This window comes from Marmota monax, unplaced genomic scaffold, assembly GCF_021218885.2.
Source record: "Marmota monax isolate L192 unplaced genomic scaffold, Marmota_monax_Labrador192_F-V1.1 WCK01_AAM20220418_F8-fsc00015, whole genome shotgun sequence".
In the NCBI taxonomy this organism is placed as follows: domain Eukaryota; kingdom Metazoa; phylum Chordata; class Mammalia; order Rodentia; family Sciuridae; genus Marmota; species Marmota monax.
This window is the reverse complement of record NW_026692194.1, coordinates 19570363-19857044: the sequence shown is the minus strand read 5'-3', so window position 1 is coordinate 19857044 and position 286682 is coordinate 19570363. Positions and strand designations below refer to the sequence as shown.

Below are 286682 nucleotides of genomic sequence, written 5' to 3'. Positions count from 1 at the left end.
CACCTCTCAAAGACAGGCAAGCAGGGCTGGGGTGGTGGCTCAGTGGTAGAAGGCTTGTCTCGCATGCGTGAGGCACTGGGTTCTATTGTTAGCACTACATAAAAATAAACAAAGGTATTGTGTCCATCTACAACTTAAAAAAAATAGAAAAAAAAAGACAGATAAGCAGAGCAAGGTATGTGGGTACAGGAAGGACCACTGGGGTCCACAGGGAATCCAGGGCTGCTGACCTGGAGGGCAGGGGCAAGGTGGGTGGGAGTCAGAGAGAAAGGTGGCCCAGGCCTCAGCAGGGACACTCCTACTGGAGAGCAGAGGGTCTCTCAGCAAGCTGCGCACAGACACGTCCACTTGAAATCCAGGAAGAGGGTTTCAGGAGGCCAGAATTGGTGTCAGTCTCCAAAGCTTTCACATTCCCCCTGTAGATTCTTTTCTGGAACAATCCAACAGGCCTGCATGTTTGGGAAGAAAATTAAGTGTGTCTTTCCTGAGCTCCTCAGCAGCACCAGCACTAATATTCTTGTGGCCATCTCATGAACCCTCCCAGCCCCAATCTGGGGCAGAGAAATCCTTCCTCAGGTTGGCAGGCGAGGAGACGAGGGCCTCGAGACAACTAGTTGGGGAGCAGAGCCAGGACATGCAAGTCTGGACTCCAATTCTGAATCCAGTTTCCTTTCTGGGCAACCCTTCTGCTATGGAAAGTACAAATGGAGTGGGGAAGGCAGAAGCTGGGCCTACCCCAGGACCTGTGATGGGCAGGCTCAGCAAGGAAAATGATTCATTGATTGATGTCTTGATTGATGGATGGATGGACTGAATCAGCAAGTCTTATCAGGCCCTTCTGGGTTCTCCATCCTGGAACTCAAAGCCCCCTCCCACCCCCGGGAGGCAGGTGGAGCAGGCCAGGCAGCCTTCCACTGCCTCTTCCTCAGGGGACCCTGTGGACAGGAGGAGACCAGACCGCTGCAGCTCCCACCCAGGGTGAGGTTGAAATACTTAGGGTTCCTATTTAAAACTGCATCTCATTCATCATTTCAGCACCAACCAACAATTAAACCTGATTCAATCAAGCACTGACAACACAATCGCCTGTCACTGGCTATTTAAAACTCGATCCCAGCCTCTGGGGCCTTCGGAACCAGGACTGTTCGTCCTGCCAAGAGCAAAGCCCCACCCGGGAGCCCGAAGACATGTGTAGGGTGTAGGGTCTGTCTAGCATCCCTGCTCAGAGCGTCTCTGGCTAGCTTCACTGCCTAGCTCCCTGGCTGAGGCAGGGGCTCGGGGAGGGGTTGGGGATGCCGGGAGGAGGACCTGGGGGAAGCAAAGACAAAAATCCACTTAGAAGGTCAAATGGGAGGTCAAGTGCACACACTTGTGGTGCTTTGTTTCACTTTCTTTGGGCTCTCAGCAAGTACCCAGCTTGAGGAGCATCAGAATCAGGGTTGAGCCCTGATTGCAATCTACTTACTGGGTCTGTGACCTTGGCCAGGTCTCTTGACCTTTCTCTACCTTTCCTTTATCAGTATAGTAAAAACAAAACCAAAAGAAAACAAAAACAACTCTCCTCCAACCATCTGCCTGGGTAGTGAGGAGATCCCCAAATCCAGCGATCCCAGCAGAAGCATTTGGGAAACCATAGTCCCAAAGCACAGGAGTCAGGAACAGCATGAGCTGGGGGTGAGGGTGGTGCTGGGGACAGTATGGCAGATGCCAGCCCCTGTCATGACAGGGATGTCTGGCATCCCCGTGGCTCTCTAGGACTGACAACACAGCAGAACAGTGCATGCCCACATTGCAGAATACCGTCGCCTCCAGGCTTCGGGCACCATGCGGACCCGTGTGGTCAGGGAGGCCTCCCTGCAGGCAGTGGACTTGAGCTAAGTTCTGAAGGCTGAGCAAGCCTGAGAGCCACTTAGAGCTGAAAAGAGCTCCCACAGCCATTTCCCACTTAATCCTCAATACCTTCTGGAAGGAAGAACACATACAAAAGATACAGTTTGAGGCTGAGAGAATAGGGGGCAGATAAGGAAGGGGATGTGACTGTCACTCATCCTGTCACTGTGAAACCTGAACTGCCCTGATGGGTCTCCAAGCTCTCCATGGGCCAGAAGCAAAAGTCACTGCTCTGTGGCTCCAGGGAGAGGAGTTAGGTCTGGGGAGGGAGGAAGGCAGCTCAACGCCATATTTGGGTGTATTCCTAGGGAACCTGGAGAACCGAGGGGTGGGCCTGCGAGGGGCTGCCTCTCTCTAAAGGCCCCAAGGCTTCCTCCGCTGCATCCCTTCCTCCTGTGGTTTCCTGGGCCCTACAGTCAGGACTATCTGACTGCTAGGATTCCAGGGTCTCACTGAATCAACCAGATTGCAAGCCCCTCAAGGGCAGGAAGTGGGGCTGGCTGGGGGCTAACTTCTCCCTTATTGGCCATGTGATTTTAAGTCATCTAGTAACCTCCTTGAGAGTCCCCGGTGCAACAAAGATAAAAATAGGACCTATCTCACAAGGCCACTGAGAAAAGTACAGGAGTTAATCAGAGAAGTGCTTAAGGAAAGAATCTCCACTTGGTGCACCCAGAGCAGCTCGCACCAGCCTCCGTATGCAGCAGGGGCCTGACTAGTCTTTGATTAGAAGCTCAGGACATCAGGCACAACAGTGGGGACCAAGACCAGATGGGCAGGGAAGCTCCCTGATGGGAAGGGATGATGACAAAATGAAGGGCAGGAGTTATCTGGGAAATTTCCCTCCTGTGAGGCCTCAGGAACATACCAGTCCCCTAATGCACCTTCCTGAGGATATCTGTGCCCCCATTTAATCCTCAATATCTTCTGGAAGGAAGAACACATACACAAGATACAGTTTGGGTTTTTCCTGGCACTCCTTGGTCCCTGCCACATGGTTGTTGGGGGACAGGGGAACGAGGAACAGAGCCACCCTCCCCAGGCTGAAGTTTAGCAGACAAAACCCTGGGATGAAGGTGGGTTTACCGGGTAGGTGACTGGGGGTGACGGGGTGCTGGTGGGAGACATGGAAAGGAGAATGGAGGCCCTAATTCAGGACTCAACAGAAGTTGAGTGAGGATTCAATAAGACACCCTAAATCAGCCACTGGGCACTCTTTGCATGCTTTCTGTGGCAAAGAAACATTTTAATGATTAAAAGAACCAAAAAAAATATTAAATTTTTAACCATTAAAATTTTTAATCATTTTTCTCAACAATCCTGCCAGGTTAGTTTGTCTAGTTTAAAACGAGACATCTCAACTCTGTAAGTTTCTAGAAAGAGCTAAGCAGCCCTGAGGGCTTTACAACAGCACCTCCCAAATACTGTTCTGCACCAATGTCTTCATAAGAAAGCAGACTCCAACCCCACATCTGAAACTTGACTGACTGGGGCATTACTCTCCTGGTGATGTGAGACTTGGAGTCTTACAGCCTGAGGGGGAACTCCAGAGAGCCCCAGGACAAGCCACCATGGGAAGGTACCTAGGAGGGAACTTAAGTAATCTGTGACATAGCCACATGATGGAATATTATGCAGCCCTTAAAGTGTGGGGCATTTTTATAACATGGAAACGTACATATGTTAAGGAAACAGGTAGGTAAGAAAATCACACACATTTTTTTGTTTGTTTGTTTTGCAGTACTGGGGATTAGACTCAGGGCTTTATGCATGCAAGGACAGTGCTCTACCACTGAGCTACATTCCTAGCCCCTTACCTGTACTGTTTTATCTCAACTATGTAACAAAACTAAAAGTACATGTTTTTTTTTTTGTTGTTAAATGACTAGAGAAAACAAACACGAAATGTTTTATTGGTCATCTGCATATGAAGATTACATATGATTTCATTTTCCTTATTAAGACTTTCCTACACAGAGCATATATTACCTTTTTAAGTAGCAAAGTACTAAGCCATTTTTTTTTTTTCGAAAGAGAAAAGTCTGCCCTCCCCCCTGCCACCCCAGCCAGCATGAGTCAGCTCTGACCCTGGGCTAGGCAGGTAGGCAGGCCTTGTGGGGACTATTTTTCTCCTCTGCTCTCAGGCAGGAAATAACCATTTCCCACTGGGTTTCCGCAGGAATAGGGCCCAGAGCAACTCTGGCTGGAGACTCCAAACAGGTATAAACACACAGGTTCCTTGGGAGTGGCTTTTGCTCTTCTCTGCAGATTTATTCCTGACCCCCCAACCCCTAAATCTCCAATCACTTGCTCAGGTATTCCTTTCTAGAAAGTACTTCTAGACCTTTCTCCAGCTGTCCCTTTACCTGGAAGGCTCCCCCCAGTTTTCCCCTCAGGCAGCGTGGTAGGTGATAGGTGGTCCTGTTCCACGAGGATCTTCCCAGACACCACCCCCAGGACCTCCCAGAGCACCCTCTTCTCCCTATAGAGCTCAAGTCATGGTTGACTAATCAGGGGCTGCTTCTGTGCCACCTGTCAGCCACTAAGCTCTTTGAGGGTTTGGACTCTTCATCCCCAGTTTCAAAAGAGCCTGACACACAGCAGACACTCGATGGACGTTTACAGAGCGAATGAAGGAACCCTGCCTCAAGGTCCTGGTGGCCAGGCGTCACCCCATGGAATCTCCCAGAACCCCTCAGAGGCCCCAGTAATTCTTTATGCATGGAACTGCTGTGGCTGGTGTCAGGCGATCAGCAGAGCCACCTCCAGGACCTGGTCCAGCCGATCCGAGCAGGGACCAAGGCCCCAGCCAAGGGAGCTGGCAGGAGCCTTCTTGGAAAGAGGAACCTCAAGGGATGTGCTGTCCTAAAGACCGCTGGGTTTCATCCAGGCTCTCGGGGGGGAAGCAGAGCCCCTTCCACCTTCCCACGCCTGAGAACCCAAGGGCCTTTCCCAGGGGCCTCCATCTGTATCTTCTGGACAAACTAAAGAGCCTGCATCAGAGTGGGGGTGACCATCAAGCTGTCATTCTGGCTACTCACTGGCCACTCTCACAGACCACTGTTCTGAGTCAGGGGCCTGGCCCAGCCAGCCATGCCCAGGTTTTAGGGCACCAAGCCCAGACTGGCACATTGGCAATGGCTGTTGAGTTCATTGCCCTGCTACCCTGTCCCCTGCCCCACTCCCTGTCCCCACAGCCCAAGGTGTGGAGACAAGGAAACTGTGACTGCTCCTCCCTCCCTCACAGGGTGTCTCCTGACAGAGAAAAGCATTTGGCATGTGGCGCACTCGGGGCAGCGGAGTGGGCTATCCAGAAGGAGGAGGAGGAGAGACACGTGGCTATTGGTGCCAAGACAAGAGCTTGGGAGCAGGGGTCCCAAGACGGCAAGGGGGGGCTTCTGGGACCTACAAGGGGCTTGTCCCATGCTTGTTGGCAGCAGTGACCTTCTAAGGCCAGCCCTTAGGACATTGGCAGTGGAGTTATCATCCTTGTCCTCACCATCTTCTCCAACCCTCACCTCCTGTCCCCTCTTTGAGGATCCAGCATTTTTGTGGCTCTGGAAGTCCCATGTTCCAGGACAACTCAGATTTAAAATATTCTCCCCCACATCAGACCACATGTCCCTGTTGGCATGGAAGGACCGTGCTTGCCACATCTGTCCACACGAAGGAATCGGGAGCTGAGGGTGGCTGGAGCGGAGGAGGGGGCGTACATTAAACAGAGGAAAATGAGAGAAAGGACAAGAATCTCACACGGGTGGGCAGTCCGGTCAGGGAGGCAGAGCAGGGGCTCCACTCAGAGGTGACCTCCTCACCAACAGCAAGGCCTGCCTGGGGGAGGGAGGGAAGGCCCTTGGCCAGCCATGCTTTGAAAAACGAGCTGCCCCATCATGGCAGAGGTGGAGGGTCCTGAGCCCCGTCCATTCTAGCTCCTGCTCTCTCATCTCCATCTTCACTTAAAAAAACGTCGCCATTATCTCCACACTTCTTGGGGGAACCTTTACCTCACTCCCAGGAGACCTCAGAGCCTGTGCAGGGGACCTTGCTCTGGACACTGACCTTCCTGAGCACATGTGAAGGGGCCAGGCCTGCGAGTGGCTGCTTGCTTTCCTCCCCTCCTCTGGCTCCCCAGCTGTGGGTTTTCCTGTCCTCATCTCTGAGATTCCCTGACAGCCAGAACCCTGTGCCACATACACAAATACAGTGTCCCTTGCCCTGCCTGGTCCAGGACAAAGGTCCTCCAGGGCTGGGCTCCCCTGGGTGCACGGAGAGGCACACAGAACTCCCTTTCCAGAAGAGCTGCCTCCTGCCCTCGGGCCAGCCTGGGATTTGCTCTCAGGGAAGTGTCTGGCGAGCACTTGCTTGGTGGGTAAGCAGGGTCCACGCTTCTGGCTCAGGAAGACCAACTCCAGGAAAGGAGGGTGCCCGGAGCTGACCTTCTGACATCTGAGGATGTGAGTGATTTCTGGGCCTTTGCGCTTAGCCCTGTGGTCCTTGATTTTGACCCCATTCCCTCCCTACAGCAGCACATCACTGTGACAGGCGCGTCCTAAGTGTTGGGCAATGTGGCACTGCTGTCTGGTCAGCCTGAGGGATCCGAGGGGCCCCATCCCCAGCTTGTGGGAACCTGTGACCTATTAGCTAGGACCTGGAGGCCTGCTGCACTCCCTGTTGGCCCTGTTCCCTGATCCCTGACCTAGAGGTGAAGAAAGGGCAGCCAGATAGGAACGTGGGCGACCCAGACACCAGTGGGTGGCTCTGCCCTGGTTCTGTGGTTCCTCCTCCCTTGGGGTGGCCTGGGATGGGGCAAGAGCCCCTGACACAGGCAAGGCCTCTGTCTGCCTCCTGTCCCCCGCTCCTAGCTCCTGGCCTGGCTGCCTTGCCGCAGGGGGTCTCTGCTGCACTTTCTAGACCCCTGGTCTCTCTGTCTCTCCCTCGGGATCCTCACTTGGGGCCCCTGTTTGCTGCCTCTAGCTTCGTCTTTTCCTGGGTCTACACTGTGTCCCCCTCTTCTTGCCACCCACTGCCCCTCTCCATGCTCTCCACCCTGTCCCTGTCTCTCCTTACCCTCCCTGGATCTCCCTGGCACTCATCCCTGCAGGCTGTGGAACCCACTTGGCAATTTCCCCGGAGGTAACAGAGGGAAGAGAGGAGAGAAGAAGAATAAAGAAAAGAATAGAAAAGTCATCATTTGTTTTTCATCAGTGCAATGAAGCCCAGGTGACCTTGGAATGCAGCTGCAGGGTCACCCACCCTGCCACGGCAGCTCCCCTCCTCCAGGACTGTCCCTGTGTACCCAGCAGAAGACAGGCCCCAGTGTAACTCTTCTATCAGGCCAGAGCAGAAGACTGCCAGCCACACTGAGTGCACAGGGACAGGGCAGGAACCCACGGGGCCAGGGCAAATCTCAGATGGAGTCAGAAGTCTGCTGTGAGCTGTGCGGTTGTGTCTCCCATCCCCTGGCGGGAGAGGATCTGAAGAGGCGCCTTTGGGAGGTAATTAGGTTTAGATGAGAGCGGAGCCCGCATGATGGGATTAGTTCCCTTATAAGGAGGGAGAAACCAGAGCACTCTCTGCCATACCACGTGAGGACGCAGCCAGAAGGCAGCCATCTGCAAACCAGGAAGAGCTCTCACCAGAAACAGAATCAGCCAAACCACGATCTGGGAATTCCCATGTTGCAGAACCCTGAGGATGAATTCCATGCTGTTTACCACCCGACCTGCAGTCTTTTGTTATAGCATCTGGAGCAGACTAAGACAGCCTTCCATCCACGTTGGCCCCTCTGTGGGTTGGCAGGCTGCACCACAGCTGACCCTGCCCTGTGCTCTGCAGCCTTCCCTGCCAAGCCTTGGCCTGGGTCATGATGACAGATGCTTCTTGTCTTTTGGTGAGCATCTAAAGTGTGTGGGAAGGTACAGGTTACAAAGGGCTTTCTCTTGCTTCATCTCATGGAATCCTTGCTGTATGACTGTTGCTCTGCACATCTTGCAGAGGCCAAAACTGGACATTAAATGAGTCCATGCTGACCACACGATCAGCACAGGACTGAGCCCACTGCCAGGTTTAAGACTCAGCCAGCCTGTCTGACCAACACTGCTTGGTCAGGACAGCCTAGTGGACTCTCAGTGCTTCCTGTCTCAGAAGCTCTGTTCCCTCCCTGCCTGAAATGCCCTTGCCCAGTTCCTCTGCTTGCTTAAACCTCACCCATCTTTCCCAGCTCGGCTCATGCCCAATCTTCACTCAAGAGTCTCCCACTATAGGGCCATGAGGAAATAATCCATCTCATAGTCCATGTTGCACTTGTAATCAGCACCGCAAAGTTTAATAATCGTGGCATGATCTGTTACTCATTCCTCATTAACAGGACCCTTGTATTGTAGTAGGTCACATGGTATCTACAGAAAAGCCTGTTTTTGTGAATTAGATATAGTCAAATTCTGGCCCATGGGATACACACAAAGTCATTTATGACTTTTGAGAAGTAGTAACCAAAGAAGAGAGACACCTTTCTCCTTCCATCCTTCTCTATTTCCTGACAGCTAGAATGTAAACATGATGGCTTGAGCTCAGGCAACCATCTTGGGCTATAAGGTGAATGCCGTAGGTTAGGATGGCAGAGCAACAGGACTGAGGAACTCAAGACTCTGATGATCACGGAGCTGCCCTACCATCATTGGTCTGTTTACTTCCACACGCTGCTTACCTGAGGGAGTAGCCAACTTCTATCTTATTTAAGCCATTATTATATCAGCTCTTCTGTCACTTTAGCCAAGCACTATCCTAATTATCCTAATTGGTTAAAAAAAAAGGAAAGAACATAAAAACCATAAGTTCAACATTGACAGTCCAGAAAGAGAAAAGACAAGTCAATGGAAATAATGCAATTTGATGATAACATTAACTGTGTCATTTTAAGGGGGTCACCAATTATAAAATGCACTGTTATTTTATGTACTATCAAGAAAAATAATACTGCCTTTAAACTGAGTCATAATGCCTTAAAAACAGCCCCCCATGACACATGAACCAGTCACACCAATCCTCATTAGTTTGAGATTTTTTTAAGGCTTATTCCAAGGGATTTCACAATGTCTCTGGCCTTGGGCTGCCTTGCTGGCAACGTGACGGGCCACCTTTCAAAGCCTATCTCAGAAACAAAACCCAGCACAGTTTCTTCCCCTTTCTTCTTCCTGTCCTGCCCCCACCAAGTGCTCTGGGTCGTTACTTTGAAGAAACAGATTCTGGTTACTCCTCTGATGACAAAGCGTTGCTTCACTCATGTCAAATCTGTGCCCTGCCACTCGTGTCCTGTGTGTCTTCAGATTCCTTCCCACTCAGTGGTTTGTCATTGCTCTGTTGAGTCTTGGCACCTCCAAGTCACTTCAGATGGCAATTAATGCCAAACAAGAGATGCCTCCCAGGGCACAGTGCTCAGCGGAAGGCGACTCCGAGACTGCGCTCCCGCAGGCAGGGCACCCTGGGCCCGGCCACCTCAGAGACGCGATCACAGGATGCTTTTGAGGGCAAGTGCCTCTCCAGCCGTGAGAGGGGACCATGTGGTTTTGAAATGTCCTCCCGATCCTAGGAGAGGATCCTCATGGGGAATGATGGCTTCATGGGTCTGGGGTTTCCTTTTGAGATGATGAAAACCTTCTGGAACTAGATGGTGGTAATGTCCGCATGATATTGTAAATGCAATAAATACCCCTGAGCTGTGCACTTTAAAATGATTTAAATGGTGCATTTGATGTTATATGTATTTTATCCGAATTTTTAAAAATATGTTTTCTCTTTTTTATTTGTTTTTTTTAGATACACATAACAGTAGAGTGTATTTTGACATATCATAAATGCATGGAGTATGACTTCCTGTTCTTGTGGTTGCACAGATGTGGAGTTACATTAGTGGTGTATTCATATATGAACACAGGAAAGTTATGTCCAGTTCATTCTACTGTCTTTCCCATTCCCATCCCCCTCCTTTCCCTTCATTCCTCTTTGTCTTTAAATTTGATGATTAAGATGGCTGTTTTTATTTAAAAATTGTTACGTTTCAAGTGAAAGAAGCCAATCTAAATAATGTTTGATTCCAACTATATGACATTTTGGAAAAGGGAAAGCCATAGAGACAGTAAAAAATCATTGGTTGCTGGGTTTGGATCGGGGAGGGAGGGATCATAGGCAGAGAACAGAGGGTTTTTAGGTCTGTGTAACTATTCTGGTTAATAACATAGTGGTGGACACAGGTTGTTTTATTTTTTAAAGCCCTAGAATACCCAACACTGAGAGCCGTAAGATAAACCATGAACTTTGGGCAGTTACCGCGTGTCAGTGTCCACCGGTCAAGTGTAATGACAACCACTCTGATAGAGGATGTCGGTGATGGGGAGGCAGCTGGTAGTCTAGGCTGCCACCCCACAGAGGGGCTAACTGACATGCAACACTGTCTTAGCCTACTGTTCTGTTCTTGTAAATACTGGGTTTCCAGTATTTTCATGATAGCAGCACAAACTAAGGTATGCATATACCGCATTTTTCTTATCCCCCTTCCAATGATGGATGTTTGGGTTGCTTTCACCTCTGGGCTGATGGGAATGGTGCTGCTATGAACATGAACTTATAAATATCTCTTCCAGACCCAGCTTTGGATTCTCTGGGGTTCATACCCAGAAATGGAACTACTGGATGTCGCAGTGATTATAAGTTGAGGATCCACTGTTTTACATAGTGATTGCACCATTTTATAGTCCCTAGTGCACAAGAAGTCCAATTCCTCTATATCTCTGCCAAAACTTGCTATTTTCTGTTTTTTAATAGCAACCTTCCACATGGGTTTGAGACGATATTTCATTGTGGTTTTGATGTGCATTTCTCTGATGATTAGTGATGAGCATGTTTTCATATGCTTTTGGCTATTTGTAATAGCATCTTCGGAGAAATGCATGGTTAAGTTCTTTGCCTGTTGTTTAATCAGGTTGATTTTTTTTTCCTCATTGAGTTGGCTAGGATCGATGAGAGCAGGCATCCTTGCCTTGTCCCTTGGGGGGAAAGCCTTCCAACTCTCCCGTTAGCTGTGGGATTTTCCTAAACGACCTTCATGAGGTTGAGGTAATTTCCTTGTATTCCTAGTTTGTTAAATATTGTAAGCTCTGGGAATTTTATTGTGCAATTTTGCATGGCACGGTGATTTCTAGGCATGCACATGTCACCTTATAGCAGAATCGACTTCAAACAATGAGGCCATTTCCAAGTTAACTGGGAGGAAACAGTCACAGGGACCTTCAGCAGCTTGCCCAAGATCACACAGTCGGGGAAGGCCAGGCTCTGAACCCAGAGGCCACATTTTTTCCCTCTTAAATCTGTTTTTCTTATACTAAAACCTGACCTTAAAGGAATAAATAAACTTAGGATCATCTAGCCAGAAATAAGTGGCCCCAGATATTCAAGACGTGATGGGGGTGGGAGGGACAGAGAGGAGGAAGAGGAGGAGAAGAAGAAGAGGAGGAGGAAGAGGAGGAGGAGGGAGAGGGAGAGATACAAACAAACATAATTTAAAAGATCTCATGTTCTCCTGTCTTCTGTTTCTCTGTGGAGGGAGCTCCCCGGCCTCCCTGTCCCTTGCCCCTGGACAGAGTGCCCTCCTGACTGGTGAAGTGCATTCCCTCCTTGCCTTTCTTCATGAGCAGCCAGACTCACCTACCACCAGCTCCTTTGCACCACACAAGGCTTAGGGAAGGCCTTGCCTCACTGCTGCCCAGGACAAAGTAAAGCTGGATGCACTGGCAGGTGCTTGGGAGCTTCTTGGGAGGCTGAGGCAGGAGGATTATTTGAGCCGAGGAATTTAGGGCCAGCATAATGAGACCCTGTCTCTTAAAAAAGATGAGGTGGGTAAACTTGATTTCTGGGTGGAGGACAGACGTCAGCCCAGCTAATAGCCCAGCCAGCCTTTAGCAGTAGCAAAGGTCACCTTAGAATCTCCTCTTTCCTGCACACTGTACACTTTGCAGTGGGAAAATGGTCAGTTCCTAGTGACAAAGAGAGCGGAAAATCCCATGCTGGGACATAGGAGGAGCTGTGATACAAAGATGAGTCCCCAAGAAGGACCAAGAGAAGCAGGCAGGGCTTCCCAGAGGTACTGAGTGCCAGGTTGGATTCTACAGGGAGGGAAAAGATGGAGCCAGGGGTGGGGAGTCAGCAGAGGTTTCTCAGCCCCATTGCATTTCACAGCTGCAATTACCTGTGGCCCTGCCCCTGATTCGGGGACTCCAGCTACCACCTCCAGGTCCTGGTTGACTCCCAAGCCCACACTCTCAAGGGACCCAAGCAGATGGAGTATCTGGGATTGGGAGGACAAGAGGATCCCAACATCTCTTGGCTGCACAGAACTTCAGCCACACTCCCCTTCCACGGAATGAGTGGCTGGCCACCCCACCCCTTCCCGCCATTTCTTGTTGCATTTTAGGCACCAGGAACTAAAACTAAAGAAAGCCACTAACAGAGGGGAAGTGAGTGCTGAGGTCCCTTTCCAGCTGAACTTTGTGACTCAACTCACCTTCTCTGTTTTAAATAGGGAGCTACTGTGCAGCTGAAGCTGAGGGTAAGCCTGTGCTGGCTCTAGGAGGGACAGCACCAGCACAGAGGAACGTGTGGCAGTAGGTCCTGAGCGGTGGAATCAGGCAGGCCTGGCTTCATCTCCCTTTGACCACTTGCTTTGTGACTTTGTGACTTAATCCCTCTGCACCTCAGTTCTCTCATCTGCAAAATGGGGACACTATACCTGCTTTCTGGTTATCAAGGAGATCAGGAGAGATCTCTCAGGCCCACACATGACTCTTGGGAATCATGACTTTGTTGGTCCCAGAATCCTTTCTCTCCATGTTGCCCCTGATAGAGCTATGTACTAGGAAACCCAACTCTGGTGAAATCACAAATAGGATGCCAGGCGTGGTGGCACATGCCTGTAATCCCAGCAACTCAGGAGGCTGAGGCAGGAGGATCTCGAGTTCAAAACCAGCCTCAGCAAAAAGTGAGGAGCTAAGCAACTCAGTGAGACCCTGTCTCTAAATAAATAATACAAAATAGGGCTGGGGGTGTGGCTCGATGGTCGAGTGCCCCTGAGATAAAATCCCTGGTACCAAAAAATAAAAAAGAAAGAAAGAAATCACAAATAAGCTTATTTTTGCCTTTGTTCAATAGAAGTTCTGTCTCATGACCTTTCTGTTCCATTTTGGATGATGCAGCTTTGAAAAACACTGTTTTGGACCCATAAAATAGCCAAAGCTTCCATTTCATCGGGAATTATAGCTCCTCTCCTGGCCCCCAGCTAACTGCTTGGCACCTGGGAAGAGGGGCACTGGCTTCCTCCCTCCTGCTTTCTTCCTCTCCTGCTCCCTAGCTATTGGAGAGGAATGGGAATGGGAATGTGGGCAAGGAGGACAGGTGGGGGATCAGGATGACCTGCAGTTGGCTGGCACTATCCTCATGCTCTCTGGGTGCAGCAGATGGTTCCAATGACTTTCTCATGAGGGAGCTTTTATGGGCTCCCCTGGAGATGTCCCATCACTAGGGACCACAAATCCTTCCTAGGACCTGAGTAAATTGCCTTCAATACCACGCTCCTCTGCCCTCGGCCTCAGGGCATCTGGTGGCCCACTCTGGTTTCTGTCTGCTGAGGGTCTAGGGTGCTAACTCTCTGGGCAGCTGTATCAAACAGAAGCTGGACCTTGTCTGTTCTTCCTAGAGGGGCTGTAACAAGTGACCACAAACTGGGTGGCTCAAAACAACAGAATCTGATTCAGTTCTGGAGGTGAGATGTCTTAAATTCAGGTGTCATGGGGCCACACTCCCTCTGACCACTGGAGGGAAGGAGCGTCCCTCTCTCCTCACTTCTGGTTTTGCTGGTGATTCTTGGCACTGGTTGGCTTGCAGCTGCTTCCGCTCCAGTCTCTACTTCTATCATCACATGGACTCCTCCTCCATCTCTTTGTGTCCCTGTATCTCCCAGTTACCCTCTCCTTATAGGACACCCATCATGAATTTAGGGCCCACCCTAATCCAGCATGACTTCGTCTTAATTTGACTGTATCCACAAGGACCATTTCCAGATGAGGTGTCATTCAAAGGTACTGGGGACTGGGAATTGAAAATGTCTTTTTCAGGATTGTTGTTTAACCCCCAACAGACCTGCTCTGCTCTGTGGCTCTCACCTGTCCATGGGATGCAGTCAGCCATCCTTCCTCCCAGAAGATTCGGCTTGATCTTAGTACAGCCATTCCTCTTTCAGCTGGACGGCCGTCTCTAGTCCTTAGATTGCTCCGGTAGGAGTCAGGCACAAGTCCCAGGACCTCATAGTATAGGGATCCTGTATTCAGTATTCATCTCAGAAGTTCCAATGAAACTCTCCTTGCAGGTTCACTGTGAGATTCGGGCACCTTCCACTCCTCTAAGGGAGCAGTGTACTGTCGGGTGCTCAATGAATACATCCTTTCCCAGACCTTCTCCCATATCTCCACACCACCAACCCACAACCCCAAGAGCTGTAAGAGAAGAAAACCAGCTTTTTATTTCCTTATCACATCTGCACCCTCTGGGAGCTGATATCTGTCATCTCAACATCTCAGTTGGTTAACACCTGCCATTCCCTTTCCTCAGGCCTGAGGAATCAGAGGCCAAATAGCCCTTTATAGATGGCCTCTCCAGCTGGTCAAGTCAGGCTTTTTCTTCAAAAGAGACACCTGGGGGTGCCAGGTCCTGCCTGCTCTGGGACATTCCTGTTATAATGCTGAGTGGTGAGGAAGGGAGCCATGGACCTAGTGTATGGTCACTTTCTTGCTCTGTGACCTTATATAAGCCATTTACTTCACTGAGCTGCATTTTCCTCACCATAAAATGGAGATTTAAATGTGTGTGTGTGTGTGTGTGTGCATCAGTCCCAATCTCCCAGGAACATGATCAGAATAAAATGTGTTTTATTCGTATTTCGATGCGAATGGATACAATGAATTCATCTGGTTTCCAGAGAACAAGTGTCATTAAAGCCTCCCAGGCAACCCAGGGTTTCAGGGGAGAGAAAGTGTGGGTGTCTTGCCCTCAGGAGCTCATCCTCTAGGTGGCAGATAACACACACATGACTCAAAACAGAAATAGCCACTTTTATCACGTGACAGCCACAGGGGAGATTTCCAGGCTGGCCATAGACACCTTGTCAAACCAGAGGCCTCCTCGGACCTCCGTGTGGATTTGGAGGAAATGAACAATCTTGAAACAATGACTTCATAGAGGAGGTGGGCCTTGGGCCGGGACGGAGGACAGTAAGATTAGGCTACAGGGGATGGAGAAAGAGAGCAAAATCTCTCCCCATGGTCTCCTGTTGAGACAGGGGCAAAGGACAGATAATCAGAGTAGATTATTTATTTGGAGACAATAAATGATTGGTCAGAATGATGGGGACTAATTAAAAGAAAAGGAAATAAAATGCTAGCACCTCTAGAGTACTCCCCCCACCACCCCTCTACCAGTTACCAAGGTTATCGACACCTACAGGGAATCGACCCTCTCAACCCAGGGAGTTCTGATGAGTACCCCCGGGTGGCTCTTTTCCTGCCTTTTGGTCACTAAGCAAGATAGAAAGAGGGTGGAAGGAAAGGAAACCTGGGATTTTTAAGGAACAAGACAGAGCCACTAGCATGAGCACCAGGTCTGGGTCCCCTTGTCTCTGAAGAAGTCTATCTCTGTTCTATCCCTTAAATAAAACTTGCTTTCTGTGTTTTGCCTGGTGTTTCTTGGGTGTTTAATCTTCGACACCTGGGGAACGAGGACCCGATCCTGATTTCTAAGACCAGTATCACAGTGAAGAAGGCCTGGACCTGTGTGCGTGGTGCACAGAATCACACATTCGATAGATTTTGGAGATTCTCAGCCTGGGCTTCTCAATTCAATCACTTGGGAGAGCTTTAAGAAATACCAATAGGGCTTGGGGTGTAGCTCAGTGGTAGAGCACTTGCAGACCATGCAAAGCCCTGAGTTAGATTTCTAGCACCACCAAGAAAGAATGAAAAGAAGGAAGGAAGGGAGTTGGGGATGTGGCTCAAGCGTGCTTGCCTGGCATGCGCGGGAACCCTGGGTTCGATCCTCAACATCACATAAAAATAAAATAAAGATATTGTGTCCACCTAAAAACCTAAAAAATAAATATAATAAATAAATAAGTATAAAAATTTAGGAAGGAGAGAAGGAAGGAAAGAAGGAAGGAAGGAAGGAAGACTGATGATGCTTGGGGCCTCCCCAAGAACTCCCAGGTTATTGGTTTGGGGTTTGGAAAAGCAGCCCAAGAGATTCCAATGGTTCTCAGGGTTGAGAACCATTTTCACCTCTCAGATCTCAGCAGGAGCAGTATGGTCTCTTAAAAAAAAATTACCTAAAAGAGAAAAAAATCACCTAAAGAGAGAGCAACTTTATTTTTAAACACTAACTTGTCAGCAGCTTGGTGGCATCAGATCCCCCCACCAAATTTGCCCACCTCCAGCCGCTACTCCCACATTCTTCCAGCTACTTAAGCTCTAGTTCCACACACTTCTGCCCCCCTCCCTGGGGATCCTGTTCCCAGGAAGCACCCTTCTGACTGCAGGGACATCCTGTTCTTAGTGCTCTGCCCTGAGTGTCAAAATGTTCTGATCCTCCAACACTAAGCAATTTTGCTCAAATGTCATCAGGTTGCAAAGAATTTTCCAGAAGGGTCAGAAGAGGCCTTGCCAAAAGGCCACTGCAGCAGCAGTGCCTTGGAGCCAGGACTTGGAGCCAGGATCCCCCACCCAAGTGTTGCTGCCGCTGCTCACTGGCTCCCCACTCTGTGCCTTAACTTCCACATCTGTGAAATTGGGGCAGGCCAGGTAACCTCTGGGGTTCCCCTTCTCCCTGGCTCTCTGAGACGTTAGAAGCTGTTCCAAGCTGAACACAGCTGGGCCTGAGGTGGGGCTCACCTCCAAGACCCTGCTTCCTGGGGCCTCAGCCCAGCTCCAGTCTTCCTGCTGGGCGAGCCTGGGCACAAGGGGCCTTCACAGAGCCTCTGCTTGGTTTTCCTAAGGAGCAGGGGTGGGAGGAGCCAGCTAAGCTAACAGAGGCTTCGTCTGTGTCAGAGGCTGAGGGAGGAGTGGACTGACCACCCTGTGGGGACTCTACCTTGCCTCTGGATTTTTCCATAGCTTTTTCAGAGCCTTTCATTTGATCATCAGATTAACCCCTCAGCAGCAGAAACAAACAAGGACAGTTAGTTCCATTTTACACAGGAGGCGGATGAGGAGCTGGGGTGGGAGGGGGTGGAGTACCTGCTACCCTGATGCTCAGCCTCAGTTTCTCACCTTAAAGAGTAGATATTGCACTTGATATTGCAATCAGGGAGGCCAGTCCATGTTCCATGGAGAGGCTCAGGGACGCCTTCAGGCACAAGGTGGGATCCAAGGGCCGTGTCAATTCGGAGGCAGGGCCTTAAGAGATCCATGATGGGCCAGGCACTGTTCTGGAACATTCTGTATAAGCTCACAACATTCTGCCCGATTCGCAGAGGATCAGCTGGAGGCTGAGAGTTCACCTACAGTCAGGGCTCAAAGTCAGGCTCACAGGGGTCCCTCCCTCCCATCACTCTCTGCTGCCTCCTTGGGTGTGGGGTTAACCCTGGAGGATTAAGAGGCAAGTTGTGATTCTGCATTATCTCCTCCTTCAGATGCTAGTGGGACACCTTCAGGCTCCAGCCCCAGTCACTGGGACAGGCAAGGAAACCAGCAAAGAGAAACTGCAGAATTTCGGAAACTCCAGCTTTGAAATCATCCCCTTCCTCAGACCAGGGGCAGTTTTCTTGGAGAGATTTACATGGATTAAAGCATTACATACTTTTAAAAAACCAAGGCAAAACTAAGACAGAGAACTGAGCATTCATCAGGTCTCTGGAGGGAGAATGCCTTCTATTAAACTTAGAAATGATTGATGAAATCACAAAAGGAAGATTAGCAGACCTGACCACAGGGAGATGCAAGTTTTCTGTACTAATGAAAAAATTGCCTGAAAAAAGGGCAAGTGAGGTGAATAAATATCTGCATCATTTAAGATTGATCAAAAGTTATTATCTCTTTTTATTAATTTGTCTTCTGTCTCCTTCCTAAGAATATTTGAGGGCAGAATATTATATCAGGAGCTCATATAAACTGATAATTATAAACAAAAAGCCTTGTTTATAATAGAAAAGGGCATTATAAAGCAATTTACATAAAACAGATTATAACTAGTAAACAGATTTACAGAAAAATCTCTTACCTTGTTAATCACCAAAGAAATGCAAGGTTGAGTAGAAGCATTTCAACTGACACCTAGTGCTCATGTAGGTGTTATAAAATTGTTACAAATCTCAAGGAACGCAATATGGCAATAGATATTGAGAACTACAAAAATATTTGTTCTCAATAACTGAGTAATTTTGCCACTGGGAAATTTTGTCGAATATTTAAAACTGTGGAAAGAGATGTGCACAAAAATTCTCCTTGCTACATTTAAAAAACAGGGGAAGGCTGTGAAAATTAAAAACAATATAAATGTCCTAAACTAGGGAGATGGTTAACTAAAGTTGCCCTATCCACCCAATGCAATATAAGCAACCTTTTAAAAAGTTTATAAAGACTTAATGGCAAATAAAAATGCCTGTGACAAAATGTTAACTTTTAAAAAGCAGGATATATAGTTGTAGGTTCCATGACCTATAACTCTTAGTATAATATAGCTATGCAAAAAATACTTGCATATAAATATGTGAGAGGTAGGCCTGTCCCCGACACTCACAGGGTACAAACAGAGACCATGTGCCAAGTGCTTATATATTACAAAGTAATAATTCAAGCTAACCAACTGTCAAATAAAATCCTTTATCCTCTTACCTTATGATAAGATGCATATTGTAACCCCTAGAACAACTATTAGGAAAATAACAAATACAGTTTAAAAAGAAACAAAGATACAATAGATACAAAAGATACAATAAGAGAGGTAAATAGGGAGCCTACATCCTGGGAACAAATCTTTACTCCTCACACTTCAGATAGAGCCCTAATATCCAGAGTATACAAAGAACTCAAAAAATTAGACAATAAGAGAACAAACAACCCAATCAACAAATGGGCCAAGGACCTGAACAGACACTTCTCAGAGGAGGACATACAGTCAATCAACAAGTACATGAAAAAATGCTCACCATCTCTAGCTGTCAGAGAAATGCAAATCAAAACCACCCTAAGATACCATCTCACTCCAGTAAGATTGGCAGCCATTATGAAGTCAAACAACAACAAGTGCTGGCGAGGATGTGGGGAAAAGGGTACACTTGTACATTGCTGGTGGGACTGCAGATTGGTGCAGCCAATTTGGAAAGCAGTATGGAGATTTCTTGGAAAGCTGGGAATGGAGCCACCATTTGACCCAGCTATTCCCCTTCTTGGTCTATTCCCTAAAGACCTAAAAAGAGCATGCTACAGGGACACTGCTACATCGATGTTCATAGCAGCACAGTTCACAATAGCAAGACTGTGGAACCAACCTAGATGCCCTTCAATAGACGAATGGATAAAAAAAATGTGACATTTATGCACAATGGAGTATTACTCTGCATTAAAAAATGACAAAATCATAGAATTTACAGGGAAATGGATGGCATTAGAGCAGATTATGCTACGTGAAGCTAGCCAATCCCTAAAAAACAAATGCCAAATGTCTTCTTTGATATAAGGAAAGTAACTAAGATCAGAGTAGGGATGAAGAACAGGAGAAGAAGATTAACATTTAACAGGGATGAGAGGTGGGAGGGAAAGGGAGAGAGAAGGGAAATTGCACGGTAATGGAAGGAGACCCTCAGGGTTATACAGTGGAGGGGGTAGAGAGAGAGGAGGGGAGGGGAGGGGAGAGGTGGGGAGGGGGGAGGGTGGATGATGGGAAAGGCAGTGGAGCACAACAGACACTAGTATGGCAATTTGTAAATCAATGGATGTGTAACTGATGTGAATCTGCAATCTGTGTATGGGGTGAAGGTGGGAGTTCATAACCCACCTGAATCAAAGTGTGGAATATGATATGTCAAGAAATTTGTAATGTTTTGAACAACCCACAATAAAAAATTAAAAAAAAAAAAAAGAAGTTAAAATGGTTTGCTAGAAAAGTATCTGTCACAAAGGAAGAAGGCAATAAAGAAACAACAAAAGGAACAAAGTAGACGCCAGACATATCAAAATCGTGGCAAAATGGTAGGTATGAATCCAGTCATACCAGTGATCACTGTTCAGGTGTGCATCTATGAATATGTAGCCGTGAGTCCCATCATTATGTACAACTATCATACAGCAATTTAAAAAATGCAGAAAAAAAAATAGTTTCTGATCAGGATTGAATGTTTGTGTCTCTCCCAAATTTGAATGTTGAGGCCCTAACTCCCAATGGTATGGTATTTAGAGTTGGGCCTCTGAGAGGTAAGTGGGTTTAGAGAAGGGTGGGGCTGCATGATACTATCAGTGGCTTTATGAGGTGAGCAAGAAAGACCCCTTCAGTCTATTTCACCATGCGATACCAGAAAAAAGGACCTCACCAGAGTGAGGTCACTCAGTCCTGAACATGTTAGTCTTCACAATTAGGAATGAACCAGGCATGGTGGCACAGTTCAAGGGAGGAGAAATAACTTCGCTTCTTGATGGAAAGAGCAACAAAGGGACATGGCAAAGGGACACTTTGTGCAGGAGAAACCATTCAGGCCATCTTCACAGAGGGTCTTCCCTGGTGACCTCAGGCTGAGGCACATGTAGAACACGGAATGTATGTCCTTGTTTTGGTCAAAGATCTTGTGACTCCCCAAAAAAGACTTTAAAATTGCCTCAGGGAATGGGGTCTTCCTTTTTCAGGGTATGTATGCCATACGCTGTACCAAACAGGCTGCCAGGAATGAAGCAGTACCTGGGACCAAGCACTCTGTCTACGGGGCCTTACCATGGCATGTATTTCCTTCTACCAATTGGCTTCAAAAGCCTGCTTGCTCACAATTTCTGCTGGCCCTGAGCACCAACGGTCAAAAACTTTTGCCTCCTGGCCCTGTGGCTAACTGGCTCAGGTTCTTTCTGTTTCCTGATCCGGGTTCCAGGAAACGACCCTGACACCACCAGCTTATATGATCAGTCTGGGCCACACTGCAGTTGGTGGGCCAGCCTATGGGTGGCTGTCCTGAGCTCAGGTGCCCACATCCCTTCCAGCAACCTGGGAAGGTGTGTATGAGGAGGCCACTGTAGGAGATCAAAGAGTGACCTCTAAAAAGATATATCCATATCCCGATCCCTAGAATCTGACATTGTGCCCTCATGTAGGAAAAGGGTCTTTGCAGATATAATTAAGGAGATTGAAATGGGATCTTTTGGATAATTAGGGTTCCTAGTGGGAGACAGGCAGAGAGAGACAGAGAAGGCCATGTACAAATAGAGGCCAAGTTGAACACTATGAATATCTGGAGCCACCAGAAGCTGGAAGAAGGATTCTCTCCTAGAGATTTCAGAGGGAGAACAGTCCAGCCAGATCTTGATTTCAGGCCTTTATCAGAACTGTAAGAGAAAACATTTCTGTTTGAGGTCTTGATTTAATATATGTGAGCCCTACATAAAATTAACAATTTTTTAATGGCCTCTATTTTGTCTGGACAAGTTATAAGCCACCTCTTCCATTCTCTGTCCCTGGGCCCTTACCCTTCTTCTCTAAACGCAGTGGCTTTTGAGTCCTTTGTTCTTGCCAAATGCAGCTGAGGGCAGAGAAAAGGCCATTGTGCTGAGCAGCCTTGGAAAGGGTGCACCAAAAGGCACACTGGCTCCAAGGCAGCAGGACTGGCAACATCCCCTCTTCGCCTCTGTGCATCTCTCTGCCTCCAGAGGGGAGCCCCCGGGGTCTTGGTTTTCCTGCGTTCCTCTTCCTACATAGTTCTAAGTTAGATCCTGGCAATAGGAAGCTTTGCACAGGGTATGGAAGGCTGGAGACAAGGAGAAGCCCTTCTCTAAAATGGCCTGTGCATAGTACTGTTACCCTGGAGGATGGATGAAATCAAGCAGAGCAGTGACCTCCGCCCCAGATCATGGAGAGCAGGAAGTAGTTTGCCCTTGCTGAAGGTCGTCTTGGTTACTTTGCTGCCTCTCCCTTCCTGACCCTCCTAAGCATCCCCACCCCACTCTGGCATCCTATTCCCTCCAGTAACCTCTGGGTCACCCCCACTGCCTCAGTGCCCCTCCTTGTGTCCTGTGAAAAAGCATTTAGGTTGATGAGGTAAGGCAGGGACAGAAATCTGGAACCTCCTACCTTACCCTGGTCATGGTCCCCCTCTGTGTACATGGAAGGCCAGGCCAGAGTTAGGAGGATCCAAGGGTGCCCATGGGAACTAGTCCCTATCTCATGACATCTTGGATTCCCAGAGCAGGGGCAGAATCCTCAGAGTCCTGTCCAATCCCTTTACTCTACTAACAAGGAAACCAAGGGTCAAAGAGGTGAGGGCAGGAGCTCAAGACCACAGTGTGCACATCAGCTCAGAGCCCCACACCCAGCCAGCAGCTCTCCCCCAGCCTCTGCCTGCCTGGCAGCGCTGCATCTCCTGGCCCTAGCACCCAGCGAGCCAGCACCTCACATATGATTACAATTACCGTGGGCTTGGCCTGAGCCCAGCCATGCTACAAGCACATCCAGAGCCCATCCAGGCTTGGTCACCTGCCAAGTTTCCATCTTGGTAGAGAAATGAAAAGGTTCAAGGGATACATGTTAATCCCAAACACACCCGTGGGAAGAAGTGGGGTGAGAGGGAGGGGACAGCCATGATCTCTGAGGGCTGCTGCAGTCCACCTCCAGACCCATGCAGGAGGTAGAATGCCCTTGGGAGGGCAGGGAGTAGGCTGTTTTGTGGTAGTAACCCCTGTCCCCTCCAGGGCCCAAGTTCATACTCGGTTGTGAGAGTTGGCTGGTGGTCCCAGAAACTGTCACCTCCTCAGTCGGCTGCAGCCCAGTGCTATTTATTTTATTTTATTTTTTATAATCCTGTGTTTTGTTCTTTACTTCAGCATCACCGTCTTCTTCCACAGAGAAGGGAATTGAGACCCAGAGATGAAGGGACTGGCCTGGGGTCAGGTGGCCATTAGGGAGCAGGGTTGGGCTAGAACACCGGCCTTCCAGCCTGGCACAAGGCCGCTCTCCTGATGATTTTTGGTTCTCTGGAGCTGCTGGAGCTTTGCCTGAACCCTCCTGCTTCCTCCTCCCACCGCTGTGCCTGGTCTGATGAACCGACAAACTACCTCTGCCCTACAGAGCACACTGCAAGGCCCTGGTAGGATTCCAGATTCCACCCAGGCTACCAACTTGTGCCCTGTGCTGTCAACATCTCACATCCTAAAGGCTACCAGACTAGTGGAGCGTCCTTCCTCTTCACACTCTCCCCTGGGCCCACAGATTAAGGTTCCTTCTCTTCTCCCAAACTCAAAACGTTCCTGAGTAATGCACCCTTTGAGCTTGCTCAGCTTCCAGGAACTCCAGGGGCAGGCTGTGCTTGCAATGAGCATGTGCAACTTTGGGGCTTCCTAGCAGCCTGGATAGGTATGAGGACAGCCACTGCTGTCTGCTTGGGGGCAAGAGAGTTAACTTTTTTTTTTTTTTTTGCCAGAATTCCAACATCATGTGATGTGCTAAGAGGAGGATAGCAGCCATCAATTACATATCCAATCTCAGGTGGGGAAAGAGCTGATTGTTGATGCCCCTGGGGGGATACAGTTCCTCGGAAAATGAGGTCTGTCTGAGATAAATGTGCTTATTTACACCAGCTTCTAGCCTGGCTGAGGCCCGCCCATGGTCTGCAGCCAGGCATCTGAGCAACGGGGGTGAGTTCCAGAGTGCAGCTTCTTGCCGACTTGGGGATTTACAAGCTTCCTGGACAGGCTGAGCAGCCTCGGTTTTGAGGCCAGCAGCTGGAGCCAGGAGATTGGCCAAGGTTTTCTCAGAGGCTTTGCAAGCAGTTGGGTCCTTGGGGAAAATGCCTTTGAAACACAGGGGTGTTATCTCATCTCCCATCTCCTCTAGAGCCAAAGCCAAATAGAGCATTTTCCTAACAGAGGGGAGCTGGGAACCATGGGGGTGGGAGTCAGAATGCGGAAATGAAGCATTATTCTCAAAAGGTCATCTCTCTCTTTCTGCCTTCAAAAGACCCAAATGATCATTTTGTGTTGAAGCCAATCCTGCTTTTTCAAAGAACCAAAGAAAGGAAAAGATATTTTTTTCCAGGTCTAATTACAAAAGCCATAGGCTGGAAAGATATGGAGAAAATATCTCCTGGCTCTGCTTCTAATATAAATGTACACCTGAGCCCATGGGGAGGCATCCTCTGGTGAATAACCCCTGTGGGAAACTGTCAGCAGCCCAGCCTTCTCAAGACCCCCCCCAGCCCCAGCCTAGTTACTTCCCCATTGCCTGAGTTAAAATCCAGTTCTTCCATTTAGCCTTCTTGGGAACTACTAAGTGGCCAAGAGACTAGAAGAGCCAGTGAGTTGGGTCCTTCTGGAATCTTAGAGGAAGCAGGGTGAAGGTCTCTCGCCCAAGAGCACCCAGTCGTGCTACTCAGAAAGGTGCTGGGGTTAGGGGTGTCTTCCTAAGCTGCCTGTCAGTTTTCTTGCTCTAATCAAGTAAAACAGAGTGAGTGTCCCTCCATGTCCTGTTTCAAGTAAGTGCCAGTTGGGGGAAGTTGGGGACTGGAAGAAGCCTCCGTTCCCTCCTCCACCTATCAAAACTACAAATCTCCTGTTCCCCAGGGTGAGGCAGAGGTGGCTGGGTGGTGGGCAGGGAGCAAAACTTCTGGCAGGAATGCCGGCCTCCAGGAGCCCCTCCAGCTCCTGCCAGCTGAGTTGTGAAGGCAGGGCGTGGGGGGACCCTGTCTCCTGTTGGAAACCTCTTCTCGATTCCCTAGGTACTCACAGCCCTGACTGCTCAAGATGACATTTTCTAAACACTGGAGCCAGAGATAAGGAACAGATGGGGAGGGAGAAGGCTGGGAAAGCCTGGGAAAGGAGCTGGGCCCAGGAAGGACAGCTGTCTCCCTGCTTTACACTGCACAGAGCTGGGGGCTCAACACAGTGGCTAGAGCCTGACCCTTTGGCCCACTGGTCAGAACATGCACACCCCTGAGTGGTCCATTGCAGGTTCCCTCAGGCCCCTGACAGCTCCCACATGCCCCAGAGAGGGAGTATGGCAGAGCTGACCCTATTGCCAGGTTGAATGAAGCACTGTGCCTAGACCTGGCTGGCACAGGCCTTTGGGCACTTTCTGCAGTGATTATCTGCATAAAGAACCAAGCTCTGTATGACTCCTCTGGAAGTGAACTGAGTAGCTGGGACCAGGTCCCCAGGGATGGAATTTCAGAGGCAGCAAGGACAACCAGTTGTCCCTCAAAGTGAACACAGAGGGACCTGGTTAGGTGCAGGCAACTTACATGGACCAATGTGGAGAAGCTGAGCTCTACCTGTCTGGGATGCTGTTAGGAATGTCACCTCATGATCACAATAGCAATAACAGAGGTGCCACCAGTACACAAAGGAAGGGGAGGCTCTTCTGTCAGGGGCTCTGGAGAGTGGCTTTCAAGGTCACTTTTGGGGTTCCTTGGATCTCCAAAAAAATTATCAGACTAGCCTGGTGTGAGTCTCTGCATCCCAAAGCCCTTGAAAAGTATATCTGACCCCTCTTGAATGCCCACTTATGTAGGCAAATAGCTGGTGCCAGAATGATGGGCTTCCAGGAGACCCTTCTACCTTGCACATTCCAGGATGATCTCTGGTTCCCCTCTCAGCCGGGACAGAGTGAAATACAGCATCCGGCCACCACCCAGCTCAGCCACGCTGCTATCTTGGGGCAGAAACCTTGAAAGGAATCCCAGCTCCAGCCAAGAAAAACATGAGCCAAGTCAGGCTAAGCCAGGTGGCTTTTCTCTCCCCACCTTCCACCCCCACTTCCCCAACTCTGGAGCCAATGAATTGTTTGGGTAACCCCAAGACCCCACTCCCTCACAGCCTACAGCCAGCAAAGGCATGCCAACAGGGCTCTAGAGCCTTGCTCTGAACTTGGGTCCCTGCCTTTGAAAGTGCAAGATGGGATGATCTGCTCAGCCCAATCAAGGAGGGATACAACACTCACCATGGCCCTCCTGCCTCCCACCTGCCCAGTTCTTCCTTGGGCATGATACCTTTAGGGACAGTGATGGTGCAGGAACAGCACTGGATCCCTACCCCATGCATAAAGGAAGACATTTCCTGATCTCTTGCCACCCAACAAGGGCCTTCTAATATCCCACCAGTTTAGCCCCAGACTAAAATGTTAATATTAAAAGCTGCTTCTGCCATTGCTCCTGGACTATATTGAAAATTCTGTGTTCTCTGGCTCAAATGCTTCTGTACTCTCCTCCAGATGAACAGCATGAAGTCCCCCACCCAGGGGCCCAGGAGCTCATGGTTTTGATCATTCTAGTATGGTATAGCCTAAGTGTTTCACCTATGCAGATAAATATTTTCTAGCAGTCACATCTTGTAAAAAGTATAAAGAAAATTGTGCATTTAGTTTTAGTAATATTTTACTCAACCCAATATGTTTATATTAATGCAAATAAATATTATTGTTTTAATTTATAAAAATTAATGAGTTATTTTTCATTTATTTTTTTAGAGTGAATGTATGAGTCTCTGAAGACTGCTGTAACAAATGACCAAAACCTCGTTGTTCCAGAGGCTGGAAGTTAGAAATCAAGGTGTGAGCAGGGCTGTGCTCCTCTGAAGTCTCAGCAGAAACAGCCGCAGGCCTCCTCCTAGCTTCTGCTGGCTGCTACAATCCATGGCATTCCCCTGGTTGTCACTCGGTCCCCCCAGTGTCTGCCTCTATCATCCCATGGCTTTCCTCCTTCTGAGCATCTACCTTCACATGGCCTTCTTACAAGGACACCAGTCGCTGGATTGATAACCCAACCCAGTCCAGTAAAATCCCATCCCAACTAATTACACCTGCAAAGACCCTTTTTCCAAATAAGGTGTGACCTTATTTGGAATGTGTTCTGAAGTTCCAGAGGAGCTTAGCTCAACCAGGTACACTGTTAGAACCAGCTTTGTTCTGGGGTGAAGCAAGTGACCTCTCACACATCTGATTCTTGGCTCCAAGACTCTCTGTCATTTGTTCTCCTATTGCCTTTGTCCCTTTACTTCCATTTTGTGGGCTTCAGGGTGGGACCAATGTAAAAAGAAGTGAGATTAATTTTAATAACATATATTTTATTTAGCCCCAATATAACTCAAAAATTATCATATCAACATGTAACCACTATAGAAAATTATGAATGATGTACTTTTACACTCTTTTTCCATACTAAGCCTTCAAAGTCCCTTATTTTTTGACCCTGAGAGCCCATACCAATTCAGAATGGCCATATATGAAATGCTCAGCAGCCACATGTGGCTAGTGGCTACCTTACTGGACAGCACTGCTCACTAAGTTAGAAAAAAGTGGGGCAAGTTTTCTGATGATGTTGGGGACACTCCTGGGGAGGCCAGTGGTTCCCAGGGGGTGGCATTTACCCAACAGTTTCACCACACCACCTCCAGGGCCCCTCTGTATTATTTGTCATCTGGGACAGATGGTTGTCCTATGGAGTAGAGGGAGGGATTCACGTGAGACCCGCTCACAGGACTGCTGTATCAAACCAGAAGGTGGTTTTGTTCACACATAAGAAAGATGCTAAGCAGGTGGCTCCTCTCTCATCTGTACCTGTAGTCCCCCTGCATTGAGGCGCAGGCCTCAGAGAGCCAGTCCTAGGCAGCCGGACTCAGAGAAAGGGCCTGTCCTGAGAAAGAGTGACAATCTCAGGCAGCAACTGTAAGACACCTGCTTCCCCAGCAGACAGAGACCCCTTGCTGGAGGCGACAGCCAGCCTCACTGTCTGCTGTGTGGGATGTGTGTGTGTGGCCACCCGCCTGGGGACCAGCTCTTTTCTACACCTCCCTCGCAGACCTGGTCACTTTACACTGACATCTTTTCCCTTCAGGTATAGCCAGCCTGAGGCCCATTCTGTCCCTTTTGGGGATGACTTTGCCTCTGTCTGCTTTGATTTCAGTGTGTCGGTTTCATGATTGAACTCCAAAGAACAGCCTCGTTCCTCCAGGGAATGGGCTTCTGGAGGAATGCTCGCAAGTCTTTTTTCTCCTGGACCCTGCTGGACATCTTCTGTGTTTTTCTGAGAAAACCAGAAATAACCAGAACCCAACCCTGGCAGCTGGGCCCCAGACATGTCTTAGCCAGCCCTCAGGCTCTGGGACCTGCATGCAAGAGAGGTGTCGCCCCCACACAGGAGATGCATTCTGGGAGAGGGACAGAAGCATCTCCACCCGCCTGCCTGTCCTCAGGCCTGAAGACAGTGTTCCTGAGCCAGGGCAGCAGGATGACAGATTAGGCTTGCACTCTGGATCAAGAAGTCACTGGATGGAAAATGAAGTAGGGAGAAAGAAGGAGCACGGGGGACGAGGAGTCTCTGATGTTCGTCCAGAGCTACCGCCAGTTCCTTAAAGCTGCAAATGACATGAATCAATCTCTCTCTCTGCATCTCTCCCTCTCCCATCTTGAGAGCCTTCCAATTTTTTTTTTTCCCTCTGCATGGACCTCACAAAAAAATGACTCAGCCTTACATAAGAGATGGGAATCAGAGGGGGACCAAGAGCAAGATGACTCATTGCCTTGAAATTTCCAGTGGGTTACACATGTTTTCTTAGATGATTTTTTAAAAATTTATCTTTAATGGTTGTCAAAAAAAATTGGTCTGGGAAGCAGATTGGGGTGAAGATACTGCATCAGAGCAGGAAAGAATATTTAGAATGAGTAGGACAGGGAAGGAGGCTGAGGGCAGGGCCTGTCAAGTCATGCCTTAGAAACTTCGACTGAGCATCCAGCAAGACCAGAGTTGACCCCACACCCAAAGCCCAGGCAAACTTTGTCGCAGGCTGTTGTCTGTTCTTCGGCCCAGTCATCTCCCCTAAGAATCGTTTCCTCTTCCTCTAAAATATCCTAAAGCCCCCACTTCCATCCCCCTGTGAAAAGGGTATTTCAGGTTCAACCATCTGGCCTTTCTTTGAGTTTCACACTTTCTGGCATCCTTGCATGTTAATAAATTTGTGTGCTTGTCCCCTGTTTATCTGTCTCTTGTTGACTTGTTTCAGCAGACTCGATTATCTCATTTTCAGAGGGTGAAAGGAAAGTGCCCTTAACCACTATACCTCATTAGCCCAAACCTCTAGTTAATGCTCACATTTTTATCAGCGATTTTCAAAGGATGATAAAGCAAGAACCATCTTTGATTATCCTTTCTTTCTGTTCAGAAGAGCTCTGTAGTTTTTAAGAATTTTTTTTTTTAAATATTTATTTTTTAGTTTTCGGCGGACACAACATCTCTGTTTGTATGTGGTGCTGAGGATCGAACCTGGGCCGCATGCATGCGAGGCGAACACGCTACCGCTTGAGCCACATCCCCAGCCCGAGCTCTGTAGTTTTTAGGATATTGTTTCCTAAAGTCTATTCCATGAATCTCAAAGTTTCATGAGATGTTAATCAGTGTTACGTATTTTTTTTTAAAAGTCTAATCAGTTGGGGGAAATACTAGATTTTAAAGATGAACATGCTTTTTTATTACTTGATTCTAAGACTCTTCTGGAGGATGCCAAGTGGTACATCAGGACCCAGACTTTAGAAAATTCTGCCTTTGTTAGGCTCAGCCTAACAGAGGTTCTCACCATCCTGTTACTGGGGTTGTTAGACAGAAAGGTCTGTAAAGCAAACAGCAGCTGATGTCATGCTTGAAGACAAGGCTCTTCTGATGGTGATTCCTTACCATGGATTCCACATTCGGCAAGCCAGCTGGTTGTACTTTTCAGGTGAGTGCCAAGGTCTTAAGAGAGCTTTCCTGGTCCTCAGAAGTCCCTCTGAATGATGACGCTGTAGCCCTTGGGCAAGTGCCACTCAAAATAAATCAGGAAAGTCAAAGCTTTCCATGTGAAAGGTGGTCAAAAACAGTATTTAAATCATCTCAGCATTCTAACATCATGTAGCTTTTAAATGATTCCTAACACACAACTACAACAGGAGTGATTTGTTTTGATGTCACAAGAACATGAAATATATCCCCCCGCATCCCCACAAAACTGCACCTTTGTATCAGACCCCATGTGTGAGACTTGGAGTGATCGCCCTCTGGAAATGTGACATCGCACTTCATCAGGCCCATCAGTGAGCAACTGGCCTCAACCACTGGACTTCAAAATAGGCAGATACCTAGAAACTGACAGCCACTTTGAGAGCTTGGGCCACGGCAGGGCTGCACTCCACAGCCTCCCCAAAGCTCAGGCTTCAACAGGTCTGCACACTCTTATCTCTGAACATTGAAGTCTCACCCTCCAGCACAGGAACCACGCTCCAGCATGAGGGGACTTCACGAGTCCTCATCGAGATCCCCCGCTGTTGGATACTGTTTCTGCCAAGAGCAGCTCATATAAAAGAACAGCTCAAGCTTTAATTAGACTTTGATTTCCACAGAGGCCTGCTTCCATCCTAACTGAGCAACTAATAGTTTTGGAACTCACTGATGAATGTGACTAATGTACCTTGTCTATTGAGGGAAACTAAGGAAAACTCATCTTTGCTTGGCAATAAATCATGCGATTTGCAAAAGTCTCCCTTCATTGGCTCCTTTTTCTAACCATACACAACTGAGATCTGCGAGATGAAGGAGAAAGGAATTGAGTTGAAAAACTTCTCTAATGAACCATAAATGCCATGAATATTCAACAACAGGAACATGATCAAATTAAAAATAAAAAGGCTCACTGCTTCCGAATACCACGCGACACATGGAAACATCATCATGACATAATAGGAGAAAAGAGGCCACAACGCAAAAAAGGGCCATTGTTATTCTACAAGATGGTGGTGGAGTATCCCAGAGAGAGCCTCCATCTGGCCTAGGACCAGGAAACCTCTTCAGTTTTTTATCTTTTGGTACCAGGGATTGAACCCAGGGGCGCTTAACCACTGAACCACATCCCCAGCCCTTTTCTTTTTTAGTGACAGGCCTCACTCAGTGGCTGAGGCTGGCTTTGAACTTACAATCCTTCTTCCTCAGCCTTCCGAGCCCCTGGGATTACAAAGAGACCACGGGGTCTTCTTTGGATGTGAAATGTGAAGCCCCCAAGGGATGGCCTTGAGTGAGCTGAAAGGAAACACAAAACATGGGAGGAGGTCCTACAGAGTTGCACAATACAAAAGAACTAGCAGGAATGTGCCTATTGGGGCTGCGGGGAGCTGCGAAGTGGGGCCTCCAGGTGTTTCATTGATATCTGTGTTAAGGAATTGCCTTGGAGGATGCCCCAGCAGAGGACCTTAGAGGTGAGGAATATTCTGTCTAATCCTGTGCTACATTATCACATGAGTCATCCCCTTCTCCAGCCTCATGCCTTTGGTAAGTGACCAGGGCAAAGTTTTCCCTTGCAGGGAGCCAACCAGGAGTGGCTCCGCCCCCACCTTGCAGAAATTCTCACAAAGGTTGGATCTTTCACCAGTAGAAAACCATTCTCTCAAAATGGACCCTGTGAACTGTGAGTTGAATAAGGAAATTTTACAAAGGCTTGGGAAAGCTGTGGGGAAACCACAGAGGTCCATAGGACCCAGAGGCTGGGGACAGTTCCCCACCAGAACCTCCACTGGGGCATATGGGAAGAGAACAGGTTGCTAGCTGCTGGCCATAGTTGTGGGGGCTGAGTTATTTTCCCAGATCCATACGGTGAAGCCTTAATCCCCAGCACTTTACAATGTGACTATTTGGAGACAGAGCCTTTACAAAGGTGGTTAGGTGAAGGTGTCCAATCTGACTGGTGTCCTTATAAAGAGAGGAGATCTGGACACACAAAGAGACACCAATGTCAGTCTCCCTCTCTCCCTCTCTCTCTCCCTCTCCCTCTCTCTCTTTCATATGTGTGTGTATACACACACACACATACACACAAAGGTGATGTAAGAAGTCAGCCATCTGCAAGCCAAGGAGAGATCTCAGAAGAAATCAATCCCACTGACACCTCGATCTTGGGCTTCCAGCCTCCAGAACTGTGTGAGATAGTGACTATCACACAATCCCCCAGTCTGTGGCCCTCTGTTATGGCGGCACTAGCTGACAGACATGAGTATCCAATCTCCCCCTCCCCCTCCCTCATTGCCCTTGTCTGTCCACATTGGCTAAACCCCATCACAAGCCAGAGGGCATGGGAGTGAATAGGTACAGTCCATAAGGGTCAGCCTCTGAGGTCCAGAGCAGGCAGAAGGTAGAGAGAGGACCAGATGGGGCAGACAGGTGTCTGCACACCTGGGAGGGGCTTTGAGACAATTTAATGCAGCACAGGAGGGACAACGGAGGCTTTTGACACCAGGTTTACAAATAGGACACAGGACGGCTTGGTGAAAGCAGGCCATCACTTAGTCCAAGACTGGAAGAAAATAGGAACAATGACAATGGCTGGTAGGATTGTGGCCGATCCCGCCACCACACACACACACACACACACTTTTCTTTACCAATATGGTGATATTGTTTTTAGAGCGGAAGAGGCCATCAGCAGCAGACTTTTCTACAGCTTAATCCAGCTTGGGAACAGCTCTGGGGGCAGGCAAGCTACAGGGGCAGAAGGGTGGTGATGAGGGCAGGTGGCTTCCCAGGGATATTTTCAGCCCAGCAGAAGAGAGGTACCCAAGCCTTCTGTGCACACTGGCCACTGGGTTCTCTGATAAAGAGTAAATCAAATGTGACCTCTTGGGTGTGATGGGTGATACCCCCAACCCTGGACCCCATCTCAATAGAGGGGTAGTGCCCAGAGCATAGTTCAATGAGTTAAAAGAAAAAAAGAAGCTTGGGAGCTGCCCTAAGTACCCCTGAGCCCTCGCTTCTTCCCCAGGATCCTGGGACCTGCCCTCCATGGCTTTTCTCAGTGTTCCTGCCTTAGGTCCCCAGGCCCCATGGATTTCCTACCTACTGGGTGAGACAAGGGAGGCTGTCTGCCCTGGCCATCCTCCCTCTGCACAGCTGGAGCCCTTGTCTGAGTGCTCCACCATGGCCAGCCAGCCTGCCCTCAGACAGCCTTGGTCTTCCAGCCTAGGAGGTGCTGGTTGTCCCCATCTGTTCTCATGGGGACCTCAGGCAGGGAAAGATGGGGAGGTTCTAAAAATACAAATCTCTGTGGGGACACATGCTCAGTTGCTCCCCAAACCTCCCCATCAAATGGAAACTTTAGCACAAGACCATTCACCTCACAAGGCCATTGAGAGCGAAGAATGAGAATGAGGCCTGCGGTCAGAAGCCATGGCAGGCAGGCATAGCTGATGAACGAGGAGAGATGTGTAGCCCTCAACACAACCAGATTACAGAGACCCCTGGGAGGTCTGATCATTGTGTGCAACGACACATGTCTGGTCTGAATGCTCTCCCTGTGTCACCTCCTCTAACACTCCTGGCAACTCTGAGACACTGTGATTCTCTCCACTGTGTAGATGAGGAAACTGGTACACAGAGGGGTCACATAGCTAACCTCCAGCCACACAAATAATAATGGTGCTGGACCTAGTGGCTCCCAGGGGAGTCTCTGTTTTATAACTAGTGGAAAGGTGCTTTATTGCCTGTAGCAAAACACGATCTGTTACCATGAACAAGATGAAGCCCTCATGAGAACCACAGGACAGATCATGTGAAGTTCAAGAGCTCTCTGCCCTCTCCTGGAAGTTACACCTCTATCCACAAGCTGATGGAGAGAGCAGGTCTTTCTCACCTCACTGGGGCCCAGCTGGTCTCAGAGCTCCTGCAACCCAGAGTATCCCACTTGCAAATTTAGCCTGGGCCTCATGAGCTCCCTAGAAGGAATTAATTGTGGGTAACAGTAGAGACCATACATTTCTGACCTCCATGGGGGCTGTTTGAGTTGAGCTTTTTGACCTACAGGATCCAAACAGAAGCCCACCTGTCCAGGGTGCATTGGTCAAACACAAGGCACAAGGTGGGAGTCCTCTGGGGCAGACAGGCACCCCTCCCTGACCAGTGCTGCACCCCTTCCCCAACATCCTACATGGAAAATCTCAATGGTTCCTGCTTTCTGGCTTGGGAACAAAGCAGAGGAGGGTGCAGTCTTCTTCCTCTTCTTGGCACCAGGAAGTTCCCTATGTTAATCAGCCCCACATTATGCAGCCCATCCCCCCAGTCAAAGAGCTGAGCTGTAAGAATCCATTGTCCCTCCTTAGGAAGCCAAAGGGCTCCAGCCAGGATCCGTAGAGTTCTCCGTCCTCATCTTCTATACATCCAGGGAGCACAGGACATTCCCAGGCAAACAGGACAGTGGGTACTTAATGCCTCACTAATGTTGACTAACATGGGCTTGCCTGAAAAAGAACTCATACTTCCAATTAATAGCATATAATGATGTGAGGCACCCATAAAACAAGCAGCAGGGGACATTTATCTAACAGGCACTTCCTAAGATTCTTTTTTGTTTTTAATCTTTTCCTATGCATTATCTTTTTAATTTATTCTATTTAGTTATACATGACAATAGAATGCATTTTGACGCAGTGTACACAAATGGAGCACAACTTCTTCCTCTGGCTGAACATGGTGCAGAGTTACACCGGTAGTGTAATCATACATGTATATGGGGTAATAATGTCTGTCTCATTCTGCCGTCTTTCCCATCCCCACACCCCCTCTCCTCTCCTCACTCCCCACTGCACAATCCAAAGTTCCTTCATTCTTCCCTACTCCCCCTCTCCTATGCATTGTTATACATCATATTGGGGTTTCAGTTTGCCTAAGATCTTTTTCTGTCGGCCTGAGACAAGAACAAACATACACACCACAAGGAGAAAACAGCGTGAGTCTTGGTCAGAAAGGCCAAGTGGTCGTTATGTGTGCCCCCTTGCCTGGCCATCCCAGGAACATATTGCACCGGGGAAGGAAAGTCTTGCTACTTGGACAGTTAAGAGAGAATGACACTTCAGAGGCCCAGCCAGCAGTTATGGGGACCCTCTTAGTTGGAAGACAGAACATGCTTTTCCTGCCCTTTTTTCAGTGAACAAGAAAGAGTAGGGACACTTTAAGCTGCCACCAATAGAAAAAACAGATTCCACGTGGCCTAAACAGCAAGACAGTTATTATCTCACCCAACAAGAAATGCAAGGCAGACTAGCTCCAGCGATTTAGCTTAAGGTTACTTTGGCAGCTCGGTGACATCACCAGGGACACAGGTTCTTCCCACTACTCTGCTCCGCTGTCCTTGGTGCTATTGACAACCTCAGGCCGACAGTTGTCTGCCTACAGTGGTTCCATGCACCATACCCAGAGGTTTAAAGGGCCATTTCCTCTGGAGAGAGAAAGCCTCATCTGAGCACCCTGCTGGTCTCCAGCATGGCTGTGTTGGGGTCGTGGAAACGTTAAGAGGTGGGGCTACTGGAAGGTACTTAAGCCACTGGAGGTGCTGCTTTCAGGAGGGATTAAGCGAATTCATGTGAGACTGAGTTGTCATACAAATAGCAAGTCTGGCCTCTCTCCATTTTCTGGTTTGCTGCCTTCACCATGTGATTTATTCCATATATATTCTCACCAGTGTGATGCCATCTGCTCTGAGGCCTTCATCAAAGGCCAAACTGATGGGGCTGCCCAGTTTTGGACTTTCAGCCTCCAAAGTATGAGCTAAAAAAAAATCTCTTTTTTAAAACAAAGTATCCCCTTCCATGGATGAATGGATTTAACAATGTGGCATATACACACAATGAAATTTTACTCAGCAATAAAAGAGAATAAAATCATGGCATTTGCAGGTAAATGGATGGCTTTGAAGAAGATAATGCTCAGTGAAGTTAGCCAATCCCCAAAAAACAAATGCCGAATGTTTTCTCTGATATAAGGAGGCTGATTCATAGTGGGGTAGGGGCGGGGAGCATGGGAGGAATAGACAAATTCTAGATAGGGCAGAGGGGTTGGAGGGGAAGGGAGGGGCAGGGGATTAGCAAGGATGGTGGAAAGTACATGTATGAAGACATGAATGGTGTCAACATACTTTATATACAACCAGAGATATGAAAAAGTGTGGTATGGGTTATACAAAATTACATACAAGAGGAAGTGAGGGGAAAGGGAAAAATAATACAAGGGGGAGAAATGAATGACAGTAGAGGGGGTAGAGAGAGAAGAGGGGAGGGGAGGGGGGATAGTAGAGGATAGGAAAGGCAGCAGAATACAACAGACACTAGTATGGCAATATGTAAATCAATGGATGTGTAACTGATGTGATTCTGCAATCTGTATACGGGGTAAAAATGGGAGTTCATAACCCACTTGAATCAAAGTGTGAAATATGATATATCAAGAACTATGTAATGTTTTGAACAACCAACAATAAAAATTTTAAAAAAATAAAAAAATAAAGAAGAGAAAGACAGAAAAAAAAAAGAAAAAGTGTGGTATATATGTGTAATAAGAATTGTAATGCATTCCACTGTCATTTATTTTTTAAAAAATCAATTAAAAAATAAAATAAAAAATATTTTTCAATAAAAAAACAAAGTATCCAACCTCTGATAACTTGTTATAGCAACAGAAAACAGACTAACACACATCCCTTATAAACTTCCTGTTATATCTCACAGGCCAGAGTGGGGTCATGTGACCATGCCAATCACAGGCAAGAAAGATGGGACCACTGTGATTGGCTTGAGCCAATCAGCATCTACCTTGAAGGGCTAGGGATGGCTCCAGCTGTGCTGAAGCCCAGGGATGGCTGGGAGAAGGTGGATGCCTGAACAAAATCAGGCTCTGTTAGTGAGAAGATGGTAAACTCTGGCTGAGCAGGCCAACCCTGGTGTTGGCTTATACCAGGCACCAGATCCACTAGTCATTTCCTAAAAGGTACAGAGCTTTAAGTACAGACCTGGAACACAAATCCAGGAAGAGAACAAGGATGCTAAACATAAATTAGGTAAAATACAGTTGTTATGTGAGCCCCCTTGATGGAGGGATCTCTTCTTCTGGGGAACTAGCTATTCTGTCATCCTGAAAGTGAAGGGACACAGCAATCGCTTTCTGAGTCGGAGACCCCACACACTTTGTTGTGACCCCAAGGAATCTTGCCTCTGCCAATATCCAGTCAGCCTGGCGATCACATCACAGCTGCATTTTTCCACCTCTCCGTACAAAATAACTCCCCCAAATTTGACAGTTTTTCCTCTGTCCACATTTGATTTATGACTGCAATTACAAGCTTGCCTTCACACAGTCTGCGTGCCAGCAGATGTCTTTTACAAGTCAGCAGTGCGCCATCCCAGCTGCTCACTCAAATCCCCAGCATGTTTACTATGGAGGACGCTTCTCTCCACCCTCTCAGAGATGCCAGGCCCGGCCCCCTGTCCTACAACTTGGCTGGGCCAGGACTGCCTGGGGTGTATCAGAGTGGGCAAGAGGTTAATGCTCTGTCTCAACAGAGGCCCTGAAAGACAAGAGAGACCACTCCCTCCACCCAAAACCCATCTGGGATGACTCTAACAGCACCATTTGCAATTGGAAAGTGACCTGCCCTCCCAGAGCTTCCTCTCAAATGAGATATTTGCCATGTTTCAGCAGAGATTCCCATCCCTTAAGAAAGATCAACCTTGGGCCACATTTGGTTATTACCCCGGTTTTACTTCTGCCCGTTTTTACTACTCTGTCCTAAAAGAACTACTAGAGGGTCAACAGCTCTGTGTTCAAACCCGGGCTCTACTCCTTGAAAAAGTTAATTCTCAGTGTCCCAAGTTCATTTTGTAAAATAGAGATGATGATTGTGTCTTGGTTTGGACTGCTATAATAGAATACCATAGTCTGGTATTCAAAAAATGTCAATTTCTCACAGTTCTGGAGACAGAAAGTCCGAGATCAGAGTGCCAGCATGATTGGGTTCTGGTGAGGGCCCTCTTTAAGGTTGCAGACAGCTAGATAACCTGACATGGTATCCCCAGTTGACAGAAAGAGAGCTAGCTAGAGCTCTGATCTCTTCTTATACGGGCACTAATTCCATTTGTGAGAATTCTACTTCCATGACCTGATCACCTAATCCCCAAGCACCCCTACCCAATACCATCACATGAGTTAGGGTTTCCACATGTAAATTCTGGGAAACACAAACTTTAAGTCCATTACAGAAAGTACCTACCCCATGAGGCTTTTCTGAGTTTTTTTTTTAAATATTTATTTTATTTAGTTATAGTTGGACACAATAACTTTATTCCATTCATTTACTTTTATGTGGTACTGAGGATCGAACCCAGGGCCCCGTGCATGCTAGGCAAGTGCTTGACCGCTGAGCCACAATCCCAGCCCTCTTCTGAGTTTTGGATGAGATTAAAGCCTTAGCTTAAAATCTGGCATGTAGTTTGTACTCTCTCCATGCCCATTTTTATTATTCCTATTACTAGCATTTCTTTTCTCATTGCCTCACACTGAGCATTTAATGCCCACCCGTCACCGTGCAGATTGTCTCCACCCAGTAGCCCAGTGATCCTCACAATGCAGGCTCAGGAATCCAGAGCCATGTCTCACATGAGGAAGCAGGAAAGGGACACTGCAAGCCAGAGCTAGATATGGAGTGCACGCTCTTCACCACACCAACTGCCTGGCAAATTCTAGGTAGAAATTAGGGGTACTCTCCGATGTGAGAAAGGGGCACCACCAACCGGGACACAGTGCTGTGATTCCAGAGCTCACCAGGCATCTGGGGCCTCCTCCAAGAAGGAAAACTGTTGTGGTTGGATCTGGAAGGTCCCCCAAAGGCTCATATGTTGAAGGCTTGGTCCCCAGAGCAGTAATGTTCAGAGGTAGGGCTTTGGGAAGTAAGTGGATCCTTAGGGCTCTGACTTCACCAGTGGATTAATTCATTAAGGGCTTCATAACTGAGTGGGCGATTGTGGGGTGGTGGAGACATTAGGAAGTGGTCCTAGTTAGAAAAGGTAGGTCACTGGGGTGCATGCACCTTTGAAGGTAATGTTTTGTCCCCAGCCCCTAGAAGGTCCTCACTACCCCTCTTCTCTCTCTCACTCCTGGATGCCATGAGAGGAGCAGCCTTTCTGTACTACATCCTTCCTGTCCTCATGTCCTGCCTCACCACAGGCCCAGAATCAACACAGCCAAGTGATCATGGACTGAACCCATGAGCCAAAATAAACCTTTCCCCCTCTAAGTTCCTTTTCTCACGTATTTTGTCCCCAGTGATGGAAAGCTGACTACCACAGAGGGTGGGGACTGCAGAACCTTCACCACCTCCCTCAGCTGTGGCCTGTGCTGTCTTCTGCCTGGTTATCTATAGTCACCCTAGGAAACCCCGCACAAAGAGAAAGGACCACAGGGCCACACACAAAAGCACGCCTCAGGAAAGGAGAAAAGCAGCCAGGCACGCCAGGGTGAGGAGGTGCCAGTGGGCCTCACAAGGAAAACAGTCCTGCCTCTTCCTGCTCTCCTCTGGGGCCAAACTGCAGATGTCAAGTGGGTCCCTGTGCTGCTGGGCAGGGTCACTTACCTATTTAAAACCCAGTGCACTTGGGCATGACTGTTTTCCGAATATGCCAAAGCCAGGCAGAACGTGGGACTGACTCCTCAGCCTCGCCTGCTTTGCCGGGTCCAGAGGGGAAAGGCCCAGGGAGCCTCTGCCTGAGAGCTAGCTGCCTGCCAGGGAACAGACTCGGCTTTACCTTGTCTGAACCCAGGTGGGCTTGGGTGGGGGAAGAAGGTGGTACAAGAAAGAGATGTCTAGGTCTACCTGAAGACCAAGGGAGAGGGACTCCCATAGCAAAATACCTGCTCTGAGGCAGAGGCTCCCTGGGCCTTTCCCCTGTGGACCTGGCAAAGCAGGCGAGGCTGAGGAGTCAGTCCCACACTCTGCCTGGCTTTGGTATGTTTGGAGAGTGGTCATGCCCAAGTGCACTGGGTTTTAAATAGGCACAGTGACCCTGCCCACTAGCACAGGGACCCGCGTGACATCTGCAGTTTGGCTCAGGAGGAGAGCAGGCCCACACATTGGGACACCTCTGCTTTCTTGTGCTTCTCTTTGCTCACCTGATGCCCAGGTCTGTTCTCAGGAGGAAGAGGCTCTTTAGTCCAAGTCTCTGGGGCCTGAGTAGTAGCTGAGGAGAAATGTGGCCTGGAGCTGCTTCCTAGGCTTGGGGGCCAAGCCCCAGAGAGGGACAAGCTACTCTGGTTTGTATTTGGGTCTCCTGCAAGCTTGCCTTCGTTAATCTCTTCTTATGATTGGTTGAGGCTAGGAAAGATTTGAGTAGTTCTGGACATCTGGCCTAAGGGCCATCCTAAGGCCATCTTAGTGTCACCCCCAACACTGAGAGTACATGGGGGCAGCTACACTGAAGAGAAGGGAAAGGCAGGGCAGGGAAGAAGGGGACCACCTTGGGGTTTCCCTGATGGGCAGCCACTGACCCCAGAGCAGTTAATTAGTAAAGAAGACAAGATCAAGAAAAATGGAGCCACTGGGGGTTGGAGGACAGATGATAGTGAGGGGAATAGGGCAGGAGAAAGGCTGTGTCTTATGCTGATGGAGCTAACAGCACAGGACTTAGACCTCTCACGTCCTGTCACGCAAGCTCTGACAATACCAGGGAAGCTCCTGACAGGCTGCCTGTGTGTCACACAGAAGACCTCTGCTCTCACCTTCTCATGTACGAGGGGACAACAGCTTCTGCTCCCAGGGGGATCAGGGTGGTGCGGCACAGCGTGGTGCCAACACACGGTAGGCTTCCACACAGGTGGCACCCCCCACCCACTCCCCACACTCTGCTCAAGGAGAGCGCAGCACTGACAGCCCTACTATTGGAGTCAGGAAGTCTGTCAGAGGCAAGAAGCCAGAACTCAGAACAGGAAGTGCTGTTTCCTGAGCACACCATGTTCCCGGAGGCCAACATGCCCTCCCTTCTCCCCCTCCGCCCCTCCACCCGCCAGTCACCCATCGCTGGCTGCTTAGTCTGTGCTTCCACCTTTGCATCCCCAGTATCCCACATTTCCACCGGCCAGCTGGACCTTGGTCTTGGCTAACCCAGCCTCACCTTAAAGACCAGAGGTCTGAAGCCTCAGAGCTCCTCAGCTCAGGGCTGCCACCCACAGCGGGCAGCAGAGTCGGAACTGCAATAGCAGGGACCTGCCATCTTGTGCCAGTAGAGTCACTAATTTCCTGGGTGTGCTACAGCAGGGCCTGTCACTTTTTTGGAGGGGAGAGGGGTAGGGGAGATGCTCAATTTCCTTGCCTGTAAACGAGGATGTTGGATTGCAGAGCCTCCTTTTGACTTCAGGGTTCTAGAATTCCCCTTTTGGTGCCATGTTACTAGTTTCCCACGTCTTCCTACACTGGGTTTCTATTTGGGTCTCCTGCGTGCACCCCTGGTCAGAAAGAGCAGCAGTTCTTCTCTGTAAATCAGGACCTACCTGAGCAGAGCCTCTGCCTTCCCTATGGTGGAATCTCCTTCTGCCTCCGACTCAACTGACATTGACCAGGCCATCCCTGGAGCCTGGCTCTGTGTGGTGTCGCTGTGGTAGGCCCTCAAGGAATTCCTGGTCTAGTAGAGGAGATAATAAAGCCCCACAGAGAACAGGTCAGGGAAGGGGACAAGTCACCTATCAGAGGAGTCAAAGAAAGTTAAACAAAGGAGATGATTCCTAAGTTGGGTTTTGAAGAATGAACAGGAGCTAAATACACCAGCAAGGCACACAAATTCTCTAGGAAGTGGGAATAGAATGTGCAAAGGCACAAATAGAATGTTCCAAGTGTGGCCCGGGGAGAAATCACAGGTTGGAAATGCGATGACAGGTTGGAAATGCTCCCAAAGTGGGGAGGAAGACCAGGGAGGTGGCTGAGCCGAGTCGGGAAAAGCATCAAGACTTCCTTGAGCACTGGGCCCTTCCTCCGAGCACTTTCCTGGTGGGAGAGTCTGTGACCCCCAACCCACCCAATCTGATTTAGAACAGCTTCTAGGTCCCCCAAACCCTCCCCCTTTCTTCTCTTACAGGTCCAGGGTCCTCTTTCCCCTCTAAGAGACAGGGTGTTGGGCTGGGAGAGACGACGTTCCCACCAAAGATGGGCCAATACAGCAACTCCCAGCCTGGTGCTTTCCTTGGCCTGTGCCTCCCTTTAGGCCTGTGGTTCTCCATGGAAGGCAGTTCTGGTAAACTCTTGAGGTGTTTTGGTGCCTGTGACAGAGGAGCTCTGGCATCGGATGGGTAGAAGCCAGGGGCAGGGTGTGGGGGGAAGGTCTGCTGTGCATCTCAAATGTACAGGATGTCCCCCCCCCCGCCCTACACCAGAGAATTCCCCAGCCCAAAATGTCAGTAGTGCCAAGGCTGAGAAACGTGTGCCTGTGCCACTGCTCAGAAAGAGAAGCTGTGACCTCCCAGTGTCCCCCGCTCCAGGGGCCAGTGGACCAGGTGATATTTTTCTTCTTAGGAATTTCCAGCCTGTTCAGAGGCCTCTGCACGGTGGCAGTGAGGCCCAGTGAGGCAGCCTCTGTCAGGGGCAGCCAGGGACTCACCCTCCTCTGGCCTCACTCAGGGTGTTCTAGTCCCCCTGTGGGCTCTGCTGATATTTGTTTATAGATCAATGGGGCCTGCCATTTGTTGTCATTTTCCACCCCTGCCTCCCTCCAGGCTCCCTCCCTCCACTGTCTAGAGAGGCCTCCTTCCCTCTCTCTTTCTCTCCTCCTTCCCACTCATTCTTTCCCGCGGCCCATGTCCTGCCATCCCTCACACCCAGAAGCCCTGCTCAGGTGGCCTCCCAACCTCAGACCCCATGACTCTCTCTCTGCCTGCCTGGCTCCTCCTCCCTCTCCCCAGACTTCCTGATCCCAGGGATCCAGGGCCCAGGGCCCAGAACCCCCTCAGCACCCAACCCCCAGTTTGGCACTCTTCTGTGAATTAGGGACTCCATGGCTCTTACAGAAACTTACCATGGTTGGCTCAGTCCCAGTCAGAGCACCGTGGTGCACTCTGGGCTGTCTCGGCTACAATCCAGTGGGTCCTCCCTGCCCTGTGTCCTTTGGCGAGCTCCTTCCCTCTCTGTGCCCGCTGCCCATCCTGTAAATGAGGTGGTAACCATAGGTTCGCCTGAGGAATCAGCTGTGAAGTGCTCACAGCAGGGCCAAGCACTGGGTAAGAGGCAGTGGCCCTTGCTATTGGGTGTCTTCGAGCTTGCTTTTGAACCTGAGAATGCGAGTCCTGATCTTTGGGCCACCTGGGATCTGCTCAGGGCAGCCCCTTCCTGACTGGATCTCAGGTCAGCAACCCCCACCCAAGGTGTTTGTTATGCCCACTGGATGAGAGAAGTAGGGGACAGCTTTGCTGGCCAAAGCTTGCCTCCTCTCCCCCAGCCCATGCTCTGCTCTGAGGAAAAGTCAAAATCCTTTGCTCCCAAACACACAGCTAGCTCTACAGGGGTGAAAAATCTGGCCCTTGGGTCTGGTCCATGGGGACACCATGGAGCTCTCTGCCCAGTCCCTGGAGCCTGTCTCTGTCCCTCATGTCACTTTCCTCTTCCCCTCCTCAGCAGCTTCACACCCCAGCCCCACTTTTGCCTCAGAAGCACCCACAGCTTTCCGCCAGCTTCCGGAGCCTGACTCTGGGGCAGAGGCTAGGCCTGGGTTGTGGCGGTCCTTACCTTCTCCTCTGACTGTGCCGTGTGTCTGAAACTCACTTCTCAGTCTCTTGCCACAAATCTTCACTGGCAGACACAGGACTTCTGCCCCCTGACACCAGAACTGTGATCTCTCCCTTACCTTCCATCAGTTTGACCCCAGGAAGCACTGGGTCCCTATTCTCTACCCTGCTCCTGGGCTTCCTTCCTTCCCCGCCTGCCCTCTCAAACCCCTAGCACAGCAATCTTCTTCTTGCTTCTCTTCCTTGCCTCTACTCTGTGGCTCCTGTTTTCTCCCGGAAGTTCCCTTGCAAGAGACTACCTGCCATCAGGGCATTGACTCTAATGCCCACTGCCTCCAGGGGAAGGGGCAGTCCAGTCCTTAGGCCACCCTTGGGTCCTTGACATCAAGTCAATGAATATGTAGGTCAGGTTTTTGAATCATCTATTGTTAATGCTGCTTTTGTTAATTTAGCACTTTCTCATCAAAGGACTCATTTTATTCCTTGCATCAACCTGGCCTTTAGATGGGGATGAGGTTCCTCTGGGAGTGACCCGGTTGGGAGGAGTGTGAAGTCTTCCTGACTCCTGCTCCCTGATGCCTCTGCCCATCTCAGCTCCTGTTTCCAACATTAATTACCATGAAGAATGGAAACAGGAAGGGGATCAGAGACTTCCTGAAGGCTTTCATTAAAAATGTCTCAAAGGTAAGGACTATATCCCTTTCACACTGGGCCTTGACTTCCCTTCTCCCCTGAACCCCCCTCAATACTCAGTCCAGAGAATCTGAAGGGAAAGAGCCTCAGTTGGTAATTTTTCTGGATGAATGACCAGGAGAGCCACGTAGGACTCATTCCCCCCAATCTGTCTCTTTCTCCCAGATGAATTCTTTTATTTGGTTCTGGGAATGGACTGACATTGGAGCCCCAGAGCCTGTCTGCTAGAAGAGAAAGTTATTGCGGGTCAGACAGCCTGGATACAAGACAAGGGTCAAGGGATCCCTGCCATGTCTCCTTTACTGGACACTCGAAGGCAAGCACGAGAATTTTGATCTGAGCTTGACCCCAGTCCAGCCCTGCCTTTGTTCCCTGCCCACCATGATTCCTGGAGCTTGGAAGAGACTGGGGTCAGGAGAAGTAAGTGCAGAACCATCACTGCCACCAGACCTGGGCTCCTTAAAAAATATACTGTCTCCAGTGGGTCCCTCCAATCTCATCCTCATAGGTCTGAAGCTAGGCTGTCCTTTAAGGGTGACCTTGGACCCCACCTCCTCTAGGAAGATGTCCCTGAAGCCAGCTACAGTGCTGTTTCCCTTCTTAGAATTCCTGAGGTCAATAGATTGTACTAGAAACCTGCCACAAGCCATGTCCCCTGGTTGAGAGTGGACATTACGGCAGTCCACAAATACTCTGACCCTCTCTCCTCCTGGGCATTTAAAGGGTGATGTAGATGAGGCCATGTGTCTTACCTCTGTGACCCCTAGATTAGCCTAGGGTTCCTGGGAATACTGGATGAGCCTCATGGCAGAGAAAGAATTCCCAGTTTTCTCACACAACTGCTGAGAAGCAGCTTCCCACAAGGATTCAAGGTCCACAGCACCCTCTTTCTGCAGTCTCCAGGCTGAGCCCAGGGCAAGGCAAAGAAGAAGGTGGGAGAGACCCAGAGGGGACAAAGGTTGGTGTCCATAAGACTGGCAAAGCCACTGTGCCAGAGATGGTGGTGCACAGTGGCCTCAGATGTCTAGGACCTTTTGTGACATTTAAATTGGAAATTTCTGCTCCATGCAGGGTATCCTCCCTCCCAAACTCCAACCTCATTCTCCATAGATTCTGGAAAAGATGCCGGGAGCTTGGATTTGGAAAATCATCCTCTGTTCTGCGTGCCCAGCATGGAGTGCTATGTTGAAATGTCTTCTTCGGTACATGCTTTCCTGAGCTGACAACCTAGATGCTGCCACCCCCATTTCCCGGACCTGGTGAGTTTCTCTAGGACCCTCCCACATCTCTCCTCCTAGGTGAATGAGCTGCTGTAACTGGGTCGAAGGTGCAGGCCAGGCCGGGAGACCCTCCATCCAAGGATGTAAAGGGACAATAAGATGCTTGCCCTTCAGCAGCAGCACCTTAGGGCCTGCAGGCCTGTGAGTCACAGGCTATGAGTCACCAGCACCCGGTGATGGTGCTCTTCAGCGGAAGCAGGGGGACTGCAGGAGATGACTTTCTCCTCTCACCCTGGGTACGCAAGTATGCACACACTTACGCATACGCCTGTGCTTGGGTGCTGGTGTCCCAAGTGTGCCCAGGGCAGCATGTACCTGGAATTCACTATTTCTTAACACAGTTGGTGCAAAAATAATTCAATCAGTAGCTTGTGTCTCAAAGACACCAGGGCCAGGGGCTGTGTATGGGCGTCAGCTGCAGCTGGAACCATCATCCCTTGGTGGTTGCCGTGAGGACTTAGGGGCTGTCCACTCAGCAGCTCCCCTCACCCCTGTTCCCTGAGAACCACTCTCTGCCACTAACTCACTTGATTACAGCCCTGGGGACCCGAGGGCTTTATCCATACAGTGTGCCCTGCCCCTCATCTGGACATGGTTCACAAGGTCAGGAGTGGGACAAAGCATAGACCCTCCACCAACCAGGCTCTGAGGAAATAGCTGGAACCAACCAGTGGCTACTGGCCTTCCAAAATAAACAAAGGGAAGCTGAAGGATCCAGGACAGCCAGAATCAACCAGAGAGTCAGCTGAGGGCGGCGAGATGGGAGCAGAGCCTGGGAACACGTTGCTTGCCAGGGCAGCAGTAGGGGCTGGTCTAAGAGAAGTCCTTTGGCAAAAGGGTGGACACTGGGAGATGAATGGAGGAAAGGGCATTCCACACATGTACAAAGGCACACACTCTTTTGGAACTTCTGCAATATACTTAAGATTTAGAGGAAATGCAAACTATTTTGGAGGGATGGATGGGTGGATGAGTGGGCAAATGGGTGGATGGATGTGTGAGTGGGTAAATGGGTGGATGGATGGGTGGGTGGGTGGATGGATGGATAGACAAGCATATGCTGATGGGTAATGAGTAAACATGCCTGGGTTTCTTTTAGGTCAATAATACCAAGGTAAATCAAGAGTCATAAATTCATGCTCATTGGGTCATTCACCCCATTCTTGTTCATTTGTCCAAGGAGATAATCCAAAGAAAGAAAACTTCTGGTTCTAGAAAGTTCCAGTGGCTTTGCTTCCAGGACAGCGAAATCAGAGCAGCTTAAATGAGCCATGACCTGAGCTGCTGAATAAATTAGGGTAACATTTTATATTACATGGCTATTCAAGTGATGGCCAGTGTGGCAGAGTAGAAAAAAAGTAGCCACATTTCTGAAATAATATTAAGTTAGAAAAGAACTTTAAAAAACTATGTCTGTAGAGGTATATTTTAAAATCGAGTTTAAAGTATTCTGGTGGAAAGAGCACTGCAGGCTTGAATGTAAAAGATCTGTCTTCAAATCCACTTGCATTATGGGAGGTTGTTTTAGTGTTAGCCTCACCTTCCACATCCCTGGGACAGGGAAATCGGCTACCTCCATCTCCAGGCTGGGAGGACTGGGTTAGCCCTTATGGGCAACGATGCTTGATAAACTGTAAAGTCACACACAAATCAAATTAGGTAGCTCTGGGTTGAGATTAGAAGGAAAGTCAGAAAAATAAAGGGGGAAGTGTTAGAACTGGCATTCAGAGAAATTCAGATTAAAACAAAAATATTTCACCCATATTGGAGAGACCAATCCACACAAGACAAAGAGCACACACAGAATATCCTCAGTGCCTGACTGAATTAAGCCAGGATCCGGGCTTGGGCCGCCTGACTGATGCCACCTACCTTGATCAGGCAGAGCTCAGTGTAGACATGGACCATGGGACAGGGAGAGGTCATCTGGAGGCAGAGGTCTCCTGCTCTGTGAAAAAGGACCAGTAAATAATTCAAGTTCACTGAGAATGAGTACCTTCCATTTGCCAGCCCGTTCGTGGATGTTAGGATGGTAGCAGACACACAGGTTTTGCCAGGAACTCCACAAATAATTTTTATGGATTAACTCAATCGTCATCAACCCACTGAGATAAAAACTGCTATCCACATTTTACAGATGGGAGCACTGAGGCTCAGAGTGTTAATAACAGCTCAAGATCACACAGCTGGTAACTAGTAGGCTTAGGAACCCTATCACCTGTGCCTGGTGCAACCTCCCACCGTGGTGGGTCCTCCTCACCTCTTTGCCTGACATGTCTACTTCAGTATCCTGAGATCACCAGCCTCCGGCAATCTCAACGCAGGCGTCTCTGCCTTCTCTCCAGGGCTCTTTCCAATGGACAAAAGCTACTTTTTGATAGCATTTAAGCCACTTATTCGTGGTGAGTAGGTGTCCTTACTATACCAAAGCAGTGGACCAGGCCTGGACTGACTCCAAGTCCTTGTGTCCTGTCCTCTCTCTCCCCAGGCACACAGCTCCCCCATCCCCAGTGGTGACATCAGAACTCTGTACCCTGAAAAAGAGCTTCCTAGTATCTTATCTGACCCTGGAGAAGATGGTAGCATACCACTTCTGCACCCCCCCACCCCCCACCCCCACCCCCGCCACTCCCGGGAGCTACACTCCCGGATGACCTCTCCAGGAGGCGTCCTCATCCTCCAGTGCAGAGGGCCTGGGAGCCAGGATCGTCTGTTGAGCACTAAACACTGAGCCCGGGATAAATTCTTGGAAAGAACTAGCTCTGTGACCTTGAAAAATAGCTTGCCTTCTCTGATCCAGGTTTCTTTATCAGTCAGTAAGAAGAATAGATGTTTCATTACCAGGTCTAACTACTGCAGAGGAGACGGGAAGGCAACCTGGTGAATTACAAATGCCATTCAACCTGCCACATGCAGGGATGCACCTTCAGGTGGGAGGAGGGGGCCACGCTTGCTCTGGTGGGTGCTGATGAGTGACCAAGGGTTTCCGGGCAGGTAAAGGAGATGGGCCTACATCCCACAACAGTCGTGATCTCAGGCCATAATTCACACTGCTTGGGATTCAGTTCCCAAGTATTTACTCATCTCCTGCTGCAGATAAAATTGTGCGTGGGTTTGGTTCCCTGTGGGGAAGGAGGAAGTGATGGAAACCGGAGGCAGCAGTCAGGTGACCCACTCTGCACCAGCCACTTCCCATCTATCACCTCGTCTGACCCTCATGATAACCCCGAGACATAAACAGGGGCACCCCCTTTTATAGACAGAACACAGAAGCACTTTCCAGACTCTTCCTTCTGTTCCCCTGGACATAGCGTGGTGAGCAAAGGGCTGGGTCCGGGAGGAGGAGACATGCACCAGGGACACAGGGGCCAGCTGAGTCACCTGGCCTGGATGTCCATCTCATATCCTCCTTTACTCACTGACCAAGAATATGACTTAAATCCCCATGGGCCAAAGCCACTAAGCACATGAGGAAATGGATAATGACTGACGCAGAAGCTAAAAGCCTCAATTACCCTTCGTGACAGGAGCGTGGGACATTTTTATGAAGAGAGAAATTTTTGCCTCATAAATTATACTTGTGAGAAAGCAGCAGGCGCTGGCTGGTGACCATGGTTACATCTTCTGCAGCCAGAGGCAGCCTTCTTGACAGTCTGTGAGGGTCACTCCTGCTCACACCTGCCCCTGAAGCTCCAGGGAAGTGTTTGGGTGCCAGGGCTCAGGGCTTGGCCAGAGCTGGAAGGGTCCATGATCAGGTAGATCCTGGCTCTCAGCCTGGGCTGCTCACAGGGAGCAACTAGGGCCAGGGACTGCAGAGAGGCCTTAGAAAGTGCAGTGGTCTGGGCTCCAACCCCAGAGAGTCTGATGCAATTAGTCTGGATCATGTGATTCCAACCCACAGCTAAGATGGAAAGCTAAAAGACCTTGCCCTGCTTGCCAATCTATCAAACAGCATGCTTTTAGCAAGTGCAAGCTGATGGGAGAACCAGAAATAGGACACAGCTTCTGCTAGGAGGAGCTGATAATGTAGCTAATTTACATGGATCCTGGTGGCTGACCCAAGTCCCCATGGGCAACAGAGACCCTAGGAGGAAGTCAGGATGCAGGGTATGGTACCTTGGAGAGGCAGCCATACCTGATCCAAGCCCAGAGACCCTGGAGCACACAGGATCTACCCTGGGGCACCCAGGATCCACCCTGGGGATCTTGTTTTCTGCTCACAAGCCCTTGGTTTAATTCAGTTGAGATGATACCTGTTGGCCCACCAATTCATTTTTTGTTTTTTGCGGGTACTGGGGATTGAACTCTGGGGCACTCGGCCACTGAGCCACATCCCCAGCCCTATTTTGTATTTTATTTAGAGACAGGGTCTCACTGAGTTGCTTAGCACCTAGCTTTTGCTAAGGCTGGCTTTGAATTCGTGATCCTCCTGCCTCAGCCTCTCGAGCCACTGGGATTACAGCGCGCATCACCGCACCTGGCCACCAGTCCGTTTTTGACCTTGACCCTCTTTGTTCATTTCTCAATCACTTGTTCCCTTGCTGGGCTGTGTTCACTAATTCTAATATTCTTCACAGAAGTTAAATGTGATTGGGAGCTCCCACTGTTGCCTACACTGTTGTCATCACAGGTGCACACGTCCTCTCGGTTTGTTTCTCTGTTGTGCACCACTGATTCCAAAGACAACAGACCACCTGCCTGAGCATCCCAGTCATTCCATTTATAGACATGTGTAGATCACCTGGGGATGAGCAGCTGCTGGTGCAGGGCAATGTGCCCAGTAACTAGGGACATAGAAGCAAACAAGGCTCAGCCCATACCCTCAAGGACAGGACTCTTCCCACCAAAACTACAATACTGTCACAATTGACCAGATAATCAAGACAGCTTCTAAGTGACTAATGAGTGAGTAGCATACACAGAGTGAATACACTGGACAGATGGATGATTTGTGTCTTGAAAACAGACTGCATGAGATTTCACTGCACTATTCAGAGTGGCACCAAATCTCAAACTTAAGAATTGTTTACTTCTGGAATTCCTCATTTAATATTTTTGGGTAACCCAAACTACTGAAATCAGAACCACAGATAAAGGCAGACCATTATGTGCTCCTTATACAACAATTTATAAAACTTAGAAAAGCTTTCATTTTTTCATTTAGTAGATATGTTTCAAATACCTTCTGTGTACTTAAAGTGGATCTTAACACTATTAATACATCAAGAAGTACATTAGCTACAGACCCTGTATTCTGCTTATAGGTCACCTGAGTATCATAGAGAAACTAATAACTATGATGACATGTGATTCAGAAAGATAAAAGAAACATGTCACCAATAATCTTTCAGCCCAGAAATGACCAGGGTTCACATTTTAGTATATAACTTCCCAGTATTATCACTATATAGCTTTACATTGTGAACATTCTCCTATATCAACAAATATTTTTAACAAAATGATTTTAGTATTTCAAAATGTGGAGGGATCAGAGCTGGGGTTATAGCTCAGTAGAGCACTTGCCTAGCACGTGTGAGGCACTGGGTTTGATCCTCAGCACCACATAAAAATAAAATAAAGGTATGTGTCCATCTACTATAAAAAATGTGGAGGGATCATAAATAATCATAATTGTGTAATGTCAAATACTGAGAAAGTCCTTACCCAGCTCCTATCCTGTCGGTGTGTAAGTGGGTAAAAAATTGGGGGGAATATGGGAACTTGAATTGCAGAGAGGTAGCTATCATGGTACCCACATCTAGGGGAGGGAAGGGATGGGAATGGCCTCTTCTACCTTTTCATAAAAGCCCAAGGTTGAGAGAATCCTCTTCGTTTTTAAGGGGCAGTGTTGTCCCCGGTGGAGCTCAGGCTGGAGCTTTGAACACCTTCTTCATGTGAAGGCTGATTCTGGCTTCAACTCACTTTCCTCGAGGCAGCCAAGCTGCTGCTGAATTTCAACTTCATTTAAACTTTGGAAATGACTGGTGCATGGTTTGAGTTAGGAGAGGATTTTTTCCCCTCCCTTTTAATTAGCTCATAAGTCAATAAGCAGCTTGGGCAATAAAGTTCATACTTTGAGAAACCAAAGGCTAAATCACCATCTGCATTCACACCCAGGGTGGACAGTCTCAGCTCTCAAGAATTTGGTATTTGTCTTGGAGAAAACCGAGAGGCCAAGTGCAGCCTCAGGAATGAGAAAGAAATGTTGTTCAGCCCTGGGTGCTGCTCTCCCCACGCAGCTGCAGCAGGAGAGTGGGACATTGTGCAGTCTAGGGGTACAGGCAGGGGACATCTACATGGCCCTTCTTGTTTGCACTTCTTAAGATGATCTCCCATTGGTTGTGCAAGGAGTTCACCAACCCATCTGCGACGTCTATTATCATTCTCCAGTGACTCCCTTGGGTGTGTTTAAGTTTTCCAACTAAACTTTAGGCTTTGGCTGAAAACCTTGTTGGGTTTGGGGATTTGGTGTGTTTTAACACCACCCACCACTCCAGGGCTGACCCTCATGCTCTGCTGTCAAAGATGGAATGAGATGGGGGCAGCAGGGGGCAACAAAAGTCTTTGTTCCTGCCTCACTTAAAAGACATCTGACTCCCAGCAAGTCAATTGCTTCTATAAGTCCTGGTTTCCTCATCTGAAAAATGGGGAGTGAAGCATGCAATGTAAGGCTAAGCCATATTAAATACAGCTTACAAGACTCTGAAAGGTTATTGTTATCCTTCTGCTAAATGCTAAGTATCCACATTGAGATTTGAATTACATCCAGAACCATATTCATGGGCTGAGGATAGCTTGATGACAGAGCACTTACCTTGTATGCCTAAGGCCCTGGGTTCAATCCCCGGCACCATAAATAGGAAAGAAAGAAAAGAAAAAGAAACATAATCATTTCATTTCATTCTCTCCCTGATAAGTCCCCAAGGAATTAACATTACAGGGAACTTCAGGAGCAAAGAAAAAGAATAAACTGCAAATTGATAGTCTTAACACTGAACTTGATGCTTACTCTTTTTTTTTTTTTTTTTTTTGGTAGCAGGGATTGAACCCAGTGCTTAACCACTGAGCCACATCCCCAGCCTTTTTAATGTTTTATTTAGAGACAGGGTCTCACGGAGTTGCTTAGGGCCTCACTAAGTTGCTGAGGCTGGCTTTCAACTTGTGATCTTCCTGTCTCAGCCTCCTGAGTGGTGGAGATTATAGTAATGCACCACCATGATTGGTTTCTCATATGTGAAGACTTATTTATTTTGTAATCCCATGAGATGAGAAATATAATTATTCCCCTTCATGTGGAAAAATTAGCTCTGAGTGGTTTTCAGTGATATCCTCAAGGTCATTCAACTAAGGAAAATTCATAGTTGTATGCAGATACAATGGAGGCAAGGAAGGAGGGGAGGGAGGGAGGGAGGGAGGGGGCAATGAGGGAGGAGGAGCCTTGATTTGCAGGATTTGCCAATTGCTGTGGTGTAAATACAACCAGTACTACCCCTGTTGGCCAACCAGCACAAGCCAACTTCAGCACATAACTGGAGGAGCAGCCTCAGGATATAAATGCAGGTTTCCTTTTGGGGTCCAGATCATCTCTTAAGCCTATGGCTGTGAAGCTCCCCCTAAGCCCAAATCCCCTCTTACTCGGGCCTGGGACTGGCTAAATCATCTAAAATTACCTCCAGACCTACCCCAGGACAGATGAGCTCTAAGGACTTGCATTCTAGACATGGACCTGGATGTGCTCTGGAATTTGGGTACAGCCCAACCCTTGGCCACAGAAGTGTTTTGTCCAGACCGAGGCCCTTCCCACTGCTGTCCCCAAAGGCAGTGGAGGAGCAGATGTATCCCAGGAAGAAATGATAGCATCTTAGGTCGCTGGTACCAGGCTTCTGGTTTTGAGCATCTTTGCAGGACTCGGATTGTGATGTCGAGTGACGACTGTCTCTATGATTGCACTAACTTCATGACCATACTGTTTTTCACTGAATTCAATATTTTCACTGATTGTAAACCACATCATGATTTTATTAACCACCAACAAAAAAAGTATTGCCAAATTCAAAGATGTTAAAATAGAAAAGTTCATTTTAAAACCCACAAAATATGATATGGGCTGAGTGTATATACATTCCTGATACTCCCAGTTTCACAATAACTCATTAAGCATTCCATGAGGGCTGAGGTTGTCTCACTCATCTTTATTTATGTCTTCAGAGATCCAGAAGATTTGGTTGGCTGAGGACACACCCACAAACATAGCAAAATAGACTATATATTGATTAGTCATCAATAAATGCCTCAGGCTTTGCCCTAAGCACTTCACATATAATTTTCCCAAGAATCCTATAAAGTGGGTACCAGATTATACCCATCTTGCATGGGAGGTAACTGAAGCTCCCAAAAGACATGAAACTAGTTAAGAACCCTTTCTGGAACTTGAACCTCAGGACTGACTCCATTCACAAAGTCCCTCCTTGGAGACGTTCAAACATGGTGGCCAAATCCAATTCTCCAGCACAACCACCTCAGGGCTCAATGATAAACACACCTGTTTGGTTTCTTTATGGCATGAATGTTGCAAAAAGACTAATAATGTTTTAAAAAGCAAAGTTACCTTATTTTCTCATTCTGCTGGGATTTCAGCTTCCTCCCATTGGTGACCTCTGGAGGGCTTGCTAGAATCAAACCTTAAGGATCCGTGTTCCAATGGACACACAGGGTGCTGAGCCCTGACAAGCTCTCCCTGCCTCTCTCCTGGCTTTCTTAACCTCCCTGGCTTTCCCAATCCATGGAGTCCTGTGCCTCTCCTCTGCCTGTATCTGTACTCACTGAAACCTCTGCGCCCTGGAGAGGCATCCTAAAGAAAGGTTGGGGAAATCCTTCTTCTGGAATCAGCTGTAGCCAGGTTGGGATTTGGGGAGGAAACTGAATGGATAAAAGAAAGCACAGGAGCACAGATTGAGAGCAAAGCAAGGCTTCCCTCTATACGTCTCCAAGTCTCCACTGGATGCTTTGGCAGGCTAAGGGTTCACGGTCACAGAACCACTGTCACCTTCCCATTCTTGTGATGGCTTCCAAGGCTTGGAGAAAGGACTACTTCCCAGAAACTAGTGCAATCTCAGTGTTTTTATTCTTTTCACATTCTAATGCCTTTTTGAGTACTTGTATAGTTATCAGAGTGTGTGTGTGTTTCATGGTATGGAATTTTTCAGGGGGTCGTTTGACAGGAAAATGAGAAGAGAAGGCAGCCATCTTTTTGCCCAGATAAAGGGTAGAGTGGCAGCCAGCGAAAACTGAGTTTGTGATTGGGCTTTGCTGCTCTGAGATACATGGGAGTTTAGATGTCAGCCAGTCTGCCTCTTGGATGTAAAGGTTAAACAGCTTTGATTTTTATCTTGAAGTAAATAAGACAGACAATCCCACATAAAGTATTGTGTTCCTGCCAATTTCAGTGTCCTGAACACTACCTATAACATGGTCTCTCACCAAACCTGATTTATGTAAGAATAGCATGCATAACAAATTTGAGGGCTAGCTTGAAGTTCATTTCTCACTGGAATCATGAATTACATATTTTTGTTTTCAAAATTAAATAATGGCAGTTTGATGGCCCTCTTTGTAAAACAAAGAATATTTTGAATACATCATCATTCTTAACTGGGGATTGAACCCAGGGGAACTCAACCACTGAGCCACATCCTGAACCCTTTTTTGTATTTGATTCAGAGGCAGGATCTCAACTCGCTAAGTTGCTGAGGCTGGGTTGGAACTCACTATCCTCCTGCCTCAGCCTCCCGAGCCACTGGGATTACAGGCTTGTGCCACCAGGCCTGGCCTTAGACCATCATTCTTTACTCTCATGGAAGCTGCTGATTTCCTGTTGCATGCTACCTTTGAGATTTCACCCAATACATACTGCAGCTTCATTGCAGCTCTCGTATCTGTTACAGGATCTCCAGTCAAAGACCATGGCCTACTCTCTTTGCCTTCATTTTTGGTAGATGGCCACATATCTGGGACACTGATGTATATTCTTTTACCTGAAGCATCTTATGAGATTGAACACATAGTAAGTACTCAGTAGATTTAGGGAAGGAAATTAATTCTCCATGCAGACAAATCTGGACATTTTGATTGTGACCTTGGACCGTCCATCTATCTACCCACACTCTTCCGAAATTATGCACAGCCTCTCTATTGGAGGAAAAAACAAATGAAGTCATGAAATCCTTGTATTTCATGGTGGGTGGACAGATGGAGAGGGGAAATGAACTTGGATTTTCCAGGAGTGAAATAGAAGTGACACTTCTAAAAAAATTGACAGCTCCTGAATAGGATATACCAAGGACTGGAAAGGGCCATTTTGTGGGCCACTGCTGCCATCTAGTGGTTTGTCTTCAAATGACAAGCTAGATATTAAGAGTCCTTATGAAGGGGTTTCAGGCATCAGGGTCTAAAATAAAAATCTCAGAATCTTAAAATGTTGGCAGTGTCACAAATGATTAACAATCACAAGCATTGACAATACATACTAAATGAGTACTCCTCCTGGGTTTATCCCTCTCGGTGCTCTGGAGGAGGAGTGGTAGAGGTCCCAGGAACAAGAAGAGAGTCTGGTATAGAAACTCACCATCCCAGAGTAGTAAGAGTGAAGGGGGAAGAATCACAGGGACTGGAATTTGCTATAGTACACATCTATTTGGCTTGCATTTTTATAAACATTTATTTATTTCAGTGATGAGTGAATTGTATGTTACTGACCACGTGCCCTCTGGGGCAAGGGTTCTGAACTTCAGGTCCACAACATTTTCTAGATACTGTTTGGGACCCATGAACATGGGTGAGTTAAAAAATAATTACGTATTTATTTTCATGAACTTCAACAAATTTAGTGTATTCTTGAATTATGAATGAGGCAAAAAGCCATGAGTGGAACATGACTTCATCATTTGTAGAAATTATATTTTCATAACATAGTATAGTTTACAGATTCTCAGATCATTTAGTCATCACTACTTTGGAATTACAGGGATTATTATGCCCACTGCAGGATCTTACCATGCTAATTAAGAAGAACATATATTTCTAAACAACTTACTTTAAAAAAATATTTTGACACCTGTATTTCAATGATTCATCCCTTTGATGCCCTTTGTTTTTTATCTTGTGCATATGAAAACTCTATTCTGTAAGGGTTCCATGAAACTCAAAAGATTTAAGACCCCTGCTCTGGAAGTTCAAAGACAGGACAGATGACCGTGGACTGGACCAGGCAGTGAGAGCTTCACAGAGGAGAAGGGACAGTTATCTTTCCCACTTGATTAAAAGGAGTCTCTTGGAGCCATTGCAATACAAGCCTCATCTGAGGGAGCAGGGCTAGGCCTTGACTAATGTGGAAAAATAAGAAGGTTTCTATGACTCTATGTTTAACTCAACAAGGGGTACTTTGGGGAAGAATCTGAGGAGTGACTTCATATAAAAAGTAAATGATTGGAAACAATTTCATTGCAGAAGGATTTTCATTTAACAAAGATTTTTCACTCACAGCATTTATGAACACAAAAGGCTTACCTTCTATGGGTGGCATGCAGCTGGGGAAGCAAACTGGCTCAGACTTCAGGCAAGCTCAGCCTGCCTTGTGTCACAGTTCCCCCAACATGCCCGACTTGTCCATATGCATCGATAAGGTCCTCTTGGTTATAAACAAGGTAGAAACCACACTGACCAGAGCTATAAGAAAGAAATTCAATGGGAGGCCACTGGACTCCAAGAAGGAGTGGAGCCATCTGTCAGATCAGCAGGAATGGGATTCTTAGGATTCTTAGCAATAGGTGCCTGGGGACTGTCTCTCTAGAGCAGTGCTTCTCAAATCTAAATGAGCACACGAGTCACTGAGGACCTGTTGAAAAGTAGATTCAAACTGCACTGATCTTGGGTGGAGCGGGTGTTCACCATCACGACCTCTACCCCACACTTGAGCAGCAAGGGCATAGATCTACTGCTTGCATTCCTCCACCCTGCATCTCCTTCCCCAGTCACCCAGTGAGAAGGTGGCTGGAAGTCCTTGGACAGCAAATGCCCTGTGATGATTTTGCATAGGAACCTCATATGTCTGGACTTAACATTGCCCTTTTCTATGGGGACGTTTCAGCTTCTCCAGAAAAGGAGCTTCTGACCTCATTCCCGTAGCTTGAGCATCTGACCACAAGCCTTTGGGAGTCACGTGATCACCCACAGTCCACGGCAGCTGTTTTCTGTGTGGTACTCTGTCCCCTACCCTCTGCTTGGTGTTCCAAGGCGAGAGCTTGTCTGGTCCTCCTCCTTCAGCGTTGACTTCCAGTGTTCTGAGGAGGTGAGGCTGGGTGCCTGGATGTGACAGACACCTGTCTTGAGCTCCCTACTTCACATCCCTGCCTTGGCACTTGGAATTCCAGGGAACAAAAAAGCTTACTTCCCCTCAGTGGCCCCCTCTTCCCTCGCTGCCCACCTGTCTACCACTTTGGGCCTGGTCCCCCCTCATGACTGGAGAGCTGGGCCAAGGACATCTCTTGGCCACTGAAGATAGAGAGGGTTTTGTTCTTAAAGAATTTCTACAGCTGGGGATACAGATGTCCTTTTCCTGCCACCTAGTAGCTGCCATTGGTTTTAAAAATCTGTCTCTGTTGCTTTCTTAAAAGTGTTCAAAGCTCTGTTGGTGAATGAATGGTAGCCGAGTTAAAAAGCAAGTTCTTAAGCAGTTGCCCTCGGTGGTTTCCATCCCAGAGACTCACATGCTTTCTAGGCCCTCACCTTTCTTCCCCAGACCTTTTTAATGAGAGGACAAAGGTGCTACTGGGGCTGGTGATCTGGTGCTTTCTGTGGACTGACAAAGGGCTGTGGGAGAGAGCAGCGGCTCAGGAAAGCCACCTGTCAGGAAACCAGGTGAGGCAGAAACTCCCCAGTCTGGTTCCTACTTTAGTGCTCTCCTGTCCTCACATCACACCTGACAAGTCTCTCAGTTTCTCCCTTGAAATTCATTGACTCACTCACTTAGCATATATATGATAGAACAGAAGCAGCAAAAACTCTTTGGTCCCTGCCCTAAAGGAGTCACCAATGTTGTTATGTTGTTACAATCCCAGTCCCGACTCTTCAATGAAGAAGGCAGGCTTTTCAGCCAGACTGAGGAATGACCAAGTATTCAGCATCTGCTCTGTACAAGCACCATGCTAAGTGCCTCAACTTTTTAAAAAAATTATTTTGTTAATTCTCTTAGCTATTACTTCTATTATTATTTTTTAGATGAAAAACTAATTTAGAAATGTCACAGCTAAGGAATAGCAGGCCCAGGATTCCCCCTCAGGTCTGCCTGGGTCCTGGGAAGAGCTCACACTCTTCCCTGGGTACATTATTCTTACATAATGTGAGGATGTTCCTTACACATCCTGAAAACTTCTTGAGACAGGTTGTGAGAGAGGCGGCCAAGGCCTCGCATAGGGGACATGAAGGAGTGAGCAGGTAATGTCCTAGTTCCCTCTCCCATCAGAGGAACTGTGTATAGAAAAGGCAGCCAGACCATCGGGACCACAAAGCTAGCACAGAGCAAGTACCTATAGCAGCCAGCCATGGAGGAGGGAGGGGCTCCATCTTGCCTAATTAATAGGGTGGTTCTACCTTGAAAGGAACTCTTCCTCTCCCTCCCTTGCTGCCTCCTTCCCAGCCACCAGCAGTTTGGGGTCCCTCCAGCCATTAACCCATCTCTGAGAGGCCGCTCTGGATGAAGGCGGGCCATGCAAGGTTCAAGGTCTTAGAAGAGAGAGAGAAAAAAAGGAATGGTAATTTCATGTCTAATAGGCAGAAGTGTGTCATTTCCAGAATGTCAGGGGAGTCTGTGCTTCTATGCTTTGGCCTGAAATGTTTTCAATAAGGCTAATTATATTTTTTGGCAAAGTAAAAACAAAGATTCAAAAGGAAAACACTATATATTCTCCGACTAGAGAATGCTGTCCCAATCTGAATTTGGCTTAAGAATGAAGAACCAAAAGTGATTTCATTTGGAAGAAAAAAAATGCCCGAGAGGGGAAAGGGCCTTTGAATACTGAGTCTCTGAATAAGGAGCAGAGAATAGCAGCGGTATTTTCAAACAGGCCTGTCACATGGTGGAAAAGGCCTATGTGGTCTACAAATAAAATCAACTGCACATTATTTTGTCCCATCGGTTTTATTGGCCATATATTCAGAATTCATTATATAAATCTTTCAAAATAATGAGATATTACAAGAATAGTTTACAAGTCAGCTCTGATTGCACAAATACTTGACACAGGAAATCATTTTTACAAATACATAAGTTTTCTTACAAGAATACTTTAATAAAGAAAATAAGTCTCTATACATCTTACAGCAAATTTTATGCATTTTCTTTCCCCCATTCAACCATCATTTTGGGTTTTCTATCACAGCATGTCTACCACATCCAACAAACCAAATTACAGTCTGTAGCTTCTTCTCACTTTCAAATACTGAGATTTCTCACACTGTTGAGGAATTTTTCAGCTTCCTTTTCTAATCTTTCCTGAAATTTAAGAATTCATCCATTCAGGCTAGAAGAGGTAATTTAAACAACATTCCTTTGAAACAGAACTTGGATCAGGTTAATCACTGGGTTTGATGAATGATCTTTTCACTTCCCACCTAGGCTTAAGGCCAGCCAATGGTTTAAACCTGCTGTACCAAGTCCTTACATTCCAAATAGTCCCCAAATTGCAAAAAGGAAACCCTGGAAATAAGAGTGAAATACAAATATTAAGAAAGCTAAAATATTTGCTATTGATTAGAGAGCACCTTTAAATTAAGGTTCCTCCCAAGTTGAAGACGACAGAAAGGAAAGTATAAAGGTGTGGCAGTAGTTGTATAAAATATTGAAAATCTGAAAAGGTTAATTGCTTAGGCCAGTGGTCTATCATTTCCAAAATGTGAGAGGATACAGAATCCTTGCCTCTGTAGCCAGCTGAACTCAATATCTGACATTCTTCTTATGTTGTGGCTTTGATACAGCCTAACAAATAGCCGCTTACCCAGAGCAAGTGATCCTGTAGGCCAGGGGAACTTTAGAGAATACTGACCTCGTTTATCCGAAGAGATGGAACCCACCAGGGGAAACATGTGGCATTCATTCCATCCCTTCACTGTCACTGAAAAGTGTGTCCACTTGGCAAAGCTTATTGTCTTACTTTTCAGGTAGCATGAATTAAGATCAAGAATGAGCAATATCCTACAGTTAAGTTCCTGAGTGCTCAGCTCCAATTATTCCATATACTTAAGAGGATTCGTTCATCAAGCCCTTGTCCATTGAGAGATTTAACAGCACTGAGGGACCACAAAATGCCCATTTCTCTTCTCCTTTATTTCTCTTTTTCACCCCAGTGTAACAAATTGCTACAGGTTTTTACCAAAATGCCGCAGCAGTAGTTAAAAATGAGTTATTTTGCATTACCCAAAAGTATTCAATCACATTATCACGGGTCACATTTGCATATAACTAGGAGATAGCCAAATAATGTTTATTGCAGTGATTTTGCAAATTCAGCATAGTCAATGTATCCATCGTTGTTCTTGTCATCATCTCTCAAGACACCATCTATTATGTTAATCAGTTCTTCTTCACTCATTAGTGGGGCCTGTTCACTCTCTTCCTACGAGATATAAATTAGACAGTGATGAGTTGCACATTTACTGGAAGAAGTGCCTAGTTATCGTCCATGCTCACACACATCTACAGACTCTTTTAACATCATAATACATGGCTATTTCTAGGAATCCACAAACTCATGTATCAATATTCAGTCAGTTTATCATAATCCAATTCAGGTATTATATATGCCAATTAAAAGAAAGACGCAGTCAAAGCAGGCCCTTGCGTATTCCCTTTTAAAGATTACCGTTTGCCCTTTTCTAATTACCAAAGCAATGCATGTTCTTAAAAGAAACCTGGGTCTAGCTTACAAAGAACTATGAGAGTCATAGATTCCACGACCTACACACCCATCCAAAAGAAAAGCTCACAGCCCAAATGAGCTAGCTTTGTGCACAATCTGCCTGTTAAAATGGAAACAGTGACATGTTGAATGACACCTCAGGACCAGAACAAGAGGAAGAAGCACTGTCAACCAGCAGAACCTGTTATAACCTTTAGGAGAAAGTATGGCCCTACTCCAGAAGTAAGTGCCACAAGGCTCACTGCTAGGTGCGAAGCTAAGGTCATTCACACCCATGGCTGGTTCTCCCTTTGCCACATGTCCCATACCTGCCCTTTCTTCTCTGCTTCCATCCACCAGTCTGTGTCCCATGGCACAGGATCATCTCAAAATGATGTTCTTGTCCTGTGCAAAACTGCTAGTGCTCCTTGAGGGCTAACCCAAGCTGCACTCCTATCATCATGCCTACATCACCAACTTTGCCTCCCCTCTAGTGGCCTGGAGGCCGGAAGGGACAAAATTAAGTCTGGAGACACAAGATTTTGATTTCCATTTGCTCATCTAGAAGATGGAAGTAATGCCAGTGCCTGGCCCTGCCTCCTCCGCCTGTGGTAAAGAGCCAACTAGCTCTGTACTGTATCACAGGACATCTGACATCTGCCACAGCCCTCCATCCCATGGTTCCCACTCACCCTTCTTCTCAAATGAAAAACCTCTTCCACCCCCTGCTCTGCACTGTGAATGTGGCCTATCTTTTCAGGTACTGGCTTAAGATATGAATACCCAGCTCTGGGGCCTCTGATTCAGCAGGTCACCAAGAGAAGGATTGTGGAACAGGGAGAGGCACATCAGAGCAGCAAACAGAAAGGAGAAGCAGTACTATGGAGGCACAAAGATAGCACAGGGCACCAAGACTGGGGACTGAACTACCAGAGGGAGGCTTTCCAGGACACACCCACTGAGCCACTGCCTGACCTACCTCCTTATGGACATGAGTGATGGCTGTAGAGAGCTCTAAGCCATCAAGTAAATTATTTCCATCATAATCGTGCATTTTGAAATAATGGAGCTGCAGTTCTTGTGGGGACATCTCCGCCTCTGGTTTGTTGATGACACCTTCCAGATGCTCCATGATATGCCTAAAAACCAACAAATCAGATCATGCTGAAACCTTAAGGGCTCTGAAAAGTTCAAGACCTGAAATCTCATCCAGCTCAGAAAAACAGTGGCAGACCACACTCAAGGCTGATCTACACAGACAGAGCCCAGCAAGGGGCAGGGACAGAGCACAGCTTGTATGTTATGCCTGTAAGATTATGCGTTTGTTTTCCTCTTTATCATTAGAATTTTGTTACAACACTTTTGGGCCATCAATTTAAAAACAATTCAAGGATAACCCAGTGTAATGTGTGAGGCCCACCAGCCCAAGACAAAAGCTGGGACAAATGACTCAACATCTGAACGTGTCAGTAAGAAAAACGTCTTGCCAGAGTCAAGAAACAATTATATTCTGGATTCCGCCACTACTATTGTGTGTGTCTATCTATGCATGTCTGTCTATCTGCCTGTCTGTTGTGAAAGAGAAAGACTGAATTCAGGCAAGTCATTTATCCTAAGCCACCATTTACAAATGAGGAAGGAAATAGAACACCTAATAGGTGGCTCTAGGGAATAAACAGCATCCTTGACAAATTTTAAGGAGCCACATAAATAGGAGAAAGGAAAGAGGATGAAGTGTGCCCTTGCAGCTGGCTGCAGCTGCAGATGTTGGAAAGCCCTGGACCCCAGTCCTGGCCAAATACGTACTCTTGGTCGTGCACCGTGTTCTTATCGAGGCCCACGCTGCTGGGATGGGGAACATTGGCCCCGGGCTCCTCAGCCCTGGCACCTGGAGCACAAAAAGCCCAGAGCAGGCCATACAGGAAGGGGCCTCTGAGTAGCTGCAGGGATCTCATGGTCACCGGTACCTAGGAGGTGGGGAACATAGGAGATGAAGGCAGAGTACAGAGCCACGATTTTTCTCGAGACTTGATATAATACACTTCTGGGAAACCTGGTGAGGCAGCCAGGCTGGGAAAGAGAGCATGTTAAACTGGGCCACACCAACTCTGTCATTAGACTAGGAGATGACCTTGGGCTCTCCAGATTCCCATCACTCAAATGGGGAGGGGAATCTGCCATGCTTCCTGACACACTTTCAGAGGGCCAAGCAGCTCCACAAGTGCTCAGGGGGATACAGAGATAAGTCCTGTCTACAACCTTCCAGTCCTCCAAGAGAAACACTTGCAACTGGGAGTAGAACTAAGAAAGGCAGAGAGTGCAGTGTATTCAAGAAAGAAAACCCCCTGGGAGTACAGGGCACGAAGTTTCCTTAGATGAAGGAAAGTCAGATAAGGCTGACAGACATGGTGACACTTCCGCTGGGCCTGGAAGATACAGGGAAGGAAGGGGAACAGTGGGAACAGGGGCAGACAAGTGAAAAAGAAACACAAGCAGCTTCCCCTTTCAGAAAGACAGCACTGCAGATGGGGGCAAAGGCTCAACAGGTCACACTGGAGGAGGCTTCACACACCAGGCCATGGGGGGTTGACATTTTCTGAGCAACAAATAGGGAAGAACTAATGATTCATGACGGAGAGATGAGATGAGAGTTAGCCTTCAGACTGACTCATCTGGCAGCTGCATGGAGAAGGTATAAAGTGGGGCAGACCACAGACAGGAACACTGAGGGCAACGAGGAGGAAGGTCGCCTCTGCAGCAGTGGACATGAGGAAGAGGATGTCAACTCCAGGCTCATCCACCTCCCAGGGCTGTGACTGAAGCAAATGACTTAACTACTATGAGAGAGCATTGAAAAGGAAAGTGAGAGAGTAGTTAGGATTCTGTCACATTCTCTCCAGTCTCACTACAGTTGAGATTGTGGTCAACTAGACAACTCAGTCAGCCCTGAGGGCAGGGAGTACTTTATTTGAATCATTATTTCCCACCAAGGATCAGAGAGGCCTTTGATAACTGTTGCAACTGGAAGTACCCGTCCTTCCTGGGGTTAGATGCTGCCCTTAAAGAGGAAGGTAAAGGTCAGCCAGGAGCCAACCTATAAAAATGAAGAAAAGACCTGATCTAACGGTCAGTTACCAAAAGGCAGAGCCAATTCTGCTGGATAACAAAGGTCAGTGATTCCGGAGAGGCCAAATGAAGCACAGCCCCAGATCTACAGCAGGGAAGATAAAACAGAAGGTTCCGGTCCCACCCTTATACACACCACACTCAGCCTACAGCTCAGAAGCTGTCACTGTCTCCTCTCTAAGCCTGAGGCTGGGAAGGAGAGGTGTCATAGCCCTTCATCCATCTTAAAAGATTCTTGGGATAGGACCCTGAAAGTATGCCCCTATGATTAGCAAATTTTCCCCAAACCATTCTGCCCATCACCCGCCATGATCCTTCCCCTAAGGGGGACAACAGTCAGCTAGGATATGCAACTCACAGGGTGCTAAAAAGCAGCATCTAGGCTTATTGCTCATCGACATTGTAGTGCAATCTCTCGTGCTATATAATAAGATGCTCAATACAGACTACATGAAAGAACAGGCTGCAAGTTTATAAAGAATAATTCTCTTCAGTCAAATAAAAATATGTATGTATATATACACACTAAAAGTTGTTAATAAAGACTCTCTTGGCTGGGTGTGGTGGTGTACACATGTAATCCCACCTACTCAGGAGGCTGAGGCAACCAGCCTCGGCAACTTAGCAAGACCTCATCTCAAAATAAACACAAACTAAAAAGGGCTAGATATTCAGCTCAGTGGTAGAGTGCCCCTGGATTCAACCCCAAAAAGAAAGAAAGAAGAGAGGGAGGGAGGGAGACTGATTTAAATCATGAGATTAGAAGTGATTGTGATTTTCTTTTTACTTTCTATTGCTTTGAAATGATACTATAAACATCTTTTTCTTTACAAAAATGTCCTTAATGTAAATGCTCTCATAATTTTGTTCTACTACTAAATGGATAGGAGAGTTTCCAGTTAATACTTTAGTGTGTGTATTGTGTGTGTGCGCACACGCACTACTAAGGATTGAACATGGGTATTCTACCAATAAACTACATCTCCAGCCCTTTTAAAAAACTTTTTTGAGACAGTCTCACTAAATTGCCAAGGCTGGTCTCGAACTTGCAATCCTCCTGCCTCAGACTCCCAAATTGTTGGAATTATAGGCATGTGCCATCACTCCCAACTTCCAGTTAATTCCTATCTCCATAAAATAATCCAGAAGCAACTAGAAACCATACTTTCAACTTTACCTACTACGAGAGCCCAAACCCTGACAAGGCCACTACCATAGTACCTGGTACCAGAAAACAAGGTCTCAAGTTACTTCTAGCCACTAGCCACTATTGGTCATAGCAGACAACTTGGGATTCAGTTCTTCCAGAGTCTTTCAGACTCATTTATGACCAACATCTTTTTTTCCCAGCAAGCCCTCTTCACCTCTAGTCTGGCTTAGGTTTTCTTCCCACAAGCTCCCTTCAGAAGGCCCCTGTCCATTGCTGATGACAACTATGAACACAATCTTGGAAACTGCCTGATAACTTGTCAGTGCCCCTTCCTGGACTGGCTATGAGAGGACATTCTTGGCACTGGGCACAACCTGGCACAAACTGGTGGTTCTTAGCCTGTGTGTGATGGTCCTTGAGAGACTGTGATCCCACCTTTACAGACCCAATGCAAGTTTTGATGTAATATAATTGAGGATAAGACTTTGGAGTTACCTATCAGACAGTTGAGCTGAGTAATCACTGAACCTGTGGCATACTTTCTTTTAACTACATGGTTGGATACTTAGTATGTAACATTGGGGTATGTGTATGCATGTGTGGTGGTGGTGGTGTTTTCTATTTAGGCAACACCAAAAAGCAACAAAGGGATTCATATACAGAAACTAGAGGTCTAAATTATCCCTTCTTCAAGGAAGCATAAAAGCCAAGAACCGGGCTGGGGATATGGTTCAAGCAATAGCGCGCTCCCCTGGCATGCGTGCGGCCCAAGTTCGATCCTCAGCACCATATACAAACAAAGATGTTGTGTCTGCTAAAAACTAAAAAATAAATATTAAAAAATTCTCTCTCTTTCTCTCACTCTCTCTTTAAAAAAAAAAAATAAAATAAATGTGCACCACCATGCCTAATTCCTTAAAAAAAAAAAAAAGCCAAGAACCATTTATTTTGAATTTGTCTTATTTTGGTTTGCTGTTTCAAACCATCAAAACACAAAACAAACCCAAATCTATTAACTTATAAAAGAACAACCTTCAAGTGCTACAATAAGAACAGGGAATCTGGCTGCCACCTAAACAAATTAAATGGCTCACTGTCAAAAGGAAACAAACTCTTCTGTTCTGCCCAAAGAACATATTGCATCATCTATACTCCAACTACTTAGCTCAAGGCTACGGGCAAACAGCCTGAAAGATAATGCGCAAGTTGGAAAAAAATCCAAAAAGAGGAGAGAGTTCTGAAGAGACTGCAGAACAAAACCCATGCCTGACATTTCACAAGAGGAGCAGCCTCAGTCCTGGGAGGGAGGTGCTGGACAATTATCAGTGGTGCTGTGTATTGAACCAAGGTCCCCTCACTGCTCTAGCAGCCTCTTCCTGTCCCACTGGCTTTGTTCCAGTGGTTCCATCTGTCCATTCCTTCTTCCTTCTATCCAGGTCTTATTCAAATGTCACCTGGGGATTCTTCCAGCCAACACCATTTGCTACCTCCTCTCACAGCAATCTGCAGCCTCTCCACCCATTTAACCTTAGCATATAGTCACATATTGTTCTTATTTCCATTTTTTTTCTTTTCCTCCTTCTCTAAGGGCCAGGACCCTATCTTCTTTGTCTTTTATTTATCCTGCTGAACTGATATGGGGGTGGCATATCTCAATCAGGGCAATAGATTTTGGCACCTAGGCATATGATTCCTTGTTGCAAAGCTCTGATCTATGCAGGAACTTCTCTATGCAGCCCTCCCACCTCTGGTTTGTGCCTGGTCCACCCTTCCTTCTCATTGTGTCATTAGTCCTATCAGCACATGAGAGTTTGAAGTCAGACTTCCTCCTAGCAGCTGTTGGCAGCTTTACTTTCATGATGGGGGATGGAGGGCACTCAGATAAGAATTCACCCTCAAAGCAGTCACTCTTACCAACATCCAGCATCCTGTGCAAAGAGTCAATGCCAAAGAAAATCCTGACCAGTATTTTCCCCATTATCACTGCCATGATCTTAGAAAATAACCAATTTCCTAGGCTAAAGAAAGCTTTGTGTGGGCTGAGGGTTGAGAATTGGTTCTGAAAAAATTGGCATTTAATAGTTTGATCTGTTTGTTCATTTGGAGAGTCCAAGGAGCAGCCATGCTTCATTTGTACATTTAACTAACATACTAACAGCCTGGTAACATATGAACAGATTAGCAAAAGGTACTGAGGACTGTGACCCAGACAAACTCTTCACACAGATCACAGCCAGCTGGGAAGGAGAAGCCAGTAAATAGACCCATTGGGTTCCACAGGAGCCCCAACTCTCACCTGTAATAAAACAGGAATCATGAAAAGGATTATTTCAATCAAAGGAAAGTGCCTCAAGCATAAGGAACAAACTGTAATGAACACTTAAACCCAGAAAGGACTTGGTCCAATCTAGGAACTAAGATTCAATACAGTTGAAGACACAGTATTAAGGAAATGGTTGAGTCTTGAGTAAAGTACCAAGAGGGCAGGTCACAGAGGTGCCTGTAAACCTGTATAAGAACTTGGAAGAGCAATGGGAATTCTAAGAAGGGTAAAGGAATGGGGGGAAGAATCAGGTGATATGTGAGATTTCTGTTCTAAAACCACAGCTTTAGGTCCCTTGTACTTAACAACCTGCAGAGTATCAAGGAGGGATGCAAGGGATCAGTTGGGAGGATGAGGTAGTCCAGAGCAGCGATGGCGGCCTGAACCAGCTAGGGCAGCAGGATGGACTGGAAAAGTGACGTATCCAAAGAGAACTTTGGATGAATTCGATGTGGGTGGGTCAAGGAGTGGTGGAGAGAATTGCGCCCAAGTTTCTGGTCGGGACATCTGCGTGGAAAGCAATGCCACGGCCGGAGAACTAAAACAAGGAAAATCTGTTTCCCCAGCTTTCCCACTCCGTCTCGGTTCAGCCTAGCCAACCCCTGGGCCCACCAGGACCTGTGCGGGAACCAGGGCAGTCAGAGTAACGCCTCCGGTCCTCCTGCTTTCGGGCTGGCCAGAGACAGTGTCTATCCGTCACAGGTGGCCCCATAGTCAGGTCCTCCTCGGGCCCTCAGGGGCCAGGCAAGAGCGCGGAAATCGACCAGACCAAAGCTTCAAAGCCCGGGACAGAAACACAGGTTTCCGCAACGAGAGACAGGCCCTGCAAAGCGTCCAGAGATGGCACCGGAGCCAAGTCCCCCACTCAGCTACTCCTACCGTGATCCTAGGTCCCAGGTCCCGATCCCGCCCCGCTGCTGACGCCTGAGCGTCTCCCACTGATCTCCGACCAAGAGGTCAGGCCCTCGCCCCTCCCGGGTTCACTCACCCTCACTGAGCCCGCCGCAGACGAGAAGCCCTCCAGCGTGAGCCTCGCCAGCCCCCGTCCCGAGAACGCTCTCTTTCGGCCCGCCCCCGGCCAGCTTGCGCACGCGCGCTCCCTCCCACCCGTCCATTGCGCTACGGGCCACGCCCATGCGTCGGGCCACACCCCCTGTCCGCGGACAGCCGCGCGCACTGCTTACGTGAGTCCACGTGTAACGAACAGCGGACGCAGTGCTCTCGTCTTTTTGACGGCGACACCCAGCTCCAGCCCGATTGAGGCCTATGGGAGCTCCAGGTGCCTGGCAAGTTGCAAATTAACCCCGAGAGCCCCCAGGAACCAGGTTCGGCGTGGGAACTAGGCTAGCGGATCTGGGCGCGACGCACTCTACAGCTGGCTCCCAACGTCAACACCTCATCTTTGGAATCCCCGGTTCCTCCGACTGCAAGTTGAAAAGAAAAATAATAGGAAACTTAATTCCTTTCCTAAGAATCGGCGAGAAGACGCTGGTGCCGGCCTTGAGTCCAGCGTTTCCCAGATTGGCCTACTTTCAGATTCTGCTTGCTATCCCACAAGCCGCGACAGCCTCAACACCAACTCACATGTCCCACCAAGACTTTATGGACGACCCAGATCAAATGCCACCTTTCCAGTATAGTCCGTGAAATGAGCTGCTTTTATAATTCGAGAGAAGACAAAATACTTCGAGAAACGAATAGGTATTCCATGTGCAATCCTGCCCTTAACATCTTTGCTCCCATACAAGATTGTCTTCAGCGAATATCTATAGGCCAGATGGATAAAAGAATATAGACTTTCGCTTTTTAAAACCCTTCTCACACTTGTGCCCAGAAAGATACATAATCGGTTTTTCATAGGAGCCTGGATCCAAAATAGGAGAGACAAAAACAAATTAGATAGGTGGAAGATCCCATAACCCCCCCTGCAGCCTGCTTTAATAGACCGATGCCTTGAAAGTTGGTCAACGCCAACTGTCACTGAATGCCTCATTCTTGCACGTTTATCTGAGAAACAAATCTGTCAACCTTATCCCAGAGAAAAATTCCAGGATCCTAAAGAGACCCTATTAGTGCCCCTTTTCCTTACTCTGAAGTTTGAGTTAGTTTGATCTAGTTTATTCCAGGTACCCTGCACATACCAGTCATCCATCCATCTATCATTCATCCACCCCTCCATTTACTCATTTATTGATTAATTCAATAACATGTCTGAGTATCTTCTAAGCACAAGGCACTGTCCTAGGAGCTACCAGAGGTACAAATAAGACACGACATTTTCCTTTAAGAAGTTCAGTATCTGGAGGGGAGAGGAAAGGGAACTGATGATAGCTAAATTATATTGTTATATTGTGTGCATATGTGAATATGTAACAACAAATCCCATCATTATATACAATTATAACGCACCAATAAAAATGTGAAAGTAAAAAAGAAGAAATTCATTATCTAATAGGTGTATAGTGTCCTCATTCCATTTAACCGATGCTTCCACTTTTTCTATGGGTATTATTATCCTGTCACTGCTCTTTTGATTCAACAAATAGTTCCTATCAGATCATTGCCATCCTCATAAAAGCTTGTTCTCTGGCTTCCTACCAGTCACTGAAATTGCAGTCTCCATGCAAATCTAGTGGTCTCTTCTTTGATCTCTGTTTTTATTTTTCTTGCCATTTCAATGCTATTGATCAGGCAGCCACTCCTAGTCTGAAACACTTTCTTCTCTTTTTTCCTGACACCACACTCTCTTGGTCTTCCTCTTGTCTCACTGGCTATTCTCTCTCAGACTAGAGTTTGCTGGCTTCCCCTCTGCTCAACATATAAATATATATATAAATGCACAGGGTTCTTTACCTTTCTGTATCTACCCACTCTCCCTATTTAACATCTAGTCCTAAGCTTTATATACCATTTAAATACTGGTGACTCCAATATATATCTCTCTAGGGACAACTCCTCCCTGTAATTGCTAACTCTTCTAAATAACTGCCTACCTGACATCGAAAACTGGCATCTTAGACTTAACATAGTCCCCTCCCCAAATCTGAGTTTTCACCCTTGAACTTGTACCTCTGTCAGTCTCCTCCATTTTAGTAAATGTCACTACTATTCACTCAGTTGTTTAAGATAAAATTCTAGGAGCTCTTCTTGGTTTTTTTTTTAAATCCTCTTACCTTTATAATTAATCTTTCAGCAAATACATCCTAAGTCCTTTACTTCTTTCAACCTCTACTATCCTACTACTGTTCTATCCAAGGAACTACCTACCATCTGATATAGAACTACTTGAGATAGAACTTCCCAATCTCTCTGCTTCCATTCCTGCCCAAATCTGGTCTGGGAGTGAGAAGCCACCTTTAAATCACTTAAGGGGTGGGGGGGTGCTCTATAACTTGTAGCTGAACCCTTTCCTAATAAGCAAATAATTTGGTACCAGAAATACGGTGCTAAAAACAGCAACTAAAATGTGGAATTGGCTAATGGGAGGATAAGGTAGCCAATGGCAACTCTATTCCAAACTGCAAAATCAGTGACCCTTATTAATCAGTAGCAAAACTGTCAAATGGCTGTCACCTATTGGACCTTGGATACAGACCATATGCCAACCAAAGTTGTATTCTAGGAGAAATCTCAGGAACTATATAGAACATGAGTGATTGTTGGCTTTTTTTTTTTAGTAGCTTTCAGCAAATTCCTTCAAAAACATGGGAAATATACATTAGAAAAATGATTTGAAAGCACTGATTAAAGAAAGTAAAAGACTTGATAAAAGGGTTCTCTTTATCTGCAACCTACAATCCAAATTGTCCAAGATTCCCACGACTTGTGGCCTTGTTGGTTTGAAATGACCAATTTACTTTGCGTACCCAAGCTGAAACCAGAGCAAGTGGAGAGAGAAACAGCAGCTGTATCAGGAAATAGGACGGAAGCCACAGGTAGCAAGATGGATTGTAGGTGACATCTTTTTTCTTCAGCTATTATTTGAATTGCTTCAAAACAATGTTTTGCCTATATAGAAGATTCCAGGGTGAATTTCAGAACAGGGGTTTCTGACAAGACTGAAAATTTATACGTTTTAGTATTGCTTTGATTATATGATAATACATTACTTATTTGGAAAAAAAATAAGTTGGAAATAACTTAATAAAAACAACTTAAAAGACTCTTTAGATAAATTATTTGATTGCAATTCCTCATACATGGAATTGACCAGTTAACAAATGAGGAAATCCTGTGTCACCAACAGTCTGTTGCTCTTCAACCTATGACAATCCCTGGACCCCAAATTCCCTCTAATAAGCAGTGGGATGCAAAAGGTGTGCATTTTGCAAAACTGGAGGACAGAACAAGGGTGGGGCTTCCAAATGCTCCAACTTTGAATATGGTTTGCTGACCAGGATATAGCAGGGTTTTTTTTGTTGTTGTTATTGTTGTTGTTGTTGTTCCCTGAATGGAAGTTCTTATTTTTCTTCACATTTTACATAAAATGTGTTTCCTTGTAGCTTACACACACCCATATTTTGTTAATGTATAATACATATAAAGAAAAGTGTATATGTAGAAAAGTATACAACTCAATAAATTTTCAGAATTGAACATGTCCATTTAACCAGCACCCAGATCAAGAACTGAAACATTACCAACACCCCAGGAGCTCCCCGTATTCTGCCTCACAAACATCACCTCTCCCCCAAAGGTATCTATCATCCTGACACCACAGAGCAATGTCTTTCTCAGGAGAACAGGTTAAGTTTTTTTGGAGGGGTACTGGGGATTGAAGTCAGGGGCGCTAGACCACTGAGCCACATCCCCAGCCCTATTTTGTATTTATTTAGAGACAGGATCTCACTGAGTTGCTTAACACCTCGTTTTTGCTCAGGCTGGCTTTGAACTCACTATCTTCAGCTTCCCAAGCTGCTGGGATTACAGGTGTGGGCCACAGTGCCTGGGCTGGATTCATTAACACAAAAGCTGGTATTATAAAAGTCACCTCTCATGTTATACTTCTTTCATATGTGCCTGCTTGTCCTCTGCTTTCTGCCATGAGTCAAAGCAATATGAGGCCCTTAGTGATAACAGACTCTTGGACTTTACATATAGGCTCCAGGACCAAACCAAAATAAGTCTCTTTCCTTTATAAATTACCATCTGGAGTATTTTGTTAGTAACAGAAAATGGACTACCAACACCCCAGGAGCTTCCTGTATTCTGCCTCACAAACAAGAGGCCTGCACACCACACAAAGTACTAAGACTCCTAATCGTATATAGGAATTGCTGAGATTTTAGGGTTATCTCCTTTGTGGGTGAGTTAGTACATTTCATGCAAATGTGTACATATAAAATAAAGATATATCTGAATTTCAGGAACTAAAGAGCTATATAAATCATATGCTGGTCATTATATTGGGTGGTACCCCAGTTTCCATTTTCAAGCCACTTCTCTCCTTTCCATCTCCAAAAATAAACAGAAGCTGAAAAAATGAAGCCCTTACTATTCAACTTATTTTGTGTGTGCACCTAAATAGCCATGTGACACAGTTCTAGGCATGAGACATAGGAGAACTTGAGAAATTTTTTGCTTTTCTGATAAAAGGGTTAGTGACTGGTGCAGACTTTCCCTTCTGAATGGAGATGTAATAACAGTCAACCTCCAGTGAAGGAAACTTTAGAGAATTTCATAAAGGTCGTCTCACTGCCATGGAGCTGCCAAGCTAGCAAGAGCAGCTGCTTACCTCTTGTCATGTGGGGAGAACTCCTATTTGTTTAAGCCACTCTAAAACAGTTACTTGCACTCCAAAGCATTCCTAAGTGACACAGAGGACAAGGAAGATGTGGACTCTAACATGAATTTAACTTATGAATTTGAGGTCATAGGGTGAGAGAGGGGGCTGAGAGAGCAGTTTATGTAGACAGCCTGCATTGACTTTATAATCAGGAAAATAATGTTTCATCCTGACATAAATATTACCAAGTACAACAAGATGTTAAATTTGAAATTTTGATGAAAATGCTGAGATAGGATACTTTCTAAGTTATGAAAGTAAGGTATGAAGCAGACCACAAAAAAGGTAGATTTTTTTCAAAGGAAAGTTTAGAAACCTGAATACCTGTGTCTTCATCTCATCAGGAAATCTCCCACCCAAACAGAGGAAATAAGACACACACACACACACACACACACATACACACACACACACACACACCTGACCGACCATATGGTCTCTGTTGCTAGGCACACACACTAGTCTGGATCTGAGAAAAGTGAGCAGCCTTGGAAGAAAGAGACCCTGGGCATGAACTACTTGACTTTCTAAGTGCAGGCCAAGTGAGAGACATATACTGGGGACCAGATGAAGAGGGGGCCAACATGCACCACCTGTGGCCTGATCAAGATGGTGGGCTATGAGGACAAGATGATCCAGGGATAGAGGCTGGGTGGTGAGCACTGGCTCCTGCTGGGGAAAGAGGAGTACAATGAAGGAGAGGGAGCTGAGTCGGAGGAGTTCCAAAAGAGAGGTGTGTGTGTGTGTGTGTGTGTGTGTGTGTGTGTTTGTTTCAGGACCCTACAAGACCCTCTATGCATCATCCTGGGGAACTAGAGGTCTTCAGGTGTAGGACCGTAAAAACTATTTTACTAGGAATCTTTCTATCTCTCTTCCCTCTCCTCCTTGCCCCATATGTCAACGTTGTAGAAGAAGCAGGAAGATGAGGAGGAAGTAGAAAGAGAAGAGGCTGAACAGAGTCCCACATGGCAACCTTATCTTTGAATGGCGTTTTAAATATTGATTAATATATTAGACTGGACTCTTAATTAAGCTTGCATTTGGAACTTAAAGTTTACCTACAGGTGCCCCCCACCAAGTGCGGATGTGCTCGAAAGGATTTTGTATCCATGGCCAGAGAAAGGACCCATCATCCATATTCACACTGAAAGGGATTAAAAATCAATGGCAACTGGGCACAGTGGTGCATGCCTATAATCCTAGCGGCTGGGCTCAGGAGATTGATGAGGAGGACAGTGAGTTTAAAGCCAGCCTCAGCCATTTAGCAAGGCCCTAAGAACTTAGTGAGATCCTGTCTCAAAATAAAAAAATAGGGCTGGGGACATAGCTCAGTGGTTCAATTGAACCTAGCACCCCTGGGTTCAATCCCTGGTATCAAAAAAAAATTTAAAAAAATGTCAATGGAAGACACAACATGGCTTTTGTGGATACAACTCCCAAGTCTTATGTTCATCATACCAGTTATACAAAATTCCTTTCTTAGAAACCATTCTGCCTTGGGCTGGGGATGTGGTTCAGTGCTAGAGCACCTGGCCTACCATATGCCCATATGCCAGGTCCTGGGTTCAATCCCCAATACTTAAGAAAGAAAACAGAAAGAAACCATTCTGTCAAGTTCCTAGATACTGTACAAAAGTATCACCCAGATGTCAACAAGGAGCCCCTCAATACCTGGAAGTTCAGGTATGATAGGATCAGACCTAGCCAATTCCACAGACTGGAAGTCTAAGCTTGTCCCATAATTTCTGCTCATTCCCAGTAATTAATCACTCTTCCACTCATCAACCTGGATAAAAAAAAATCAACGTCTCCAGCTAGGCACAGTGCCACATGCCTATAATCCCTATGACTCCTGAGGCTGATGCAGGAGGATCACAAGTTCAAGGTCAGCCTTAGCAATTTAGTGAGAGCCTGTTTCAAAATTAAAAAACAAAAGGGCTAAAAAGGTAGCTCAGTGGCAAAGCATCCCTGGGTTCAATCCCCAGTATCCCACCCCCAAGCAACATAACATCTCTTAGCATTCTACTCACAGAAGACTCATGCTCACAGAAGATTCATCTCCCACTGAGCATATGTGAGCAATGGAGACTTTACTGAAGATCTATCATCTCAGACTGGGGCAGTGCTAGATGGCCAATGTAGCTCCGCAACATTTACTGAGTACCTGCTATTGCCCAGGTACTGTGTTAAACTCTTTTTGTTAAACTCTTTTTCCCAAGCACCTACAGAAAGCAATGGAGATAGAGTAAATGACATCTAAAATCCTCAAGGTTCTTATAGTGTAGTTGGGAAGAGAATGTAATATAACAGGTAAAGACCAGGTTGTGTGGGGGGGTGCTGGGGTTGTGGCTCCGTGATAGAGAGCTTGCCTAGCACGTAGGAGGCACTGGGTTAGATTCTCAGCACCACATAAAAAAATAAAATAAAATAAAGGTTATTGTGTCCACCGACAACTAAAACAAATATTAAAAAAGAAAAATACCAGGGTGCCATGGGAACACACAGGACATTGAACCTGTGGTGAGGATGAAGGGGTCAAAGAAGATTTCCTCTCTGTGATAAACTAGAGGAGTGCATAGATGAGTTTTCTCCTGAACAATGGTCCAGTTTCAATTTGCCTGGGTTGTACAGAAAACCTCAAGCCCTGATTTTTAGAATAAGGTGATATATGATTGCTAGAGTTCCTAAGCACCTACAAAAAGCAGTGGTTGAAATCCTCACCGAGGAAGATAAAATCATCCTAAGTTTCAAATGATTTTTTTTTGGGGGGGGGGTACCAGGGACTCGACCACTGAGACACATCATCAGCCCCATTTTGTATTTTATTTAGAGACAAGGTCTCACTGAGTTGCTTAGTGCCTCACCGTCTGATCCTCCTGCCTCAGCTTCCCAGTCCGCTGGGATTCTAGGTGTGTGTCACCGAGCCTGGCTTCAAATGATTTCTAAAATAATTTTTGAAATGCAATGTCTTATGCAATCAAAGACAACTAGACAAAAGGAAAAGAGAGAGCATGGAAAAAACTAGAAGAAAGAACAATTAATAGATTGCAGCTTGAGAAACAATTATCAGACAGTTTATGAAAACAAATTCTGCTTATTATCTTCAAAAAAAAAGCCAGGTTTGAAAATTTTGACAAGTAGCTAAAAATTATAAAAGGTAACATAGTATATTAAAAAAAGGAGTCAAGTTGAAATTTGTAAACAGAAAAATATAATAAGATGTTAAAAACTCAAGGGATGGATTTAACAACAATTTAGGTATATAAAAGGTGAGAATCAGTGAATTTGAAAATATGACCAAAAAAAACTATCTAGAATGAAGTCAAGAGAGACATAGAAAAGTGAGGGTGAGAGTCACAGAGAATAGAGTCAGAAGGCCCCACTAATGTTGGAGTCTTTCGAGGACAGGAAAGAAGGAATAGACAGTATTTGAAGAGATACTGGCTAGGAATAAGCCCCCAATCAAGAAGAGGGACAAATACTAAGCAAAGTTAATTAAAAGAAATCTCTTAGCTGGGGTTGTGGCTCAGTGATGGAGCGCTTTCCTCACATGTGTGAGAGGCCCTGGGTTCGATTCTCAGCACCTCATATAAGTAAATGAATAAAGTAAAGGTCCATTAACAACTAAAAAAAAATTTTTTTTAAAAAGAAATCTTCGCTAGGCACATTTATTTAAAATAAATCTGTAGAGATCTGTAGAGAATCAAAGAAAAAGAAAAGTATTAAAAATGGGAGGGAGAATTTTCAAAGACGTAATAATAGCTGACTTCTTCATAGTAACAACGGAAGTCAGAAAACAGTGTAATATAGTCAAAGTATAAAAGAAAACTGCCGGCTTAAAAAACTATGTCCTGCTAAAATATATTTCAAGAATAAACATAAGTTTTTATTTTGTTTTGTTTTGGGTTTTTTGTTGTTGTTGTTTTTGTTTTTTTGGTAAAACCCATGGGTCCATCATTGAGCTTCATTTCCAGAGTTTTTATTTCTTATTTTGAGACAAGGTCTCACAAAATTGCTGAGATTGACCTTGAACTTGTAATCCTCCTGCTCAGTTTCCTGAGTAGTTGGGATTATAAGAATAGGCCACCATGCTGGGCCATGAGATATCATTAGATAAACTAAATTTGAGAGATTTGTCTACCAGCAGAAACACTTGATTAATTTTCTGTTTCTGCATAATAAATTACTACAAAGTAAATGGTTTAAGCCAACACTCATTTATTATCTGATGGTTCTATAGATTGAAACTACAGGTAGGGATCAACTAGGTTCTCTGTGCAGTGTATCACAAGTTGAAATCAAGGTGCTAACTGGGGTTGGGGTCTCATCTGAGGCTCAATGTCCCCTTCCAAGATCATGTGGTTGAATGAAGTATCTAAAAAATAGTTAAGGTTTGAAACCAGACAAAGTATATTTTCCATACAATGCAACTACACTAGGAAAAAAAAACATCTAAAAACCTCTGAATTTATTATGAAATTAAGAAACACTCTAAATAACACATCAAATAATATATCACAAAGGGAAATTTAACTTTCCTGAGCCAGGCATGGTGACATACATCTATAATACCAGCTACTCAGGAGGCTGAGGCAGGCAGATCACAAGTTTAAGGCCAGGCTTTGAGACCCTGTCTCAAAACAAAAATTAAAAAGTTTGAGGGCTGGCCATAGTGGCGCATAACCTGTAATCCCAGCGGCTCAGGAGGAGGAGGCAGGAGAATCATGAGTTCAAAGCCAGCCTCAGCAAAAAGCAAGGCGCTAAACAACTCAGTGTATAACCTGTCTCTAAATAAAATACAAAAAATAGGGCTGGGAATGTGGCTCAGGGTAGAATGACCCTGAATTCAATCCCCAGTACCCCCTGCCCCCCAAAAAAGTTTGAGGACATAATTCAGTGGTAGCATATTCAAGGCCCTAGATTCAATCCCCAGTACTGTGAAAATAAAAAAAACATTTTGAATTGAATGTTAGCAAAAAATGTATATGTATTAATAATTATGGGATATAACTAGTAAGAAATTTAGAGGCTTAAATAAATATATTTTAAAAATAAAGTTTGAAAATTGGGGCTGGGGATGTGGCTCAAGCTGTAGCGTGCTTTCCTGGCATGCATGCGGCCTGGGTTCGATCCTCAGCACCACATACAAACAAAGATGTTGTGTCCGCTGAAAACTAAAAATAAATATTAAAATTTCTTCTCTCTCTCTCTCTCTCTTTCTCTCTTAAAAAAAAAGAAAGTTTGAAAATTAATGAGCTAAGATACAATTTCAAAGAATTAGTAAAAGATATGGGTTATTATTTTTTAGTCACAAAGATTCGCTGCCAATCTCTGAGTATTGGAATTAGACTTAGTCATATTTCTTGGTTTGGTCAATGGACTATGCACAGAAGTACTGGGTCACTAGGCAGAAATTTTAAGAGTCAAAATATATTAAACCATACAATCTCTTTTCCCTCTGTCATAATGAATATCCATGTTCTAGACAATGGCCACTTTATTATGAGTTTGAGCCCTAGAGTGAAGAAAATTTGGAGAACCAGCCAAACTGGGTACCACAGGTAGCAAGGGTGAGAAATAAACTATATTGTTGAAAACCCGAGACATGGGGGGATTGTTTGTTACTGCAGCATAACCTATCCTTTCCTGTTACAGAAACACAGAAGAAACTCAAACACAATAAAATAAACAAAATAAAGATATCAGAAAAAATAATGAAATGGAAAATAACATATGCTAGAGAAGATCAACAAAAACAAAATTTGAGGTGCATTGGTGCACACCTGTAATCCCAGTGGCTCGAGAGGCTGAGGCAGAAGGATTACAAGTTCAAAGCCAGCCTTTGCAACTTAACAAGACCCCAAGCAACTCAATAAGACCCTGTCTCTAAATAAAATACAAAAAAAGGGCTGGGGATGTGGCTCAGTGGTTAAGTGCCTCTGGGTTCAATTCCCAGTACCAAAAAAAAAAAAAAAAAGAAATGGTTCTTTGGAAAGACCAATAAAATTGATAAATCCCTAGTAAGTTATCATGAAAAATTTAAAGAGAAAAGCAAAATAACATCAGAAATGAAAATTCAGATAGAACTACCAATTCTATAAGCATTAAAAAAAATAATAAGAGGATAGTATTAACTTCACATCTAAAATGTGAAAAGCAGATGCAATGGATCTATGCCTAAAAAATATACAACTTACCAAAAAAAAAAAAAAAAAAAACTGACCAAGGAAGAAATAAAAAATTGAAGTTCTATAATTCTTAAAGAAATTTAATAAATATTTTAAAAATTTAAAATTAAAAAAAATTCCGTAAAGGGAAAATAATGCTTACCACATACAAACTCTTCAAAGAATGGGGGGGGGGTACTTTCTATTTAAAAAGCTAGCATGAGGGGTTGGGGATGTGGCTCAAGTGGTAGCGTGCTCACCTGGCATGCTTGCGGCCCAGGTTCGATCCTCAGCACCACATACAAACAAAGATGTTGTGTCCACCGAAAAAAGATTATCATTAAAAAAAAAAAAAGCTAGCATGAATTTGATATCAAAGTCCAATAAGCTGGGGGTAGAGTTCTTGCCTAGCACATGGAAGGCACTGAGTTCAATCCTCAGCACCACATAAAACAAACAAACAAACAAATAAAGGTATTATGTCCATCTATAACTTAAAAAAGTTTGATCAGTCTGTCCCAGATGAGAAAATTTAGCAATGTCTTATTCATGGACAAAAATTCTAAATAAAATATTGTATGGGCAAATCAAATCAAACAAACATATAAAAGAAAAATACAGTGTGACTATTGTGACAAATGGAATAAAGCCTCCAAAGATGTTCATGTCCTAAGTACTAAAATTTTTGAATATTATTTTATATGGAAAAGGAACTTTGAAGAGGTGATGAGCTTAAGGACCTTGACGTGGGGCAATTATCCTGGATTTTCCTCATGAACCCAGTTACAGAGACCCCAAGAAGCAGAAGGAAAGGGATGGTGAGAAGGTCAAGTTCATGTTGCGAAGTGTTGGGAATGATAGGTTATGCTGCAGTAACAAACAATCCCTCCAAATCTCACGAGTGGGTAGGGATAAAAGACTCCAGATCAGGGCTGGGGATGTGGCTCAAGTGGTAGCGCGCTTGCCTGACATGCGTGCCGCCCGGGTTCAATCCTGAGCACCATGTACAAAGATGTTGTGTCCGCTGAAAACTAAAAAATAAAATATTAAAAAAGTTTCTCTCTCTTTATTATTTTTTTTAAAGAGAGAGAGAGAGTGTCTTTTATTTTCATTTTTTTTTTAAAGAAAGACTCCAGAGCTCTTATCTCCCAGGCTTGAGAAAACCTACAAAATTCTCTGCACAAACACAAATAATCCACGATTTTGAAGCTTTTCTGTATAGGACTTTATCACTCAGTCAAATGATTACATGCAGTTTTCCTGGCACTTGTCAAAGCAAAAGGCTGACCATCCAACCAGACCCTGGTAGAATTTTAATGTCAACATTTGAAAAGGCTGATTCGGTACTAATAAGTAAGGAAAAACTATGAAACACCACAGGTAAGAAATACTATAGTCACTAATCATGGTAATCCATAAGAATTGGTTTCCAAATGTAAGCATTGCAGCCCATGCATCTAGATTGGAAAGGCAGTTTGTCATTCTGTGTTATATCACATGTACTGATGATCTATCTGAGTGGATGAAATGACTGTTGACCCTAGTTACTGTTTGGGTATGAAGCATCCCTGAAAAACTCATGTGTTGGAAACATGATGTCCTATGTAGCAATGTTTAAAGGTGAAATGATTATATTATGAGAGCTGTAACCTCATCAGTGGATTAATCCATTTGGTGGATTAATATTTGAATGGCCCACTAGGTGGTAACTGTAGGCAGATGGGGTATGGCTGGAGGAAGAAGGTCATTGTTGACCTTGGCCTCTGCCCCAAACCTCTGCTTTCTAGCTTCCGTGAGTGAGTAGCTTTCCTCTGCCACGCTCTTCTACCATGATGTTCTGCTCACCTCAAGCCCAGAGCAATGGAGCCAGCTAACCATGGACTGAACCTCTGAGACCATGGGCCCCAAATAAAGTTTTCCACCTCTCAGTTGTTCTTGTCAGAGTGATGAAAAGTTAAACTAACCCAACCATGAAGAAAGGTGAAAATCACATACAAATTTGGAATTTTTAGGGTGACAGCAAGGCAGGGTATCATGAAAAGCAGAGTAGTGGTCAAAAATCTAGTGTGTGCTGAAAACACAGATTTCTGCAGGATCCCAAATGACAAATACGATGGCTCCAAATGACAAGTAGGAAAGAAGAGGCCAGGGTAGAAGGTAGGGAAGACAACTCCTCAGTGTTATTGTTCTATTTCTGAGTGTTTGGGAACATCTGGTGGCCTTCAGCCTAACTACTCACAGCCACCATGACCTCTAGTGTAAGAGTGGTTTGCATCTGGTACAGCGGCTCATGTCTCTAATCTCAGAGACTCAGGAGGCAGAGGCAGGAGGATCACAAGTTCAAGGCCAGCCTCAACAATTTAGGGAGACCATCAGCAACTTAGTGAGATCCTGTCTCAAATTTAAAAAGTGAAATAAAAGGCCTGGGGGTGTAGCTCAATGGTTAAGTGCCCCTGGGTTCAATCCCCAGTACCTCCCCCACAAAAAAAGTGTTTTGATGTGGGCAGGGAAAATATTGAAATAGTCATACATAAAAAAATCTAATCTTTGGGTTGCTACACGAGAAGAACAGAAACTGTCTACACCCAAACAGCTTACTGTTGACATTGACATAGTTTTACTATTACAGGAAACCCTTGCCCAGAATGATGAAAGTTGTAAATTTTATTGTTTTCTGTACAAGTTTCAAAATGAAACCATTTAAATGAACCTTGCCATTTTTCAATAGATAGCATCCAACCATGGCTTATTCTTTGGAAGCCTCCTCTCAAAGCCCTTGCCTTGCCCTGTCCAACAATCCTAAACTATTGTATCATGATTCTTGCTCAATCCTAATCAACTCCCCTCTTTGGAAGAGCTGCCTTAAAATAGTCCCAATACATTGTAAATATCCCAGTTTTGTCCTCCCCTTTCTAGAAGCTGCTGACTGTCTCAGCAAACTCAGCTTTGAATTATTATTACAAAGTTATCTTGATGGTATTTTCAGGGAGCCAACATTCAATTACTGAGGAGCAATTATTGACATCCAATTAAAGACCTCTTGGCCACTGCAGTCTGGGTTCCCTGATTCAAAGACAAAGTGCCCCTCTGAGGTCCTTGAGAGCCTCCTGCCTGGGGCTTTTTATGAGAACTTTGCTTAGACTTGTTTGGAGCCGCTCTCCAAACTCTCCTGCTGGGAACTCCAAGTTCATCAAGGTTATAGTTGAAAAGAGTCAAACTGCAAAGCTGGGGCCCCTGAGCCATAGGAGGCGCAAGTAATTCTCACCTCTTCATTCCTAGGCTCTCAAGGGCTTGTCTCAGTATAAGCCACAGGCTGGATTTCTGCTTCTTACATGGGCTATTTGGATATAGATCCAACCCTCCACAGCTTTCTAAGTAGCATCATTCCGGGATCCAATAGTTTTAAGATTGTAGTTTAGAATTATTGTGGCCACTATGAGGAATTTTTGATATGAACAAAATTGTTCATTTGAGAGGTATTTTAGAACAAAGAGGGAACAGAATTCCAAACATCCAAGGGTCTTCATTTTTTTGTTAGCATGAGAAAGCATCCAAAAGAAATCTGATTCAAAGTTACATCCTTAACAGATCCCTTGGCCAAAGCAAAATAAAAATGTGAACAACTTGCTCAAACCTCTTCCCCCATCCAATATATTTCCATTTCTCTCTGCCTCACCTCTCCCCCTGGCCCATGCCCTTTTCTTTATGGACTGACAGATACGTCAAAGTTCACTTACCCCTGCCCCCCCACTTTCGGATATTGCGGATTGAACCTAAAAGCACTTTACCATTTAGCTACATCCCCAGACCTCATTTTTTATTTTGAGACAGGGTCTCACTAAGTTGCCCAGGCTGGCTTCAAACTTGTGATTGTCCTGCCTCAGCCTCCAAGTCACTGGAATTGAAGTGGCACCCCCTTTCTCCACAGAAAAGCCCTCTTCACCATGGCTGATTTTAGGACTGTCAGCAAAAGAGTCTGCGCAAGAGTCCAATGTAGATAAACTTCCTATTTTCGTGTTGCCCTGTTTACTTGGCCACTGGCCAAGAAGATACCAGCACTCCAGGTGCTGGACACCCCCTAGTTTTTCACAAACATATCCAGTATAGTACTTTGTAGAAATGTGCAAACAAGGCCTCTGGCCTTGAGCTGGGGCTTTACAGAGAAGTCTACATTTTTAAGATAAGTTACAAATGGGCTCCATGGTAACAGCTGGCAGGGGGAGGGAAGAGAGGGGAGAAGCAGCTCTCCCCTTCTCAGGTGTTGTCCTTGAAGGGTTAACTTGCCCAAAACAGTGAAAGAAAAAGCTGCTTTTATGTGAACTTCTGCAGACTGTGAACTTTTGAGCCCCTTCCCTTACATGCTGGGTATAAAACTCTGAAACTCCCTGAACTCGGGGTTCAGGGGATTAATTGATTATAGCAAAAGCTGTGCCCTCTGAACCTGGCTGCAGCCAAATAAAACTGTTTCCTGGTGTCATCGGTGCCTTGCCTGGTTTGTCTCTACAATAGCATGACCCATCATGTCCGGCTTGCTTATCTCTGCTAAATCTCATTCAGAAAAAAATCATCTATAGTGGATTTTAAGCCCCAGTTTCATTCTCAGCTGAAAATTATTGTCTAAGACTCTTTGAGGTCTAGATAAGGAAGATTACCACAGAGAATCTGAAATTGTTTTAGGAACCTATATTCCAGAGCAACAGATATGACAATTGATTCATATGCTAATAGGCGCCTCAGATTCAAAAAGTTCAGTGAAAAAGTCAGAATAGGAAGACACTCAACAGTGACTGAAAAGATCTTAGAATGCATAGGAAACCAAAGGGGTTTAGAAAAGTACATGTGTTGGTCAAGGTCTTGAGGAGGTATTCTCAGTCTTCCCTGTGCAAATAGATTGTGCTCTGATTCAGTTTGTCAAGATCATAGTCGGACCCACACTTTGGTACTAGGCAGTTTAGTACCTAGTGACAGTGTTCAGTAGTATTTGATCCTGAAGCAGATGTGCCAGGCTCTCTTCTCTTTTTTTGTGAATGGCCTTAAGCTAGAAACAGGGGATTTAATACTAGATAGAATTCTAAATAATAATAGCTAGAGTTCTAAAACCTGGCCAAATATTTTGAAAGAGCCCTAGAACTAAGAAACTAAAGAAAAAAATAAGTGAAAAGCAAATCCCCAGTGAAAATGTTCAACTTCCCATTCTACCCACAAACCCACAAGGGGGGGGGCTGGGGTGTGGCTCAGCAGTAGAGCGTTCGCCTAGCACATGCGAGGCCTTGGGTTTGATCCTCAGCACCACATAAAAATAAATAAATAAAGATATTATGTCTAACAACAACAACAACAACAACAAAAAACAACCCACAAGGGAATATTTCTCTAGAAATTAAAGGACAACCTTACAAATTTCTGATTGATATGGGTACAATAATATCAATATTATCAATAATATCAACAGTAGTAATAATAATAATAATAATAATAATATCAATAGTCATTCTTTCTCCTTCTCCTGAGTACCAAACTTAAATACTATTCTATGCTTGGGGTCTCAGTGTTTAACAATTAATAAATCTGTGAGGCACTTTCTTTGGTGTCTTTTTGGATCAAACTAATCAATACACTTATTTGACTTCTCTAAGGAAGTCAACAATCTACATGGCTGCTGTGCTTTGGAGTTCAGTAAGGACTGAGGTGTACTCCTACTTTTCTTTTTTTTGGTACTAGGGACTAAACCCAGGGGCACCTAACCACTGAGCCACATCCTCATCCCCCCCTTTTTTTTCTGTTTGTTTTTAAATTTTGAGACAACGTTTTTCTAAGTTTATGAGGGCCTCCCTAAGTTGCTAAGGCTGGTTTTGAACTTGCAATCCTCCTGCCTCAGCCTTCCTACTTTCTACAAGTACTCAACCAGGACCCCAAAGGCCGTTAAGTGCCTTATTCTTATTCAACATCTGGATGACTTTTTCCTGTGTCCCACAGAAAAAGTTCCCACAGTGCGGTGAACTCCAAGACTGATACATCCACCTGCTTACTCTTTTAGCTCAGAGGGGGCCTAAAAATTCCATGGACAAGTTATCAACTTGTCAAAGGAAAAAAAAATATCCCATGGAGGTATGTCCCTTACTCTAGACAATCACATGTGCAAAATGTTCCCAGCAATAAAGACAAGCATGAGGATTTCTGGGTCTCATTGGCCACTGTAGTCACTGTGCCCCCAACTTTTCTGAAATTTCCATGTCATTGCTTGATTTAACCGAGACCTTGGTAACCTTATCCCTGAAATGTGAATAGGCTAATCTTGAGCTAAAATTTGCTCTTCAATACTGTGTTTTTCTGGGCCTACCTACATATTATAAACTTTTCAACCTGTAAGTATATTTGAGAGCTCACCAAGCCCTTAACATGAGAATCATCAAGATCAATAGCTTACCATATCCTTTCTCATGGTCCTATGATAAAAACCTCTCCAACTTGTCTTCTGCTGACTTGATTTTTAGGGTCTGCTTTAAACCAGATGGTGTGTCATGCCGTACAGTGGTTGTTGCTTGCTAAAAATACACATTTCTCAGCAGCTGCATTTGTCTTCTGTGAATTTCATTATGTTCTCGGAGACATTACAAAAAAAAAAAAAAAACTATCATGGCCAAGATCCTTCATCTCTGTTGTAAGCAATAAATTGAGTTTGGTTTCTCACCACACAGCTTTGGTAGCACCTTCAGTGATCTGGTAGTAGCATCTTCATCAGAATTCGTCCTAAGCACTCATCTGAGAGGACTTCAGATTATTAAACAATAACAACCATAGTTTTTATTTGTACCCACCCCCCGCAACTAAGATTGAACCCAGGGAGGTCTACTACTGGGCTACATCCTCAGCTTTTTTTTTTTAATATTTATTTTTCAGTTTTAGGTGGACACAATATCTTTACTTTTCATTTATGTGGTCCTGAGGATCGAACCCAGTGCCTCACGCATGCCAGGTGAGCGCACTACCACTGAGCCACAACCCCAGCCCCAATCCTCAGCTCTTTTTACATCTTATTTGGAGACAAGGTCTTGCTGAATTGCCCAAGCTGTCCTGGAATTTATCATCCTCCTGCCTCAGCCTCTCCAGTAGCTGGGATTACAGGCTAGTGCTACTGTGCCAGTTCTATTTGCCTTTTTATATTAGCAAATGTATGGATGCAATCACAGCTGCTGTTTGTTCTTTTCCTAAAATCTCTCACTCCCCTGAAAAATGTTGGTCACTATAGAACCAGGGTCTTGTCCCTCCTGGAAAAAAAGCTGAGAAGGGATCAAGTATGTTGAGGAACAGCTTGTTATAAATCTAAAGCAGGAAGGCTGGGTGATGCAGTCAAAGAAACAGGCAGTGATTTCCTTTGCAGTCAGTTCCCTGGTGTTCTGTAATATGGGAAGGGTCTGGCAAAGGAGTGGGGAGAAAAGAGAAGAGGTTTAAAGTTAACTCTCTTTTATCAAACCGGTGATTCATTCCTGCTCCAGGACTGACTCCCAGGAATGCCAGGCCAGGGGCAAATCACAGTGTGTTCTCAGGCTACTCTAATCCAACCTCTCTCCAAGTGAAATTCAGTTCTGGTGACCATCAGGGGCAGCCAAAGGGTAACAAAAAACCAGCTTGACAGGAGTAGGCCAAGAGGGGTTTATGAGCTGATTGAGTAAATTGTCTCTAAATTCCAACTGCCAGAGCTGTCCCAATTTTCTTCCATCTATCTCCTGGCTCCTAGGGGTTGAGAGCAGGGCCTAGGATTAGGAAATTCTGCTCCCCAAGCAAGGAATGGAGCTGAACTTGGAACCCTGAGAACAGGGGTTCCTATAGGGTATCTATAGGGGAGCTGGGGCTATAGGTAGGGACAGGAAGACTGTCACCAACTGACAACTCTCTAGAAGCAAAGGGCCCTGTGGTGCTAGATACCAGGAGTTTGGGCTCCTCTTGACAGAACCACCTTCCCACTGTTACAGTTGTCCGGAAACAGCGAAAGTTTTCTGGTGTTGGAATGTACTCCCAAGGGAGGTGTGGTGAAGATTTCCAAGTGGGGTAGGAAACGGTCACTTTCTAAGTCCTTGGAGGCTGAGCTCAAAAGCTTGCAGTGACTTGTCTTGTGGACACTTCAGAATGGGTCATACAACGTGTGATTTAAGTACAGGTATTTGGGTTCTTTGGGTCCTGCTGTGGTTACTTGATTGATGTCCTCCATCCCTGTGCTAGACTGTGAGCCTTGGGCGCAAGGTAACCAGTCAGTGTTCTTTAGTAATCCTTTGAATTTCCGGGCTCTCCTGGTCGCCGGGCTAAGCCCTGCTAAGGGTTCCACGCAGCTTTGACCACAGTCTTTCGACACCACCATGAAGAATTAAGTAAATATCAGGTTGGAGAAATCCAGGGCAACAGAGATTCAAGGCAGTCTGCTAGTGTAGTGTAGTTCAATCGGAAAAGAGGAACTCCGCAGTTAAAAAAGAAAAAAACTCTCGGGGGTCAGAACCGGCCCACTTGCTCCTGAGCACCACCCGAGCTGCGCGCCAGGCCCGCGCGTTCTACAGGGCCCGGCGGGCGCGCGCCAGGCCCGCTCCCGGGGAGGCTCGCTCTCTGGGTTGGGGCCGGCCAACCGGCCTCTCCCAGGATTTGTGACGTGCCAGGGGCAGCAGCGGTGACAGGGCCACCACACAAAGCCGGCACTCTCCCAGACCAAGAGCCCCGACGGGAGGGGGCGGGGAGCGAGGCGCCCCCCGGCGCCCGGGCTCCGCGCAGCATTAAAGTGAGCTCCGACTCCGCGGCGGCGGGGGGCGGGCGCCGGGGAGGCCGGGAGCGCCCGTCGCGCGCCTGGCTGCTGTGGCCGCGCTGGCCGTCCGCGCGCCCGGCTCTCCGGGGCCGCACCACGCCCCCTCGGGGGTGGAGCCTTGGCCAGGGGCGGGTCCGCAGCTGGCGGCGCCCGGGCCCGGGGCGGGGGTTGTGGCAGCAGCTGCCGCATAGGAGGCGAGAGCGACGCCGGGAGTTGCTGCAGCGGAGGCGGAGGCTTCTCCAGGACGCGTCCGGACCGCGCAGCCGGAGCCCCAGCCCGGAGGCGCCGGGCGGTGCACTCGGTGCTGCTGCTATCGCCACTCTCCCGCAGCCACCAGGTCCCCCGCTGCCACCAGGGCCCCGGCTACCTTCAGCGCCTCCGTCGACCCCGCCGTCGTGTGCGCCCCAGCCGGGACGCCGCCCTCGGCCGGGTCTCCACTTTTCAGCCGCACCTTCCATGACAGCGCCCGCGCGAAGATGGCTGCGAAGGGCGCGCACGGCACCCACCTGAAGGTGGAGAGCGAACTGGACCGCTGCCGCGCTGAGGGCCACTGGGACCGCATGCCTGAGCTGGTCCGGCAGCTGCAGACGCTGGGCATGCCTGGCGGCAGCGGAACCAACCGACGATCCAGCCCGAGCTCCAGGATCGGCTCTCTGGACACGGGTGAGTGAGGGAAAGGACTGGTTAGAACCAGCAGCAAGCGCGCGAAAAGCACCGCCTCCTCCAGGAAGAGCGCCTTGACTGTCCCGGCAAGCAGCCAGGCAGTTAGGAAGGTTCTGGTACCCCAGGAGAAAAATCACATGCATATTAGGTGTTTGGAGAGAAGGGAGATAAACGGCTTTTGCTCTCTGCCCTTTAGGATCGGCGAGTAGTTCTGTCTACAATGAATGGTGGTAGCTGCACACATCCTGTCAGTGCGTGGACAGGACTCTAGTCTCCCCAAACTCTTATCAGGTGAAGGCTGTGTCTGCCCCTCTTGGCCCTCCCTTTAAGCACAGCTCGCTCCACAGCAGACAGGAGTGGAGGCTTATTGAGCACCAGTAGTTTTGTGAAGTGAGGAAGAGGCTGGCGAACCTCAGTTTCCTCATCTGCGGTGAACTCGGACCCTATCCAGCCCGGGCAGTTGGTGGCTTTAGCAGTAGGGCTGGTTTGACTGGGCTGGGCTCTCGTGCTGGGGCGGGAAAGCACCCTGATGGGGTGGCGGGAACACCCCGCCCAGTATCTAACCCTAGATCCTGTTCCCTCTCAGGCCGAGAGCTCTCCCTGAGTCCCCTTCGTGTGCGCAGCCACCTGGGAGCTTTTGTTGAAGGAGACAGAGAGTAAATATAGATATAAAGAGTTTTTAAAGATTGCCCAGCCTGGAGAAGTTTCTGTGGAGGAGACAGGATGATAATAATAATGGTTAACATTGATGTGATGCTGTGTGCCAGCCGCTGACCTAAAGACTTTTCAGTCAAATCATTACTTTTCAAGGCAACCCCAGGAGACGTTACTCCTGATTGCCCCACTTTACAGATGAAGAAACTGAGGTCCAGAGAAGTTAAATAACTCGATCATCCAGCCACTAAGTGAAGGGAACAAGATTTGAACCCAGGTTCAAAGTACAACCTAATCATTTGCATTCTCACCTCAAAAATACATAATGCAGAATTCCTACCCTCAAAGAACTTCCAAAGTGGATGGGAATCAAGGAAGTGATTGGAGGGTGATTGTGTGTTGGATTGTAGAGCTCAGAGGAGGGTAGATGGTTTTAAGGAAGCAGCAGAACTTTTACTGGCCCATGTGTTTGGGAAGGGAAGGGTGTGTTTGCCCAAGGAGGAAGGATGGGAGGGTCCTGAGGAGCTTAGTGACAATCTGTTTGAGGCTTTGAAGTTGGTTTAAACCTACTTACTCATGAAACTGAGGGGTGGTGGGCAGAGCTGCAGATGTGCTTTAGGAGAAGCTGGTAAGCTCCCCGCTCCAGGGCAGAGTGGATAAGTTGCAGGGGCCTCTATCCCCTCTATGAGGCCTTGACTCCTGGGTGAGGTGTGTGAATCTGAGTGAGGGTGGCACCCCAGAGAAATGTGTAGGGCCCAAGACAGGACCTGAGGCCTCCTTGCATTCACATGGGCCAGTATTTCTAAGCTGTTCCTTAGAGGTCTCAATGAGGTTGCATAGTTTGTTAATTGGTATCCCACAAGAAAAGGGTTTAGGGAGCCAACAAGCTGAGAAATTGGAAGAAAATAATTCAATGATGGGGCTGGGATTGTGGCTCAGCCGTAGAGCATTTGCCTAACACGGGCGGGTCCTGGGTTCGATCCTCAGCACCACATAAAAATAAAGACATTGTGTTGTGTCCATCTACACCTAAAAAATAAATATTAAAAAAAAATCAATGATGTTAAACAGAGAAAAAAAACAAACAAAAACTCAGCAACAACTGCAGAACCTTAATGTGTCCACCTGCATGTGATGTGAAAGACAAGGCTAGAGGATAAACATTTCTCAATCTTCAGTTGACCATATTCTATGGATCATCATTGGGAAACACTGGTACAACATAAGCAGTAGATAATATGGTATAAAGAGCTGTCTCTGTTTTTAAAATTCTTGTAAACCACTGGGCATGGTGGCGCCTACCTGTAATCCTAGTGCTCCGGAGGCTGAGGCAGGAGGTTTGCAAGTGCAAAGCCAGCTTAAGCAATTTAGTGGGAGTCTGTCTCAAAATAAATAAAAAGGGCCGGGATGTGGCTCAATGGTTAATCACATCAGAGTTCAATCTTTGCTACCAAAACAACACAAAACAAAACAAAATTCTTGGAAACAGCCCTATGAGGAGGGCTAAGATTTGTCTCTGTCTTAGATGTAGGAACAACAAGGCCCAAAAGTCACAGAGTGTCTATGTGGTAAAGACTGTGCCCACACCTGAGTTTCTGCCAGCAGACCTACAGGTGGCAGAGGCAGAGAGTGGAACCTGGGCTGGTGTCACTGTGAGAACGGACCAGTTTAAGGAGGGAAACGAGGGGCAGTTTCTCCTCCCAACTTCTGGGTTTGGTTCTGAGTGACTTTTCTCGCACTGTTAAACCCAGATGCACAATCCCCAGCACATGTGCACGCACGTACACATGCGCACACATGCAGGTCCACACACACGTGAATGTGAGGAATGAAAACAAATGACTCCCAAAGCCCACGCACAGAGCATTTTTAGGTTGACAGGTATTTGGTTCTCTCTCTTAGGGTTTCTTGGCCACTCAAGATAATGTGAGCCTATTCTTTTTGGGGGTGTTGGCACTGTCCAGAAGGGAGATTCTTAAAGTCCTTCCTGACCTGTTGGACTCTGTCAGTGGCCTGAAGCTTCAACAGTGTGGGAGGGGCAGAAGGCCCAGACGGGGAGAGCTGACTCCCATGGAGCCCAGGTCCTGTTAGAGGTTTCTACAGAAACTAAAAGCAGCTTCCAGAACATAGATTCCACTCCAGGGAGGAGGAGAGAATGGAGCCTGGGGGGCCCTGTCAATTGGTATAAAAAATATGAGGAGACAATGAAACAGAACAGGCGCCCCCCCATCCTTTTCCTATCTGAGGAGCAGCTCCTCACCACCATCCTGGGAGAGGGGAGTTACTACTCTTTTGCAGTTTCTTCAAACTCACATCCCATTTAGATTTGGTTCGGTTGGGGCAGGGGAACCCCCAAAATGTGGCTGGTGGTTCTGGGGTTTGTTCACATAAAAACAAAGAGCCCATCTAAGTGTTTTTTTTTTTTAACTTTATTATTATAAACAATTGCCAAAACATTTTAAAGAAGATTGAATCCCACGCATTATCAACCAGCTTTAGTGATCACGAACTCAGACACAATCTTGTTTGAGCAAAACCTCAGCCCATTTCTCTCCCACACGTCAATATTTCAGTGTGTATTAATTAAATAAGAACTCTTTTAAAAAAATCCACCATGCCATTGCTACCTCTCCAAAAACTCTAGCAATGACATTTCCCAGTCTGTTAGGGTCCAAGGAAGGCCACACATTGTGTTTGGCTGTTGGATTGTCCCTTCCTCCCAGGATTTTACAAGAAAATTTGAAACATACAGCAAAGGTCAAAATTTTGCAGGGAACACTTGCAAACCCCCCCCCCCCCACACACACACCTGGATTCTGTCATTAACCTTTCACATCTTGGTTTGTCATGTCTGCTCCTCTTGTTACCTCATCTGTAGTCACCCCATATTTTTGTTTCGTTTTTTTAGCTGGATGATCTCTTTCTCCTCCTCCTCCCCCTCCTTCTTAAACTGGAGATTGTTCTGAACATTTTTGTAGTTGAAGTTGGGAGAGGTGTTGGGGGCAGGTGGCCTCTCTTGAGTTTCTGCCTTTTCCTCCCCTGGTTGTGGTTGGAAGGCCCCAGCCCTGTGTGGGGAGCAGCTGCCGAAACCACCATGCTCTGTTTAACCGAAGGGGAAGGGCCTGATCTGAACCCTCCTTCCTGGATGGACCCACATTTCCTAACTACAGATTGGCAGGCTTTGTGGGGGAAGACAGTGTGTTTTAAATGAGGTCTGAGCAGGAGACAGGTGGTCTTCAAGTTGGTCCTGTGACCTGGCACCCTGAGAGAGGCTGCAAGGGGCTGGGAGCTGAGAGGACTTAAGGAAAGTAGCTGCCAGAAGCTTCAAAAGGAGAGTGAGGAAATGGGTGGCCATGAGATCAGACCCCCTCTAGGCTTCTGCTGGAGCCCTTGACCCACACCCAGCAGGGAGTAGGTCTCAGACTGAAAGGATGTTCCAAAGCAACTCCCTTAGCTTTGGGGAGACAAGGATTCCTTTATCCATCTGGATTCTTATTTTAACAACTGAAATTTAGAATATTTAATTCCAAAATATCTTTTTGTTCCACTGAGGGGCAAATGCAATGGAAAGAAGAGGGGAAAGGGAGCGAGGGGTGGGGCAGGGAGAAGGAGAAATGAGCAAGGGGACAAAAGTGAATTTCTGATACCCACTGAGAGTCTGCTAAACAAAAAACAAGACTGAGTGGGGAGAATGCAGAGAGGGCACAGACTCCCGGAGAAGGACCTGAAGTGTTCATAAACAAATATTCCGACACTCACAGGTGCATGAAAGTGAGAACAATTCTTATCCCTGCCCTAGAATTTACTATTAGTTTTTAACCAACTCTTTGCAGCTTGGAGACTGTTATTTATTTTTAAATTACCAGAAGCTCTGCTCTGATTGGGATGCAGGACAGATGATTTTTTGCTTGTGTTATATTATTATCGATAGTGACCCTAAGGATATTGTTATCTTTATCATCATCTACAAAGTGGAAATAATATCTACCTCTTAGGGTTGTACAGGTTAAATAAAACTATAATAAAGTGCCTGGCACTTAGTAAGCCTTCATCAAATATTAGTTCCTCTTTTGCAGTAGAAGACACTCTTATGGTTTAGAGCAGTGCTTCTCAAATGGTTTGTGGTGAGTGATTAATATTGTTTAAATCTCCAATCTGCTGTGCTCTGATACTTTTCATAAAATACAGTATAAATAAAAATACAAGAAGAAAAATACATAAAGTACCCCCCTCAATTTTTTTTAGCATTAGATTCAACAAACTCAAAATGACTCTGTCAGATTTCCACACATGCACTCTATGTTTTGCACCTGTCTGATGCCACCCGGGTTGTATTACAAGCAATAAGCCTGCACCAGCCCAGGGCCTTAAGGGGTGTGCTGGGAGGGGAGCAGATTTCTCTTGGCTTGAAAGCACTGAGCTAAGGGGCTCTGGGAGTGCTGGGTCTGGCAGGTGAGTGGCGGGCAGGGTGGCCTGGTTGCTGAGCCTGTGCAGAGGCTCCTCAGGGCTGAGGGGCGTGGACACGCCCAGGGGTGGAGCCTGGGGAGGAGCGCATTTCTCTCCAGTTTTGCCAAAGCGAAGCCTATTGGATGGGGCGAGCCACTTGCCCAGAGGCGCTCAGCTCAGGATGCCACTGGAGACTGGCACTTGCCACACACTTATGGGTAGCCCTCCCTCCTCCTGGCTGAGATTTGGAAATGAAGATTGGCTTTTAGTCCTGGGTTGACTGAAAATTTACTTTTGACTACGTAATATATTCATATACTACAACATTCCCAAAGTACCAGCAAGCGAAGAACAGAAAAACTTCGCCGCGTCTTTGCACCCTGTCGTCAGCCAGCAAGGTTTTCAGTGTGTGTGTGTGTGTGTGTGTGTGTGTGTCCTGTCACCAATTTGTATGCGTAAACACACAGTAGCATACGACAGGCACTCCTGTTCACTCTGTTTTCTTACCAATTTATCTTGCAGTTCATTCCATAACAGCATGCAGAGCATCCTCTTGTCTTTGGCTGTATGGTGTCCCTTGTGGACATAATCATACTTTAGCCTCCTGTTTGGATATAAAAGCTGTCTCTACTTTTCTGCTAGTATAAGTAATGCTGCAGGAATTATCTTATGCATAGTTCATTTTATACGTGTGCAAGGGCGTCTCTAAGAGTGGAATTGCTGGTGCAATGGGGTTATACAAAAATGATTTTGATATATTACCAAAATGGTTCTTTATAGAGTTTTCCACCAACCTGGGCCCCCTCACGTGGATGATTGTTTGATCCAAATACTTTTTTGGCCATTTCCTCAAAATAGTAATTTAAAAAAAAATCATGAGGTAGGTAGCAAAGGATCCAGTAGCAGGTGTACCCAGAGCAAAAGTCTCCCGGGATTTTGGGTCTGAGACTACTCTCTACAAGGAGTTATCCCTTAGGAAGGGAGACTCCTCTCTAGAGCCTGTAATTGTGGACTTGTGGCTTTGAGACTGAGCAAACAACAGGAGTGATCCTGAGAGTGAGGAGGGAGTGGGTCCCCTGGGTAGGTCCAAAGACAGCATCATGGCAACAGAAAGAGGACTCCAAAAAGATGGGACTGAGAGCATGCATTCCTAAAGACATTTGTTGGGTTGGCACTTAACTCCCAGAGCCTGATGGCTTCTTCTCTGGGAAGTTGAGAGAATGTGATTGACAGGTATTTATTATACACTGACATTGAGTGGCAGGTCTAGTCCTTTCTCTGGGAGAGGGACACTGAGCATAGCTAGCTACTTTAGGTTGCAGTGAAACTCAAACGCTCTGCAGGGTGAATGTATATATACCTGGCTTTCATGCCCAAGTCATCTCTGCTGCAGGTAGTGGGAATATGGTGGTCACAAGACTGGAGTTTCCAGTGTGGTAGGGAGAGACAGCAAATTCAACCAAGCAGTGTGAGCCACCTGCCCAGTGGTCAGGTATGCAAATGAGCTACCCTATGAGTGACAACTCCTGAAAATGCAAGTATTAAGCATAAGGATTTGCCTTGCTACACAAGTAAATGTGCTTCCCACTTGAACTCTGCCTTGACTGCTAGGTTATCCCTAGGCCATATTAAAATACCTTAAAAATGGAGAAAACCAATTATGATTACACAGAAATTAGAAGCATGTGAAAATGAGTTATTAAGCCACCTCACATAATTTTCTTCTTCAGTCCTTTGAGATGATTCCTACTTGATTTAAGAATTTTAGTACCACATCAGGGCGTGATTTTAGCCTTCATTTTAAATTCTGAAATTCTGAAAATTTGTCTGCAAGTCTTGGGAACTCTGCTGCCTTCTCAACCGCTTAAACCTGGCAGGAAATAAACCCAAAAGGGAGATTTGTGTTGTGATCATGCACTCCATCACCGCCGCCGCCGTCTTAAAGTCTGTTTAAGTTTTTTTGTTTTTTTTTAATTTTCGGCAGACACAACATCTTTATTTGTACGTGGTGCTGAGGATCGAACCCAGGGCCGTGCACATGCCAGGCGAGCACGCTACTGCTTGAGCCACATCCCCAGCCCAAAGTCTGTTTAAGTTTATGGCAAATGTGTCTTTATTCTCTCAGACCTGAGCTGTTCCTGTGCTGGGTGGTGTCCTTGGGTGGGTGGGTGGGGGGGTGTCCAGGAGTATGTACCATATCCACATCTGCTTTGTTTAAGGGGTGCAGCCCTCACTACCCACTCTGATCCCTGCCTTGTTTTTCAGATGACTTTGGGAAATTGCTGCTGGCAGAGGCCCTCCTGGAGCAATGTTTGAAGGATAATCACACCAAAATAAAAGACTCCATCCCTTTGTTAGAAAAGACTGATAGCAGAATGAATGAAGCCAAAGATTACCTGAGCAGCATCCTTAACCACGGGAAGCTGCCGGTGAGTTGTCAACCACAAGCTTGGGCCTCCTTGCCTGGCCTGTTCTTTCTTGTCTCCCATCTGCTGTCCAGACTCCCTGAGTCATTGGGTCACCTGAATAGCAAGTCTGTCTTGAGGTTTCAGTACAAGGGTCACAAGCCACATGTGATCTTGAGCACTTGCGATGTGACTTGTCCAGACTGAGATGTGTGTAAGTGTAGAACACGTACTGGATGTCCATTACATAGTACTAAACAAGGAATATAAAAGAGGTCACTTACTTTTTATATTAATTAATTGCTTACATGTTCAAATGAGAATCTTAGACATATTAGGTTAAAGAAAACATTAAAATTAATTTTACTTGTTACTGCCTTTTAACATGTGAATGAAAATTTTACTAGAAATTTTTGAATTACACATACAGCTCACACTTGTGACTTAAGTTATATTTCAATTGGACAGTACTTGGTTGATCTAATATGTGCCTGGCTGTTTGGGCTTCTTAAAGGCTTCTTGGGGAAAAAATATCTCAGCCTGTGATCTACTTAGAAACAGCAAATAGGCAGAGCTGACTAGCAAGAGAAGGCTTCAGAGTAGAGCAAGCCAGATTAAGTCTATGTGCATTTATGAGTGCCTAATATATGCAAGGCACTGAAGAAAGGTGGCCGAGGGGTCATAACTTTTTATAGACCTTTGCTTTTCAAAGTGTGATCCACCCACCAGCAATGTGGGTATCATTGGGGGAAATGGCTGGAAATGCAAAATGTGAATTAGAATCTGTGTTGTTAAGAGTTCTCAATGATTCACATATACATCGAAGTTTGAGACTGTTTCTAGATTAATATGTATCCTAAGTTATAATAGGGTTATGCATATGTCATTAGACTTAAAGAAGAATTTTTAAGAGATATTTTTTAAGAGAATATCTTAAATAATTTTTAAGAGAATATCTCTTGATTTTTCAAGAGATATTCCAAAGTAATATATTTACTTTCTTAAGCATTTATTGCGGTGTGCTATGTACAATGTGTTATGCATGCTGAGGGCAATCCAGAAGAATCTAGCATGGACCTTCAAGAAAGTTTCAGGTCTACGGGGAAAATAAGTCTTATGGGTAAATAAATAGCTTTTGTCCTAGGTGGACCATGATATATGCTATAGGAGTGCTATACATGAAGAGACAAGTGTAAGGAGGACTCCTCCCTGGTATGAGGTGGAGAGCAGATTTCAGATGATGGTGGTACTAGAATTGGACCTTCCTAGAAGCTGATCTGGAATAGGAGTCTGGGGTATGGATAAATAGAGATAGGGCTGAGCATTTTAGCCTAAGGAAACAATTTGTAATTGAAGAGTTCCTATTATAAAGAATCTCATCAAAGTTGTGAGTTTAGCAAAAATGAAGAGGCATGGTGGGTAATTAGATTGTAAAGGTATATCCAGGATGGAGAGGTTACTAGAGCATCAACTAAGACGTGTGGGGCTTATTTTGTAAGCAGTAGAGGGCTGGGGGTGGAGGGAGATGGGAGACTGTTGGAAGTCCCCAGTTTCTGCTTCTAGGCAGTAGGAGGTTTGCACTAGGTTAATATAATTTCTTGACCCTGAACTTATCCCTTGATCCAGTGGGTCTTCCATTTCCCCATCTGCCTATCAAAAGGTTGGACCCAAGTGGTGAGTTTCAAGCTTCTTCCACTAAAACATCTCTCTCTTTCTTTTTTTTTTTTTTTTTTTTTGTTCCTCAGCTGCTTCCACTAAAACCTCTTTTATTATTATTATTTTTTGTTTCCTTCTAGTAGACTTAATTAAAATGTAATCAATAAACAAGTAATTTGAATGACAAATTAAGGTCCTTCAGTGCTATCCCCCTCTCTGCCTACTGCCATCTATGGACTGGACACTCCTCACTGTTGCATTCTTTCTTTATTTATATACAAACTCACAAACTAGAGCTTTCCATAGGGCTGTAGAATATATGTTTGACAAGTTGCTTTTTCTTGCCAAGAGCTTTCAGTTGGAGCTTTCTCTGTGCCTGAACCCCATTTTATATTGACTAAATATTATCCACATGAATTTTTGTACAAATGGTTTCATCTAAATTCTATTTTTGTTGTTGGTACTGTTTTAAAAATAGCTTTTTATTTTTTTCAAAAGTTAATATGTGCATTACAGGAAAAATAAAAACACAAGCAAAGAACAAAATTATCCAGTCAAGCAGCCTAGTTGGACATGCCCCTCTAGGTCATGCATTTACATACACAACATCCCATTTATTAAATGCAAATCTAACTGTGTTTTATTAAACAAAGACATACATAGGCACCAGTAATATGGAGGAATTTTCTGTTTTTCAGGCCAAAGCCAAAAACTTGATATTGATTAAGTAAACTAAAATATTACAAGCAGCCTGTGGGGAGAGAGGAGGAAGATGGTGGAATGAGATGGACATTATTATCCCTATGTATGAGTATGATTGCTCGAATGGTGTGACTCTACATCATGTTCAGCCAGAGAAATGAAAAGTTGGGTTCCATTTGTGTATAAATTTTTTTTTCAAAAAATTGGGCTGGAGTTGTAGCTAAGTGGTAGGGTACTTACCTAGCAAATGTGAGGCACTGGGTTTGATCCTCAGCATCACATAAAAAAAATAAGTAAAATAAAGGTATCATGTCCATCTACAACTAAAAAAATTTTTTTTAATTAATTTTTTAAAAAGCAGTTTGGGGAATCTCTGTCTTTTCCCAAAGATAAGGTATAGCTGGGGTGATCTCTCCATGTGGATTTCCTTGCACCCCAAATAGCTGTGATGAATGAGAAGGGGGGGTGGTCCTGAGGCACCTCCACTCTGGATCATCTTTAAGATCCTGTCCAGCGGGCACCGTGGTGCGCACCTGTAATCTCAACAGCTCAGGAGACTGAGGCAGGAGGATTGCAAATTCAAAGCCAGCCTCAGCAACAGCAAGGAGCTAAGCAATTCAATGAGACCCTGTCTCTAAATAAAATACAAAACAGGGCTGGGGATGTGGCTTAGTGGATGAGTGCCCCTGAGTTCAGTCCTCAGTTACCCCACTCCCCTCGCTCCGTGTGCCCCCCAAAAAGATCCTGTTCAGCTCATTTGTATCCAAGTAGGTGAAAACATGCCACTTGCTAGATTTCTGTTACCCACTGAGCTCCAGGCATTGTGGCATCCCATTGAGGCTTCCCGATCACCTTCTGCAATGGTATTTACTTTTGCCCCAGTTCTGAGCCCCAGGAAAGGTGATCCCTACACCAAGGACCACACTAGCCTAGTAGGTACAGGACTGGAACCGAGGCCCATCTGTTCTGTCTCTGCATCCCAAGCTCCAGTGCTCTCTGTGCCTCCTTGGTGCTGCCTCCCAAAGTATTGGAATAGAAATAAAATAATTACTGAGGAACTTGGATTAATTTAAGGATGATGATAGCCCTCCTGCTTTAATAGGTCCCATGTTAGGAACTATTTCCTCATCTGTTCTTTCCCCCTGTGTTGCTGTCTCCATGAAGTCATTCTTCCCTTCATATGGACAGGGACGATGAGGCACAAATAGAATAGGTGACTGATGATCCATCACTCAGCAAGGGACCCCCCTGCCCCCCCGCAAGCTGAGCACTTGCTGATGGCTGCCTAGCCTCCTTCCACTGGACCAGGTTTATGATTTAGTAGCTTTTTGTGGGGGAATGGGGGGAGCAGTAAGGAGATTGAACTCAGAGGCACTTGACCACTAAAGCCAGTGTCCCAGCCCTATTTTGTATTTTATTTGCTTAGCGCCTTGCTGTTGCTGAGGCTGGCTTTGAACTCTTGATCCTCCTGCCTCAGCCTCCCGAGCCGCTGGGATTACAGGCATGCGTCACTGTGCCCGGCTAAGAGTAGCTTTTTAAGTAGCACACGATCAGCTTTATGAAACAGTCACTGCATCGCTCCTAATTTTCCCCCAGCTTGGTGGAAGCTCTATTGTAAACTGTCATTGGTCCACTAGGAGCCACCACTAGGCACACCCCGTCATCATGCCCTGAAATGTGTCCTTGTGAGCCTTGCTGTCCCTTCCTCATCTTCAACAGAAGTGGGTAATCATAATAATTACTCATACTCTGTATTTATCTAGCTCCTTTCTCAGGAACAGTTCAAAGTCTTCTGGACTTTGCCCTATTAATGCTCTTAGCATGGCTGCCATGGGGGTGTGGGGAGTGGGTGCCCTTGCCTCTCCCTCAACAGTGAGGACAGTTAGGACTGAGCAAGGAGGAAATGAGCCCGTGGCTCGAGACCAGTACACAGAATGGCAGAGTCATCGCCTGGCTCAGAAGTGCTGTAGGCTGCACCCTTCTGGGGATGTGTCATCTGTGGCCCTGGCCCAGGAAGTGGGTGGCCTCTTTGGGAAATACATTCTATGTCAAATGCCCTTGAAAAATTCAGCCTTTGAGAGTCAGGACAGACCAGGTGAGCAGGGGCTGATTGAGCCTAACCTGAAGAAGTGTAATAGGGGTTCAGCAGAAGGGTATCCCCTGGTGCTTATGTAAGCTTCCCAGAGGGGGTGGGCCTGAGCAAGGCCCAAAGATGGAAGAGGATCTGGGCAGGCTGAGAGGAAGGAGTCCTGAGTGAGCAAAAGCAGCAGAGGAATATGTTTACAAAACCCAGAAACCAATAAGGGAAGGAGACTTCGGCCTCCCTGGGGCTGGCTCTGACTCCGTTTTGCTTCTCTTAGTTGGCTTCTGGAGGCAGTAGATGATGGGAAGTGCTCGAGGCTCCCCCTGGGGCCACAGGTACCCCAGCTCTTAACTCCTCATAGGGAAACAAGGGAAGTACCTTCCTACCAGTGACAGAGGCCAGGGGTTGGGGCCAGAGCTGTATCTCCAGGGAGCTTTGTGGACATATTGGTGCCCTTGTGGCAGGGATGCTGGCCAGAGCCTAACCCAAAGGGATTATGGGTTGGCTGAGCAGAGGGATAGAGGGAGGGGCTGCAGCAGATGGCCTCACGAGGTGGGGGACCTCGGAGTGGGACTGGGCCCATGGCCAAAGCCAGAACCCAGAGCCAGAAGTGGTCCAGCTCCAGGCTGGCTCAGCCTCCCCCAGCCAGCAGCACTGGGCGCTCTGGCTGTGAACACAGTCTGCACAAGGGAAGTTGTAGTCGAGGCAGACCAGACTTCCTTGAGAAAGTTTGAGAAAGAAAGCAGGTTTGAATTCAGGAACTTTGGGCCTCCTGGGCTCTGCACTTTGTTCCACTTCTGATAACATGAGGACAGCAACCTGGCAGGCCCTCTCCTGTCTTCTGTCCCACACTGCTGATATGGCTGTTCCTCCCCTAGAAGGTCCTGCTGCTGTGGATGTAGGTGTCAGCTTCAGGGTCCTCGTGGCTCTTTCTGAGGCCTTTTCACCCAATTATACACTTGCATATGCATTTATATATGTATATAAAGAGGACCCCCAAAATTATAAGCTCAGGCCCCACAAAACTTGGCTCAGTCTCTGTGCGTTCCCCCTGCCCCACTTGTATTCAGGATAAGTGCCTGGATCCCTTAGTGCCAGATCTGGGCTGGAACCTTTGGGTGCTTCAGAAGAGAGAGGACAGAGCCCTGTCTACAGTTGCCTGGAGTCTAGACACACACGTGAAGCAATAGGGAATCATAATCATTTCCTTTAGAGCCCATTGTGCACAGTGGCTCACAGGTCTGGTCATCAGGGAAGGCTCCCTGGAGGAGTGGGAAGTTCTGAGCAGAGCATGAGGCTATACCTCAATGGAGAATCTTCATCCTAGGGTACCTGGGGTGGGGAGGGGTGGAAGTTTGGGGGCAGAGCCTGCTAACATGTCCTTGTCCTTACAGCCACAGTACATGAGTGAGGCCATGCTGATCCTGGGCAAGCTGCATTATGTGGAGGGCACCTACCGAGATGCCATCAGCATGTATGCTCGGGCTGGGATCGATGATATGTCCGTGGAGAACAAGCCCCTGTATCAGATGCGACTGCTGTCGGAGGCATTTGTCATCAAAGGTAGCTCTGAGCACTGGCTTGGGCTCCCCACCACCATGCCCAGCCCATTCCACTCTGACCCCCAGGTGTCTGGAGCAGGTGGCAGCTCTAGGGCAGTGGCTACAGTCTCAAGGGTAGGCCTGTGGGGCACTTTCCAGGTACTGACCCCTGGGTAATGCCCAGACACTGCTGTCCAGGCTGGGCACTGCTGATGGCAGCCTGCTGTCCAAGTGGGACATCAGGGGACTCAGGTTCTGGTCCAGCGTCCATTGACAACCAGTTACCCTGCTGTGTGCCCTTGGGCAAACCGCCTCTTGACCTTTCTTGGCCTCAGTTTATCTGTCTGTAAGACAGGTTGATGATACCTGCCTCCCAGGGTTCCTGTGACCAGGAGGAGTCAACTGAGTTGTGCAACCAGGTTCAGAAAGGCTTAAAAAGTGTGCCATCATGTATCAGGCTGGCTTTAGTGACGGACACTGGCTATACATGAGTGCTCAAGAGTGTAGAGGAGTCTCGTTCTTCAGGTGTTGGACATCTGTTAGGAGCCACCCAGGGAGGGGTTGCTGGGATCCCGTGATAAACAGTTCCTGCTCTGGAGGTGCTCATAATTTTCCCAGGGCAAAGGGCAGCCTGAAGGGAACTTAGGGACACCAGGTCGATAATACAGGAATTTCATGAGAGGGATTGTGGACAGCCCAGTCAGGGAAGTCATGCCGTTGAACTGGCTTGAATGTGCTAAAACTTGCCTGCCTTCAACTTCTAGCCTCCTTCTTCCCCAGATCCTTAAGTCCTGGGTTGGGCGTGAAGGTGGGCCTTGGTGACTGTGAGGTCTTAGGAGCCTCACTGTCTAGATTATTGTCAGGAATCTTAGAGGTTTGATCATCCCCCTATTTCAGCACAAACCAATCCCCAGAGAAAAGTCTAAAAAACCCTACCAGTGGTCCTGTGGGGATTTGGGACCTGGCATTGGTAGAGCATGTGTTACCCGCTTTCTATCGTAGGTAGAAACATGTTTTCTATCTTCAGAGGAAAGCTGAGGCCCAGAGAGGATATGTACTTTGCCCAAAGGTACCCAGATTTATGGTGGAGCCAGGACTGGAACCTGCATTCTCTGATGCTGGCTTTGGAATATGTGCACCCCGTCTCTGCCCCAACACACCCATTCACTTGTCTCCGTTGGGTCCCAGGAGGCGTGACAGTGACATCTGTGGAGGACACATCCTCCTGGAGGGGCTTTCCTGAAGGTTGTTTGTCCACCCTGGGTGCCTCTGTCCCTTCCCCCCTGAGTCCACACTGTCCCAGGAAACCTGTCGAGTCAGTCCTGTGGGCAGACCCAGCACCAGCTTGTGGGAGGGAAGGGGCCCTTCCGGGAGGGCCTAGCCTATGGGGGTCTTCTCCCTTTGCTCACCCATCCCCCTCACTGTGCCTCTGGCACAGGCCAGTCTTGGGGATGATCTTCTGTTGGCATTTGGGTCCTTTGGTCTCTTGGAAACCACTTCTTCCATGGACACCCTGAAGTGAAACCCTCCCTTGGGTGTCCCTTGGTCCTTCCTCCTGTCAACCTGGCTCAGTACATATGGCTCCCTGTCTCCTGCTCTCTACTCTTTCTAGCATGCCTCCAGCTTCTTGGGGGAACACAGTCCTGGTGGTCAGAGGTCCTGCCGGGGAGGTAAGGAGCCGGCGCTGCTGGCAGGGGCTGCTGGATGGCGGGCTGTGCTGACTTCCATCCCTCAGTGACTGCACGTGGCCCCCTTGCCTGCCTCCTCTCTGCCTGTCCTCCCTGTCCTGTTGCAGTGACTGCACCTGCTGCTTGGCATGCTAAGGCTCACCTGACCCTGCGTGTGCCTGAGACCATGCACCAGGCCACCAGGGTGTGCATGACGTTGACTTTCCTGGGTTTGGGAGGGTCTGGTGGGTGTCTCCATGAAGAGAGTGAAAGGCTGCATGCAAAAGGGGATGAGGAGAACTGGTCATCGGACTGGCTTTGTTTGAGAGCAAGAGGGCAGTGACAGCAGGAGGTTCCTAAGCTCAGGAATAATATCCATTAGGCCCTCACTCCAGGCCAGGTGTGCCCCCACTGAATCCCCACAGTGACCCATTGAGTCGGTGTCACCTGTATTCCATGCCACAGTAGGGATAGGTGGCTCTGGTGACATCTCATGGGAACACTGGAAGTGGCAGAGCCCGTATTTAAATCTAGGCAGCCAGAGCTCATAGACATCCTGTGGTGCTGCTGCTCAGAATTCTAGGCCGAAGGGATTAAGAAGTGATGTCGGCCCCCTCAGGGTACAGAGGAAGAAACCAAGGCTGGTGAAGTGCGACTTACCTGGGACATGGATTGGCTTGCTTTTGGACTGGAATCCTCAGGTCCAGGCAGCCTCTTAGTGATGGCTGTGGATGGCCTCCACAGGAGCCTCCCTGGCCTCCCAGCGCTCCTGGTCTGGCCAATATAACACAGTTTTGAGACCATTTTGTGTTAGGTTCTGTTCATGGTTCCATTTGATGCCACCCAGAGGGGTGAAGAGCTTGGGTTTGGGACACACCTGGATGGAGGGAGAAGACAGGGCCCATGTGCCCTGGGAGAGCATGAGCGGGCCAGGTGGGGAGGCTCTGTGGGGCCCAAATATGGGCGTCTCCAACTTGGAGTTGTTGTTCTTGTTCCAGGAAATCAGGATCAGGCTCTGCATACCTGCCCCACCTTCAAAAGACACCCTCACCCTCTATCCCCTTTAGAGCAGACAGACTTGGCAGTGTGACCCTCTAAGCATCACTGATAAGGACTCAGTCTTTTTGGGCAGTGGGGAGTGATGCGCATCCTTGTGTTAGATCCAAGAAGCTCTCTGACTCTTTGGGAGGCTTCGGATGCCAACCAGGGAGCTTGAGCACTGCAGCAGTCTTGAGATGTACATGTGTAGGTCTGTGGGCTGGAGAGCACACAGTGGGTAGGTTGAGTCCACCCGGTGAAAGGAGTTAGTGTCCATATCACGTTTGTTCAGAAACAACAGAAAACCACGTTTCCCCCAGTAAGATAGAAAAAATAAAATGCCTTTGTGGGAAGACCTGTCATTTCCACATCTGAGTGGTCTGTGTTTAGCACCCACCCCCATTCCCTGTCCCCAAGATTTTAGTCACACCTGTGCTCAGAATGACCAGTTCCTGCCAGGAGTAGAAGACTAGGTTAGGGCCTCTCTGTGGTCCCTGGAGGTTGACTGGGCCCTGTCAGAGGCTTTGGCTTTGGAGGAAACCTGGCTCTTTTCTAGGTCCTGCCTCTAGTACTTCCTAGCTGCTAAGTAGTCTGTCACTTAATGATGGGTCCATCCTGTAGCCTGGTTCGTAAGTCACCTGCAGGTCTGGGACAGAACGGAGGCCCCTCTACTGCCTGTCACCATGCCATGTTCAATCCTTCACTCCCCAAGTACCAATTTCCCAAGTCCCTTGGGTCTACCTGATCTTTGGTGGCATTTCCTCCCACTGGAAGGAGCCTCGGGATGTGCCTGGGGGTGGGTTACCAGGGACAGGATTAGTACATGTGCTCCACCAAGGAGCATGTTAGAAATGTAGACTGTCAGCCCCACTCAGACATACCAAATGAGAACCCGTACTTTCACATACCTTCACACCATCCTGGGTGATGTTCATGCACATATGGTTGGGAAACACCACCCGAGACAGGTTTAATGAATGCTTGTGGACTAACCTTCATCCCCACTGTGAGACGAGAGGTGGTTGTTGTGCCCTTTATGGACGGAGACACTGAGGCTTGCCCAAGCTCATACAGCCTGTAAGTTGTATTGGTGGCCAGAGCTGTGTGCTGCGTGTAACACAGGAGCCCACCAGCGGATGATAGGAGAAGATTGCAGTTTCCTCCTAAATAGGCTTGTGCCAATGAGGACCTTCTCTTCTCTGCACCTTCTTCAGCCCCCGGGGGGGAGCAGGAACTGAAGAGATGAGACCCTGTACCACTTCCCCAGGGTCTGCTTTCCTGAGGGGTGTGTGCTGGTGGGTAAGTTATTCAGAAAAATCTCCTTTTCTGTTCCAATGTAACTCCCGCCATCTTGGGCCAGTGTGGAAGCTTCCCGCCTCCTGCCCCATTCCTCAGACCCTGCTGTGGTCCCATTGTTACTTCTGCCACTCCATTGTCCCCTCACCAAATATGTCAGACCAGGAGAAGGCCCTGGGAAAGAAAGTATCTCTGGGCTAATTCCAGGAATGGGTTACAGGAACATATTTTGGATGGAGCAGCCCTACTGCGGTCCTGGTGTGTTTGGGGACAGAGAACATCTTTCATTTACTCTGAAATAGTTGGGGTTCAGGGCCCTTTCAGGAGAGCCTGTTGGCAGCGCACCTAATTCTTGTGAAGCCCTTGACTGAGCCCTGGGTTCTCAGTTGCAAGTGCCCATAACTGTCAGCCCTGAATTCCACTGAATTCCTTGAGGACAGCTAGTCATTTCTGCACCCTCAACCAATCTCCTCTCTCCCTTCTCCCCTCCTGGAGCCCCACATGTCCCCCAGACGAGATCTGCTCCTGGTTCCCAACATGATCTGTGGGGTCTTGGCCCTTCTTTTTGTCTTGAGCCATTGTCCTTGATGATCCCATCCTTTTTTAATTTTGCTCTGCACTGAATCATGATGTCCCAACTTCCAGTTCAGACCCCTGTGCACCAGCAGCTCCCCCTTACCCCTTCCATAGCATCTCTCCCTCCTCCAAGCTCACTTGGACCCGGGTACGGTATGCGCATCCCTGTTCTTCTCAGTCAGGGGTCAGTGGGCTTCTTCTTCCAGAGGTCTGGCTTCTTGTGTTCTTTCCCACGAGGTCCCTGGCCCAGTTCCCATGGAGAGAGTACAGTTTGCAAATAGTCAATTCAGCAAACACCTTCTGGGATGCCAAGATGAACAGTTAGGGTCCCTTCCGTTGAAGGAACAGTAGGCAGGTGACCAAAACCTGTCGCTTTGTGGAGTTGCTCCGAGAGAAGCAGCCCTTTGGTTGGAGGAGCTAAGCATGTAGCAACTGTGGGCAGAACTTGTGTGACACACAAACTTTCTGGTATTGGGGCTGGGGATGTGGCTCAAGTGATAGTGCGCTCGCCTGGCATGCGTGCGGCCTGGGTTCGATCCTCAGCACCACATGCAAACAAAGATGTTGTGTCTGCCAAAAACAAACTAAAAAATAAATATTAAAAAATTCTCTCTCTCTCTCTCTCTCTCTCTCTTTCTTTAAAAAAAAAAAAAAAAAAACTTTCTGGTGCCACTCTTTCCAATCCAGTCCTTGCATCGATGGACAGGTCTTAGCATCAGTGAGGTCTGTTGTTTGGAAAAAGCTGGAAAATGAAACACCTGAGTGTGTTGCTTTTTAGCATATTACCGTGGCCTGCTGGGCAGGATGTAGCTGTGCTGGTTGGCTGCTGGCTGCTCCCAGTTCGCTCCATTGCAGGCTCTCAGCGTTTTGTCCACCTGACAGGGGCATTTGTGAAGAGTTCCCTGTGGGCTGCTGCTCCTGGGCAGCCCACCTCTTAGTGGAAGTAGACCACTGGAGATGACTTTAAGAGTTGAACAGTTCAAGGCCCTGTTTGTAGCTCCCAAGAGCTCCTAGCTGTAGGCCTTTGGGAGCTGAAGACTATTACTCAAAGTCCTTGGCTCTAGATCCAGACCTGAGCATTCTGCCCTCAGTGGGAGGCCTTTTGCCTCCTCTCTGTCTCCAGCCCCCCATTTAATGGGTAGGCCACTGGCTGGGCTGGTGGGGCTGGGGGCACATGCCCTTTCCCTGAGAGCTGCATTTTGTTCCTGCCACACAGTGAGAGCCACAGCAGGAGGTCCTTATCAGGTCCTGGGGAGGTGGTCAGGCCTTCCCCAGGCCCAGCCTATCTCCTGTTTAGGGTCCTGTCTCTCTGTCTCTCTGGCACTGCCTCTAGCAGGGTCAGGGGATTTCCAGTTCCAAAGATCTGACTTGACCTTCAACCACCTTGGATTGTTGCACCTGGGCGAAAGGGCTTCTAATCCATATCAGCAGGCTTTTTAATTTTTTATTTTGAGACAGGGTCTCCCTAAGTTGCTTAGGGGTTTTGCTAAGTTGCTGAAGCTGGCTTTGAACTGCAGTCCTCCTGCCTCGGCCTCCTGAGCCTCTGGGATCACAGGCATGTGCCACCTCACCTGGCTCTCAGGTGTCCTTTGACTGGCGTCCTAAAAGTTTGGCCCCCATTTGCTTCCCCATGAAGTGTTGCACAGCCCGTTTCTTGCTCAAATAGGGCTCACCTGGTTGTCAACATGTCTTAGGATCTGGGCCCTAGACAAGGCTAAGCAACAAATTATCCTCTTTGTTTTGGTGAGAGCACCAGGGGATATCCCAGCTTTGACAGGCATCCAGGATGCTGCAAGGCCTGCTTTTTCAACATGGCGAACCTAAACTGGTTCAGTCCCAGAAAGCCATGGTGCTACTGTCCACCTCAGAGGGCTGTTCCATAACAAACGGCTTCCTTCCCCTCCCCTCAGGCCTGTGTCCCTTCTGCTTCTCTGACACTTGCTTAGTATGCTGACAATCCGGAGAATGACCTCCACTTGTCCCCACAAGTTCCGCTGTGAGCCTTTCAGGCCTTAGTCATCGATGCCTAGTTTGGGGCTTACTGTGGCTCCACAAATGGGCTGTGGGTTCCTTGGGAAGCAGCCATGCCCCGATTCAGCCTTAGCCAGCCCTCTCACACTCAGTGCCAGGGAGGCCACAGCCCATGCTCTGGGCAGACTTGCTGAATAGCTGTGAAGAAACACGACCCCAGGTCACAAAAAGTACCGCAAGGAATGCTGGGTGGTGGAACTGCTGTGCACTGTGATGGTGATAAAAGCCAAGTGCTCAGCCGCAGTGGGGACTGTCATGTGCAAATTCTTTTCTCCTCACTCTTCAAGGCTTTTTTGTTGTTTTATTGTTACTCTGTTCTCTCTTGGTCAGTGCGACCCTAAGGTATTCTGTTCTCACCTGGGATTTTATGGCTTATTGAGATTTTTAAAAATAAGAACACCAGGCTGCTCCCAGGGCAGGAGGGTGGTGTATTTGGATTCCGTTTTATTTTGTTTTGTTTTTTAAGCCCTGGTATGACAGGAATGAGCTGTTGATTTTGGCCTCCTTCTCAAGGGGTACAGACTGTCTGCCTTGTCGTGAAAGGGTGAAGCCTTGGTGTTGCTGCCCTGGCCCCAGAGGCACTGGCCTGCAGCTGGAGAAAGGAGTGGGTCAAAGTTGGGGCAGCTCAGGAGGAGGCTGGGTGTGTTCGTGTGTGCTCACCAGCCTTCACTGGGTGTCTTCCTGGGCTGAGGGTTACCAAACAGGACAAGATGCATCTTCTACCAGCCGGGCACTGGAGGCAAGGTGGTAAACAGAGCCGCAGGAGGGAGGTCATGGGGCTGGACAGGCAGAGGGTGTGTGGTCTCCCTGCCTCTTGTGCTGGCAGCCCTCACCTCCGTTGTTGGAGGCTACACGAAAGTGCAGGGGAAGTGAAGGGTGCACAGGGTTTTGAGGAACACATCAGAGAAGCCAGCACCAAGACCACCCATCACCTGGTGGGGTAGATACCTCTGACTCAGCCTTGGATGCTCATATGAAAGTAAAGAGCCTGAGATTTGGGGACCCCTGTGGGTCTCTAAGAATAAAGGAAGACACCTGGGAGTCTGGGCTTTGTGTCAAAGCCAGAGGACCTGAATCCCGTCTTCCCTCTGGCACTCTTAGCTATCGGGTCTTGGAATGAATCTGTTCTCCCTGGGACAGCGCTCTCATCCAGAGCCCTGGGGAAGGTTCAGCCCCTACCTAAGTATTGTGGTGCATCATGAGCATCACCAGAATTGTTTTCTAAAATCATGTATTATCTTTGTGATATTTCATTTGATCTAATTTTCATGGCTGCAGTACAAGCTAGGCATTGTTAGTGATCTCATTTTTTGTTTGGGCACACTGAGACTTAGTTCTCTATAAACATTCTGAAGTGTTTCTTTCCAGTCTTTTTTTTTTTTTTTTTTCCTATAGGTTTATATGGGCTTTTTAAAATAAAAATAAGTTCATAGCCAGGCATAGTGGTGCACACCTTTAATCTCAGCTACTCATGAGGCTGAGGCAGGAGGATCACAAGTTTGAGGCCAACCTGGACAATTTAATGAGATCCTTTATCAAAATAAAATTAAAAGAAAAAAATAAAAAGGTCTGGGGATGTAATTCAGTGGTAGAGCACTGGCTTAACTGTGTAAGGCCCTGGTTTAATCCCCAGTATTGCAAATAATAATATAATCACAATAGTTCATAAGTTCATGTTTTACCATTTGCTTTTTATTTATTTATTTAATTTTTTAAAAATTGTTAATGAACATTTACTTATTTGTATGTGGTACTGAGAATTGAACCCTGTGCCTCACGCATGCTAGGCAAGCATGTTACCACTGAGCCACGACCTTAGCCTGTTACTATGCTTTTTAAAGTTAATATTTTATGACTCATTTTTCATGTCTGTATCAGTGTAAGCAACTTCATAGCATTTCATTGTAAGGATTCATCATGGTTTTGCAAACTTGGCCTGTCTTTGGATCTATATACTATCTCTCTCTCTCTCTTTTTTTTTTTATACCAGGAATTGAGCTCAGGGACACTCAACACTAAGTCACATCCCCAGCCCTATTTTGTATTTTATTTAGAGACAGGGTTTCACTGGTTGCTTCGCTATTGCTGAGGCTGGCTTTTAATTTGTGATCCTCCTATCTCAGCCTCCAGAGGAGCGGTAGCTGGGATTACAGGTGTGGGCCCAGTTTAATCTCTTTTTTTACCATCATAAAGGATGCTGCAGTGGCTCTCCTTGAAGCTAAATTTTTGCATTCATCCAAGAAATAGAATTACTGGATCAAAGAGTAACACTTTTTGGAAACTTGAATACAGAAGCCAAATTGTCTGCCTTTTTTTTAAATTTATTTAAGAAATTGTGTTAAAATATAGATATCAGGGCTGAGGGTGTAGCTTAGAGGTAGGGAGCCATACTTAGCATATGCCAGACCAGGAATTTGTGTGTTTGTGTGTAAATGTTAAGTGTACAGTTCACGAAGAACATTATTATGCAACCAACCTCTAGAACTCTTTAATGTTCACATTGTTATGCAACCAATCTCCAGAACCCTTCTTGTCTTGCAAAATGGAAAGTGTGTCCCCATGAAATAACAACTCCTTATTCCCTCCTCCCCCATCCTCTTTTATTTTGGCAACCACCCTTTTATTTTCTGATTCTGTGAATCTGGCTTCATATAAGTAGAATCATACAGTGTTTGCCTTTCCAGTGTCTGGCTTATTTCACTAAGCATAATATTCTCAAAGTTTATCTGTACTGTAGCGTGTATTAGAATTTCCTTCCTTTTTAAAGGTGAAGAATACTACATTGGATGTGTATACCATTTGATTTGTCCATTTACCTGTCTGGGAGCCTCTGGGCTGTTCCACTTTTTGGCTGTTTGGATGATGCCACTCTAAATATGGATACTCAACTATCTCTCCAAGACCCTCCTCTCCATCCTTTTGAATCTGTAATGGAGATGGGGTTGCTGGGTCATGTAACTCTTCTTTTTCCTGTTCTGAGGAGCCACCATATTGCCCACTTTTGAACATGATCTGTGAGGGTTCCTCCCTCCCTGGCCTTAAGGCTCCCTCCGTGAGGGCTGAAGAATGAATTGTATTTCTTTCCTTCTTCCCTTCACTTGGGGGGCCCAGCACTGGGTTTAATCCTCTCTTGGGAGCTGGCTGGGGCAGGGCGGGAGAGTGTGTCCCCCCATGTGGAAAGTGTAGTTCCTACAGCACAGGAAGATGTGTGGCTCCAGGCTCCGAGGCTCCCAGGGCAGGCCTTCTTGGAAGGCAGCTGCCGGGATGGGATGAGTCATCTCTGTCTGAAGAAACTGGGACCAGCCTGGATCAGATTGCCTCCAAACCGAAAGTGCAGAGTTCAAGAAAAAGAGGGGCCTCCTCTTGAAAGGGCCCCTCGTGTCTGGTAGGCTTGTTAATCTGGGTGACCACACAAAAAGGCCTCTTTCACAGGTGGGAATCAGTAGGCAATGTGGGAACTTCCTGGCTGCCCGGGCTTATTGCCCACCCCACAGGACTGTGCCACAATTGCTGGGATCCTTGGGAGCCAGGCTCAGGAGGGAGTCTCCACTGTGGACCTGGTGGTGTTGCAATACGGCCTCCAGTGCAGGAGTGCTCATGGGGTAGAGGCGTAGAAACCCTGGGTATGTGTTCAATCAGACATTTGTGCTACATTTCGTAGCAGTCAGAGAACAAGTCTCAGGTAAAAATGCCTCTCTCTATGGGCAGAACTGGGTGATTGGTGATTGGTGATCCTACTGAGGAAAAGCCCTTGCCATCTCTGGGAACCCTTTTGGTCTTAGGTATGTTGGAATTTATTTTGCAGAGGACCATTCAATGGATATATCCTCTTGACATTGATCTTTTGTTTCTCTGGATCACAAATGCTTCCTTTAAAAAAGGCGTTATCTGCCAGGCACAGTGATGCATGCCTGTAATCTCCCAGCTACTCTAGAGCTGAGGCAGAAGGATTGTGAGTTCAAGACCAGCCTTGGCAACTGTGCCAAACTTTGTCTCAAGAAGAAAAAAGGAAAAAAAAAAAAAAAAGAAGAAGAAAAAAGGACTGGGGATGTAGCTCAGAGGTAGAGTGCTCCTGGGTTCAATGCCCCAGTATCATAGAAATAAATAAATAAATAAAGGCATCATTTCCATTGTTTTCAGATGAGTTTTCATACAGTGAGATGTGTGCAAATCTTAAGTATATAATTTGATGAGTTGAACTAGCGTAGAAACCCAGAGTCCACAGTCTAATAAGGATGTAGGACATTTCTGTCACCCTAGAAAGTTCCCTGAGGCCCCTTTTGCCACCTCCACCCCCCACCCCAATCACTGATTATTTTCCAATAATATATGTTAATTTGCCTTTTTTTGAAGGTCATGTAAATGAAATTACACAGTATGTACTTTTTACATCTTGCTTCTTTTGTATAATTTCTCAGGAATCCATCCATTTTATGTGTGTATAAGACACACTTATATGCTGCTTTTTAAAAAAAAACTCTGAGTATATAGCCGGGCACAGTGGCACACACCTGTAATCCCAGCGACTCCGGAAGCTGAGACAGGAGGATCACAAGTTCAAAGCCAGCCTCAGCAATGGTGAGGTACTGAGCAACTCAGTGAGACCCTGTCTCTAAATAAAATACAAAATAAGGCTGGGGATATGGCTCAATGGTCGAGGGCCCCTGAGATAAAATTCCTGGTACCAAAAATAAATAAATAAATAAATAAATAATTCTGAGTATAATTCTATTGTGTAAATACACCCCACTGTGTGACTTCTCTAAGAACTGCTTTTTAAGGAGAGAGGAACTCCACTGGGTTCTACACTCAAGCGTGCCCAAATCTGCCCATTCATCTGGGTTTTTATCCTGCCCTTCCTGAACATCCAGTGGTAGAGCACTTGCCTGGTGAGCACCAGGCCCTGGGTTCAATCGGCAGCACTGGGAAGAAGAAAAATGGGCATGTAGGAGATGCAGCTAATGTGTTCTGCTGCATCGGAGGCAGGGAAACTTGACCAGGGAGAGCTTCAGAGAGGAGGTGGTTTTGCTCTGAGCTTTCCGGAAGAGCGGGCTTAGAATTCTTGGAGATGCATCTTAGTAATCCCCAGCAGAGTGGAAGGAACAGTTGAAGTACAAGGAAGGTGGGGCCCACAGGCTGGTGTTCCTGAGCTCACCACTTCACAGCAGCAGCTGGAACCTGCTGGTAGCCTGCATTATCTATCCCCGTGCTGGGCCCAGAGGTGGGGCAGGAAGGAACCCAGCCACAGCACCTCTTTCTGAGGACCACCGGACTACTGTGTTAAGCACATGCACTTTACACCTCTTGGAATCAGTTGTGTCCTGCCACCTGCAATTGGTCCAGGCCAGGCCTCCCTACAGGTTGTGTAGGCCTCATGTCTGGAGGGGAGGCACTGGGACAGCCCTAGAAGAGAGCAAGAGGGGACTGACCTCCTCCTTGCCTTCTCTGTTCCTCCTCCCTGTTGAGTCCTCTGAAGTGAGGAGCTTTTCCCTCCTGGTTGTGAGTCACTTGGCAGCGGGCACGTGGACACTCAGTGACCCAGGTAGCTGAGTCCTTGGGTTGAGCAATGGCCTTCACATTTTGTACCTCCCTTTGCCCAGGCCAAGGTGCCCTGATCTTTGGACTTAGTCACACCCCAGCCTGGCCAAGGGCAAGGTCACTAAATCTGTATGAGTTGAAATGGAGCCAAGAAAAGCAGTGATAATTCCTTCCCTGTGTTTGCAGAGCACTTTGTACTTTGTCAGACATGATCAAGCTTGGTTTTTGTTTTTTTTTTTTTTTAATCCAACCAGTGAATATTGTCCAGTGCCCACTATGTGCCTGGTGGGAGAAGGGTAAACACCATAAGGAAGGAGCCTGCAGTCTGGTTGAGGAGACATGTGAATAATAAGTGTAAGAACTAGTGAGACAGGAATATGTACAGACCAGGGATCACAGGAGGGAATCGTTGGTTGTACCAGGGTGAATCAGGAAGGGCTTCATAGAGGAGGTATCATTCAGTGGGTCAGAAGGTGAGCAGTACTTTTGGGTGAACTTGGTGGATAGTGCATTTTAGGCAGAAGGAGCAACTGGAGCAAGTCAGGAAGCCATCTCTCAACCCAGCAGTTGGGAGCAGGAAGTTGGATGTGGATGTGGCTGGCAGGGTGAGAAATTAGGATGGAAAGGTGACAAGTCTTAGAAGGCCTGGTATGGAGCATCAGGAGTTGGGACCTCACAGCAGTATGGAGACTTCTACAAAGAGCCCCCTGGGGAGCAGTGTGCAGGATGGGTTAGACTGGAGTGAGACTGGAGTTCAGGGAGGTCAGTTAGGAGGCCAGTATGGTTATCCACTCTAGAGATACTGCCTAAAATGAGGCAGTAGGAGAAAAGGGGAGGGGAGATTGAAAATGTTAATGACTTGGATTGACAGTTGGCTCTTGGGACTGGTAGGGCAGGAAATAATGGAGGATTGCATTTTTAGCATTCCTTTATTAAGTTATCTCGAATGTCTATTACGTGTAAGGTAGTGAGTGTGTGGGGCACAGAGATGAGAAAGACATGGGTTCTGCCCATTGGGAAGTGATAGTCCTGGAAGCATTTTCTAGTCAGACCTCCATTAACTTCAAGCGACAGAAACAATTCAAATTAACAAAAAGAAAACAAAAAAAGTTGGGGGTGGGGAGCAGTATTGCCTCATATACCGGAAAGTTCAGCAGGCTTTCTCTAACATTTCCAAGCTGACCTCAGGTACCAGCTCAACAACCCCAGTGGAAAAGAGTAGCAGTTCCACGATGGATTCTTATTGGTCCCGACTGGGCCATGTGCTTACTCTTAGCTAGTCATTGTGTCCCTCATCTTTGGCTTAGACCACAGGAGGGGTGGTCGGAGGGAAAGCAAGTGTCATCAGTGAAAGACAGGATGTGGATGTCTGTGAGGTACAAAAAGAGCAGGCGTCCACTACAAGCAGATAGGAGCTGGACACAGGGAACCTGTGCAAGGTAGAGACATGGGAAGGGCACATGCAGAGGGCTGCGTGACCTGAGCACCTGCTCGTGGGCGCAGGCTGGGGATCGTGGTGGTCTAGGAAGACTTCAGTTTGCCCACACAGGGCTTTCAGCTAGTGGGGGAGGACAGAGCTGGCCATGGTGACTACTGTACAGTGTAGAAAGATCGGAGCGTCTGCAGGGTGGTGGTTTTCTTCTATTCACTGGAAGGAGGGACAGGAGTGGCTTCCTGGGGAGTCGACCTGCAAGGATGGACAGGAGTTGGACTGAGGGTGACAGTGTGAGTCCCCATGCTGGGCCTGGGAGCCTTCTTGGCCCGTTGCTTGCTCCTTGCTGCTGCTAATACCACCATGGCTTTAGCTTCTCTCCCCTCCGCAGACCTCCACCTCCCACTGGCTGCTCCAGAGCATATGTCCCCTCGGGCGAGCCCAGCCTGGGCCCGTGGAAGGGGCAGGTCTCAGGTGCTCTCTTCCTCCCGCAGGCCTCTCCCTGGAACGCCTGCCCAACTCCATCGCCTCCCACTACCGCCTGACCGAGCGGGAGGAGGAAGTGGTCGCCTGTTTCGAGAGGGCCTCCCGGGTGGCTCAGGTGTTCCTGCAGGAACTGGAGAAGGTGAGCTGGGGGTCACAGCACCAGGCAGTAGCTGCTCTCTGTGGAGCCCCTCTATCTGCAGGCCCACGCTAAGCCCATAGGTCACCCTGTGCGAATGAGAACAAAGTACCTCCCTGCCCCTCAGGACTGTCAGCCACCTCGGTTGGAAAATGTAGCATCAAACTTCTATTAGAATGAGACTCTTGACCGCCATAAAGTAGGTTGAATAAATAAATGGGTCTCTGTCATCTGTAAGAGAACTCTATGGCAAACTCAATTTTTAGGAGCAAATCTATTTTATCTGGTTCACCCCCTATGAAGAGGTCTTCTATTAATCCCTGTTTAGTGGATGAGGTTTACAGATAAATCAATTGCTTGCCACTGTCCCCTTGGAAGGAGCAGTGTCAGGTTGGTTCTTGCAGTTAGATGTCCTTCCCTGCTCTTGGGTGTTGAGAATCACCTTGCCCATCCATGGAACTGACCCAAGGCTTTCAGAGGTGGGCAAAGAGCTGACCAGCAGGGTGCTGGCAGTCCACAGGCCCTGGGTCCCCAGCTCCCCCGTGGTGGGCCTGTCTTGACTGTCTGCAGGTGGTGCATTCCAGCTGATGGAGCACCCAACCCTTCCCCTGCTGAGGGGCTCTGGTTTTGGTCGGTGGAGGAGTGGGGGCAGGCAGGGAAGAGAGACCCTGCTAACTTACACCTGCTTTGGTGTCCACCACTCCTGAGGTCATAACACGCATTCCTTAATTTGACCCTCATACTGACTGGATGAAGTAGGTACTGCTGTTATTCCCATTTTTAAGATGAGGAAAATAAAGCTTGGAGAGGAGTTAAACAGCTTCTGAAAGTTCATGCAGTGAGTGAGTGGCATTGGCAGGAAACGTTGGGGCACGTGGCTCTGACACCTGGGAGAGGGGTGGGGTATGCTGGGCCCTCTGCCTCCCGGAGACCTAGATGGTAGATGGCAGATGCTCTGCAGGGTAGGTTAGGATTGGTACCCCGGAGGAGGAGGTGGTCCTGAGCCAAGAGACACCTGAGCCTCCTCTGCTGTGATGAATGGCAGGAGAGCCCAAGGGTTTTGGTGATGGTCCTTGGAGGAGTCCACCTCAGGCCAGACTTCCCCATAGCACTGCTGGGCCCATCCCTTGCTATGGGGGCTACCCTGTGTGTTGTAGGGTCTGGCAGCATCCCTGGCCTCTACCACCAGGTGTCAGCAGCACACACCCCCAATTGTGACAACCAGAATGTCTCTGAAGACTGCTAAATGTCCTCCGAGGGTCAGCTCACCCTCTGTTGAGAGCCACTGGCCTGGTTCCCTGCCTGATTGGACTTCAGGAGGAAAAGAGAGGTAGCTGCACATACAGGCCCCTGCATCAGCAGAGGCCACTTGAAGACTGAGCCTCCACGTGACCTCCTTAAGGTCATCGGGTCACCACTAGACAGCAGTGTTTTAGGGGCTCTTTACATTTGCATGTGTTTCCAAGGACACTTTCATGAAAAAGATGTATTGCCCTCAGCTGGAAGCCCAGGCTTTGGTCTTTTTAAAGTTGGTGAGCTATGCAGCTGTCTAGGGCTGAAGTCACCACCTGGTGACAGGGAATGGACAAGCAGGCCCCAATAATTGGTATCTCAATTTCACAGAGGGCCATAGAACTGTGCTTCTCAGAAATGCCTCCTGTCTTCCCGAGACCCAGTCCTGACTTCTGAGATATTAAGGAACGCTCTTAAATCTACTTTGATTTCTGAGAGCTAAGATAAAGAAGGGCTTGTTTTCTTTTTTTAAGTTATAGATCAAGAAAGGTGGCATACTGAAGGCCTGTCTCGGCAGGACTGGGTCACCCTGTCAGAGCTGAGTCTTGAGTGACACTCAGTTAATAATGTCATTAATCCTGAACCAGGGTCTCAGCCCTGGGATGTGCTGGCATGCCATGGTGTATAGCAGGGATGGTGCAGTGCCAGGCAGGTGGCAGGCACTCCTATGTGAGATGAATTAACCAATAAGAAATAAGTGGCCTGAACTCTGTAGCTGGCCAGATTTGAGTTTGAAGTCCAGGCTCACACAGCTGTGTGACCACGGGCACTTTCTCAGCCTGGGTTTCCTCATCTAGTGAAGCACACAGACCCATCCATGAAGGACTATCATAAGGCTTAAGTGAGGCTTGTTCCTCTAGTTTCCTTTTCCCCTCTTTTTTTACTTGGGGTTCAGGAGACAACCCCTGAAGAGCACGGTCCCAGGTGAAGCGACCTCTCTACCTCTGCTCAGGCAGTGGTGCTTGCTCTCTGTGGAAGGGGGACATCTCTGCAGCCAGGAACAGATAGGGGTATCTGCGAGTAGTGAGAGGAAAAGTGTGGGGTCTGAGCCTGACTGCCTGGCTCTGCCACCCACAGGCCGAGTGACTGGGCAGGAGGAGCATCACATCGTGCCTCAAGGTTCTCACCTTTGAAATGGGACCAAGACCCACAGTTCCGACCCTTGAGCATGGCTCTGAAGATGAAACGAGTTAATGAATTTAAAGCTCTGTGACTGTTGAACAAATCATGTTAAACATGGGGCTTGTGGCTTCCAGCATATGGATGAGGGGAGGAAACTTGAGACATGTTGGTTTTGTATTTTTGTGGTGTCGGGGATTAAACCCAGGGCCTTGCACGTGCTCAGCAAGTGCTCGACCAATGAGCTGCATTCCCAGCCCTTAGACGCACTTTAAATCTAAGTGAGCTGGGTTGAGTTTTATCTGAGCATTGCATAATGTGCCCTGTAAGCAGCTGGGACTGGGGTAGGGCCACTTCCTCCAGCTGGGCTGTCATTCCCCAGACCCTTCTGCCTCTGAACTTTAAAACAGCGGCTCTCCCACTCTGTTCTCTTCTTAGACCACAAACAACAGCACGTCACGGCATCTGAAAGTCTCTCACCCGGTTGACTATGAGCTCACCTACTTTCTGGAAGCTGCCCTCCAGAGCGCCTATGTGAAAAACCTGAAGAAGGGGTAGGTCGTCGTCGCTGCGGCCAAGCAGAACCTGGACCTTTCTCCTTGGCCAGTGCTTTTGATGCTGCCTCAGCTCTGGTCTGGCCTCTGTGTGTGTGTGTGTGTGTGTGTGTGTGTGTGTGTATGCATGCACACTCTCCAGAGAGGATGGAGCCGGGCTGGCACATGTCACATCTTGTCAGACAAGGCTGTGCAGAAGGGCCGAGCTTCAGAAGGCTGCACGCCTCAGGGGACGCCACTGAGAAGGAGGGCAGGAGTGACTGTCTTCTGAAGGGGGAGGGGAGCCAGGCCTAGAAGGTGGTGTTGAGGGCACAGAGGGAGGGAGTAGCTTGGCACTGGCCTGCTATCATCCCTTGTCACCGAGGTATAGGCAAAGCCATTTTACTTCTCTGATCTCAGGTTCCCCAGAAACCAATTGGGAAGGCTGATTCTTGCTCATTCTAGCTTCCAGAGAACAGCAAGGGGAATCATGGTGAAAATACAAGCCTGGCATCATTTGGGGTGCCACTGTGAGTGAAGGAGCAGGAAGCTCGCTGCCTGTGTGGTGTAGTAAGGGCCCCTCGTTCTTCCCGGCCCCAGTTCCATGGTGCCTGGGATACCTGCCTTGGTAGTTTGCTGCTGGGTGAAGCAGGAACCCCTCAGTGAATAGCGAGGGGGTGGCTGGAGTCGGGTGCCAGGCTGGGAGTGGTGGTGTGTGGTGTGTGTGGGGTGGCAGTGGCGAGGGAGGGAGAAGCTCCAGAATCAGGAGGGTGCTTTGTAGGCAGGCATATCTCCGAGGCCACCCTGCCTGCTGCAAGTTCTCTCTCCCGGCAGGCCAGGGGCTCCTGTCTGTCCCTGCTGCAGGGATTTGCATCCTCCACAGACACTGTGAGCCGGGGCTGGAGGGTGTCACTGGCAAGAGGGGAGACATGCTGAACGTGCCTGTCTCCCTGGGAGGATAAACTTGTCATAGGCCTGAGCTCTCGTCATTCAGCCCTCATTCGCAGGGAGGCAGGGTGACCAGGAGGTAGGATGACCCAGGACATCTGCAATGTCCTTTTCACTGACTGCTTGGAGGTCTTAGAAACCTGGTGGTCATTTTGTTAAATTTCACTTGATCCATTCTTATTTAACCTGCTTTTGAATAGACGATTCATATCTGTGTAATTGGAAAAAAGAAACTTACTATTTTCTCCTACTCTGTATTCTCAACAGACCCCTCTGTGGCCTGTGGGTTCCCTCTCACCCACAACCTGTTCTCCAGCACCAGCTAGGAGGGGTCCCTACAATTCAGTTTAGTTCCTTCACCAACCAGCATTAGCTCAGGTCCCATAGGCTGTCCCACCAGACTGCCTCCCCTACTTCCGATGCCAGTTGCCAGGAGCAGGTTACAACCCATGACTTCTGTTTGACTTGGCTACAAATTAGAGGTTTCCACAACTCCTTCTCAGACTCCCTAATTTGCTAGACCAGTTTACAGAACGAGGAAAACAGTTCCCTTCTGAGGTCACTGGGTTCTTATAGACTGTCACAGCTCAGGAACAGCCAGGTGGAAGGCACACATAGCATGCAGGAAGGGGCGCGGAGCTTCCTTAGCCACCCTCCCCGAGTTCAGCTAGAAGCCGGAAGCTCTCCAGACCTCGCGCTGTGCAGTTTTTATGGAGGCTCCATTAGGTAGACTTGGTTGATTGAACCATTGGCCAGCAGTGACCAGCTCAGCCTTCAGCCCCTCTCCGGCTCTCTCTTCTGGATAATCATTATTACCACTTTGATGTTTATCTTTCATATTTCTTGTCTAGTTTTTATTTTTTCCAAAAAACAACAACGCCCCTCTCCTCTCGTGCTGTGAGCCTCTGGTGACCCTGCCTACTCCATTTCCCCTGAAGTTGCCCGCTGGAAGCAGGAGGACCTGAGCTCACTCCTGAAAGCCATCAGAGGGCTGGCTGGGCCCAGACACACAATAGAAGGTCAAGTTTGAGCTGGGCTCTGGTGTGGTGAGCCACAGGAATCAGGGAGGGGCAGAGGAGGTGGGTGAGGCCCAGGCATCTAGGTGGGCTGGGATCTGCAGGAGGGGAGGGCCCCTGTCCAAAGAAGCTTGGGAAGCAGGGGGTTGATGTCTGACTCTTTAGACAGTAACCTGTGAGTGAGGGAAGGTAGCAGATCTCCAGGAGGAATAGGGGCTTGGTGTTTGCTAGACTTTGACCTCCTTTGGGGGTGTTTCTAGATGGGCAGTTGCTCTGAGCACAGCAGTCCGACTAGAACCAGGGGTGAGCATTTCCATCCAGTGGGCACCCTGTCCCACCCAGCAGCCTACCCATCAGAGCTGCATCCCTTTTGAGCTGTTGGGGGACACAGAGTTTAAGCCTTCAGCTCCCTGGAAGAGAAGGAAGTGGAGTGCCTTGCCTGGAATTTGGAGCAAACTGTGGTGAGGCCACTCTGGGAGGCAGAGGAGGCTGCAGTGCTGTGGGCAGGCAGGTGGCCACAGGCCCTGGTGGGCCTGTGCACTATTCATCCCTCTGTTTCTCTAACAGCCCTTATTAGAGGAGGGCTGGAAGGTGTGGGGCATGGCACCAGCTCTGGATCTTCCAGAGGCTAGGCATGGTGGCACACCCCTGTAATGCCAGGGGCTCAGGAGGCTGAGGCAGGAGGATCGTGAGTTCAAAGCTAGTCTCAGCAACTTAGGGAGGCCCTCAGCAACTTAGGGAGACTTTGTCTCAAAAAATAAAAAGGGCTGGGGATGTGGCTCAGTGGTTAAGCACCCTGGGTCCAATCCCTGGTACCATAATAATAATAATAATAGTAGTAGTGTGAGAGGGCCGGACCCTGAAGCAGGCTGCCTTTGCACTCCCCTCCTACCTGGCCAATGAAGAGAGGGAGAAGTGCAGCTCTGGAGCCACCTCTGAGGGTGAATCCCAGTTCTGCTACTGGAGCCCAAGTCACTGTGGGCAAGTCCCTTGAACTCTGAACCCAGTACCCTCAACTGTGAAGTGGGGCAAGGCCTACTTGGATTGAATCACATGTGAACACCCACCAGAGCACCTGATATGTCATAACTGCTGAGAACATCAGAACCAGTGGTACTGTCATTTGTTTCTATTATTCTCATGCAGTCCATGACTGGGCAGACTACAGCCCCAGACACGAACTTTATACCTTTTGCTTTTTTTTTTTTTTTTTATTTCTCAAGTGTGATGCCGGGGAATGTTGGTATCCTTGTTTAGGACCAATGGATTCAGGGGCCCGGGTAGCCAAGATGGATAGGACTGGCCACAGTCGTGGGCTCCTCAGACCACCTACAACTGTGGAAGGACTTGGGGCCCACGGAGCCCAGCTGCCTCTGCCCACATCCAACAAAGCAGGTGATCCTTGTTTAGTTACTGAGTCCCCGTTTCAGACACAGTGGCCCAGCAAAAACAGGATTCCTATTTTTACTGCCCAGGCAGCTCTAGCTGGAATTGTCATTGCCCTCATCGTGATGTGCCCAGGCGGGAACCCCTCTGTCTGCCAGTTGTGAGCTCCCAGGGATGAATCTGGGGAACACAGATGTGGCCCTCAGCTCCCGCTCTGCAGAGGTTTGGAGGAAGAACCAGGCTGGACCCTGTGAGGCTGTCAGTGCCCTTGGAAACCCACTGTGACCTCTACAAGCTGAACTTGAGCAGTAGGCTTGGCTGCCCTTGTTTTTGTAAATAAACCTTTATTAGAACACAGTCACACCCATTTACTCACAGATTGTCTTATGGTAGAGTTGAGTGGTTGCAATTGGGATCTTGTGGCAAAACCTATAGTATTTGGTCTCTTTATTTTCCCTTTATGGAAAACAGTTTGCTGACCCCTGCACTATAGAGCTTAGAAGTCCTCCCTCCCCAGAAAGCACTAGGGGGTGACCATGTATATGGGAACCTTGTGGAGGAGTGTTCGTGGGGAGGGGACTGTTCTAATTTCAATGCTCTGTCCATCCATCTAATGACTATTTCATATAATAATTCATGCTAAATGAAGTATTACTAAATACAAGACACTTGTGAAGTGTTTGCTTGTGTTAGTCCTCCCTGTGAGGTAGGTGGAAAACTGAGGCATAGAGAACAAATGTGAACTGGCCTGGGTGGAGCCAGGATTATGCATGCAGGGCCTGGTTGGCTTTTGGAGGTGGTGCTAAACACTGGGCAGCACTGCCCACAGCAGAAGTCCTCTTAGAAGATCTTGCTCTACCCTTGAGGTGCACCCAGCTTAGGCCAGCTTCCTCAAATGTGCTTGTGCTTGGTAGGTGCTTGGTAGATGCTCCTAGCTTCTGGTATGAAAAATTGGATAGGTGCCCCTTCACAGCTAGAGGAAGACAGGGCAGGGCCTTGGAGTTGGAGGCTACTCTGTGACCCTGAGCAAATTCCTCTTCTACAACACTAGCCCTATCCTGTACCAGTCCTGCATGGTGGGGGTCCTGGAGGTGCGGGGTGGGTCCAGTGAGAGTAAAGGGATGGAAGTCAGCCTGGGAAGGTACTTCTGTTAACCACCCCCTCTGCTGAAGGTGTCCCCCCTTCCACCTGTTCCATGTTCTGCAGGTGTAGTGAGGTTAAGGTGAACATCAAGGTCAGCCAGGAGGGAAGGAAGGAGTGGCATGGTGGGTTATCAGGTACCTGCTGGGCACCAGGCTGAACCAGTGCCCAGTGCACAGTGCTCTGTGAAGAAGGTCATGTGGTCCTGCTTCATTCACCAGGGGACAGAGAGGTTTGAAGAGTCGTCTCTGGCCCAAGCTCACCCACCCTGGCTCCAGCTGTAGGTCTGGACAGCCTTGAAATCCTTTCCAACGTTTTGGGTGTGGAAGGGAAGTTTGGCCAGCCTGAGGAGAGGAGGGGAGAGACAGGGCCCTGTGGGGAGAGACAGGGCCCTGGTGGTGGCTGGGGCCTATGAATGGATCTTTGGGACACAGGCTCCATTCTCTCTTTGTCTCTGCGACCCTGAGTCACCATTTTCAAAGGATGGCTCCTCTGCCTGCCCTCCCTCCTAGACACCGCCTGTTTCCTCTTGATTCATTCTGTACACTCAGGCTGTGTGGGAGAGCTGGGAGTCTCACACACACACACACACTTGAGGTGCCAGCTGTGGGCAGGGGCATTAACCAATGCCCCTATAAAAGCCTAAGTAACTTCGGTTGCTTTTCTGTTCCTATGACTCTGCCCCGCCTCTTCATCCTTTTTCTTCCTCAAGCACACATTTCAGTCTTGAAAGCCAAGAAACCGGCTCCACCCCACCCACCACAACCGCAGCACATACAGAGGAATGGAAATTAATCATCATTTCTTTCCAAGTAAACAGCCCAAACATTTAAAGTCTCTGAATGTGAGTGGCGTTCCCCAGGACACGTGGCAGTTATTCAGCCCTTCTGTCTGTTTCCTGTGGTCCACAGGTGGGCCCAGAATGTGACAGATATATAAAACAGGGGTTGCAATGCCCTGTGCTGCCTGGTGATGCTGTAAATAGTTTCTCTGAACCCTTTCCTCATAATAGCAGCTAATGTTTGTGGAGTACTTTCTGCAGTGCTTTTCTAGGTAATTCTATGAGGCAGGATCTGATACAGTCCCTATTTGACCGAGGAAAGGAGAAATGGAGTAATTTACTCAAAATCGCAGAGCCAGGGAGCCAGGGAGCCAGGCACTGGATTTGGGTTTGTCCAGCCCTGTGACCCAAGGCCTTGCTCACCACGTAGACCTGGCCCAGCCTAGTACCTGCTCCCAGTAGGGCTACATCAGTGAGCTCTTGTAATGGCATGTTATTGTCCTGTGGTGAAAGTTATATATTCCCAGTGGAATCACCAGTTCTGGTATTTTTCTTACACATTTGTTGTTACTAGGAAGTTAAAAAATAATATGAAGTCTCCTTAGACGGGAGCTTCTCAGCCTCAGCACTGTTGGTATTTCGAGCCTGATAACTCTTCATGTGGGGGTCCTAGCCACTGGAGGTTCTATCAACATCTCTGTCCCTCATCCGTCAGATGCCAGAGTACCCTGATCTCCAAGCATGATAACCAAAAATGTCTCCAGACACTGACAAATGTCCTGGCATCAGAGGGACTGCACTGTCTCAGCTTCTAGAAGCAGACATTGAGGGGTCGGCTGGGTCCCAGATACCTGACCTCTCCAGGGCAGCCGTGGCAAGACTTTTAAAGGCTATGGTGTCACTTCCTGCTGGTTTAATTGCACCCCTGCCCATCTGAGCTCTTGGGGTATTTGAGAAGGTGAAAGAAAGCCTCCTGCAGTGGGGAGCTTACAGCCCCGTGGGAGACGAGGACTGAAGGGAGAAAGGCCAGAGGACAGCCAAGCAGTTCGCTCCCTAGCAGCCCCAAGTGCCCGCCTTGTGCCCAGCCCCGACCCTTACTTGTGGTGGAGCTTTGAACAGGATAGGTCCCAGGGGGACCTACAGCAAAGAAGTTCAGATAGGGGAAGAAAAGAAGGCAGGGAGCGGGAGGTGTACCTGGGACTGGGTGGGCCCCAGAGGTGACTTGGATTCACCTGAGGAGCCAGACAAGGTGGAGATGGGGCTAAGGTGCTGCTAAGGGAAGGGAGATGGTGGAGCCTCAGCTCATTCCCCAGGTGTCTGGTGGGCCCAGGGTGGGGCCTGCAGGCCACCAGCAGTGTCTGCCCCAGCATCCAGCCATGGCCCTCCTGTGGAGGATTTGACAGAATTTCAAGAGCATGGTCTTGTCCCTCGTGCAGAGTGAGTGGCATGTGCCTGAGCCACACAGCTTCCCTTGTAGTCTTAGCCCTCACGCTGGCTAAGTCAGGCGCTGCTGCCCCGTAGCTCAGTCAGTGTGACTGAGGGCTATTAACTTCTTCCAGGGGCCTTGCCCTATCGATCCAGCAGTTAATTTCCGCAGATGACTCCTACCCACTACTCTGTGGGTGATGACAGGGTTCCTAACTGAGTTAAATCCCAAAGCGCTGACCTGAAGGGACAGTCAGGAATTGAGAGGCCCTCATGCAAAGGGTGGGGGTTGGGACACCTGGAGGGTTCACTTTCCCTTGCTGCCACTAGAGGGCAGCCATGGACTCCGGTTGGAACCTCACTCCAGGCAGTTCTGTGGGAAGAACTGACAGGAGGGAGCACCCTTCTGCTGTGTCTCCAGGCAGGGGGACACGGGGGTAATGGCAGCTGGACCCATCTTGGTTCACCTGCATAAATCAGCTCCAGGGGAGGGGCAGCAGGGGGCTGGGAGGGGAAGGAGGGATGTGCCATAGTGAAATGACAGGGAAGTAGTTTGTCCTGTCAGTGACTCTGACCTCACTAGGACTGAATGCCTGGGCATCTGCCAAGAACAGGGCCGTGAGCTGATTCTGCACCTTCACCCATCATAGGCAAAGGGCCCTTTCTCTTCATTTTTTCCCCTCCCTCCTGCCTACACCCATTCTCTGCAGGGTTGTGGTGCGCGTGGGCCGTGTGCCTTGAACCAGGTAGGCAATATGTTTTATGCTTGTTCTTTAAAAAAAAAAAACACACACTTTTTTTTTTAATTAGTAAAGCAACATGTGCTCACTGTACCCAAACCAAACAACAGAGAAGGGAGTGAATGTGTTTTCTAAGGCAGCTTCCTGGGACTAGCAGTTGTACATTCTTCTTTTCCCTGTTTTGTGTGTGTGTGTGTCTGTGTGTGCACACGTGCGCACGCGTGCATGAGCTTGTACCTTCTGCACTTGGCAATGAGTGGGAAAGTGTGGAAGTGTCTTTGGAAACCCAGCCTGCTGTTTGGTGGACCCCCGTGAGAATGTGTTCAATAAGCATTAATTTTGTCTTATTCTCAGCAGCCACCAGTGCATGCAGGGCCAGGGGAGGGCAGGAGATGGATTGTTCTCAGGGGAGTTAAGGACAAGAATCACCCAACAGTGAAACCTGTGCTGAGTCCCTGTGTTCTGTACCGTGCTTAGGGTCATAGGGAGACCTCCAGGGCTCATCCCAGCCTCTCTTAATGCACACTCTTTACTTATGGTTTGCACCCACCTGACCCTAACTGTTGCCCATCCCCCACCTCACTGGGAAGGAAGACCCCATTGCCTGGGCCTCCTCAGTCCTGGTCATCCTCCGTCCTGGGCTCATCCTGAGCACAGCCTTATTCTAGGGCTAGAGCTGAAGAATTTTAGTTTTTGAAAAAAGTGATTTAGATCTCTGGCAGAAATGTACAACTTGCTAACCACTGAACTTCACCTAACTTTGTCTCGAAGTTCAATCCTCCAGCTTTTGGGAACTGCCAACTGGCTATGCTCACTCTTCTGGGTCTTTGACCAAAAACCTCTTACACATGATCCAGTCCTGAAATGCTAACTTCTGGTAGGGGCTTCTGGTTGGGGTCATGTACACCAGCATCTGTTTAGATTCCTTTCAGTGATTAATTCCATGTCATTTCTCCTCTGTTTCAAATCAAAGCAATCCCCTTCAGCAAAACTTCATCAGGCACTCACTGTGTGCAAAACCCTTTGCTGAGCTCCAGGTAAATCAGGAGCATGGCCAACTTAACAAGGCTGTGGGCTGCTGGCATGCATGGCCACACACGAGATATTCATCCACTCGTTCAGTCTCTTAATTTATTCCACAAGTATTTACTGACTGCCTCTTGCCAATGGGGCTGATGAACAGCTACTGGGTATGCAGTGGGCACTTTTTAAAGACTTTGTAAATTAAGTTAAGACCCAGGAGTTCTGGAGTTCAATGGCCAGGAAAGGAGAGTAGAAGTGTTCCAGGTGGAAACACGTTTCAGGGGTTTCCAGGTTGAAAAGAAGGAAAATCTGAGCCCTTGGTGGCTGCTGTAAGCCTGTCACTGCCATTGCCAAAGGTGGTGACCTGTGAAGGAGGCACCGTCCAGGCTTCACTTTCCCCACTGGGAGAGGGGATTTGTTTATTCAGCCACAATTTCTTGGAGGCCTTCTTTATACCAAAACCTTTTGCACTTGTGCTGGGATAATGGGGCCTGCTGGCCTCTCTCACTCCATCAGAAACCACAAAGACTGAACAAGGGGAAGGGCTTTGGAAAATGCACACCAACACCTGCTGCTGGCCACAGGACTGGAGGAGTGGGCCACCCCCTTGCAGTCCCACCTGAAAGTCTCCCTGAACTGTTGTCCTTGATCCATCACCGCATACACCTCTCTCTCTCTCTCTCTCTCTCTCTCTCTCTCTCTCTCTGCTCTGAGCAGTTGGGCTTTACTTTAGTTGGAATAAACGGCTTCCTGGCTTCTCCCCACGCAGCCTGTTTCTGGGCCAGGATCTGTTTGAGGCCCTGTTTGGATATTGTTAAAAGTGGGCAGCTTGGCTCAGAAAGGTCAGCGGGAGAGACAAGAACAAAGAGATCTTTCAAGCTGCCCTCTCACGAGGCAGCCAGAAATGCTCGGAAAAGCCCCGGCTCCACCTGGCACAGGCAGCTTTAGGCCTGGGCTGGGATTGCTCCGGCTGGGGGCCATCTGGGGTGCTTGAGAAGCCCCTTCTGGTTTCTTGTTTCTCAGAAGGGTAAGCTGAGGCAGGACGCATTCCCAGTGTTGCAGAACAGGGCAGTGTGGGCTGGGATCTCGAAACTCCCCCATGCGGCCCTGGCCACTGGAACCTGTGTGTGTGTGTGTGTGTGTGTGTGTGTTTGTGTTTTCTCTTTAAGGCTATTCAACAAAAACTGGGATTTTCTCAAAACATGCCCCAGGGGGATGGTTTGCTTTGCTGTAGAATTCCTGGGAGCTTATTTAGATGCCAGAGTCCCTTGTAAGTTTAAAAATAATGAGACACAACTTTTTGGGAAACAGGATCTTGTGCATTTTGAGGGGGAGTAAGCGTCCCCTCCCTCAGCCCCCAGGTGGTGCCAGTCTGCTGGTACAGGGGTGAGGCTGGTGTAAGGACTAAGGCTGGGATCTCCTGGTAGTGGCAGAGAGAGGCTGGTCCTTGCAGTGGAGTGGGAAGAAGAGGCTGTAGTCACCCTTGGCTCCAGCCTCCAGTAGCAGCCTGGGTCAGGCTGCCAAGGAGGAGGCTGGCAAGTAGCCCACAGAGTGGAAAATCACCCGAGGTCCAGGGAACTGCCGGCGTCTTCTGGACCACAGGGCCCTGGGCAGCCTCAGGGACAGTCCACCTCAGCCCGTGGCTGTTTGACCCAGTTGCCCGGCGTTGCTATCCTGTGGACTGGGTTCCCATGACCAGCCGTTTTCCCTCTTGGCTGGAAGCTTCTGCAATCTATGTCTTTATTCTTTCCCCTTGTGGTGGCTAGTGCCACCCTGTCCCTACAGCTGACTAGGCCTGCCTGTGGCCTACTGTCCATCTCTGGCTTCTGGGACTGATGGCCTCCATGGGGTTGAAGGACCTCTACTGCCAACTTGTCCTCTTCAGGCTTGTGGGGGCCCCCAGGCCTATCCCTGCTCTTGGTTCATCTACCAGGGAATCCTCTTATGTCCCCTATGGGGCCAGGACTAGTAGGAGACAGATGGACACACAGCTGGGGGATTCCCTCAGGAACCAGGCACTTCCCCACCCCCATGGCAGTCATTAGCTCCTGAGCTTCCAGGAAAAATAATAAAAGTTAAAACATCCATAATATAATATTTAAAATACAAATTAGGAGAAAGGAAAATAATATTTAGTGAGCCCCTCCCACATGCTTGGGGGCGCTGGGGCTTTACATTCATCATCTTCCTGACATTTTTCTATGAGATGGGGAATCCTCCTACAGACAGGATCTAGGACTCAGAGAAGCCACCTCATGTCTCTAAGAGTGTAGATGTAGCATCTGGCTGCAAAGTTCCGGTTTCCCATCAGATTGTCCCTTCTGAAAACTGGCTTCTTAGACAAGGAGAACTAGAGGACACTGGGAATCATCTAAGCCAGTGGTTCTCAAGCTTGAGTGTCCCATCAGAACCCTCTGGAGACTTGATAGACCCCAAGTTGCTTTTCCAACAAGTTCCTGGGACATTACTAGTGTTGTTAGTCCAGGGACCATACTTTGAGAACCTCTTATGTAAATTTTCTCAGAGTGTGGGACAGGTACCTCTGATGATTTTAACTGATAGACACTAACTTTTAAAAAACAACTCTGTAGGGTTAGTGGTAGAGCCCTTGCTTAGAATGCATGAGGCCCTGGGTTCGATCCCCAGTAATTTCTGTATTGTAATATCTATTGGTGAAATTTAAAATAAATAAATAAAAACCAGTACAACAAAGTCATGATTTCAGGTATTTTTGGTTAAGGTGAAATATATATACTGAAGTAAAAAGAAAAAAAGTATAAAGTATTACATAAATGATACGAGTGATGAACAGATAATGGGAAAATTATGACTGTGGAGGCATGCAATCAGCAGAAGTCCTTGTTTTCTAGACAAGGAGACTGAAGCCTCTAGACGCCGACCCGCTCCCTGGGCCACACAGCTGTCTATAGCAGCATGTGGTCGTGAGCTGTTTCTAAGGTTAATGTCCCCTTTCCTGCTCACCTCTCCTGGTTCTTCAGAGTACAGGGCAGTTTGGGTAAGATCATGACCCTGCCCCTGCCCCAGGGATCATCGTATCCATTCTCAGTCCTAAAAATAAGGCTGAGAATAGAGACACTTATCATGTTAGTCATTTGCATATTTTTTTCTTGTCTGAAGCCAGAGCTTCCCTGAAGGCAAAGGGCTTGGATCTTCAAACTTACACTTCTATAGTTCCTAGACCCCAAGCCCCTCAGGAACCTGAGAGAGTTGAGGGGCTCACCCCAACTGTGACCAGCTTTGGCTCTGTGATCTTCCCTGTGTTTGCTGGACTGGCAGCCCCTGCTTTCCCTTTGTGGTGTGATCAGGGAACCCTCTGAGCAGATGAGCAGGGTCATGCTTCTCCCACCTGAGCACAGGCTGCGAGCAGGAGTTCTGACAGAGCTGGACTTCAGGAACTCACGGGACCCGAACGCCACCCTCAGGAGCCACAGTGTGCCAGGGTCGGACCTGCAATGACCTCAGGGTTCTGTAGTTACTTCAGAAGAGGAATTAACAGCCAGGCGAGGCAGGCTTGGGGAGCGACCTGGGAGGCCTTGGTAGGAGGAAGTGATTCTGGAATTATTTCTGAAGGCTCATGGGGAGGAAAGGCTGTGGAAGGCAGTGGAGGACACTTGCCAATACTTGACGTTGAGAACTGCCATGTTCAGAAAGAGCTTGCCTGAGTGGTGGGAGCTGAGGCGAGAAGATGGGAGGGGTGCCCTGACAGTCCCAGGAGGCTGTGTTGAAGGCCTAGACTGGGGACTGTAGGGGAGGCTGGCCAGAGGAGGAGGCAGATGGCCTCTGTGTACCATCCAGATACTCCAAGGGGTGCTGGGAGGTGTTTTCAAAATGCGGGACACAACACATTGGTGGTTTGCAAGGTGGACAGGTGTGGACTGCAGCCAACAGTTTAAAAAGCAGAGTGGGGGTGGGGGTAAAATAGAAGACAGTCGACTGCGCATAGCGGAGATAGGTATGGTGCCGAGGAACTTCAGTGTCAAGCGAGGAAAGCCTTGGGAACACAGGACTGCTATGTGAGGTGTCCTTCTCACTGTGGGTCACACTGTTATAACTCTAAAAACCATGTCAGGGCACAGAGGGCTGACCAGAGGGAGTGCCCTGGCTGGCGTGGCTATCAGGCCCAAGGTGAGGTGGGCCAGCCTGGGCCTGGTGATGGAGATGCAGAAGTGAAGACAGATTCTAGCGTGGACAAGATACAGCAGGTAGAGGTGCAGAATTGAAGCGACTCGAGTCTGACAATCCAAAGGTGCTTGGGCCAAGGTGACATCTTGTTTGCAGTACTCAACCTTGGTATCCTTTTGGTGGTGAACTAGAACCCTGAGTTGCTGGGGGCTTTGGGAGAGAAGGAACCTCTTTCCTCTTTGCTTGTTGATGTCCAAGGCCTCCTAGAGTTCCAACTCTGACCTTTCATGCCAGTAACTGGAGGTACTCAAAGGGAACTCAAGCAGGCAGGCTCCTCCCTGGATCTATAGGCTTGATGAGAATATCTGAGAGACCAAGGCTGGTAATGCCCCTGCTTCTGTCTCCCTCTCTCCAGGAACATCGTGAAGGGCATGAGGGAACTCCGGGAGGTTCTGCGGACTGTGGAGACCAAAGCAACGCAGAACTTCAAAGTGGTAACGTGGCTGCTGGCTCTGGCTGTTTTTTTCAGGGGTCAGTTTCAGTGGAAGACAACAGAAGTGCTAGCAGGCAGCCCCTGAACCAGGGATGGCAGTGTGTCATGTGCAGGTGCTACATGCCCCTGCTCATGGCAGACATTATTAATCAATCTCATCCTCTTCCCACTGAGCCCGAGAAGCACCTTCCTATTCTTCTCACCAGAGCCCGAGCACTGAATGAGAGTTAAAATCCAGTGCCATGCCACCCCCCCCGCAAAACTGTCCTAGCAAGGCCATATTAGTAATTCTTAGGAATTTGTTTCCTAACAAATGTCCTTGACTCTGCTTTCTTGCCCTGACTCAGGCCTGCCTTCTTTGGCCTTAATTCCTCTAAAGTCATAACCACAGCTGCTCCACTAAAATTTTTGATCACCTGTCAGAATCTCAGCCTGGCTTCTAGTAGAGAGGCTGCCTGAACTTGTGGCCTCCTGTCCTTCTCCACCTCTTGTAAGGGCTTCCAGGGTGCTCAGAGCTGCGCTGGGCTCCCTGGGGTCAGGAGAAGGAGAAAACGAACACCTAGTCTAGGAGAGGAGAGAAAAGATGCAGGATAGCTACCCAAAGCCAAAGGAAGGGGTGGAGACAGCCTCAGTGCTGGAGGGACTGACCCAAGCCAGGGGGCCCCTGAGGAGTGGAGGGGCAGTGCACTGCAAGTCGGGCAGATTGGCTGGATGGTGGGCGGAGGGCCATCGAGGTGAGCCAGGGGAGAGCCCATGTGCCCAGGTCTGAGTTCCTTCCTTTCTGCCAGATGGCGGCCAAGCACCTGGCGGGGGTCTTGCTGCACTCCCTGAGTGAGGAGTGCTACTGGAGCCCCCTGTCCCACCCTCTGCCTGAGTTCATGAGCAAGGAGGAGAATTCCTTCGTCACACAGACCCTGCGGAAACCTCACCTCTATGAAGGGGACAAGTGAGTTCCACTCCCCTGCTGGACCACACCACTCTCCCTCTGTGCACAGGGTCTGTTTGTGCTGGCAGCTCCTCACTCTGCCCTGCTCCCTCCCAGCCTCTCCCCTGCACAGGGCCAGGCAGGCTCTTTAGAGACATGGGTGGATGCAGGGAGAATCTAGAAGGCCCAGAAGCCAAATACATGATCTGCCTTCCTGATACTCTTGCTTTTGACACATTGCCTTTCTTATTTGTGCCAATATAGGATGGGGTCTGGGGCCAATAGGAAGAGCTTCTTCCTTGCCCAGCTGCTTCAGGTGGTGCCGGGGGCTGGAAGGGCCAGGTCTCCTGTGGTCTTTCAGATCCATAACTGGGGCGTGTTAAAGAGCTGCACGTGGTATCTGGTTCCTGTGAATTATGCAGGAGAGGGTCACCTTACCAGGCTGGTGCTCACTCAGGGCAGAAGGTTGCATGGTGGGCCAGACCATTGGTGAGGGCTGGGCTGGAGCCAGGACTGCTGTTTATCTTTCAGCCTCTACTGCCCCAAGGATAACATCGAGGAGGCCCTCCTGTTGCTGCTCATCAGTGAGTCCATGGTAAGCCCCGGGCACCTCTTGGGGCCTCTGATCCTGGGGTGGGCCTCGTGGAGCTTAGGCACAGCCACCCATGACCTGGCCAAGCTCTGCCTCCCAGGGATGCACCTATGAGGGAGCGTCTTGGCTCTGCTCCCCCGTAAGGAATGTGAGTCTAGCTTCTTTCTTAGGCTTAGGTTTGGCTGCACAGGCTGCATTGGGAGGCCTGTCGCCAAAGGGGTAGGGACTAAGTGCACTTCCCCTCCTCTGGGGTTGCAAAAGGTGATTATTACACTCAGCAGGGCGCTGAGTGCTGTGACAGACACAGGAGCGCTGCAGGAGGAGCCTGTGCCTTGGAGGCAGGAAGCCTGGGTTCAGGTTCCAGCTCTGTCCTTGTTAACTGAGGGCCAGGGGCAAATCTCTCTGTCTCTTTCTCAGCCTCTTCCCTATAAGATAGATGACAGTAACTCAGAGGTAAGTGTGGCCTTAACTCAAGTGTTCATGCAACAATTCTTGATTACTTGCCTTGTGCCTAGATACCAGAGTTGTTGCAACAACCAAAAGAGAGAAAAGTCAGTGCCCCTGTGGGAGCTTACGTTTTAATGACAGGGAGAGGACAGAAGTTAATAATTCCAGCATCCAGGGTATCTGTGTATGCATGCTCTGGAAAAATAAGTCAGTGCTTGCAGGGCTTCACAAAGGAGAGTGCATCATAGTTGGATGATTAGGAAGTGGTGAGATGAAGGATGGATTGGACAGGTCTAAGGAGAATTGGAAAGAGTGAAACAGGGATCCCAAAAGCCAAATATAGAGATGTATGTCCCCATGGCTGGCTGGAGTCAAGTCCTCCAACTGGGTCTATCAGAGCTGGTGAGGCAGGACCACCAGATTGAGGAATAGGTCTTCTAAGACAATACATCTGAAAGCAGTGTGCAGAAATGGAAGTTAAGTCGGGCTCAGTGGCACACACCTGTAATCCCAGCAGCTTTGGAGGCTGAGATAGGAGGCTCACGAGTTCAAAGCCAGCCTCAGCAACTTAGCCAGGCCCTAAGCAACTTAGTGAGACCCTGTCTCAAAATAAAAAATAAAAAGGGCTGGGGATGTGGCTCAGTGGGCATCCCTGGGTTCAATCCCTGGTACCAAAAAAAGAGAGGTGGAGGTTAAGAAGCCAAGACCCCTTGATCTGGGTCCCTGAACAACCAGAAATTAATGTTCCTTTGGACATCCGGGAGGGGCGATGACAGGGCTTGTTTAGGAAACTTGGATGATGAGTTGTGTCTGGTTCCACAGCTCTCCTGGCAGGTAGGTGGCAGGAGGGTTGATGGACCGTGGGGCAAAGACACTCCTTCCTCTACCAGGCTGGTCCACTTTGGGTATAGAAGTCCCCATGTAGGGGCATTTTTTTGGGTATTTGATGTGGAGTGTCAGCTGGCCAGGCATCCTGTAGGGTATGCTGGAGGTGTGCTTGTGAGGTGGGTAGGTGCTGCTTAGGGGAGGGAACCTAGCTGGTTAGCCAGATATGAAGGAATGGAGTTGCCAAGTGCCAGGTCTGATGTTCACAGGAGAGCAGTGTGCCCTTCACAGGAAACATTCAGTTTAATACCAATATGTTCCCATTTTACAGATGAGAAAAGTAAGTGCCTGGGCAGGTATATTTCTTGGTCAAGGTCACATATTAATAAGCTTGTGGTCATGATCCAAACCACATCCATCTCCCTAAATGCCTTCTAAAAGTGCAGGTCCTGAGTGAGCTCCTGGATTTCGATCTTGATTCTGTCTCTTGCTACCTGCTCTGATCCTTGGTTTTTTCATCTTTCAAAAAATTTAATTTTGAAGATTGAATGCATCGAGTCTTTAGTGAGGACTTTATAAACAGGGGACATGCCATTGTCAGTGTAACCATGGCTATCATTTCTCCAAGGCAAGGCTCTGTCGCAATGACCCACTTTCTATAGATTTGACTTGATCAGGGCTCCCAGGACCAGATCCCTTAAGGTTATTTTGCCCCCTTACCTAAAGCTGCTTCAATTTTCCCAAGTGTAGAGCTGCCTTATTGGTAAAATACAGCCCACACTTGAAGCCAGGTGAATGCTTCTGAATAGCTGCTTCCCTCCAAGCACCTCTTTTCCAGTATTGCAATAGGGAACATGTCTGGCCGAGCTGGCCAGGAGACTCAGGGGTCGCAGCTGGTGCTGTCCTGGGAAATGGCTGAAGCAGTTTGCAGGGTGATGGGAGGAGGCACTGCCACAGGGTTGTCTGGTTGTTTCCTCTGGCCCACACCCAGCCTGTCAGACATGTGGAATTTGGGGGCAGAGCATTGTCAATGGACTTAGCTTTAGTATCTCCCCTACAAAAGCCTTTCTTCTGTTCTAAATCTGGCATCTGTGACCCAGAGCTGTTTCTCAGAGACCAGACTTGCCTTCCCTCCTGCCTTTGTTTAACATCATCCTTCCTTCCAGTCTCATTCTTGATCAGCCAGAGAGCTAGGTGTGGGTTCCACTCCAACAGCCCCCTCCCCAGGCTCCTGCGCTGACCACCCCCTACCTGTGCTCCTTGCACCTTCAGTCTGGCCTCATGTGGCCTGTGGGATTTTCCTCATCTCTCTTTGATGCTGGCTGGGTTTGGTTGCAGATGACAGGCTTGGGGAGAAACCTCTAGAAAAGCAGTTGGCATCCTTGGCTGCTACTTGGGTTCTGCCAATGATGCAGAATTCCTTTCATTGCAGTGAAAGCTGTTCCCGCAGAGCCAGCCCATAATTGTCATCACTTCCCCACTTCCAGGATGACCAGAGCAGCTGCTCCAGGGGAGGGTGTTTGTAGGCTTCTTGGGCAAGCACCCTAGTTTGTGGTTTGGGACTCAGAGGAGTAACTGTGTGGGATATGGACGTAGGTCTGGTGCCTTGGATATGGTTTTTGTTACACATAAATATGTGATCAGAATGAATGAGGAAGCTCTTGAGAGACAAAATAAATAGAAACTACAAATGTAGTGGCAGTAATCCCAGCAGCTTGGGAAACTGAGGCAGGGGAGCACAAGCTCAAAGCCAGCCTCAGCAACTTAGCAAGGCCCTAAGCAACTTAGCCAGACCCTATTCCTAAATAAAATATATTTTTTAAGGGGGCTGGGGATGTGGTTTAGTGGTTGAGTGCTCCTGGGTTCAATAACTAGTACCAAAAAAAAAAAAAACCAGAAAGAAAGAAACTGCAAATGCTTTCAGAGAAGTGCAGGGATATGAGTTATAACTGATGCAAGGTTTGTGTTTTGGACTTAGTTTTGTGATTTGGGGGCCAGAAGAACATTTTAAAATTCATTTACCCACTATTCATTCATCTACCGTTCTACCCACTCATCTATACATACATATATACATATGTACACACATATGTACACACATATACCCACCCACCATTCATCTATCCATCCACCCACCCACCCATTCGCCATTTATCCATCTTTAAGCAGCTATAACAACCTGAACCATGCTCAGCACTATAGATAACAATGATGATCCATTCTTGGTCCTGTACCCAGGATCTTCCCATCTAGTGCAGACTAGAATTACCCCAATCAGCTAAACCCCAAATGCAAATGATGGTGGTTTTTTGTTTATTTTTGTAATACTGGGGATTGAACACAGAGCCTCACTCATGGTAGGCAAGTGCTATTCCACTGAATTACATCCCTAACCCTTTTTATTTTTATTTTATTTGGACAGGGTCTCGCTAAGTTGCTCAGGCTGGCCCTTTCAGTCCTTCTGCCTCAGCCTCCTGAGTAACTAGGATTATAGACATGCACCACCATGCCCAGTTTTTGCAGGAACTATAAATCAAACCAGTCTGATTTTCTTTTAATAATTTTTTTAGTTATACATGGACACAATATCTTTATTTTGTTTATTTATTTTTATGTGCTGCTGAGGATCGAACCCAGGGTCTCTCACACATGCGAGGTGAGTGCTCTACTGCTGAGCTACAACCCCAGCCCCAAACCAGTCTGATTTTCTTGGACAGTTGGAGAACCAGGAGATAGGGCAACCTTTGCCTTTTCCAAAATACTGATTCAGAGCTTAAAAATATGTGCTGAAGCAAACTGAATCCTTGGTCCCTTGTTTTCATTCAGCTGGGGAAGAAGTCACTGCTTCTTTGCTCTCTCCGAAACAGAAAGGGCACAGAGGCCTGGCATGGAGTGAGGGTGGGTAGATAGATACAGCCCTGGGGACTGGGACTCTGCCAGGCTTTATGCCATACCCATTGCTGGGTGTCTATCTGTCTGTTTGATCTTGAATTTGTCATTCATATCCTATGCAGCCTGGGAAAGTTCCTTACCTCCCTGAATTTCAGTTTTCTCATTGATAAAGGGGAGCTAACCAGCCTCTCTATCAGGAGTTTGGTCGGATCAAGTTAGAAAATGAAAACAAAGGTGCCTGGTCCATACATACGTACACATTGTTTGATATGTGTATTTGTCCTAAAAAGTACTTGATTCCAATTTAGTTATTTTTTTCGAACATATATGTTCTGATATGGTTGAAATACTGAGGATTCCATCCAATTTGTGGGATTTTCTTTATTTGGGGGATTTTCTTGTGTGTGTGTGTGTGTGTGTGTGTGCACGCAGAGTTTGGGATCAAACCCAGGACCTTGCACATCTAGCCAAGTGCACTACCACTGAGCTATCCCCCTAGCCTCTGTGTGTGTGTGTGTGTGTGTGTGTGTGTGTATGTGTTTAAGGACTTCCTGGGCTTGGTTCCATTTGGGACTCAGAAGATGAGACAGATTGTTCCAAGTGTTGGCGTCTGGTTTGCTGTAACACAGGCCTTGCTCTGCTGAAGGCTGCGATGGTGAAGGGGCTGATTCAGTAGCAGTGGGAGAGCCTTGATTCCATAGCAGTGGGAGAGTCTCTCATTGGCTGCCAGGAAGAGCTATGATTTCTGCCATGGGAGCTCGCTGCGGCAGGCACATGGGGGCTGGCATGGGCCTGGCCCAGGTCGCTGGGTAGATGGAACACGTCACAGAGCATGTTATTTCTTGGCCCTGTGAAAGCCGGTGGTTATTATGTCTGCTGGTGGGGGACAACAGCAGGAGCCGAACATGACAGCAACCTCCAAGGAGGGGAGGCACTGGGCACGGATGCTGCTGGGAGGCTTCTATCTAGGGTGATTGTTGGGCATGTCAGCAGGAGGTCCTGAGGCTCACTCCTTGCCTGTGGAGAGCTGTCTCTGAGAACAGGGTTGGGCAGGGCCTTCCACACACTGCCCCAGGAGCATCTTTTCAGAGAAGCAGCGCCTGAGGCCTGACTGGCGCCTTGCCCGCCTGTGTTTTGCTTTCATTCTTTCTCCCCACGCTCCCCGAATACTGGTGAAGAATCTGGGGCCTTGCACAGGCCAGGCAAGCGTGCTACACGGAGCTACCTTCTCAGCCTTGCTTTTGTGCTTTCTTAAGCAGAGCCAGCCTGGTGACATGAGTGAAGCTATTGGACACTGCCCCAGAGACACCTGGTGGCAGGGAATGTCTGAGTTCTCATCTGGGTCACCATTACCTATCTGTGTGCATTGGTTGTTTTGAGAATGATAGGATGACATTTAGAAGGTTTTCCCCTGTCCTTCTCTTAGACGGGAGCCCTGTCTCAGTCTAGGATTAGAGAGGAGGTGGGCAGAGGTGAAGGTCAGTGTCGTCTGAGCCCTGCAGCCAGCAGAGGGTAGGAACTGAGCTTGCACCTTGCCAGGTCAGAAGGAACAGATGGAAGAGCAAGGGGCAGCTAGGGCTCAGGTAAGTAGCAGGTCTTGGACTGGCCATCAGAGATTGGAACTCAGCGTCCTCATCTGGGAATAGGGGACCTGTGGCTTTATTGCTAACCCTTTCATGGAATTACTGTGAGGCCAGATACGATGATGGGCATGAGAATTCAGCTTCTAATAGAGTAACACCTAACACAAGCCTAGGGACCGCTGTCTGAACTTGAGTGGCATATGCCTTAGGTTTCAGGTGGGCTGGCCTGGGGAAATGGAGATTCCCATATTTGTCCCATGGATACTTGTCCAAAGAGCAGATGTGCATCCAGGTGGCAGTGTAAGCTATTGGATCAAGGGGTTTGTGGGGAGGAGCATTGGCTTTCCCTCCTGGGGCCACCAGAAGCTGTAGGAGAGAGTTCTTCCCTGGGAGTCCTGTCAAAGGGACAAAGGCTAGGGGCAGGGACATCCGTGGAAGCCCTGCCTGGGGTTAACTGCACAGATTAAACTAGAGCATTCCCAGAGACAGGGAGCCTGGGTCTGGGCCCCGAGGTCGAGGCAGTCAGTGCCAGGTAGGGGAGGAGGCAGGGAGAAACCCCGAGAGCCATATGGAGGAAGGTGGTGGGAAGGCAGTTGAGTGGCCATGTATTACTTTAAGGGTGCCAGGTGCACTCATGCGTGACTGCGTTTGATCTGGAGGATCTCCCAGTGCAAGCCGGAATCTGAGGCCTTGTGAATAAATGGTGGAAGGGAAGAACCGCAGGAGGAGGCGGGCACGCATTCTGTGCAGGCTGTTGCTGAAGCCTGAGGTCTGTGTGGCTTAAGGGCAGTGAGCCGAGGGAGGAGGAAGTGGGACAACTGGGGACTCTGAGGCCCTGGCAGCTGAGTCTTGCTCCGGGCTGCTGAGCTGCACATGAATTCCTACTCCTTGGTGGCTTCACCCATCAGCCCCCACAACTTCCTCCTTTCTGCCAGTTTCCCCCACCCCACCCTGTTACCATGGTTACATACACAGGCGCTGCCTGGCAACCACAGTGTTTCAAGGCAGCCCTGCCCCAAAGCCATAGTAACCTCCTGGCAAACCTCTGCTTCTGGCTGTCCCCTGGGGAAGCACGCTTCCCTCTTGGCACAGGTGCTGGTTTGCGTAAGATCTGAGGACTCCCAAGAGCCTGCCTTCCCTACTGGCCCCAGAAACCAGGAGGAGGATTTGCTCTGCTGTACTCCTCTTTTCTGTTCCTATTAGTCTGACCTAATTAATGCCCAGTTCTGCAAATCCACCCCTCCCTCCAGCAGCGCGCCCTCAGCGGCCTGTTCTCCTCTAGGCCAAGGTCTAGGGTGGGTGGGGTTTGAATCTTCCTCGCCGGGGAGTTGCTCACTCTACGAAGGTGTATTAGTGAGGTTCTGTGTCGGAGGCTGTGCTAGGGGCTCAGACTCGAGATGACACAGCCATGTCACAAGGACTGATGAACCAGTCAGGGATACACAGGGCTCATCCCTGTGCTGGTGAGGGTGGGAGCCCTGGCTTCCGCGGCGAGATGCATTGACTGCAGGAAGGGGCCACCTTGATGGCGTTGTGAGGAACCAGAAGGCGTTCCAGTTGACAGGGAACTGCAGCGTGACTAACTTAGGGCCTTAGTGACGACAGGGAGCTTCAAGGAGCTTCCTGTGGCTGAGGAGGAGCTGCTGGGTGAGCAGTCACGGAAGGGCAGAGTGGTAGCTGGCTGCTCACAGTCCCCTGGACCTGGCAGATCTGCAGAGGCGGATGCATAGGCTCTGGATGTTCCCAGCCAGGCTTCACACCCCCCACCCACCAAAAAAAGCCACCCCTAATCAGACACAGTCATGGTGCCTGTAATCCCAGCTCCTCAAGACACTGAGGCAGGAGGGTCACAAGTTCAAGACCAGCTTCAGCAACTTAGTAAAACCCTGTCTCAAAAGAAAATGAAAAATAGGGGGTGGGGCTGGGGATGTAGCTCAGTGGTAGAGTACTTACCTGGCATGTACTAGGCCCCAGGTTCAACCCCTAGTGCTGGGGATAAAACGAAAAAAACAAAACAAGAAAAGCAAAGCCAGGCACAGTGGCACAACCCTGTAATCCCAGCAGCTCAGGAGGGTGAGGCAGGAGGAACACAAGTTCCAAGGCAGCTTCAGCAGCTTAGCGAGGCTCTCAGTAACTTAGTGAGACCCTGTCTCTAAATAAAAGTACAAAAGAGGACTGGGGATGTGGCTCGGTGATTGAGCGGTGGTTGAGCGCCCCTGGGTTCAATCCCCTGTACTAAAAAAAGAGAAAGAAAAGCAAAAAGCCACCCAGCCTCTCCCCTTCCATCCTGACTTCTCCATCCCACCAAAATTCTGGTCAGGTTGCACTCAGCATGTGCACGCGGTAGCCCCCTCCCTGGGTCTCCCTAGGGCAACGTCTGTTCCCCATCTTCTCATTGCCTCCCCCCCCCCTGCCGCCCCTGTAGAGGCCCCCTCCCTGGGCTCCGCCCCAGCTGTGAGAGGAGCTGCTGGAGGAGGAGTGGGAGGTCCATTGCTGGGGGTGAGAGGAGGGCTGTGTTTCTTTTTAGCTCCTGGAAAACCTCTCCCAGAATCCTTGTTGGTGAATTTGGAGCCCGACCCCACATTATGTAGATCGTAGCCAACTTTTTCTTCTATCAGACGGCGTGTCTCTGATTTGATATCAAGCTCCTTGATCCATTTTGAATTCACCCATAGCACAAAAGTTAATAAATAGAATCAACAAATGGGACTTACTCAAACTAAAAAGTTTTTTCTCAGCAAAAGATACAATAAGAGAGGTAAATAGGGAGCCTGCATCCTGGGAACAAATCTTTACTCCTCACACTTCAGATAGAGCCCTAATATCCAGAGTATACAAAGAACTCAAAAAATTAGACAATAAGAGAACAAACAACCCAATCAACAAATGGGCCAAGGACCTGAACAGACACTTCTCAGAGGAGGACATACAATCAATCAACAAGTACATGAAAAAATGCTCACCATCTCTAGCAGTCAGAGAAATGCAAATCAAAACCACCCTAAGATACCATCTCACTCCAGTAAGATTGGCAGCCATTATGAAGTCAAACAACAACAAGTGCTGGCGAGGATGTGGGGAAAAGGGTACACTTGTACATTGCTGGTGGGACTGCAAATTGGTGCAGCCAATTTGGAAAGCAGTATGGAGATTTCTTGGAAAGCTGGGAATGGAGCCACCATTTGACCCAGCTATTCCCCTTCTTGGTCTATTCCCTAAAGACCTAAAAAGAGCATGCTACAGGGACACTGCTACATCGATGTTCATAGCAGCACAATTCACAATAGCTAGACTGTGGAACCAACCTAGATGCCCTTCAATGGATGAATGGATAAAAAAAATGTGGCATTTATACACAATGGAGTATTACTCTGCATTAAAAAATGACAAAATCATAGAATTTACAGGGAAATGGATGGCATTAGAGCAGATTATGCTAAGTGAAGCTAGCCAATCCCTAAAAAACAAATGCCAAATGTCTTCTTTGATATAAGGAGAGTAACTAAGAACAGAGTAGGGTCGAAGAGCATGAGAAGAAGATTAACATTAAACAGGGATGAGAGGTGGGAGGGAAAGGGAGAGAGAAGGGAAAATGCATGGAAATGGAAGGAGACCCTCAGGGTTATACAAAAGTACATACAAGAGGAAGTGAGGGGAAGGGGAAAAATAATATAAGGGGGAGAAATGTATGACAGTAGAGGGAGCAGAGAGAGAAGAGGGGAGGGGAGGGGAGGGGGGATAGTAGAGGATAGGAAAGGCAGCAGAACACAACAGACACTAGTATGGCAATATGTAAATCAATGGATGTGTAACTGATGTGATTCTGCAATCTGTATATGGGGTAAAAATGGGAGCTCATAACCCACTTGAATCAAATTGTGAAATATGATATATCAAGAACTATGTAATGTTTTGAACAGCCAACAATAAAAAATTTAAAAAAAAAAAAAAAAAAGAATCCTTGTTGGTGGCTGCTGTCACAGGGAGGGAGGGGGTTTCTTGGCCCTTTCCTTCCCCACCCTATCTCCTGATCAGTTCTTATTAACCGGGCTGGCTCCAGTGACCAGCCTGTCTGGGGAATTCCTGGCATTCCATACTCTCCTAGGCATTTTCTGCTGGGCCCCATGTCCCTAGGGAAATGGACAACTCTCACTGAATTTGGCTTGACGGGCAGCCGTCAGCACCCCTAGGCACTTGTCTGTCCCCCTGCTGGAAATGCCCCCGTGAATGAGCTGCCTCCTTGGGGCTGGGACTTATGTTGGCTTCCAGGGGCCTCCAGGAGAGCACACTTCAGCCCAGCATGCCAGTCATGGCCGGAACCAGCAGGCCATGGGGTTTCTGTCTCCCCAGCCACTTGCTCCTGGGAGCCTCAGCTCTGGATCTGAAGGAGTGAGAGGCAGGACCACCTGGGGGTGGGAGGGCCCTGTGGATCTGATGAGGGAGGCCCCGGAGGAGGTTTCGGGGCCTGGAGCTCCTTCCTGTTCTGTCAGGAAGGTGAATCCTTGTTCTTGAGGTGGGGGTGGGGGGCAGACAATGGGAGGGAGATGCTGGACAGGACAGAGATCCCTTTGGCATAGAGGAGAGGGCCAGCGAAGAAGGCTGGGAGCAGCCTGCAGGAGCTTCTGGCCAGAGCTCAGCTTTGCATGCATGTGTCTGTGGTGGGGGACACGTGGGGTGGACGTCATTTCAGACCCCAGAATGTCCTCAGCCTAAGTCCGTGCCCTGTTGCTGCTCAGAGCCCCCAGTGACTGTGACTGTTTAGCTGGTCCCTTTCCACCCTCTCATCTGCCCCTGGGTGTGGAGGTGGGCAGGATGTGGGACCACATGCCCGAGACCACAGAAGAAGAATCCCCCCTCCTTGATGGGGTTTCAGGCCTGGTGACAAGGAATGCCTTCTGAATTCACTGAACCACGGATTCAAAACACACTTTCCCTCCTCCCCTCCTGGGCAGCCATCTGGCAATGCCAGGAGCCACTGAAATCTGCAGGCTGGAGGCCAGCAGCAGAGCCCTTGGTGTGGGGAAGCTCACTCTGGGGTGGGACCAGAGGAGCCAGGGGTCTTCTGGACTAGACACAGGAGAGATAGGAAGAGGTGGGGTTGGAGAGGGGAGAAGATGATATTGAGGGGCCACAGCCCCTAACTCTCCTCCCAGGAGGGGGAGCAGCAGAGCCCCCACACCCAAACTGGGTGGTCCCCATGTTATCTGAAGCTCATGCTATGATTGGGGAGAATTGCAAATTCTAGGCTCCATACTCATCAACGCCAGTGCTGTGAAAGAGAGGCTGAGGGACTCTTCCAGATGAAAGGAGGCTAATGGGCATGGCACCTGGGCATGGTCCAGGACTGGATCCTGAATTGAGAAGAAGTAAACTCGTACAAAGGACAGTGGCTAAGTGTAACAATGGGTGCATTGAGATGACAGCTGTATGGTTGTGGCACTTTTTTTTTTTTTTATACTGGGGATTGAACCCAGGGGCGCTTAACCACTGATATATCCCCAACCCATTTTACTTGTTATTCAGAGACAGGGTCTCGCCATAGTGCTTTTGCTTGCTAATTTACTGAGGCTGGCTTTGAACTTGCGATCCACCTGCCTCAGCCTCCTGAGCTGCGGGATTACAGGCATGTGCCATCGCGCCTGGCTATAGGTTTGAATTTTTGCAGAACTGCAGATTGCATCCCAGTCCCACCTGGGACTAAGGTGGCATTTCTCTATCTTTGGACCCCTTCATGGGAGTGGGACAAGGTCGCTTCTGGGAGTATGGCTATTTGCTTGGCCTGGGGTGGTGACAAAAGGTGATGGTGCTTGGGCCTGCAAGGTGGGGACCCTGTGGGGACAAGCACCTGCTTATCTTCTGTCCTTACTCATTCCCAAACCACATTCCATCCACAGGCAACTCGGGACGTGGTGCTGAGCCGGGCCCCTGAGCAGGCAGAGGACCGGATGGTGAGCCTACGGAATGCTGCGGCCATCTATGACCTCCTGAGCATCACGCTGGGCAGGAGGGGGCAGTACGACATGCTCTCTGAGGTACGGCTGCCCATGCAGCCCACTGCACTCCCGGAGTCAGACAGTACATCAGGAAATCTGATGATGCCATCGTTTATATCCACCCCACCCCCACTTGTCACTCTCCTGCCAGGCTGCTGTGCCATTTTTAGCCCTGTGACCTTGGCAAGTCCTATCAACCCCAGCTTCCTCATCTGTGAAATGGGGGTTGTTGGGGAGAATAAATGAGTTCGTGCATGTAAAAAGATATGAATACTGTCATACATAATAAAAACAGCTGTTATTTTTATTGAATGTATACATTTTGAAGGCATTTTTTGCAAATTTTATTTTATTTGCTCTTCATCATGGCCCTGTGAAATCATTCACAGGTTATGGAAATGGGAACCAAGGACCAGAGAGGTTGAGATACTTTGTAGGGTCACATAGCATGCCAGTTTCCCCTGGCTTTCCTACAGGAACCAAGTACAGGCCTCCTGCAGCCTCCCAAAGGCAGTGACCTTGAGTAGTGGTTACCCTGGAAGTGGGTGGAAAGGGGAGAGGACAGTGATGGAGAAATGCTGACCATCTCCCCCTCCCCAGTGCCTGGAACGAGCCATGAAGTTTGCGTTTGGAGAATTTCACCTTTGGTACCAAGTGGCCCTCTCCATGGTGGCTTGTGGGAAGGTAAGGCCCAGGGATGCTGGGCACTGCACAGGAGCTCTGTGTTCCTCTGGTCCCTGCCAGAGGTGGAGAGCTGGGGAGCTTCTCTGGAGCCAGGTGCACAGGGAGGAGGTGGGTGGTTGGGAACTGTTCTCCAGCAACTGTCTGAATCTCCAGGAGTGTGGGTGGGGAGGACAGATAAGGGCCTTGAGTGACTCCCACATCCACCTGCAAGTCACAGTGTGCCTCTTCTGCATGCAGGTGTGAGTCGGCTGCTTTTCTGAGTGTGGTGTGTGGGGGCATCGCGGCACTTGTGCTGGTGACTTGGGCATGACTGTGTGGGATGGGCGTGGGGTGTGGCTCCAGGTGAGGGGAACCGTTCCAGCCCACTGGGCGAGGCATCAGGAAAGGGCCTGCCTGCCAGTTGGGAACTTGCCTAGGAGAAAAGATGGGAGGGTGAGTGGAGCAGGGCCCCATAGGGAGCCCCGAGGGAGAAGTGTGTGGTCCATGTGGCCAGGAGAGCTGGTGGGCGGGGAGAGGCTGCCCGGAGCAAGGGGCACTGGGGCGGACACTCGGCCCCCCCGTGCACCCAGCCCCCGTGCCAGCACTCCTCATTTTTCCTCCGATCAGAATTACACTTATATAAGCTTCTATTTTAAGCAGTGACATGAAAGGAAAACCTTTCCGGAGATGGGTGCTGAGGGTGTTGGGGCTGAGGATGCTACAAATGCAGGAAGTAAGGTGGCATGAGTCGCAGATGGTTCCAGGAGCTCTAAATACCCAGAGCCCTTTCATGGGGCTGAGGGAATCCCTCGCCCCCCGGCCCATCTGTGCCGTGTTCCATTTCTAGCCCCGTGGCTGTCTCCGAGGAGGGCCCTCCCAGCGTGCCAGCACCGCCTCCACCAATGGAGGGGTGCCAGGCATCTCTGGGCCTCAGGAGAGAGGCCGCCAGGACCTGGCAGGGAGGGGGAAGGAGACCAGGCGCCACGGCCTGGCGCATGGGGTGAGGCTGGAGGCACAGCCCAGGTCAGTGCTGGATGTCATCCTCCTAGCCCTCCCCACAGGGGCCAGAGCATCTTGAAGTCACGTGATCTCTTGGCTGTGGCTTAGCAGGAAGTATTCAGAGCACAGACAAGTCACAGCCACATGAGTCGAGGTAGGGGGACTGGAAAGATGAGCCCTGTGTCTGGGGGGCTCTGGAGGTCCCCCAGGCTCAGGGAAAGTTTCATGATGGCCTTGGAGATAAGGGGCTTCCTACCTTCCTCTGGAGAAGCAGCTGGGCACAGGGAGGTCCAGACACAGCCTGGCACCCTCCCAGCACCCAGAGCTGTTTTCCCAGCCCGGCCCCTTCATGAACCAGCAGGTGGGCACAGGAAGGAATGAGCTTACAGGCGGGGACTTGGGGTGACCAGTTATCTCCTCATGAGGGAGACTCCACTGGCTAGAGACACGAAGCTGTCCCCACCCATCACTCAGGGCAGCGGGAGATTGTTCTGGAAGGCATTCTCTACCCCCTTGGGAATCCTGGATACCAAATCAGTCAGCCCAACTGTCCCAGGCAGCTTTCAGAGGAGTGACCCGAACTTGCCTTTGCCAAGGGCCCCAGGTGGGAATCCAGGTTCTGTACCTTCCAGAAGGTGAGACTGGGCAGATATAAATATACCTGGCATTTGAACCCGCAGGAATAACAGATGAGTTGCGTGGCATGATTTAGGTCGTTCCTTCTCTGGGTCTGCATACGGCAATTGCATTGGCTGTGTTGCTAGGTAACCAGCATGACAAAAAAAAGAAAGAAAGAAAAAGAGCCTCGGATGGCTCCTTAAATAGCAGCGTTTTCTGGTCTGCGTGGGGGTGGGGTGAGAAGGGGTGGGGTGGAATGCGGAGGGTCAGTGTTAGAGAGTCCTACATTTCAAAGACCCAAAGGTCAGCCACCCAGAGGAGGCTGAGCAGCAACCTCAGGCTGGCCTGGCGCTCGGGGTGAGGCTGGAGGCAGAAGGGACCTTGGTAAGGGGCATGGAGTGGCGTTCCTAGGAGAGGGTCTTGCAGAGGAGGTGGGGCCTGAAGCTCCTTCAAGCCCCTCCCACCGCCTCCCTTGCTGCAGCCCACACTGGTTCCCAGTCTGCTGGAGCCAGTCATTTGTCAGTACCTTCTTGAGCTTGGCCTCCTACACTCTTGTCTCTGAGAGACCAATAGTGGAGGGTAGCATTTTTCTTCTTGCCCTCCCTCTGCCTTTTTGTGAGCTCATTAGAGGCAAGAGCCATTTGTATCCCTTCTCACAGTGACTCCACAACCCCTAGCCTAGCACTGGACCCAAGGTAGGCCCTCAACAAAGGCACTGCAATTGGCCCTAAAAGTCTGAGTGTATGAATCTGTTTTCCGTTACTGTAATGAAATACCTGAGGCTGGTAAAAATGAAAACAAAAGAGGTTTTTTTAGCTCTTCATTTTGGAGCTCAAGGACATGAAGCCAGCATAGGCTCAGCTCTGGTAAGGACCTCATAGTAGATTATCATCATGGCAGGAATGTGTGTATGTGGGAAAAATCACATGGCAAGACAGGAAGCGTGACAGAGGGGAGGGACCAGCCTTGCTCTTTTTATAACTACCTTCTTCTGAGAACTAACTAGGATTCTAGAAAACTACCTCCATCCTTCTGAGGGCGTGGCCCCAAGGCCCTAGCCACTCCTACTCAGCCCCACCTCTTAAAGGTCCCACCATCTCAGTGCTGCCACCTGAAGGACCCAATCCCTCCAAGCACATAAGCCCTTTGGGAACACACTCCAGCCATATCCAAGCCGTAGCACTTAAGCCAGAGCCCAGGGAAATCTGTGACAGCTGAGCGGAGAAAAGCTCTTCCTTTGTTAAGTGGTGGGAGGTGGGGGGTCTGGGGTGAGCAAGGCCAGTTTGGACCCAGCTAGGCATCTGCTAGTCGGCCACACTGTGCTCTGAGCAGGTCAGTCTCCCAGAACACTTTCTTCAGTGGCATCCCCAGAGTTGCTTGGAATGGAGAGAAGCTAAGTAACAGTGGATAGCTTGGCCACAGTCGTACTTGGCCCCAGCATATGGGAATTGTCCTTGTCACCCACACAGGCACCACCTACCTGAGGTCACATATGTACAGGGGTGTACACACCAGGAGGGTAACTGCTGAGCTCCCTGGAGAAGTGTTGGACTCAGAAAGTTCCAGCTCTGAAGGGGAGAGAGAGAGAGAGAGAGAGATTGTATATTAGGGAAGCAGGCTTCCTCTCTGGTCTGTAGTGGCCATCTGAGTCGTCTGAGGTCATCACCATAGAACCTGCATGAGGTTGTAGTTAAGAGAATTTAGAGCCAATCTTCTTGCCAGGTGCGGTAGTGCACACCTGTAATCCCCGCGGCTCAGGAGGCTGAGGCAGGAGGATTGCAAGTTCAAAGCCAGCCTCAGCAATGGCAAGGTGCTGGGCAACTCAGTGAGACCCTGTCTCTAAACAAAATACAAAATAGGGCTGGGGATGTGGCTTAATGATCGAGTGCTCCTGAGTACAATCCTCAGTCCCCCACCCCCCCGAAAAAAAAGAATTTGGAGCCAGACTGTGTGTAAACCCCAGCTCAGTCACAGGCTGTGTGGCTTGAATCAAGCTCTTTACCGTCTCAGCATTTCACTTTTGACAACTGGTCATAGTTCTTGCCTCATAGGACTATTGTGAAAATTAAATGGCTTCATATGTATAAAGCACATAAAAAAGGGTGTCAGCAAACTTTTTCTGTAAAGGGTCAGGTAGGGCCATTTTTTACTTCGCAGGCCAATCTCTCACAAGTATCTCATTTTGCCATTGTATCATGCAAATAGCCACACACACAGTACATAATGCGCAGGCATGACTGAGTTCCAATTCAACTTTATTTACAAAAATAGGCAGAGGGGCCAGAGTTGGCTTGTGGGCTGTGACTTCTGAGCCCTGACAATGCCTGGCCCAGAGTAAGATCTGGAGAAGTATTAGCTGCTGTTTCTATTGGTAACATCCTGCTCTCCCCTCCTGGCCCTCCCTCCACATGTGGCCACCGTCAGCAGGTCCAGGCTGCATCCCTGGATGCCTGGGGAATCCCAGATTCCTGCCTGAAGGTTTTCTCCAGCCCTGTTGGCTTGGCTTCTCCCCTTCTTCCTGCCAGCCTCTGTGTCTCCCTAATCCTGCCACCCACCCTTCTTCCAACTGCCCATTTAGGAAGCCCTTTTCTACCTCTGAAATTTCTGGGGTTCAGATTTGAATTCCTTTTGCTGTGTTTCCATCTGTTGTCATGTTAGCTCTTGTCCCCCAAGGGCAAGGTCGTCCTCACCTCCATTTTTCAGATGAGGAAACTAAGGCCCAGGGACTTGCCTGGCAGCAGCACCACCAGGCCCCCCTCTGGATCCTCTGCCTGGCTCTTGGGAGGAAAGGAGGTACTGGTTGTCTGGGGGTGGGAGACACCCTATCTGTGGAGACCCATGTGGCCAGTGATGATGTCCCCTGCTCTTGCTCCTGCAGTCAGCCTACGCCGTGTCCCTGCTACGGGAGTGTATGAAGCTGCGGCCCTCGGACCCCACTGTGCCCCTGATGGCTGCCAAGGTCTGCATCGGGCCCCTTCACTGGGTAAGTGAGCTTGGGTCTCGGGCAGGCAGGGCCCAGGTCCCTTGGCATGGAAGGGAGGGTGTGGAGCTGGAGGAAGACGCGTGAGGACCCATGAGCTTCAGGCTTCGACAGCAGTCCCCTCCTCAGGATGGGGTTTTGTTTGCGGTTGAGCCTTGAAATGTGGTCAAGATCCAGTGGAGGGAAAGAAGAGGTGCCCCCCAACCTGCCCAGCAGTGGGGGTGATGGGCGAGACCCTGGAGTTGCCTGGATCCACTTGTCAGTTTAGAAGCCTTGGATGACCTCACATCCAGCATGAAAGGGCGTATGTGATGCTGAGGATCAGTCCTAGCCCTTGGCAGAGGGGAGGGCAGCCCCTCTGCAGCTGCTCTCCTTCCTCGGCTTCAGCCCTTGGGCCCAGCCTGGGCTCTGCTGCCTGCTCTCTGCCCTCTGCTGAAGCAGCTCAGCTGCTAGGAGGCTGCAGCTCAAGGGTGCCCTCTCCCCAGCTGGTGGCCTTTACCACAGTCTCCTGGAAACCAGGGCATTAGCAGCTTGGAGCAGTGGGAGAGTTCAGGGCCAGGAGCCCGGAGCCCCAGTCCAGGGCTGCTTGTCTCTAGGGCCAGGGCCGCTGGCCCAGGGTGGGGTGCCTCTGCGAGGATGTCTGCTCTCTCTGGGAGCTCACTTCCAGACGCTCTTGGCATTCGTAAGTCCCATTTAGCCTCCTGATGTCAGGGGTGGTCCTGTTTCTACCCTCTGAGTGACAGAGCAAGTGTCTCATTCCTCCCACATGCTGGCTCCAGTCCCACCTCTCCTCCCTTTCAGAATAAGTGTCCCCAGTTCCTTCATCTGTTCTCCGGGCCCAGGGTCGGCCAAAATGGGTGCTCTGCCTGGGCACGGCCATCCCTGACTTCTGGTAGTCCTGACACCCCCCAACCCACCCCCTCACCGTCCTGGGTCCAGTTTGTTCAAAGACAGCCGGGGCCAGCCGCCATGGGCCTCCCGCAGGTGCCAATAATTAGCACCCTGGACAACAGCCTCCTCCTGCCACTCTCCCCTCCTTGAGCATCCAGCAGACAAATCACTGGCCTTGCAAAAGGAGGTGATAAGCTCCCTGTGAATTCCACATCCTAACACTGTTCCAGTACAGGAAACTGGCCTTGGCCCTCCCTCGGGTCCCCACCTCACCATCCCCATGAGCTCTGCTTTCTCTCTGCTGCAAGGAGGGTGGGCAGCAGGGGTGAGGGGACAAGGCAGCCCTTGCCCTTTTACTTTCCGGTGCTCAGATTCTTGTGTCTGAAATGCTGATGCTGGGCCGCACTGTGGGGAGAATGACATCAGAACCACCCTGTAATGGGTTTTAGGCTTTTAGAAGGCACAGAATGGTGAGGTGGTCAAGAGTTTTTGCTGCCCACCCATTGGGTGCTCTTGAGTAAGGCACGTAACCTTGCTGTGCCTCCATTTTCTCATCCATAAAATGGAAACAATAACAGTCTCTTCCTTGGGCGTTGACATAAATGACATAAAGTCTGGCGAGGGCTGGATGGGCTAGGGAGGCTTCATGGAGGAAGTGGCCTTGAATAGGACTTGGAGGGTAGGAGGATCCCGGCCAGCAGCAAGGCCTTCCACCACAATTTGCTTCCCCTGGCCCTGTGATTATCAGGGAACCCTCATGCTCCCCAGATCTTTTGGGGAAGGCTGTTGACATCTTGTTCCCTAGAGTTAGGGTGCCCTGATGAGCAAGCACTTGGATATGGGTGGCAGAGATTTAGCAGGAGCTGAAGGGTGCAGAGCGAGTGGGCTCCTGACCACCAGTTCAGACCCCTGTTTGTTCCAGGGCTTCTGAGAGGGGCCTCAAACGTCCCTGCAATGAAGCCCAGAATACTCATGTCTCTGAGGGTGGGGCGGGGGAGGGCATCTGTGCTCCCGAAGGCTGCCAGCTCCAAGGGAGCTGTGGTCCACCCAGCCAATGGCACCCTTGCCAGGAAGCCCTAAATTTAGGTCTTCCCACCACAGAGGAGCTGTTTCCCTCTACAGCATAATTACAGTAATTATGTGCATTCAGATTACATGGTAATAAAATTAGGATCAAATCAGTCCAAATTGAAATCAGATGAGTTAGGAGCAAAGTAATCAATGACAACATAAATAGAAAAGCCCAGAAGGAAGCTTAAACACGCAGACTTGTCATTGGATCAGGGAGAAAGAAGGGCGAGCTGTTGAACCTGGGCTGAGCATGTTGAGCGTTGGGGCGGGTTGGAAGCTGGGTTTAAATCAGGCCCAGCCAGCACAAGACCCTGGTGGGCCAGGGGTGGGCCACTGGCAGCCTCCCTAGTCTGGAAGCCAACTCCTGTATCCCCCGAAACCTTGCTTGCACCTGCCTTGGACATGGATTGCACTGCATTGCGATCTGGTGTTTCTTGGGGCAGGACTGCCTCTCTCACTTCTGAAACGCCACCCACAGTTCAGTGGGTGGTGCTGGTGGGTGGACCCTCCTTGCCCATGAGCACAGCTGTCTCTTCATAAGGAATTCTGCCTTGGATGGCCCTTGTCTTCCCAATTAGATGGGGATCTTCTTTGCTCACGATGTTTTGCACTCTGAACCCCTCTCCCTGCAGAAAATTGTACGAATGGTGGGCGTTACTTCTAATTTATATCAGACTAAGCATGGCCCAGCTAGCCAGGAGGGGCCCAAGTGTTCTGCACTTGGCTCAGTGGTTTCTCCTGCCCTTTGGCTAGTTCTGGCTGCCTGGTTGGCACAGGGCAGGGAGCAGGCTGTGGGGTAGCCAAGGGCAGCCTGTTCTCCGAGGAAGCCAGGAGATGGGCAGCCTTGTGCTCTCTGTTCCCAAGGCTGCCGCAATGGAGGATGGTCTGACGGCAGCAGGGGCCTAGTTGCATGAGACAGCACGCATCCTGAGACGCGACTGACGCCCCTCCGTCTCCTGCCTTCACAGTCTTCTGGCTCACGTCAGCCCCCAGCAGGCCCAGCCATTGTCCAGCCAAGCCCCAAGAGCAGGGGATAGAAATCTGGGGGTAGACCATTTGGCCTGGGTTGCAGGAAAGGAGGCTGAAACTGGGACATTAGGAAAACAAGTTGTGCTAGGCAGAACCAGCCTGGGTGGCCACATGCCCAAAGGGCGGAGCACCTGCTGTCCCCGCATCCTGTCCTCATGTCCAGAGCCAGTGTGGGATGCCCCAGGCCAAGTCTGGGTCTGAGAGCAAGGCTGCCCCCAGGTGGGGGCCAGCAGAGGGACTTGCATGGTCCTGTGCTGGTTGCTGGCTAACCCAGGACTTTGTGACGGGGTAGGAGTTGGCAGGGAGGACCCCACCCACCCGCCTGAGCCTGAGGCTCCTGAGGTGGGTGAGGACTTTCCTGGCACAAAACCAGAGAGGCCTGCATGGTAGCCTCTGCCTGGGCATGGCCAGCATCTTGCCAGGGACCCTACTTTTAGAAAAGGAGGAGAAAGGGAGATGTAGATATTTTTTAGTATCCCTCCAAACACAAGTATTTAAAATCCATGTAATTTTAAAAGTTGAAACATTTGTAGGAGGCAAAGAGGACAGGGTGTGCGTGAGTGGTATGTGTCACACAGACAGCAGAGGAGGCTGTGGAGTGGAAACGCGGGTGTGCTCACCTCAGGAAGGTATGTGATGCATCTCCCACAGGGGACACCCTGAGGGGCCGTGGGTGTGGCAGAAAGCGCTGGGGTTCGAGTCCCCGCCTACCCACACTTCACTAGCTTGTGGCTTTGAAGCAGTCATTTACTTCCCAGGGCCTCAGTTTCCTCATCTGTAATCTGAGAACTGTCACATCCGCTGTGACGGGGAGGCTGTGAACATGAGCGGAGATGGAGCCTGTCCCTGCCTCACGCTGCTGGTCCCTGGTAAATGCTCAGCATGGCTGTTCTAGCCCCTTCAAGAGCAGGCACTCAGAAAGGATGCACCTTTACATTTTTGCCTTCATTTTTCAAATTTAGGGGTGGGCAGAGCCAGGAAGACGGATTAAGTGTTGATGAGGCAGGGAGAAGCGAGCACCAGCTCTCCTGCCACCACCTTTTAGAAATGAGAAAGTGTCTTCTCCTCCCAGGAAGGAAAAAGTGGGTTTTCCACAGAGCAGTGACCAGTAGGCTCCGGGTCCTGTGGGAAGGAACTAAGAAGAAACTGGAGGTCTCTTTAAACAGAGCCCCACAAGCCCAGAAATGGGCTTTGTCTAGTCCCCAGGAAGAGGGGAGACTCCCAGGGTGAAACCTCTTTGGCCTGCTGCAGAGAGAAGTCAGCCCAGGAAGAGCAAGGCGCTCAGCCAGGAGCGCTGGAGAGAGGAGAACTTGCAAGATTGCAGGGAACCTTTCCTTTACTCATGAAAGCAGAGTATCAAAGCATTATACCCTTCAGTTCATTCTTTTTTCTAAAGTGTCAGGAGAAAAATAAAAAGCTACAGAAGGCAGCCGAGGTCAGGGGTCCTGCATGACCTAGGCTCTTTCCGTGCCTAGGTCATGCAGGCTCCCTGTGCCTCAGAACCTCCAGCTGTTCCAACAGGTGGCCATGGTGCTGTGACGTTGCAGGGTGGGGGTGGGGGGTTCGGTCTCCGTAGAACCACAGGACCTTCTCAAGGGTTCTTTTTTGACAAGGTTATGTGTCTGCCCTGGGTACAAGAGCATTGTATCATGGGGGAGGAAGGTTGGCAGGAACACTGGAGACTCCTCACCGGGAAGTATCATGACCAGCAGGCAGGACCCAGAGCCACGCCTGAGCTGTCGCAGAAGCAGTGTTCCCCACAGAGCTGACAGTTGTTAACTTTGGAGGCTGGGGGAGGAAGTGTCTGGAGTTTGGGAAGTACACCTGAGGCACCAAGCAGAGAAGACCAGGGCAGGTGGCAGAAGCTCAGGCACCTGGCAGCTCACACTGTAGGGTTAGAACAGCATTTTGCAGACCGCACAGGTGGGGAGACCTGTTCATGGGCTGTGGGCTAGAACACTTAAAAAATTAAAATAGACTCCCAGGATAGGATGGGAAATATTCCAGTGCATAATCCACGGAGGGGGTGAATTTTGTGACAATGACTGGGTCTACTGATTATGGAATGTGTGTCCTGGACCAGGGTGGGGTCAGAGAACTTGAACAACCTGGCAGAGCAGACTGAGCAGGGCTTCAGAGTCACCAGCTTATCCTTGTGTGGTCACTCCTCCGAACTAAGGGTCAGGCCAAGAGACTGTAATGTCCCCTCTCTGGATTCTAGAGGGCCTTTGATGTCACTTCCTAATTTGTCAGTGAGATCATGTGTATGTACAATACACACACACACACACACACACATATATATATACACATATATACATATATACATGAATGCATAGTTGTATTCATATTTTGTGTGTGTGTGTTTGTGTGTAAATAATACTGGTTTGGGAATGTAGCCCATAGTAGAGCAGCCTAGCATGTATGAGGCGCTGGGTTTAATATCACACATACACACAATCAGTAAATAGATAGATAAATAGATAGATAGGCAAATGAATGCTTACTACAAAATTGTATTTGCTATCTGGTCACATAGTGCCCTGAGCATTACCATGTGACCCATTCGGTCCTCCCAGCAGCCCCCTGAGTGACACTGCTGTTATCTTCATTATACAGAAGCGGGGAACTGAGGCACAGCAAGAGCAAGTGACCAAACCACGACTCAAGTCCCAACAGCATGGCCCCACTGCTTTGTCCTTGTCACCGGGCTGCCCTGCCTCTTTGCAGAAAGTTAATTGGCGAGTGAGCTGGCTTGGGGTTGAGCGTAATTCTAGCAGGACAGAGCGAAGGTTGGCAGAGTCAGCGTCCAGGGATTCAGGACCCCACTCTTGCTAGTTGAAGGGACTTAAGTGTTATAAAGCATTTCATTTTTAGTTCTTGCTGCGACAGCATTCTACTCTTTGGCTAGCTAGTTAGAGCACCTACAGATGCGGTGTGCTGTTGAATTGTGTATTGTTTGTTTTAATAGAATTAATAATAATATTTTCCTTTATAAGCACTGCAGTGACTGCACATGCAGAAAGCCTGTTTTGTGGGGTGGCAGTAGAAATCACAATAGCATCGGCCGTGTAGGAACATGGTACATGGCAGCCTTGTGAATTTTATCTCCTTCCTTTCTGCACAATGGTCCCTCTGCTCCTTCAGGGGTGTTTGTTTTACTTTGGTTTTGATTTTTAGTTTTGCACAGAGCTTACCAAAACTGTGCCCAACTCATCTCTCCGTGGCTAATGGTTTCTGTCTCAGGATCCTAATTCCAAACTCTAGGGACAGAGACTCCACCAGATGTGGCCAGTGGTTAAGCCACAGGACACAGAGCTGCCTCTCTTCTGCTGGGGCTGGACCTAAGCAGGGACAGGGCAGGGGCAGCTCTGGCTGTGGTGCCAAAAGCAGCTCAAAAAGTGTGAGTCTGGTCTCCCAGTTGGCTGACGTTGCAAGCCCCTGGCTGGGGGAGACACCTGTGGTCAGGGGATGTTGACGTGGGTGGCACTAGAGGGCTTGGGTGTGATATGTTCTGCCCCTTGCTGTGGGCTGGCATGAATCTCAGGGACGGAGGGAGCATCTCTGCCCTCTCTGGAAGCTCATTTTCTCAGAGATGGGAACACAGACATGCCGCTGTGGGAGCGAGGAAGTGTTTCTTGGAGGCGTGTAGGCAAGAGTGGGCATGCGGTAGCCCCTGGCTGTGATGTGCCCTGCCACCTCAGCCTCTGTGGTGGGTGCCCCAGGGTGTCCATGAGGCCTGTCTCATGGACTCTCTCTTCATCTATGGGTATGTGATGGTCTGTGCATGTGTGACCCCTGCTAGTTGGTCCTTTTCCAACTTGAACAGTCCCCCTGCTGTGTGAGGGACAAAAACAGCCCTAGGCCTTTTTCCACTGCTCAGGGATGGAGCAGGCCCTGGACTTAGCCGGAGTGGCAGCCTGCCTGCCCTGTGGGGCTGCATGTCCAGCATGCCTAGCCCTGGCTCCCCTGTGTCTGCAGAGCAGGGCAGGCGCAGAGGCCACACAGGCAAGGAAGCAGCACTGACGGGCCTGCCTTGGGTTCCTGCTCCTGGCAGAGCAAGCTTTGGGGAGCCAGATCTCTGGGGCAAGGGAAGCTTCTCCCAGGGAGAGATGGCATCCTGTGACCTTGAGCACAAGCCCCCTTGGAGGGGGAACAGGTCCAGAGAGTCACTCTCCAGTAAAGGAAACCGCCAGTTCTTCTGCTCAATGCTTGTGTGGCCTGGACAAGCCTCCTGATCTCTAGTCATGGGGCCCATACGTGAGGAATCGCTGTTCTCGTCTGCACAGCAGCGTCCCAGGCTTGTGACTGTGTGTTGCCTGTCATGTCCAGAGCCCTCCCCTGACTCTACCTCTCCTCTCCACAGCTGGAGGAGGCCGAGCACTTTGCCAAGGTGGTGGTCAGCCTCGGTGAGGAAGCTGGGGATTTCCTCCCCAAGGGCTACCTGGCCCTGGGTCTCACCTACAGCCTGCAGGCCACTGACGGTGAGTGCCAGGCCCTGTGAGAGGACATCTCAGGCTTCCTAACTGCCTCCAAGGTGTCTTGTCCCACCAGTACCCCCACTGCACCACTCCCCACAGACACTATTCACATTCTTCTGCATGGCACACGCACACGCGCACACACACACGTGCACAGATACACACCTCTCAGTTCTTTGGTTCAGACTGCCTTCATACCCAGCTCTTCCCACACTCCAGTTCTTCCCACCTTTTAGGCCCTGCCCCAGCTCCAACAAAGCCCAGTCTGATCTCCGTGGAGCTTCTGGTACTTTCTATCTGTGGTGCCCGGTATCAGCCCTCCACCCCACGGTGCCTTCATTCTGGTTCTCACAGACTGCTGTGATCTTCTGAGGTCTTTTAAATCCCCCATCACATATGGCATGGTGCTGGGCATACAACAGGTGCTTCATAAGTACTCGTGCTTAGTTGATAGGTTCCACTCCTTCCTGCCCAGGCCTGGTGCTCTCTCCCTTGTGCCAACTTTCCCCCATTGATCAGGCAGCTACCCTCCTGTTCTTGCAGCATGAAGGGAAGGGAGTAACAGACCCCTCCCCAGGCCTAACCTGGACTGGGATCTACCTTCACCCACCTCTCCCTAGTGCCAGGCTGTGGGAACAGGGCTGTGCACACTTGGCCTCAGAGGCCCTGCGCAGCCTGGCTTGTCCAAAGAAGAGAAGAAGCTGCCTACGAGAGCCTAGTGCAGAGCCAGCTCCTACTGCTCAAGGCATGTGGCTGCAATGTCTTCAGGCCTCTGTGCCCCCCGCATGGTCTAGAGGGATTCCTCAGTCCCTTGGTCACAGTAGGTTTTGATCAAAAGAGCTCCTAGCCTTCGACCCTGTCCTGGTAGGGACTGTTCCTGAGGCTTTCAAGGTGAGGAGCTCTGCTGGCTCTCAGTGCAGACCCTGGGGTGGGGCCTGCACACAGTCATGCTCACACCACACCAAGGCTCAGGACACCTGCCCTGCTGTGTGTAAAGTTGGATGCAGTTCACCAGAAAGGTGCTCAGCTTGGGGTTCCGTCAGCAGCGTGGTGGGCAGGGAAGCCCACCACAGGCAGTGACCTTTCTCAAGGCTTGGGCCTTTGAGAGTCAAGTTGGTCCAGGGGGCAGAGAAGCCAATGGAGTAGAAGGAACCTGTGTGCCAAGAAATGTGCTAGGAGGCCAGGGCAGCAGAGAGCATCATCAGGGCTGCTGGCCTTCGAGGCCCCTGATGTCTCAGAATCCATCTGTCTCCTACAGCCACCCTGAAGTCCAAGAAAGATGAATTGCACCGGAAGGCACTGCAGACGCTGGAGAGGTGAGGAGATGTCCGCTGGCCCCAGGGGCCCTTTGGGGTATTCTTCCCCTCCATGTTTACCTCTGAGGTGTTCACCCTTATGAAATGGAGGTTTCTATTTCCACTTTATGGATGAAGAAACTAAAACTCTGGGAGGTGACACAGCAAGCAAGGTCAGGCCATGGGGGGTTGGGTACGCAGCGAGCCCTGCCCTCAGCTCCAGGCCTCTGGCCTTCAATGCTGGTGGAGCCCCGGGGTCAGCTAGGACCTGGGACTATGGCAGCTACTAGGCTCAGCCCCTGGGGCTCGGGGCTCTAAAATGGAATAATAGCACACTGCTGGGTGACAGTTACACGAGATGAAGCAGGAAGTGCATCTGGTTGCCATCTCCTACCTTTATCAGAGAGTCAGGAATGGTGATCGTCTCCTTTCAGGCTCTCCCAGCCACCTCACGTCTGTGAGGACCTCCCATCTTCCCGCAGCCCTCGCAGAGATTTCCTAGCAGCCTGGGGTCAGGGGACAGAGACGACCTTCTCCCAGGAGCTCTGCTGCCTCAGGCCCACCCTTGCCCAGCCCCTCCTCTGCACCACAGCCCCACCCACCTGTCTCCCTCCTCCCTCCTTCCTCTGCCCTCTCCTGCATCTTCTCCCTCTGAGCCTCTGTGTATCCTGCTCCCTCCTGAGCACTGAGGTGGCTGTGTTGTTGGCTAGGGCCCTGCTGGGCCTCCACTTGCCAGCTTTGTTGGAACATCTGTCCCCCTCTGGGCAGATTGTACCCCTACCCAGGGATGCAGCTCCAGGGGGTTCTGGAGCTCCAGGAATGGGAGACTCTTCCCCACCAGCTCTTCATTCTTGCCAGAGAGGCCATTCTAGGTCCTCCACCCTCAGGGAGCCTCTGTCCTTCTGAAGAGAGGTGGGAGGCTCTGGCCAGCTGACAGATGCTCAGAGGCAAAGGCCAGGCTGCTGGGTATGGATATACACACTCTCTCCCCTCCCTCTGTTCACTCAGGTCTGTCACCTCAGGGCCACATTGCAGATGGTCCCTACCTCAGCTAGTGCCAGCCCTCCAGAGCAGCTGTCCCTGCTTTGGGGACTTCTGCCTAAGCCATCATCTTCCGACTGGATGTGCCTCCAAGACAGGGCCTGGCCGAATCCCCCATCCCCACTGTGTTGGCCCACAGCGCCCGGCTTAGGGTTGGCAAGCTGGGGTCCGGCTCATATGCTATTGCTCAATCATTGATGACTGACTTGTCACTTCCTCTCCCCATACAGAGCCCTGGAGCTGGCACCTGGTGACCCCCAGGTCATCCTTTATGTCTCCCTGCAGCTGGCCCTCGTCCGACAGGTGGGTTGTCACAGTTCCTAGGCCCCAGATCCCTGGGGGGTGCTGATCCCTTCCTGGCCATTCTGCTTACTAGCTGTGTGACCCTCTGCAAGAGACTGGGCCTCTTTAAGCCTCTGTGTTCTTATCTGTTGTGAGCACCTTTGTGCCCCTCCTTGGAGAGTCCTAGTGAGGATGAAGTCAGTTAATGGGGTACAGCCCTGGCCCATGGGGAGCAGAGAGGAAGGGAGCATCTCTTGCCCTCACTTACCTTACAACATTTCAGTCTTCTGAGGTGATGAGTGATCACAACAGCATTTGCTTGTGTCCTGCCTCCCACCAACCTTTCCCTGAGAGTCTGGGGGAATGTGGCACCTGGAGCAGTTTCCGGGTGGGCTTTCTATGTTACCCAAAGCCTTTCCCTGAGCCTCGGCCTTGGCTTCTGGGACCCTTAGGGGCCTCCTGTCAGCCAACTGCCTTCACCATGCTGGGAGCACCGCCACCACCTGCAGCTCTTCAGGTGGACCTACCTTTCCCCAAGCTAGCAGCTGAGCTGTGAGCTGTCAAGAGGACACTGGCTATCTAGGCACGTCCCCATCCCAAGCCCTGGAGAATCTCCCTTGCCTCACACACACTACAGACTGGTGCTCTGGGAACACATGTGGCCTCCAAAGCAGGACCTCTCTGGTGGCCTTGGCCTACTGCATATGGACCGTGACACCCACTGACTGCTCAGGCACCGCAGACAAGCCCGTTTTCCAACAGCTCTCGTCTCCTGTGCCTCCGGGAAGCAGGCTGAGCTCCAGACTGCTGGAGCGCTGGACTCGGGTCTCCAGTACAAAGCTCTCCCTGCCCCAGTTAAGAAAACCGTGGTCCATCCAGGGATGGGCATGGCACCTCATTCCTGGCCAGGAGGCTGGTCTTGCTGTCGTGCCTGGACATCGGTAGTTGAGTGGGCTTTTTCTCCTACTCCAGGGTGGTGGGGTTCTGTACTGTCTGCCTGCATCACCCTCCCCTGGAACATGTGTTGGCCTGGCTCCTCTTGTCACTGCATGATGGTTCTCATTATTGGAATCTCTTCCTTCTCACCCCATGCCTGGACCCTTTTCTTGGGTCCAGTGACCTGTCACTGTCACTCTGAGTCCTTCTGTCTCCCTCTCTCTGTCCTTCTGTCTCAACCATTTTCTCCCCTCGGCCCTGCCGTCGTTCCTGCTGTCCTCCGCTGCTTTTCTCGCTTCCTCTTCTATCCCCTCCCCTGTGACTCACCCCGTCCCTCCTCCACCTCCACTCTGTGCCCACGCTCCTGACTTCCAGGCCTTGAACCAGGCACTGGGTCCTTCTGTGTCTGTCTCCAAGAGCATCACTCTCCTCCCAGGAACACAGATGGAAAGATACCTGAGACTGCTTTATTTTTAGCCTTCTGTAAAAGAACCTGGTGCTTTTCTTGCCAATCAAGTTAATGATAAACCTTTGGTGATGCATTTTTTAATCTCTTTAATTATTCACTCATCTCAGATGAATAGGGCCCATCCTTCAAGAGAGATGGCCAGCCAGGCCATTGTGGCCTGGTGCCTAGTTTCCCTGGGGACTCCGGGTCTCATCAGCCTCAGGGGTTTGAGGGCCTCTGAGTGGACTCTAAGCCAGAGCCCTTACCCGCCTGATTCTCTGAGGCTTAGAGCCATCCCATCCTGCCCAGAGCATGTCTTCCTGCTCCAACAGTGATGTTTAGGGACATGGGTGCCTAGCCCAGAGTAATGGGGTGTGTTGTGGCAGAATTACCTTGGCAGGAACAGCCTTGGGGAGGCACAGATAAGCCAAAGTGGTAGCCACAGTGATCAAGGGGGTAACAGAGCCTCATGCTAAGAGTTGCAACTGGATGAAGCAGCAGTTGGAGGCGGGGTAGAGGAGGTTTGTGTGTCCTGGGGAACTGGGCCAGGATGGAGGTACCGACATTTGGGAGGTGAGGAGGACATAGTAGTTAGCTGGACGCCTGCCACAACCCTGGTCCATCTGGCTGGCCTTGACCTGGGAAGAGCTGAGTGTGGGCCTTTGGCTCACCCAGCAGGGGCTTTAGCAGCTTGTTGGAGGCCCGGCTCTGTTGCTAAATAGCTCCACAGGGCTGGACCTCTTAGGGTGAGGACATTTGAAAAGATCAAGGGATGGAAGATAAACATGCATTTTCATTTGCAGAGTTAGTTCATTTAACCTTTCTGAAGTAAGGCATGTGCCTAACTTGCAGATAAGGAAACTGAATTCAGAGAGACTGGAGCTCCAGGATATGGCTAGAACCATTTTTCCCCCCAAATTCACAAATACTGCTCTTTCTGCAACAAGCCCAAAAGAGCGTGATCAGTGGATTCAGATGGCACTGCCCCAGCCAGGACTGGAGCAGTAGGCTCGCATGTGTTTGCTAAGAAGGAGGAGATGGTGTAAGGGGCGCAGGTCACATGAAATTGTTCGAGAGCTGCCGCAGGCACCAGGATGATGGGCATCTTTTGAAGAAGACTGTTTACATTGGTGACTGCCAGAATTCTTTTTACTCCTTGATGTTTGTGGAAACTTTGCCCAGCCCCTGCCAAGGGTGTACAGGCCTGGCACGTGGGTGGGGGTTGGGAGGAGCTTTGCTCCCTGACTGAGCAGCAGATGGGTGCAGATACTAAGAGGTGGAATGGGATGCAAGAGATGAGCCTGCAGATGAACCTTGGAACCGACCTGGGGAGTGTTGTACTGAGAATGATTTCTTCAAGAGAGGGGAGTTCCCGGATCCAACCACATCCTCCCCAAGGCCAGCTAGAAGCAGGGATCCATCCTGGCAAGGCAGTGGCAGGCAGGCATATGGTCTTAGCCCTGCACAGTCTCCCTTTGGGTGTTCTAGGAAGTTAACCCCACGACCCTGTTGCTACTTGCAGATGGGGCATGACCACAGCTGCAAATCATGAGTCCCTCAGCAGCTAGATCTGGTAGGGTGTTAGGGTCCCACTCAGATAGGACAGTAGAAGTTGCCCTTCCCCGCTGTACCTGCCTCTCCTCACCAATAGGCCTCCCAGAGCCACCAGGGCCTGGCCTCTTTCACATAGAGCTCCAAGAAGAGAAGCAAATCATGGGAATCATGTGGCCCTGGGTGTCTCCACTGTCTTCCAGAAGACCATGGGCCGAGTTCACAGCATTCCTGGGGGCATCTGCAAGGGGCTTCCCAGAACCCTCCACGTGACTTTCTTCACCCTGCATGATCTGGCCTCCTCCAGTCTTACTTCTGTATAGAACCAGGCTTGATAATCATTTATTGAGTCATAAAACAAAACACAAGACTAGAATCTGGCTAGGCCCCCCCCCAATGCCCGCATTAGAAAGCAGTCTCCCTCTCTTCTCCCACTAACCTCAGCTGCATCCTTGCCTTAGGTCAGCTTTTCTCCTGCCTGGAACACCCCCTTTCTATCGCTTTATGCTGAGAACCCCGTTTCCATTGGCTGACCCCCGTTGTCAGAGCTCTAGGAAAGGGCTTCTGCACCTGATCAGGCTGCCTCTTCCTAGAACTTCCACACTTCCATTTAGGAAGTGCTTCCCAGTGTCTACCAAAATCCTTCATGCTGCACCATGAACCTGCTGCCCTCTACTCCCCACAGGGACAGCAGGTCCCTCCTTGATGGGCTATCTGGGGGACGTGTTTTCTTGTTGTACAATCCCCATCCCCCAAGGCCCAGGGCTCGCTCACTTCTTGGCTGACACCTGGCCCCCAGAGCCTTGGGGAAGGTCCCTAAGCTGGCCATTTGCTTTGGCAGATCTCTAGTGCCATGGAGCAGCTGCAGGAGGCGCTGCTGGTGTGCAGGGACGATGCCAACGCACTCCACCTGCTGGCACTGCTCTTCTCCGCCCAGAAGCACCACCAGCATGCCCTGGATGTCATCAACATGGCCATCACCGAGTACCCTGAGAACTTCAAGTGAGTTCCCTGGGGACCCTGTCTGGTGGGGGGTGACTGGCCACTGGCAAAGGCACCTGTGCACACACACACATCCTTATTGCCAGCCACGCACATGGAGTAAGCTCCTATTGCATGCATGCTCCCAGGTGGAGACAGGGTGTAGGGCGGTCAGTGACCCTGGGGCTCTGTACTGGGGTGCCACACAGGGACTAGTGAGCCTGTGCTGCTGCTCAACTTTGGGGGGCAGGGACCGTGGACATGCAGAAGAGGGTGTGGCGCGTTGGACTGCAGGTGTACCGCTCAGGTGCTTCCGCCCGCCCCACTCTGCATGAGCATCCTCGGGGCATGTGACTTAATCATGACCCTCATACAACCAGCCAAGGATGGGATTCTATCACTGGCAGAGCTGGCAGAGGCCAAAGGAGCCATTCCCCTGCCTCCAAGCAGCCATTCCACCAGCCATTCACTTGGCCCAGGCAGTGGTGGGTGGGGCAGGACTAGTTCTTCCTACCCTCACCTATAACACAGGAACTACTGCCACCAAACCAGAACATGGGAACAAAAGCCACTCAGCTGAGGCAGGAGCCTGGCTGCTCTGTGGGAGGAAACCAGGGGGAAGACATCTTTTGACTTCTGCCTTCTTCCCCTCAGGAACAGGTGACACAGGGTATAATAGTCTTTGTTTCTCTGAATCCTATAATCCCAGAATGAGGGGCCCCTGAGCTCCCTGACTCCCACCCTGTTCCACCTTGGGGACTGAAGGAAGGCCATTTAGAACCAACCTGAAGCTGTCCCACTGGAGACAGCCAGGAGGAAGCTGGGGTCCTGGTCACCCTGGTCACTGTGACTCATGCTGGCAGTATCAACGAGAATTGGCAATGTTATGGAGAATTAGGGAAAATCAGTGGAATCCTTGGGTACTTCAGTGGTGATGGGTGATAAGGGAAAACGCAGTGTCCCAGCCTGGGAGGTTCTCCTCACAGGGAGACCTGGGCTTCCACCTCTGTCCTATCAGAAACAGGGCTGACCACAGGGGTCATGCTTGGCCTTTCCAGCACCCCTGGCCTCCTTCTGAGAACACTGCAGGTGATTTCACTTGTGGCCTCTGCCAGGGTGCTGAGGACTGCTGTGGATGGGGTCCTCCTCACCAAGGCCTCTAAAGAGTGGTACCCGAGCCAAGCATCACAGTGGGCCTTGTGAAGAGGGGCCCACCATGAATGAGGCCCAGGGCTGTCAGTGCCTTGCCAATTAGCCTGCTCTGCAGTCTCAGGATCCTGGAGTCTTGCTCTGCCTACCCTCATCCAGATGGACCCCCACCTGCAGGACCCAGGTGGGTCCCAGCTGCTCACAGGTGTGAGTAGAGCATGTGGCCATCTCAACAAAGGCCCATCCTTGTGTTTAAGGGATGGCCCTGAGTCTGAGCCTTGACCCAGCTTTTGAGAAACTGGTAAAATTCTGATCACGTCACTTTATAAGGCAGGTCACTTAGGGGATTCTAAAACCCAGATAAATCCGTTTGGACAAGGGATTAGATACCTCATCTCAGTTAATGGCAAATATTATACAGCAATACAGGCTGATAACATTTATGGGTTTTTTTAAATTTATTTATAATGAAAATACACAAAGACAAAGTTTCTCCAATCCTAGTGCTGCTACCTTCCACTTTCCAACTGCATCCTCACACCCGTCTACCAGGCCCTGACTCACTGTGGCTGGTGTGCATGTGATCCGTGTGCCTGTGCCTGTGTGTACCTGCACTAGCATGTGTATGTCTGTGTGTGCATTCACTCTTGTCAGTTAGGCCTCAGTGGAGACAGAAATGGCTAAGAAGATTTAGAATCCTCTTGGGGGGTGGGGGGTGGAGGCAGCGTGGTGGCACACACCTGTAATCCCAGCAGCTCAGGAGGCTGGGGCAGGAGGATCACAAGTTCAAGGCCAGCCTTGGCAACTTAACAAGACTCTCTCTCAAAATAAAATTAAAAGAGCTGAGGGCATAGCTCAGGGGCAGAGTGCTTGCTTGCCTAGCTTGTTCAAGGCCCTGGGTTCAATCCCCAGTATAAAAACAAAAACAAAAACAAAAACAGAATCTTAGGGTGAGAAAGGGGAAGAGACTCCTCAGCAACCCCTGGGGCTGGGCCGTGTGCACCACAGATGCCAGGCAAGGCTCAAGGCAAACAGTATTTTATCAGCAAGTCCTTTTCCAAGTGAATCTCACACGGAAACTGAGAATATGAAGCAGACAGCTCTCTGACAGGGCTTCAGGAAGACTCAGAGCTGGCCCAGGAGGCCTGCCTTGCACCCTAGTTCCAGCAAAGGAGGCCTTTCCATTCCAGCTGCAGGTGGGCAGGTGGCTCAGTGTGTCTTCCTAACTTCTGAATTGAGTGCTCCAGCAGGCACCCCCTCCCCGTCACGTGACCACCTCCCCGGGTTGAAAGTCTGAAGTCCAAGCTGTGTGAGGTGCAGCAGTGCATGGGGTCTCTCAGTGTGGGGACCATCCCTCTGCCCGCCCTCAGCGTCCCTGGCCCACCTCGGGCAGGTGCCTCCTGCAGGCACCACTTCCTCCACTTTCCTGGGCTCTGGGTTGGCCTGGGAAGGCTCGGCTTCCTCAGGGCAGGGTGGGAGCCCCGCTGCTGCCCTTCCCCAGCTGCATTCTTCACCACCTTCCGCCCACCCCACCAGGACACGCCCCCTCACTCTGAGTGTGTCTTCATGGGCAGAGGGTCCTGGCCTTGAGCTTGCTGCTTCCTGGGGACATGAGTGAGGGCTGTGCTTGCGTGCATGTGGGGAGATGGATTTCATCAGATTCTTAGAGGGGCCTTGCCACAGAAAGGTGGAGGAGCTCTGGTGCAGACAGATGGCTGCTGTCAGTGTGCAGCCTGAATCCTGGGCTTCCCCGCACCCCCAGCAGTGTCCCCGCTTGTGCAGGCGGGAGCCTTAAGGGGGCAGCCTCTGCCGTGGGAACAACTCACCCATACAGAGGACGCACTGTGACTGAATCAGGGGCATCAGGAACTCAGGGGGCCGAGACCCTGCATCCCCTTTCGTGCCCTGTAGTGTGCAGAGCAGCGTGCTGCAGGGCCGCCCCCGAGTTGCACCCCGCCTCTGCCCATCTGCTCAGGGGTCAGCAGGGGAGGAGAAGCCGTTTTTATCTTGAGCCACTCTGAGCCCCTCCTCTGCCAGACCAGGAGGAGCTCTGTTTTCATCTGAGCCAGTCCTTAACGGGTACAAAATAGGCTGAGGTGTAGCTCAGTGGTAGAGTGAGTGCTTGCTTTGTCATGTGTGAGGCCCTGGGTTCCATCCCCAGCACTGGAGAAAAAACTCTAACTGGAAAAAAATATATAGGGCTTTCCGGCCTCCAGAACTGTGAGAGAATAAACCTCTTCCATTAAAAAAAAAATACATATATATATGTGTTTTAAATATATGTACACGTGTATATGTGTGGCTGGGGAAGCTGCCTTCCTTCCACCTCTGTTGAGTGACCATAAGGTAATGACCATGTCACTTTGCAAATAAGTCATTCTGTTCCTCACAGCAGAAACCCCAGAGTACAGAAACCCAGGGATTAGCAGGAAATGTCATTGAGTCCATTACGGGTCAGGGATCTCTGCAAAATGTCATTGCTCCTGGATTGACACCGAGTCCTGCTCCTCCAGCTGCTCCCTGCACTGGGAACAAGCACAGTGGCTCCAGCTGTTGCCAAGATAGTTAATTAAAACAACTGGTCCAGTAAAATATCACTCGGCAAAACAACATGAACCAAACCTCCTCAGCCCTGACCTCACTGTTGCCAACAAACTCTGTTTTCAGGGGACATTCACAGGCCTATGGTGGTCTCTCTTCTACCAAACACAGGCTGTCTGGGGGTTGACGCCTCCTAGAACTTGTCTTTCCTGCAGCAACCATCAGAGCAGCAGGTGCCAGAGCCTGCCCCAGGGAGGGGAGAAGTGGCAGGCCACTGTTGGCATGGGCGCTTTGCCCGTCATTGTTTGAGAGAAACCTGGTGCAGGGGAGGAAGCCAGTGGGTAGATGGACCCCCGTCCACTAGAGATTATCCTCGTGTGAGAGCCATAATGAGGTCCCTGCCCTTGAGTTAGCTCTGTCACTTGCCCATGCCACCTGCAGCAACTTGCTTTTTGAAAAGTCAGTCAACATCGGTCCTGGCTTCCTGGGGTCTGCTTTGAGACTCAAACTAAAGGAGGTCATGTAGCTGATGGACAGCCGTGCCTGAGGTGGCAGTGTGGAGGGTCGAGGGGCTGCCCACCGAGTCACACTGGTATCTGGGACCTGAGGGCAGCAGTGGGTGCAGGGACCAGGAGTTGGAGTAAGGAGGTGGTGCCCTGTGGGTCCTTCCCAGGAGGCCAGCTCTGGGAAGAGCGTTGTAATGTCACCCCTCCCATACAGCCAGCGTCAACCTCCCAGAGCAAAACCTAGCTTTCGTAGAGTAGAAAATCCTTCAGAATTCAGGGATTAGAAAGCGAAGCAAAGAGGATCTTTATTTCCATGCTGCGGGATGACCTTTAGTTAGTAGAGCTCAGGTTTAAAAAGGCAGAAACGTGACGAGGCAGAGACTGATGGCCCCTCAGGGACAGTGTGAACCTGGCACGATGGGAACCAGACACCCGGGGCGGCTTCCTGAAATCCTGTGGGCTTCCGACTAAGCCCTGGACACATGTGCTGGCCAGGCTGTCCCTGACCACCAGCCAGGAGGCCCAGGCCTTCAGGGGGCAGCAGTGTCCCTGTTTGGAATGTGAGAAGCTCCTGCCATCCCTGGAGATGCCTTTCTTCTAATTTGGGGTGGGGGAGGCAGCTGGGCGACTGGCCAGGGAGGGGCACGGATATGGGGTCAAGGGGAACAGGTCACTGATAAGCGTCCTTCCTAAAGCCATGGCACTGTCAGGCAATGGTTTTAGGTAACAGATTCTTTGCGCTTTAGTCAGACCCTTGTAGTGAAGGTCACCATAGCAACCAAACAAAGTTCCCGGACTAATGATGGGAGCTTTCCAATAACCAGCCTGTCAGTCACTGTTCCCACCCAGCCCTGGAAGCCTGCCAGGCCGGCTACGAAGGCCCAAGCCATACCTAGATCAGCAATGGAGCAAATGGTTTTTCTTCCCGCTCCACGAGGGGCAAGACCACATCCTCCCACCCTCCAAGCCTCAGTTGGTCAGAGTAGGTCCTCCTAGGAGTTCCTGCTGGCCCAGACCCGGTCCTAAGGGAGTTGGAAAATCCTGGGGGAAGGTATGTCATAGCCCCAGAAGGCCCGTCCCATCAGGGGAACAATATGGCCCTCTCCACAAGCCTGAGCTCGCTTGGGGTAAACAAATGAACCGCCCAAGCCATCTGCCCCAGGAAACCTAGATTGTTTTGGAAAATGTTTGAGCTGATAACTAGGCATTAGCCAAGGCGGACCTCGCCTGGATCCAGTTCAGGCTGAAGCTGAGCTGAGCCTCTAGGGCACTTCTCTCATCCACCTGACCTGCCTCACCTATTTTCTCAGATTGCTGGCGACAAATTTCTTGTGGCGCATTCCACAGAGCAGAAAGGATCAGAGTCCTGGGGCTTCTGTTTTCTGCCTTAAACCCAGTGTGTTTGATTGTCCTTATTAAGGACTTGTAGTACATCAAAAGGATGCTTAAAATACCAACACTCCAGCGAGGGGGTTGGAATCAAAGGTATTAGTACAAACAGTTTATCACTTTTGCTGGGTTCATGAAACCTGTTTGGCTGCCCCAGCGGGCCTGAGGCGGACACCAGCCACGGGATGAACTTGCCGGCCAGGGGGGCTGAGGGAAGTGTTAAGCCAGGCGTAATCACTGGCAGCATGGGATCCTTCCCAAAGGTCAGTTCCTCCTCAGCTAAGCTAGGTTGACATTCAGCATTTCCCCTCATCAGTTGTCCCATGAGCACCTCTGATCTCACTTTGTGTCCCGCCTATGAATCGTAAGGTACAGCCCTGGGTCTCCAGGTAGTGGGCAGCTTACATTTGACTTTAGAAGATAGATGACATGGGTTGTTTTGTTTGTCTCGGGAAGAGAGGAAGGAAGACAGATATTTGCAGGTTTTTCTCAAAGGAATTCTACGTTTGTCTTCAAAAAGGGGGTTTTAGCCCTTGGCTTCTGATGCTCGTTGATCTCCCTGTTATAGCCTGGGCCTAGGACACATGGTTGTCTGTAGCAGAGACAAAGTCTGTCTGCCCCTGGAAGAGGGCCCTGCCCACAAAGCAGGGCTGATCTCCTCAGCAGGGGGAGGTCTTCAAGTACATGAAGGTCTCAATGAGTAGAAGTGACAGACGGAGAGCAAGGCCATACCTGCTGGGAACCTACCTTTGTTCTACATGAGGGCCTTTCTAGAAGGTCTTCTGCCCAGAATGGTTATGAAAAGGCTCTGTGTGGTTTACATTCAATCCTGCCAAGGTCGTGAATTTATGTCTAGGGAGCATCTGGAAGTAACTGGAGGTGGTCCACAGCAGAGGGAAGCTGAGCCCAGAGGCCAAGGGGATCAGCCATCGGTCAGCACAGAACACAGCTGAGAATGGTGTGCCCAGGCTGGGGGCCACCCTCAGGGCAACCTGCTTGCTCACCAGGTAGAGGAGGCCTTTGAAGGAAGGAAGAGCTACTTCAGAAAGTAGATGTTTTTTCAGACCCTTGCTTTTTAAAGGGTCTCAGTCAGATCATGTTAAATGAATCAACTAAGAAGTGGAGAATCAACAGGAGCCTTCAAAGACTGAGGGACATGAGTCAGCGGGGCCCAGTGCCCACGTCTGTCATCCCATCTATATGAGAAGCTGAAGTAGAAGGATCACAAGTTCAAGGCCAGCCAAGGCAACTTGACAAGACCCTGCCTCAAACTAAAAAATAAAAAGATCTGGGATGTAACTCAGTGGTAGAGAGCCATTGGTTCACTCCCCAGTACGAAAAAAAGAAAGAAAGAAAAAATTAGGAGACATGGATCTGTGGAATCCTCCAATTCCCAGGGGAAAGGAATCTCTGCTTTAGGGTTCAGAGCTGCTAAAAGGGGTCCCTCCTGTGTTGGGGATCAGTCTCTGGGAAGGTAATTTAGCTGGAATGACCTTCCCTCTTTCAGGGAGGCCCCTGGTCCTGTTGAGAGTCCCTGTAAAAATCACACCCTTGAAAGAGCTGTGTGAGTTAAATTAGGCTCCCACCCTCGTGGAGTTTTTCCCAGAGCCAGGGAATTTGGAGGAATCTGGGAGACCTGTGTGGCTCAACGTGTCCCTGGCATCCTAGCCCACCCGCTGAGATCCAGGTGATCAGAAGCTGAAGGGGGCCAGGGGCAGGCTGGGGAGGGCTTGCTCCTCTCCTTCCCCCCACCATCCTGTCACATGGGTGGGGCCACTGTGCCTGGCCAGGTGACAGCATGTCCCCACTCCAAGCCTTTATCCTTGCCCTTCCAGTCCCCCTGACCCTGCCCAGGTGCCCTCCTCACCCCACTGCATCCAGATGTCCCTGGTTGTCTGGGACTCTCCCAGGCCCCACTTTGTTCTCAGAACCTTCGAGCTCCAAAGCCGAGCCGCTCAATGGAGTGACCGATGTGTTTTGGTTTTTTGTTGTTGTTGTTGTTTCCTAATTGCTTCTGATGAGTTTGAAAGCCCCTTTCAGGCAGGGACTGTGACCTCTCCTCTGTCGACTACCCCCACCACTGGGAACCCAGGGCTGGGCACCCTGCGCACCTCTGGAGACCCTCAGACTGGTAGACTAGGAGAGTTGTGTTGGGGTTTTTTTGGAAGGAAAGAGGGGAACACATGAGGATTTTGGCATCTCGCAGGCCTCCCCCTGTTTGTTGTGGTTTGGTTTGATGTCTCTTGGTTGGTCTGTACAATACTCCTGTTATAAAGGTGAGAAGCTAGTGGAAGAGCTGGGTGATATCTCAAAATCAAATGGCGGATGAGTGGCAGAGTAGGGACTAGAACCCAAGGAGCTGATGGCTGGACAGCCACCATCGTGAACCCTGAGCACCCGACTGCAGCAGGACACCCCGTGCTTGCTAAACAAAAACTCACTGTGAGTTCATGTGAATTCCCACATGGATTCACATGATCCTCTCAGCAACCCATGGAGGGGTAGGAACTATTGTTATTCCCATTTTACAGATGAGGAAACAGGTGCAGAAGGGCTAAGTTTGCAACTGTGTGTAATAGGAGCTGAGTAAATGAGAGTGACAGGACAGACAGGAGTCGGACCCTTCATGAAGTGCCAGCCTCTTGGCTGGGCCTTTTATGTGTGTGTTATTTTCACACAGCCATCTTCAGGCAAATAGAATCTGTCCTTCCCGTTTTACAAACAAGAATTTTAATAAGTTTAAGTGAGCGAAGTGCTAAGCCACTCAGTGAGACTCTGTCTCTAAATAATATACAAAATAGGGCTAGGGATGTGGCCCAGTGGTCCAGTGCCCCTGAATTCAATCCCTGGTGCCCCAAACCACCCCCACCCCCACCCCAAAAAAGAAGTAGTTAAGTGAGCCAGGCGTAATGGCGTATGCCTATAATCCCAGCGGTTTAGGAGACTGAGGCAGGAGGATCATATCAATTTAGCGAGGCCCTAAGCGACCCTGTGAGACCCTGTCTCTAAATAAAATACCAAAAAGGACTGGGGATGTGGCTCAGTGGTTAAGCACCCCTGGGTTCAAGCCCCAGTAACAAAAAGGAGGGGAAAAAAAAAAAAGTTCAAGTGACTTGTCCCAGGTAACATGGTTAGAAGAAGGGACACGTGCATCACCAGATGGGGGCCCCTTGCTGTGCACAGATTCTGGCCTCCTGGCCAAAGAGTTATTTGCAGAGGCGTGGCCACCTGACTCAGAGAATAGCCTGCTTTTTCACTCAATTATGTGTTTTCTATAAAAATAGAACTCTTCATTAAAACAGCCCGGCTAAGCCATCAGTTGGAATTACTAATTACTGTCCTTTAAAGAGATAATACCCCCTTTTGTGCATTCACCACACCTGCCACCACCCTTGGCCTCATCTCAGAGGGCTCCCAGGATGGCCAGGAGCCAGGGGCAGCAGGAAGAGGCACCCAAGGCCCTGAGAGCACAGCTGGGGCCAGTGGGGCCAGGGAGAAGGGAGCATCCCCCAGGCTGCTCTGCAGCACACTTCCTCATAGTTGCTGTAGTCCTGGGAACACCCACAGCTTTCCAGGCCTGCGGAAGTCCTCGTGACTCAGCTTCCTGCTTCCGTGCTTCAGCACTGGTTGAGTGGTGTGAAGGAAAGGCAGTGGGGATATAAAGATAGAATGACTTGGTCCCTGCCCAGACAAACACAGGACCTGCTAGGAAGACGGGTCTGAGAATGACAGCTACTTTTTCTCAAGGGGTAACTATATCCCGGACAATGGCCTCATGGGCTCTCCTTCCTCCCATTCTCCCAATGACCTCCTGGGCTATTTCGTTGCCCTCCCTGCTTTGCACATGAAAATTATGTTCAGAGAGGTTGAGGCACTTTTAGCAAGTGGCAGAGCCTGGAAGTATATAGGATCTCAACATACGTCCTCCTGTTTAGCAGGGAGGGAGCTAGGGACCCGAGGTGGCTGCCGCAGGTCTGCCACAGTTACCAAGTTTGAGAGTTTATTGCAGGTGCTGAGTAATCCTAGGGAGCTGCTTTCAGGATCCCCCCACCCACAAGAGTGGACAGCCATGATGAGCAGCTGGAAAGGGAACACAGGATTGGAACCCCAGGTCAGGAGATGGAGAGATTGACCTCTGACCCTAAGTCAGTGCTTGCTAAACCAGAAATGTCACAAAAATATCCCCTCTTTGTAAAATAATTTTTAAAAGCTTTTGGACTAACCGTGCTCATCCAAAAATCTTTTCTCTTTATGGCAGTGAAGGAAATTGTTTGCCTTTGCCTCAAATGGGAAGGGCTCCAAGACTTAATCCTTTTGACAAATAATTAGCAGCTTGATCCTGCCCCAGGAGTGCAGGCCAGGGAGGGCCAGGGAGAGAGGGAGGATAGGAGGCGAATGCCAACATCCTCAGCCCCTGGCCAGAGCAGTTGGAAAGATGGGCAAAGCTAGTGACCGGTGATAATAACCAATTTATACCAGGGAGCAGAGACACTGACTTCTCCTGGGGAGGAGGACTGCGGAGACTGACTCGTCTGTGGGGCGGAGCCGTTTCACAGTTCAGCAGGGGCTGGCTCTGCTCAGGTCAGCTGAGCACCTGTCTGTGACCCCCACCCAGGAGCTAAAGGGTATGGGTGATGTGGCAGGTCCCTGTCCTCAAGCAGATCACAGTGGTAGCTGAGGGTGGCAGTTCAGCTAGTGTCAGAGGGAGTCTGAACCCCCCCGCTTGGGAGATCTGGAGTGGGCCGCTGAGGGCTCTGGCAGACACTCAGGAGAACTGAGCTCTTTGACAGTGAGCAGGCTTCTCTCTGCACTGAGCCTCCCTGCTGGGATCAGGGCGCACTTGCCACAAGATTTGGACAGGGCCACAGAGTGGAGTGGCGGGAATGAGGAGACTCAGGACCCAGCAGCGGGACAGTGTGTTTACACTGGCCCTTGCTCCTTCCCTCCCCAGAGAGAACACTCACTTTCACATCAGCCTTCAGAGGCCGAGGGCGTGGCAAGGGCCTGAGCCTTAAAAGACCTCAGTGTCCCTTCCACAAGGTCTTCCTCCACTTTCATAAACAGGAAAGTGCTTGCAAGAGAGCATCACAGCCGAAAGCACTTTGCCCAGGACTTGGTCCTGGAGCCATGGGGAGGACCTCCTGACCAGGTGGGAAGCTCAGGGGCTTTCTTTTTCTTTTTTTTTTTTTTTTTTAATATTCATGTTTTTAGTTGTAGTTGGACACAATATCTTTATTTTATTTTATTTATTTTTATGTGGTGCTGAGGATCGAACCCAGGGCCTCACACGTGCTAGGCAAGCGCTCTACCGCTGAGCCAAAACCCCAGTCCTCTGGGGCTTTCTTAAGCTTTCTGAGGCACCCGGCCTGGAACCCTGGTCTGCCAATGTGGGAGGCCTGCAGTTCAAAGCGGGCATCCCTTCCCAAGCATCGGGCAGGCCCATGTTGGAGAGTTGAGGGCTGCTGTGGGGTTTCTCCGCTGCTGCTCATAGGTGACCAAGGTTCAGCCTCATGGGAGCCTATAGTCAGCTGCCTTCACTCCTGTTTTACAGATGTGGAACGTGTGACCTGCCCATCTGGGTGGCCGCAGAGCCAGGACTTTGGCATGGGTTTCTGACTCCTCAGCCAGTGTCTCTTCACTCTGAGTGACATTGCAGTGCAGGGTTTGAGGACAATAATGTAACTTTGGAGCTGTTACTGTGGGCTGCTTGGAGGCTTTTGACTTCTCTGTTGTAGACTATGCTTCTAAAATTTCTCCTGGAATGGCTCTTGTCTGAGTGCCCGTATATTGGAGGGTCGCTAGATTACAGAATTCCCATCTTAGAGACCCTCCTTAGTTATACTTTTAGCCTCACTCTATGACTGTCTCTTGGGATAAAGATCTCTCTTCCAAGTAGGAGGAGACAGATCCCTGCACACCATCTCGGGAGCGTGCTATTCATCATAGGCCCTGTCTTGTGTGTAGTGAAACTTGGCTTGTGGACTGTTTGGATTGAAATTGGTGGTGCTCTGCGTCAGCTGTGTGAGTCCAGCCCACACTAAAACGTGAGGAGTCAAGTGATCGGACTCCAGCTCTAGGCAGACACTGGGTGCTCAGCACAGGGGCTGGGCACTGCAAAGCACCACAGATCCCTGTCCCACAGGTACGCACCCTCCAGGTGGGCATGCCTGGAAGACAATGAGAGAGAAAAATTAAGTGCTAACTGAATGCAGTCCCCAGGCTCTTAGAGAAAGGGAAGGTGGTCATTTGAGGCCTTCTAAGAGGACTGGGATTAAAATAGGGTTTTGGTTTTGGTTTTTAAATCTCAGAGTCCCTTGTTCAGGGTTGTCTTAGACTCCTTCTGTATTAAGACAGATAAGGAGGAGCTGCTGCTTGAAGAGGGTGGACAGCCTGACTTGCCCACTCTGCCTCTGTCACCTGGGAAGCCCCGTGTTCTAATAAGACTATGGCCATAGCTCTAACTGCCTGGTGGGTGACTCTTAACTGTTTATTGGGTGACACCCAAAAGTGTCACCTACCAAACATCGTGGCACTCCAGGGTGCTCTCTGGAAAACTGGGCCCAGAATATGTACGTGGATGGCAGCCACCCATCCCAGTGGATGGGAGGGGAAGGGAACTTGTGTCCCAAGGCTGGGTTTGGTTGTCTTAGAGCCAGAGTGGAATGGATTGCTGGTCCCTGTCCCCTACAGGACAAGAGCTCAGCGGTGAATTGGAAGCAAGCCAGCAGGTGTGCACACATCCAAGCCACACCCATAGTGAAGGCTGTCCTGGAGGCGGGGTCTACAGCCCCCAAGGGGATACACAAAGAAAGTCAGAGGGTACCATCTGGATAGGAGCTGGCCGGATGTCTGAGGGGGAAGGGTGACTCCCAGCAGAGGCCACGACGTGGAGCATAGCACACACAAGTCCCAGAGCCTGTGCCGAGGCTCAGGGAGCTGCTGACTCCCACGTGAGGAGTCCAAGGTCATTGTAGGAGGAGGGGCCAAAGGGAATGGAAGGTGGAGCCAAGCTGGAAGGCCTCGATGTACCCTCAGAGAAGCTTAGGCTGGTGGCACAGACAGTGGCAGGGCTTGGTGAAGTAGGTCCCTTTGGCAGCTCAGCTACCAGACCAAGGAAGTCTCCTTGGAGCTAATCTGGAGCCTCAGTATGCGGGAGTGAAAAGCAGACGAGAGGGTGGCTGTTGGAGCCCGTGCCTGGCCCGGAGAGGATGTGGTTGGGTTGAGAAATTCCACTCGGGGTCACTCATGCTAATGGAATGTCAGCGGCGATTGGGGGTGCAGCCTGTGTTGATAGAAGCTGCCGCGCTGACAGCTCAGCTTTCCACCCCTTCTGTGCCAGGCACGTGGTGCAAACAGGTCTGCCAGGGACCCATCCTTCCCTCGGGTGCAGGAGCAGGCGTGGGAAGAGGGCTCTGGAAGAAAGAAGCTTCTAGGGAGATGTGTGGGTGGCGGAGAGTGCGGGAATGCTGCATGGCCTGTCTGCCCAGGAACTGCCCCAGCCTAGCCCAGGTCCTGTTGAAGTCACCTGCGCAGGGAAGTTGCTGTGGCTGGCCAAGGGGAGGTGTGGTCTGGGCCTGGGCCTGAGCCAGGGAGGGGCTTTCCCTCCTCAGCCTGTAGGACACAGAAGTCTGCTCCAACCTTCCCCTTCTTCCTCCTCACCCCAAACCTCTCTCCCCGACTCCAGCCACATCCCACCCCTCCCTCCTTTTCATCCAACACCAGCTCCAGCAAGACCCCTTCTCTTTTCTTTTTCTGCGCTGAGTCTGAGCCAAAAATACAGCATCTGGTTCTCTGGACAGTTTGACATTTTTAGCACTGTAATTATTACCTTGAAGACAGAATTTGTGTCTTCTACTTCATATTTCCCAAAACAAAGGCACCTAGAGCGGGGCCCCTTGAAAGTCTGGGAAAGAAAAATGGGGCAGCAGGGTCAGTTCTCCCCAACAGCTGCCCACAGGATGCCAAGAGCTGTTCTTTGGGGATGTGCCCATAGGGAGGCTACAATATGAAAACCCGGGGTTCTGCCCCCAGGACCCCAGAGGCCAGTGGCTGGTCATGAGTTAATGTTCAAAAAGGGTACCAAAGATTGGGGAAAGTTTCAAAGTCAGACTTGGGAGGTGGATGAAAATGGAGAGGAGAGGCCATGTCGGGGACCTGTGTCCAGGGACAGGAAAAGCATCTTTGAGGAGAAGTGAGGAAAAAAATAATACATGCCAGAACCCCAAACTCTTCTTCCAAAAGGACAATGGGGAAACATTTCACCCCCCTCCTTCTCTATCAACAACTCACAGTCTAAGATGGGGTGAGAAGAAAGGCTCAGAATGAGCCATGGAGCCCTGGCCTCATTGCAGAGGAAGAGGAGGCCAAGACCCCAATTGAGGGGGTGGGTGGGAGGGCCAGCACCCAGAGGGAGGCCAGCCTTCCCTGGTAGGGCTGCCCCTTCTGCAGCCTGGAGCTCTGGGGCGCAGGCGCTCCATGCACCACCGGGGTAGGGCTGTGCTTCTGCATGGGTGTGATCAAATTCCAGCCTCACAGTCATGTGCTTCACTCAGCGGCCATGCTGTGGATAACGGGGCCTCCCTGCTGACCTCTGAGAACCAGGAGTGACAGCCTTGCCTGGGCCTCAGTGGCTCAGCCAGACTCTCCACAGGCTGCCCAGACAGTGGGTATGCATCAGTACTGCTGGCTCTGCCGGTGGTAGAAGTGTTGCTGGACTCCCTGTCTGGGTACCGCCTCCAGCACCCTCAGACTCCTCAACAGTGGAAAGGCCGACACCTGCCAAGGCAGGGCCTCCGGGGCTCCTTCCAGCTCTTGGTGAGCAAGGAGTCTGATCGGTCTGGGTTCAGTGTTCTTGCTTTCCCTGCTGTGCCCAGGGCAGAGAGGAAGCTGTCCACCCCTCCTGCCCGCTCGCCATTCTAAGGGCTACATCCTTCGCTCATCTTGCCTCAGAGGACTTCAGCTTTTCAGGGAGAAAGTCTGAAAGCTGCTGCCATGATGCAGCAACTGTCCCTAAATAGTGGTTGAAAGGGGGGTTTCATGTCACTTTAATCCCATGTAAGGGGGTCTAGCTATCTTAGGAAATCCAAGGAAGAATTTTGTGATGCAGAGTCCCAGGACCTTCCCAGCATATCCAGGGTCGGGAATCAGTTCCACTTAGTTCCCAGTTCCACTTAGAAGATGTTAATTGGGCAGCTGTTGTGTGCTGGCAAGGTAGAAGGCAGAACTGTGCCCTAAGGTGACCTTTGTTCCACCAGTTTCCTGCTTAGCCTCACTGAGTCATAGCTGCTTTCCCTTATCTAAGGCCCTATCCGGGGCCCCATAGGGCACGAAAGTCTAAAACATGTGTCAGTGGCATGCCGGGAACCGCTCAGCTGAGGATCTGGGGAGGCAGAGCAAACTGCCAGGCTGGGAATCATACCTAACAACACTTTAGAGCGTGGGCAAGATGGCTTGTAATCAGGGGACAGGCAGAAAGAGCACAACGGGCACTGACAGATGCAGAAGAGTGTCTCATGCTTTGACCACACACATGGGGAGAAACAGTCACAGAAAGAAAGAGGCCCAGGGGTACAGTGGAGGCTGCCACCCTCCCATGCGTTCTGTCTCTTGTGGCTGGGAGGTGGGCAGATGGGGGCTGCCCTGGTGGGGCAGAAACCCATGGGGTCCCACTCTTGTGGGAAAGCCTTGCGTGGGCCCTCTGACTGCCACTCTGTCTCTCTCTCTCCCTGCAGCCTGATGTTCACCAAGGTAAAGCTGGAGCAGGTACTAAAAGGCCCAGAGGAAGCCCTGGTGACCTGCAGACAAATGCTGCAGCTATGGCAGACACTCTACAGCTTCTCCCAGCTGGGGTGAGTGGCTGTCGTCATCCCTTGGGTTGCCAGAGGGTGGAGGGCCCAGTTGACAGGCAGTGGTTGCCAGGACAACGGTCCTCAGCTGAGTGTCTGCAGTGCCTGGATGAAAGTATGGAACTTAGCACTCACGGGACTTTGTACATCTACATCTGTGGTTCAGCTTTAACCTCCTGGTAGTCCTCGGTGACCTGCATAAAGACCCAGATTTTGAAATCAAAGCTGAGAGTGGTAAGAAAATAGAGAAACGAGTATTGAACACCTGAGCCAGGTGCTGGGCTTGCCACTTCATCTGACACCTCAGCTGCTTCTGTCCTACACATTATCTGATTTTATCCTCAGCCCAGCAAGGAAACTGACTCAGAGACACTGAGTAATATGGGCCACTCACCTGGCTAGTGGTAGGGATGGGACTTGAACCTGGGCCTCCTGAGTCCCAGCCCATGGAGTCTGTCACTTCTTTCCTGGGTCTTTTTGGTAGTTGGAAGAAGAGGAGGAGGAGGAAGCTCAGGCCAGAGAGCCACCCACACCTCCCCAGTCACCAACAGTCTCCATGCACCCTGTCTCCTGCAGTAGGCCCCAGCCTAGGCTCTGAGGTTTTCCAGGGCCACAGTAAGGCTCTCTTGACCTGGTTGAATCTTTGAAAGTCTTTGCTCAAACCCTCTGTCCAGCCTGCGCAGCCCAAAGGACTTCCTGTAGGGCAGGTGCACTGCCTCTTCCTGTTCCACTGGACCCCACCCTTCCCCTTCTCTGGAATGGTTCCCTGTGTCATTCCCCTAAGGACTCAAGGGACCCTACTCTGGAGGGTATTTGCATTTTCACAGGAATTCTGGGCCCCACAAGGCCTCCAAACTCCCCAGAGGAACCTCTCCTGGTGACATTTACAGAGGTGACCAGGTGGAGTCAGTCTTCCCTCCACAGGCCTTGTAGCCTAGGAGATGCCAGAGCAGAGCAAGACCAATGCATAGAACTGCCAGAAGGAGACTGTGGAGTGAGGGACTTAAGGAGAGGATTGGGAAGATGTAAGGATGAGGGCCAGTCTCCTGTGCCGGGGACCTGGCATTCAGGGCTTCCTCCCTCTGGCGCTGTGGCAGCTGGGGCGGGTGCACAGCATGGCTCCTTTTCTGCAGAGGAGCTCCCTTTCCTTATCTGAGTCCTTATCTAGATGACTGGTTCCCTGCTCATTCAGGTGGCCAGTCTCATTGGGGCACTTCTGGTCGGCATCCTTGTCTTATTTAAGGCCCAACCTTCAATTTAAGGCCTGTACTTCCTTAAAGGGATACAGGATTGCTAAGTGCTGTCACAGGGGCCAGGGGTAGTAGGGTTTGCCTGAGGTCACCTCAAGTCACCACCCACAATGGAACTTGTCACAACAGGAAACCTCTAGGGAACCTCCCCCCAGACCCCCACCAAGGATAGGGCATGGCTTACCTAGGCCATCTGCCTGGACCAGGGGCCTGAATCCAGTACCTGTTTGGCTCTCCCAATCTGGGTGTGGAGTTCTTCAAGTTAGGGAGCATGATACACACGGCAAGTAGTTCCCAAATATGGAGCGATCTGCAGCCCTAGGAGAGGCCCCTTGGGATGGAAGAAACAGGAGACAGGAAACTGTTCCTGCAGATCAGGTACCTGGACAGGAAGCCAGAAATATGCAAGGCGCCTGCCGGGACTGTCTGATTTCCCCTCACAAAAGCCCCGTGAAGTGGATGTCGTCATGCTCGTTTCCAAGAGAGAAATTTCATGAGAAAGGTCAAGTAACTTCGCTGAGGGTCACACAACCAAGAAGGGGTGGCCCCATGGTTTTAACCTAGTGTCTCTGGCCTGCACTTGGATGCCCCCAGGGAACGGGAAGAGGGTGGGAGAAGACCGCCTGACCTGAACCACTCACTGTGCTATGAGGGGTGGGGCCCTCTAATACCCAATAAGATGATTGCATCCACAGGCCCAGATTGGGGCCAGCATGAGCCTGAGTTTGGATGGCAGAGACGCCTTGGATCCTGGCATTTTGCAGGACCATCGTCTAGGCGTCCCTTAGAAGGGAAGATACCTTCTGACCTTCTGGCCCAGGCTGGGCTGCTTCTCTCCAACCCTTTCTGCTGCAGATCTACTCTAAGTGTCCCCAGCCCACAGGTTCCAGGGTCGTGGGCTTCCTCAGCAGTGGGAAGGGGCTGGCTGGGCTGCACATGCCCCGGGAAGGGCCCACCAGGCTCATATACCTTTCTGAGCTGGCGGCTCCTTCCTGGCTTCCCCAACTGAGAAAACTGTACGGGAGCTGCAGGAACCTGGGGAATTGAGTGGGGGGCAAGAAAGGGTCACCATGCTTCTTTATATCCCCCCAGGGGCCCCCACTGGCTCTCCTGGGACCACCCTGGCAGCTGGAGGTAGGGGATCCTATGGCAGGATTCACAGGATCAACTGGGCCCTCCTTCCCCAGGGCAGGCCGGGGCACTCCTGGTGCCTGTGAAGACCAGGCAGGCTTTCCTAGGAAGCCAGTCCGGGTTCCCTGCACTGAAGGAGGTAGGGTAGAAAAAGCCTCAAGTGACCTAGGGATTTCTAGCCCCCCTGCCTCAGAGGAGGGCGTAGGCAGTGTGGGAGGGTTTCCAGTCCTTGGCCTGTGTGATGTGGGACCCACGCTGAACCCTCTACGTCTCCGGTTGTCTTGGTCCTTCCCTATCTTTCCAGGGACTTGGGCTCTGTTTCTGGGACATGAGTTCTCAGTCCCAGCTAGCCCTGGAGGACACCAGCCTCTGCCTCACCAGGTCCTGCCCTCCCTTGCTTTCCAGAGGCCTGGAAAAGGATGGCAGCTTAGGTGAGGGCCACACGATAAAGAAGCAGAGTGGCATGCACCTGACCCTGCCCGATGCCCACGATGCAGATTCTGGTAAGAATGTGCCCTGTGGGCAGCTCTTCACATGGAACCAAAGCTCACTGTCCCAGCCTGAGAGGACCAAGGGAGGGGGGCATCTGCGCAGCCTAGCCAAACCCATCGCTGCTCCTTGCTGCTGCTTCCCAATGGTCTGGATGCTCAGGGGTGGCCCTCAGACACCTTTCAGGCTGATCTTGACTCAGGGTAGGACTGACTGCTGGCCCTGGGTGGGTGGTGGGCAGCTGAGTGGGCAGGGGTCAGGCCTTACCTCTGGGGTAGGTAAAGAGAGAGAAGACTTGGTTGGAAAGACAGCCTGGAGCAGAGACGACTTCCCCTAAGGCCAATGCCAGACGCCAGCGGCTGCCTCATACCCCGGTAGATGAGTCAAACAGAAAGGAATGAGCAGAGCTCTTCAATTCTACGCTCAAAGCTGACTCTTTTCCTGGAAAAACTCATCCTGAAACCCAGGCTTGTGATATTCAAATGAATTGGGAACTACAAACCTACCATGTTTAAGCTGAGGACCTGATTAAAGCAAAACACCTTCCTCAAAAACACAAGAAGAGTTAGTCATGGGAATGAAAGTGTGAGTGGAATTGTATTTAGTGGAATTGCTCATTTTTTTTTCACTTCTGTGAACTGGAGCCAAGGTGCAAGTGATGGGGTTGATTTCAGCAGCCTAACGTTGCACCTGAATTTAGGGCCCATCCCAGGGGTGCTTGGCTGCTTGTGGAGGGACTGGTTAAGGGGGTGGGGCAACTCCCATGCAATTAAAGAGGTAAGAACCATGCTCAGAGTTATTAGGACTCCTTGTACACTTGTCCCATAAACTGACATCATCTGTGGTGTGCCTGAGGTCTCCTGAGTTTATTGGAGCCTTTATTGCCTCTCTGAGAGGGAGAAAGTGCTCGCATTTCACCTGCATGGGAATTATAAATGTCAACAGCTTATATATCCTGAGCAGGGCCCGCACCACCCAGAACTGACACGGGAGAGGTTCTCTGAGGGCACAGGTCTGACTCAAGCTGCTCCCCAATTATCCCTCAGGTCTCAGCCATGAATGGGACTTTTACACATACGAAATGATAATGTGCACTTGTAAAAATAGCCAAAGGAGAAAGAGAAAAGTCATTTCTCATTTCACCACCCAGACTTCAATAAATAAATGGCCCTTCAGAATTTTTTCCATGTATGCCCATATTTATTTTTCAAAAATATGGTTATTTTCTTCTGTTCCTTGCTTTTTTTGCACCTAACTGTGTAATTAATATGTACCTCTTTTGGCATCCGTATCCACATGTATACATTGTTATTGTAATGACTACAGGCTTTGGTGATTATACCCTCACTTGTTTTTAATTATCCCTATTATTGAACATTTGAGTAGTTTCTGTTATTTTCAATATTACAGGCAGGAGTCGAATGAGCATCTTTGCTGACATTTATGATTGTTCTCCTCAGGGATAGATTCCCAATGGGATTTACGCCTAATTGTCCCTTAAAAATCTCCTCTTTCCATATGTGGCTGAGAGTAGGTGGTGGGCCCTCCCTAGTGGATCTGAGAGCTTGTCAGATTTCTGGCTGCCAGGCTGTGCCACCCTGCCCTGACCCAGGCGCCCTGTCTGCCCGTTGGAGCTGAGCTCTGACTGCCCCGGGGACCTGCAGCATGGGGCACCCTGACTCTGCTGCTCAGCCCTGTGCCCTCCTTCTCTGCAGGCTCTCGGCGGGCATCATCCATTGCAGCCTCGAGGCTTGAGGAGGCCATGTCAGAGCTGACCATGTCCACCTCAGTCCTGAAGCAGGGTCCCATGCGGCTGTGGACCACGCTGGAACAGATCTGGCTGCAGGCTGGTGAGTATCCCCAGTCCCAGCCTGGGAACTGGGGCTCAGGGATACTCCCAAACCTGGCTGAAGCCACCCAGATGTTCAGAGCCCTGCCCTGTCCTGGAGCGGGGAGGTAGAGGCTCTTGACAAGGCTCAAATGGGCTACAGAGTGCTCGCAGGTTCAGGAACCTGGTCTAGTTCCAGCTGTTTCCTCCTTGCTTGCCTCAAGCAAGTCACTTAATCTGTCTGGCTATGGGTTTCCTCTTTGCCCAATAGGAAGGGTGCCTGCCTCCCTACCTGGGAGAGGTTCTCTATGGCAGATCCAAATGAGAGAGGTTCTGAGGTCAGGAGAGGCCACATAAATGGATAGGCCAGAGGGCTGGTAAGGTGGAAATGCTGTCCAGTTGGCAGTCCCTCTGGGTCACCAGGCAGCACCATTGCCACTGAAGAGTCTGCAGACCAGTGAGTGCTGGGGAGGCAGCCTTCAGGGAGGCCCAGCTTCAGTCACACAGACCTGGGTTCTGATGCCAGCTCACAACTAGCCAGCCCTGGTCTCAAATGAGCTTATGTATGAAGAAGTTACTGCAGCACATAGTAGGTGCTCAGCAAATGGTGTTTGGCTTCTGTTGTGCCAGTTACAGTTGTGACGGAGCCAGAAGCCACGTGGTGCCACAGACTGAGTCTCCTTGTGCTTGGGAATGCTGAGGAGGGACTCCATGGAAAGTATTTGACAACTTGACCTGACCGTGGTGCAGGAGGTGGATTAGAGTGAAGAGACAGGGAATCGAGGCCAGAGAGGACAAGTGACTGAATAGAATACAATGGCAGCGCAGAAGAATAGAGGAAGATGAGAGACGAGTGGAATCCTGAACCTGCCCCTGAACCTGCCCCGGGCCCAGCATGGCCTCAGTCCAGAACTGCCCGAGGGATACTGTGGGTGCAGGGACGCCTCCTCACCCTTGTTCTGCCTACCCTCCTCTCTGCTCTGACCCACTACAGGGATGGGGCTGCAGCCCCCAAGGAGACATGGAAAAGAAATCAACCAAAAGTAGATGATCAGTTACCAAGACATGCAGCTTTGGCAAGTCATCCTTAGAACGTGCTTGTTAGCTGAGAATCTAGGGTTTCCTGTGGCATGTTTTCCACATATGGACGCATTAGCATGCAGCACGCCTCCGCTGTCCCTATCATAGGTTCTGACTATGAAAAAAGAATTGGACCAGGAGTCACAGAAAGGCTAAGAGATGGGAGCATTTTAATAATGCAAATATTGCCCCAGTTAGCATCTCAGGGTCCTTCGGATGCTAGGGATGTGGGAGGTGTGTTCCACAGCTGTTGGGTCTTAAATAGGAAGAGGAATGTTCAAGAATGCAGAGGAATAATACCAAGGCCTCCTCCTGAGCAAAGATCCTCCTGTCCTATTCTGAGACATGGAGCACCGTATCGCTCTCACAAAAGCTAGATGCTTATTTCTTATTTCTTTCTCACGTAACAATTCGGAGATGACAGCCTCAACTGGGATGGCAGCTTTGCTGTCCCTAGGGTGTGGCTCTCACCTATGTGGTCCAGGATGGTTCTCTGCTACAATTGACATTCCAAGGCATAAGATAAATGTGGAAGCGAGAAAGAAGACACCCCGTCCCCGTAAGGACACACCTGGAACTGGTACACATCACTGTTCCTCATGATCCATTGGCCTAAACTCCATGATTTGTCTAGCCCAACTGCAAGGGACTCTGCTCCATGGGGAATGATGCTTATTTCCTTTGGGGTCACCAAACTGTCCCCATGGCCGGGGGCTAGGCTAGCCAAGGTGGGTTCCTTTTAGGGTCTAATCTGTTTTCTTTCCCACCTCCAAGCCAACATGGTGTCCTCCTTTTCTTTCTCTTTTTTCTCTCTCCCTTTTCTGAGGTCTTGGGGCAGGTTCTCTGTAGGAAGCTCAGCTCACCTCTCCAGGTGAGGGCTCTCAGCACCCCGCTTCTCAGCACAACATCAACCTGAGGGTGTGGAAATGGGCCTGCGGCAGAGAGCCTGGGCTTCAGCAGGAAGATGGGAGCCAGCTCTAGGTGCAGGGTTAGACCAGGATGCCTCTGAAAAAAATAATAAAAGGGACTCTTGCAAAGCTCCAGGGAACAGATGTTTTCCATTTGTAGCCTGCGGAGAGAAAGCAAAGAAGAGGGGGTAGGGAGAGAGGGAGCAAAGAGGAAAAAAACCAACCAGAGACAGATGGGCAAGAGAGGAGGTCAAGAAGTAGACAGGGAGGATGATGAGACGGAAGGGACAGGAAGGAAGAAAGTCAAGTCGTTGAGGAGGTCCAGGGCGCCCTTTGACACTCAGAGAGCAGCAAGGCCCTGCTCACTGGGGTGACACATCAACAAGGAAAAGCCGTAACAGTGAGTGCTCATCCAGCCCCAGCCAGGGGAGGCCAGGATGGGTGTGGGCACCACAGGCCTGGAAGCCAGGCTGGGAGTGGGAGGAGCCAGGCTGTGGTGGGCACAGTGCCATGGGTCTCCTGCTGTAGCCTCTTCTGGCTGGCTGGCCAGCAGGCTGGCTGGGAGCACCATGTTTGGTAAAACAGTGAGCAGGAGCCAGGGGCATCTGCCTAGGGACACTGAGGCTAGGAAGAGGGGGGCACTGCAGCCCCCAGACCTGTGGGCCCGCCTGCCGGTCAGAAGCCCTGTCCTGGAGGCCCGGCCCATGAGGCTGTCTGCAGTGTGGCCTGAAGCCCTCGGGAGACCTCGCCTCCCCGGCCCTGTTCTGTGTCATCTGCTTTCCTGCCTAAGTGGTGATGAAGCCCATTGGAGTGAAGCAGCCCGACCCATTTTCAGGGCATGTTCCCTGATGTGTGGCCCACAACCAAGCCTGAGGCCTAGAAAGCCCCAGGGCCCCAGCACTCCCTCTAAGTGAAATCTGTTGATGTGAACGCACTAAGAAGAGTTCCCAAGGGAGGGACCGGGGACAGCCTCCTGAGGGCTTGGGAGACAGGACCTCAAGTTGTAAACAGCTTAATGAGTCACGCTGGGGCCAAGTGGGCCCAACCTGGAGTGGGACTGCTGGGGAACGGGCTGGGCATGGAAGGCCAGACCCCTGGGCCCTCAGCTAAACTGAGCTTCAGGCCCCAACTTAAATATTACTTCCTCCAGAAGGACCTTCCTGACCACAGTGCTGACTTGATCCGTCCTGAGTGTCTATGATACCCAGAATTGGCACTTATCACTTCACTGCCCTGAGTCTCTCAAGTTCTTAAGTGGCTCAGCTTCCCCACCCCACCCCTGTTTTTTCTCCTTCTCATGGGAAGACTGGGTATACAGTCAGTGCTCAATAGTTGTATATTAGAAACTCAGTTATAAAGGCAACCGGTTCAGAGGCCCTGGCAGTGGCTCAATAGCAGAGTGGAGAAGGAAAGCTGACACCGAGAGTCAAATCCCCAACCACTGGGCATCCCTCTCTGCAAGGTCCTGGGCACAAAGCCCCGTCTCCCAGCCTCACCTTCCTATGCTATGCCTTGGGAATCTCAGACGTCTCTGGGGACAGGAGCCTGCATCTCTCCCTTTTACTCTATCATGAGAACCTGGCTTCTTTGTGTTTACTTCTCTCATTCTCCCAGTTCTCTCTTCTCTAATCCAGAAAGGGTCCCCTTACTCCAGAGCCCTCTGTAACATTTCGCATGTGCAGCTGCTTGGATTGCACAATGAGCCTTACACAATGTTCATGTTGAGGACCACAGTGCCGCGTGTTGCAGTTAAGGCCTTAGTTAGGTCTCCTTCCTGCTGCTTATGGGGTCAGGCAGGTGGGGAGCCTGATCCCAGTTTATCAACCTCTTTCTGGGAGTCCCCCACCCCAGACATGCTCTAAACCGGCATAACCTCAGCTCCCAGCCCTTGCTAGGAAAAGCTCTTGGCAGAGTCACAAGCCAGACTCTGCTGGCCTCCCGCGCTCCCCATCTGTGTTGCCATCCTTCTGTGACTTCCGCATGGGCACCAGCCCTAGGAGGGGGCAGCGGAGTCTGGGGGCTGCTTTGAAAGGAAGGCAGAGTGGGCTGTGGGGCCCGCCGACAGGCAGCGTTTCTAAAAGTGCCCGCGGTGGGCGTGGGCCTGGGCCTCTGCTGCGTGGGACTGAAATGCGCATTTCTGTGGCAGGCCCAGGATTGGAGCAGTGGCCCCTTTTCCCACTGATCTGCTTCTGGGGCAGATCTGGTCCTGCCTGCTGCCAAAGTCTTCTCTAGAGGGAGGCCCAGGGGCTGCTGGGGAGGCTGGCCCTAGCTCTGCCCTTTCACACAGAGTGGGGCAGGATCATGATGGAGATCCTGATGGTACCCACCTCCCTCCAAGACTGGCTGTGAGAATTATGGAGAAAGAATGTTTTGTGGAGATGCGGCTTGGCCCACAGTCAGCTCCCAGAAGTGCAGGTGGTGGCTTTTGTCACTGTTGTCACCACCACTTCTCCCTCTTTCTTCCACCCCCATCCTTAGTGGGACTCTTTGGCTCCCCCTTGGGCTCTGAGCCCGGGCCCACCAAGTCCTGAGCACAGTGGGGCAGTTAACTTCAGCCAGCCCCCAGGTGCAGCCTCCAGGAGCTGCTTCCGTCCTGTCTGTCCAGCTGCACAATGCATCCGTGAAGTGAAGGGACCCTGAAACAGAAAGCGGAGCTACCCGGGCAAGCACTCAGGGGACTCCATTTGTGTTCCCATTGCCACCTGTGCAATCACACAACCCAACCAAAAGCCTGGCTTCGTCCCATGGCCTTGGGCAATGCCTTAACCTCTCTGTGCCCAGGTTCCTCATCTCTAAAGTGGGGTGACGAAGCACTGGTCCCCGGGGTTTTGTGAGCATTGACTGAGATGATCTGTGGAGCACCTAGCGTTACCCCTGCATCCCACAGTAAGTTCTCCCCGTGCTGTGACTTGGTGGGCAGTGTCCGGCTCCCCTGCTCTGGGGATGCGGGTGCCACCTGCATCTTGTGTGTCTTCCCACCACTCACACCTCTCACGGCCCCTCTGGTTTCACAGCCGAGCTGTTCATGGAGCAGAGACACCTCAAGGAAGCAGGTTTTTGCATCCAGGAGGCAGCCGGCCTCTTTCCCACCTCGCACTCGGTGCTCTACATGCGGGGTCGCCTGGCCGAGGCGAAGGGCGACCTGGAGGAGGCCAAGCAGCTGTACCAAGAGGCGCTCACGGTGAACCCCGATGGCGTGGACATCATGCACAGCCTGGTGAGCCAGCATCCCCTCCTGCCACCTCCCTCCGGAGGCCTCAGGCTTTCTCCCCACTGTCCCTCCTAACCCCCCCACTGTGTGCCAGCACCTCACTACTGCTGGTCCCTGGCATCTGGGGGAGGTGCTTGCTCCCTGTTGGGAGCAGCTGCGGTGTGTTTCTTGTAGGTAGGGGCTCTGCCCCCGTCAGGGTCTGCATTCATGAAAAAAACCTAGAAGGGGCTGGTTGATATTTTTTGGTGACTTCCTTTTTGCCATCAGGTGATCTAACCCCAAAGAGCTTTTGTTGTTGTTGATTTGGTCCTTGTCCTGGAGGCCAGTTCAGACTCTAGGCAGTTCCCAGAATGTTCTTCCCTCTGCGGGACTCCAGACCTTCCCTAGCCATTGGGCTTCCTTCTCCACGTCTCTGTGTCTCCTGGGTGGGATGCAGTGGGCTCCCTGGGGTGGGCTGTTATGTTGGGCCTGATGGGAACACACATTTAGAATGGCCTGAGGTAGTAAGAGGGTTCAGCATCCCCCTTCCCAGGGCACAGACTTGGGACTCAGGTGCGCAGGTACCTGGGCCTCCCGGTGGGAAGGTTTGAAGACTGGGAAGCAGAACCCAGGTGCTCTTGGTCTCCCTCTTGGGTGACAATGGGCAAGTGAACCGCCTTCTCTGAACAGTGATTTTACTCATTCATCCAGTGGGGCTTCTCATCCAGGAAACATTTATTGAGTAGCTGCTCTGACAGATGATACAGTAGGTCCTGGAGGTGGCCATTTTTCCCCTGCCTTCCTTAGCTCCTTCCAGAGAGCAGTTTTCAGGACAAATATAGCGTTCTGAAAGTGAATGAGCCTGCAGATGCCCTGGTGTCTGTGAAGGATTATTTGAGGAACCACGGTTAGCAACAGTGTTTCCCGGTGGGGGTCTTAGATGTCCCCCTGTGAGAGCACTCCGAGAATGGCCATTAGGATATCCCTGACATCTGCCACATGAAGATCACAGAAGGATCAGGAGAAAGGCTCCAGATGGCTGAAGGGTTCTCATTGCCAGAATGGGTCTGGCTGGCCCATGAGTCCAAGCTGCAAGGAATTGGATTGCAAGTTATCACTTAGAGTAGTCTGGGCGCATACTCCAGAATCATCTCATGAGGATGTTGCTGAGAGAACAGAAACCTTACTGGGGCTTGGGGGAGCAGTGGCCGGACCGAGCCATCTTTACAAGGTCCTTTCTGACCCCTAGAGTCCTTAAAAATGGAATAGAACAGATATTCCCAGCTCAGTTCAGCTCGTATTCCTGCTGCCTGATGTCTCGAAGATTTCTAGCTTAGCCTGTGTGAGTGTTCAGCCCTGTGCCACCAAAACACTCCTCATTGTGCTCTTTCAAATGGATTCCTGGCACCCTCCAGTCATCAGCAAATGTTTGTTCTGTTTATTTTTATTTATTTATTTACTTTTTTTTTTTTGCAAAGCGCATCCTCCTTCCTTTCAAAATTCAGACATTAGCGTCTCTGATAAATGCCTCACCGGAGGTCACATCCAGAAATCTGATTAGAGAGTCAGGAGGGAGGATGTGGGCAAGCATTAGGCCTGCAGCCAGGCAGAGACATCTGCCTTCCACTGCGTTTGTGGATCTGAGCCTGCAGTCACAGCCCCTAAGACCCGACAAAATCCAATAACAAGTACAATTTTGAAGTAACGGTGTACCATTTTTCATTTATGGTTATTATTGTTTGTAGCTATTTTCCTGAAATTGAAGCAGTTTCCAAGGGTCGGTTTCCATGGAAACCGAATAGCTGTCCAGAGTGGCTCCCTGCAGATGTGACGAAAATGGTCCTTTTTCTCTTCCTGGGGTGCCTCGCTGATTTGATGAAATTGGAGCAAGTCAGAGAGCTAGACCTGCCCCCTTTTAAAGTTCCCAGCAACCAGAGGGGCAGTCGACTTCTGTGTGGGCAGCCCATCCCCTTTCCACACACACTCTGTTCCTGCCAGCTTCCCACACATATGCATAAAGAATAGCAAATTGCAAGCCTGGAGAAGATTTACCAAGCATATTTGCCTAAAGACATGGGAACACTTTGGCATGTTGATCTCAAAGTGTTCCCCAGTCTCAGTGCCTTCCCCATATTGGGGGACTGATGTCCTTGGCACTCAGGACATCTGGGATCCAATCCTGACTCTGGCTCTGATTCACTTGGGCCACTTGGGACAAGTCTTAACTTTCATCCTCCTGATGTAAGTAGATAATAATCTTCATTGTTCCTAGACCATGCCGTGTTGTTCTAATCCAATGAGGTGTGCACATGAAAGTCTCCAGTGCAAGTCTCAAAGAAGACACACAGCATACAGGCCACTATCCTCCCTTCCCTCCCCAGTGACAGACATGGCTAGTCAATCACAGCACTTTTTCCCAGTAAGACAGTACTTTTTCCCCACTGAGCATGGGGCCTTGCAGTCTTTTCCAACATGATAAACGGTCAATCTAAGTCAGCCTGACATTTACGTAAGGCAGTCATCGTAAAATAGTAGAGAAGAAGAGAGACACATCAGTTGTCAGTCCTTCATGAAACTGAAGGTTGGTCCATCCTTGGAGAATTATCCAGGGAGAGGCACATAGTGGAGAATGGGTATCCCCTCATGGAATCTTTGCCCAGGCAGTGTCCCAGGTAGGACATCTTGGCTTTCCCATACCACTGAGGCTTTTTGAGGACATTGACCTCTGATAGGTTTAAGGGGAAAGAGAACCCCTTCTCCCCTGGGAGCCTGGCCACTCAAAACCCTGGGCTGGAAGAGCTCCCCTCTCACTAGCCCTTTGAGGTCATGGGTGAGTCCCGCTCCCTGGGATCTGGAAAGAAGAGAGTGAGAGATTCCTGCCATGCTGCGTGGATACCAGGTTTGACCCTATAGTCTATGGGGTGGAGTGGCAAACACCCGGATGCTGAGGAAAGCCCACTGGGAGCGGAAGCTTTGCTTTCAGGAGCCAAGCTTCAGGCATTTCTGAGAATATAAACTTTGGCCCAGGAGCGGGTTCTCTGCCCTACTGCCCGCCCTGGCCCCAGATACAATGGGAGAGATGTTTTCCAAGTTCTGGCTCCTGGCTCCTCCCTGGGTGCAGCTTAGGCTTTTCCACCAGACCAGGCGAGGAGGAGTCATCTCCTTGGCAGTTCCCTGCCAGGGAAGACTGTCCACTGTGCCCACAGTAGTGTCCAGAGAAGGTTGTCCATTGATGCTCAATGGCTGGGGACCTTCTGGAGACTGGAGTAGAAGCAGGCATGGTCTCTGCAGAGAAGGCCAATCACAGGAGGAGGTCCGGACAGTGTCTGCCAGTCACACCTGGCCCTCACTCCAGGCACCAGAAAGTCCCCTTCAGCCGGGGTACCCGGGTCTCAGCTCCCCAGCAGAAGAATCTAGTTAAGAAGGGGAAGCAGGGTCCTTCCCAAGGTGAGCAGTGGTGTCTTCCTGATAACTGCTCTTCAGAGAAGGCTCCGGGGCTTGTTCAAAAAAGGGACCTCAGGCAGCCCACACGCCTCTGTCTGAGGCTTTCGGCCTCAGAGGCCAGGACCCCTTTAATACCAGCCACCTCCAAGTGGCAAGTCAGGGAACTCGACAAGGACTACGGCTGAACAGGTTGCTGAGAGGTAGGGTGTTCCTATGAGGTCACCTGAACACGGTGGAGGGGTGTCACAGGGGTGTCACAGGCTGAGATGAGAACCCCATGGGATCTCTGGCTTGACTCGGTTTCCTAGTGTAAGGAAAGAAAAAATACTTGTCCCTCTTCTTTTCTGTGTCCTTGACCAGGACCCCTGTAACAAAAGATAGATAAACAAGAGGAAATCAAGTGTTTCTGTGTGGCAGCCTCATGGACAAAGGCCAGATGGTGAGGCCACCTGTATAGATTGATTTCTCTGTTGCTGTCCCTGGGCTGCTAAGATCTAAGAGTCTAATGTTGACCTCTGTGGGCCACCTTTGTCCTCCTTGGTGGGGGAGAGAGGAAGGACACCTTTGTAAATTTATTTCCTACTTTTGGGCAGATTGGGGCAGGCAGAGAGCTTTTCTTGTACCTGCTTTATTTAGTTTCCTTTGCCTCAACACAGTGGTGTGTTTCGGGGTGACGTTGTCTGCTACCCTTTAGCTCCACAGAAGGAAGCCTGAGTCCTGGCTGCAGACAGGCCCACCCCTGCTGCCCTCGGCTTGGCCAGAGCACGTGGCTGCGTTGGGATGGCTGGTCTGCACTGCAGGAGATGGCCTGGAACCCTCCCCCATGAGGCCAGGAGTGGGCAGGAGAGAGTTTGTGGGTGGCACCTGCCCTCCTTCCAGTGGCAGGCTCCAGAGGGACAGTTTTGTGTTTTCTTCTTGAAGACAGAGCTGCAGACTCTCTCAGAGCCTCTTCTCTGGCATCCCTGGCTGCAGCAGGGGACTGCTGCGAGAGCTTTGCCTCTTGTGATATAATCCCTGAGAAGGCCATTTCTGAAGCTTAGGGCTCCTCCCACATGCCTGGAAGGGCAGGGAGTCAGCTCTTGATGACAGTGTGGTGATGAACCATTCCCCTTCATCATCTCCTTCTCCTTCCCAGCCTGCAATGGCTGCCTTGTTCTTTAAGTGGGTCTAGGGGACCATAGCATGGCTACAGACCTAGAACCTCCCAGCACGTTCCCTGAAGCTCCTGTGCCACAGTACCCTGCTCTTCCACAGGGTCCTGGACTGGGCCTGTCAGGTGCTCTGGGGATCTACCAGGACAGCCCTGGTCCCTAAGGCCAACAAGGTGGAGCCTAGCAGCAGGGCCTTGTCCTGCACCCCACCCAGCCCTCACCAGTCCTAGAGGGAGGGACAAAGGGTGACAAACCTCAGTCAGCCCTGCTTGCCCTCAAGTTATAGGGCTCTTGGGCATTACATCTCTTACTGGGCTTGTTTTTTCTTCTTTCATGTGGGATCATTTAGGCCCTTGTGACCTCAAAGAAAAGTTTTAGGGCTTAGATGAGCTGAAAGCTATAAAAAGAAAAGTCACTGTTGGGCAATTTTGTTGCCTTTTACGCAGAAAACGTGGTGACAAGTGGCGTGAACCCAAGTTCTACCTTTGACCAGGTGGGTTTCCTTGGGCCATACTCTGAGGTGAGGATCTGCAGCCCACCCTACCTTGTGCTTGCAGGGTGGCCAGTGCATTCAGTAGTAGGTGGTGAGGGACAGGGAAGAGATGCTGGGCAGGGACAGGGACCTGAGGGCTGCCTTAGGGTGCGTTGTCCATGGTGATTTTTAAGACCCAGGTATCAGAGCTGGCACTGGGGGGGGGGGGGGTGCTGACCTGCACTTGAGTCCCGTGTTGCCTTTACTCCCTGTTTAACCTTGGCCAAGTTCCCTAGGCTCTCAGAAGCTCAGTGTTCTGTCTATAAACTGGGGATTGCTATGCCAGGCGGCTAGGGCTACTGTTAGAATTAGGCTAAATAATTTTGTGAGCTAATTGGCTAGTAGTAGGGGTTATTTTGCCTTCTTCACTTTGAAGTGTGGCTCCCAGGCCAAGTCAGAGGCTCATGGTTTATAGAGGGAAGTGGAAGCCAAGCCCCAGAGGCTCACTGCGGCAAAGCCGCCCAGGCCTCCCCGAGTCAGCCAGACGTGCAAGATGCAGACCCCAGCTGCCTGGTGGACAGGTCTGGAGTGTACACTGCACAGGGCCAGGCTGACCTTAGAGTGGGGGAGGGGAGGGCAGCCTGCTAGGCAGGTGGTGTGGAGCAGGGCTCTGAGTGGACGGAGGAGGGATCTGAGACTTGTCTTGCATCTCTTGTGTTGGTTAATCCGGGGCAGCCAGGGAGGTTGTGGTGGCAGGCTCAGGGGCTGCGTTCTGCTGGCCTGTGGTCACGCCAAGCTGCTTCACCGTCTGCTTCCTGCCTGTAAGGAGGAAAGGCATCCTGAGCATCTGAGAAGTGAAACTCAGTGCCTGGCATTCTGAGGCTCCCTGATGCTGGATGGGGCTCAATACCGAGCAAAAGGTCTCTGGTTCCTGGGCCCAAAGGCTGTGACATGACCCTCCCCCATGTCTCAGGGTCCAGTGGCTGCTCCACCTCTAGGCTGCTCCCACCCTGTTTATTTGCTGAGCTATAGAGGGGTCCAGGCAGCCTGAGGGAGTAGGAGGACCCAGAAGCCTTGCCGTGTATGTGTGTGTGTGTGTGTGTGTGTGTGAGAGAGAGAGAGAGAGAGAGAGAGGTGTTCCTGAGCACCTGCTCCAGCAGACCTGGGATATTGCTTCTGTTTGGCAGCTAGTTCAAAAGGAGTGTCGTGGCCATTTGACCTCGTACTGAGGTCAGCTCTCTTCCAACACTACCTAAGGTAATCCTGCCTCAGGCCACATTCCCAGTGCCACCTGGAGGTGCAGGAGGTGGTGGAGGGTTCTGTAGGCTGGAGGTGGGGGCTGAGACTTGTCCCCCAGTATCCAGTATTGGTCTGGCTGAGTCCAGAGGCCCCTCCCTACCTCACCTTACCGCTGGGCTGGCACTACCCCCAGTGTGCACCCAGAGCCCTGGCCCTGGACCTGGCCCTGGCTCCGGTCTCCTGGGAAACCTCAGCCTGCTGTGTGAGCTTGTGACGTCCATCTACTCTGCTGAGGAGGTGGAGGGGGTGCTGTTTGTAAGCCTGTCATAGGTTCAGATCAGAATGATAGTTGAGCACTGTGGCTTAATTTAGCTCCAGAATCCATTTTGTCACCAAAGTAGTGGGATCTCTGTATGTAGAATGTCTTGGCTGTTTGATCTCTTTCTGAGGTCAACTCACGGTATACAGAAGGTGCTGTAGAGTGTGGCCATTCAGCCCCTTGTTCAGTAGGCCACCCAACCCCCAAACTTTAATCACTGCCCTCTAGACTCAGCCTCCTGCCCAGAGAGGGGAGTTTCAGGACCAGGGCCACCTCGTCACTCCCCAGCACGGGAGGTTCCCTTCTAGAACCCAGAATCCTGAGGCCCAGCTAACCTCAAGGGTCCAAAGCCAGCTCCACCCAAACCAGACCCAAGCCCGAGGGATAAAAGCCCAGCCCTGCCTGGAAGTGGGCTGGCAAAGGAGCCCCCTTCCTGGTGGGTTCGCAGGCTCTGCAGATCCCGAGGATGTGACCGTCCTCTGGTCAAGCTGGTACTTCAGCCTCTCAGCCCAGCTCCTGGCCCTTAGACGCCCCAGCAGAGAGGCCAGCTGGTATCCTTGGCCATCTCACCTCTCTAGGACCCAGGATAAGGAAGGGACAGGCATGGGCACAGCAGCATAGACAGCATGGCCCCCTGTCCCAGGAGACTCCCAGGCTGGGCTCCCATGAGTCTGGGGCCTTCTCAGCAGAGGCCTCTTTGGGAGCCTGGTGAACTTAGGGGTACTCATGTTAGTCAGAACTAGATGGATTTGTGCCCCTTCCCCCAACTAGGAAGTAGGACCAGCCTGTGGCCTGCTGGGAGGGATGTGTGATGGGGGCGGGGAAGGAGGTCCCCAGGCTGGTTGGACAGGTTGACACACCTCAGAGAACGGAGAGAGCCTGGTCTCTGCAGTGCTCCAGGGTGTGGGGGAGGCAGCCTTGCTGCAGAGGGGCTTCTCTTCCCAGCCCCAGGGTCCCCAAAGGTTGGGAGGGGCAGGGCTCAAGGGACCAGAAGGCTGCAGAGGTCTCCAGCTGATTCCCAGCTTCCCAGCTGGAAAGGCTGTTACAGAATCCCAGGAATGTGCTTGAGCTCAGAAAGAAAATTCCCAAAATAACTTCTATAAATACTTGAGGGCGGGTGGGGAGGAGAGCTCAGCCTGGCCTGCAGCTGGCCTAGCTCTAGGGCTGCTCCCCACAAAAGAGGGAAAAGGCACACGTACCCCCAGACCTTCCTGCTGTCCCCCCTCTCTGGGGAACCTCACCTTCTCCCTCATCCCGGCTTATAGTCGCTGATCCCACCCTGCACCTCCAGAGAGCCTGGCTCCTGACAGGGAGGTTTCCCACTCAGAGTCTCCACGCAGTCTTGGGGATCAAATCCCAACAGGATCTGGGCCCCTCAGGCTGCCCGCCTTTGTCGCTGTGGGAGACAGGGCTTGCTGAACCGCCAGGGACAGCATGCCTACCAGCAAATCCAAGTCAGGAAGCACGGAAATACCTCTGGTGTCCCTAGCTTTGTGTCCAGGACTCTTGCACCCCAGCCCTGTTGATCTGTTGCCCTGTGGGGTACAGAAGGAAAGGCAGGAGACAGAGGCCCTCACCCTCACAGCCTGGGAGACAGGACAGGGTTGGCGTACAAGAGCCCCCTGGGTAAATAAGGGCACCCTTGAGGTGGTTGTGTGGGCAAGGGACTGTGTCCTCAGGGAAAGCTTCCTGGGAGTCCAGGCCCCTGCAGATGAGATGGGCCAGACCCCTCTTCCCTAAAATCCAGGAAGGGAGGGAAGAAGGCATGGAGGGACGTGGAATGTCTGGGGACCTACCTCATGGTTTTGTCTTTGCCTGAAACCATGTTGGTGGCTATAGCCAGGCCATGTGTCCCTTTGGAGGTACAATGCTCAGTGGCCATAAACAGCTTGCACATTGCCATCTAATCCCTGAGGGTGGGCAGCCTGGCTCTGGCATCTCCCAGGGGAGGCTCAACAGCTGGGAGCCTCTGCAGATTTGGTCTCCTGAGTGGATGAGGAACAGGGAGGGTTCAGAGGGGACGTTTAGGTGGAACCAAGATTCCAGTTCTGTATTCGCACCATCTCCCTGAAGACCTCTTCTCCGGGCAGGTGGCGTTCCAGGAGGGTGTCAGTGAGCCCTGGGCTAGCGATGGGCTGGGGGCAGAGCAGATGAGACCTCCCATCTCCCTGGGGCTGGGTCCAGGCTGGGTCCCACCCAGTTGTCAGGCAGCAAACAACTCCGAGTTGCTACCAAACACTAATGCGGCTGGTGTCAGGGGCAGGTGGCAGGGGATTCTGTTACAGGCCCTGGGCTTCTGGGCCCCAGCCTGACCCGGGCCTTGGTGTCTCCTTTCAGGCTCTAAGGTCAGCGCCCCAGGGTGCAGGAATGTGAGCCAACCCCACCACAGCCCATAGTCCTCCTCTGGCATAGAACTACTGAACCGTCTCCAGCTTCTAGAAAAATCAGTGATGCCACCTGTCCCTACCCTGAAAGACCCTCAGCTCATCTTAGGGATGCTGCATTTGCCACCTAGTGCCCTGGATGTACTTTTTCAGAATCCTGACAAGGATGGACTCTCCCGTCCCCTGGTTTACAGATAAGGAAACCTCAGAGGAGGTCCGCTACTTGCCAGTGGTCACAGTCCTTGTCAGTGGCAGAGCTGGGATTCCAACCCAACCAGAGCTTCTGGCTGACCTTTTTTCTCTACCCAGGCGTGCGGAGGAGCCCAGACTGAGAGCAGGACTCACACACACGCTGTTCGGCCTGCAGGCACCTCTGGCCCCTTCCCAGACACCCCCACACTCCAGGAGATCAGGGGTTTTCAGACTCCTTTGCAGCCTTGGAGCCCTTCTTTCCAACAAAATCTCTGTGGAAGGAAGCTCCATAAGGAAAACTTAGAGTGCAGAAGGCACCCTAGGCCACCCTCCCTGGGAGGCCCTGCCAGCCACTCTGTCCTCTGTTGCTCCCTTGGGCAGGCTCACGGACCTCAAACCTTCCATTTTTGGTGCTTAATTTTGGTGTCTGGCAGCTGGCGGCTCGCCTTCCTTCCCTCCTCCCTGAGGGCCCGGTTCCACTGTGAGCTGCTTGGGGACTGGCGTCCCAGCCCTGTGGGCAGGACAGCTTGGCCTGGAGCCCTACTGGCCAGATGGACACTGCCCTAGTCCCAGGCAGCCCTGAGTCAGCAGCACTTGCATCTGGCCAGAGCTGGGGCCCTGCCCGAGACTCCACCCTGCCCACGGCAACCTGCCCTGCCCCAAGCTCCACAGCCTCAGCCACGTGTGGTTCCTTGGGTGTGGCTGTGCCCTGGGTGGATCTGGGGCACTGTGAGTACAGTTCCTCTCCCCCATCCCCTGCCACAGGGCCTCAAGCAAGTGCTTCAGGGGAGGGGAGCTTTTCCTGGGCTTCCTGAGCACCCGTCTATCTCTCTTGCCTAATTGGTTGTGTTCCAGGCTCTTGGAGGACTTTATGAAATCAGGCATATGCATCTTTCCCAGTGTCTCCATAGCAACAGAAGGCCTAACTCTGGGGAATTCATGGAGAAGGAAAATGATCCAGCTAAAAATGTACGTGGCTGTCAGTGGGTGGAGAGGGGGCTCCAGGCACAGACGGCAGCGCGCACACGCACGCACACACACACACACACACACACACACACACCAGCAATACCTAGGGAGTTGATATTAGAGCTTTCCCTCCTATCTTAGAACAAGAAAAAGACCCCCTGACACCCACCGCCTTCTCGTGGTATCTTCTAGGGCTGAAATACACAACAGTCGGACGGCGCGAAGCAGCCTTTCTGGGACCTGGGTCTCTCCTCCTTTCTACCTTGTCCCCCTGCTCCCTTCCAAGTGTGGGTGGAAGAGGATGTGGAGGGTATACCATGCCAATTTCACTTCCCAGCCCCTTTTTTTGTGGGACAATTCCCGTCACTTCCTCTAACTGTCTGGCAAGAGTGTTTCAGCCAAACTGCAGGGACATTTCCTGCCTGCTCCTGGCAGACACCCCAGGGCCTTGCCTCCCTGAGCCCATCCAGCCTTTCCCCTGGACCACCCCCGCCTGGTCCTTTCCCTGCCCTCTGACTGTCTCCCATGACCCTCACCTGCCAGGTTGGGTCAGCAGCGGACCCCAGGGCACCAAGCTGCTTGACACAGGCAAAGGAGTGGCACCCTCTGACCCTTCCTCCCTCCTACAAGCCTGAGTTTTTCCGGATGCAGTTCCCGTAATGGACAATGGACATCCCCCCCTCCATCTAGATGCTGCAGGCAGCAAGGACTAGAAAATGAGTCCCCTTTAGCAGGGGCTCACTTGTGCCAGGAACTCCTCGCCTGCGTCACATTGGCTGACTCATTTCACCTTCGGGGCAACCCTAGGGGAGGTTGCTGTGATTTATCATTTGCAGAGGAGGAAACAGGGCTGGGGGACTCACCCAGGACCCCCAGATGGCCTGACCCTGGGGACTAAAAGGGACAGAGCTCCTGCACAGTCTGGTCCAGGACCTGAGGTTGAAGCCGGGAGGACTTGGGTGGGAACAGGTAGGTTTTCAGGCATCAAGGGCAAGGTCACCTGACGGTGCCCAACCCGGGCACAGAATCGTCTCTGACTGGTGACCGACAAGTGAGCTGCTCCTGCCTTTTGTCCCGATTGCCAAGATGCCCCTCCCCCAGGTGCCCTCACTCACTATCCCCTCTGCTTGGTCTCCAGGGTCTGATGCTGAGTCGGCTGGGCCACAAGAGCCTGGCCCAGAAGGTACTGCGGGACGCTGTGGAGAGGCAGAGCACCTGCCACGAGGCGTGGCAGGGCCTGGGCGAGGTGCTGCAGGCCCAGGGCCAGAACGAGGCTGCCGTCGACTGCTTCCTCACCGCCCTGGAGTTGGAGGCCAGCAGCCCCGTGTTGCCCTTCTCCATCATCCCCAGGGAACTCTGAGCGGCACTGCAGCAGCGGGGGACTGCCAGCACAGGCCCAGGGAGGCGGGGGCAGGCAGGGACAGGCAGGGAGCTGGGGTCAGGGAGGGATGCTGGCATTCAAGTGTGGGGCTTAGGGAATACATCGCTAGTGAACATTTCCGCAGGCTGCAGCCCCAGTTCTGGCCCACGCCTCCCCGCTCCCCTCCGGGGCCAGCTGGGGCTGGAGCCGGGTGGACAGGATTTGCATTGGAAGCAAATCCCTTGCTCCCTGGGACTCAGACATGTTATGAGCAGGGAGCTGGGTGGCATCTCCACAAGGCCCCTCCCTCTGTGCCTGTGCATCATCTGAAGATGCCCGAAGGGTGTCAAGCCCCCATCCTTAGAAATTCCTGACAGCTGTACTTTTTGACTTTGGACAAACTTTAGTCTCAAGCCTCTGCACCACCAGAGAGGAGCCCCCAGAGCTGCCTCTGGCTGGGCCAGGCTGTCCTGGATTCCTTTCTCAGTGCCTTGGGAGACAGACTGGCTTGAACTTTAAGTGACTTTGCAGAGTGTGGTGACCTGACAACTCAAGAGTGGGGAGCCTCACAGCTGTGCCTTACCCCTACCCATGCCTCTGCCTTGGGGTCTGGGGTCCCCACTCACTGAATCTTGCTCCCCCTGTCTCAGGACAGGGCAAGTTTCTGGGTGGCTCAGGTCTTGCCCTGGTAGTCCCAGCTTGACTCTGCGGGCTGGGTGAGCACGACAGCACTTCTGGGTTCCTCTCTCAGATGTTAGCAGAGGATGCCTAGCATTGTCCTTCTTTGTCCAAGGGGATCAAATGGGCCCTTCGTGCTCTTCCTCTCTGCCACCAAGTGCCTTTGGGCCTCTCGTGTATGGACCTGAACAGCGGCCCTAACTAACCCTTACATTTCTACCCATCTCTCTGGAAACGTGCCCTAGCCTAAGTGGCCCCTAGAGCGGACCTTAGGGACAAAAATATGGCTCTGGACCCAGCTGTTTCTAATACCCTGAGTCAACACATTCCTGCAAGCCTTTCCCTGGGATGCAGGTCCCTCCAGGGCTACTAATACAGAGGGGGACAGCCTCTAGGACTGTGTCCAGTATGCCTCATCACCTATAGCCCTAGGGCTTTCTTGGGTGACCCAAACCCCACCCTGGGACTCCAGGTGCTATGGTTGGAGATGGAGGAGACCAAGCCTGCCCCTCCTTTCCATGATGAAGCAGGCCTCCATGTCCAGGACACACCCTGTCTGCAGGGTTGGGAGTTGCTGGGCAGATGTCTCCTCCCTGTTGGCTCCGTGGTCTGCTGCTTCCACCCTCAGAACCCTTCCCCAGGAAGTCATTCCCAGGCAGAGTTCCTCCCTGATCTGCCACAGGTTCCAGGAGTAATCGTCCCCTGGGCACAGCTCCCATTTTGAGATTCATGGGAAGGTTGGTGAGGGCCACCCTGGTGTGTCATAGCTGCAACTTTCCCCAAGGGGGACAGCTCAGCACTGCAGAGAGTGGGGGCCTCCTGGTCACCTGCACCAGACCAAGGGGCACCTCAAAGGACACGTGATCCTTTGCCTCTTGGTTGAAGGATCTCTCTGTATGTGTATGTATGTATGTATATAAATATAGATAGATATATATATGATAGAGATCTATTTTTTTCTGGAATTCTATTAGAAAAAAATAAGCAAATGCCACTGATGTGCCTTGGGGTGTGCAAGGATATTGGTAGTCACCTTTTGGTAGTAGGAAATGGCATCAAATGCATTCTGACAAGCGTGCCCTCTCTGGAAGCCACGGAGAGCTGGGCCAAGTTGCTGACAGTGACTTTGGAAATTGAATAAAGAGACTCTTGAAGGGGAAGCTGGATTGCCTTGTGTTCATTCAGTGTGTTCATTCCCCCATGAGCCGAGCCCTGGAGAGAAGGGAGGCAGATGGATAGGAGGGCGGCCACCTGAGAAGGTCGGGGTATCATCTGGAGAATGTTGCCAGGTGGGAGTGGGCGAGAGGAGAGGCTTGGGGAGTATGCGCAGACGGAGCTGAGGCAGGTAAGAGAGGCTCTGGCCTCTGACCTGTCCTTTCAGTGAACTCTGTGCTGCCTCCAGGGCACAGTTGCATCTGAGCAGGAGACACTGGCCCCAGCATTGCAGACGAAGCACCTTCAGCTGTGGAGGAGGAGCATCAGGATGGGGGCTGACCCAAGCCACATTCGGATAACCACCTCTGCTGAGAAGCCCACACCAGTGCATCTGAAGAGAGCCGTTACTCCTCATACCTGTGTACTGTGCCTATTAGAAGACATGCACCTCGTATTTTAAAGAATGATATAAATTTACACAGAAGTTCTACTCTTGGGGTAGAGGGGATAGCAGGGATTGGGCCCCACAAACGTTAGACACACGCTCTGTCACTGAGCTTCATCCCCTGCCCTTTTAATTTTGAGACAGGGTCTCACTAAGTTGCTCAGGCCAGCCTTGAACTTGTGATCCTCCTGCCTCAGCCTCCCGAGTCACTGGGATTATGTATGTGATCTACCCAGCCAAAATTTCTATTTTTTCTTCTTCACGAACCCCAAAGGATCACCTGCTGTACCCACAACTATAGCCACCCAAATGTGCAAAGAGCCACCCTGAGTCTCCCCCTGGAACTCAGGGTCCATCTAGATGGAGCCTCGTGCTTCCTGTGTTTCCCTGTGGCTGAGCGGCCTCCATCGCCGTGGTCATCTAGTACTGGCCATTGCTGGCACAGAGGGGCAGGGCTTCACTTGAAGCCAGTAGCACTCTGCTCTGCTTTTGCTATGATCCTTTTTTCAGGTCACACACTTTAGTGATTGATGACTGGTATCAAACTCTGCTGGCTCTGGCCCTGAGCTCGTGGCTCCTGGGGGGAGTTAAAGGCCACCTCAAGCCACAGGTAGTGTTATGGTATCTGCCAGCCTGAGAGACAGAGAAAGAAAGCTCATTCTCCAGGGAAGAGGATGGGATGACTGTGGAGGCCCAGCCTCCCTGTTCACGTTGAGGGTGTTGCCAGGCTGCCCTTGAGCTGGTCAGATGGTGGAAAGGCGGGTGGAGGATACCCAATGGGCCCAAGAACTTCCCGACACCCATTCCAGTGGCAGATGTTGTGTTCACACATGGACCCTCGTCAGAGAGCAAGGAAGCCACGTTTAAACCAACCATGCCAGAACAAGGGCTTGAGCCTGGGGACAAGACCTGCGGCTGCCCGGTCATCCCCGCGGACCTCCAGCCCACCCACCACTGTCCAGGACCTAGCCCCCCAGCCTTGTGCACCCTGGTATTAATAGGGTTTATCTGCAGGCACAAATATGAAGGGAATTTCAGCCACCACCACCCGGACTCCTTGCTGGTAGCACAGTGCTCATTGTTGTGCTGGCCCCCCAACCGGAGGCTCAGATGTCGTCACCGTGCAAATATTCCTTAGCTTTGAGAAGTCTCCAGCTAAACAAGCCTCCCCATTTTCCCAGGCCATGCTGCCGGTTCACGATGACAGCCTCCGATCAGGGCGTCTCCCATGTGAGCAGCTAGTGGAACCAACCCCATGTCAGGGAGCCAAGGACCCTATTGGCCGGAAAGGGCTGGCCTGGGAAGTACCCACTGTCCCCTGCCAGAGATCCCTTCGAATTTTTATCAGAAACCCTCTAAAGGTAACACAAGAGATAAGAGAGCCCCTTGGAGCCCTAGGGTAGGAACTGTACCACACAGGCCTGGGGCCAAAGCAGCCACACAGCCATTGACCTGACCTGATGGATTTAGCAGGGTGACTGTGCGGTTACCGCCCAAGCTGGAAGACACAGCTTTATCATTGACTGGAGGTGTGGCCTTAAGCAAGGTGCTTAACCTCTCTGTTCCTGTTTCCTCATTTTTAAAATAATAGTAGAATAGTGTCTGCTTTATGGACGATGATAGTTGTGTGAAAAAAAAAAAAAAACATGCCGAGAGCCTAGAACAGCGCCTGGCCTGTGGTAAATGCTCTACACGTGTGCACAATTCTTTTCTCTTTTTCTGCCTGTCCCGTTTTCCTCTCCCTTCTGGTTTTCCTTGCTCGCTCAAAGGTGCTGCTGTCCTGGGATTCTGGTTGACACTACCTTGACCCTCCAGCATCACCCCTATTTGACCTACCACCTACAGAGCTGTGGCCACTCCCCTCTGAACAACTGATTGTTGAACAAAGGGATCTACTTGGTCTCTGTTTTTTGCAGGGGCCCTTGGGCAGCCTGTAGACTGCCCTTTCCTTGGGGTGGTATCCTGCCCCATCCGGTCAGCTGTGACCAGAAGGCAGGGACCTCAGAACATGAAATAGGGCCACTTACTCACCATTACTTGGCACACGGCAGGACCTGAGAACACAGGGCCTTGCCTACAGGACCCGTCTACTGCCACCCTCTGAGAACGCTGCACAGTGCCAGCTCCCCAACTCTGGGGACAGTCGAGATGCTTCTCATCATCACAACCTAGGGACCCACTGGGCTCCGTGTACTTGCACAGCTGGAGAGCTTCCCGGGAGAGGTCACACGGAGCCAGAGGCCTCTTGCTTAGGCGCCCTCAGCCACCAGCTGGGGTGAAGGGGAGGGGATGGCACTCCGTGCTGCCCGGCACCCAGCCTTTCTGCAGCTGCAGTGGAGGTTCCTTAAGCGGAGGCCACTCAAGACCCCGAGAGTCCCCAGATAGCAGTGGTTTTCAGGAGATGCTCAGCAGCCAGAAGCCCAGGCGGGAAGCATGGAGCTGTGTTGGGTTGCAGTGCTCCAGGGCCTCCACCACCTGCTGACTGGCCCAGGATGACCCCCAGAACCAGCTGTGTCCTCCGTGCTCTGGCTTATAGCCTAGGGCGTCCTTACAGGGGTTGAGGGGACTGTCCTTGTTTGCTATTGTTCTAGCTCAGTCTCCATCTCTCTCTCTTCCTCTCTTAACTATGACTTTGGAATTTGGCAAGAAGTTAAGTAAGTCATTATGGATTTCTTTCTTTTTTTCTCTGGAGTGCTGGGGATCTAATTCAGGATCTCACACATTCTACCACTGAGCTGCCATCCGAGTCCTTTTTATTTTGGCTAAGTTGCCAAGGCTGGCCTCAAACTTATGATCCTCCTGCCTCAGCCCGCCCCCCCCCCCCAGCTGGGATTGTAGGGGCGTGCCGCCGCGTCTGGCCTTCAGTAGCTTTTCACCAAGAACTAAAGTTGTTCTCTTTCCCAACCACAGCACTGTCAGCAGACGGGGACTGTAACCTTGACACAACGCTCTCAGCTGATCTTCCACCCACCCCTCCAACTTTGTCACTAATGTTTGTAGCACCAGTTTCCTGCGACCAGGGTCCCACATTCCATTTAGTTGCCGTATCTCTCTAGTCTCCTTTATTCTGGAGAGTTCTTCCTTCTCTCTGCTTTTCATAGCGTGGACATTGCCAGAGGCTGCAGAGGTCTTGCCTCCCAGTGTGATGGTGAGACAGACAGAGAGCTGGGGCTGAGAACAGAGGGCAAAAAGCAGCCCAAGCTGAGGGCCAGAGAGAACAGCCAATTAGATGGAGCTGCAAGATAAAAGCAAAAATGGCCAAGGTAGCTGGGCATGGTTGAGCACACCTGTCATCCCAGCAGCTTGGAAGGCGAAGACAGGAGGATTGCAAGTCTGAGACTAGCCTTAGCAATTTAGTAGGGATCTAAGCAACTTAATGAGTCCCTGTCTCAAAAAGAAAAAAGGGCTGGAGATGTGGCTCAGTGTTAAAGCACCTCTGTGCTCAATCCCTAGTACCAAAAATAAAAAAAGAAATGACCAGTCTGGCACATGCCTATAATCGCAGCTATTCCAGAGGCTGAGGCTGGAGGATTGAAAGTTTAAGGTCAGCCTGAGCAATTTAGCAAGACCCTATTTCAGAAAAGGTGGGAGTAGCAGAGGGAACCTGGTACCAGCATGGGCCCGGTAGTGGCTAGCCTAGCATACGTGAGTCTCTAGGTTCAATCCCCAGTACCACAAAAACAATAGAAAGAGAGAGTGAAGAACAGGTGAATTTCAGCAAGGCAGAGCTTCCAAATCCAGAGAATCGACTGCCCACTTTCAAAGGCAGCAAGGTGACAGGCGCTCTAGAGCTCCATTCTGTCCTGATGACCTCTCCCACTCCAGCAGCGTGCTGTGGGTCCAACCACTTAATCCTAATTTAATCCCAACCACTAAGAAGGCTGAGGCAGGAGGATGCAAGTTCAAGGGCAGCCTCAGCAACTTAGCAAGACCCTGTCTTAAAAAAAAAAATTTTTTTTTTAAAGGACTAGGGATATATCTCAGTGGTAAACCACCCCTGGGTTCAATTCCTAGTATAAACAAAATCAACTCAATGTGGGTCAAAGACTTCAATGTAAGCTCTAAAATAATAAAACCCTTAGAAGAAACATAGGCCCGAAGCTTTAGGACATTTGAGTTGGCAGTGATTTCTTGGGTGTGATAACAAAGGCACCAGCAACAAAAGAAAAATAAAGAAACTGGACTTCATGAATATTTTAAAATTGTATGCAGCAGAAGATGCTGTCCACAGTACAAAAAGACAGCCCAGGGGCTGGGGTTGAGGCTCAGTGGTGGGTGCTTGCCTAGCAGGTGCGAGGCACTGGGCTCCATTCTCAGCACCACATACAAATAAACAAAAGTCCATTGACAACTAAAAAGAAAAGAAAAAGAAAAATTTTAAAAAGGCAGCCCACAGAATCAGAGAAAATACAAAAACCTTATGTCTGATGAGAAATTAATATCCAGAATATATTGAGAACTAGAAATCAACAACAATAATAAATACCACTGGATTAAAAAACAGGCAAAGGACTTGAACAGACGCTCTTCACAGTGTTTGTTTCGCCCTCACAGTCTGTTTCATTGGGCCAAAAAGTGCATGAAAAGGTTCTTAGCATCACTAACTATCCGGGAAACACAAATCCAAACTATAAGGCACCACCTTTCACCCATTATGACAGCTCCTGCCCAGAAAACAGAAGTGGTGTTGGCAAGCAGTGGAGAGACTGGGGCCCCTGGGTGCCGTTGGTGGGAAAACAGTGTGGTGGTTTCTCAAAAAAATCAAAACCAGACCATTCTGGAAAGCAGTCTGGAGATTCCTCAGAAAACTTGGAATGGAACCACCATTTCATCCCACAAACCTTGGTTTATACCCATAGGACTTAAAATCAGCATACTATAGTGATGCGACCACATCAATGTTTATAGCAGCTCAACTCACAGTAGCTATGCTATGGAACCAACCTAGTTACCCTTCAACAGATGAATGGATAAAGAAAATGTGGTATGTATACACAGTGGGATATTACTCAGCCTTAAAGAAGAATGAAATTATGGCATTTGCCAGTAAAGGGATGGAATTGGAGACTATCATGTTAAGTGAAATAAACCAATCTCAAAAACCCAAGGGCCAAATGTTCTCTCTGATATGTGGATGCTAACATACAATAAGAAGAGGGGAGGCAAGAATAGAATTTCATTGGATTAGACAAAGGGGAATGAAGGGAAGGGAGAGGGGTTGAGAATAGGAAAGACAGTAGAATGAACCAGACATAACTTTCCTGGGTTCATATATGAATACACCACCAATGTAACTCTACATCGTGTACAACCACAAGAATGGGAAGTTGTACTCCATGTATGTACAATATGTCAAAATGACTCTACTGTCATGTATTTCTAAAAAGAACAAATAATTTTTTTTAAATGAAAAACAGAGCCACCCCATGATCCTGCAATTCTATAGGCTATATGTCCAAAAGAACTGAAAGCAGGGTCCTGGAGAGACATTTGGACACATACAGCCGCAGAAGTATTGTTCACAGTAGCTAAAACACAGATGCCACCCAACATCTCCATCGTGAGATCCTTGGATGAAGCCAAATGCAGTGGAAACATACAATGGGGTATTTATTCACCCTCAAAAAGGAAGGAAGTTCAAACGCATGCCGTAGCTCGAGGACAGTGCTAAATGAAATACGCCACTCACCAAAAGACAAATACCGTCTGCTTCCACTTACACCGGGTACTTAGAGGAGTCCAAATCATGGAGACGGGGAGCAGGATGATACTTGCCAGAGATGGAGGAGCTGTTGTTTAATGGGTGCAGAGTTTCAGTTTTGCAAGAGGAAAAGAGCTGTGATCGTTGCATCTAACACCACTGGACTGTATACTTTAAAATGGTCACAACTGCACACTCATAGTATGTGTATTTTATCACAATAAAAAAGTAAGAAAAAGGAACCACTGATTCTGAACTTGTAGGTTTGGAACTTTTTTTTTTCTTTTTTCTTTCAAGATAATAGGGTTTTCAAAGTAGTCCTAGGCCAGGACACCAGGCAGCTCTGTGCCTTAGGGGACATCAAGCACATTAGAGGTGATGCTAGACATGGGGCAGGTCACCTAAGCAACCCGAGGTCCTCAGCCTCAAAGCCTGTGCCTGCCTCTCTCCAGGACTGGAAGGTGACCCTCCAGGCCCAGAGAGAGTGAGGAGGCGGGAGTGGGGAAGGATGGAAAGCAGAGGAAGGGAGGAGGAGGAGGACAAGCTGTCCCCGGTGACTTCTGATATGCTCTGACTTAATGGGGAGGAAACTTCACAGGGAAACAACACAAAATATCTGTAGCAGAGAAGAAGCATTCCCTTTGGTTGGAGCCAAATTGAGAGAGCAGTTGGAAAAGTGGGGTGGGGGTAGAGGGGCAGAGGGATGCCCAGGGGAACCAGGGTAGGGACCTAGAGAAGCCAGCATCACGGAAGCTAACGGGAGGGAGGCAGAGAAGGCTGTGAGGTCCTGAGGGAGTCCCTCAGGGACCTAAGATGGGGGGCGGGGGGGGGAGGCCATAAACACCATCGTCCCCTTTCACCTGTGGCACTCTATGGCTTTGCCAAGTCCTCTCGGGCATGTCATCTGATTCGCACACAAGCCCTAGCCGCTAGGTGTTACGAGTTCCAACCTCAGAGCTGAAGTTCAGTGTCAACCCTAGTCTGTCCTGTCTTCTATCCTGGAATTATTGTCCCAGGTTTGGACTCAAGGAGGGGAAGAGTCATTCGGTCCCTCTGGTCTTTCTGGAAAAGTCTTTCCCAAACTGAATGAAATGCGGTTTAATAAAAATATTAGAATATTTCAAAGAGGAAAAGTAAAACCTGTTTTTGCCACCAGCTCTCAGGAGCTCCTGTGCTAACCCCTGGGGCAGAGTCTCTGTCACCTCATCCTGAAGAGCAAAGCAGGGTAAAAGCAAGACAGGTCTGAGGCCAGGCACCGCAGCCCCAGAAAGGAAACCCGGCCCACCATCAGGGAGGCCAAGGCAGAGCCTAGTGAACACCCCAGGGGGGCACAGAACTCAGGGTAGCCCAGACGGCCCTGCAGAATATTCCCCAGAGGTTCCTCCGGGTGAAATCCCTGCTGGCCTCCCAAATCCCTTCCTGCAGGCTGGTCACATCACCCTGCTCTTCTTACTCCAAAAGGGTCCTCATTCTCCTAGGACAATGGGAAACTTCCCTCCACCCCAGTGATGCCCCACATACACACACAACTGGGCGCCTGCAGCCACATCTGTACTATCTGTAGCTCCTGGCCAGAACCGATGGCGTGAACACAGAACCTGTTTAGCCACAGACTTGTTTTTTCTAAGTAGAAGTGACACACTCTAAAATAACAATAAAAATGGGCTGGGGTATGGCTCAGTGGTAGAGTGTAGGTTTAGCATGTCGAAGGTCCTCCGTTTTGTTCCCAGAACAACAAAAAAGTCTAATAAATATCCCAGGTAATGGTAAGAGAGAGAGAAAAAATGTACAGTAAATATATTAACCAGTTTCACAGTTGTTTATTTTTGTTATCAAGTGTTACACACTGTGTATAGTTGCATGTGCCTTAGGTTTGCTTACACCAGTGTCACCACGAACACGTGAGTGACGTCTTATACTACAATGTTATTAGGCAATAGGAATTTTTCTGTTCCATGCTGCAGGGACCACAGTTACATGCGTAGCCCATCATTGAACAGAGTTAGTTGACGCCTGACTGTATTCATCAAGTGGAATCAATATTGTTCTTTTCAGGGAGTTGACAAAGAGAAAGTGCCACCTTTTGGAGTCCTGTGGCCTTGGTTGAATGCCAATGATTCAGGGAAGTCATCAAGGGGACCTGGAGGTCTTTCAACATTAATGCTGTTAAGGTAGAAGGACCAAGGCCACACAGCCTGGATATGTGGGGCATCTGGGTGACTGCAAGAGCATCCTGGTGCCCAGTCTCTGGGGACATGCTCTTGGGTAATAGGTAGAGCAGCACAGGATAAATTTTTCACACCAGGCCCCTTTTGAGAAGTGAGTTAATAATTAAGCTGCAACTATCAAAGACAAACAGGAAAGATGGCAATTCCTCATGTCCCGAGGCCAAGGCCCTCTACCGAACAGGCAAAGCACGTTTCCCTAAACACCAAGAACTTGCTAAAAAAAAAACAAAAAAAAAACCTCAAAGTGGTTTGGCACCAATATCACTTTATTTTAATAGCCAATCGTGTTATTGAAGAAAAGGCTGTGTTCTCGGCCCATCTTGGCTATGGTTGGGTTCTGCTTAGGGAACTGTATGGAAGATACATAGGCTCCTGGGCCTGGGGTTTTCTGAAACCAGAAAAGAAAATAAGACTGATGAGGCAGTGACACCAAAACCTGGCTGCTGGGTTGGATGTGGATGGTGGATGAGTCCCCTGTGCAGGGCCACAGGACCATACCAGCCTGGACTGAGGCCTGCAGGGTCTTTGAATTGGAGCGTAGGTGCCCTCGGAGCTGAGGCGGCTCCTGTCAGCATCACCATGTGGCTGCAGAGGGGGGGAGACAAGGGCAGGACCATCCAGGGCCCACGGGAACCTGCTAGGGAAACAGGGTCACACCCCACCATACCTCAAGGCCCTCCACCTGCACAGCTCCTGTCCCAGGGAATGTCACCTGCCCTGCTCCAGTGACCTCCATCTAGAAACAAGTGGCTGGAGAGACCTGATTCTGAATCTGGATGGTCTAATTCCAGAGCCCAGACTACCTCCCAAATTTGGCTGAGTTTCTATCACTAACCCAGTGTGAAAACGCTAGGTGTTTGTCAAGTGGGGTCTGTGGCCCCAGGGCCCAAAGTGTTCCCAAGGGATCCACGAGCTCTTGTTTGTAACCATCAGGTTCCCATTTTGAAGAAACGGCATAATGATTGAGGACAAGCGTTTCAGAGTCCAACAGGCCTGGGTTTGAGTCCCAGTCCTACCTCCACTGGCTCAGTGTGACCCTGGGCCATCAATCAGGGCACAGTGCTTGCCGATAGGAGGGGATAGGGCTCACTGGAGTCCCTTCAAAACAGTCCGTACTTGGCAGGGCCTGTAACAAGCCTCCCACGCTCACCGCCCCCCATTCTCCATTACCACCTACTGGTCATTTCCATCCTTCCTCACAGTTGGCTGTCCCTTCAGGAGACAGTGAAGGTACAGACAGTGTTTGCCTGAGAGGGGAATGGAGCGGTCAGCCTGGTCAGCCCCAGAGGATGAGATCAGCTGCCTACAGAAGCCGCTCTCAATGACAGCGTGTTTCCTTGCCAAGAGCAGAGCAGCAGCCTGGAAATCTAATCAAGTCTTGGCCACACGTCAAAGGAAGCGGAAGCCTTTATTAGTGCGATGAATGAGGATGCAACATGTGCGTGGAGTCTTGGGCGGCCAGGCCACAGAACCGGAGGGTCAGCAGGCCTGTGCCAGCAGACACCCTACAGGAGGCTGCCAGTTGTGGCTCATCCACCCTGAAAACACCCAGCTTGACACCCCGTGCCCTCATTTCACTGTCACCAGTGAAATTCTGTGGTCCTTGGCTTCCATGAATATTTCCTGTAAGGGAGCACAGCAGGCCCTCTGGGTAGATGCTTCAAAATTAATGCTACACATGATGGTGTGTTGCTCAGTTTCCTGGGAGTTTGGTTAGCATGACTCAAGTCTTCCTGAGAATGCTCAGTCCTATGGGCCCTGACAAACATCTGTTTGGGGATCATGGTGATGTCACTAAGGTGGTAGGATCCTCCAGACCCCTGTTGTGAGTCACCCTGCGATTTTATTGGTTGGGCCTCCCCAGTACACCTCCAAAGAAAGGTCACACTGCAGTCCAGCCAGCTGCAGTGCAGCCCATCCTACGCAGTGCCCCAGCTTCTCCCCATCCCCTTGAACCTTTAGAGAAGCTCCTCTCTTATAAGCAGAATTTATATTTCTGTCTCTCCAGTCATCTCAAATGAGTCTACAAACTTTCAAACTGGGGCTCAGGCTGAGCGGCAATAAGACCATGGGAATTAAAATGGTCTCTTGGCATCAAAAAATATTTTTAAAAGCCACAGTTGATAATGTTTTTGTAATCATTCTTGGTCTTCTTGGGGCCTTGGAGACCCTGCACATCCCCAGAATCTGCTTTCTCCACAGAATCGGGCTTCTTCCTTTCTGTGAGTCCTTGGAGCAAGATGATGGCTCATGTCTTAAAGGTCCCCTTTTGGTTCGGCAAGGTTTCTGCTTCAACGTTTTGCTTCCTTGAGCTCCAGGAAGCCACCCACAGAGACCATCAGTTCTGGATGGCTGGAGGTGGCCATGAACACTGCTCACTGCAGTCCATTAACAGTGCCCTCTCAAAGCATCCAGGTCACAGCACCAGTGGCTGACGACCATGCTGGCTATTTTCAACCAACCCATAATTCAGCTACAGTCTTCGGGCCTAGAGTCACCCTGGGTCTGAGGCTGGCTGAGGCTTGCAGATGCTGGAGCTCCATGCTCCTTCCTGCCTGACGGGCCACACTCAAGACTGTAGGTGATTGTACTCCCTGTCCCCCACCTTCTACACCCAGGGAATCTTAAGACACCCCCCCCCAGCCACACCTCTGGGGATGTCTGTCTTTTAGAATACTCACTGAATAGCTGGGCTTGAACCGGGGTACTCTGGATTGAAAACAAGAAGTAATGGAACTTGGTGAAGGTATTTTTACATTATAGTGACCTGGTCCTGGGCCTTCGCGCTGGAGGACATAAAAAAATAAAAATAAAAAATAAGAAAGTTTTACTATTACTAATGCTTGATATATTTTATATATATGTAATAAATGAAAATATATAATATATATCTTACATGTTATATATATATATATATATATATTATATATTATATATCTTATATAAAATCTCAAGCCTTTTACAAATAAATACATGAGTTCATATGATACGGTTTTAAAAAAAATTCCCAGATTTGGACTTGAGCGATCACACTGAGGTATGACCTGGAAAACGGGAAGTGGGAATAACACCCGAGAGCCCTCCTTAGCTGCCTCATACATAATGTGAGGGCTGGAGAAGACAAAGTGACCTTATCCCTTTGGCCCTGTCAGGGGAACCACCTTCCCACACACAGGCCCCTGTTCCCATCCCTGCGCCTCCCGCCACGCTTGCTGCTCTGAGCCGTTTGCTTCATAAAGCACACTTATTCCTTCATATAAATGCAATATCTGTTTTATGAGTCCTAAAAAGTATTCACAGCAATTCACTGAAATAAGCTGTGAGATTAACATAAATGGATGAACACAACTAAAAAGACAAACACTCCAATAGAAAAATCAGCGTAAGGCAACTCACAGAGACAAAACACAGATGTTCAATGAGCGCGCTGCGGGGAAGAGGGCTTCCACCACATTAATCACCAAGTAAGGTCTAATTAGGACAGTGACATTCTCTTTTTGGAAGACAGCATCTAGAACAAAGGCTAAGAAAGAAAGGAGAGAAAGATAAAGGAAGGAAGAGATGCAGGGGAGGGAGGGAGAGAGAAGGAAGCAGGGGAGGAAGAAACCCAAAGATTTAACAACAAGCTCAGGCCCGGCTACAGATGCTGGCGGAGTATAAATCCAATCAACCTTTTCTGTAGTGCAATCTGGAAAGATGTGAAATGGTTTAAAAATGAACTTGCCCATGCAGAGGGAGGGAGGCAAAGAAGGAAGGAGCGATCACCAGGGTGCTGCAGGGTCCAGGAGAAAAATTATGAGTCCTGAGCCTAGATAAAGGAGGGTGGGGACTGCAGACGGCAGGGAGAGGACAGGGGAGGGAAGAGGAGAGGGACCACCCAAAAACACACACTGCTGACGTGGTGACAACCTTTTCCTTTTCCCCAGTAATTCACTTTTTCCTCTCCCATTTTCAAGTAGCCAGAGTTCACTGCCTTAGGGGTGGGACCCCACAAACCCCAGAAATGAGCCCTTCTGGCATGATGTCTTGGATCTGTTTCTAAATAATGCAGGAATTGGGGGGGGGAACAGGTGGGAGAACAGATGGGTTTAAAAATGGCCAGGGGTTGACCATTGTGGAACGGGCACATGAAGCTGTAACATAGTGCTCTATACTATTATATATATATTTATTTGTTTGTTTATGGTAGCAGGGATTGAACACAGGAGTACCTGACCACTGAGTCACATCTCCAGCCTATTTTTATTTTTAATTTTGAGACAGAGTCTCACTAAGTTGCTTAGGGCCTTGCTAAGTTGCTGAGGCTGGCTTTGAACTTGCCATCCTCCTGCCTCAGCCTCCCAAGCTGCTGGGATTACAGGCCTGCGCCACCATGCCTAGCTATGTAAGTGTTTTTAAAGTTTTCACAATATAAAGTTTAAAACAATGTATATTTATTATTTTGACCCAGCTATTCCACTTTTAGACATTCATCCTAAGAAATAATTGAGAAATGTTTACAAATATGCACCCACCAAGACATTCAGTGTAACATTACTTTAAAAGTTTAGAAATAAACTAAATGACCAGTGATGGGTGCCTGGCTAAACAGATTGATTCTTCCATCCAGCTGTCCAGTGTTGATGAAACTTTATAGGCATAAAAGGATTCCCAAATATCATTAAGTGAAAAATGTAACCTTAAAATGTGTTTATAAAAATATTTCAGGGGCTGGGGTTGTAGCTTAGTGGTAGAGCGCTTGCCTAGCAAGTGCGAGGCCTGGGTTCGATCCTCAGCACCATATAAAAATAAGTAAATAAAATAAAGGCATTGTGTCCAACTACACCTAAAAATTAAATATTAAAAAAAAATTTCATGGCTTGGGTTGTGGCTGAGTGGCAGAGTGCTTGCCTCACACATGTGAGGCACTGGGTTCGATCCTTAGCACCGCATAAAAATAAATAAACAAAATAAAGATATTGTGTCCATGTATAACTAAAAAATATTTTTTAAAATTTTTAAATGACTTATACATGGATGGTAGCTTTCTCCAGGTGATGGCATGTTAAGTTAAAAAGGAAAAAAAAAATTTTCTGCTTATCTGCCTTTTGGGGCAGGGGGTGAGGGATAGATACCGGGATTGAACTCAGGGGCACTCAACCACTGAGCCACATCCCCAGCCCTATTTTGTATTTTATTTAGAGACAGGGTCTCACTGAGTTACTTAGTGCCTCACTTTTGCTGAGGCTGACTTTGAACTTACGATCCTCCTTTCTCAGCCTCAAGCTGCTGGGATTACAGGCGTGCATCAACACGCCCAACTTTCTTATCTATCTACATTTAAAAATTTTTCTGCAATGAATATGAGTGTTCTTGAAAAATGAAAAAATACTTAAGGTAAAAAAAGGGAATATGGAAATTGGGTAAATAAAAATAAGGAATTAAAAAAAAACAAAGATAAAGCCAACAGTAAGGTTAGAACAGAGGCATATATTGTGTACCATCCTTCTGGTAACTGAAGCTGGTCACAGATGAGCCCTGGGGCTGGGGGGTAGCAGAACAAACACTGGACTGCAGACCTCCTGCAAGATTTAAGAGCCAGGATTTCCTGTTTGCTCTAGCTGGTGGCACAGAAATGTAATTAGGACTGCCACTCTCAATTATTCTACCATGAATGGAATATGTTATTAACAGACACGCACAAGCCTAATAAATCAAGGGACAGATGCACCTCCTTGTTTTATACCTCATGACAGAGAGATGAAAGGGGTAATGTTTTCAAACTATGCATACATGTGACAAAGGTCCCTATCGAGGTGAGGTTCTCTGGTGTGCACTCTGCACCAACATTGAAGAAATCATAAACACGAGGAAGCACAAGCCCCGGGAATCCAGTTGTGCAACCTCTGACTGTAATAGCGCAGCTCTGAGCTGGATAGGTAGCTGGCTAAAGATGCCGCTGTGTGCACCATCAGTTCCACACCTACGACTGCCCTGCCCCTGCTCCCAAGCCTAAAGTGGCTTTCTTTCTGAGCTTCCAGATCATGGGTCCCTTAGAAGTCTGAGTGTCAAGTGCAATGAAGCACTGATGAGGTCCCATGCCATCCAGCAGCTGCCCTGCATGGGCTGGGTCACCTGATTCAAAGGAACTGGGTCATGGAACAGAAAGAAATTACTGCCACTTGCGGCAGATGGAATCCTTAAGAGGGAAACATTAGGGAAGTGGGTCCAGACCCAAGTACATATTTCAAAAGCCACAGGAATGCTGCGGCAGAGCCTTGACGGCTCTGAGACTGGTCACTCGAGGGTCCTGCAATAGCCAGGAAGCAGCTCTGGCAGGGTCCTGGCTGCAACCCCACCTGAGGGCGTTGTAACTGGGCAGAGGCTTGGGATGTATCTTTTCTGGACCCAGTTCAATGGGAGGGTGTTTAAAACAAGGAGGACATTTGTAGTAGGTCTGTTTTGAAGTTGAGCACTCTGCTCCCTGGTGTACCAGGGATCACTGAGGGTGATCCGGGCTTTAGTCCCACACCGTGTGATGTGCATGGGAAGGGAGGCCTCCGGGTTCAGCTAAGCCCTCGGCACCTCTCACACAATCCCATGGCCCGTTCCCTACACCTTGCTTTTGTCAGGGCTTTGCTGTGGCAACTTGGGATTTTCCGAAGCCAAACCTCTCAGAGGAGAACAGAATAGCCACCCAATTAAAGTCCCAGGACTTGACGCCAAGGGAAACTTCAGGAAAGGTGTCATGGGACCATCCCTCTGCTTTTGGGGCCTAATTCCAGCTCAACCCTACTGCTACCTGGTAGTGTCATTGTCTTCCCTTTGAGAAAGTCCTATTTGACTACTAGTTTCTTTCTTTCTTTTTTTTTTCCTTTTTTTTTTTTTTTTTGTGCCAGGGATTGAATCCAGAGGTGCTTAACCAGTAAAACACATCCCCAGCCCTTTTTATATTTTATTTTGAGACAGGGTCTTGCTAAGTTGCTGAGGCTGGCTTTGAAGTTGCCATCCTCCTGCCTTAGCTTTGTGAGGCACTGGGATTACAGAAGTGCACCACCGTACCCAGCTGGTGCCCATTTTTTAAATACCTTTATTTATTTTATTTTTATGTGGTGCTGAGGATTGAACCCAGTGCCTCACACTTGCGAGGCAAGTGCTCTACCACTGAGCCACAACTGCAGCCCCGCTGGTGCCCATTTTTTAAAAGGGAAAATTTAGACAGACAGACAGACACACACACACACACACACACACACACACACACATACAAAGCCACATGAAAGCAAAAGGAGAGTTCTACAAACTGAGGAATGACAAATGTTCCAGCAAAGGACCACAAGCTAGGAGAGACACATGGAGCAAACTGTCCCTCATTGTACCCAGAAGAAACCAATGGGGACTTGTGGGAGGCCAACCTTACACGTGACTGAGTTACACTTCCCGGCTGGGTGCTGAGGCTCTCAGTCGCAGAAATGTGGCACCCTTCTTGAGTGCGAGGGTCGGTGTCTCGTGCATGGGTGTGTCTTGCTACAGCCCCATGGGTGAAGCTATGTTCCTTTGTAATATAATCCCTTGCCCTGTTTAGGATAGAATCTTCCATGGAAGTGCCTTTGTGTGTGTCCCCTTCTCTTACTGTGCCCTTGGATGTGGCCTACCCAGGTGTCAGTCAACCTGCTGACAGTGGACATCATGAAGATAGACTCACCCCCCTGAAACCTGACCCCTTGCCTCATTTGAATAGCTTCTCCTCAATAAAAGGGGTCAGCGCGTGCTCTCGCTCTTTTTCTTCGGACCCTTAAGGTCAGAGGAGCCGTCACAGCGACCCCAAAGAAAAAGGTATTTGTGTCTCTTGTGTGGTTATTTCGTGCAGCTCAGTTAGCCCAGTTTAACTGGAGTGACCCCTGAGCCTTTTAGTCGCGAGAACAGAAACCCGGCAGGGACTGATCTAGGACTTCTGACCTTCAGAACTGTGAGACAACAAATTTCTGTTGTACTGGTGTGAATACCCAATTTGTGGGACTCTGTTACAGCAGCCAAACAAATACATGAGTGTCCAGCTCATTTCTTCATCCAACTGACATACGATGTTCCGGGTAGTAGGCTGGAGGCTGGGCATATGATTATCTCCCGATATCAGTCTGCCCTTTTCTTAGTGTCAGAACAATTTTAAACTGGGCCCATGTCTTCCCAGAATAGTTTCGATCTCCCAGCCTCCCTGGCATCCAGGTGTGGCCACACGACTCATTTCAGACCAATAGGAGGGAGGTGGAAGAGGTGTGTGCAATTCCAAGGAGCATCCTTAAGGAGATGCACGGTGCTCCCTCCCCACCCTCCTTCCTGCCAGCTGGCCCTGAGTCCTCCACTCTCTGCGACCATAGGAACAAAAGCTATGCTCAGCACAGCAGCACGGAGGAGAAGGGTGCTATGGCCTCGCCACACCAGCCCACTACAGGGGGTTTACAGAAGAGAAATAAATTCCTACATTGTTGATAATGTTATTATCAAGGTCCTCTGTTCCTAGCAGCAGAATTAATGGACAAGATGAGCATGCATTCCCTATTTTCATGGGTTTATACTTACAAAATATGTATATATATAATCACAAGCATGTGGAGTGTCACACACAGGGATGGTAGGATGAAAGAGGGTACACTAATCTGATCCCTGGTCCTCCAGAATCCCCTTGAGAACTGCATCTGAGCTGAGACTAAAAGAAAAATGAGAGGGCTGGGGATGTGGCTCAAGCGGTAGCACGCTCGCCTGGCATGCGTGAGGCCCGGGTTCAATCCTCAGCACCATATACAAACAAAGAAGTTGTGTCCGGCGAAAACTAAAAAATAAATATTAAAAAATTCTCTCTCTCCTCTCTCTCTCTCTCTCTCTCTCTCTCTCTCTCTCTCTCTCTCTCTCTCTCTCCTCTCTCTCTCTCTTAAAAAAAAATGAGGAAGACTTTGTAGGGCAAGAAGACTGGAGGAAGGGTTAGTGTAGGAAGCCACGGTAGGGAAGTTAGCAGGGGACAAAATGGACAAGGTCTTGAGAACAAGCCTAAAGAGAGGAACATTATTCATTTGAACCCTGCTGGACAAATGTGCTGCATTACAAAAGTCAAATAGTAAGCACTCACTGGCCTGTTCTGATTTAATTAGCAGAAAGACCAAAAAAAGCAAGTGATTAGTGGTCCAGGGATAGCTTAATATGTATGCAAGCTAACAGTGGGACTTCTCCTCCATTCAACCTTCTGAACCCTGAGTGTCCCAGGGGGTTAGGGACTGCTGCTGGGTTGAATATGTCAAATCCCAGTCCAACAAAGCCTAATACTCAAGCCCACAAACATTCACTGAAACCTGCTGAGTGCCAGGTATGTATGCCAGGGGTTCTGGCAGAGGTGAAAAACATTTGGTCTAAGATCATTGCCTTCAGGGTGCCTGAAATCTAGTTGTGAACACAAGAACAAAATTTTCAGTAAAAGGAACAAGAATTAAAGAACAACAATAAAACAAATGCTGGTGGAACATAACTAAATGTTATATGAGAGGTATGAGCTAGGACTTAGGATGAGTTTGCATCCAGTTTGCAGTGAGAAGAGGCCACAGAGGGAGAAGGCTCGGTAGAAAGGGCTGGAGAGCTGCCCCTTGAAGAAAGGAACGAGGTTGATGGAGGGAGGGAAGGATAGCTGAGGGCAAGGCCACAGGTCAGTCAGGCAGAGACCAGTGTCACGGGATGGGATGTGGTACTCCCTTGTCAATATTCAAGAAGAAACTTTTATTCAATGCTGAGGATCACATGCTGGGCAAGCACTACTCAAGAAGGGACTTCTGCCCGGTGCGGTGGTGCACACCTGTAATCCTCAGCGGGGAGGCTGAGGCAGGAGGATGGCTAGTTCAAAGCCAACCCTCAGCAAATGAGAGGCACTAAGCAACTCAGTGAGACCCTATCTCTAAATAAAATACAAAATAGGGATATGGCTCAGTGGTCGAGTGCCCCTGAGATCAATCCCTAGTATCAAAAAATAGAAGAGACTTCTAATCATCCCAGTTAGCCCTATTTCCACAGGTTCCTCATTCATGCACTTAACCAACCAAGGACCAAAAATATGTTTATTTTTGTTGTTGTTGTTGTTGTTTAATGTGATCTCAGCTACATGCAAGACGGTACACTGAAGCTACTGAAGCTGAGGCAGGAGGATTGCAAGTTCAAGGACAGCAACAGCAATTTAACAAAACTGCCTGTCTCAAAGTGAAATCTAGCCAGGCGTGGTAGTGCACATCTGTAATCCCAGTGGCTCAGGAGGTTGAGATAATAGGACCGTGAGTTCAAAGGTGAGGCTCTAAGCAACTCAGTGAGATCCTGTTTCTAAATTTAAAAAATACAAAATAGGTTGGGGATGTGGCTCAGTGGTTGAGTGCTCCTGAGTTCAATCTCTAGTACCCCCCCGCAATAAAAGGTGAAATCTAAAGAGGCTGGGAATGTAGCTCAGTGGTAGAGCACCCCAGGGTTCAAATCCCCAGTTTTTTTTTAAAGCGGTTTTTTTCTAGATTTTTTCTTATTATGATTCCCTAAACAAAGAGAGCGTAATAACTATCTATACAGCATTTATATTGTATTAGATATTATAAAGAATCTAGAAATTATATGCAGTATACATGAGAAGGAACACAGGTTATATGCAAACTCTGCTGTTTTATATAAGAGACTTGAGCATCCATGGCTTTTGGTATTCAAAGGGTTCCTGAAATCAATCCTTAATGGATACTGAGGTATAACTGTATTATACTGCAAAATTTGAGCTTATATAAACACATGGGGGAAAAGTCACACAGCAAAACTTTTATCCTAAGATATATGACCTAAATGTTACTTCACAGTAACCAACTTGAATTGCTAAATCTATTTTTATAATATCATCTTTCTCCAGAAAATATACACATTCCATATCTCAGGTGAAGAATCTCTTTGCACCAATTCACAGATATATGTCAACAGATGTTTGCATAGGCTTCTCTCAGAAAAATGCAGTGAGGGACTTGACATTCAACTTTCTCAACAGTTACTTAGTTGCTTTTTACATGTGTAGTAAATTGAGAAAGGATTTCCACAATTTTATTGCAGAGTTAAACTTTTCAATGTCCCTAAGCATTTCCAGTCTCTGCAAGTCTTTGTCATCGTGAAGCATCTGTAGGCAGGTGCTTGTCTTCCGGGCTCCTCTCCAGCCTGCTCCAGCAGACAGGCTCCCGGCTGCCCATGGCTGCAGCCATCTCTAGCTGGCAGAGTTGCTCAGTCACCTGCTCTCATCTCTTCCTCATGACAGCCTGGTGTGGGAGGCCTTGGAGGCTCAGCAAGATTAGAACCAGTGACTTATCACCTTAGCCAGTCACTGGCCTTCCTGCTCGGTGCTGCAAATAACAGTCCTCAGTTCTAAGTTGTGTTTCTTTAAAATCCTAATGCTAACGGGAACCTAGAAAGACCACAGAGTTCATTCCCATTTATCCTGGGCATAGCTTTCGGCTGATCGCACTGAAGAAAGGGTTGGAAATACATTTATGGTCCAAAATATTCATAAATAATATGTCTAAAGCACAAGAAGCCACAGAACTGAATTTATTCTATGAGGTGGTAAAAAATGATAGCCCCAAAATTTGGTGTGTGTGATAAGCAGGAACATCCTGCCCAGAAAGAAAACAGGTGTCCGAGCAAGGAGGCTAGAATCCCCTCTTACCAGCTCATGGAGAGGTCATGTCCAAAGGATGGAGGAAGATAAAACACACCCAAGGGCTGCACCACAGCACCAATAAATGCTATGGTTTAAATGTTTGTCCCCTTTGAAACTCATGTTGAGATTTCTGCCCTATTGGGAGGTATTAAGATGGTAGAAACTTGATCTGACTATGGTACTTAGAGGTGGGACCTCTGGGAGGTAATTAAGGTTAATAGAGGCCATAAAGGTGGGGTCCAAAATCCAATGGGACTGTGGCTTTTTAAGAAGAGGAAGAGACGTCTGATATAGGAGGCTTTTACCATATGATGCCTTGCGCCACCAGAGTACAACACAGTCCATGTCAGCAAGGACCCCATCATATGTGCCACCCAATCTCAAACTTCCCAGCCTTCACCACCATGAGCAGAATAGACCTCTTTTCTGTATAACTTTCTAAGTCTGAGGTGCTCAGTTACAGCAACTGATAAACAGACTAAGATACCACCCCCACCTTTATGTTTTTGATTTTTTGCTTAAGCTAATTTTGAATGGGTTTATGTCATTTGCCATGAAGGGGGGGGGGGAAAGTCCTATTTCATTTTTTAAAATTTCCAGTCAAGATTCTATTATAAGGGCTGGGGTTGTGGCTCAGTGATACAGCGCTTGCCTAGCATGTGTGAGGCATTGGGTTCAACCCCTGGCCCCACATAAAAATAAAACAAATAAAATAAAGGTATTGTGTCCATCTACAACTAAAAATATTTTTTAAAAAAGATATTATTATAAGAAAGAAGTTCAGGAGATGTTTTACTCACATCTGGACAGTAAAATATCATTCTCCTGATGTTAATGCCATTGCAAATGTTGCACAGATTTTTTTAAGAAGAAAATTTTCCAGGATAGATATCTTTTCCTGAAAACTCTAGCATATCTGTAGCTTTATTTGAAATGCTATATTTTTCCAAAAATACTACCTACAAGTGAAATTCATCTTTAAGAAGATTGATACTGGAAACTGTTGTAATCATCTTGACTTCCAGATTCCATTCAAGCAGAAACCAATTTTCTGCTTTATTCAGTCAGACCATGTTTATTAGTTATTTTTCTGCTCCCCGTGGAATTTCAGACTGTCTGCTTAGTTTTTGTTGTTGTTGTTTGTTTTTGTGGTGCTGGGGATTGAACCCAGGGCCTTATGAATGCCAGGCAAGCACTCTACCAACTGAGCTATATCCCCAGCCCTCTGCTTAGTTTTTAATTGAACTAATTTCTTAAATGCAAAAACAGCTGGAATGATCCTGCAATCTCTTCTAATGCTGGTCGTAATGCACAATATATGCCACAGGTCCGATACCCACTTTGAGCACTCCTTCTATTAAATGTGAACCAAAATAGACAAATCACATAACCGTCATTTGTGTCTGTACAGACTCCTGTTTTTCTAATCTCTTTCTTATTTTTCATAGACCTGTCAGGTTTTAAGAAACACAGAAGCACCTTGAAATATTTCTGACATCAAACAAAAGAAACCAGTTTTCATTTGACATTGTAAGATTTGTCAGGAAAGATGAGTGCATCTTGCCCTTTATTTTATATAAACTATGAGAAATTGTAATTGTAAAGAATCTTCTTCGCAAACATCAGATGAATGACTGGGTCCTAATTACGTAGTAGTAAGTGAGACTATTTTTATTTAAGAAACAGAACATTTTCCCGTTGACAATTTTAACGGCACTTTTCCCCAAACACTGTTTATTTTTTGCTTTCAAAAATTATATTTAGAAAAATAATGAAGGCAGTGGAAGAGAAAGGAAATAAACAACCACTCTTAGTCACAGCACCTCAGCATAGCCAGTACAAGATTTCTGGTTCATTTCCTATTTTGTATATATGATCTTTCTTACCTTATTTTAATCATAACATATGCATCAATCTGGGGGGGAGGTTACTGGGGATTGAAATCAGGGGCATTCCAATGAGCCATATACCCAGCCCTATTTTGTATTTTATTTAGAAACAAGGTCTCACTGAGTTGCTTAGTGCCTCAATTTTGCTGAGGCTGGCTTTGAACTCTTGATCCTCCTGCCTCAGCCCCTCTGCCCCCTCATTTCTTTTTTAAAGTTAATATGTGCATTATAGGAAAAATAATAATATAAACAAAGAACAAAATCACCCAGTCACAAGCAGCTTAGTTGGACATGTCTCTCCAGGTTACAGATGCATTGGGTTTTTTGTTTTGTTTTGACGATTTCTTTTTTTAAAACCTTTGTTTTTATGTTTACGTGGTGCTGAGAATGGGACCCAGTGCCTCATAAATGCCAGGCAAACACTCTGCCACTGAGCCACAGCCCCAACCCTGCAGACATATCATTTTTTTCCTGCATTTTCCACTACATATTAGATTATAAAAGTTTGAGATGCTATTTTATAATTTTTATAATAATTGTTTAAATGACTGCAAAATATTTCTTTGGGTGGATATGTAATATTCTTTAAAGATTCTTTAAAGATTATTTCCCTCAACCAGATAGTAAAGTGTTACAATTATTATCTTGCAATTACAAACAATTTCTTGATGACACTTTTGTATAGATGAATATTTCTGTGCTTAAGATGATTACTTGGGGGGATTCTCAAAGTAGAATTAGTGAATTAAAATGTATAAGCAAAATTTATAGCTTAATATATATATTGCTAAACTGCTTTTCAAGGGGTTAGATTGATGTCTACTCCCACCAGCAATAAATAAGAAAAGCACTGAGTCTCTAGTTCACATGCTAAGCAGATATTGGGGCAGGGAAAAGATTCAGAAAAATAAAATCTTCCTGACTTCATGTCACCTTAACAGGAGGATTAAATAAAGCCATCAATAGCCCCCATGTGTTCACAAAAGCTGGGCGGAATAACTGATATTCTTTTTTTAAATATTTTGTTTTAGTTGTAGATGGACATAATACCTTTATTTTATTTACTTATCTTTATGTGGTGCTGAGGATGGAACCCAGTGCCTCACACTTGCGAGGCAAGCGCTCTACCACTGAGCCACAACCCCAACCCCATAACTGATATTCTTTTTTTTTTTTTTAGTTGTTGATGGACCTTTGTTTTATTCATTTATTTGTATGTGGTGCTGAGAATCGAACCCAGTGCCTCATGCATGCTAGGCAAGCACTCTACCACTGAGCCACAACCCCAGCCATAACTGATATTCCTTATGCCCATATTTTGAAACACAATTCAGGAGGAAATAAACCATGCAATATTTCTGTACATCAAGAGACTTATTTAAGTCATTTATAACAAGAAAACCAATACTGGGAGGGATGAGGGGAGAAGAAACTACAAATGATAAATTTTGCCTTGTTCAAGTCCCTTGGATGAAAATGACTAGGATTTGTTGCAGTCTATTTTTTTTTTTTTAATTCCTGTTTAAAAGCATCTTGGTACAAATAGACTTGCATCTTTTAGGCTTAGGATATGTAGGGCCTGATCTTATTAAGTGCTAAAAGCATTTGGTGGCTGGTAGAAGTTTTCAATACAATATTTTTCTGTGGGTGAAAAAAGGGACCTTATGGTAGAACATGTCCTCTGGCATCTACCTAAAAATGACACATACTCTGTCACTGTCTTTACTGGACAAAAAACTATCCACTATCAATCATTAAGTGAACAATGACCAAAAGAGCCAATAAGTATAGAACTTTATGTTGATCATTTGAAAGCTAAAAATCATTTTCCAGTCAAACTCCTTACTGACACCTTCTCCTGTGGGCCACTAATACTTTGGGGATAAAATGTAACTAACCGATCGAATCTCTGACACTGGGAACCAGAAGTCTGCAAAGTTTTGTTTGTTTTAAAACAAGTAAGAGTGGTTCCTCCACACTTGAGAGGACTTTGGGCACATGAGATCCGAGAAGATTTTTTGAGTTCAAAGTTGTTGGGTTTGTGTGTGTGTGTGTTTTGGTTTTCTTGCATTGAGCGGGGCGGAACCCAGAGCGCTCCCATGCTTGGCAAATGCTCTAGCACTGAGCTATGCTCTAGCACTGAGCTAGTCCTCAGCCCCTTTGCGTATTTTTTATAACTAAACAAACAAACAAACAAACAAACAACAACAAAAAAAAACCACAGTAATCTACTCTGCCCTCATTCAGTCACTAATGATTTTTTAATAGAGATTGTAGTGCATTACTGATTAACAAATGTCAATGAGCTCCTTCTCATAGGTCACACGAAGAAAGGAGGAGAAATGGTTACCTGTATGTATCTTTTATAACTAGGCTTGTTCTCAAAAGGGGTAAGAGGGACCTGGCAACTGTCTGTGGGTCTGGACTCCATTGCACCAGATCTGCAGGTCAGGTTTCCAATGATTGCAGGTTTCATGTATACCAACAAAGAGGCAACCTGTCCTGAGTCAATAGGCTCAGATGACACTGTGACCGCACCATGCAACCAAATACAAAACACACTTCAGGAGAATTTGAGTTAAGGGTTTTTTTAAAAATCAAGATTAAAAGCTAGAGGAAATTAAAGAGAATATCATGGCTCTAGAGGAAATATTCTAAGCAGTGGAGGAAATAAAAAAGGAAAAGATTCTTTTTTTTTAATGATTGAATTCAGGGACACTCCACCACTGAGCCATATCCTCAACCTTATTTTGTATTTTATTTAGAGACAGGGTCTTGCTGAGTTGCTTAGTGCCTAGCTATTGCTGAGGATGGCTTTGAACTCTTGATTCTCCTGCCTCAGCCTCCTGAGCCAATTACAGGCATGTGCCACTGCACTGGGCAATATTCTTTGACTTTAGAGTTTATACAAATCAACAGCAACAGCAAAAGATTACCTAAACTCGACCCAATAAACAACTGAGCAAAGACTGTGACCACAGTATTAGAGAAGACTCACAGGGAACTGGTTAAGAAATAATTAGCATGTGGAATTTAAGATCAGTCAGACATACTAAATCAAAATAATAAAATATTTTTATTATTATTTTAATATCAAATTAATATTTTTGAAATACTTTTTAAAATAACAATAAACAAGATTTACCCAGGCTTAGAGAAATCACATTCTCGGGGCTGGGGATGTGGCTCAAGCGGTAGTGCGCTCGCCTGGCATGCATGGGGCCTTGGTTCGATCCTCAGCACCACATACAAACAAACATGTTGTGTCCGCCAAAAACTAAAAAATAAATATTAAAATTCTCTCTCTCTCTCTTTAAAAAAAAAATCACATTCTCTTCTTTGCTGATGCAATATGTGTCAAGAACTTATATATAAGCTCTATCTAGTAAATCCTGTTTGTGACAATCCGTAAAAAATGATTTATAAATTTAGAAAAGACTGGGCATTGAGTCTCTGTACAACAGCATTAGGCTTTTCATCTAAGTATTCAGTAACAATGTTCTTGCATAACAAAGTTGTACATATAAACAAAAGTTGTCATAACATGAAAGAGTTCTTCAATGAACAACCACATATAAAAACCACACCCTATTCAAATATCTACCCTGCTTAACACTGGCATCCACCATCACTGACAGACTGGACTCTTTCAGTCAGTTTTCTTCCTCCATTTTTTTTTTCCATTCAGTACTAGGGATTGAACCCAGGGACAGTCTACCACTAAGTTACATCCCCAGCCCTTTCTATTTTTGTTATTTTGAGACAGAGTCTCACCAAATCGCCTAGGCTGGCCTTGAATTTGTGATCCTCTTGCCTCAGCGTCCTAAGGAGCTCGGATTACAGGCATGCACCATCATATCAGGCTCTCCCTCATTTTAAAATGATCATTCAACAAACCAGGCGTAGAGGGGTATGTCTACAATCCCAGTGGCTTGGGAGGCTGAGGTAAGAGGATCACAAGTTCAAAGTGAGCCTCAGCAATGTAGTGAGGCCCTAAGCAACTCAGTGAGACCCTGTCTCTAATAAAATACAAAAAAAAGGGTTGGGGATGTGGCTCAGTGGTGAAGCACCCCTGGGTTCAACCCACAATTCCAAAAGAAAGAAAGAAAAAACTAGAAATCTGGTCCCACCCCTCCCCAATTTCATTCCCCAAGACGACACTTTTTCCCTAAGAGCGTGTAGCATGCTGTACAGAACAGTGAACACAGCATTTCACTGAAATAACACTTGACAGCTTCATTCATGCAACCAGCACTCTTCGAAACACCTTTTTGCATGTGTCTCTTTAGAGAATCCCAAACAACTCTTTTCAGCTCTTAGGTGTTCTTCTGACGGTTATCTTATTACTATGTTCCTACCGCTATTTCCTAATTTATATTTTAGAAATCATTTATTGAGTGCTTCCTGGAATAAATGAGAATATGGCTCTCTTGCTCTACCTACCACTCCTCTCGCCTCATTTACTCAAAATAGAACTTTAAGACACTAATCAATTGTTTACTAAATAAATATCACTTCTTGCCGAGCCATGATGTATATATAATGTTTTTCGTGGATAGCCTTCTGTCTTGCCTGGAGTTAGTGCCTATTACTTGCACATTTTGCTCTACTTATTTTCTCAGTTTCTTCCCATGATACCAGCGGTTCTTGAGCCCCTTTTCCTTAGAATCATTCCTTCTGGAATTCTCTACTTTCTTTCTCAATATGGATTTGGTTTTGTCTCAATCTGCTATCCAATGCTCCAACTGGGACAGCTCTCCATTATTCGCTCAGATGGATCCACTCTCTCCTGGATCCCATACCTTCCTATTTCTGGATTTGTTCCCTTGTTTTTGCTGTATTTTAAAAAAATAACTTGGAGCATCTTAAAAAAAAAAAAAACTTAGCAGGTAATTTTTATGTATTCTATTTTGAAAATGTTTCTGTTTTGTTTTTACAATTAATGATGGTTTGGCTGAACATAGAATCCTAAATTGAAAATCATTTTTCCTTTCTCATTTCTCTGTGGATTCTAACTGTATTAAAACATCCCCAACAACTTCCCCTTCTATAACTTCCCCTTCTTCTCACTGAATTCTATTTTCAACTAGGTGTCCATTCTGTCTATCTCCAATTCTAGTTCATGTTAAAAGTTTTTATAGCTGTATATGTTGAGATCAGGCAACTGAATGGAAATCCAGTTTGTTTGTTTGTTTGTTTCCCTTGGGGTATTCTAAGTGTCAGGATGTGGTACTCTTTTCTCTGAATCACTGAGATCTTCCAAAGGATAAACTCCACTCCTGTGTGTGTGTGTGTGTGTGCGCGCGCACATGCGCGCGCTTCACTAGAGATCGAGCCCAGGGTATCTCACATGCTAAGTAAGCACTCTACCACAGAGCTATATCCCCAGCTCCAAACATATACATTTTGGGGGGATGAGTCTCACTATGTCGCCCACGTTGGCCTTAAACACCTGGGCTCAAGCAATCCTTCTGATTCAGCCTTCCAAGTAACTGGGACTAGAAGCATGTGCCACTGTGCCAACTCTACCAATCTTTTGCCCAAGGGGCAAATACTAGATGGCCAGCATTCCACATGAGGAGAATGGGGTGGGGCCTCCAGACCCTATCATTCTGTATACAGCTTTAATTAAATCCCTGGTTTGGAGCGGTATGTCTCACTTTACCTTCCCTCCAAGCCCCCAGCCTTGCTGTGGTCGTAAGGGACAAATGGGCAGCCTCGAGCAGTTACTTTGGCACCACATCAACTTCTTACCACCTACAGACATTAAGCAAGTGGTTTTTGATGCCCTCTCCCTAGGCAGAACTGCATGGAGCCTAGGTTTCAAGGTCACTATGGACTGGGCATAAGTCCTAACTCTGCCTCTTAATAACCATGTGATCTCAGGCAATTAAACGAGACGGTCTGTGTCACTCACTGAGCATTATATTATGCCTGGCACCAGAGGACACTTAATAAATGGTAGTCAAAATCATTATCAAAGTTGACCCCAAGAGAATAACAGATTTATGTACTTCCTTCTTGTTCCAAGAGTCCCTAACAGTTCCATGACTGTGATGTTAATTTCTAGAACAATTAAACTGAATGATAAAATCAACCAAATAAGTTTTTCAGATAAAAGCTGCTTGGCACAGTATAACGAGCATTAATGAATGTTATGGCCAGAGGGTTGAAGACCTTCTTCTAGTAAGCTTCACCATGCTAACACAGCAGTCCACCATCTCCCACTGCTGGGATCAAGAGGGCTTGCTCTCTGCAGTTTACAAGTTTATGGATCTAAACCAAAACCACAAGTCTGCTCTGGTTTCCCTGTGCCTGAGTAGGACAGTCACAAAGAACAGCCCGGGGCTCGTTCTTTGTGTTGAAACATTTTCCATGAAAGTATTTTTTTTCTCTTTCTTGAAGGTCAGGATATTCCAAATCAGTGAATCACTTTTATATATAAAATGGAATGGATGGGGTGATAACAGAGAAAATGATAGAGTAAGAAACCCGCCAAATCTTCTCCATAAAAGCACAAGAACACTAGCAAAACGCATCAGAATCTACCACCTTGTGCTATTTTACATGCCAGAATGCTCGTCTTACAGAACACCAACCCAAACTAAAAGAAAATTATTATTGTTTTTTTGTTTTGTTTTGCTTTTGAGACAGGGGTCTCATGATTCTGCCCAGGCTGGTTTTGAATTCTTGGACTCAAGCAATTCTCTGTCCTAACTTTTTGGGTAGCTGGGACTACAGGCCTGTGCCACCATGCCCAGCTCAAAGTAGATAAATAAATAAAATTATTCTTAATTGTGTTTTCCAGTACCTGGATCTCCAAAATCCAGATCTCTGGTGCAGTCTCCCCAGAAACCAAACCTCTGTCTCCCATAGGGAGGTGGGAAGGGAAGTAGCCTAGCAGCTGGAGCCAAGGTGGGGTTAGGACGTGCAGTGAAACTGGTCTGCAGACCTCCTGCTGCCAGCCCCCTACCACCTACAGGTGCCCAGTGCCTCAGATTCCTCAGTTTTTTCATCAGCAGGCTGGTGTTCCACAGAATCCAGGAAAAGTTCAGAAGACTTCACCAGAGAGCTGGACTCGGAGACACACTGTGAGTACAGGGGCATTGCAACACAGCGAACTTCTGCACATGAATGGTGAGCTCCCAGGCTCCTTCCCCCACTCAGCACCCAGATCACTGGTGACTGGCTTACACCCCAGGGGAGACCCACGAGTCCTTCTGAAGCAACTGAAGTGTCCTAAAGACCTTCAGGTACAGACATCCATGGACCACCAAAGGAAAAGCCAGATGGTCATCCCATCCGTTCCCCTGAAACTCACCTGCCGATAATCCCCACCTGTATTTATTTCTTATGGCTGTTGTAACTAATGACTATCCATTTGATGGCTTAAAACCACAGTCTCAAAACCTGTCATAGTTCTGGAGGATGATGTCTGAAGTCGGTTTCACTGGGCTAAAGCTGAGACATCAGCAGGACCAGGCTCACTCAGGAGACTCTGGAAGATTCTATCTCATGCCTCTTCCAGCTTCTGTGGCTGCCAACATTTCTTGGCTTGTAGCTACACCATGGCAATCTCCGATTCTATATTTGTACTGCCTGCTGTGCACACGCGTGTGTGACATCTCCCCATCTCTCTTAAAAAGACCCTTGTGATTGCATTTAGACCCCACCCAGATAATCCAGGATAATCTCCCCATCTCAGAATCTTTAACTGAATGACATCTGCAAAATCTTTGCCATCTGAGGTAACACTTATAGGATCTAGGAATTAGGCCATGGGTACATATTTGGGGGCCATTACCTAGCCTACCACACCACCTGCATATAGTTTCCACTAAGCTTTTTAGTTTTTCACACGGAAATATTGAAATAAAAAGGTTTTTTTCCCCACCTTTATTGGATATCTGAATTTCTTAATATGAATTCTCTACTCCTGGCCATTGAAGTTTTTCCTATAGATTGTTAAGGGAGTTTTATAGATAAAGCCATTCACCCTTTATCTACCTTTTTTTTTTCTTTCCTGTTTTGTTTTTTTTTGTGATGCTTGGGCCTACGCTGTACCACTGAGTCACTCCACCTGCTATCTGCCAAGTGAAAATACATTTCCTAATTTGCATCCGCCTATTTACTTTGCTTACAGTTTGTTTCCTGATATAGAAGAAATTTTAAATATTCTGAAGTCAAATGTGATATTTCCTTTCCTTTGAAATTTCTTTCATTGCTACTATCTCAGAAAGTCTGACTTACCCTTAGATATATATTCACATATTTTCTCCTGGTTTATGATTTTCAAAAGTATCTGATTCTTTAATCAGTATGAAGCTTATCTTAATATATAGTATGAAGAGTATAACTTATTTTTTTCTACTTAATCAGTTTTTCAAAATATTTTTTTAGTTGTAGATGGACACCATATCTTTATTTTATTTATTTGTTTTTTTAATGTGGTGCTGATGATCAAACCTAATGCCTCACATGTGCTAGGCAAGAGCTTTACCACTGAGCTTAATCAGTTTTTTAGCATAAAACATTTTCCCCTTTTTCTACTGACTTGTCATATCAACCAAGCATAAAAATCTTGAATATTCTAGGGTTTGTTTCTGAGCTCTGTTCAGTTACCTCAATTTCTTTGTCAAATGTTTACTTTCTGGTCTTTTTGGATCCCAAGTTTGTAATTTAACTATAGTCCATCAAACTACCCTAAAATAATGTTTTATTTTTCACTTTCAGATTGCTTATATCCTGTTCATTTTTTGATATCCTATTGATTAATTCCTTATCTAAAAAATCTCATTTTTATCATAACTCATGTACATGCATTTGGAAATGTTTTTTGGGGGGAGGACCAGGGACACTTAATCACTGAGCCACATCCATATCCCCTTTTTTATATATTATTAGAGACAGGGTCTTGCTGAGTTGTTTAGAGCCTCACTAAGTTGCTGAGACTGGCTTTGAACTTGCCATCCTCCTGCTTCAGCTTCCCGAGCTGCTGGGACTACAGGCATGCGCTACCTCACCCAGCTTGGAAATATTTTAAAACAGAAAGGTTATTTCATATTTTCAAAGAAAAGAGACTAGATATTCTTCCTCTCTATTGTTAATACAATGATGAACTGAACAACTCTGATGATTTTTTAATTACTTAAGTCAACAAAACACAGAGGCAGTCACTTTCTGGGAGCTAGGAATACGGGACAAGAGCTGATAGAAATCCCTGCCTTTGTGAAGCTTGCTATCCTTGTCCAGAAGACACATACAAACAGGATAGGTTAATTTTAAAAGGCAGTGTGTCAGACAGTGAGGAATGCTTTGGGGAAACAAGAAACCTAGGAAGGGGTGGTGGGAATCCTGAATAGGTGACTAGGGAAGACCTCCCGGTGAAGATGATTTGAGTCAAGACCTAAAGAAAGCAGAGGAGCTGATCTCTGGGGGGCCTTCTTGACCAAGGCTGCCCTCATCCTCTGAGCTTCCACAGAAATTTTAATATAAAAACAACATTAGCAGCCACCATGGGCTGAGCTCCTATTCTACGTCAGAGATGAGGCTGGGCTGCTTCTTTATAAAGACATTGCTGATCCTCATAATGATCCTGCAGACCCTGGGGGAGTTGAAGCTAGTTGCCTTGTCACATGTCCCCAAAACCTCCTTTTGTGTAGATCCCTGGAGGGTCTGCTCTATGCTTCTGACCTAGGTTCCTGCTTTTATTTTCCCACCAAGGAACCCCTGCATTAAAGAAGGAGCCAAAACCAAGTCTGAAGGAGGAACCACTGAAGAACATGTCCTACCAAAATGGTGGCCTATACCAAGAACTTTCCAAGAGAATAGTGAAGGCATGTCCCAAGGGCGCCGTGCATCAAACTAGAATGTATTCGGTTCCATGGGGCATAGTGGAGCAGGCCTGTAAGGGCATAGTGGAGCAGCTGGGGAGACTGAGAAGGAAGCATCACAAGTTCAAGGCCAGCCTTAGCAATTCAGTGAGACCGAATGTTAAAAATACAATGTTTTGAACAACCCACAATAAAAAATTAAAAAAAAATACAAAATATAAAGGACTAGGGATGTATTTCAGTTGGTAATTACCCCTTGGTACAATCCCCAGTACATTTTAAAAGCAACCAGCTCAGATTGCAGGATGATGACAGAATATTCCAGGAGGGATATCTCCAAAGGAGAAAAAACAGAAGAGCAACTGATAAATTATCTGATGCATATCATCATTCCTGAGAATTTATAGTTCTCTTGAGAACTTGGGTCTTTAACAAACCAAGCAAACCAAAGTAAAGTGTGTGTGTGTGTGTGTGTGTGTGTGTACACAGTTCTTGGAATTGAATCTAGGGCCTCTTGCATGTTAGGCAAGTACTATACCATTGAGCTACATCTCTAGACCAAGTAAATAAAGCCATGAATTCCAAGAAAATAAAAAGTTCAAGAAATTCAATTTAATATACTATGTAGGTCCACAGGAAGTAAAATCAAAATGTATCAGATATAAAAATTGTGATATCTGTGGGAAAGATTTGAGAGTAGTTGGCTTATATTCCATGCAGAAAATTAAGAAATAAAGCCTCAAATTCAAGAGAATAAAGTAGTAGTTGTATAACATTGTCATTTGAAAATATGGATGAAAATACCAGGAGTAATGGCTAATAGTTGAAGGTGGCTGCCCTCAAAAGATGGAATGGGTGGTAGGAGGCAGAGCGGAGGACTGCCATGTGTGATATCTATGGTACCAACTGACATTTAACCATGAACTGGTATTGTGTTGGTGATGATAGCAAAAATATTTTAAGGGTCTGGGGATATATAGCTCAGTGGTAGAACACTTACCTAGCATGTGCAAGGCCCTGGGTTCAATCCCACCACCACAAAAATAGATAAACAAAATTAAGAAATCATGTTTGATCCTTTTTTGTTTGTTTGTTTTTTCAGTCTGATGGCTACTGAGGCACCATGTTGTACAGTATATATCTTGAACTTCAGAAAGTTAAGGGACTGGACATTTTCTTCTGTAATTTGCCATGAATGGGTTATTTACATTGAAATTCCCAGTGTATTTTCAGATGTACTTAAAGTATAACTTAAAGTAATTGTATTAATCATTCATGTCTTATGACAATGAGCAAAATGTTAATATATTAAAAGGAATCACTGTATATTTAAACATCAAATTCATCATGTATTAATTGTCTGCATTATACTTACAGGAGTAAAGTAGATTGTTGGGAATCTTTGAACTGTAGAACGAAATACAAAGCTCCTGTATTTAAAAAAAAAAGAAGAAGAAAAAAATGGTTTTCTAAATCTATTTTCTTTTTTTGGTACTGGGTATTAGACCTAGGGTGCTCAACCACTAAGCCACATGCTCAATCTTTTTGTTGTTGTTGTTTTTGTTTTGAGACAGGGTCTCACTAAGTTGCTGTGGTTGGCCTCAAACTTGTGATTCTCCTGCTTCAGCCTCCCAAGTTGCTGGGAATTACAGGTGTGCTCCAACTCACCAGCTTCTAAATTTCTTTCTTTTTTTTTTTAAAGAGAGAGAGAGAGAGAGAAATTTTTTTAATATTTATTTTTTAGTTTTTGGTGGACACAACATCTTTGTTTGTATGTGGTGCTGAGGATCGAACCCGGGCCTCACGCATGCCAGGCAAGCGCGCTACCGCTTGAGCCACATCCCCAACCCTAAATTTATTTCTAAAGTGAAGGTCTTTGTTAACTTATTCCCTATGTATCATTTAATATTTAAAAATGCTAATCTGAATATGAGGTGCATAAATGAAGTTTAAATCATAAGTATTGGTATGTAAATATGTATGTAAATAGGCATGAATGAAATGATTAAAAGCAACTTCATTGATTACCTGGAAGCGTACTTGGGAACTGGTGTAGGAAGAATCTCATACTGCCCTGGGTAAAGATGGAGTGACTACATGGAAGGAACAAGGACACAATAATAGATTAATAGAGGTTGTAAACTCACTTGATTATCTCTTATTCAATAATCCTTTATTTTATGACCACTCAACATTTCATCATTTATTCTCTGCTTTAATAGTAGGAAAGGTATACCTTTCCAAAGGTTGAGCTCCCAAACATTCATTATGTATTCATTTTCCATGGTGAATTTTATAGACAATCTGCCTGAGATGTTGCATGGGAAAATGCTGCCTCATTAATCACATTTTGAATTGCTAGAGTCAAAAAATCACTTGGACCATTTATTACTGGGCTGGTGGTGGGAAATACAGTGGTGAGAGAGAGACATGGCCCCTGACAGCAGGGGTGAGAGGCACCTTCAGGAATGATTCTAACACTGTAGTCAATGCTGAAATAGATTGACAACCAGGGCAGGGATGGGGGCGGAGAGTAAACCCAACAGGGTGATCTAAAGACAGCAAAGAAGAGGAGATTTGAGGGGGTTCCCTGGCTCAAGCCGAGCCAGGAGGGATTTCAAGAAGAGCCTTCCATGTGAAACTGTCTTTCTGCCCTATGTCAAAATAGCTGCAGACTATCTAGGTGGCTCCGTTGTCCCTTTATCTGTGGATGCCCAGAGGATGAGGAGCAAGGGAGTTCATGAGGGAGAAGAGGATATGTGAAGGGAGGAAGGCGGAGAGGAAGGAGAATGAGGAACAGGAGGGAACAAGGGCAGGAGCTCAGGACTCTGTCGAAGGAGCCGCCAGGCAGGAGCTGGATCAGAAACTCCTCGGGAGGCTGAGGAGAACCATCTCCCTCCACCTCCTAGTATTTTTTATATAGAATTTTGAGAAATGATGCTGCCTTTGTTGAAAATGAAGCATCCTCATCCTGGCCTAGCTGTCACCTGGAAGTTCAGCTATTATATTTCACCCTGCAGCTGTCTTTCCCATGATAGCACACAATTTTGATTGCAGAGGCAGCTTTTTGTGATACAGTGATAACAGTATATATGAATTTATGATGAAATACACATGCTGTCCCGAAGCACCTGTGCTTTATTAATTGCCCACTTGACATAATAAATACAGAGGAAACAAAGGGATTGCATCATACTGCAGAAGCAGAGAAACAAATTTTAAGCAAAAGGCTTTCCTGGGGGCCAACAATGTCCTATTTCTTGATTTTGGATATGGTTCATGCATGTTTTCTATTTACCTTAAACTGTGCTTGCATGTGTATGTGCTCTCTCTCTCTCTCTCTCTCTCTCTCTCTCTCTCTCTCTCTCTCTCCCTACACACACACACACACACACACACGGAGAAAGAAGAGAGAGAATTGAAAAGGAAGGACCCTTAAAAAGCAAGGTGCTCCATTCATCTATTGAAGGGCATCTAGGTTGGTTCCACAGTTTAGCTATTGTGAATTGAGCTGCTATAAACATTGATGTGGCTGCATCACTGTAGTGTGCTGTTTTTAAGTCCCTTGGGTATAAAATGAGGAATGGGATAGCTGGGTGAAATGGTGGTTCCATTCCAAGTTTTCTAAAGAATCTCCATACTGCTTTCCAGATTGGCTGCACCAATTTGCAGCAATTTAAGAGTGTGCCTTTTCCCCCACATCCTTGCCAACACTTATTGTTGCTTGCATTCTTAATAACTGTCATTCTGACTGGAGTGAGATGAAATCTTAGTGTAGTTTTGACTTGCATTTCTCTAATTGCTAGAGATGTTGAATATTTTTTCATATATTTGTTAATTGATTGTGTATCTTCTTCTGAGAAGTATCTGTTCAGTTCCTTGGCCCATTTATTAATTGGGTTATTTGTTTTTTTAGTGTTAAGTTTTTTGATTTCTTTATATATCCTGGAGATTAGTGCTCTATCTAATGTGCATGTGGTAAAAATTTGCTCCCATTCTGTAGGCTCTCTATTCACCTCACTGATTGTTTCTTTTGCTGAGAAGAAGCTTTTCAGTTTGAAACGATCCTATTATTGATTCTTGATTTTATTTCTTGTGCTTTAGGAGTCTTGTTAAGGAAGAAGGGGCCTAATCCAACATAATGAATATTTAGGCCTACTTTTTCTTCTATTAGGCTCAGGGTCTCTAGTCTAATTCCTAGGTCCTTGACCCACTTTGAGTTGAGTTGTATGCATGGTGAGAGATAGGGGTTTAATTCATTTTGCTACATATGGATTTCTAGTTTTCCTAGCACCATTTGTTGAAGAGGCTATCTTTTCTCTGTGGTATATATACACAATGGAATATTACTCAGCATTAAAAGAGAATAAATCATGGCATTTGCAGGTAAATGGATGTATTTGAAGAATATCATGCTAAGTGAAGTAAGTCAATCCCCCAAAACCAAAGGCTGAATGTTTTCTCTGATAAGTGGATGCTGATCCATAATGGAGGTTGGGTGGGGGGAGCATGGGAGGAATGGAGGAACTTTGGATAGGGCAAAGGGGAGGGGGAATGGGTAGGAAAGATGGTGGAATGAGACGGACAGACGGACACCATTACCCTAGGTACAAGTATGAAGACACAAATGGTGTGATGCTACTTTGTATACAACCAGAGAAATGAAAAATTGTGCTCCATTTGTGTACCATGAATTATAATGCATTTGGCTGTCATGTATAACAAATTAGAACAAATAAATAAATTAATTTAAAAGAACAAAAAAAGCAAGGTGCTTGCAGGGCGTGATGCTGCACACCTGTAATCCCAGCAACTTGGAAGGCTGAGGCAGGAGGATCGCAAGTTCAAAGCCAGTCTCAACAAGGGCAAGGTGCTAAGCAACTCAATGAGATCCATGTCTCTAAATAAAATATAAAATAGGGCTGCGGATATGGCTCAGTGGTTGAGTACTCTTGAGTTCAATCCCCAGTACCAAAAAAAAAAAAAAAGCAAGATGCTTATGGAAAGACTCAGTCTGGAAAAGAATATTGGTCACCTGTAGGGTCCTTATTTGTCCTGCTCTACTTGGCCTTGTCTACCCTTTGCAGTTGAACAGAACTAAAAGGATTGATTTAAGAGACTGACTTAAATTTCTCAATTCGTTACACACTTTGAGTGGTTCCATTGTTCATGGGTCTAATGGAACACACACGTGCACACACACACACACATGATTTTCTAATTCACACGTATGCTTCTCAGTTCTTCATTTTATAATGTATAATGTGAAGCTCATTGAATCTGTGCCCCGCAAAATATCTGATTCTAGCTAATTTATGTTTTAATTCATACTGATTAGACACTTGAAGATCTTTTAATTGTTGAAGATCATAAAATGTGGCAGGATAATATTAGTGTGACTATATATTCAGATATGTTGCACCAACAGCATCAATGTCACAAAAGAGGAATAAGGTGAAAAAAGGCTGACAGTACTTACTCCACTTGCCCCCCTCCCTGACATACTGGGGATTGAATGCAGGGACCCCAGGGCTTGGTGCATGCTAGGTAAACACTCTACGGCTGAGCTACATCTCCAGAATATTTTGAGACAGGGTCTTGCTAGTTCCGCTGGATGAACTTGAATTAGTGATCCTCCTGCCTCAGCCTCCTAAATAGCTGGTATTATAGAAAATTACCACCACTCCTGGCTCCTGAGGGATTTATTTTTTTAATGGTATTCTGTTTTAAACTTCAAATTCCACTTGTTCATTGCTGGTATATAGGTGAATAATTGACCTTTGAAGGAGTTTTTTTTTGGGGGGGGGGTATTATTTTGGATTATTTACATAGTCAATCATGTCATTTATGAATAGGGACAATATTTTTATTTTATTTTATATTTTTATTCCTTCCTTTTCTTGACATATTGCATTAGAGAGACATCCTTGCCTTGTCCCTCATCTCAGTAGGAAACCCTCTAGTTTCCTACCCTTATTGTTACCTATGATATTAGCTGTAGGGTTTTTTAAAAATAGATATTCTTTATGAGGTTGAGGAAGTTCCCTTATATTCCTAGTTTACTAAGAATTTTTTTTATCATGAATGGGTGTTGTTGATTTTGACAAATGCTTTTTCCACATCTACTGATATGCTTGCATGACTTTTCTTCTGTAGTAATTGATCAGATAGATTAGATTTCTTTATTTTTGAATATTGAACCAGCTTTTCATACTTGGAATAAATTCCACCTGGTTGTGATATGTAGTTACTTTTGTATTTTGTTGAGGATTTTTGTAACTATGTTCATGAAAGACATGGGAGTGGTTTGTAATTTTCTTTTCTCGTGATGTTTTTATCTGTTTTTGGTATAAGGGTGATGCAAGCCTCATAGAATGAGTTAGACAGGTCGTGCTCTATTTCTATCTTCTGGAAGGGATTATAAAGAATTAATATGATATCTTCCTTAAATGATTGGTAGAATTCATCTATAAACCCATGTGGGACTGACATTTTCTGTTTGGGAAGGTTGCTATTATTTCAATTTATTTAATAGCTATAGACCTATTCAGAATGTCTATTTCTTCTTGTATGAGTTTTGGCAGACTGTGTCTTTTAAGGACTTCGTTGGTCCATTTCATTTAGGTTATTAAATTTGTGGTCATAGTACTGTTCACAACATTCTTTTATCATCCTTTTAGTGTGTATGAGATTTAGTGATATCCCCTCTGTTCTAATATTAGTCATTTGTATCCTCCTTTTTTTCCCTTAGTTAATCTAGGTCAATTTTATCAATCTATTCAAGAAAACATTTATTTAATTGATTTTCTCTACTGCCATTTTTAATTTCATTGACTTATGCTCTAATTTTTATTTCTTCTGCTTACTTTGGATTTACTTAATTCTTCTTTTTCTATTTTCTTAAGGAGGAAACTTAGGTGCTTGATTGTCAATCTTCTTTTCTAATATAAGCATTCAACATTACCAGTTTCCCTTCTATGCTCTGACTTCACAATATCCCACATATTTTGTTGAAATGTGTTCTCATTTTTATTTAGTTCAAAGTATCATGTAATTGATCCACGTGTTATTTAGGAGCATGTTGCTTAGTATCTGCATATTTGGGGATTTTCAATTATCTTTCTATTATTGATTTTTAATTTAATGACACTGTGGCATGAGAGCCCACTTTTTATGATTTTTCTTAAATTTCTTAAGGTGTGTTTAATGGTCCAGAATATGGTCTATCTTTTTTTAATTATTACTATTTTTAGTTGTAGATGGACACAGTACCTTTATTTTGTTTATTTAGGTTTTTTATGTGGTGCTGGGGATTGAACCCAGTGCCTCATGCATGCTAGGCAAGTGCTCTACCACTGAGCCACAACCCAGCCCCAATATGGTCTATCTTATAGTGAATATTCCATGTGAGCCGAGAAGATTCTTTTTCTGCTCTTCCTAGATGAAGTAGTCTATAGACATCAATTATAGCAGTTGATTGATGGTGTTATTGAGTAACTATATCCTTGCTGATTTTCTGTGCTTTTGATAAGGGTTGTGTAAGTCTCCAACTATAATAAGGATTCATCTGTTTATCTTTGTAATCCCATCTGCTTTGCCTCACATGTTTTAATGGTCTGTTGCTAGGCACACACATATTGCCTAACATATTTTTATATCTTCTTGGAGTATTGAACCCTTTATTTATATAATGCCCTCTATCTCTGATATGTTTCCTTGCTCTCTTAAATCAATATAGCTTGTCCTGCTTTCTTTCTCTTTTTCTTTTCCTCCTTTCTTTTTTTGGGGGGGGTTTGGTGGTGGGGGGGGACAGGTACTGAGGATCAAACCCAAGGCCTTATGCAGGAGAATCACAAGTCTAAGACCAGCTTGGGCAACTTAGACTCTGTCTCAAAAGAAAAAATTAAAAGGGCTTTGGGGTATAGCTCAGTGTTAGGGTGCCTCTGGGTCCAATCCCAGCACTTCAAAATAAAATTTTTAAAAAAATGAAAGTTTGATTTTTTACCTTCACTTATTCCTTCTTCAAAGGCTCTTCATTTCTGACCTGTATGAACTTCTTTTTCTTTAATGAAGTTCTTTGAAGATTTCTTGCAAAGCTGATCTACTGGTAACAAATTTCTTCAACTTTTGTTTGTTCAAGAAAGTCTCTATTTCTGCTTCACTTTTTTTGGGAGGGCAGGGAACTGGGGATTGAACTCAGGGGCACTCAACCACTGAGCCACATCCCTAGTCCTATTTTGTATTTTCTTTAGAAACAGGGTCTCACTGAGTTGCTTAGCACAATTTGCTGAGGCTGGCTTTGAACTAGCGATCCTCCTGCCTCAGCCTCCCCAGCCGCTGGGATTACAGGTGTACAACACCACACCTGGCTTCTGCTTCACTTTTGAAAGAGTTTCACAGGGTACAGATTTCTAAGCTGGTGTGATTTTCCTTTCAATATTTTAAATACTTCATTTCAGGCTCTTTCTGTTTGTGAGATTTTGGAAGAGAAGTTGGAGGCAATGCTTATCTCGGTCCCTCTACAGGTGTCTCTTCACCCACTCAGAATTTTTTTTTGTCTCTAATTTTCTGGGGTTTGAAAGTGATATATTTAATTATGGCTGTGTTTTGTTCTGGCCTTTATCCTGCTTGGTGTTCACTGAGCTTCCCAGATCTGTGGTTCGGCATCTGACATTTAATTTGGTAAATTCTCAGTCAATATTTTTTCAAATATTTCTCTTCCTTTCTCCCCTGCTTTTGTATTTATATAAATATTATATATATATAATATGTGATATATATTTATATATATAATATATACATATTATATATATATTATATTATATATATAAACACACTGTGCAGTTGTCCCACAGTTATTGAATATTATGTTTATTTCAGTCTTCATTCTCTTTATGTTTCTGTTGTGGAGGCTGAGACTGAACTATCTCAGGCTCAGAGATTCTCTCCTCAGTCATGTCTAGTGTACTTTAAGACTCTCAAATACATCCTTCATTTTTGTTGCAGTGTTGTTGATCTCTAGCATTTCTTTTTGATTCTTTCTTAGGATTTCCATCTCTCTGCCTACATTGCCCATCTTCTCTTTTTGCTTCTTCTATTATTATTATTATTATTTTTTGGCAGTACTGGAGATGGAACCCAGGGCCTTGTCCCTGCTGGGCAGGCACTCCACCACTGAGCAAGCTACACCCCCAGCTCCTTCCCATCTGTTGTTCCCTGTTGTCTACTTTATTGCTAGAGTCCCTAGCATAGTCAGTATAGTTGCTTCAAATCACTACTCTGATGATTCCAACAGCCTTGCCATGCCTGATTGTGATGCTTGCTGTCTCTTCAAACTGTTTTTTCCTCTCAGTGTGCCATGTCATTTTTTTTTCTTGATAGCTAGGCAAGACGTACTCGGTGAACAGAGCTGCTATAAATAGACAGTTAGCAATGCGGTGGTCAGAGGTGGGATGGGGGTTAGGTCCAGTCTTTTAGTGAACCTGTGCCTCTTTCTGGATGGCTTTTGCAAGCTCTTCTCAGTGACTGTCCTCTTAGGTGGGATAGGCTGACCAGAGCTGGCTGAGCTGGGCATTTCCCTTCCCCATTGGTCAGTCTCTGAGAAAACCCTAGCAATCCAGGCTCTGGTTGATAGCTTCTCCTAAGGCACACCTTGTTGAGAACAGAGTCTTTTGATGGGTTTCAAACAGTTTCTTTTCCCATCACCCAGGCAGGAATGTGAATATATATATTTTTTTAATTTTACATGTACTGTGAGAACCTGGTTGAGCTCCTGGCGTTAAGCATGGGAAAGCCTATGGCCTGATGGGTCCTCCTAGTGCTTTTAACTCTCAGGCTTGCCCACACCAAGCCTCCAGCAGTTCATCAGTTACAGTTCAGGGGTTTCTGCCCTGGCCACAGAACCTGAGGAGGTTGCAATCTGTGGACTTCTGCTCTGGCAAGTTGTGATTCTCTGTGACCTGTCTTCTCTCCAGCTCTGGGGGTAACAGTTAGCCCTGTGATCTCACTTCTCTTACTCATCTAACAGGAGTAGATTTTTCAGTTTGTTTGGTTTTAAACTTGCTGTTAGGGTGGGACTGCAACTTCTAAGCTACTTACACACAGGACTAGAAACCAGAAATCATTGTGACCCTGTTTAGGGAACTCAGACTTGAGAAGCCACCATCAGAATCATTACAAGGTGAACAGAGCCAAAGAGCCAGCAGGTGCAGCATTTCCAGGTGCTACTGGTAGAAATTTCATTGTCTCTTTTCTCGGAAAAGTCTCATGGGCTTTCTTCATCTATGTGGAAACATCAGTGACTCACTGCTCAGATGTTTTAAGGTCTGAGAAACAGACACATAGGATTTCTCAAAAAAGCAGCATGCCTCATTATAGCAATCATATTGTTGTTAATTTTATCATTAGCTTTCTGGGTGTGGTGGCACACACCTGAAATCCCAGTGACTCTGGAGGCTAAAGCAGGAGGAAAATACAAGTTCCAGGCCTTGGGGAATGTCTTGAAAAATAAAATTTCAAGAACGATAAGTGACATCCAGTCAGAGATACTCACATGCAGACAACATGACTTGACTTACATATGGAAAAAATTTCAAGACTCTACTAAATAATTGTTAGAATTGGAAAATAAGTTCAATCAAGATGCAGGATACAAAATCAACATACCAAAAAAAAAGTAGCATTTTTATACACCAATAGTTGAATCCCATTCACCATAGACCTGTCGACCCTGAGAAAAACCACTTTGAGATCACATCCACCACGATACTGCCTTAACTCAGTGTTGTCACCTAGGAGCATTTTCACATAGGTGGACATTTGGCAATGTCTCGTAATATTTTGGGGTATTACAATTGGGAAGGGAGACTGGTATCTAGTGAGTAGAGGCCAGGAATACTGTTACATATCCTACAAAGCACAGAACAGCTCCCCCACATGAAGATTTATCCTATCAAAATAGCAATAGTGCTGAGGCTGAAAAACCCTGGATTAGACTTGCAAGTAGAGATGTTGAAAAGGCAGAAGGACTTCAAAGGAGAAGTCTAGACAGGAGATAAGTATTTGGTAATCACCAAAATAGATGGTGTTCATAGCCTTAAGATTGGACAAGATCAGCACCCCAGGGGACAATGCAGATGGAGAAGAGGTCTGAAAGCCTGAGGGCACTCCCAGGTCAACAGTTTTAGGGGAGAAATAGCAAAGACAGCAAAGGCCAAAAAGTCAAGATCAAGGAGATGTTAGAGGTTTGAAAAGACACAGGCCACCCAGGAAAGTGGGAAAGTTAACAAACTAAGAAAGTCCTTTCAGTACCCAATGGAGGTGAAGGGTTTAAGATGAAACTAGGCATTTAGCCACAGAAATTCAGATGTAATGTGTGCAATGAAATTTAACCAGGGTGCGGCTTTGCCAAATGAGGGAGAGAGGAATAGTCAGGGCCAAGGGAACTACAGTGCATTGTCAATTAAATATCATGGGAAGCAACTATGATGATTAATTAGGAAATTCAAGCTTTGTCAGGAAGAGAGAACATCAGGGTTTGCGGGGAAGTGAAAAGATAGGAAAATCAATGGGCTATACGTAGGGGAATGAAGAAATTGTTGGGGTTAGTATACTAGGTTAGCACCAGAGAACTGCCTTCATGTAACTGAGATTATGGAGGAGTGAAATTACAGCTCTTACAAAAAATCTAAGGGGCTTGGATTGTGGCTCAGTGGTAGAGTGCTTGCTTAGCATGTAGGAGGCACTGGGTTCAATTCTCACATATAAATAAATAAAGGCACCACATATAAATAAATAAAGGTCCATCAACAACTAATTAAAAAATTTTTTTAAATCTAAGAAGTAGCTGGGCACGGTAGTGCAAGCCTGTAATCCCAGTGGTGTGGGAGGCTGAGGCAGGAGGACCGCTAATTCAAAGCCAGCCTCAGCGATAGCAAGGCGCTAAGCAACTCAGTGAGACCCTGTCTCTAAATAAAATACAAAATCAGGCTGGAGATGTGGCTCAGTGGTTGAGTGTCCCTGAATTCAATCCCCAGTACCCAAAAAGGAAAAAAAATATATATATAAGAAGTAAGCGGCAGAGGTGGAGGAGAGGTCAAGAAACCAGGTTGTTGGAAGGTCATCCACTTGTGTATTGAAATCATGACAGGAGTAGGGAAAGGTGTGGCCATGAGGTAAGGGAGCTAAAATCATCAAAAAGCAAAGGGATTAGGTAACTCTGAGGCCAGTGGATAATTGTGACATCAAGAAAAAGGAAGCCACATACTGTGTATATTCTCTACAATGAAAACATATTATTTCTCTAACATAAAAAAAAGAAGCTATTGTAAATATTGTGAGACCACCTAAATCCTCTTTGGAAAGGGCCAGATATAGATGAGCATATGCATGCACACACAAACATACTCACACACATACACACACACACACGTACGTGCGCTCACACACTCACACTTAATAAGACTCCTTGAGGGGCTGGGGCTGTAGCTCAGTGGTAGAGCACCCGTGTCACACTTGTGAGGCACTGGGTTCAATCCTCAGCACCACATAAAAATAAATAAAGATATTGTGTCCAACTACAACTAAAAATATATATATTTAATAAAAATAAATTAAATAAAGGTATTGTGTCCAACTACACCTAAAAAATAAATATTAAAAAAAAAAGACTTGATAGAGATTGTCTAGTTGAGTTACATACTTCAGAACAAAGGTACAAAAATAGTGAAAAAAAAAAACCCACACCTTTCTTTTCATGTGTATGGGGCAAGCAGGAAAGAACTCAGGGCCTGGAGCATGCTAGGCAAGCACTCTACCAGCCCTTTTTACAAAACAAAGTCTTGCTAAGTGACCCAGGCTGAACTTGTGATCTTCCTGCCTCAGTCTCTCAGAGAACTGGAATTACAGGCATGCACCACTGAGCCAGGAAAAACTTTCTTAGGAATAAAATGTAGCCTTGATGAGGAATAAAGTGAATATTTCTATTAAAAAGGATAGAACGTGAGAATGTTGTCCTATCTTGGTAACAACACTAATGTCTACAATATCTACCCGAAATCCAAATTATTCTGAATTCTGCTATTAAAACACCAGACTTTTTACTTTTATAGGTGGGTATACAAAGTTATATATAAATATCACTCCCTTTGTGAATATATTCTCAAATACCTTTGAAATAGAAAATTAGGAGAAACATCGAATATTTCTAGTTCTTGGAGCTTAATCTTTTGTGAGAAGTAGAGAAGAAAGACAAGAGAAAAAAAACCAGAAGAAGTGTTTTCAGAAAGTTTGTTCATCCTTCTAGGTAAGCTGAATTCATTTGGTCTTATAAGTTTTACCTAATATCAAACTTCTCTGTTTTCTCCTTTCCACAGTGGGCCTTTGAGCCAATGCTTAGAGACCCATAGGAGCAAGAAAAGATGGAACAGAAAGGAGAGAAATGGCAGGAGAGAGAACAATAGGATGCCTTTGTGTTTGGAGTACTCAGAGCATGGTCACATGTGGCTTGGTTACCTGATAACAAGTCATAAAAGTCCAAAGATAACTTAGTGTTTATGTTTATCCACTGGAGCAAATAGAATAAGATTTACCCAATGAACATTTATCATTCTGTTCTGTTTTATGGCATAATTCATACAGCGGTAAGAAGGGTCTACATGTTGGACACATGTGCTCATCCTGCTGAAAATTCTAGTCCACTTGGCAATCACACTTCCTTGTTTTTAAGTCAGACATTTGCTGCCGTGGACGACTTCTTAGGTTATGATAATAATATTCTAATAAAGTGAAGATTGATACTATTAGTGTCTCCTTTCCAGTCAGTGGACATTAGGGCACAGAGAACTGAGACAAGTGCCCAGAGTCCAAGTCACAGCTGTGTCCCTGGAACAGGGCCTGCTGCTGCCACTTGGATGCCTTCAACAAGGTGAGGCTCCCCACTGCAGGGGCCTCCTTGGGATTCCACCTGTCAAAACCTTGCCCCTCATTCAAGGTGTGGGACAGGTGGTAGATTGGAAAGAAGACTGAATCTGGGTTAAAAAGTCCTCAGTGAGTGGTCCTTACCTCTTATTTATCAAATTATGTGTCTTAGAACAAGTTACTAAAAGTCTCTATTTGCACAGCTTTGTTGCAAGTAGAGGAGATGATATCTGTTCAAGCTACTTCAGAAGATGAAGAAGCAACTAAGAGAATATGCATGGAAGGGTCAAGGTCCAACTAAATCCTACTTAATCCAGGGAGCTTTCCAGCCTTTCAGTCCAGCCTACCTTGAGCTTTCCCTTGACATTTCTTGCAGCACTATTCATCTCAGCACTTGATATATTTTGTCTTATATTGTTACTTAAATATTTCTAATTCAGGAACTTGTTCCCCCCAAGGTCATATTTCAAGGCTGTAAGTAAAGCAGTGCTTATATTATCAATACTATGAATGAACGGGTGGAGCTGAGTAGAATCTGACCTTTCTGTAACCACAGGCTCATTCCTACATGAAAAACATTTATTTATTTATCTATCTATCTATCTATCTATTTATTTATTTATTTATTGGTGCTGGGATTGAACCCAGGACCTCATGTATGTTCTACCACTGAGCTATACCTCAGCCAAGAAAATATTTTAAAATCTTCTTGCAGTAGACAGTTCTATGCATGTTCTAATAGGAATACTCACACAGATCCAGGGTTTTCTCTTTAAACGAAGAGGGTTCACCATATCAACTGCTTGAAGAAGCCAGAACATGGCTCAAACATAGATAAGATCTCAGAGGGGAACCCTGATAAGAGTGACCCCAGAGGGGAAAATTTCCCCCCAAAGTTCTATCCTTAGGTTTAGAATACCTCATGAGGAAAAAATCTTTCTGGATTCATTTGCAAGCCAGGCAGTTCTGGCTGTCTCACTATAAGAAGTGAGACAACCTAGAGGTTTGCCATTTTTCCCTTGTGTGTGGAGTGGGGTACATAATACAGAATCTCTTCCTCTGGAGCTTTTAGAAGCTTTCCCACAAAACCCAATCTGCTAGTAGAACTTTACCTTATCTTTGTAAACTAGTGTGCTGGGGCTGGGCCGGGGCTTGTCTTTGAAGGAGTAACTGGCCGATTGCTTCTTTAACAGGTCCAGGAAGTCAGGAGGCATGTACAGTGGAAGATCATTTAAGACTGGATTGTTTCTTTGCACAAGAGGTGGCTTTTTCCTTCCTTCATTTTTAAAATTGTAGGTTGCTGCCACTGGATTTAATAGGGATTCTTCAATAAAAGTTTTCAAGTGATAAGTGCCAGGTATAGGAGTATTCTGTGGAAAATTGACAGCAGTTTTAAGATCACTGTAAACCTTTAACTTTCCCCAAAGCACCATTCCTAGAAGAGTCATTCCTAAGTAGCATTCTACTTTATTTTTAAATTTAATGAAATTCTATCACATATAATACTCTTTTTTTTTTTCTTTTTTTGGTATTGGGATTGAACTCAGGGGCACTCAACCACTGAGCCACATCCTCAGGCCTATTTTGTATTTTATTTAGAGACAGGGTCTCACTGAGTTGCTTAGTGCCTTGCCATTGCTGAGGCTGCCTTTGAACTCACAATCCTCCTGTCTCAGTCTCCCAAGCCATTGGGATTACAGGCGTGGGCCACTGTGCCGGTACATATAACACCCTTGACAGAACACTATTTCAAGAGAATCGTGATTATTTATTTCCGAAACAAATCCTGAATTAACACAAATGGGTAATAGTTAAAATTTAACTTTTTAAAAAGGTAACTTCAGGCATATACTTATATTTGCCAATTGAATTTTGAGTATATATTTCAGGCCTCTAGTGAGATTACTCAACAGAGCTTCTTGGTCAACTAAAAGCTATCCTACTTTTGCTTGGTATATACTATGTTTCAACTAGCCTCAGGTGGGAAGCTACCACATAATAACATGAGCCTGAGGATGAACTGGCAGAGCATATGGTCTACTTAGTTCCAAAAGAGGTTTGGTACCTTCAAATCACAACCACAGTGTGGCTCAGTGGCCAGATTGGAACTGCTGTTCTGCAGCCACTTTTTCCAATGAGCTGAGCCATTAAAATTAGATCAATTCCAAGAAGGCTTTGACCCATGGAGCTTCATTACAAATGACCTTCATTACAAGTGATCTTCTGGTCATTTTTCTTTCATATATTACCATCTTGTTCTTAAACATTTTGTATACACTGGTCATGTTAAGTGTTATCATAGGTTCTGTACCATCTATGAGAAAATCTGAAGCCAAGTCACCTTTCTGGAATAGATGCTTTTTCTTTCTTGTCCAGTGTCACCAAGATCATAAGATCAAAAGTTCACTTTATTTAGATATTTTGTAAAGCACATGGATTCCTAGAGTTGTTTTACTTCATAAGTTTCCATTACATTCAAAATTTAAAGTGAATTTCTCATTTGTATGCTAATATTAAAATTATAAGCATGAAATGAGGCCCATGTAGACCTACATGATCACTGTTTTTTTTTTTTTTATAATTAAGTGTTACTGATTTAAAGGGTAAGAATGATTAAAATTTTAATGGGAACAAAAATAATTTGAAGAGGAAAGACCAAAAATATACACACTGTTAATGCTATTCTCCACCAGCTTTCTCTTTGAAAAGAGGAACTCTTCTGGCTTGGTTTCTATTAACAAATACAAAATATGCTTATTCATTTGAGAGGTAATTCCCCTGAAATTAAATTTATAAAACATTACTTGAAGAAATTAATACCTGCATCAAACTGTCATTAAAATAAAAGCTAGAGAATGATAAATTTTGCCCATGACATTTCCTTAAATTGCTCTTTTATGATTTTAAATGCTTTTAAATATCTAAATTCCTTTTGATAAAATTAGAGTAATAAATATTCTCAACTCACTGAGGTGCTGGAAGGATATTAGATGTAACAAAATTTGATGTTCTTTTGAGGAATAGGGTGGGGCTTGAACTGCGGCTCCCTCATGTAACAGCTAAGTACACTGGGCAAGTTACTCAATCCTCGTGTGCACTGCTTTCTCACTTTCTCACTTGAGTATAAAACTGAGATACTACTGAGATAGCATGAGAATATGGTATAGTACACATAAAGACTTGCACCTACAACCAGTGTTCAATAAATGATAGCTTTCATTTTCAGAGGGTGGGTACTGGGGATTAAACTCGGGGCACTCAACCACTGAGCCACATCCCCAGCCCTATTTTGTGTTTTATTTAGAGACAGGTCTCACTGAGTTGCTTAGCACTTTGCTGTTACTGAGGCTGGCTTTGAACTTGATCCTCCTGCCTCAGCCTCCTGAGAAGCTGGGATTACAGGTGTGTGCCACTGCACCTAGATAGCTTTCAGTTTTAACACTTCCTCTGCCAAACTAGGAAGCAGGTTATTTTGGTATCCTCAATTTTCAAAAAAGTGTCTTCCATAGTTAAGTGCTCTTATTATTACTCCACATTTGTTTTAGCCTCACTGCCCACAATTGTTTAGTTTTACTCTTTTGTATTATTTCTAGTAGGTAAAAATAGTTAAAATATTGAGTTGTACTCCCTACCCCCCAGTACTGGGGATTGAACTCTGGGGCTCTCTACTATATCCCCATCACTTTTTAATTTTTTTTTTTATTTTGATAGGGGGTCTTGCTAAGTTGCCCAGGCAGGTCTTAAACTCCTGATCCTTCTGCCTTAGCCTCTGAGTACTTGGGATTATAGGCATGTGCCACCACATCCAGCTCATTTCATTTTATAATATATTTATTATTACTATGAAATATGGGTTATCTCAAGCAAGAATGCATTAAAAATAATTTAATCAGGGGCTGGAGATGTGGCTCAAGTGGTAGCAGCGCTCACCTGGCATGTGTGAGGCACTGGGTTCGATTCTCAGCACCACATTAAAATAAAGATTTTTTTTTAAAAAATAATGTAATCAGTAAAAAGAACCTGACATAATTCTTTTTGTCTTATAACTGAAATCCACTCTACTTATGAATATCACAGGGCTTTAGTTTTACTATGAAATATGTGCATTTCTCTAAAAACAAACAAAAGTAAAACAAACAAAAAACACAGTTTCATACACAATATGAAGCCTGAACTTCTTTTTAAACATTCCTTTGTTAAATATGTGTGTTGAATCTCCTGTAGCACATTTAATAGTTACAGAAGGAAAACTTTCTCAGGAAGATCAAGGCAGGTCTCCCATCTCCACCCAAAAGCAGAGAAATGAAGTAGAAAGATTAGAGAGGTAAGCATGATAAATCCAAAGGAAGCTAACAGAAGCTGATGTTTTGTTTGGCCCCAGGCAGGTAATCTAAATTCCACCCATCTACTGTTTTAAATTCACGTCAAAGGGAAAATATAAAACTCCCCTCACTCAAATTTATTTAAAAACTAAACAAAGGCAATTTCAAACATTTTTGTAGGTACTAAAGTAAGAGACAGGGGGAAAAGTGATGGACTAAGGAAGGAAATTTTTCCATTCTCTCAATCCCCAGCACCACCACAGGGACGGGCGGGGCAGGGAATGGAGTCTCTGAAAAGGGGAAGAAATCTAATCACTCTACTGATACATTTTCCCAGAGCAATTAGTAATGGGCAATGAGGGAAATGTGGAAAACAAAGGATAAAGGGGAAAATAAGAGAGGCAGTAAGGGAAAAGGAAATACGAAGTAAAGATCAAATAATGACAGGAAGACAGGACTGCAGTGTAGGCGTGAAGGCAGGAAGAGAACCACAGGGAGAGGGAGCGCCTAGGGGCGCAAGAGCCTGGAGTAGAGAGACTGGGAAAAGGACAGGGGTCCAGAGAGGGGTACGGTGGCGGGGCGGCCAGAGGAGTACCTGCCGCAGTCTGGCTGGGCACAAATCACGAGCCACTGAAGCAGGAACAAACTTTATTTTTAAACTGCAGGAAAACACTTCACACAGCTCCCGGGGAATCCTCCCGAACGCGCCAGGAGGCTTGTCCAGGAACCCCCAGCCGGAAATATCTCTCCCGGAAATCCCTCCTCCTGCACTTCCCCAACCAATGGGAACTCTCGGGGAATCCCCGGAAATCCCCATGAGAACTCCAAAATAGTGCGAGAACTCAAAAGTTGCGGCAGAGGCGGATAGTAATGCCTCGCCTGTCAATCAATACTGTTGGCAAAATGCCAGGGGCCATACAGACTCGGCCGTGGCTCTCAGCATCTCCCCCTTTTTGTTTAATTAAACAACAAGCAATGTGGCTTAGGGACCGTGCCTGTTAGGCAGTCCAATTCAACATATGGTCCTTACCCGTCATCGGATGAACTGACCTCTAGGCGTCAGCCTCCTGTCTTAGGTTGGTACCACTGCAATTGGATCATACCCGTCACTGACTACCGGTCCAGCATACAGCCATACTTGTGGATAGGCCTTTGCACCAGTGGGGGGTGAGGTTCTTTGCCTCACCTCTGTTGGCCCCCAAATTTTAGACCAGCACTAGTAGAAGGGAGGAGGATGCAAAATGCCATGACACTAAGCCAATTGAGGGCTCCTTTGAAAAATTGTACCACCGGTGACACCATCAGCAAAAATACTCCAGCACTACCACAATTCGCTGTACCAACAGATAGTTCACAATACATACAAATGATACATAGTCCAGGCAGGGTCTGCAAGCAATTCAAAGCAGAGGAATCTGTCAATATGTCCATTTCCTCCCAAAGTAAATCAACTCCTTAATTGAGCATTACTTGTTGAGTTATTATTCATTGATGCATCAGTTTTTACAGTTTGTTGTGATAACTATCGAAGAAGCTGTAGTTTGGTTTTATCTTTGTCTTCACCGGCACTGGGATGAAGATAGGAATTCTGGCAATGATGCTAAGAAAAAAATTATGTAACATTCCAACAGGCACTAAGAAAACAATTTTTTGAACAATTTACATTATCCTGAACAGAATTATTAAATATAATGAGAAGGAAAGGTGAAAGTAAACAAACAGATCTGTTAACCTCCTTATTTGTTCACATATTAAAACAATTTTCAACAGCTGTTTACCCAATCTAAATTAAACCATTAAAATCACATGAATAAAAAAAATTTGGATCCATTTATTCATGAGCGCTCCTCATATATGATATATGGACATACACACATACAGACATACAACACAAAACAGAAGTGTGCACACATAACATACAACACATAAGACAATAGTAAAGGCCTTGTAGCTTTACCTAGGTGAAATCTCCATTGCAATGCTTAAAAACTCCACAGTCAAAAAATAAAACTGATCAGAAAAACATTATCCTAGGTCTGTATGAGCTCAAAAATAAAATAGAACTTTATGATGTGGGAAAAGGCAAATAATAAAATAAATATTGAAAAAAACATCCTGGTTAATCACCGTCGCAGATGTAAGAATAGCCAAACTGGAGTTCTGGATATCAGCTGTTATGGATTTGAGTCAAATCATCTTCCTTTTGGCCTGTAGAAATTGTTTTAGTTAATCTCTCTGGAATCCAAATCGGCTGCTGTTCTCCCTGTGGAAAAACACAAACAGAACCCCGACTCCAGACAATCACTGGGTCAGGACCTTTCCATTGTCCTGTTAGAATATCCTTCCAAAGTACCTTAGGCTTATGTACATTTTTTGGACACATATGCCTTTCCGCAGCACTAAGCCCTGAGGAATCCAAATTTAAAAAGTTTAGAGTAAAAAGGGTTATTTTAAGTTTATCTTTGGGTGACATATACCCCTTTCCAATTCCCTCTTTTTGCTTTAGTAAGTACATTTTAATAGTTTGATGAGCTCTTTCAACTATGCCTTGTCCCTGTGGATTGTATGGAATTCCTGTTATATGAGTAATGCCAAATGATGAGCAAAATTGTTTAAAAGAGGTAGAAATATAACCAGGACCATTATCTGTTTTTAACTGTTTTGGAACGCCCACAGTGGCAAAATTTTGTAAGCAATGAGCTATAACATCTTTAGTTTTTTCTCCGGAATGAAGGGAGCCCATCAAAAATCCGGAAGAAGTATCAACTGTAACATGCAAATATTTTAATTTTCCAAATTGTGGCAAGTGTGTGACGTCCATCTGCCAAATATGGTTAGGTATCAGTCCTCTAGGATTGACTCCAAGATTAACTTGTGGTAAAAAGGTCACACAATTTTGACATTGTTTTATTATTTGTCTAGCTTGTTCCTTAGTTATTTTAAAACGCTTTTGTAAAGTATTAGCATTGACATGGAACCTTTTATGAAAATGTGTAGCTTCTTCTAGTGTAGAGAAAATATGTATGTCATGTGTAGTTTTATCTGCTAAATCGTTGCCCAAACTAAGGGCTCCAGGCAATCCTGTATGTGCTCTGATATGTCCTATAAAGAATGGATCTTTTCTGTCCCAGATTACACTTTGTATAGCAGAAAACAAAGAGAAAACAGTAGAGGAAGGGGAAATCCTGCCAGCATCTTCAAGGGATACTATAGCATTAACTACATACTGACTATCAGAGAATAAATTAAATACAGAATCTTTAAACATCACAAAAGCTTGTAAAACTGCATTAAGCTCTACCTTTTGAGCTGATTGTTTGGGTACTAAAAATGTAAAAGTTTGATCAGGGGTAACTACTGCTGCTGTACCATTATTTGACCCATCAGTGAATACATTTGGAGCATTCATGATAGGGGTTTTTCTTGTCATTTTTGGAAAAACTACAGGATGCGAAGACCAAAAAGACAACAAAGGATTAGATGGTAAGTGATTATCAAATGAAACATTAGATTTACACATGATTATTGCCCAAGTATTTAACTCATTAGCTAACTCATCAATTTGATCCATAGTATATGGAGTAATAATTTTATTGGGAGAAATTCCAAACACTCCCTTTGCTGCTTTTATTCCTTTGAGTATTAATTGTCCTACAGCCTCAGGATACCTAGTAAGAATAGTGTTAGGAGAATAAGATAAATGTATCCACAATAATGGACCTTCTTGCCAAAATACTCCTGTAGGAATATTTTTTGTTGGTATTACAATAAATAATAAAGGCAAAGTTATATCAATTCTATCCAAATGCATATTTTCCATATATGTTTCAATAATTTTTAATGCCTTTCTTGCTTCAGGCGTTAACATGCGGGGTGAATTTGGATCTGATGGACCTTTTAGGATATCAAATAAAGGTCCCAACTCTCCTGTTGGTATGCCTAGATAAGGCCTTATCCAATTTATGTCTCCTAATAACTTTTGAAAGTCGTTAAGTGATTTGAGTTGATCTACTCGTATTTGAATTTTTGGTGGACGGACCATGGTTGAGGATAATAGAACTCCTAAATAATTAATTGGAAAATTTAATTGTACTTTATCTATTGCTATCTCTAGATTATAATTTTTTAATAAATTTGTAAGTGTGGCATAACATTCTAGCAATGTGTTTTTATCTTTGTGTGCTAACAATACATCATCCATATAGTGAAATATTTGTAGTTTAGGATTTTGATTTCTAAGTGGCTGGATTGCTTTGTTAACATAAATTTGACACATAGTTGGGCTGTTAGCCATCCCTTGAGGGAGTACTTTCCATTCATATCTCTGATCAGGACCTTCATGATTCAGTGCAGGGATAGTAAATGCAAAATGTGGACTATCCTCAGGATGAATTGGAATTGAAAAAAAACAATCTTTAATATCTATAGCTAAAACGTACCAGGTTTTTGGCAAAGCAGACAATTGAGGAATCCCTGATTGAGCAGGTCCCATAATAACCATCTCATTATTAATGGCTCTTAAATCTTGCAATAATCTCCATTTACCAGATTTCTTTTTAATGACAAAAATGGGAGTATTGTAAGGAGATACGGAAGGTTGTATATGTCCCTCCGCTAATTGTTGTTTGACCAGGTCATGGGCTGCTTGTATCTTTTCTTTAGTCAGGGGCCACTGAGGAACCCATACTGGTCTATCTGATTTCCAAGTAATTTTTATTGCCTCAGTGACCCCTTCTGAAAACCCAGTCCATGTCTATTTATTCCCTGATCTATCTGAATTGGTGCTGCTATGCCTTGTTCTCCTAATCTTTTTTCTTTCCTGAAACCTTGTCTAGCCCTAATAGTGGGCGCATTTGGATTGATGTTATTTGTTAATGTCAAACCTAATTGATCTAGGACATCTCGTCCCCATAAATTTATAGGAAGATGATCCAATACATATGGCTGTATAGTTCCTTCACATCCTTCAGGATCCTTCCAATCTAATACCATTGCACTTCTATGGGGATTAGTCGCCACTCCTAGGCCTCGAAGCGTTTGAGTGGCTTGTTGTAACGGCCAATGTTTTGGCCATTCTTGACGAGATATGATGCTAAGGTCTGCACCTGTATCCAGTAGTCCATTAAATTCATGTCCTTGAATATTTAGTTTTAGCATGGGACGAGAATCTAAATTTAAAGACAGCATAGCCCAATCTACACCTGTGGAGCCTAATCCCCTGGAACCTCTTTCTATAGTACTACTGGAAAATTTATCATGTAGGCTGGGTATTATTAATAACTGTGCTATTCTATCTCCTGGTGAAATTACTGATATACCCTTTGGAGAGCTAGCTATAATTTTTATTTCACCTTCATAATCGGGATCAATTACCCCGGGACATATCATAAGTCCTTTTAGCGTAGAAGAACTGCGTCCTAACAATAAGCCTACTGTTCCTTGGGGAAGAGGTCCTTTTACTCCTGTGGGAATGATTTGAACTCCCATCTCTGGAGTTAGTACTGCTCTGGCGGAGGCGCAGATGTCCAACCCTGCGCTCCCTCTGGTTCGTCTGATGAGAGATCTGATGGATAATGTGTCCTGGGCACTACCCTGATGGTGTTGCTGGGTTCCTCCATGGTGTTTCTGGGTTCCTCCAGTGCCCCGTACATTTGTGGTCGTGGGCCCCGGAGCATTGGGCCCCCCTGTCCGTTTTTTGGCAATGGAGCTCGATGCCTTTCTCCACGATATCGTGGGTAAACACTTGGTCCTTGTCTGTTTTTTGATAACGGAATACCCTCTATGGTGGTTTGAGAACGGCATTCATTAGCCCAATGTTTCCCTCTACGGCATCGTGGGCAAATACCCGGTATTCTATTCGTTTGATATCTAGCTTTGTTAAACCCTCCTCCTATGGGGCAACTCCTTTTAAAATGTCCTGTTTGATCACAATTATAGCATGTTTTTGGCCTGGCATCTAAAGCCTGTTGTACTGCTGCTAAGACTTGCCCTTGTTCATTAATGTCTCTACATAATTTAATATATGTGTTTAAATCTTCATGTCTCCATGGTCTAATGACCTCTCTGCAACAACGATTTGCTTGGTCATAAGCCAGTTGTTTTATAAATGGCATTGCCTGTTCTGTATCCCCAAAAATTCTGGAAGCTGCTTGAATAAGCCTATCTACAAATTCAGCGTAAGGTTCATTAGTTCCTTGTATTACCTTAGATAATTGACCTTGTAAACCTCCATGCCCCTGTAAAGTTTTCCATGCCCTAACCGCATCTACAGCAATTTGTGCGTATACGCCAGGATCATATTCAATTTGTTGCCGTTGACCCTCATAAGGCCCTTTTCCTAACAACATATCTAGATTTCTTTGAGGGTAACCGGCTGCTGCATTTCGTCTAGCTGTCTCCCTGCAAAATTCCTCATTGGCAACCTTCCATAACAAATATTGTCCTCCATTTAGCACAGATTTACACATACTAGCCCAATCTGCTGGCGTCATGTCCAAGTTGGTAATGGATTCGACCATGCTTACAGTGAACGGTGCTTGAGGACCATAGGTTGTTACAGCCTCCTTTAACTGCTTCACTGTTTTGAAATCTAAAGCACGGTGAATTCGCTGCCCTCCTGCCTGCTCAAGTACAGGGCATGCTAATCTTTGAGGTCCTGTCTCAGGATCCCATCTATCAACTACGGGGTTTGAGGGCCACTCAGCTATCTCCATAGGGGGAGCTGTTGGTTGAATTACGCCCTCTGGTGATAGAACGGTGTTAGTAGCAGCCTCCTGTTGTAGCTTTTTCCCTAATAGCTGTTTCTCCTCTAAGCTTTCTTCCTTTAAATTTTCTTCCTCTGTCTGACTAGCTTGAGAGACCTTCTCTTTTGCTTGATCTAAAATGTCTTTCTCCATGATCTGAACCTCTAACAATTTACTTAACACTCTTTCAGTTTGTTTTTTACTAATTTCTAATCTGTTATAAAGATAACGCAACCCAGTAAGATAACACAAAACAAAACCGAAACAGGATGAAACAAAAACGGAACAAAAAATCGTTGTATCAATTTTCCTATTTTCTTGACATGTGCATTTGTGGTCTATTTCTATCTCTTCCTCAGGGGTGAACAACTTCAAACCTTGAGCCAACCATTTTTCCCAATCGGCCTGAGAAAATTCTAGGGATAGGCAGCTTGAAACAAACACAAAACAAATCAAAACAAGAACACATTGTTTTTTAAAATGGTCGCCCATTCTCTCGCCTTCCCTTAGGGGCAAGCAATTTCACTTACCCCGAAGCTTCAGACGTCCCCCGTACGGGCCACCAAATGCCGCAGTCTGGCTGGGCACAAATCACGAGCCACTGAAGCAGGAACAAACTTTATTTTTAAACTGCAGGAAAACACTTCACACAGCTCCCGGGGAATCCTCCCGAACGCGCCAGGAGGCTTGTCCAGGAACCCCCAGCCGGAAATATCTCTCCCGGAAATCCCTCCTCCTGCACTTCCCCAACCAATGGGAACTCTCGGGGAATCCCCGGAAATCCCCATGAGAACTCCAAAATAGTGCGAGAACTCAAAAGTTGCGGCAGAGGCGGATAGTAATGCCTCGCCTGTCAATCAATACTGTTGGCAAAATGCCAGGGGCCATACAGACTCGGCCGTGGCTCTCAGCAAGTACCACCGTACCGGGGGCTTGACAAACACTATCGGTTCTCCGCGCCCGATGTCTTCTAATGCTGCGCTGGAGGCTTCGGTGACAACTGCTTGGTCCATCGAGGCCATTCCTCTCCCTAGGCGTCGGGTTGCTAGGAGGCGCCGTGCGGCCGTGGCTCCGGAGCGTGCGCAGAGCACCGCCAGGTTTGTCTCCAGTGGTGGGGGAAGGGATGCGGGCACTCACAGCGAGGCGCCCAGCAAAGCCAGCGAAGCCAATGCAGAGGAAATCCCTCCAGACCATCATGCGCTTGTGATGAAAATCTAGCCGGCTCTGGAGTCGCCAGAGTGTCCTGGGTGAGTATCTGCGTCAAAGGAGTGTTACCGGGAGGTAACTCCGCAGTCTCCAGCAGCCCCCTCCAGATCACTTGGGAGGCATAAAGGAATACTTTGCTTGAGCATACACTGTGTGTATTCATCCAAGTCGAAATTCTGGCGTCACTTCTCCTTTGAGGAGTGAGCACCAGACAGCAGGTTTCACCAGTTGTGAAACCACAGATCAATCCCTTCCCTCTCCCTATAGACTCTTCATTTTGGGCCTCAATCTAGAATTCAACTAAATTCATTTTGGGTTTCTCAATCTAGAAAAATTCTTTTTACAAATCAACCATCCCTCAACCTTAATTTCATTTTACAGAGTACCTACCATGTTCCAGGGACTTCACATACATTAATCTCATTTAATCCTCAAAACCACCCTGCAACGGCTTTAGGAAAGAAGATTTTATGAAAAATCTTAAGTCCTAATTTGAGGCTTCCTTGGACAATTTACCATTTGACTCAGCATCACACAGAAGTGGCAGAGCCATCCAAATACAGATTTGACTCCACTGCCCTTCATACCATGAAATTTCTGCTTCCCTAATGTGGACCTACTACCTGATCCTTTCCTTTTTTGGGTACTTTCCTAACCATTTTAATGTAACATACACACACACCTTTTAACTTAAAATTGAAATTGCTAAACTTGCCAGTGATCTGATAAATCCAGTGGGGATTTTCAGCTCTTATCTAAGGAAGCCTTAATTTTTCATTAATGCATCAATTACTCCCTCATTCTTGAATCCCTCTCCTCCCTTGACTACCAGGATTTGAACACTGACTTGCATTTGCTTCTGTGCTTCTTTCCTATCCTCTATAGAGGATAATAAAGTAATACCTGCTACATTGGCTACTGTTTGGAACCATGTCTGTGATACACTATTCACAAAGTGTGGGCAAAAACAAAGTTTACAATCCAAACTCTCACCTCTTTTCTCATTACAACTTCATGCTCTCTGTAAACCCCAAATGTGGGATATCTTCACATCTATAGTCTCAATATATGCTAACCCTCCTGTATGAAATACTATTCCCTTCTTTGACACCTAGAAAACTCAAAGAGTCAATTCCTCTTAGTACCCCTAGATGTAACCTGCCATGTCCCAAAGGACTGTTTATCTTTATTGAAGAAATAATTGAAAAATCATTTGTCTTCTAACTTTAAAATTTGTAACATAGCATGCCTGTAATCCCAGTGGCTTGGGAGGTTGAAACAGAATCACAAGTTCAAAACCAGCCTCAGGGGCTGGGGTTGTGGCTCACCAGTAGTGCACTTGCCTAGCACATGCGAGGTCTTGGGTTCCATCCTCAGCACCATATAAAAATAAAGGTATTGGGTCCAACTACAACTAAAATATTTAAAAAAAAAAAAAAAAAAAAAAAACCACAGCCTCAGTAAGTTGCTAATTTATAACATGGTTTCTTTATTTTGAACCCTTGGAACACAGGAACGTTAATATTTTGTTGAATAAAGTGCCAGTTTTCCCCTCTAAACAAAACTATAGATTACAGCTGTGCCTTTGAAACACTGATGTTCACATAAAACATCTGGCCGTAGTGTTAAAACTGAGCCCAGTTCCAGAACAGGGCCTCATATATATGTACTTTTTTGCAGTGCCCAGGTGTTTATACATGCTAGACAAGCACTCTACCATTAAGCTACATCACCAGCCCAGATTTTGTATTTCTAGTAATTCTAACACAATTCTGTGAGTGAGCTTTTGACAATAGGACTTCAATTCTTTTAAAATACTGGAAACCTAAATTCACTTTTAAAAAAGAACCAGGCACTAGGTTTAAAATCAAATTAGGGCCAAGAAGGAAGTAAACAGGAGTACTTATAAATTTAATAGATTAATCAGGTTCATCCCTTTGCCTCATTTCATTTTCTTATTTTGGCTGAGTCTATAAAACTGGCTCAGCAGACGAGGGACTGGGACCCTAGAGACTAAAAGAATATGAAGGGTACAGAGAAGTCCAGAAACCCATACAAGGTGTGAAATTGAACAGAAGGAACATCTTGATGAGAAAATAGTTTTATGTATCTCAAAAATAGAAACGGGATGGGTCAATGATTTCAAGGACTTTATCCATAAACCAGATTAAGCATGTAGGATAAACAAAATGTTCTCTAAGAAAACAATGTCTTGTATAGTTATCACTAAGTCGTATTTTCAGGGTAAGAGTTAAGGAGGAATTTCCTTTAAAAAAACAAGACTGCAATATTAGAGCCCCACATCATTTCTGCTGTCAGACAAAAAAACTTTTTTACCCTTTCCTAGAAACTCCAAGGAAAATATATTATACCTGTGGATTAACTTCAACTCCAATAGCAAAGGTTTACTGGAAGAAACATCTGAGAGCCAAAATTCTATGGAAGGTATTGTGGGAAATATTACCAACTATGCTAACACACAATAACATGGTTAAGATGTGAAAGTGATACATTATTTTTTAATTTATTTCTTAGTTGTAGTTGGACACAATATCTTTATTTTGTTGATTTATTTTTTTTGGGGGTGCTGAGGATCCAACCCAGGGCCTCCCGCCTGTTAGGCCAGCGCTCTATCGCTCAGCCCCAGCCCCAGCCTGAAAATGACTTTTTAAAGTCATAGTTCTTGGTTCAGAAACACATTGTTAGGAACCAGTTTAGGAAACTATACCCATTTTAGGTAAGATAACTGAAACTTGAATAGACCTCTTCAGTGTTACACAGTGATGATCTGAACACTGTGCTGCAATAAAATTCAAAAAGTCCAAAATATCCTAGAGAAAACTACCTCATTGGGAAACAGAAAAGCAAGCTCTTATTCCACTACCTTGTAAGATTTTAACTAAAACTGTTATATCTAATACAGAAAACACTGGTATAATAGACATCCCATCTTAATTCTTCCTATTTAATCTGTCAACTGCAATAAAGTAACATTCCCACCAGGATTATCAAGGCCTATAACTTCCCTTGATTTAAATAGATAGGCATGACTTGTCAAATCTGCTGATTCAAAACATTGAGGGCTACAATAAGCCGGTAACAACTATATATAATATTTTAGGCTTGTATTTGTAATTTTAAAAAACTATTTAAAAGGTAGTTTAAAAAAAGATAACTAAGCAAACATTTAAAAATTCATTTTATGGTTCAAGTCAAAATGGACAAATGGATTGCAGTTTAAAAGTACAATTAAAAGGTATGAAACAACAAGCATCAACCTTATGCTGATTCCCATGATACATAAGCTTTAGAAAGATTTGTTAATGTTTCATTTAAACCTTTTTAAGATGTTTTATCCTAATTTATGAGGTACAATCTTGAGTGAAAAGCAAAAACATCTGAATTATAACAAGGATAAACCAATTCTGTATTTTATTCTTTAAATTAAACTTCACCAGTTAAATGACTCAGATTCAGAGCAACAGTTGGGTAAATTGTAATTTTTTTATTGGAAAACAAATATACAACTTGGAATGGATTTGAGGCAAATTGTGCCATAAGCAGATTTTCTTTAAGTGGCTAAACAAAGTTTAAAAAGCAAGTAACAATAAAAGAAAATGTTTCTGGTACAAGACCAGCAGTACAAAAAAATAGTGTACGAGTACCTGGATAATACACCCGTTTTGCAATAGTGCAACTTTTAAGTACATATTGTTGACTGTCCATAGTCCACGCAGAGTTACAACTCCACACTTCAACAACAACATGCTGACAAGTCCTAAAGAAAACTACTTTTAAAAAAGGCATAACCCAGATGTTCCCTCATTTGACCAACTCCATCTAAAGTTTGGATGTGCAGAAGGGCTTAGATATATCCAGAGTAAGCCACATGCAACATGTTACTTGATCAATTTTCTAAAATAAGGTATCAGGACAATGACAGTAAGATAAGGGAAGAAAACATGGAGGAATGAAGTCCTAATTACTATACATGCATATTTTTTTTGACAGTAGGGGGAAACCTTTTACAGATAAGTTACAAACAAAGAAAAGGCAAATAAACAATTTTGTACAAGAAATTTAACACATTCTGTACAATGTCTTCACTTTGCTGTCATCATTTGTACAAACTCTGAAAAGAAAAAACATAACAGGTTCAGTCACATACACTCAGTCATAAAGTAGTAGTCTCTATTTCACTTCTTTCCTTGAAATTACCACAAAGTATAGATGAAAGTTAGTTTACTGCCAAGGCTATAACTTCATAAACTGCAATTATTCAAGATTATTAATGTATAAGACTAATGTTTTATATAAGCTATATTTTTAAAAAAGCAGCATTTGTGGGGGGGGGGGCGGTGGCTGGGGTTGTGGCTCAGCAGTAGAACTGCTCTCCTAGCATGTGTGAGGACCTGGGTTTGACAAAAAACAAAGGTATTCAACTACAACTTAAAAAAAAAAAAAAGGCAGCAATTTGGTTTTTTAATTTAGACTGGGTTACCAGTGAACAACACACTTCGGAGGAATGAACCAGATTTAATCTTTAGAATTAATTTTATGCTGTTTTCTAGGTTGAGTAGTTACGTCAAAATACAAGTGAGAAAATATAAGGCAAATGTTTGTGGAAAATTTTAAATTTCTGAAGGCCTTGCTTTCTACAATGGCCATCCTGAAGCTTAAAGATGCATCTGATTTTAAATTCAAGCATATGTAAACAGCTTTATATTTAAAGTCAATTAGAGGGAATAAAGAAAAGGCAGTAAAAGAAATAAAGTTCCTTAATTTCACATAGGGAATTGAAAGCTTTCTGAATTGTCTCACACAATCCTTAATACAAAAAATTGTACAGTGCTTCTCAAACTTTAACGTACTATGAATCACATAATCATCCATAAATGCAAATTCTAAGTATAGATGCAAAACTGATCTTTCTAAAAAGTTCTTAAGTGACAGTGACATTGCCTAGACTGAAGATAACATTTGGAATAGCAAAAAAAGGTTAGTAAATATGTACTATTTTAGCATCCTAATTTTTTTGAGGAAAAAAATCTGTATTGCTAGTTTTAACCTGAGATAACCAACTTACTTTTAATTTAAAAAAATAAAAGCACAGCATGAGACCGTGATTTACCTTCATAGTTTACTTGACCATCACCATCAATATCTGCTTCCCTGATCATTTCATCAACCTCTTCATCTGTTAACTTCTCTCCAAGGTTTGTCATCACATGGCGAAGCTCTGCTGCACTAATATAGCCATTGCCATCCTAGTGAAAAATTTAGCATAATGTATGAGTAAATTAGAATTATAAAGGAAATTTAGTTAGTTAAAATTAGAAATCCATACAAACTACAGAATCTACAAATAACTGAGCTGATCTATCACCTTCGGAATGTCACTAAGCAGGATGTCCTATGTTTAAAGCCACTATTCCACTGGATGCAGTGGTGCATGCCTGTAATCCCAGTGGTTTGAGAAGCTGAGGCAAGAGAAGTTCAAAGCCAGCCTCAACAAAAGTGAGGCCTTAAGCAACTTGGTGAGAACCTGTCTCTAAATAAAATACAAAAGAGGGCTGGGGATGTGGCTCAGTGGTGGAGTTCAATCCCCGGTTACCAACACACATCCCCCTTCCACAAAAAAATAATAGAACCACAATTCCCACATTCCAAAGTCACGTGATTATCTTCTGTTCCAGAAGATCAATGAAATACATGTTATCAGGAAATCTAAGTTTATACAAAACAACTTTCCTTCTGTACTGGCAACCACTGAGCCACATCCCCAGTCCTTTTTATTTTCTATTTTGAGACATGGTTGTCACTACAAGGCTGAGGCTGACCTCAAATTTGCTATTCTCCTGCCTCAGCCTCCTATGTAGCTGGGATTATAGGCATGGACCAGCACATTGGATTTAAAAAGCTTTTATTGACATTTAAATTATGTTGGTAAATCATCAGAAGCATGTCTTCAAAAACTTAGGTCTTGGCATCTTCACTTCATCCTCAAATTAAAATCTGACTTTATACAGTCCTTGAATACCTACCTTATCAAACACACGGAATGCTTCTCTAATTTCTTCTTCGCTATCTGTGTCTTTCATTTTTCTTGCCATCATTGTCAGAAATTCAGGGAAGTCAATTGTGCCATTACCTAAAATAGTTTAGTTAAAATATTAAATAGAATGTAAATACCTCTTCTTTGATCCTATTCCCTCCAAATTAAAAAGACTTACTTACCATCAGCATCTACTTCATTAATCATGTCCTGTAACTCTGCTTCTGTGGGATTCTGCCCAAGAGATCTCATTACAGTTCCCAATTCCTTTGTTGTTATAGTTCCATCACCATCCTTGTCAAATAGTGAAAAAGCTTCTTTGAATTCTGTTTGAAAGACCACAATCCAAATACAGGTTAACAACAACAACAAAAACCAATTCACCAAAAAATGTTAAAAATGTACTCACTCATTCTTACTAAAGCAAAGATATATATAAAGACAGCATCTAAAATGGATTTCTAACAAAATAGGTGGGAAAACATAACATTTCAAATATTTTTTGGCCAATCACACCCTAGTATAGGCTTCACACTGAGCTACTGGGGAGTTTTACATTTAAAATCTCACAGGGAAATTAGTTATCTAGACCAGATTAAAAAAATACATGTATTCCAGGCTGAAAGAGGAAAAGAACCAAAGCCCCAACCAAATGAATTTGCCACTGAAACTGTTTCATGGAACATAATTCAACATTACAGATCTAACCTATACTAACAATTGAAAAATAAAATTATTGGTACCAAATAAATATTTCCAGAGTAATTATACTGTTTATTAGTGCATTAAGAATTTGCTTCAAAGGTGAAAACTGTCTAAATCAATTGCCTACCATATTCAAAACCAAATAATTTTAAACTTCAGTATATACAATAGGCTAATTTTCTTTTATAGGAAAGAATACAGGACTATCACCAAATAATTTATAATGATGGCAAAAAGGGGCTGAAAGATTATGTCAAGTCTTAACCAAGTGCTCAATTATTGAGAACAAAGACAATTTAGACTTTTCTTTCACACATAAAACTCCAAGCTTATAAGGAATAAAATAAATTATCTCTCAAGATCCTGTGAAATTGTGTTCTTCCATCTCTTCTTTGAACTCAACTACTACTTTACTGATTTCGCCCATTGACACATATATATCTTCAAGTCTCTCAGCCTAAAAATAAAGTCACACCTAAGTTATGTTATGTTTTCTTTTTAAGTGCTTGTACTTATCCCTTCCCAAATTTTGGAAGGCACCACTACTTAAACAATCCATTGTTAAAAATCACTTTCAGCTCCAACCTTGTGCGGGGGTGTGTGAAATAAGTTAATCAATAAGCCCTTAGCTGCCTGATTAGCCAGGATATGTTTTGATATGTAGAGGCCATATGGCACAGAAGCTAACAGCAGGGTTGATCCTGACTTCCTGAGTAGAACATCTCAGCTTTGCTACTTACCAGCAAAGTAAAAAGGGCAAAAAACTCAATCTGCTTCTGTATCATTTTTCTTTAAAAAAAAAAGGGCGGGGGAGGGGGGTGCCTGGGGTTGTAACTCAGTGGTAGAGTACTTGCCTTGCATGTGTGAGGAACCAAGTCTGATCTTCAGCACCACATAAAGATAAATAAGGGTATTGTGTCCATTTACAACTAAAAATATGTAGTAAATGGACAGCTATCTTCTACATAACTGATAGTTTTAAGGGACTTTTTTATGTTAAAAAAGGGGGGGGGGTAGGAGGACTAACTGTACCTACCTTCCCAAGTTTAATCTATGTAAACACTTAGAACTACTGCACTGAAAAACTCAGAATTCTCTTGGTTTACCCTCCCACTTTACACTGCACCAAACAAAAGGTCCTTGGCTCTTATCTCAATCTGTAGAGTGACCAATTTTATCACTTTCTCTGACCATTTCATCTATACTACTTAAAACAAAAACTTCTTAGTTAACAAGTTTTGTTGAAATCTACCATTTTAATATTACTTGATTCTTTTTCTACCTCTACAACCAATATTTTGGTTTTAAGTGTCACTGTCTTTTGCTAGGACTATTACCATTGCAATCCTCCTGCCTCAGCCTCCAGAAGACATTGGGATTACAGGTATGTGCAATAGCACCTCCCCCCACCCATGGGATTCTTTACAATCACCCACACGTCAGCCTGGATCTATTATCTCTTTGGATCACACACCATGTTACTTTTTTCTGCTTAAAATTATTTTAACTGCTTAGCTTTATTTAGATATCACTGACTAGTTGTAGTAGCTTGCCACATTCAGTAGTATTATAATAGTTCCATTCATTTATATATCACTTGTTTCCAGAGGAACTCATTTCAAATCAGAAGCTTAGTGCCACACTAATAACAGCTTTTATGACAATACTATAACACTAAACTACATCAATCTAATGACAAAAATAGATTAGGAATTCCCTACCTATAAAGAAAAGGATTTGATAAAGGTTTAAAAAAAAAAGACGTACTCATTACCTAGAAACATATAAACCATTATAATTCATACACTCACAATGTATCACTTAATAACTTAGGTTACAAAAAACAAAAGTATTTAGAGATGCATATTTGTTTACATTGCTTTCTCTGCTATGGAACATCTAGCTACGGGCATTACTTAATGCCATCATTAAGCACATACTTTCCCAATGTTAAAGCAGCAATAATTAAATGATTTAACTATTAACTAAATTATGAAAGAGGAATGGTTTAAGTTTATATATTTGTGCTCTAAATTTCAAGAAGTTAAAAAGTCCAATGAGACTTTAAATGTTGCTAAAATAAATGAGAATTAAACACAATGCTATACCTACTATTTACTTTATTAATGCAAGAAAATGATGATAGGGCTGGGTTACAGCTCAGTGATAGAGCATTTGCCTAATTTGCCTAGTATGCACAGGCCCTGGGTTCAATCCTCAGCATTGAAAAAAAGTCAGATTTTTAGAGCTAGATCACACCTATAATCCCAGTGATTTAGGAGGCTAATGCAGGATGATTGCAAGTATGAGGCCAGCCTCAGTAACTTAGTGTGACCCCAACTCAAAAAATTAAAAAATAAATAAAGGGTGAGGGCGTAGCTCGATGGCAAAGCACCCCTGGGTTCAAGCTCCAGTACCAAAAACAAACAAAGGAAGGGGAGGAAGCCAAGTTTTATTCCAAAGTTCTGCTTGAAATAAGAATAAAATAATAAACTCCAAAGTACAATTTAAATTCACTTGTCTTTTCAGAACTAGCATAACCTTTATGTACAGAAGCATTTAACTCTGCATAAGGGAAATCCCTAAAATGACCTAATATATCCAGGAGTTAAAACCTAAATACACAATAAAGAACAGGTCCTGAATGTCAGAACAGCTATCTTCTACATAACTGATAGTTTTAAGGAACTTCCCAAAATTCATTTGAGCTATGCCTAAGTTGAAATTTTCAGAAAAGTCACCAAGTTTTACTACTTCTTCATTAGCAACCTCAGGACCCTTTCCTAATTAATAAGTTCATTACATATATCTATAATTCTGTTAAAATAGGTTGTAATATCCCTTTTAAAGGTCTATTGTATGGAAACTATATTGTCATATGTAATTGTTGCTAAAAACTATATAAGGTTAATATTTTTTCAAATGTGGGCCTTCAACATTTAATAAAGTCTCATGGAAGTGAGGGAAGGAAATTTCTTGTGTATCTTGTCCTTTTGAGTGTCTAAAATCCAACAACTGAAGATATTGTGTCACAAACAAAATTAACTTGTTAATGATACCACAACAGGCTGGGGTGTTCTTTAAGACCTAGTAATATAACAAGTTTAGTAACCTTACCTCAATAAGATTAAGTTATTTGCTGTTAGTGGAATTTTTCTTCCTTTTTTTTTGGTAACAGCGATTGAACCCAGGGCTACAAAACCACTAAGTCACATCCCCAGCCCTTTTTTGAGTCAGGATCTTGCTCAGTTGCTGAGGTTGGCTTTGACTTATATAACCTTCTTGCCCCAGCCTCCCCAGTGCTGGGATTATAGATATGCACTACCACACCTGGCTTATTAGAATTTCTTTCTTTTAAAATATTTTTTTAGTTGTAGATTGACACAATACCTTTACTTATTTATGTAGTGCTAAGGATGGAACCCAGTGCCTCATGCATGCAAGACAAGCATTCTACCACTGAAGCACAACCCTAACCCTGGCTTATTAGAATTTCTGAACAAAGATTTAGTAATGATCATTACATGTCAATAAAAATAGTTTTCAAAGTATGTTGGCATACTCAATGTTACAGTACTTATTGGGCTTGCTAACATTTGTTCTGAGAACAAGTAGATGATAAAAATAAAGATATTGTCCAGCTTAAAAAGTCTATCATCTACTTGTAAGCTTTAAGAGTTGCGTGGTTAAGAGAATAGTAATGAATATCAATCGGGTGACTTTCACCTGGGGTAACATTTTCTATACTGAAGTGAATGTTATATATTAGATATACAAAGAGACACAATTACCTGATTGGAAATGATAAATGAAAAGCAAATATATTTACAGGTCAGAGTTTAAGACTGGAAATACTAAAGGCCATCTCTCCTATAGAGAGATGGTCTTTATTTGTCAGCTTTGAGAAATAAACTCTCATGTGTATCTCTGCAAAGAAAAAAAGATTTGGAAACATTAAATTGTCTATCTCCTGAACGAAACATTATATAAAAACAATTTCACACCAGGCATGCTGGTGCATGCCTGTAATCCTACCGTCTCAGGAGACAGATGCAGGAGGACTACAAGTTTGAAGATAGCCTCAGCATCTTGGCAAGGCCCTAAGCAACAGGGAGACCCTGTCTTAAAATATAAAAGGTCTGGGGATATAGCTCAGTGGTAAAGTATCCCTGGGTTAAATCCCCAGTACCAATATATAAATGTAAGTAATTTCATATAATATTTTATTAATTGTTTGAGGAGACTTAACTTTTTCTGTAAACTCATGGGGTGGAAGACTTGCTTAAAAAAAAAAAACTATTTTTTGTTGTAGATGGACACAATACCTTTATTTACTTATTATGTGGTGCTAAAGATCAAACCCAGTGCCTCACACATGCTAGAAAAGCACACTACCACTGAGCTACAACCCCAGCCTTTGCTTTAAGCTTTTATTGAGAGATCCATAGTTGAGTTCCATGTGGGTTTTAGAAAATGTTCAGGTGCTTCTAAGCACTTATTGAACTCTTCCTGACTTACTGGGAAATTTGAAATTAAATTACTTGGTGCTTGTGCTAAATAAAGTCTACTGAAAGCAAATGAACAGGTTGAAAAACATTCTAACACTGCAATTAATTTTTAAAATACAAAAAATTTGGGAGGTTCCCCCAACATTTTACCCATCTCAAAGTCTGTATTAGAATAAAAATTTAAAAAGTATTAATGTTTAAATGATATAGTACAAAGAAAACAGGATTTTGGGTTTTATGTAATAATTTCACATATTTCCGTAGCCAACCGCATTTTAAAAACTTCATTTCAATAGCTGTCACTACTTTTTAAGTCAATATTCAGTGACATTTATAAACTTCTTTTCTAGAGAAAATAATTATTCACCAATAGAGAATACACAGGTTGAGTATTCCTTATATAAAATGCTTGGAACCAGAAATGTTTCAGATTTTAAAGTATTTATGAATTTATAACCCACCCTGTAAATGGATCCCAAGTCTAAACACAAAATTCATTTGTTTCCTACTCACCTTAATATACCCAACCTCACAAGGTAATTTTATCTTTAGTATCTGAGCATTTTGACTTCAATCCATCAAATGAAGCTGGGTATGTAATTTTCCACTGATGATGTCATATCAGCCCTCATTAAGTTTCTGATTTTGGGACATTTCAGATTTTCACATTAAGGAGGCCCAACCTATATATGCAATTCTAAATTTAAAATACTAATTTAAGCCAGAGTAAATTCAGTGTTTGTTCCTTAGAATTAATTTCTTCCTTCCTTCTCCTTTTTCTTTCATGGTCCTGGGGATTTTTTCATTTTATTTTGTACCAGGGATTGAACTCAGAGGCACCTAACACCACTTAGCCAAATCCCCAGACCCCTTATTATTTTTTTTTATTTTGAGACAGGGTCTAAGTTGCTGGTGCTAACTTTTGAATATTCAATCCTCCTGCCTCAACCTCTGGAGCCCAGCTCATAGTACTGGAGACTTAACCTAGCAGTGCTCTACCACTTAGCTATGCCCCCAGCCAGTTTTTAGGGTCCCCACTAAATCGCCAAGGCTGGCCTTTACTTTTGATCCTCCTGCCTTAGCCTCTGAGTTGCTGGGATTACAGGGGCACACCATCTCACCAAGCTCAATATTCATTTCCTAATTCTACATTTCAAATTATCTTAAGTCACTACTTGGCTCGTTTTCTGGTGGATACCGATTTGGAGCTTCAATGTTTACTAGCCCAGAATTCATGTTTTATGGTAAGGTAATCTTCAAAATACAAAGACCACCACCGAGCTCTTAAGCATATCCACACAGACTAAAATACATTGCTTTAAGCAACAGCCCCAAGCATCTTTTACAGGAAATGTTTACTTCCTCACTTGTCCAAGCAGGCTGAATTACTATATTAACATTCCATCCAGTTGTTACCATCTCTGAAATACAACAAAGCCAATTATTTCATATAAGTACCTATTTTGAGTTGTCTATTCAGTTAATTTGTAAAAAAAAAAAAAAAAAAACACGAATGGGCATAATCTAGCAATTTCTCACCTGCAATCTGCTCTTCAGTCAGTTGGTCAGCCTACAAAGAAATCAAAAAGGTAGATTAGTGATTTAGAAGTTATGTAAATTAACAGTTGCAGAAATAAGTTTTGAAACTTTCAAGGTTCATTTTATATCATGAACTTCAGTTAGTTCAACATTTCTTAGTATCAGGAAAACACAGATCTGGTTTACCTTCACAGATATAAAGTCTTGACTCAATGTTTAGGATATACATATTTCAGAATACTTTTGAAAGTTTATTATCCACAACTGAAAATCTGTCATACAAATTCATCAGGAATTGTTCTTCTAAAGCACAGAACCCAGTAAAAATGGTGTTTTCTTTTTCAAGGTGAGAATACCAAAATTTAAGCTGACCCACAGCAGATACAAGCCATTACTACTAGAAATTGCCACTGAGAGCAAATATTTAAGAATCCCAAATTGAAAGTTATTACCATGAATGATTTGAAACGCCATTCTGACATGAAAAAGTGATCCCCCCCCCAAAAAAAAGTAGTAGTACTGCCAGTTTTTAGTACTTCTCATCTGGCAGGCAAATGCAAAAAATCCAGGGTTCTGACCATCTTAACTACAATATTTACCAAATCTAAGTCCTGCCATCTATTTTCTTTTCTTTTTGAAATCCCAAAGTCAGCCTAAAGTTTGTAATGGGTGTGGGGATGGGGGAGAGAAAGGATATGGGGAAGGACTGGGAACTGAACCCAGGGGAACTTTACCACTGCACAATACCCCCAGCCCTTTTTATTTTGACACAGGGTCTCACTACTACGTTGCCTGAAGCTGGTCATGAACTTCGGATCCTTCTGCCTCAGTCTCCCCAGTAGCTGTGCCACTGCACCCAGCTGGTTTGTGATGTTTTTACAGCATATATAGAAGAGTTTCTTGAGGCTTTGTTGTTGTTGTTCTTTAATTTCAGGGTCAGGTTTAATTTAGGTGGGTTAAGGTAAAACAAAATTAATAACAGAGCCACAATTAAGACTCAAAAGTGTCACACATACCTTGTACCTTGAATTTCAGAACACCATAATAACATTTGCAAAATATACACTTTTTTTCTGTTGTTCTTGTGGCATTCATTTTTCATCTTTCATTGCTTATTGCTTATTAGTACATACATCCATAAAACAACAGCATGGTATTGAGGAGTGCTGCCAAGAGAGACTATCTAAAATGCCTACCAGTGTGAAAGTGTACCCTGATTAATCCATTCACTTACTTGTTGGGAGAAGAAAAATAAACACTGCCTGGTTTCACTCTTTAACAAATGAACACACCCTGAGGAAGGCTAACCTTAATGTGGAATTGGCCTCAAATTTCTCAATGGTACATATGAGAAAATTTTAAAATGAACCCAGTAAGAAGTTTCTTTCCCTGCTCAATAATTCTAATTTGACCATGATAAGAAATGAATGTTTCTATTAAAGAAAAAAAAAAAAAAAGAAGAAATTAGCAATTAAGTTCCAATGCAAAAGTTTCCCAAGATAAACTCTTTCTCCTACAAGTCCCAATCCTCCACTAACAAACATTTGGTGTAATATTAGGTCAAGCAGTTTTACCTAGCAGTAAACTTAAAATCCAGGGAATCCACTGAGAATGTTAATTTATTTATAACAGAAGCTACAGAAAATTTACTTCTAGTCAGATTGCATTTTGCAGGTCTCTTGAAGGAAGAGCCACAGGGACAGTATAGAAATAAGTACAGTGTTTGGAATCATATTGGAGCTGGTTCCCAAATCTGCCACTTAATTAGCTGTGTGACCCTGGACAGGTTACTCAACCTCTCAGAGTCAACTCCATCTGCAACACAATATCCTTTTGAGGGCTGTTGTACAGAGCAAAACTATAAGGAGATAGTCTAAAGGTCCAGTTAATGGTAACTATTAATTTACATAAATTAATTAACCTACAATGTTAAATATAAACCTGACTAGCCCAATTTTCACAAAGGTGGTAAACATGCATGGCATTATAAAGCCCTTTTCAGCAAAGGTACCATTTTCTGTGTCAATTTTAAGGGTAGAAAACTAAAAATCACAAGGCTCAACAGATGTGGCAGATGAAATCAGCTGAAAACTAAAAAATGTTAAGCTAAATGTCTGGCAGGCACTGCATTATGTGTGAAAGCTAAAGGAATTAGTGCTATATACCGGGAGGCATGGGTATGTTCTCTCATACCCCATGCTGGGGGCGGGCTCACAAATATGAAAGATGAGAAGGCCTGAAGATGCTAGCTATAAAAAGAAATTTTGAAATCGTCAAATTTGCTTGCAATGTCAAAATTTAAGAACTTTAAGCCATCTTCTCTAGCTCTAGATCTCCACGCAAACTGCAACCTTAGAACTGATCAAAAAAAAAAAGAACTGGAAATAACTAAGCACAATAGAGACTAAATTATATAACATTAAACCTTTCAATTTTGCTCAGAAGGTTTCAAGAAGTTTTTTTGTATATACTATTTACCCAAGTTAAAAATTTTAAAATAAACTTTGCCAGCAACATTCAGGTTGTAACCTCTTGAAAGCCAAGACTATCAATCAGACTTCCTAACACTCTAACTTTTCCAAATAAATTTTATTCTTCATTCTGTCCATGGAGAGTGCCATTTTCTTATTTAGAAGAATAAGAATTATACTTCTGGGAAAACACAAGCTCATTAACATGTGTTTATCTCAGTAAAGTGAAGACTAATTCACTAGAGATGACTAGTTCTTACTCTCTTATTTTTTCAACTGCTGACATAATTCTTCATACTGCTTTTGTCAATCCAAAGCAGACTTCCAGACATTAGTATACTCTCAGGTTCCACCCCAACCTACTGAACCCAATGTGCATTTTAGAGAACCACTAACCTGCACTACTGCTTGCCCTGAAGCGAATACATTATGTACCTAGTAAATGAAATGGCACTCAAAAGTAGGTACCCATAATGTGTGAAGTTTCTGTGGGGAAAAGTGGTTTAGAAAATCTGAAGGTCTTATCTGAGTTCACAGGCTCAAAAGGAAATACAAATTGCTACCCTCTGTCCATTTCTATCCGTTCATTCCACCCAACTGTTACTTAGATATAAAGGCTTCAATAGCTAACATTTTTTCTATAAATAAGCCAGGCTAAATTTTTTGCCTTTATCAAAATCAGTCTAAATTATTTCAGTAGATACTTTAATTCTGACAGATCAGCAATTATTATATAGCATCTTGAACCAAAACAAACTACTGGAAAAAAAAAAAATCACTTCATAAAAATTAGGATCTTTTAGTAAAAGGTCTAATTTCGATCCAAAGCTAGAATTTTCTGTAATACAGCCAAAGCAAATTATTTGATTTTCTGGTCTAACAGAAACAGACCTTACAGTATGATTGAATAACAATTATTTAAACTGAAGTAACAAAATTTTCTGGCTTTTCACTTTTTCAACTTATCACACTGCTCAATTCTTCTTGAATCAATCCCCTCTCAATAAACATGTACTGACTACAATATCAATAAGCGAGCTTATTATATACTTTACAGCAATGACGCAAACATTAACTACAAAAGCTTATCATTGGCAAAGGACCACAGATTTAGACACAAACTATACTTCCCCAAGAAAATCTATTTAAATATTTAATTCGGTTATGAGACTGGATTAGAAAATACCTATTCCTTAATTAAAAATTTATATATACTGCATATTTTGAAATTATTATTACATCCCTATAATGTAATCCTCTTTTTGTTTAAAGAATAAATTCGGCCAGCATATTTGAATTAAAAATAATGTAAAATATCAAGATGGGAAGAATCCATCAAACTTATATGAACGCTAGTTTTTACCATGGTGAACTCTCCCCACACCCATACAGGCTGGAGGTTTCACTTGGCAAGGATTCCAAACTCCTGTTTAAGATGTCACCTTGCCTCTTGGACACACCCATCGCCATTAACCACTTGGCAGAACGAACCACAAAATAAGTATTGCAAATTATCACCCGCAATTTTTTTTTTTAAACAGGAAGGAATGGGAGGTCCAAGAGTCCTGGGTAACAGAAAAATGCTTTCTAAAATCCCCTGCCCTCCCCGTACACTCTTCTACCAGTACAGTATTTGACAGTCCTTATTGTATAAATGAATTGTACGTTAAGATCAGCTGGCAACTTCTACACGGAAATAAGAGTCATTTTCAAGGCATGCTGTGTGGTCGTGGTTTTTTACCATTAGGAGTGCACGAGTACTCAAGAACAGGACAGTGGCCCCTTTCAAAGGGACCCGTGCAATTATTATATGAAGATAAGATCGATTACATGAAGACCGACTTTCACAACAGAATGGCAATCACCCCGGCTCAGTGAATATAAAACACCTTTCAGACCGCAGCCAGAGCCGAACGCTCTTCCTAACAGGATAGGTCTTTCGAGATGCGTTGATTAAAGGCATAAAATTCATTTCCTTCAAAGGTAAAGCCACTTAAAACGTTTTTTTTTTTTTCTTAATCCAGCCTGGTTGTTGGAAGACGGCCTCAAGGTTCGGATGGAATAGAAATAACAGGGTGGCCAGCTGGGTGGGAAAGTGCGGAGGCTCCCTCCTCCGCCAGCCGGCCCCGCAGTGCAGCGGGCCGCTGAAACCTCCGCAGTCCTGCAGGTGCCAACGCAGCAGCTGGAGCGCGAGCGGAGCAGAGCGGGCGGCGGCTCCCGGCCCCGCGCGGAACCCTCCCGCCCCGCCCCCACTGGCCGCTCCCTGCGCCGCGCGGGCTCGGCCCACACAGCGCGCCGCCCGCTCGCGCGCCCCCCGGACCCCGGCACGCGGGGGCTAACGGCGGCGCCAGCGCTCGCCCCGGGGCCCCGCGCGCTCCTCCCCCCCCCAGGCGCATGGCGGCCGCCAGCGGACAAAGGCGCTTCCTGGCGCCCGCTCTAACCGTCCGTTGGGTGTTTGAATCTGGCCACTGGGTTGACCTTTCAAGACGTCCGACAGAAAGAACTCTTCGCTCCCTTGCCCCCTCTTTTCTCCTCCTCTCTCCCAGGTGCTAGACTGCCCCGCACCCCAGACCCATCCTTCCCTAGCCGAGCTCCCGCAGAAGCTGCCCAGCCTCAGGGGCTGTGAGCCCAGCCCTCCAACTGACTAGAGGAAGCCCCCCTGTGGAGTAGGGGGGATGGGGGAGAACCTGCGACACTACCGTCACGGGCGCCCCCGGCCTCTTTTGCGCCATCCCTCTGGGGAAAGCTACTCCTTGAGGGTGGAAATGAGGCGAAACCCCTTTCTTTAGCTTATCTGTTTCAGCCTTTCCCCGCCACAGGTCAAGCGCCAGCAGCTCAGCGACGCACTCACCATGCTGCAAGCGCTACCGGTTTCCGAGACACGACCACACAACCACTCGGCTCACTCGCTCCACTCGGACTAATTCTCCTCCTCCGCCCCCAGTGCCTCATAAACACCTCCCTCCGCTAGATCCCTCCGCCGTACGCCAGATAACGGAACATCGCAAACGAGTCCCGGCCAGCCCCCTCCCCTCAAACTCTCCTCGAGACCCCTTTATCCACAGTTATTTGATCGACGAGGCAAGAGATAAAGGGAAATGGGGGAACGGATGACGTAAGTGGGTTTCGTTCAACAGTGAGCCGTTGAAAGGCCGGTGGAGTCTCGCCTGTGGAGCGCTATTTTGCGGCGCGGAGGAGCATCTCAGGGACGACGCGCACTACGATAGTCGTTGAAACGGCCTCTGATTGGCTGATTCGTACCTGCAATGCGTCACTCGGTCTCGCAGCCGCCGCCGAGACGCGGTGCGGCTTCTGCCGTTGCTGCACGGGCCGCGCTGTCCTAGCAACTGCGCCAGGAGGCAGAGTCGCTTCTTTTGCGCTTGTCCGGAGAACCTTCCAGCTCCATCTCTCTTTCTCTGCCACATTCACACAAACACTTTCCTGTCCTTTATTGAAGGGTCGATGAAAACTCCTTAAGCTATTGTGAAGCCGAAAGACCCCCAATAAACACATACCCCACTCAGTTTTTCAGCCTAGTTTTCTGGGCCTCATAGAGGCCATTTATCGTTTCACTTCCTTACAAAACCCATGGAAATCTGGATAAGGGCAATGCAGCTGCTCAGCTGACAGACTAATCTGAAAAGGTCTTCCGTTTATACTTCCCCTTCACTTTCCTTTGCCAGCAGTAATTTATCAGGGGGGCGGGGGGGGGGGGAAGTCACTCAAAACCCATATCCCAAGATGCTGTGGGATTGGTTTTTCCAAATGGCCTCTCGATTCTGGGAGCCCAAAGTAGACAGCCTGTGGAGCAGATGCTGAGAAGTTAAAGAGGAACTGGGGATTAATGTTCAAAATGCAGTTATTTAAGAAGGTTGATGGTAGAATCTGAGCCCAGAAAAAAAAAAATCATATTAAGCCATATCAAGGCCTCCCCGTAAAAAGCATCGTTATGTGGACCCTTGAAACCTAGTGAGCAGCATTTTTAGTAAGCTGAGTTAAACATCTAACCTACCCAGAAGGTGGCCTTAAACGAATATTTCCTGTCCAGCAAGACCATTTGATTTTCACTAACAGAAATCTGTACCTACTTGGAAAACATCAGTGGCATTTAACCACTTTTAGCCAAACTGGGCGTTTTCTCACACCATCAAAAGTATTTTCTTGGGCTGGGGTTGTGGCTCAGTGGTTGAGTGCTTGCCTAGCATGTGAGGCACTGGGTTCGATTCCCATTTAAAAATGAATAAATAAAATAATGGTATCAACAACTAAAAAAAAAATGGGAAGTATTAGCCAGTCGGGGTTGGGCACTCCTGTAATCCCAGGGACTCAGGAGGCTATCAGGAGGATCCCAACTAGTGAAACCCTTGGCAACTTAGAACCCTGTCTGAAAATTTTTAAAAATAAGGCAAAGTAGCCCCAGAATCAAAAAATAAAAACATGAGGAGGGGAGGAGGAGGAGGAGGGTATTAATTTCTTTACTAGTTAGAGATCGGTCTTCTTTTAACTGTGCAAACCAGGCATTAAGTGCTCTTCTAATTAGCATTGGCAACCCTGTGACCCTTTCAGATGAATGACCCGTTCAATGAAAAATCAGAACCTTGTGTTTCTATTGTCCTTGATAATGTAGTGATGTAATGCTAGTGGGTGGGAAGGAGATTTAATTAACTTTGTCCTACAGATGAAATAAATGTCATTAAGGCAGAATTTTCCTTAAAAGTGGATTCCTCTGCTTCAAAATCTGAGGTCACCATTCTATAACTCTCTTCTGGTAGCTTCCAAGTCTTTCCAAGGTATGCCTCAGACATTTGTCCCTGTTTCCTCTTCATATACTCAGCTGGAAGATCCATCAATGATCTTTTCAGCTGAGTCACTAAAAATAATCTCTTTACACAGTACCCTATTAGCATGCAGAGATTTTACATATGAAAATTGTAATGATGGGAAATTGAATGACAAAATGAATAATCATCTCTAGAAAATGAATTTTTAAAGAATTAATGCATAACATATAACAAGTGTGAGTTTAAGTTTAATATACAGGTAGGTGCTCAAAGAGGTATATTTTGTATCCAGGAGCTTTCAGCAAATATTTTGAAATAAAATGTGGTTTTTTAAAGAGGGATACAGAAAAAATTCTTGTAGGTTTCTTAGATTGAATTTTGATAAGACTCTCTTACAAAATCTTTCTTGCTGACCTCTCAAGAAGAGAAAGAAAATGAGAGAAAAGTCAAGAGTTACATTAAAGCCATTATGGTTTATGCGTATTTGAGAGTATTCCAAATCAATTTATTTATAGAGCATTTGTCTTCCACAGCATGACATACAGTGCTGCCTGACTTTGGCAATTGCCAGCTAAGAAGTAAAGTTGGTGTTGACCGCCACATGAAGGCCTGGAAGTATCTTTCTCTTCACCCCATACGCACACACAAATGATGAGATCTTACAATTCTCTACCTTTGCCCATCTTGGTAAATGAGAATGCACTTCCTCTCTAGACCTCTTCCTCATTTGCAGAATAGAGATAACACAAGTGCTATCCTCTGACACTTCCTCCCCAGAGCTTCCCTCCTCCAGTCAGCTATGCTAATGAACAAGGGCAGAGGGACAATCATAGTAGCACTCTTTTTTTTTAATTAATTTTTTTTTATGTGGTACTGAGGACCAAACCCATCACCTTGCTGGTTCTAGGTGAGCACACTACCACTGAGCCAATTAACATTCTTGATCTTACAGCCTATGGATTTCTCAGTAGGTGAAAGAATGAAGCCCTAAATGGCATCAGTCATTTGTAGTGATATTAGCTTTTGTTCTGTGTGTCTAGAAAGGGTACTAGCTATGTACCAACCTTGAGAGGATTGAGAAAATGGAACTGAAATCATTTTGTTCTTCTGTAGTACAGATAAGGAACACTGATGAAGAAACCAGATTCCAGGCCTTCAGGATTGCAGGGAAAACAGAGCTGGGGCAGGAATCCAGCCATGTAATGTTTTGTTGGATCGATGAAGGTTGAAGAGTGTAGGAAAAGAACGGAATCCTCCAGACCTCTTGAAGGGGCTTGTGCTCACATATACCTAAGAAAAGTTGAGTGCCTTCAACTTTAATATTGACATGTTGCTATTCATTTATTTGTTCATCAAAAACAAAAATAAACAAAAAAACTGAGATGTGAGTTTAGCGTGACCAAGTCCTGGGTTGCCTAAGATTGAAGAGCTTCCTGATATGCTAGACTTTCAGTGCTAAAGCCAGACAGTTCCAGACAAATCAGGGTGTTTGTTGATACTAGAAACCATGACCACACATCCAGGAAATACGGATAGTGGATAGTCTACTGTATGCTATAAATGCACTGTGGTAAAGTGAGAACAGGAGACCATGGAAGTGCATGGAGGGCAACTTAATGGACAAGGGGAAGGCTTCCTGTGTCTTAGTCTATTTTCTGTTCATATAACAGATACCTAAGACTTAAGTAATTTATAAGGAATAGAAGCTTCTTTTGCTCAAGGTTCTGGAGTCTGGAAAGTCCAAGAACATAGCTCTGGCATCTGCTTGGCATCTGGTGAGGGCATTCTTGCTGCATCATGACATGGCAGAGGGCATCACATGGTGAGACATAGTAAGCTGCTAGCTCAGGTCTCTTTCTCTTATAATGCCACTAATGCCATCATGGGGCTCCACCTTCATGATCTGATCCAATTCTGATTACCACCAAAGGCCCCTGTTCCAATACAAGTAACATATGAATTTGGATGATAAATTTCTACACCTGAACTTTTGGTAGACACATACAGACCAGAACACATAGGCGTTTGGGTTGAGGTGAAAAAAGAGGAAAGAGATGTCTGAGGCAGAGTGAAAAAACACCAAGGAACAAAGATATAATCATTACCACCTCCATCATCAATATCAACTGCAGGGCCACTCCAGAGAGAGACTGCCCTTCTGGGTACACATCCCTTGGAGAGTAGACTGATGAAAAAGCATATACAGGCCCTGGAAGCAGGTTCTGGGCCTTTTTTTTTTTTTTTTTGGTACAAGGGATCGAACTCAGGGGCACTCAACCCTTGAGCCACATTCCCAGCCCTACTTGGTATTTTATTTAGAGACAGGGTCTCACTGAGTCACTTAGCGCCTCACTGTTGCTGAGGCTGGCTTTGAACTCGTGATCCTCCTGTCTCAACCTCCCCATCCTCTGGGATTACAGGTATATGCCACCACACCCAGAGGTTCTGAGCCATTTGAGCAAAAGCTTCCGTGACCCTAGGAAACTGAAGTAGTCTAGAAAGGGATGTGTGCTCTGGGTGGGGAAATGTCGTTGGCCCTTTTTGGAGGGGCATGTCTGCAGGAAGTCCAGACTAGTGTCCTTTTTTTCTTTTTTTCTTTTTTTTTTTTTACTGTTTTTTATTAATGCCTTATAGTTATACATACCAGTGGGATTCATTTTGACAGTCATACACGCATGACATACAATTTGCTCCATTTAGATTCCCTGTACTTCCTCTTTCCCCCTCACCCTCTCTCCCTCTTTCTATTCCCTTTCCTCTCCTCTACTGGTTTTCCATCTATTTATTTATTTATATATGTATTATTAATTAGTGATTTATAGTTACACACAAAGGTGGAATCCACACTGGTATGCTCACAGTGTAATTTTGACAATTTCATTTTGTATTACCTCCCTTTTCCCAGCCACCCTCCCTCACCCTCAATATCCTTCCTCTATTCCACTGTCTTCCTTCTATTTTTTGTGGGATCCCCCCTTTTTTGTCTTTACTTTGCTCTAGTTTCCACATCTGAGAGAAAACATTTGACCCTTGACTTTCTAAGTCTGGCTTATTTCACTTAGCATGATGTTTTCCAGTTCCATCCATTTACCAGTAAATGCCATAATTTCATTCTTTTTTACGGCTGAGTAAAATTCCATTGTGTATATGTACCACATTTCTTAATTCATTCATCTGTTGACGGGCACCTGGCTGGTTCCATAAGTTGCCAGCAATGTCCTCTTAAGGAAGCCTATGGCAGGCCCTCTCTTGCACAAGACTGCAGAGAGTCCTGAAAAATACTACTGGCAACTCCTCCTGGGGGCCCTAAAACATCACATCCAAAACTGAACCCATCGTCTTTCACCCTGATCTCTCTTTGTTCTGGTTTTGCTGAAAAGCACCTCCTTACCCTGTCACCCAGGCTACTCTGAAGTGGTCCCAGGTACCTGAATGTGCTGTGCTCTTTCCTGCTTCCCTGTCTTTGTGATTCTCCCTCTTCCTTTTCTATTGCCTGCTGGACATCTGCTCATACCTTGCCCAAGCATCATATCCGCTATGATGTCTCCTAACTCTACTGGCCCCTTCCCCCTTGGCCTAAAGAATAATAATCACTATCTTAAAAAGGTGTGTGGGGGGTATGGCTCAGTGGTAGAGAGCTTGCCTAGCATGCGTGAGGCACTGGGTTCAATTCCCAGCACCACAAAAATAAATAAATAAATAAGTGTATTATGTCCATCTACAACTAAAATAAATAGTAAATTAAAAAAAAAAAAAACTTAAAATGCTGTATGGGCTGGGCATGGTGGTGTGCACCTATAATTCTAGCTATTAGGGAAGCTGAGGTAGGAAGATCTCAAGTTTGAGGCCAGCCTGGACAACTTAGTGAAAACTTGCCTCAAGATAATATAAAATGGGATTGGGATATAGTTCAGTGTTTGCCTAGAATGAGTCAGGCCTTCGGTTCAATATATAGTACCTAAAAACAAAATGTCTTGTGGTACTATTTCCTTATAGGTTGTTTGCTCCAACTAAACTTGAGTTCCTTCTGGGGGCCTCATGTCTTTATCTCTCAACACTCTGTGTGATGCTAAGATGTAGTTGATGCTCAATAAATTTTGTTGAATGATATGT

The 286682-nt window shown here is 47.1% G+C and overlaps 4 protein-coding genes across 17 annotated transcripts; 1 reads left to right on the top strand and 3 right to left on the bottom strand.

Annotated features, from left to right (window-relative positions):
- Nucleotides 1-61024: 61024 nt before the first annotated feature.
- Nucleotides 61025-86624, bottom strand: Mcfd2 (multiple coagulation factor deficiency 2, ER cargo receptor complex subunit). 3 transcript variants are annotated; one of them, XM_058573357.1, is made up of 4 exons: nucleotides 86595-86624; nucleotides 63423-63583; nucleotides 62596-62755; nucleotides 61025-61334 (listed from the first exon to the last, which is right to left on the bottom strand). In XM_058573357.1, the coding sequence occupies exons 1-4, from the start codon at nucleotides 86607-86609 to the stop codon at nucleotides 61203-61205; spliced, it is 468 nt and encodes a 155-aa protein (XP_058429340.1). In that variant the 5' UTR covers nucleotides 86610-86624; the 3' UTR covers nucleotides 61025-61202. The 3 variants fall into 3 exon arrangements, with proteins under 3 accessions (XP_058429340.1, XP_046278240.2, XP_058429354.1); XM_046422284.2 differs by lacking the exon at nucleotides 86595-86624 and adding an exon at nucleotides 69204-69321; XM_058573371.1 differs by lacking the exon at nucleotides 86595-86624 and adding an exon at nucleotides 69095-69111.
- A 2494-nt stretch (nucleotides 86625-89118) lies between these two features.
- Nucleotides 89119-204542, top strand: Ttc7a (tetratricopeptide repeat domain 7A). Of its 10 annotated transcripts, none has more exons than XM_046424712.2 (22): nucleotides 89119-89618; nucleotides 96984-97147; nucleotides 102959-103127; nucleotides 117178-117308; nucleotides 120156-120271; nucleotides 133268-133346; nucleotides 134134-134291; nucleotides 134802-134865; nucleotides 146504-146641; nucleotides 147203-147286; nucleotides 151586-151675; nucleotides 151761-151865; nucleotides 159220-159337; nucleotides 160593-160650; nucleotides 161901-161973; nucleotides 165729-165889; nucleotides 181185-181301; nucleotides 184061-184182; nucleotides 185884-186018; nucleotides 190999-191201; nucleotides 201231-201344; nucleotides 202483-204542. In XM_046424712.2, exons 1-22 carry the CDS (start codon nucleotides 89432-89434, stop codon nucleotides 202702-202704), a joined length of 2808 nt encoding a protein of 935 aa, XP_046280668.1. In that variant the 5' UTR covers nucleotides 89119-89431; the 3' UTR covers nucleotides 202705-204542. The 10 variants fall into 10 exon arrangements, 9 of the variants coding, with proteins under 9 accessions (XP_046280668.1, XP_046280678.1, XP_046280685.1 ...); XM_046424722.2 differs by having other exon boundaries at nucleotides 89120-89618; nucleotides 184085-184182; XM_058573334.1 differs by lacking the exon at nucleotides 89119-89618 and adding an exon at nucleotides 104718-104775 and having other exon boundaries at nucleotides 97008-97147.
- An 8002-nt stretch (nucleotides 204543-212544) lies between these two features.
- Nucleotides 212545-265843, bottom strand: Stpg4 (sperm-tail PG-rich repeat containing 4). Its single transcript, XM_046425876.2, has 6 exons — nucleotides 262231-265843; nucleotides 251352-251609; nucleotides 238351-238415; nucleotides 237698-237752; nucleotides 215593-215697; nucleotides 212545-213299 (listed from the first exon to the last, which is right to left on the bottom strand). The coding sequence occupies exons 1-6, from the start codon at nucleotides 262324-262326 to the stop codon at nucleotides 213183-213185; spliced, it is 696 nt and encodes a 231-aa protein (XP_046281832.1). The 5' UTR covers nucleotides 262327-265843; the 3' UTR covers nucleotides 212545-213182.
- A 152-nt stretch (nucleotides 265844-265995) lies between these two features.
- Calm2 (calmodulin 2) lies at nucleotides 265996-281316 on the bottom strand. Of its 3 annotated transcripts, none has more exons than XM_058573307.1 (6): nucleotides 281050-281316; nucleotides 275318-275348; nucleotides 268748-268891; nucleotides 268555-268661; nucleotides 267642-267777; nucleotides 265996-266642 (listed from the first exon to the last, which is right to left on the bottom strand). In XM_058573307.1, the coding sequence occupies exons 1-6, from the start codon at nucleotides 281299-281301 to the stop codon at nucleotides 266614-266616; spliced, it is 699 nt and encodes a 232-aa protein (XP_058429290.1). In that variant the 5' UTR covers nucleotides 281302-281316; the 3' UTR covers nucleotides 265996-266613. The 3 variants fall into 3 exon arrangements, with proteins under 3 accessions (XP_058429290.1, XP_046280657.1, XP_058429293.1); XM_046424701.2 differs by lacking the exon at nucleotides 281050-281316 and adding an exon at nucleotides 280640-280658; XM_058573310.1 differs by lacking the exon at nucleotides 281050-281316 and adding an exon at nucleotides 277483-277530.
- Nucleotides 281317-286682: the final 5366 nt, after the last annotated feature.

Bases quoted from the DNA above. Each gene is read 5' to 3' on its own strand.
- Mcfd2 (XM_058573357.1), bottom strand. The intron at 62,756-63,422 runs GTACGTATTTGG...GTTGGTTTTTAG, and splicing joins AACACGGTGCACGACCAAGA to GCATATCATGGAGCATCTGG. The intron at 61,335-62,595 runs GTAGGTCAGGCA...TATATCTCGTAG, and splicing joins TCACTCATGTCCATAAGGAG to GAAGAGAGTGAACAGGCCCC.
- Ttc7a (XM_046424712.2), top strand. From the start codon at position 89,432: ATGGCTGCGAAGGGCGCGCACGGCACCCACCTGAAGGTGGAGAGCGAA. The intron at 134,292-134,801 runs GTGAGTTCCACT...TTTATCTTTCAG, and splicing joins CACCTCTATGAAGGGGACAA to CCTCTACTGCCCCAAGGATA. The intron at 151,676-151,760 runs GTACTGGTTGTC...TTGCTCCTGCAG, and splicing joins GGCTCTTGGGAGGAAAGGAG to TCAGCCTACGCCGTGTCCCT.
- Stpg4 (XM_046425876.2), bottom strand. From the start codon at position 262,326: ATGGCCTCGATGGACCAAGCAGTTGTCACCGAAGCCTCCAGCGCAGCA. The intron at 251,610-262,230 runs GTACGGTGGTAC...AATTTTCCACAG, and splicing joins TAGTGTTTGTCAAGCCCCCG to AATACTCCTATACCTGGCAC. The intron at 237,753-238,350 runs GTAATCAATGAA...TTTTAAATACAG, and splicing joins GTTCCCAAGTACGCTTCCAG to GAGCTTTGTATTTCGTTCTA.
- Calm2 (XM_058573307.1), bottom strand. From the start codon at position 281,301: ATGTGTTTATTGGGGGTCTTTCGGCTTCACAATAGCTTAAGGAGTTTT. The intron at 268,662-268,747 runs GTAAGTAAGTCT...AAACTATTTTAG, and splicing joins TAATGAAGTAGATGCTGATG to GTAATGGCACAATTGACTTC. The intron at 266,643-267,641 runs GTAAATCACGGT...TTTTCTTTTCAG, and splicing joins TGGTCAAGTAAACTATGAAG to AGTTTGTACAAATGATGACA.